Here is a 217,500-nt window from a genome sequence, read left to right on the forward strand (position 1 = left end):
TTGATTGTTACAGGTCCCTAGGCTGGGACACCATGTGAACTGATGAGAAATGTTTGTGTTAACGGATAAATAAAGACGTACTGTAAAGACACAGGAGAAAGGTCACTGGGTTTCTGTCAGGCGTGGTCCTGGTCATGGTCATGGTCCTGGTCATGGTCCTGGTCATGGTCCTGGTCATGGTCCTGGTCATGGTCATGGTCCTGGTCCCTGAGTGTTTAGTGTCCACCCACCTCAGTGACAGAACAGGGCAGAAGGCGTTTTAAAGATTCAAGATTCATTTATTTGACCCGATGGAAATTTGTCTTGGACATACAGGCTGCTACATACAGTGCAAAGGTGCCATAACAAGGACAAAACAACACATTAGTGCATGTGCAAACATAAAGTTTCAAATGCATTCATACATTCATACATAATACAATCATCACTGCTTATGGTCCAAGTTTAGAAGACTAACTGATAATGGAAGGAAGGAGTTTTTGTATCTGTTGTTTTCAGTGATGTGTTGGTTAGTTCGTCTGTTCCTTCGTTGGTTTGTCGGAAGGATTACGCAAAAACAACCAGAGGGATATTCATGGAAGTCGGAGGAGGGGTGCAGCATGGACCAACTTGGAACCATTACTGGAAGAAAAAACCATCATAACATTTTCACTTTCTTTTCAAACATTATTAGTTACAGGATGTAATTAATATAATCTCAGAAAAAAAGAAACAAAAAGCAGATTTTTATTTTAGCAAATGTACTGTTAATTTGCATATTGTGTAAAACAAAACTGCACTAGCCTCTGAAAACAACACGCTGCTCACGACACAAACCCCCCTGATAGTGTGTGACACTTTACATTAGGATGAGTTATTTTTTTCCCACCTATTAAATCTGCATAGGTGCTTTGATTGGGATCCCCACCAAAACACTGATTTATTGAAATGAGACATTAGGAACAAATTGATAGACATGTCAAAATGAAATGATAGAATGAAGCACCTGTGAGATTAGATAGATAGATACTGATGGATAGATAGATGGATACTAATAGATAGATAGATACTGATAGATAGATAGATAGATAGATAGATGGATGGATACTGATAGATAGATAGATGGATACTGATAGATAGATAGATAGATAGATAGATAGATAGATAGATGGATACTAATAGATAGATAGATAGATACTTTATAGATCCCCCAGGGGGACATTTGGCGTTTTAGCAGTTGAAAATTACAGAAAGGTTGGAAAGAAAAAAAACACAAAAAACTCTAGATAAGGGGGGTAGCAGCATAAAAAGAGGGATATCAGGGACTATATACAGTACATCCATACTGTATGTACAGTAACGGCAGTATAGAATACAATAGGATAAGATATATGTACCTACATACATTCAGTTGGTATAAATATAACTATACAGGTAGATATGTCAAGGAGTATAGATACATACATCCAGGCTGTCTAGATATATCTAGTAATACACATGTACCTCTATGACACAGGGAACACTCAGGCCATGGATGTATTAATAGAACTCAGTAATAGACTCAGGCACTCTTATACAGTCTGATGGCCGCTGGCACAAAGGAACGTCTGAACCGCTCCGTATTGCACCTGGGTGGGAGGAGCCTGTGGGTGGGAGGAGCCTGTGGCTGAAGGTGCTCCCCATCTGCCACAGCTCGTCATTGAGGGAATGGGAGGGGTTGTCCAGAATAAACCAGTTTGTCCCTCATCCTCCTCTCCACCAGTCTCCAGGCTGTCCAGAACCCCCACAACAGAGCCAGCCCTCCTCACCAGCTTGTTTGACTCCCCCAATTTGATGCTGCTTCCCCAGCAGGTGACAGCAAAGAACAGTGCGCGGGCTACAGCAGACTGGTAGAACATCCTCAGCAGCCTGCTACACACATCGAAGGACCTGAGCCTCCTGAGGAAGAACAGTCTGCTCTGTCCTTTCCTGTAGAGGGCCTCAGTGCACTCCCAGGAACGTGTATGAGTCCACCATCTTGGACTCTAAATTTATAGACCTAGACCCCTCATAGAAATATTTGGGTTTTTCTTCAAAATGTGTTGGTTTATGAATAGACTGATAGAACTGGCCAAATGTGTAAATGACTGAGCTAAACTAATGGGGCCTGCTCAGATAGCTGTCCCGCGTGATGCCCGTCAGGTCTTGGGAGAGACTGATGCTGCAGCATGGTGAGTAACTCCCTGGACCCCCTGCGGTTTGCCTACCAGGCCCAAATCAGCGTGGACGATGACGTCATCTACCTACTCACACCCGGAGAGACCAGGAAGCACAGTGACAGTCGTGTTTTTGTATTTTTCCAGTGCATTCATTCAACACCATCCTCACTGAGAAGCTCCCAGCCACGCAGGTACAGTAGACCACGACATGGTGGTCTGGATCACAGATTACCTCACAGGCCACCGTACAGTATGTCCATATGCCTCGAACTGGCAGGAATTATGAAGTCCATCACTCACGTTTTTCTCAAAAACTGTAAAACCTATCCAACCCTACTCCTCCCACATTTTTGGTCAATTGTCACCACAATTGCTACGCTGCATCTTCAGACTGTCCTCCACAAACAATCTACACAGATTTTTGAAATATCAAAAATTGAGCCCACAGCGCATCAACATGTTTTACAGTAAACAGTACTGTATACAGCTACTGTAAATACTCAATAAATATCCAGTGTTCATGAAAAAAATGGCAACATTTTCATGACATGGTAGAAGTAGTGAGCAACACTGACGCCCCCCTATGGAAGCGTTCTGTCACCTTTCTTGCTCACCCTCTACACCTCTGACTCCAGCCACAACTCTGGAGTGAGCCGCCTCCAGAAGTTCCCAGAAGACGACTCTTATCATGGACTGCCTGAGTGAGGATGTGGACGAGGCGTACAGAGATGTGGTCGGGAGATTCGTTGTATGGTCTGAGGAGAACGAGCTCCAACTCAACATCAGAACCACCAAGGAGCTGGTGGTGGGCTTCAGACAGAACAAGAGGCCTGCAACCCCTATTCCCACCCAGGGGGGAGGGAATTGAGATAGTGGACTCAAGTTCCTGGAAGTGCACCGCTCCCCTGCCCTCGATGACGAGCTGTGGCAGATGGGGAGCACCTTCAGCCACAGGCTCCTCCCACCCACAGGCTCCTCCCACCCAGGTGCTAAACAGAATGGTTCAGGTGTTCCTTTGTGCCAGCGACCATCAGAGTCTAGTGGCTGAGCGCCCGCGCCCCACACCTGCCACCTCTGTCACCCGTCACATGTCACTTGAGACTTTGCTACTTTGTAGGGAGCTGACGGTCGCGCTTGTATTTGCCAATATTCTGAATCTGAATCTTCTTCTTCCTAGGAAGTCTGACTTCCCATGCATCACCAATCACCAAACTTTGGACATAGGTCCAGTCCTATGCCAAAACTCCTCAACTGGCATTGTGGGACAATAGTCTTGATGGTGGCGCTACATAACAATTCAGCCGTAAGTGCTGTCACTTTGCAACCACCACCAAAACATGGGCCCAAGTGTGTAGAAACGTCCATATGCCTCGAGGTGGCAGGAATTATGAAGTCCATCATTCTGTTTTTCTCAATAAACTGTAAAACCTATCAAACCCTTCTCCTCCCACATTTTTGTTCAATTGTCACCTCAATTGCTACACTGCATCTTCAGACTGTCCTCCACAAACGATCTACACAGATTTTTGAAATAACAAAAATTGAGCCCACAGCACATCAACATGTTTTACTGTGAACAGTACTGTATACAACTACTGTAAATACTCAATAAATAAATATCCAGTTCATGAAAAAATGGCAACATTTTCATGACATGGTGATGTAGTTTGACAATTTCAGAATTTTTTTCTCAAAAACTGAATTTTTGACAGTATTTTTAAATTCTGTCCTAATTTTGTCCCCTCAAACTTTTGCTGTTCATACAGAAAGATACACTTCCCAGAATCCTATACTGTAGTGTAACAGCAACATCTCCACCAATCAGAGACGTTGTTGTTGGCAACCCCACCCAAATAGCGGACCCTAGGACTACAACTGGCTAAATTGACTGATTGAGAGGAGAACTCTGCCACTGATTGTTTGATTGGTTTCCACCTGTGTCTTGTTAGTCTGTGTGTATATAGCCTATTTGGGGGCGGCTGTAGCTCAGTTGGTAGAGCGGGTCATTCAGTGATCGAAGGGTCAGTGGTTCGAATCCCAGCTCCAACTGTCCACATGTCGAAGTGTCCTTGAGCAAGACACCTAACCCCAAATTGCTCCCAATGAGCAGGTTAGCACCTCGCATGGCAGCTTCTGTCACTGGTGTGTGAATGGGTGAATGAGAGGCCATTGTAAAGCGCTTTGAGTGCCGCTAAGGTGGAAAAGCGCTATATAAGTGCAGTCCATTTACCATTTACACGTACTGTAGCTCCCTCAGTCCAGTTCATTCTTTGTGTAGCTGTGTGTTGTCCCTGGTGTGTGTTGTCCCTGGTGTATGTTGTAAGTGTGTAAGCGTTGTCTTTTGTTCCCCACTTGTTGATTGTGTACCTTGGTTTTATTATTTAGTCTTTGGTTGTTTTGTTGTTTTTTACCCTTTGTGGTGCATTTAACAAACATTTTGTGGAAACTTGATACCTCCATGTTACATACACCTGTGACATTTACATGCCACCCTTGATTGCCTAGGTCATAGTGTGAATGAATCTATGGCTTTTCACTTGTCAGGTAAGCTCAAGAAAGATCATGACTTGCCTTCGTGTAACGTGAGTTCATGCCCAGGGTGATGCAGATTAAAAATGTGAATGCATACTCATTGTGCTATGTGAGATGATTTTAAAGTTTTAAATTATGATCCAAGCAGTTCTGCTGACAGACTCATGTACAGTATTTGTCATTTTGTCTCCTCTTCTACCTCATGCACACTTCCCTATAGATTAATTTAGCTTAACTATTAGCCTTTATGTACAGTTTGTCTTTATGGGAGTATCCCAGTATAGTTTTACTTGGGTGTATTTTAAAAGTGTTTGTCACCCTGTAGTTGGAAAATGCTTAGTGCAGCTTTAAGCTCGATCAGACCAGCGTTTCCTCGTTTGCAGCAGTTACTGTTTCTTCATCTTGTTTGCATTTCTTCATCTGACCAGTTTTTTTTGTTTGTTTGTTTTTAAATCTGCTTGCAGTGCTGGATCTCATCTCTTAATCAGTCCTACCTATCAGTCCTAATAATTCAGTCAATCAGTGAATCCATACTCAGTCCAGAGTCCCACAACTCAATCCCATCACAGTATGTAGGCCAATTAAAATGTTCATCCATGATTATGGCGTTTTGTCACTGCGCATTTTTCACAGTAGTTTGAAGGCTGCCACATACCTAATTTGTGATTTAAGTTTGTTTGAGAACTTTCTTTTGTAAAACCTAAGGAATTTCATTAGAAGGCCAAGCAAAGGTTAAACTGTCAACTTTGTTTTTTTCTGCCTTCCCTTGTTATCTAAGGTTGTTAGTTCAAGCCTTTGGTGACGCAGAATAAACATGCTAATGCCTACTCAGGCATTGTAGGCTAGGCTACTATGTGGATCTCAGACACATCATTTTGAAGATATTTGTCTCCTCTTGCGTCTTCTGTGTATAATATATTTATATTGTGTATATAGTAGCCTACTCTTCTACGTTTATTCTTTACTCTGTTCTATTCTGTACATTCTCGGTGCTGTAACGCCCACATTCCCACCCCATTTGATCTTACTATCTTATCTCACATGGATGGAAAACGTCTAGTTGCAACTTGGACTTTTAACTGCTGGACATACGTTCCACAACCCTTACGACAGCGCATCAAAATGAGTATTATTGACCTTGTTGGGTATGGTATTGAGGTATTGGGTTAGGTATTCAATCAAACGCAATCTCCTCAATAGCGGAGTGGGTCCAGTGGCTGCTGACAGCTGCTGGTGACAGAGCTCAGATGACCATATAAGGGCACAGCCGAGTCTTACTCAGACGGCCGTGTGCTTCCGTGTTTGTGCGCGTAGCTGTGTCTCGAAGCCGGTGGTAGAGACGGACGAATCGGGGAGGCTCGGTGTGCCATTCATTCTGGAATAACATAGGAAATCTGCAAACATGTCGTATGAATTGAGTAAGTGCTATTACTTTGTAATTAACTTGCTGAACGAATTTGCGACTGTCGTGAAGCTTAACCCAATCCTTGGATGAGGAGCTCGAGTCGACAGCCATTGGCAGAAAGTAGCCTAGCTTAGCTAACCAACGTTAGCAGTAACACTTATGGTGCGTTCGTTTATAACTAGGAGGTGGCAAATTGCGACTTGCTAGGAATGATTAAATAAAACACCTCATGAACTCGCACTTCCTCGTCGCAAATTCGGATATGTTTCTCAGCCCCCAGTTGCTCGAATGCACTAGATATAACTAGGTAACTGTGATATAATGGTATATAGATATAACTAGGTAACTGTGATATAATGGTATATAGATATAACTAGGTAACTGATATAATGGTATATAGATATAACTAGGTAACTGTGATATAATGGTATATAGATATAACTAGGTAACTGTGATATAATGGTATATAGATATAACTAGCTAACTGTGATATAATGGTATATAGATATAACTAGGTAACTGTGATATAATGGTATATAGATATAACTAGGTAACTGTGATATAATGGTATATAGCTCGAATGCACACAGGTCGGAGGTAGGTATTTTGCCACTTGCGACTTGCCGCCTCCGACCACAAACGAATGCACCGTAACCTCGCCCATCCTCTGAATCACATTCCGGCACTGGGACACCACGCCCTGCTGCCAAATTAACTTCCTCCTCTGTTAATCAACGAGTTTATTTATGACTCCACGGGGTTTGATAGTATTCAACATAATCGCCGTAGAAATCCTATCTATATTAGTCGAATAGCAAGCTAACTACCCAGCAAGCCAGTTACAGCTAGGTCACTAGATGTGTCTGTGCTGGATCATGAAGTGCTAATGCTAGCTACTGTAGTATGCACCTGTATGACATGTCTAATAACGTGTGGGGTTTTAGGTTATGAAAGTACACAGTAGCATTGCGTGGAGGATTTGGCGCATTGTGTAATGTGGCTAAAGTTGTAGCTATTTCTTAGATATATAATCTAGGCTGCAGGGATTTACCTGGCATTTGCTTGCTGTCAGCTTGACTGCATTGTTGGTGCCGTCACCTAACGTTACAGTTATGGTGCGTTCCAGGCAACCCGTAACTCGTGTTTTTCCGACCTCCTACACGTGAAAATGCTCTGGAATGGCAGTCAAACCCGTAACTTCCCACCCGGCAACTGGGAGTACATCGATCTGTACGAGTTCACAGGTGGGAAGTTACGGGTTTGACTGCCATTCCAGAGCATTTTCACGTGTAGGAGGTCGGAAAAACACGAGTTACGGGTTGCCTGGAACGCGCCATTAGCTAACCCATTTCCTGAAAATTGACCATAATTGTGAAATGTTTACTAGTAATTCCTGCCCTGAATCGTGACTACATTGACACATGTTTTATATGGATTGTGTTTTAAGTATTTATTTTGCTCTAGCTACCATAGAAAAGTCAAGTCACGTGATATGTTGTAAAAATGTCCTGGAATGCGTTTTCTCCACTGTTAGTTGCTGACCTAGTGTCTCCTGGTCACAGTTAAAATAGTGCATCGTATCGGAGCTTGTTTTACTGTATTTTAAAAAACCTTATCTGAGGCATTCCCATACTGTATTAACTGAGCACTAATGACTACTAAACTACTCTATATACTAGCAGATTGTATTAAACCTATCCTCCTCCTTGTTCACACAGAGCATGTATTCGCCAGCCTCCCACAGATGGAGAGGGGGGTGGCCAAAGTTATCGGCGGTGACCCCAAAGGGGTCAACTTCCTCTACACAAACGGAAAGAGCGTCATCATCAGAAACATTGATGTAAATATTTGTATTTATTTATTGTCTTGGCTGGCTAAAACAAACAGACATCCTCTGATCGGACGATATATTACTGGTACTTTCATGTTTAATAGGAAGTGTGTAATGATCTATTGTACAGTATGAGTACCAGCCCCTGAATCACACGCCCACTTTAATTTTTGCGAATCAGGGTGTTGAAAGGCTGTCGTCCAGTGATTCCTCAGTCGGAATTCCAACCAGGCCAATCAGCGTCCTACGGAATGCTATGACAATTAAACTGTGCAACGTGATTGGTTAGGGGGTGAACTAATCGCAGAGTACTCCAATGGGAGCACTTTCAGACTGAATAATGAAGTGAAACGAAATAGCTATTCAGGGTGTATTCACATAGACACTAGTTAGTGCGCACCAAATGAGCTTTGGGCCCAAGAGCGCTTCGTTTAGGCCTGTGTGAACACAGCAGTCGCACTCAGGTGCTCACCAAAACAGCCGCACCGAGACCCTCCAGAAGGGGTGGTCTCGGAGCGGCTTCAACCGAATTCTTGTGCGCACCAGTTATGGTGTGAAAGCGCGCGACCTCGGACCGACGCAACTACCTTGTGCACGCCACATGTTTGACCTAAAAAGTTTTTCATGACGCTCTTGCACCCGCCCCCAGAAAGATATTGACCAATGACAGCACTGAGCCTTTTCATGTGACTTGTGGTGCTGCATTTGGACCAGAGTAAAGAAAGTGCTGTGTGAAAGTGAACCGCAGTAGCTGAGAAATGAAAACAATGTATCACTTTCGCTTTCACTTTCGCATACGCCCTCAGTCTTGAGTGTCAGGCTATATGAGCATACTTATATGAGCATACTTATATGTGCATACTTATATGAGCATACTTATATGAGCATACTTATGCCTTTTGTTTTTGTCTTTGGCTTCTTCAGAATCCTGCCATCGCAGACATCTACACCGAGCATCCTCATCAGGTGACTGTGGCCAAGTATGCTCCAAGCGGCTTCTACATCGCCTCTGGAGGTAGCTCATTTCAGATGTTCAGGAAATATTAGTGTGCACAATGTCTGCTGTTGACCTCTTTTTTTGTACACAGATAGTAGCCTAACGATTCTAATCTCGAATAATTACATTTTCCCAGATGTGTCCGGTAAGATCCGGATCTGGGACACCACCCAGAAGGAGCACTTGCTGAAGTACGAGTACCAGCCGTTCGGGGGGAGGATCAAGGACATCGCCTGGACCGAGGACAGCAAGAGGATCGCCGTCGTGGGAGAGGGGCGCGAGAAGTGAGTCCAGTTTGGTCCTACATGAACCTGAGAAGTGAGTCCAGTTTGGTCCTACATGAACGTGAGAAGTGAGTCCAGTTTGGTCCTACATGAACATCAGAAGTGAGTCCAGTTCGGTCCTACATGAACCTGAGAAGTGAGTCCAGTTTGGTCCTACATGAACGTGAGAAGTGAGTCCAGTTTGGTCCTACATGAACGTGAGAAGTGAGTCCAGTTTGGTCCTACATGAACGTGAGAAGTGAGTCCAGTTTGGTCCTACATGAACGTGAGAAGTGAGTCCAGTTTGGTCCTACATGAACGTGAGAAGTGAGTCCAGTTCGGTCCTACATGAACCTGAGAAGTGAGTCCAGTTTGGTCCTACATGAACGTGAGAAGTGAGTCCAGTTTGGTCCTACATGAACGTGAAAGTGAGTCCAGTTTGGTCCTACTTGAACCTGAGAAGTGAGTCCAGTTTGGTCCTACATGAACGTGAGAAGAGAGTCCAGTTTTTGCTGGAGGGGAAGTAGAAATCGGTGAAATTTTCGTTTCCTGTCTTCTGTGTTCTCTGTTCATGAATGTTTTGTCCTGTCAACACCTAATAAACGTGCGTGTGTGTGTGCGTGTGTGTGTGCGTGCGTGCGTGTGTGCGTGTGTGTGTCTGCAGGTTCGGCGCCGTGTTCCTGTGGGACTCTGGTTCCTCTGTGGGGGAGGTCTCTGGCCACTTTAAAGTCATCAACAGCGTGGACCTCAAGCAGACCCGCCCCTACCGCCTCATCACCGGGAGCGATGACACCGGCAGCACCTTCTTCGAGGGCCCCCCTTTCAAGTTCAAGTTCACCATCAATGTGAGTGTCTCGATTTCCTCTGGGTATTATTTTTATTTTTTTGCTTGAGTATCGTATGAAATGACTGCTTGCTTCCAAGTGGAGTAGCACGTTGTAGATTAGAGTCAAGGGTCAGAGGTGTCTGGACACTAGGTGAAGCACAAACATTTAATCCAATGAATCCTTGTTTACGTACTGTAGTTGATGTAGTGTAGATGTTCCGGGGATATATTTTGATGTGCAACAAAATGTTGGGAAAAGGGCTAGGCTAGCTGTATAGAGTGATACTTGTTGATGTTTTTCAAAGAGATACATCTGAATTCCGAGCGCTCAAGGGTGTTGGTGTAGTTATGTTGCTGAAACACTACATGGGAGTTTAGCTGGATTGTATAACTGTGGGGGAAAGACTGAGTAGCCATGTTCGTTGGCTCTTGTTGAAGATGACATAAGGACCAGATGGAAAGTACTCTCTTGTCTGAGTCGCGTTCATTTTTTAGATTTAAAGTCTGTATATTTAGTGGTTCTCTCAGTTCTCTCTGTTTGTAGTCAGTGTGGAGACTCTCACGGCGTGGTGTTGTACACCTGTGCACATATTACATAGTTCACAACCTCTTCACACACACATCTGTGGGTATTTGTGAACAGCATTCCTTCACATGGCTCTATTACCTTCAAAATCAAGAGACAGGTGTTTATTTTGTTATTATTACCTCCTAGCTGCCAGTTGAGAATTTCGGAATGCAGGATGTGCCCAGACTTGATTTTTTTGCAACGGCAACAAAAAGTTTGTGGTCTCTGACCTAATACACATTTCAGTGTTTTAAGCTGACATGCCAATCTATAAAGCGAATAATGTCAGAGCTCAGCCACAAATATGATAAGAGAAAGAAAATCATCCAAGATGCTGAATGGGTGGTTTTATTTTCGACGGGCAACTTTTGCCGTCGCTATTCACGGACCCGTGGAAAAGACCACGCCCTGGGTACGAGGATTATCACACCTGGGACGTTAACCCGGGGTCGGGGTGTTTGCTCTCGTCACGCCTCCTTTTGAGCGGATGACCTCACCGCAGTAGAGCCATCTCTGTTTCAGAGTGGCTGGAGCGCGGCTGTCTGACCATTTTTCTACTGTGTTGCCGTTAAGAAATGTGTTCGGCCCATTTGGACCTGTTCTTAGTTCTGTACACACTTGACCACGTGATAGAATTCGCCCAGAGTTAAGTTGAATTCGCCCAGAGTTAAGTTGTAAACGAGTTATTCCTCAGTCACCATATTCGGTTTGTTGGCGTCTCACTTGCATGTAGCTACCTACCCAGTTATTTGTGGATTGTGACTCAGCAAATCACATGTCTCAACAAGTCTGTGTCTCCAAAGTGACTCTGCCTATAGGCTGCTAGACCCTCACCAGTAGTTATCCTGCAGTATTTTGAGTTTGACGAGGCAGTCGATTAATGCATTTGTATAATCAACATTATTCTTTGGCTTTCATGAATTACAGCCCTATCAGACACAAAGTTTGAGGTGTTTAGGCTATGAATTATGTTCAGGGTAGCCATGAGAGATGACTAACGATCAGGTCGGCTCCACGCCAGTCTCCTGGGAGACGTGCCAGAGATGTGTTACCACTTACTTCATGAAACACCCTCCTGTCCTGCTATGAAGACACTTATGTAATGCAAGGCAACAGCAGAGAGTCCTCTGTCGTGTCCCCCCCTCAGGGGACTCCAGAAGTAGGTTCTAACTTCCTCAGAGGTGTGTGTGTGTGTGTGTGTGTGTGTGTGTGTGTGTGTCCTTTTGTGCATGGCTGTGTGGTGAATGAAAGGCTTTGATAGAACTTTGAAGAGCTGAGAGAACAAGACATTAGTCATTTAGCAGAGGCTTTTATCCAAAGCGCCTTACAATAATTGCATTTAGCATGGGTAGTCAGTGTACTACTAGTCACCAGATCTCACAAGTGCATCTCCCTTCATAAACAAGTGACTAAGAGTAATAGTGCTAAAGCCAAAATGCAAAAGTAGCAAAATATAAATACAATAGGTGCTTAAACCACAGACCACTAATGTCTATTCTAACAATCCATTCTCATCTCTCCTCTCCCGAACTCCAGGACCACTCTCGGTTTGTCAACTGCGTCCGCTTCTCCCCCGACGGCAACCGCTTCGTCACGGCCGGAGCAGACGGTCAGGTGAGTCCGATCCTCCCTCAGCAGCAGCTCGGACCAGAGCCCCGGGTTCGACGTGGCCTCGCTCACGGACACGCCAGGCTGCTCCACATGTCATCGTTTCCACTGCCTTGTGCCAGAGTGGATGAGTGGATGAGATCCTTTGGGGTTGTTTGTTTTTTTCAAATGCAATGCTTGTTTATTATAGTGAGGGACGATAATTATACCAAAATTGCATTGCAGATCAAGCTGATTTCATGATTTCCATTCCAACGAACTGACGTGGCACGCTCGCCGACGGGCGGACGTCTCGCGCTTTATCGCGAGGGGAGCCAAACGTTTCTCAACACCGCCCTCTGTTCCCTCAGATCTTCCTGTACGACGGGAAGACGGGAGAGAAGGTGGGGTCGCTGGGCGGAGAGAAGGCCCACGAGGGAGGGGTCTACGCCGTGAGTACCGCTCGCTTTCATCCGCTTGCTCTCATCCGCACAGTCTCTCTGGAGCTCTGTCCTCACTCGCGAATGTGTCTCCCTAACATAAGTAGTGGTTTAGGTCGGTGTAATGACAGCACATCCCAGTCTCGCGGAAATCTGCTACAGGGAGTGCCGAGTAAACAGTCAAATTGAGGCCTTCCTTTTCAAATTAACAGGGCAGAGCTTGGATGTGTTGTTGTAAACTGTAATGTTGATCTTGGCAGTAGCTTGGTAGCCTCTTTCAGAAAAAGTTAAAGGGGTAGTGCGCTGTTTTGGACATTTAGCCCTGTTCGTGGTCTACCGTGAACCTGAAACATAGAGACCATAATTTCACTGATCGTCCCAGTATTGAACTAGCTGCGGTTTTTATGCGGGTTCTAACTGGGCTACTGTGGAAGTCAATGGGGCACCCGTGAACGCGTTGGAAACACAACGATGATGTGCTTTTCCGAGACAGGAAGCACAGGGTTTAATCTTACCCGTCTCCGAACGCTCTCCTGTGAAATCACAATTTGAATATTTGTATAAATATATTTTATTTATTATAAGTGTTTGGCATGGCGTTTCACAGGAGAGCAGACTTGAGACAGGTAAGATTACTCCCTGTGCTTCCTGTCTTGGAAAAGCACATTTATCATAGTTTTTCCAACACATGCACGGATGCCCCATTGACTTCCATTGTAGCCCAGTGAGAGCCTGCAGAAAAGCTGCAGCTAGCTCAATACTGGGACGATCACTGACATTTTGGTCTTTGTGTTTCAGGTTCATGGTAGACCGACCACAAACAGGGCCAAATGTCCAAAGTAGCGCACTTCCCCTTTAAATAGGTTACAAAGTTACAAACATGAAACCATTTCAGTGGAAATTATGTCCCCATTGAATATCCGTGGTACAAAACAGCGCGGAAACATCGCCAGCTAAACGGCCACCTGTCACCCTCCAGGTGAGCTGGAGCTCCGACAGCTCTCAGCTCATCTCCGCCTCGGGGGACAAGACGGTGAAGCTGTGGGACATGGGCACCAGCACGGCCCTCACCACCTTCAACATGGGCGCAGACGTCATGGACCAGCAGCTGGGCTGCCTGTGGCAGAAGGACCACCTCCTCAGCATCTCCCTGTCCGGCTACATCAACTACCTGGACAAGAACAACCCCGACCGGCCACTCCGCACCATCAAGGTCAGACTCAGCTTGTCTAAAGGGGGGGGGGGGGGGGGGGCAGGGCAGGTCTGAGACGTTTCTATAAGGACAGCCCACTTAAAAAGCCTCCCAGAACTGTTGGACCTCTGTTGAGATTCAGAAATTGTGTCTAGGTTATCTGGATCTAGCTCTGTGCTTCAATCCCACGCACTGAAACGCTTTAACAAGCTTCACAGTGTTGATCTTTTCCACCCACTTGGCATTTAGGCACTCTGGTCAAACAGTGCGTTGTACAGGGTCCCTTCTGGAGTTGGGAGCTGTTTATAGGAAAGGCTAGAAATTGAAATGGCGTTCTTTTTGTACAGCACGTGAATCTCAAAATCAAAGCACTATTTGTTGTTTCAGAGACGGAGGCATTGTCTGTTAATTATTCGTTAGTAGACTGTTTGTGAGCGGAAAATGCCACTGGGTTTTCAGCCGTTGCCAAAAGACCGTAGGATGTTTGAACGTTTTCTTGAAGACAACAAAGCGAGACTTTTTCTCCAAGTCAAAATGTTGGCTCGGTTTTTTTTGCCAACAGCGCAATGCTGAAAAAAATGAAGAAAGAAGTAGTGTTCTGTCTAGGGCTGGGTATCGATTCGAATTTCAAGAATCGATTCGATTCCGATTCACAAGATTCAGAATCGATTATCTCGATTCGATTCAATATCTTTTTGGTTAGTGTTACTAAAGCCTGTTTTTTTTAGCTGTAACCTTAATTACATGACTGCCAAGTTATGCAACAAATCAATACTAGGGCTGGGTATCGATACTGATTTCGAAAAATGAATGAATCAGTGAATGAATTGATGAACTGTTCATTCCTTCATTCACTTATTCATTCATTCATTAAATAAAAGATTGATTCTGGGATTCATGAATCGATTCTGAATCAGTTCTGTCCTGTTACTGCTTTGCTCTAAACACGGTTTCTCCTCTGCGTCTCTCAGGGTCACAGCAACTCCATCCGTTCACTGACGGTCCACAAAAACGAAGAACGATCATACATCTACTCCGGCAGCCATGACGGACACATCAATATCCTTTCTCTACGGACGGCGTCTTACAATTCCTTGTTCCTTGTGGCGTAGATTCCACACCCCTGATATCTTGTGTTGAGCACACTATCGGGTACATGAGGAGGCGTATTGCACACTTGCCCTTCTTGACTTCATAGGAAGCATGTGACTTCATAGGAAGCATGATTATAGCATTGCTGACATTATAGATTCACCGTTCAATTAATCGTCATCGCCTACGCCTGAAACGACGGCGAATTTGTCAGTATGAATTTATTAGCAGGGGTTCCGCGGTGGCGTAGCGGTCTAGCGCGCCGTCCTTTGAGTCGGCGCCATTGCCTACCGGGGACCGGGGTTTCGCGCCCCGGCGTCGCCGGATCCGAGCCGGACCCGAACCGGATCTCAGAGGGAGCGGCGCATCGGGCAGCCGCACCCCGAGGGCGGTCGGTGTATCTCGGCTCGGGAGATTCGTCGGAGCTACGGCGACGCCGCGTGGCGTCGGGAATAACCGAGAGAGAGAGTCACACGTAGTCGTCTGTGTTCTTCGTGTCGCCGACCTCCGGGGTCGTGCTGCGAATTGTCACCAGTATGAGGGAGAGCAAGGTAATCTAGTTGGAGCGATAAAAGCTAATATGATATTTTAAAATGGCCTCTTATCAAGAAAACTGCACAAGATACTATAGAGCCTTGGACTTTTGCAAACCTTTACCTGTGTTGATGGAGAATATTAATTAAGTGAGTTTGAGCTTCCCCTCCCTGTATTAAGTATTCCTTAACCCAGAGCTCCACATTACTGGGATTCTGAGACCGGCGAGAACAACGACTTCCCAGGGAAAGGTCACAGCAACCAGGTCAGCAAGATGGCGGTGGACGACTCCGACCAGCTGGTGTCCTGCAGCATGGACGACACTGTCCGCTACACCAGCCTGACCAAGAAAGAGTACAGGTCAGCCAGCTAAGACCAATACACCCGGCCCAGTACCACGCTGGGCTTGTTCTCGCTTGACCTAAAGATGCAGAATGGCTTTTTTCTCCATTCTCCCTTGTATATCGGAGAATACGTCGTAGAGAATATGTTTCAATGAAGAAAAGAGTGGGGGGGGGGGGGGGGGGTCATACCTTGAAAGCTTAATGGACAGGATTTTCACGTGTTTTGATGCTTTCACAGTTCTTCCGACTCGGTGAAGATGGACGTCCAGCCCAAATGCGTGTCGGTCGCCGGGGGGGTGACCCTGGCCGTCTGCATCGGACAGGTGACCGGTCTCATCATCACACGTCACCTAGTCGCTTAAACATCATCCCTCTTCCCTAAATAGGACATTTCAAACAATACCCTTCCTTTTTCAAACCATGCTCAATCGATGTCAGCCTTAGGGTTTAATACATGTTTTTCTTGACTAAATTGTTTACGAAATTTGTGAACTTGAAGCTTAGTCAAACCTCAGTCAAGGCTGTCACACTTGTTGCTTTTGATTCTGAGCACTACTGATATTGTAGAATTAGTACTAACTATTACTTTAGAATTAGAACTATTACTTTAGAATTAGAACTATTACTTTAGAATTAGAACTATTACTTTAGAATTAGAACTATTACTTTAGAATTAGAACTATTTACTTTAGAATTAGAACTATAAACCCTGGTGCACCTTCTCCTGATGTCTTGTGGTCAGTTGGTGTTGCTGAAGGACAAGAGGAAGGTGTTCTCGCTGGACGACCTGGGCTACGAGCCCGAGGCCGGCGCTCTCCACCCCGGCGGCGGCACGGCGGCAGTGGGCGGGGCCGTAAGTAGCCATCCTCCTCTGGGAAATGGGAAATGTGGGCGGGGCCATAAGTAGCCATCCTCCGGGACTTGTGAAATGGACTGGTAGGAAAATAATATATCTACAGAGTGGAGCACACCCTGCGTTTCAGATGGGCAGGACGGAACATCAACACTCAAAATAATAATAGTCGTTCAGTCAGATTCTCCTCTGCTGTGATTCAACCCTGAATAGACCAACATCAAGGCAAGAGCCTTCGTCAGGGTGTTCTGACTAGGAGAAATGAAACGGTCGACTTAATCATTTGTATTCAGTACACTAGGACAGTCTTGGCTCCAAAACTGAACTGACTATTAAATAATCAACTTGTGACTAAATCACAAATGGTAGTTTGTGAATGTTTGAGTTGGTCAGTGTTTATCTGCTCTCATTTCTCATACCTGGATTAAAAAAAAAAAATTTTTTAATTGTATTGTTTATTTTAAATCTGTTATTGTGTTTACAGTACATCATTTATGTTTTTAATCCATCTGTTTTTATGTAAAGCACATTGGTTTGTATGAATGGTGCTATAGAAATAAAATGGCATTGACATTGACATTCAGTTGGTCCCCCCCCCCCCCCCCCCCCCCTTGGCAGGATGGGAAAGTCCATTTGTATTCCATTCAAGGCGACACTCTGAAGGAGGAGGGGCAGACCATGGAGGCCAAGGGGCCGGTCACCGACATTGCCTACTCCAACGACGGAGCGTACTTGGCCGTCACCGACGAGAAGAAGGTCGTCACCGTCTTCACCGTAGCCGACGGTTACATGGTACACAGTCTCCCCTCACACCTCCCTGTCTTTTAACAGTTGTATCCATGACAACCCCTCAGAAACAGCCTCAAACACTCACACGCAGACAACGGTGTTGTCATTTCATCCCATAGGTCAAAAATGATTTTTACGGGCACCATGCAAAGATCGTCAACCTGGCCTGGTCACCCGACAACGAGCACTTTGCCAGCAGCGGGATGGACATGATGGTCTACATCTGGACCGTGAACGACGCAGACAAGAGACTGAAGATCCCAGGTGAGGGTCCCCAACACACACACACACACACACACACACACAGCATAGACACATACCAAGTATCTGGGGTTTCCCCATTGGGCTATTTAAATCTTGTGTGGGGGTGTTAAGGGGATAGGTCAGCGCATATGTTAGGATCTGCGCTACCCAGATCTATATCTGGAGCACCTGTTTCATAGCATTTTGTTTATGGGGTAGCATAGTTTATCCTTTTATGTACTAAATTACTGTAATGTAGCTTGTTAATAAAATATTAACTGTTATTAATAGTTTTTTATACTGAAAGGTACAATAATGACATTAATATTTCATTTAATTTGAAATAAGGACTTTTACAAATAACTTAATCCCTTAACATAACCATCAGCTAATTAATCTTCATTGATCAGCAACAACAAACATGAACGTACAAGCATGGTTAGCCAAGTAATATTTCAAATTCTGGCGCACGCACTGTCGTTTCTTGTTAGCTTGTGTGACTTTTACTTGGCATCTTTGTTGACGTCAATAAAAAAACCAAACATCTAAACTCTCTCCACAGATGCTCATCGCTTGCACCATGTCAGCGGCCTGGCCTGGATAGACCCGCACACTCTGGTCACCACCTCCCACGACGCCAGCGTCAAACAGTGGACTATCAAGTTCTGATCTGTCCAGCGTGCGAGACACCAGATCAGCAGGGACAAGGACTACTACAGACCTCCCTCTTCTCTTACTCCTACAACACGCTCTGTATTGTAAATGACTTTCGATCTTATATCGTCAGCCAGCCCCTGAAATTGTCTGAGTAAGTGTTTCATGGCAGGGAAAAGCTCATATCAAAGATCCTCACTGCTGTGTTGTTCTTTGATGCTTTAAATCCGTTAACTGGTGCACGATGATCAATACAAAACAGTTAAAACACAAAACGAAGCACTTGATATCTCTTGAGCATTTCAGAAAAAGGAAAGAAAAAAAAGACCTCTCTTAGCTCAACATTCCATAGGCAACAGCCTTAATCAGTCCCAAACTGAAATGCCTGTCTGCATGGTTGGGGTCAATTCCCCTCAAAAGGTGGTCAATTAAGGGAATTAACTGAAAATGTATTATGAATTGAATTAAATCCTTATTGCAAATTATGAAAAGAGTATAGAGTATTTTGGTTACATTCCATGACAGAGTTGAGAAGGGAATTGATCCTAACTGTGCCCTTCATGTTTTCAACAGAGGTGTGGCCATAGTGGTTTTGATGGGGGTGGGTATCTTGCTTTTTCTATTCTGCCTCGTCTTTGCCTCCATAACACGTCTTTGTCATTTAGAGAAACATAATTCTGGGGGGGATTGTGGTTGGGTGAGCAATAATAGGAACTGAGCAAAAGGAAAGACTTTGATAATGTGCTGTGTGTGTTGAATGAACTTCCTGTATTGTTGCAGTGTGTTTTGTTTTGGCTCACTAGGCTCGCTGTCTCACGTTTTATTTTGATTACGATTCATAATATTAATAATGACAGTAATAAAACAACTTTTTATGCATTTGTCGCAGTTAATGTCCATTCCCTGCTATCCCATGCTTAAAGTTGAGTTTGCTTGTTTTTATTGTTCCTTAAGTGCTGATCAAACGTGTGTTTGTAGTTGTAACTAACGGATCACAGGGTAAAAGCACAGCTCTGGTAATGGAAAGCACTGCTGTACCTGGCATAATGCCTCCATGCTGTCTTAAAGTTCACTCAGCACCTCATGGATTTACTTGTGCTTAGTGGGTTTAGCACGCAGCAGTGACCATGTATGGAAGTCCAGAAAAACGGGCTTCTTAGTTTACAGTTATGGTCATACACACCACGGCATTACACGAGAACGGCAACATCTACCCCACATAGCAAGGGGATCTAGGCCATATACAGGCCAGATCTGGCCCTTATGGCCCAGAATTATTACACATCCGCTTGCTATCTGGGACAAGGTTATTTTCTTGGTGTCTGTCCATGTGTATCCACTCAACCAACAGATCAGAGTTGTGAGCAATGCCCTCCTTTTCTCACGAGTATGGATGTGATATGGTTTAGCAGGAATCGGTCCAGGAAACATTTTACACATAATTCCTCACTAGATGTTCATTTCCATTGTTTTCGCTTTTTAGCCCATGTAATGCATTTAACATATTCATAACTTAACACCTCTTGGTTCATGATTTTATCATAATTTTAAAAAGTCAGGTCTTCTATTAAGCCAGATTCTTCAGGTCCTGCATGGCTTCTCTACCCTCTCAGGTATTTCTCTCACGGAAACAACCTCCAGTTCATTGATTCCTCATTTGTTGCAAATAAAGAACAGGTTGGGACACTCGATTCACAAACTCTTCAAAAGTTGAACACAGCTTAGCTCTGCTGAGCCACTGAAAAAAAGCTCCCAACCTCAAAATCCCACCAACATCACAGCGTCTGAGTCAGAGGAAAACAGGCACCAGGGGCAGCGAACCATGGGTTGAGATGATGGTTGGCCGGGTGTTCAGACTAGTCTCTGAGGTACAAGTGTAAGGAGGCGTCCCTATTGGTGCAACTGGCAGCGTGTCCGCCTCACAAGCGGGAGATCAGGGTTCGAATCCCGCCCTGGGCAAGCCCTTAACATGGGTGGAACTGTTGAACACCGCAGACGAGAGTACTACCGTTACACAAGCCTTCAGATTAGAAACGTCAATGGTTTCCTTGTCTTCATCTGGGACTGATGCAGACCTGGAACACTAGGTAAGTGGAACCTTCCTCGGGGAAGAAACGGTAGACTAATGTTGAACCTGGAGCTTTGGGTCAGAGTAGCCCAGGTTCAGACATGCTGACACCTTATACTTTGAACCTTATACTGTAGTTACTGCTGTTTATAACCTAATATCTCTCTATACTTGGTGAACAGCAGACCATAATACATTTAGATTAAAACAAGTATTTCCAGGTTTTCACCACAGTTCTAAACTGTAGGCAGGTAAACGCCAAAAACTATTCAGAACAGAAGATGGAATACAAGTGATGTTGAAGTGAAAACACTAGAACGGAGCAGTCACAACTTCTTGCATGAAGAAGAATAGACCAATGGTTAGATGAGGGACTCAAATCCAGAAGTGCGGGAACGAGAAGGATTTTTACCCAAGCGGTTAAGATGAGTTGCAACGTTGCCGTTATGGAGGAAATGTAGAACAGTCCTTGGACAGAGGGAGGAATGACCTGTCTGCTAGCGCTGGGAGGAAGCCTCAGGACTGTCCAGGCAAAGCTTGAGAATGTACAGGAACTAGACACCTACATCGTTACCACAACCAATGCAGATAGGTTGATGATGTCCGAATGCACAAATCCGATCTGATCACTTGCAAATAAGAGTGTATTTGAGAAACCAATCAGATTTGCCTGCAGTCTGAACAAAGCCAGAGTGACTTGATCTGTGGCACGCTGTCATACCGCTGACCGCAGTGGTAGCCTACACACAACGACGCAACTCGACACAGCGTCGGTGATGTGGCATCGCTGGGTGTTTCGGGTCTCTCGGCATCATACACCCTCACCCAGGAGACCCGGACAGGGGGGGGGGGGGGGGGTCAGGCCCTGACTCGTGTCTAAGAAGCTTGTGTGGTCCACGGATCACCGTGCTTGATCCACAGCCGTCTTGACGCCTTCTCTGAGGCGTCAGTGATTTTCTTGATGGCTCCCCCTGCTGTGCGGTCCCTTTATTCCGAGCATCTTGAGTGCCCTGAAGAGTGACCTGCCTGCGAAGCCTCTGCGTCCGACCTCGATGGGAGGGTCGCGTCGGGTCCTCCATCACCTGCTTCGCCGTCCGGTTGCCAGCCCCTCATACTTGGCCCTCTTCCTCTCAAAAGCCTCCTCCATCCAGTCTTCCCAGGGAACGGTCAACTCCAGGGGGACAACTCGCCTCGTTTCCGACACCAGAACCATGTCTGGCCGTAGCCCGGTCACTGCGATGGTGTCTTGGGAATTTGAGCCGCCCCCCTACGGGTCGACCTTCCGCTGCCAGTCCCGTGCTGTTGCCAGGTCGACCTGGACGCTGTTGCGGCTTCTCCCCGGCCTTGACGAAAGTGACGGAGCGCCTTGCTGGTGGTTGCTGCCTGCTGAAGGAGATCCCTGTGCTGATGACCTCTGCAATGACCCTCATCACCTGGTGGTGGCGCCAGCGGCAGCGCTACTCTCCCAGGGCTTTTGTGTCAATTATGTTTGCATCTTGTTTTCAGCTCTCATGTAGCACTGGGGAGACACACAGTGTTTACATTTAGAGAGATGTGATTTCTCCATTCTCTAATTCTAGATTGTGTATTTACAGGCAGATCTAACAGCTATGGCCACACGTGTGGTGCTTAGGTCAACCAGCAGGTGGCAGTGCCTCAATGGAGAGTCTCTGTGACTGCTGTAAAGACACTCTTTGCACAAGCTCCACTACTTCCTGAAATTCTACAGGCATCCTTATTTCCTGGATGGAAGTGATTAATCAGGTGTGCGGCACACCTGATCACACCTGATTAATCACTTCCATCCAATGGTGTAGGACAGGAAATAAATATGCCTGTAGAATTTCAGGAAGTAGTGGAGCTTGTGCAAAGAGCCTATTGCACATCTATTGATCTAATGAAAACCAGTGACATTGTTGTATGAACGGATAATAATCTGCCATTCAGGTTTTGCAGGCTTGGTGTAACTATTTCCATCTAGTTCCTCGTCTTCTCTCATTCTTTCAGTCTCTGGTGTTTAGTTCTGAGAGTTTCACTCTGATTAATATTATACACCATTCACAGAAATATACAGTTGAACAACAAATTATATGTTTGTGATTAAATTAACTAAGTGAAGACAGGTTTACAAAAGTCAGATGAAAATGACTTTTGTAAACCTGTTTTGAATACACTTAAGCTTAAGATAAGAAACTTGAAATTGTGGGAATTTGTAATCAATGGAAACTTTGGGAATTCATTATTTTTATCCACTAAAAACCATTGATTACAAAGTTCCATATTTTCATTTTCATTATTGATTAATTAAGATTATTTTTAATGGAAGTACTGAAGTAATTATTTACGCACTGTAGGTTGAAGATAAATGCTTTCAAATGTGCTGTGAATGCATAAAATCTCATGCTCCCTACGGTGAGCAAGTCTAAATGGTCTCTATGGTCAAATGAGGACAAAAATGTTGCCTCGCTAGTATAAAAAGGAACTTCAAGATTCAGTTCATAAGATTAGGGTACTAGTATGGTAAAGGTAAGTAGAAAGTGTTAGAATGTTAATTGAATTTACTGTAGACAGACAGAAAGAGATGCATGCTGCATTGATGACTGCTGTAAAGACGCATTCTTGTGAGTGTCCAATTTGCGTAGATGGAGGAACGCCTTTTGCACATCTATTGATGTCATGGAAACCAGTGACATTGTTGTATGAAAGGATAATAATCTTCCATTCAGGTTTTGCAGGCTTGGTGTAACTGTTATTTCCATCTAGTTCCTCGTCTTCTCTCGTTCTTTCAGTCTCTGGTGTTTAGAAGAAAGCCAAGAAAAAACTAAATAATCAGGTAACTCAATCTATGCAATTTTGAGAGTTTCACTATGATTAATATTATACACCATTCACAGAAATAGACAGTTGAACAAATGATATGTTTGTGATAAAATTACTTTAGTCAAGACGAGTTTACAAAAGTCAGATGAAAATGCAAGCTATAGCTCTGACTTTTGTAAACCTGTCTTGAATACACTTAAGCTTAATATAAGAAATTGTGGGAATTTGTAATCAATGGAAACTTTGAGAATTCATTATTTTTATCCACTACAAACCATTAATAACAAAGTCCCATATTTTCATTTTCATTATTAATTCTTTGAGATTATTTTAATGGAAATACTGCAATAATTATTTACGCACTGCATTTCAAGTAGATAGATAACATGGTTGAAGATAAATGCTTTCAAATGTGCTGTGAATGCATAAAATCTCATGCTCCCTACGGTGAGCAAGTCTAAATGGTCTCTATGGTCAAATGAGGACAATGTTGCCTCGCTAGTATAAAAAGGAACTTCAAGATTCACTTCATAAGATTAGGAATCTAGCATGGTAAAGGTAAGTAGAAATTTGTTGGAATGTTATTAGGCATGCTGACACCTGTCACTTAACAGCTTTAAATCACCAATAGTATTTACTAGTGTACCCTTATATGTAGAATATGTTTTTAGCTAGGATAATGTTTTACAGCTCTACAATTACATGTATCCCAATTGATGATAATAATAGGCTAATATAATTCATCATGATCATAATATACTATTACGTTATGAAAATCTCCCAAACTATCCTCCAGAAAGTTTGGAATCATGTTTAAATTTTCCATGGAACTTGGGAATGATCCCTCCCTTTACAACCCTAGATGATACAGTAGCCTTCATTCTTACATGTGTTCATGATTGCATTGATAAATAACCGAGCACCTGGACAGTCAGGTTTGTTGTTCATGAGAAAACAGAACTGATACAGTAGCCTACATTCTTACAGTACCATCTGTTCATGCATTGATACAGTAAATGAAAGTGAAACGAATAGAATGACAGCCAGGTATCATTGCCTTTTAGCCCTGAAGAAGGTCCTGGGTTGACCGAAATTTTGAGCAGCCATGATTTATTAAAGGTTTTTTAATATATCCTTTTCCCTTGTTTTTTCACTTTTTGGAGTGCCTGGATTTATCCTCGTCTGTTTGACAGCCAGGTATGTTGCTCATGAGAAAGAGGTGTTAGGAGAATGTTAGTGCTTGTCCCACAAGGGTCAAGTTTGATCCCATCAAAGTTCAACCCTTTTAGTTATGCTAGTACTTTTTGTAGGAGTACACCTAACTCAAGCCCTAATCCTATCCACAAAGTTTAATACATAATCACAAGTGTAATGCCTAATCCTAACCAGAATTTTATCAAAATAGTGACAACATTTAAAAAAATTTTTTTATCATCATTATTTATTATCTATTATCATGTTTATACACCTGATGCGAACTGTACCCAAGTAGGCCTACACTTGAACCGACTGCCTTGTGGACCCGGGCCTGGTTCACTGATCCATACTTGAGTATTATGTATATATGTTTTTCTATTTTTGTATTTTGTATGGTGTGTATGTTGACTACTGATTGCAAACAGAATTGCCCCTTGGGGACAATAAAGATTATCAAATCAAAAGACCAAATTCTAGATTCTGTATTTACAGACAGATCGAACCGCTATGGCTACAGGTGTGGTGGTCAACCAGCCGGTGGCAGTGCCTCACTGGAAAGGCTGGAGCTCTGGTCTCTGTGACTGCTGTACAGACATGAACTCCTGTGAGTATCCGTTTTTGAACGCCTATTGAACATTTCCTTGAACATTTTTTTGACGTTAGCAATTGTGGAAGAAAAAACTCAGTCTTCAGTCCTTGTGGCTCCGGATATACAGCTGTTTTATTCAGCATGCATGTCAGAGAGAGAGAGACAATACAGAACCAATGCAAAATCTCTCTGGCCAAACAATATTCACTTCAGAAAATGGTCATACAGCAGAACAAAATAAACACCATCATTTGTTTAGATTACACGTGTACAGCAGGGTGAGAAGCAAGAGATACTGTGGCAAAATACAGTAGGTCCAGTTCATCAAGGCCATATTTCTCAGGTCATGGTGTGAATGGAGCATTGAGCCACACACAGAAAAAAAACAATCACAAAAGAAAAAAACACGACTGACATAACTTGATTTCAGCAACGAGCATCACATACACTTTTAATCTCTAAACTTCTACACAAACCGGTGGCATTGCAGTTATATATGAGAAGATAAGTGTGTTTGTATCATGTGTGCAGGCTGCTACGGTTTCTGGTGCTTCCCGTGTTTTACCTGCTCCACCACCGCTGAGTTTGGGCAATGCACCTGTCTCCCCCTACTGGACATTCTGAGTCCTGCGGCCATGGGACTCTGTGGCATTCCTTTGTGTGCGCCGCCTGCTGCCTTGTCCATGCGCGTCGCCGTGCGCAACAGATATGACATTGAGGTGGGTTGGTGTGTATCTCTCTTCACTGTGCTGAAATCACATGTTGGCTCGAAGAAAATAAATGTTTGCTTGTGTTTATCTACCCGTGGACCCCGGGTTTGGAGTGCGCTCTGACTGGCCCGATCTCAACGACCTGTGGAACAGCGCTCACATCCACATGAGCTGTAGGGACGCAGGAGACCGTTAGTGACGCACTACTCACCGACACAAACACGTGTGTGCGGGCGGTACTAAACACTGATGAAAACACCATGCAGGTCCTACAACCCCAAACCTGCCGACGGGACATTATTGACAGTGGCGTGCAGACATTTTGGGGGGCAGCTAGGTGCTCAGTGAGAAATTAGGGCACCTTGCGCGGCGAGATGTTGACAAGGGGGGGGGGTTACAGAGTTTTTAGTTTTTATTATTATTGTCGCGCGAGCTACTGATAGCTTCACATGCTGTATCAACAACAAATTCGACCGACATTGGTCGTGTGGTGGTCATCATTACGTTAAATCCATTCAAATCCTAGCGTCTAGTTTGTTAAGCAGGTGGGCAGTCGGCTAATTTATGCTCAGCTGTTTGGCGCTGTATGACTTACGTTATAGTTTTGCAACTGAGGCTTAGGGGGCAAACAATACACTCGTTTGGTTTATGTGTTAGTTACCTGGCTGGTTAGCTGCCATCACTCGGGCACTCTGGATGGGGAAAGGGCAGTAGAGGAGTAGCGCGCCTCCGTTTGTGTCCGCTTTTACGCGTTTACCGTTGACAACGGAAGTGAGGGAGGGGAGGGGCACGGTGTGTGTGTGTGTGTGTGTGTGTCATGGATGTATTAATAGAAGGGTGTGTGTGTGTGGGGGGGGCTGGCAAAATTACAACGCATTTTGGGGCATTATTATTACACGCTTTTAATCGAGAATCGATCGATGTCACCATGGGCCACATATAGTAGGCCTACACTGTTAAAGAAAAAAGTAACTTTCAAAAGGGCACTTGCCTTGTCCAGAGGGCAGAGGGCAGGTGCTCTAGCACCACCTCGTGTCTATCTGTGCACGTCCCTGATTATTGAACATCATCAAACGAAATGATCGTATTGTGGATCTGACTGCGAAAGAACTGCGCCGTGCCACTGGACAACAAACACAATTCCATATTAATGAAACCGTTCAAATTGACTGGTTTGCCTCATCCCAATTAGCAATACATTTAACAATATTGTCGAAAGCTCTCCTAATACTCCGGATATTGTCATGATTAATGAATCCACCAAGTCTGTATTCATTTTAGAAATTGGATGTTCTTTTGACATGTAGCCTACATGGACACTTGCTTTAGCTATAAAATATCAAAATATCAACCACTTGCTCATGCCATCTCTGCATGTGGGTATAATTGCAAAATTATAGTTTTGATATTTGGCAGCTGGCATGTACACAAAATGCTTGTGCGAGGACTCCAACTTGCTCGACTGGCAAAAAAAATCAGCAAAACACCTCGTTATAACTACTGTTCTGTGTCTGCCATCATTGGCAGTCATTTCATATGGAAAAGACGCTACCTATATCCATAAATAGCTTTGATCTCCCTGCTGGGACTACATTATGTGAATGTGATCTTGCACTGTGACTCTTGCTACTGTTGGATTTTGATATTGATTTGTATCTTTGACTGAAAATCCAATAAAGAAATTGAAATGTGTGTGTGTGTGTTCCCAGGGGTCCCTGTGTGATGACATCATGGCGTCTTGCTGCTGCGTGTGGTGTTCCTGGTGTCAGGTGGCCCGCGAGATCAAGCACCACAAGAACATCACCGTCGCTAACGTGCAGCCTTTGACCATCAACATCCAGCCCGCTGCCGTGGCCGCTGCCCCCCAGATAAACGTGTCCAACGTGATGACCGTTGCACAGCCCTCGAACCCTACGTTGGATATGAGCCCTAGGCCACCGCTCTCTCTCGTGTGAATGTGTCTAACAAAAGTTTTGATATTCATACCTACTGTTGGTAAAGCGCATTGTGTTGCCTCTGTGTATGAAATGCGCCATATAAATAAAGTTTGATTTGATTTGATTCAGAAGGAAATAAAGGTCCTAGTTTGAAATCCATTTGATGGGGTTGAAGGGTCCTTCGTTAAGGGCATCCCGATCGCTAAACCCTACTGTATGCTGTGTTGACATGTAGCGTTTTCTTGGGACTCTTTAGAAATGCACTGTGGCCTTGGCCAGATTTGGTGCGAAAACATTTGTGTTGCTCTGTTTTTAAAGATTGGCAGTCACAGACACGGTCACAGACAGTGACAATGCCTCCGCCCATCGCCCCTGTCTGCATACTGCATTCAGGGGTACTTGGGCCATCCCGACACGCGTGGGGTGCGAGGGCCCGCTCACTGCTGCTCGCAGCCAGTGTTGCCAGATTGGGCGGGTTCACGCCCAATTGGGCTTCTTTTGATCACGTTTGGCCAGAGAAAATAGCATTGGGCGGTTGGGCTGGAAAAAATAGCATTGGGCGGGCGTTTAAAAAAAATAAAATAATTAAAACTGGCGGGACAGACGGTTCAATTTTATCCAATTATGTTAATAGGGTGGGAGATGTGCACCTGTCCAATAGGGGCGAGGGAGCTCTCCCTGTTCAATGCATTTGATTCACACGGTCAAGGAGAAGGTCGGAGTCAAATCTAGCTCGCTACCCCCCGAAGAAACCTAAAGATGCCAATTTGGGGATGTGGGATCAGCAGGTTTCTGTCATGATCACCGCATCGATGCCTTTTGGCTGGAGGTAGAGGCCTTTAAAGATGGCGGAGGAAATCTGTGATTTCAGGATGTGGCACTTGGCGCAATCAGATTGCTCCCTCTGCCCATATCTAATGCTCATGTGGAGAGAGCATTTTCCCAAGTGACGCTAAAGATGATGCCAGAAATCTCATGGGATTACCGCTGCTTTCTGCTCGCATGGACGCGCTCTGGTCCAACACGGAGCGGTTTGACTGCTGCAACGTTCCACCCTCCCAGACAGCTTTGACTCAACCATCTATTAATACTTGCTAATTAGCAAGTTCACCACATGTACATAGTTTTACATTGACGAGTTACGTTAGAAGTTGGAATGGACTCCTGACCTGTTCGGCGTGACGGTAAGACATTTTTACTTAATAGGCTACTATACAGCAGGTGTTTCTGGATGTCGCATCATTGAGTGATGCATTACTTGTGTCTCTGCCTGCTTGCCTGCCTGAGTATCACACTCCTGACTCGGTTATTGTAGGCGAGCAGGCAGCTATTCATGGGTGGTTATACAGGTGGTTATATAGGCCTACCATTGGAAGTTGTGTAGCCTAGTCCACTTGTCACATTCTGCGGTTTCTTGTCACCACTAAAGCTTGTTATCTAGCTTGTCATCTTGAGTTGCTCTCTTGTCTATGACCGCAGCACCGCCGTTCCTCTGTTCATGATGCTTCTCATGTGTTATAATTTGTTGCATGCATTATCATTTCTTTGACTATTTGATGGGATTACGCAACTTTCTCTCTGTCGTAGGCTGTGCGTGTGACATATGTGTAGGCGTGTGTTGCAGTTTACCACAAGTTATTATTATTTTCGGTATTTCAACTGAAAGGCATTTTTCTTAGCATGCACTGCTATATATTATATACTATAATATTTGGGCGGTTTTTTATCACATTCGGCGGATTTTGAGCACTCATTGGGCTGGAAAACATCACACCAATCTGGCAACCCTGCTCGCAGCCCTAGTTGTTCTTAACTTTCATAAAATGACTTCAGCTTACTGTCAGTCAAACAGTTTCCACTCTGTGCTTCCTGTGTGTGCTGTGATTCCAGCCTGCTGCCAGGGTAAACCACATCCTGCTGCTTTCTGCTGAAAGTACACCTGTGATGTCACTCCTGAGAAACTCTTGTTTCAACCAACACCTCCCTATAAGTTCAAGTAGGCTTATTCGTCATATGTACATACAATGTACAATGCGATGTGTACCTGAGTCACCTCATACCTATACCATACCATACATATCTCTTTTATAAAATGTAAATACAAAGACAGGTGCTCCATTCTGATAGTGACTATATTTATATGTCAATTAAGTAAATAGAACATGAAAGCTGCAACAACAACAACAAAAAAACACACACACACACATACAACCACGGACGTTCTCTAGAACACACCTGCTAACCTCAACCATTTATTGTCATGTAGTTAGTCTGAAAGACATACCAGGAATTTGTTTGGGACGATGGTGCATATGTGGAGACGACATTGGACAGAGTGCAGGGACACGATAGGACAGTGCAAATAAGGAGCAGTACAAAATGCAAATACCAAAAGAGAAATACTGTATACACAATGGAGTACAGTCAGTGTATCTATGGTACAATAGATGGCATAATGGGGTAATCAGCGGTCTAGTGCAAGTTTTAAGATCATCATTACCAGATTCTGATTGTTTTTCACTGCCATTGTTTTCACGTTTGGAAATACATGGGAGTGAATGCAACTATGGCTCATTCACCTCCATGTATTTCCAAACGCGAAAACAACGGCATTGAAAAACAGAGTCTGGTAATGATGAGTTTGTAACCCCGATAGAGTATTCAGCCTGTTATTTTGACTATTTTGGTTCTTGAAGTGGTGTTTTTACAGCGAACTTTTAACATTGAAAAGTCAACGGGCACTTCCGCATCCGCACCCCAGACTGACCAATATGGCTGCCAGGTGAATAAGGCGAATTGAACCGCGCCATCTTTGAAAAAAACGCATCACTCATCAATGACGTGTTCTTGTAGTCCACGAACAGATTGCTCTCCCCGCTCTGAGTTAGCGATGAAAAGCGGCTTGCTTATTAATCTACTTTCGTCAAATATATCCGTTGGAAAACATATTTTTTTATCCAGGCATCTTAGTTTTAACAGTATAATTGTGACTGAACATGTTTTGTTTGCTAGTAGGTGGTATTCATTCTGTTTCGAGCTCGGCGGGTTAGCCACAAACTTCATGCCGCAGCGAGAGATCCTGTCTCTGGGTGGACAGAAGTTCAACTCGCCTGGGACCAGGTCCCCTGGAGCTATTTCGCCTGGCTGCACATTGCGTTGTTGTGAACAGAATGACAGATTAACCCCTCCCCCCCCTCCCTTGGGGGTTAAAGTGTCCTAGGACAGACTAACCCCCAGGGGTTAAAGTGTCCTAGGACAGACTAACCCCCAGGGGTTAAAGTGTCCTTGGACAGATTAACCCCCCCTAGGACCGATTAACCCCACAATACTCAGGCCAGGGGTTAAAACATCCTAGGACACTTTACCCCCAGGTATATTTTATCCTAGGACAGACTATACCCCCCACACTCAGACTGGCCAGGGGATCAAATGTCCTAGGACAGACTAATTACCGGGGGTTAAAGACTCCTAGGACACTTCAACCCCTGGGTATAGTTAATCCTAGGACAGACTATATCCCCACACTCATACCTTGGGGTATACTATTACTGCTACTACTACTACTAGTACTACTACTACTACTACACTACTACTACGAGTACTTATGACAACAACAACGACTACTACCACCGCCACCACTAGTCTTCTACTACTGCTATTACTACTAGTAGTAATACTATTACTACTACGAGTAGAAGCAGGACCACTACTATTGTTACTACTACTACTACTACTACTACTACTACTACTACTACTACTACTACTACTACTGCTGCTGCTACTGCTATACTACTATTGTTACTACTACTACTACTACAACAACTACTACTATTCATACTACTATTCGTAGTACTACTACTACTATTAGTGCTACTACTACTACTCCTACTACTATTACTATTACTACTACTACTACTCCTACTACTATTACTACTACTACTACTCCTACTACTATTACTACTACTACTACTACTACTACTATTACTACTACTATTAGCACCGCTACTAGAACTACTGGGGGTTAAAGAGTCCTAGGACACTTCAACCCCTGGTTAGTGTTAATCCTAGGACAGACTATATCCCCACACTCATACCTCGGGCTATACTATTATTACTACAGCTACAAAAACCTGACTACTACCACCACTACTACTAGCCTACTAATATTACTACTAGCCTACTGCTAGTAGCTAGTAGGATAAACTATACAAGGTTAAAGTGTCCTAGGACAGACTAACCGCCCCGGGGGTTAAAGTGTCCTAGGACAGCATTTTATATCATCTGAAGTTGACTAATAGCTTTCTTTGGAAGACCAGATAGGAGAGCGTTACAGTAATCAACCTGCTGCTGATAAAAGCATGCAATAGTATTTCAGTGTCGGCCTGGGAGATACAAGGTTTCACCTTAACAATGTTTCTCAGGTGATAAAACAATGTCCTTGTGACATTCTTAATATGGGCCTCAAAATTAAGATCAGAATCAAGCATGACACCTGTTAGTGTTTTTAAGTGCCCAGATAGTCTCCCTTTCAACTATATATATATATATATGTTTTCTCCTGGTTTAGCTGAAGGAAATTCTGCAACATCCATGCAGTTGTATCAGCAATGCATTCTACCAAGAGGTCAACTGAGCTGTAATCATCGGGTGTCACAGAAATATAGAGCTGGGTGTCACCTGCGTAGCTGTGGTAGCTCATATTGTGCCTCCTACGTAGGGGTATGATATACAGAATGAAGAGTAAAGGCCCTAGAATGGATTCTTGTGGGACCCCACGTCATTGAAGTGTTTTTTGACCTGTGATCACCAAGGGTTACAAAAAACTCTTGGCCAATGAAGTAGGTCCCGTACCAGTCAAGGACTAGACCAGAAAGGCCGACCCAGTTCATGAAGATTGAGCAACACTGATGACACGATGAAAACACATAGAACAGTTTAAACTTTTTCATTTCTAACTGTTTACTCATTGGTTTGATCTCAGAGAGCATGTCAAAAACCCACTGGAGATGAGACAACCACACCGCTGAAAAGAGTTTGACAATCATAGCTTGATCAGCAGTTGAATCGATGGCATGAATTGATGAGCATGTTTTACTCTTTATTGACAAGTGAAATACACTGACATACTGTATGATAAAGTTATTGTTTAGTATTACCTTGCTCTGTTTACCAGCAGTTAATAATAATATTTATGTTTTAATTATGTTTTGGGTACTGGAGAGTGGTTATGTGAGTGGGTGTTGTTCACATCTATAGTAGGCCGGACGCGAAAACAAGAATGAGAGATTCACTTCCTGATAACTGTCGTTTTTTCTTATAAGGAACACATGCAGCACAGTCCACAATTTCAGAACAGGAAACAGTAACACAGAGACGAGCAAGACAGAACAACAGAAGAGAAGAAAACAAAGTAAGTTCAAATTACTTATGATCAGAGATGGGCAAAAATACATCAAAATGTATTTTGATACAAAATACAAAATAACCCTCAAATAAATATCAAAATAAAATAAAAAATACTGGTGCCAGAAAATGTATCAAAATACATATTTTGTATTTAAAATATATTAAATGTTTTTTTTTCTTTTTTCTCTCAATTTGGTATAGCAGAGTATTCAGGTTTGGGATATATGATATACACACAGCTCTGGTGAACCCCACAAACAGGGAGAACAGTCACAGAATGTCAGTGTAACTAAGCAAAGCTATTAAAAGACAACAGCTTGATTGATTATGTATACATATTTTTATTAATGGGGGGAGCTGATGTTTTTCCATCATTTCAGGTAGTTTGTCTCTTAAAGTGGCCAGCTGATTCAGACTGTCATACAGTACAAAGAATTCCAACGTGTTGGGCATGGTGTTTTCAACTGTTCTTTTGTCACTTCTGACAGGAGCTCTGTCGTCCTAGACAGCATGCTAGCGTTATTAACATGTTGGCATCGATCGCTAGCTTTGTTCAACACTGGCTATGCTGCGCACTAGCCTAGACAGCATGTTAGCATCGATCACTAGTTTGAGATTATAATTTACTTTGACAGACAGTTGAATTTGAAGATCTGAAGCAGGGTTAAAATAGTTTAGCTTTTTTCATTAGTTTTTATTTTTATATCGTTTTAACTTTTTGTGTTCAATTTCAGTTTAGTTTCAATTAGTTTTTAATGCAGATTTGCTAGTTTTTTTTTTTTTTTTGATAATGCTTAGTTTTATTTAGTTTTTATTAGTTTCAGTAGGCCTATTAGTTTTAGTTTTTTTTTCTGCGCTAGCCTCGTGAGACCATCCTGATCTCGTGAGCTCATGTTGTTTCACTCTGTGCAAAACAAACCATCTGAACGTCAGATTACCTCTGCGCAGGGGCACAGCTAAAGAAATAATGGAGGATAGATTTCATATCCACCCAAAATACTAGGCTTATGTATGGAATGAAAAAGACTAAAATTAAGGACATTTTCTCAATAATTTTAGTTTATTTTAGTTAGTTTTGTAAACACACAATACAGGTTTAGTTAGTTATCGTTTTTTTGTAAAGCCTAGTTTTTATTTTTATTTCAGTTAACTCAAATGTTTTTTCACACCTAGTTTTTTAGTTAGTTTTCGTTAACTATAATAACCTTGATCTGAAGTGGTGAGCAGCGTGGCACTGGTAGTGTGGGTCAATTTGCATCCACGTGAGCATGCCTGTCAAGTCTGAGAGCTGCGCGGTTCACTGTCCACCAACGGTCTAGGTAGTTAAACAGCAGCAAGATAGCTAGCTAGTTAACTTGTTCACTGTCTACAGTCTTTGGAGCCCTGCGCTCAACTTTTTTCAACTGAAAAAAGGGGAAAAAAAGCCTAGGGACATGCACCTTAAAACATTATTAGGGCCCGAGCACTGGCGGTGCAAGGCCCTATTGAAATTGTAAGGATTATTATTATTCTCCCTTCTCCTTCTCCTACCTTCTTCTCCCCAAACAAATGCCTTTTTGGCGGCCTAAACATCGATGAAAATGGATGAAACTTTGCAGATACGTCAGTCCCGGTGAAAAATTTCATGGGTGATAGAAATGGGTGTGGCAAAACGGCTCAAGAGCGCCCCCTGGAAAATTTTAAATGGCGAGCCCCACCTTTCAGTTTGATGTAGGCGAACGAATTTCGGTGGGCATATGTACGTAATCGAGACACACTAAAATGTCTCTTGGAGCTATACCCAACATCCAACAGGAAGTCAGCCATTTTGCTCTTAATGTGCCATTTTTTCCTTGTTTTTACCATTTCCATGCCTCGTACTTTAACAAACTCCTCCTACAGATTTCATTCGATCAACTTCATATTCGGTCAGCTTCATCAGACCTTTGTGATCCAAAGTTGTCCAAAAAATTGAGTTTTCACCAAACACCCTTGCCGTGGCGCCCCGCCAAATTTTGACATTTCGCCATAAAACAGGAAGTCCTCATAACTCCTACATACATTATCCAATTTCTCCTATATTTCTCAGGCTTCATTAAGGTTCTGTCCTGAACACATCTGTGTCAGTATTGCGTCATACTTATAGCGCCACCTATTGGTGAAACAGGAAGTCCTCAAAACTCCTACATAGATTATCCGATTTGCACCAAATTGCTGACAATTCATGAAGGTCGCATTCTGAACACATCTATGAAGTCCTCATAACTCCTACATACGTTATCCGATTTACTCCAGGTCGCATCCTGAACACATCTGTGGGTCAGCATTGAGTCATACTTATAGCGCCACCTACTGCTTACAGGAAGTCCTCATAACTCCTACATACATTATCCAATTTACACCAAATTGCTCATGCTTGATGAACGTCGAATCCTGAACACATCTGTGCATCAGCATTGAGTAATACTTATAGCGCCACCTACTGCTTACAGGAAGTACTCATAACTCCTACATACATTATCCAATTTACCCCAAATTAAGTATTGAGTCATACTTATAGCGCCACCTTCAGGTCAAGGAGGAAGTCATCATAACTCCTACATACATTGTCCGATTTACTCAACATTTCTCAGGCTTCATCAAGGTACCGTCCTGAACACATCTATGCGTCGGTATTGAGTCACGCTTAGAGCGCCACCTACTAGTGACAGGAGGTTTCTCTCAGTACTGGACACCAAAATAGCACACCCTTTAACGGCGCCGCACCCCGACACGCGTGGGGTGCGAGGGCCCGCTCACTGATGCTCGCAGCCCTAGTTCCATCTAGTTCCTCATCTTCTCTCGTTCTTTCAGTCTCTGGTGTTTAGAAGAAAGCCAAGAAAAAACTAAATAAACAGGTAACTCAATCTATGCAGTTTTGAGTTTCACTATGATTAATATTATACACCATTCATAGAAATATACAGTTGAATAAATTATATGTTTGTGATAAAATTGCTTTAGTCAAGACAGGTTTACAAAAGTCAGATGAAAATGCCTTTTGTAAGCCTGTCTTGAATACACTTAAGCTTAAGATAAGAAACTTGGAATTGTGGGAATTTCTAATCAATGGAAACTTTGAAAATTCATTATTTGTATCCACTACAACCCACTGATTACAAAGTCCCATATTTTCATTTTCATTATTGATTAATTAAGATTATTTTTAATGGAAGTACTTATTAATAATTACTAATTATTTACGCACTGTAGGATAGATAACATGGTTGTTAAGAGAAATGCTTCCAAATGTGCTGTGAATGCATAAAATGTAATGCTCCCTACGGTGATCAAGTCTAAATGGTCTCTATGGTCAAATGAGGACAATAATGTTGCCTCGCTAGTATAAAAAGGAACTTCAAGATTCACTTCATAAGATTAGGAATCTAGTATGCTGACATGCTGACACCTGTCACTTAACAGCTTTAAATCACCAATGGTATTTACTAGTGTACCCTTATATGTAGAATATGTTTATAGCTAGGAAAATGTTTTACAGCTTTACAATTACAATTTATGATAATAATAGGCTAATATAATTCATCATAATATACTATTTCGTTATGAAAATAACTATCCTCCAGAAAGTTTGGAATCATGTTTACATTTTCCATGGAACTTGGGAATGATCCCTCCCCTTTACAACCTTTAAATGAAAGTGAAACGAATAGAAGGACAGCCAGGTATGTTGCTCATGAGAAAGGTGTTAGGAGAATGTTAAAGTGCTTCTCCCACAAGGGTCAAGTTTGATCCCATCAAAGTTCAACCCTTTTAGTTATGCTAGTACTTTTTGTAGGAGTACACCTAACTCAAGCCCTAATCCTAACCACAAAGTTTAATACATAATCACAAGTGTAATGCCTAATCCTAACCAGAATTTTATCAAAATAGTGACAACATTTTTTTTTATTATCATCATTATTTATTATCTATTATCATGTTTATACACCTGATGCGAACTGTACCCAAGTAGGCCTACACTTGAACCGACTGCCTTGTGGACCCGAGCCTGGTTCCCTGATCCATACTTGAGTATGGTACATGTGTTCACACTAATCAAACGAACCAGACTTTGGATGTTAGGCTATATGTAAATGGTAGATGGGCTGCACTTATATAGCGCTTTTATCCAAAGCGCTTTACAATGGCCGCTCATTCACCCATTCACACACACATAACCTACACACACCAGTGGCGGCAGCTGCCATGCAAGCATACCAGCCACTCTACATCCTGAGCCACAGCCGCCCCTATAAGTACAGTATTATGTATGTTTTTCTATTTTGTATGGTGTGTATGTTGACTACTGATTGCAAACAGAATTGCCCCTTGTGGACAATAAAGATTATCAAATCAAAATATCTAATTGTAGATTGTGTATTTACAGACAGATCGAACAGCTATGGCTTACCCGCAGAGGGCAGTGCCTCACTGGAAAGGCTGGAGCTCTGGTCTCTGTGACTGCTTTACAGACATGAACTCCTGTGAGTATCCGTTTTTGAACGCCTATTGAACATTTCCTTGAACATTTATTTGACGTTAGCAATTGTGGAAGAAAAAACTCCGGGTACAGCTGTTTTTATTCAGCATGCATGTTAGAGAGAGAGACAATACAGAACCAATGCAAAATCTCTCTGGCCAAACAATATTCACTTCAGAAAATGGTCACACAGCAGAACAAAATTAACACCATAATTTTTTAGATTACACGTGTAGGCTACTCAGGTCATGGTGTGAATGGAGCATTGAGCCACACACAGAAAAAAACGAATCACAAAAGAAAAAAACATGACTGACATAACTTGATTTCAGCAACGAGCATCACATTCACTTTTAATCTATAAACTTCTACACAAACCGGTGGCATTGCAGTTATATATGAGAAGATAAGTGTGTTTGTATCATGTGTGCAGGCTGCTACGGTTTCTGGTGCTTACCGTGTTTTAGCTGCTCCACCACCGCTGAGTTTGGGCAATGCGCCTGTCTCCCCCTACTGGACATTCTGAGTCCTGCGACCATGGGATTCTATGGCATTCCTTTCTGGGCGCCGCCTGCTGCCTTGTCCATGCGCGTCGCCGTGCGCAACAAATATGACATTGAGGTGGGTTGGTGTGTATCTCTCTTCACTGTGCTGAAATCACATGTTGGCTCGAAGAAAATAAATGTTTGCTTGTGTTTATATACCTGTGGAGCGCGAGGAGAATTGAGTGGGCACGTGTGTGTGTGTGTGTGTGTGTGTTGGTCTGTGTTCCCAGGGGTCCCTGTGTGATGACATTATGGCGTCTTGCTGCTGCGTGTCCTGTTCCTGGTGTCAGGTGGCCCGCGAGATTAAGCGCCACAAGTACCAGCCCGTCGCTAACGCGCAGCCTTTGATCATCAACATCCAGCCCGCTGCCGTGGCTGCCCCCCAGATAAACGTGTCCAACGTGATGACCGTTGCACACTAATACATCCATGGTTGCACAGCCCTCGAACCCTACGTTGGATATGAGCGCTAAGCCTAACTATCTAAGCTAACTCTGACGTGTGAATGTGTCTAATAAAAATTGAATGTTTTGATATTCATACCTACTGTTGGTAAAGCGCACTGTGTTGCCTCTGTGTATGAAATGCGGCATACAAATAAAGTTTGATTTGATTTGATTCAGAAGGAAATAAAGGTCCTAGTTCGAAATCCATTTGATGGGGTTGAAGGGTCCTTCGTTAAGGGCATCCCGATCACTAAACCCTACTGTATGCTGTGTTGACATCTTTAGAAATGCACTGTGGCCTTGGCCAGATTTGGTGCGAAAACATTTGTGTTGCTCTGTTTTTAAAGATTGGCAGTCACAGACACGGTCACAGACAGTCGGGGGGAGTCTGGAGGAGGGGGGGAAGAGGGGAATAGCTGTGGGGTTGTAAAGCAAACTTGTCTGAGACTATACTGAGACACCAAGCATAGTTTTTGATGTAAAAATCGAAATGTACTTGTCAATGGAAAAATACCTTGGAAAGGCGCCCTTTTTGTGGTGGGTTCTGGTACTACAGGGGACTGACTGACTAACTCACTGACGGACGGACGGGCAACGTGACACCGGCCAATTTAAAGCCCGCCCCCCCCTTCGGCTGTCGCAGGTGGGGACAATGAAAGTGAAAGTAATCTAAGGACAGCCAGGTATGTTGCTTTCTTACATTTGTTCATGCATTGATACAGTAAATGAAATTGAAACTAGTCGAGGGACAGTGGTATGTTGCTCATGAGAAAGCAAACAGGTGTTTGGTAAACATTGGAAAATGTAAAAGTGCTGTGCTTGTTACCACATGGGTCACAGGTTTGATCCCAGCGAAGTGCAACCCTTCTGCTAGTGGAGTCATAGGTGTAGTTTTAGGTATGGACGCTATGGACACCCTGTTGCTCTGTTTTTAAAGAGTAACGATTCACAGACTGTCACAGACAGTAGGGAGTCGAGGAGGGAGGGCAGAGGGGGAGTGAGATGACGGAGTGAGAGAAGCTGTGGGGGAGGGAGGGGTGTCGTCTGCTCAAAGATGTGGTAACGGAGGCGGGATGTGTGTCAGAACATCATCACACACACACACACACACACACACACACACACACACACACACACACACACACACACACACACACACACACACAGAGGCAAGGGCCGCACCTAGAGTAGCACTGCCAGTGACAGCTTGTGTGAACCACGCCAGCATGTGAAGGTAGGGGAGAGACTAAATCAAATCAAACTTTATTAGTACAGCGCATTTCACACAGAGGCAACACAAAGCTCTTTACAGAGAGCAATGGGGAGATGGACAAAGATCCTACCCCTACATTTTCCAGAGGGAAGCAAAAAAACTGTTCACCCGGGGGACGAAAAGGTGAGCTGTAAAAATTCTTCCCTGACCTCTCTCAACGAGACGATTGGAAAATGTTTAAATCTATTGCCTACCAACATTAACAGAGCACTAAACATTGGCTAAATACTTCATAGGAGAGACATGATCCATAATAGAATATTGAAGTGTATCACATAATAAGTCAGACAGGCTCATAATGAACATAGAGTAAACAAGGTAAAGCTGCTTAAGCGGAAGTTGGGAGACAAAAAGCAGAGAGCCAAGAGTAAAAAAAAAAGAAAAAAGGTGTGTGGGGGGGGGGGGGGGGGGGTGACTTGATAGGGACAGCTGGTGACACAGTGGTATGGTGCTGGTACTGATTTCAGTTGCTATATTTGATATCATTATGATGACACTTGACTAGATCTATATGTAAATAGTTTCTATAACATAGTCTACTACAGATGGTAATGAAGTGCTTTAAGAAGCTGGTCAAGGAACACATCTGCTCCTAGACCCCCTACAGTTCACAGACAAACCCAATCGCTCACATCCTCCACACCACCCTATCCCACCTAGACAAGAGCAAGGGGAACATGTTGGGTTATGTGTGACTGCTGTTCATTGACTAAGGTTCAGCTTTCAACACTATTTCCACCAAGACTCAACACCATGAGTCCTGGGGCAAAATGACGCCCTCTGCAAGTGGATTGGACTTCCAGTCAGAGAGACCCCAGGTGGTGAAGGTAGGCAACCACACCTCAACCCCCCCCCCCCTTATACTGAACTCGGGAGCCCCCCAGGGCTATGTGCTGTCCCCATTACCCCCTGTACACGCACGACTGCTGGGTGGTCCAGAAGCAGCCGCGCAGGGCAGTCAGAAGGACGAGAACCTCTGAAAAATAAAGTGGCTATTTGAGTGAGTGAACATTTGAGGGTGAGGGATCTATGACGACATCTCTGACCTTAGGAAATGTAAGAGGAACGCACGTCTGCAACACCTCAGAATAGAATAGAACGTTTATTAGCCATGTGTAACAAGTACATTGGAATTCTTGTTATCGCTTGTCCTTACAGTATCTTATCGGTGCTAATCAGTTCCTCATTCCAGTCCTAGGTACTCAGCTAGACATTTAAAAGTTCCCACACTGTCTGTGTCCATGATGTAGGCTGTGCAATTAAATAACATTCAAGTATAGTTGTGCATAGTCTTCAATTATTTGATTGTTGTCAGGTGTTGGACATTTTAAGAAGGTGGCTTATTTAAGGAGTAGTAAAGGGAAAATGCATGTTTAGCCCTGTTTTAAGGTTACTTATGATCATACAGAATGGTTCAGATCAAAACCTTGACAAAACTAGCACTTTTGAGAATGTCTGATAATTGCTCTACCACCGTTTTGGTCATACAATGGATGTGGGTGGGCACCGTGAAAACAATGAACAATTATCAGACTTTCTCAAAAGTGCTAGTTTTGTCAACGTTTTGATCTGAACCATTGTATATGATCATAAGTAACCTTAAAACGGGGCTAAACATGCATTTTCCCTTTACTACTCCTTTAATGTCATTTTTGTCTTATTAATTTGCAGACAGTAGCTCCTGAGGGTAGATGGGGTTGTTGTCTCGCGATACCAGACTTTGGAGATGAGTTGAGTTGAGTTTAGAGACTCGAGAGTCTAGGGTTGATGAGGAGAAGTGAGTGCTATGCTATCCCACAATATGTGCAGTAGGTGGAAACCTTGACAATTGAGGTTATTCAGGTGAGACAACTATCAATCAATCAATCAATCAATCAAAGCTTTATTTATATAGCGCATTTCATACCCAGAGGAAACACAATGCGCTTTACAGAGAACAAGGGAGGTGGGCATACGTCCCACCCCTACATATTCCAGAGGGAAGGAAAAAAACAGTATCACCCAGGGGCCAGATAAGTGAGCTGTAAAAAATTATTCCCTGACCCCTCTCAACAAGGCGATCGAGCAAGCTCCTGGAGTATGTTTGTCTACCGGCTAAGAACATTTATAAAGCAATAAATAACACTAGGGTCTATAAACTTGAGAAGGGTCTATCTCCCACCTTGCAGGCGGGGAATCCCCGACCTTCTGCATGGGGTCAGATACTTTATCCACTACACTACCGAGGATCTGGAAAGTGCACGATCTCATAGTGTTTTTATTTTGGTGCGCTGGGACCACTGCCTCTTATTGTGGCGACATATAAATGCAGGTCTACAACGGGACAGAGGGAGGGAGGGATTGACAACCCGACATTTGCTATCTATGGTGCGCGTTGACACGCACAAAAACGGGCTGTGCTCCAAAAAAGAATTCCGCTCAGAAACCAGGGTCAAAGTGGTCAGGTCTACCCATAAACATATCATTATGTGATGCGACACGTTTCTTCAAGAACTACTTGGAATACTTTGTATGGTACGTCCATGTTTTATTCGAACTCGAGACAAGCCTAGGCTGCTGATTCGGCATTGGTGTGGGGGTACGATAACGGATGCAGCATAAACCAGATCCAGTTTTGGAGTAGGAGGGCTCTAGACAAGACACCAAACACTGAACAGTGATTAGGCAGGTGAGGTTAGACGTAGAATAAGGCATTCTACGTAGGTTAGACGTAGGTTTATGCAACAGTTTTTGCAGATATTGTTGTTGTTCGTGTATGTACAGGGGGTGTGTGGGGCCCATACCTTGTACAAACATGTTTTGTTTATTCATAGTATGTAATGTTTGATCATGTAAATCATGCAGGCTAGTACATGTCATACAATAAGCTCATTTTAAATAATATTTTCAATGTATTCATTCTTCCAATTGTAAAACAGTATGATGTCTTCTAGTAGGTGGTTAGATAATTGCAGAATAAAAATCGGTGAGGGTTAAGGACAACATTTATGACAAGAGATATTACAAATGTACAATCCCACCAAATTGACCCAACCTCCTATTTTAATTCTATGTGAAGTCCAACATTTTTGGCAGCAAGGCTTTTCCACAGTGTTTTCCCAGTCTGCTGAAATGAAGTTATCCAGCCATACCTCATGTGATGCTAACTTAGTTAGTGAGTCACTGAATGAAGTCCTGAATCACACAGACGGAGCGCATAGTCTCAAGGGACAAGTGCACCAGAGACTAGAGACTATCCAGTTAGAAAGAGAGGGGGAGGGAGAGAGAGAGAGAGAGAGAGAGAGAGAGAGAGAAGAGAGGAGAGAGAGAAGAGAGAGAGGAGAGAGAGAGAGGTGTAGCGGTAAGTCGTTCATTCTTTTATTTCAGTTGCAGACCTTCAGTTTCATGACTGCAGATAATCAAAACCTGTTTCTTCAAAACAAAATAACTCAAGATTCAAAGGAAATTGACTGTGTGCTATGGTCTCACATTATGCTCATGTGTAATGTGACTCTGATAAGTGTGGCGCTGTGTGACAACATTGGTTCGGCTGCATGTGGACCCAGCAGGGATCAGTGAAGAGTGCAGTAGTACTGTACGTTTGTGCCAAAACCAGAACATAACGGATACCAATGCCTTAATTGGATATTCAGGACATGCAGTCAAAAAGGAACAAACAGATTTTGTGGACTGGACTTGTGAGCTCTTGTCTTTAAGCATAGTCAAATAACCCTAACCCTTGTTTATGACCAAGCACACCCTGAGCCAAGTTGAACCTTGATGTTTTGCTTGTCATCTATTGTAGGTTAAAGCAGGTCTGTCATTGAGTTCCAAGTGTTGAATCATAGGCCTAAGTGACTGATATATACGACATGTGACATAATGTCTGCAGTATACTAGGCTGTGATAGGTCTACTCCTGGGCCCAAAGAAACAAGATTACGGGGTTATAGCGCGATAACTTCAGGTTCAAGCCTGGTTTATCCGTAGAAGGTGGATCACTTTTCACCGTGCTATATCGCCATGCATGTAACGCTGCCGAGCTAATAAATAACAAATTCCAGATTATGGATCAAAACGTAGGAAGCACTGCTCGCTGACAATTCACTTGTAAAATGGACATATGGATGTTAAGATTCTATATGGAACTTCAGTGTGCGAATTAAAAAATTATCTGCAGTGCGCGAACAGTGAGAGGTTCTTTTAGGATGACTTTTTACAAACCAACAAAACCCTCTTTGGCTTTCCCTGATATCATATGAAAAATTGCAGAATGACAGCTGCTTGAGCCATATTTTGCCTTGTGCATTTACAGTCCCGTAGACTGTATTCTATATGCACTGCTTGCGTTTTATTAGCCTACCTGCAGTTTCGGGTAGGCTGTGGGTGATGCGGGCTGTGGGTGATATTTTTTAGTGTCACAGTAGCGACTGTGTTGCGCCTATAGTTCATATTTCTATAATATTGCTCCTCTTGTGTAAAATGCAGTGGACGGAACTTGGTTATGTGTGTTGTTTGCTTTGTCTATGGCCGTGTCCGAATACCCATACTAAGGTATGCGATTGGTCATTTCGAGCAAATAGCCTACCTCTCCTTTTACCGGGAACACGCATAGCTAGATTGGACCAGCTGGGTAGACTTAACCACGTGGTACCGTTTATGAGTGATTGCGGTTGTTTGGTTTACTCGAGCGAGCTAGCGAAAAGCTATCCTGGACATGTCGAGCTAGATGGTAGTACAGGGCACTGATGTCCCATTTATTCACAGTTTCACACACTGTTAGAGTTCTCCCATGGATCGAAATAACCCCAAATTCCTTCGGGCACATCTCTCCAGTAGGCCTATGTTTAGTTTACTCATCCCATGAATGGAGAAGGTCTCCTTGCGGTAGAGTAGCACTCATGGTACAGTGTTAGCTCCCGAGTGAGTTCTCAGATTACTGGCTTGGTTTTCATTCCTTCTTTTCTCACGCTGGCCACAGCAGGCGGTGCTGCTTCCAAAGGTCAGCACTGGGTCAGCACGGGGAGTTCAGAAGACAAATTGCAAGTCCAGCTTGATCGGCAGGTCACATTTCAAGGTATCTTTAAACTATAGGCTCATGCTTTAGTCTGTATGGTATTAGGCTACTTGTTTATTAATGGGTTTGTCGCCGCAGAAGTGCACGCTGGGAGAGTCGATCTGTTTGGCTGTCTGTTCAGATGTTAGCTTTATGTTTGCTTTATTTGCCACCCAGTCAAATAAATAGTTTTCTGTGTAGTCAGGAAATTAGTCTTTTGGTGACAGAAGCCAGATGGTATGTGGATCTTATCAGAACGCCTGTTATCAGTACACCTGTTACTGGTGAACTGTCCAAACAATTGATGCAAATACACTGTCAGGAGCTTATGTCAAAAATGTATTCATTCATTGATGGATTCTTTTCAAAAAAGTGCTTGTGAATTTTGGAGACACAATGTTCCCTGCAACAGCTTATCTATCTCGCTTCCCGCATGTCATGAGAACATGCATCCTATCTGCAGTGGTAATAGGGTTTGGGAAAATGTAGTCCCAGACTGGCCATCTTGTGTCTACACAGGTGTATCTATTTGTCTGATTGCATAGGATTCTATGCAGTAGAGCCAATCAGACAAATAGATACACCTGTGTAGAAACAAGATGGTCGTGTCTGGGACTACATTTTCCCAAACCCCACTCACACATTATGGCTGTGTAATTCAAGACCCCTGGCCTCATATCACTGGGGTGGGAGTAGCACCTTCACATTCCAGGGGTCCAGGAATGTATGAGAACAAGCTATAAGGATTAGTTAACGGGGTTTTTGCCTGAGAGATTTGTTAGGAGGGGGAAGTGAAAGCATGGTTGCACGTTCGTTTGCTGATCATTAGAGTGGGTCTCAGCCTTGGCTTACAACATCTGGGTTTATAAGATATGATAGATATGATATTTAAGTTATCATCCTTAAAACCACTCATTTTTAAAAGTTTGAGTAGGTGAAGACAAACGAGACAGGACAGGATAGAAGAATACTGGACAAGCGCCACTGTTTGGAATGCAAATCCATGCAATGGACTCAGGTATCTGAGACAAAGAAAAGTGGTTACCACTATTCATGGGTTTCACAGACCTGCCATGTTGAGGACCTGCACAGGTGTATAATTTGTCTGATTGGCTCTACTGCATAGAATCCTATGCAATCAATTAATTTGAAACACCTGTAGGTCCTCAAAATGGCAGATCTGAGACTACAAATGAAACCCATGAATAGCAGCTGGCCACTGCAAGTATTCCCCCTGAAACGGAATGGATCATAGATCATGATTGCAATTTGATTTTTAACATCTACTTTTTATGTAAGTGATCATAATAATGATGACCTCTGCTGTGATGATGTTAACCAATAATGGAAACGATGATGGTGATTAAGAATGTCTATGGCGATGGAGCTTCACATGTCATGTATGATAACCCCAGTTCAAAGGTTTGTAGAGGCTGTTTTATGGCTACTGTAATTGTCACAGGATTTGCAATTAAGGTGCCTCCGGTCAGATGCTAACATGAAGCTTCACTGCAGTATATCCATAGGCTAGCATCATCACCTAGCCTAGCTCTCTGCAACACAAGTTTGATTATCAAATTTGATGTTACTAAAACCATAGACTTTTGCCATGGATTTTAGTGGTATCACTTTACAAGCATATTGTTTAAAGAGTATCAGTTTGAATGACTAATTACCACATTCTGAAGGTTCAATATTTCAGTCAAAATAAGTAAACTGCCCCACGACATAGAATGTCAAATTAAATATTCTAGGACTAAAAGGGGACATTTTAATCAATCAATCAATCAAGATTGATTGATTGATTGATTAATAATTTGCATGGCTGAAATGGAAAGTTCTTGACTGGTGGTGCTGGGGTTGTAATTTGCTGTATGTAAGATTTTCATAAGATTTTAAACATTTAAATATGGTTATATTGCTATGATAAATTGAGAGGTGTAAGTGATTGAGCTCCTCTGTGAAAACCGTGTCTTTGTAGACTGCAGTATGGCTCTGCTATAGTAATTATACTGTAATAATTATTATAATTTGCCGTCTCACTGACAAAATGGTGTAGGTGCTCATCCAGGCCCATGTCATCTCCTGTCTGGACTACTACAACTCCCTCCTGGCTGGGGCCCCATTCTGAGAGGTCAGGAGCAGTCAGAAGCACGGGGCTGACTGTCGGGTTGGTGTGAATTGGGCTTAACTGTTTGCGAGTGTCTGACTAGCACATTAACCCACAATGCCACAGTGCAGGATAAGTGTTTATTTTCATTAATTTGTATTTGAATAAGGCAGCCCACAGAAGGATTGACAAAGTGTGTGTGCGTGCGCGCATGCGTGTGTGTGTGTGTGTGAGAGCGTGTGTGCGCGCGTGTCAGTGAGTGTGCATTTGCTGACCTCATGTTAATCATTGACGGGGGAAGTTTTCATTGACACAATACAGTACTCTCTCACTACAAGAATTGATACTGGTTCAGAGTGAAGTTGTATATTATTACCTCAGGATATTGTCATTGGGTGGCGGTGATTCACACGGTAGGTCAACATTATCAATACTCACATCAAGTGTCAATGCATTTGCATTGCCTGGGCATTGGTTATATTATATATTTGCGTGCGTTTTAGTGAGTTCAAATTCTTTACATTTTTACCTCTGCCCTAGCGAGCGCAAGGCAGAGGTAAAGTGTGGGGTAAGTAAAGTGTGGGGTAAGTCCGATCCGTTCTAACGACTTTACTCCATGAATATAGACCTCCTGCTCCTTCGGATCGGGCTACATCAGGGCTTTCTGATGACTGTCTACCTCCATGTGACAGCGAGTCGTCAGCGCATACCCATTAGAATCACGGTTAGATTCCCTGTCCGCCTCTCAGATTGGGCTGACGTACCTCTTAGACCTTGGCCTCCGGTGAATCGCACCGTGAGACACCTATGCCCCTTGACCCAGACCCCTGTCATTCCAGGCTCTGTCTGAACAATCCAACAGCCTTTAAGGAAAGGAGAGGTCTTGGGCTGATTCATCTGAACATAAGAAGTCTCCTTCAGCGACATAAATTAGATAATCTGAAAATGTTAATCTCTCAGGCAGACCCAGATGTCCTGGTATTGTCTGAGTCCTGGTTAAAGAAGTCTGATAGTAACTCCCCTGTAGCTCTGCAGCCATACAATTTATATAGAATCGATAGAGTGGGCAGGGGTGGTGGGGTTGCTATTTACATAAAATCTTGCCCGTCTGTCTCGTCATAAATGCCATTACTATTCCACAGTGTTTCGAACTGCTTGTATTGAAGGTTGAACTGGGGCCTACTAGCTCATTGTTTGTGATTGGTGTCTACAGGCCTCCCAAGGCTGCGGTCAGCGCTATTGACAAAATCTCTGATATATTCTATTTGTATTCAAATTAGGAGATGATAGTGATGGGGGATTTTAATCTAGACTTGTGGAGTGTTGCTTCTGGTTAACCGAAGGAAGTGAGTGGTAATCTGGGTCTTTCTCAATTGGTCACTGAGACTACTAGGCCGAATCCTAAAAATTATGGTAAATCTATTCTTATTGATTTAATCTTTAACAGATGTGACATAATTTCTGCTTGTTGGGTTTTTGAATTGGGTATAAGTGACCATTGTCCCACGGCTTGCGTTAGAACTACAAAGTTGGTGAAAACACAGCCACGTATTGTTGGGAGGAGAAATCTTAAATCCTTCAATGCTCAAGCCTTTTTGGATGACATGTAATAGTTTATGCTCAGTTGAGTCTGATGACGTGCAAGTCGCCCTTGACTCAAAGTAAAAACATTCAATCACTTTGTAGATAAAGTGTTCTACTGGTGAGGACAATGTAGATCTTTTTTTTTAATAAAACTGGCAGCACCAGTCATTAGGGAGCCATTTTCATGCATTTCTAATTTCTCATTGCGTCAGGTATAGTTCCTCAGGTTTACCATGCTTAGCCAGAGTTCTGGAGACGATGGTAAATAACCAATTGAAATCTTTTCTTTCAAGTCACTCAGTTTTAAGTACTCACCAATCTGGATTCAGAGCTAATCACAGCAGCATTTCCGCTGTTATTCTTGTAAACTGTCTTTGCCAGGGACGGCTTACACCCTCGTGTGTTGTTGTCTATGGAGCTAGCGCTAAAGTCCTGGTCCTGGACCTGGACCTGATGCAGGGAGAGTCTAATCCGTTTCAACCGCCCTACGGCTCAACATAGCCTGAACCGTGGGTACAGGAGGTCTAACACCAGCTCCATCTCACCAGCGCTCCATCGCCAAAGACCTGGATTCTCTGCCCCCACAGAGACCTGGCATAATAGCAACGTTTATGCTTCTATAAATGCTTTGCTCACCTGAATATGCCATTCAGCACATTTTGTCCCATCGCACTCCTATTAGGAAACCGTCAAGTGGATCAAATATGAGAAAGTCAGGCGAGCCAGTCCTCTTCTCCAGACGCTATTTCCATGGTGATCATGAACTACCAACTAGTTATCAGTCTATCAGAAGCGGGGAAAAGGGTGCAGGAACAGCCACCATAGCTCTTAACTGCAGTAGTGTTTCCTCCAATGACTTCACCTCCTTTGAATACCATGCTAAAGTCCTAAAGTGCCCTTCCCAGCTCTGTCAGTAACTGTATAGGCGACCCAAGCAATGCCCTGCCTTTTTCTGAACTCCTGTCCATCATCCATCATCCATACAAACTATGATAAGATTATTATCATTGGAAATTTCAACATACGTACATGTGGATACTGAAGCTAACTCAAAAGCCAAGGATTTTATCAACCTCCTGAACTCCATGGATCTTACCCCAAATATTACCGAGCCAACCCACAACCGCGGCCACACCCTTGACCTAGTTCTTACAAAGAGTCAGACTATTGCTCTACTCTGTGACCTCGCTCTCTCTGACCATTTATGTATCTTCTTAACAGCATTGCTATCTAGTACTGAATGCATTGTCAAGAAACTTCTTCTTATCTCTGCAATGGCTGATAGCTTTAGAGTAATAATGAACACAGTCTATCAACTCCAGAAGTGGGGTCTTCACGTAATGATTAAGACTTAGTAACCACCGTCAACACCAAAGTAAGGGCAGCCTTCGATTCTGTAGCATCTATTAAACTGAAAAAGGTTACAGCCAAACCGAAAGCTCCATGAAGAAATTAGTTAATTAATCAACTAAAGAGAACCTGAAGAAGGTAAGAGCGTACATGGAGAAAGACCAAGCTGCAGGTCTACCATTATATTCTCAAAGGAAGATATAATCTTTCTGCCTTTTTAAAAAGGTAATAAGAAATTCAAGGAAAGACCACTTCTCAAAATTGATTTCTATAAACCAAAAGAATTCGAGGGTTCTCTTTTCTATAATGGGCTTATAAATCCTTCCGTTAAAACACCTCACCAATAACCTGCTCTCTACCTCCAAATGCAAGGAATTTGCATCATACTTCAGATGTACTGTAAGATAACGAATATTAGGAGGAGTATCACCCAGGAAAGACCACGCGTCTTACTTATTGAACCTCTTCCTCCATGTTGTACCTTTGACATCTTCCAGTCTGGTTTTCGCGCCCATCATAGCACAAGAGACTGCATTAGCCAAAGTTGTAAATTACCTTAGAATTAACGCTTAATCCAAAGAGCTCTCTGTTCTCGTTTTCATCCTCCTGGACCTGAGTGCAGCTTTTGATTCTGTAGACCATGCGATCCTCATTGAAAGATTGGAGATGTGGGCCGGCCTCTCCGGTCCAGTCCTTAATTGCTAGATTGCATGCTTTCATCACAAGCAGGCTACACTACTGCAATGTCTGGCCTACGAAAGAAATCAATTTCTAAACTACAAATGTTACAGAATTCTGCAGCACGAGTCCTCACTAAGACAAGACGGAGGGCGCTCATCAAAATTGTAAATAAAATCACTACACTGGTTGCCTGTCAGTTTAAAAACATACTCCTATACTAAATACTATCTCTCCACAGTCACGCACCTGAATACATTTCAGACATGCTTGTCAGGTACATGCCCACTAGATCCCTTAGGTCCTCAGGTACTGAACTCCTAACAGTTCCAAAAACAGGCCCAAGAGACACGGGGAGGCAGCTTTCAGTTTCTATGCCCCAACCTCTGGAGCACCCTGCCAGAGAATTTAAGAAGTGCTGAAAGTGTGGATATTTTTAAGCAAGATCTTAAGATTTAACTATTCAATCTCACCTACAATCACTAGCCATGGCCTTAAGTAGAGACCCAGAGAGGTGGCCTTCAGCCTGCTAGTGAATCCTTAGTGTACATCCTGGGTGAACAGTATCTGTATATCCTTTTGTGCACTAGATGTGTGTTGCCTAGCGACTGGCATTTTTGGGTGAAAAATGTGTTGCGTACTGTATGTGCTACTAACCCTGTTCTGCCTCTCTTCTCACTAGTGCCTCTCCATTGTATTGTCTAACCAGGTCATGTGGATACCCCTCTTTCATCTGCAGACCAACCTGGGTCCATTATATGCCCGTCACCCCCTCAGAACGCGGGAAATGGGTATTGGTACTGGGCACCATACAGAATGGGGAAATTAATTTTATTTTTTATTTTTCAAGTCCCCACTGAATGGTGGTCAATGGGTGGTTATTTTCTGTGCTTAGGACAACACTAATCGACTGCAAACTGCCCAAAAGCACATTGCTAGATTCTGTAGGCTGAGAGGAATCCAATGAAATCCTCCTCTTGACATTTAGTCGATTTTACTGACTGCTAGCTCGACCAGAAGATGTAGCTCAGGAGGTGGAGTGGCCGGCTGGGGATCGCAAGGTCCCCGGTTTGATCGTAGCTTCCGGAGTGTGCCGAAGTGTCCTTGAGCAAGATACTAAACCCCAAAATCGCTCACGTGTACTTGGATTGGCCCACGGGCACGGCCCATGCACGTGCCCTCATCTGCTCCCGGCTGCCCTCAGTTGAGGGAGGGTGGGATAGGATAAGGGCACAGAACATTTCGTGTGTGTGTGTTCAAGTTGCCCATTGCATGTGTGTGTTGGAGTGTCAAACCATGACGAATAAAGACTTCTTCGTTCTTTTTATTTTCATGCAACTGTTCCGACCTGTTTGTAGCATCACAGCTATGTCCCGTCTGAAAGATAGCCTGGTTTGTAGCTACTATTGTACAGAGTGGACAATAGAACACACTCATTTTAACTGACACGAGTAGAACATAGCGGATATGTTGTGTTTGGCACGTCCCATTTGAATGATGGCTTGGTTTGGTTCACGTTAGCAAGCAAGCTAGCCCCTACTATTGGGCGCACAATAGAACACACATTTTGGCAAAGCTGAGCAACGGCAAAAATAATTCTCGAGTACCTGGAACGTTGGCGCGAGGTTATAGTTCAGCGTTGTTATCAGAGCGGCGCTCTATTCGGCGTAGGATTTCTATGGACTGGCTTGACTTGGGTGCAGTAGATGTCCTATAGGCCTACACCAGTGCAGCGCTGTGTGAGAGGAACAATGTGTTTTGTTAAAACGAGCCAAAACGTGAATTCATAAAAAAAAATCTGGCCCTGTTACTGCTTGCCCAGGACCCCTACGGATACCCGTACCGAATTTGAATGCTTCCAGGCGGAAGGTGTCCAAGGAAATTGCTAACAGATCCAGATGCAGAGAATTGCTCTGTAGTGTTAGATATGCACTGTACATACTATACTATAACACTTGTTGTACGTGGTAAAAGTGTTCCCTTTTATTTGTCATAAGTACATGTTATTGATACTATGTACAATTAAATGTTTTGCTCGCCCAATATGAGGCTCAAACCTACTGAGACAGTACTGAGATGAGGACTCATGCTCGACCGACTGAACACACACGACACACCAGCTTCTCTGACGGGGTGTATAGACTAAGAGCACACATGCTTTACAGATTCAAAAGAGGATATCTGGATTTTTGGCAGTGACTATACTCACGGGGGCCGGCAGTACCGATTTAAGCATTTTAGTCATGGATACCTTACAGGTATATTTTGGTTAGGTTATGGTTAAGGGTTAGGGTTGGTTAGGTTTTGAAAGCAGAATTTGCCAAAACAGGATGCAGCTCCACTGCTGTAAGAATAGTGGGTTCGTCTATTCTTACTGCCGTAAGAATAGACTGTACCTTCTCTTTTTTGTGTTGATAGGCTACGTGGAAAAGATTGCAGTGGTCTTGCCTTGTTACGTGGATCGTGGCCCTCACCCTGACCCACAGTTCGTGGAGGCCCCTTTATTTGCATGGCAGTGACATCAGCTGTGGGACGTTATGTAACGACTGCAACGTATCGACCGACTGGCAAGGGGAGGGTATTGCGGTAGGAAATGGGGGTTGTGATGAAAACAGCTATTCTATGCTGTCCAGTCATTTAAAACATGTTTAACTCTATGGAAGGAAGTTAAACCCAGTTAAAATGTGTTTGGGGAGAGTTCCAGAGGGTGGGGGCAGCGATGGAGAACCTGGTCACCCCAGGTTCTGTGTTCTGTTCTGGATGGGCGGGTCAGGAGGTTGACGTCAGCAGATCGGAGGGTACGGGGGTGACGGCGGAGGAGGTCAGGGAATTAGGAGGGGGTCAGGTTGTGGAGGGCTTTGAAGGTGATGAGCAGAAAGGTTATCTGTTTAAAGTGCATCCGTTGTTCGATTTGAGGTCAGTGGAGTTTTTGGAGGACGGGTGTGAGTGAGCAGACGGGCACTAGACTTCTGGGTGTACTGAAGTTTGTTGAAAACTTTGGTGGGTGAGTATGTGTTTTATTACGTGTTACTATGATAATAGTCGACTTAACATTCAGGTACATAACGTATGGCCAGCTGGTCATTGACGTTTAGAACCCCCCAGGCAAAGCCACTGAAAGGCTCTTAGTTTTTAAGGTTATTGTACTCTGAAGGGCTGATAAGGTATATAAGTATACAAGTATGTAAGTATGTAAGCCGCATGGATATACTCCGAAGCCCTGCCATTCTTCCTACTCTACTTTCTTTTTGTTTACACTCATACTTTTGAAAGGAATATGCGCCCTTCCTGTAGTTGCAAATGCTACTCCTGTCCAATGAGAGAACACAGGTCTGACTGTCAGCCATATGCATTAGCTAGTGCCATTCTCTGAAGGATGCAATGCAATGCAACAATGCAAATACTGGTGCATAAATATGTTTTGTCTTTGTGTGAGGCTATGGTAGTCCACTGTGTCTGAGTACGACATTGTTCATTTGAACTCACCATATTGAAAGGGTGGTTGAGCTTAAACATCCCTATGCAGCTGTGTTAGGTGAGGCCGGCAGTGTGCGTCTGCTTGTCCAGCATGAAAGTGCCCACGTGACGTTGAACATGATTCCTCATGGTTTGCACTGTCTGATTGATTAAAAACATTATTGGTTAATATTAGATTAGATATTACATTTAGACTTGAACTTGTTTTTAGACATCAATGGGTTTTACTATTGGTGTGGTAACATTTTGCAGTCTATTTGTAGCACCTATTTGTAGGTGTTGATTTGGAAATTCTCCTGTAACCATATTTACATATCAGGTGACCCCATGTGGGGTTATGGCCCCATGACTGTCTCTACTAACTCAGATAGTTACATTATAATGATAGCCACTAGATGGCAAACTGACTACCTTTGTGTTGTCTGGCCCAAAAAATAGCAACCATGGACTGTGTTCATTTGGTTATCTGTAGAAATGTGTTAATCAGTGTTACAGTAGTTGTTTTAATTGCAGCATCACTCTGTTGTCAAAAATCCCACTTTAGCAATTTAAATGTTATCTGGATCATTCCAGACAGTGTTCTAGTTGTTGAATATGGATACAGTACATTCAAATGTGCCTTATCAAATAATGTCAAGTGTGGTTGGTTAAATGCAGCAATTTCAATACTATTGTTCATGTAATCCTGCATATTGACTCTCTCATTCCAGTGTCCTGAAAACCAAAGATGGAGAAGCCTGAGGAGAAGACTCAACATGTTAAACCAAACAACAATGATAAAACGACAGACAAATCTCAAGACCACTCTGAAAAGGTTAGTGGGAGGTGTCTGGTCCTTGTCAAGTCTGTCAACTCACTATCCGTAGACAAGACTGTCAACAGATTGACTAATACTACTGTCAATCATTCATGTGAGAAGAGTACAGTAGGACTTCCTGTAAGCAACATGGTTGTCTTTGGTTACATGGGAATCCTGACGACCCATTTACTTCTCTTGACGGTGCCCCTTTTGTGACTGGAACTGTAAGGGTTGGAATTTCCCCCCTGTGGATTCAATAAAGTAGGCTATGCTGCTACATGTGGAAGCCAGACACTGAATGGGGTGTGTTATTCTAGGATGTTTGTAGAATGTGTTTTATGGCCCTTACACAAAATTAAATATCAGGGTAAGCACTCACACAAAAGGTTCGGTGTAGAACCGTTTGTACACATACAGTAGCAAAACTTTCTGATGAAAAACTTCAAGAGAAACATGTTCCGGTCAGAAAAAAAGCCCTTTTGGTCCCTTTTGCATGCATTTACAACCCTGTAAAAATATACAATTTGGAACCAGAAAGGGTTCGGTTCTGTCTCATATAACTTTTTATTTCTGTTTTATCTCTGTTCTATTGACTGAACATCAATAGTTCTATCCATATACATTAATAAATGGTCCTACTCAGCACTCTTTTGTGTAGATGAAAGCAGCCAATCCTTACAGAGGTTACAGTGTGTCCCTGGGGACATGTTAGCCATCTCTGTTGCCTGTGGTGGTGTTCAATCCCGATGGACCAGAGTCGAATATTTTGGTAATAAATCAGTAGAATTTGTTTTGCCGTTATTTCGTTTCAGTGCTCGTAGCTAGCTAGATTACTGCTGTTGGTTCCGTATCCAGCTATCCAGCTAGCGACGGAGCTCAGAGAGCAGAGCTGAAGAGCATCCGTTCAGCTGACCCCAGCTGTGTCAAACCCAGCGACTCATAACCTGCAACAGTGAAGTGAACAGTGAACCTGCAACATTTAATGCAATGTATTGCTTTATAAATGTTCTTAGCCGGTAGACAAACATACTCCAGGAGCTTGCTCGATCGCCTTGTTGAGAGGGGTCAGGGAAGAATTTTTACAGCTCACTTATCTGGCCCCCGGGTGATTACTGTTTTTTTGCTTCCATCTGGAATATGTAGAGAGTGGGTCGTATGCCCACCTCCCTTGTTCTCTGTAAAGCGCATTGTGTTGCCTCTGGGTATGAAATGCGCTATACAAATAAAGCTTTGATTGATTGAAGCACCACCAGTATATTTGGCACCTCTAATGCTGTGTTCACACCGGGCACAAATTTTTCCCTGCGGCGCGGCGAGTTTACATAGAAAGTCAATACAATTCGCGTGAACTGGGCGGCGGGCGGCACGAATCACCGAACTCGGCGGCGCGACGGCCAGGATTCGCCGCGCAGCGGCATTCGTTCATTTTTTTTTAACTTTCTGCGGCGGATTCGCGCGGCGACCCATTGATCCCGCGGCTAGATTGGGCGAACTGGGCGGCGCAAATTTTCTCGCCGCGCACGGTGTGAACACCGCATAAGTATCAGCACCCTAATGTCACTGTACATGCTGACCACATGCATGAATTGGCGGAGGTCTGTGCTCTCATGAGTGCTAGGGTCTAAATGTTGTGTTACACATGACACTTGTTGAATATGGTTGATTTTCAGAGAAATGCCTTTTAATCTGATCCTGTTAGCTATTTCCTAATTATTATGATTGACCTCTGAGTATGGCTGTAGCTGGAGCTTTCTGTAAGAAATGGTGTCCCTCTTCCATAGACTTATGAGATAAAGATGACATTCCATGGCTGGTACACTCTGTGCCAAACACCATTGTTGTGGTTAGAGATAGAGATCTGTGCGCCAAGCCGGCGTAGGTTAACTTGACAAAACAAGGCCACAGAAGAGACCAGAGAGACAGTCTCATCGGAGAAGAGACGAGGGAGGGGGGACACTCAAACCACATAAGAACGTTGCAACGAGACCAATGCTTTGATTTGAGTCCAGACAGCATACAGAGAGGTCAACTGTACATTAGACTATAAGCCATCGTCTTTTGTATGTCAAACCTTCTGGAATAAACAGCTTCTGCTGTCGCTCAAATCCCGTGTTGGAGAGATTCATTTGGGATCCATCAGAACAAGGAGACACTGGACTGTGTGGTATTCTGTGAGATTGGGGGCCGTCTTTTACTGTCATCAAAACACAGAGCTTAAGGACAATAATATAAGACAACTAAAGTCAACACATTCATATGGCTTTTCTCCTGTATTAATGCCAAATAAAGCGCCAGTAGTTTTCCATTATAAAAGTCATTAAGCTACAAGGCTGAGTGATTACTATAATTAAGCTACTAGATAGGCAGAAAATATAAACTAGAGACATGTAGGAAGACAAAAATACTAAAATTGCTTAGTCACCTTGGATGGTACCAATTTGTGAAAATATCAGTATTTGCCCCTGGACTAGTGAGTAAATGTTTTTTCATGGTCAGTTTTAGGCTCATAGTTTCAGTTTATAATTCTAACTTTATTATATTATAACAAGCTATATCACAAGAGGATAATGTCCATAGCAAATAATTGATGTTTTGATAATTGATGTTGTTTGAGAACATTAACAGTTTTTAGAGAGTAAAGGTCTTGAGGCCCGAGGCCTGTGCCTATAGGAGACGCGGGTAACCCTGGTTACGCTTGCTTGGCTCCAGCCCCTGAATCTGCATTTTTTAATTTTCAAAAAGCAATTGAGGGTTTGGAAAGGCTCTGGTCCAGATTGATTTCTCAGTTGGAATTCACACCAGGCCAATCAGTGTCCTTTGAATGCAATGACTGAATTAACCTGTGCAATGTGATTGGTTGGGGATGAACTGCTCATTTCAATAAACGGCTGCAGTGAGAGCAGTCTCAGACTGAACAATGAAGTGAAATGAACTGGAAATTCAGTCTGAGTGTCAGGCTAGGGGGTTGGGGGTTTTTGTTCTCAAGAATATTTTGGGTTTCATAATGTAAATCTGTGCATTCTTGTGAGTTTCGAGAGCAAAAAAAAGCAGAAATCTGAGGAAGAGAAACTGAGCCTGGGACCACACACACAGGCAAGAGTAGACCACCAGCACACCACAACAGCACTGCTCTGACCCCTGACCTCAACAGCAGCCCTCGCTCCTGCTCCAGATGATGCGCTCAGAAAGTGAACTCCGAATATGGGAGCATAGAAAATGGTTGTGCAGCCTACAGAAACAAACACCCCACCTATGGGCATGACAAACAGCTTCACAGTTGGACACTATGACCTAGCCATATACTACACTGTCACTAGTCTACTCTAATCTATCCAACATTATCAAATTATCTAAATACTGTACCCACAATACACCTCACCTCTACAGGAACCTAAACATCCAAACATGTAGAACAAGAACCAGACAAGCAAGGATGCTCCTCAGGCTCCAAACTCCGTGGATCTGGAGCAGGGCCCCTCAGTAGAATGGACTAAACGTTTACTTGGATACAAAGTATAGTTTTTTTTGTGTATAGAACAATATGTATTGGAAATGGGAAGAATGAACTGTGGCTAGACACATTGAGGCCTTTGTAATCGCCACCCCCTTATAGATTTCCTCAGGTGGGGGGAGGACAAATAGTCAAAAGAATGAATGTGTATCACACTACTACTCTCTAGTGGTCAGAACAGGAACTGCACACACTCCAATTGTATGAACTACACACACTCCAATATTTGTCAAATTGCGCCATGTTTGGGGGCCATATCATTGAGAACCCTGGTCTACATACAGTATGTTAATGTGATTTTGACTAAAGGGATTGTTAACTAATAGTTCCTATGATGCATGGAACTGCATTGCTACACATGTTCTTGTCTTTGGAACAGGGAAAGATGTGAATGAGACCACTTGGCATCATAAGATCTGATATTATTACTTGAATAATGATAGACCCATGTTAAGGGCTTATCCAGAGCAGGATTTGAACCCACAGCTCTTCCGAGCTCTTCCTTTTGTGAGGCGGACGCGCCGACAGTTGCCCTTGGAGGGACTGACGGACTCGCTTGACGAGGATTTCTGCGGACTCACGATTCACTCGGTTACACTTGCAATAATGTCAATTGAAATGAGAAGCGCCACTGTGCAGATGCTAGACTGTCAAGCAATTCCAATATACTCTCTAAAAAGATTGTTTGGTCAGGCTGAAAACTCAGTCACAGAACTCTATCCTCACGCTTCATATTGCCTTTTGTTCCCACTCCTCTTTTAGTCTTTTCTGCCTACACCTCTCCTTCTGCCTACGTTCCTCCTCTCACCTCAAGGACATACTTTCTTCTTCACCTTTTGCCTCCAGTTCCTCTCCACTCCCTTCCCCTCTCCATTCAAGCCTCCACTCCTCTCCTCTCCTCTCCTCTCCTCTCCTCTCCTCTCCTCTCCTCTCCTCTCCTCTCCTCTCCTCTCCTCTCCTCTCCTCTCCTCTCCTCTCCTCTCCTCTCCTCTCCTCTCCTCTCCTCTCACATTTGATTGCTCCTCACTCTTGACCTTTCCTCACTCTTGTCCTCTCCACACCCCCACCTCTCTCTCCCTCTCTCTCCCCCCATCCTCCTCCTGCTGCTCCCTCCTTCCTTTATTCACCCCGGGTCCCAGGTGTAGGATGATGCTCTCTCCTCCCCGAGCACAGATATCTCTCTCTCTCTCTCTCTCTCTCTCTCTCTCTCTCTCTCTCTCTCTCTCTCTCTCTCTCTCTCTCTCTCTCTCTCAGTCACTCGTCTGCATTCCTTTCCCCTCCTCTAGCATGATGCTCTCTCCTTACAAAGACTTCTTGTGCCCCCCCAACACACACACACACACACACACACACACTGGAAGGTGGTTGCCTGCTTGAGCGAATAGCACCAAGACTTCCTATCTAATCCCCTCCGTGTGCATGTATTATTCAAATATCTTTCATTAGCTTAGAATACAAATAATGAAATGGTAAATAGGTATGTAAATTCCAACGTCTTCCACAGTGATGGATTTCCATCACAAAGGGATTTTGATTTCTCTGGAATCTTGGGGTTATTTATTCACCACTGTATTTTGGGAAGGACAGTTTAAGTTAATATATTACTAAGGTGCTTTATGACCTCATAAAGTGTTGAAATTTAAAGTGCTGTAGAGGTTTTTAAAGTGCTGTAGCCTACACAGTTTAAAGGAGTCCTATTATGCTACTTTTCAACAATTGAATTTAAGTCTTTGGGCTTAAGTCCCCAAAACATGTCTGAGTATTTTTGTTGAAAATACCACTCAGAAAAAGCGTTCTAGCATGCCTCTATACCCCTCTGTTGACCACGAGATCAGATTGAGCGGATTGAGTGCTTTTTCCATATGCAAATGAGCTCAGCTAAGAGCAAGTCGGCAGGCTAGAGAACGAGGACTGTTGACGGCACTATGCTACCTCAAATATAGCTTGCTAGCCTGGACCATCCACACTCGATGCCACTGTGACAAATGTCACTGTCCTCTCTCCCTGACTAAACGACAGCATTAGTGCCCATGTTATTATCTCCACGTTTGCACGCTGTTACCTCTTGCATTTACATTCACTAGCTAGACACCACCAGGCTATATGACACCATTCGACTAAAAACAATAAAAGCTAGTTTCTTTAGGCCGAGGGGAATCCAATGATGTCCACTTAACATTTGATCATTTTTAATGACCGCTCGATGAACGAAGTTTACCAATTTCATTCCACTAACGTTCTAAATGGAACATGCACGCATTATAGATTTGTTGGCATTGACTCAATCTGACGGTGGTTGTCAAGGCGCTCATTTATAAGGGAGGAATGAAGGATCTGGCATTAATTATGGAATCCGGAATGTCCTTTCCCAGAATTCCCTCGGTTTTCATTTCACCTTGATCAATATAGAACATTACACAGTACAGCGATGATCCTCGGGACAGTGAGCCTATAGAAATAATCTGTTGTACGTGTGTGTGTTTTACCCTGCAGAGAATCACAGCCTGCCTGATGAGTGCAGCGTTCTTCGGTGCGCTCGGCTCATCCTTTCTCTACGGGTACAACCTGTCAGTGGTCAACGCTCCGGCATTGGTGAGTCGCCATATCAGGGTCAGCTTTTTGATTGTCCTTGTGGAGGGTAGAAGACCTGCCATGGATTTCCTCATGCCAGACCTTGTTAGCACTCCAGGAAACACTGGATCAACACAACAACACCTACATTATTGTGTTGACAAACCAGTGATGTAGACAAAAGAAGATGACACTCTGGAGGGTAAGAATAGAACATAAACAAAAAAATCGTCTTTGCTCAGAATTATATTTCTCAACAGCTGGACAGTGTTTGGACATCTCTACGTTGCTCCTTTCAAGTCTACATGTCTGTATACTGACCTGCACATGAACAAAAACAATATTTTTGCAGTCATGATAAACAGATACAGTATTGTTGAGAAAGGTGTAGGTGGGGGGGGGGGTCTTCAACTACTGTACAATCCCAAGAGGACTCGCAACAAAACCTTGCATTGATTCCAACCCGGCATTTGGGAATACAATTAAAAAATAGATTGCCATCTTTAATCCCTTTATGTAACGCAATCATGATATTTTTACTTGCCATACTACTCCCTTATAAACACACTCTCTCACACACACAGAAAGACAGAAACGTTTACTTCCGGAGTGAATCACAGAATGCCGGTAATCACAGGACTGTCATGTCATTTATTAAAAAACAAAAACAAAACAAAGGAGAATGAACTTTCTTTATTCAGTAGGAATCAGTGCTGAGCTGGTTGATCTCACGCCGTGGGATTAGTGGGTGGGGGGCAGCCCAGGAGAGGAAGATGCCGAGGTACTGACCTGGTACTGACCCGATACTGACCCGGTACTGACCTGGTACTGACCTTATACTGACCTGGTACTGACCTGGTACTGACCCGATACTGACCCGGTACTGACCTGGTACTGACCTGGTACTGAACTGATACTGACCTGGTACTGACCTGGTACTGACCTGGTACTGACCTGGTACTGACCGGATACTGACCTAATACTGACCTGGTACTGACCTGGTACTGAACTGATACTGAGCCGATACTGACCTGATACTGACCTGATACTGACCGGATACTGACCTAATACTGACCTGGTACTGACCTGGTACTGACCTGATACTGACCTGGTACTGAGCCGATACTGAGCCGATACTGAGCCGATACTGAGCCGATACTGAGCCGATACTGACCTGATACTGACCGGATACTGACCGGATACTGACCTAATACTGACCTGGTACTGACCTGATACTGACCTGGTACTGACCTGGTACTGACCTGGTACTGACCCGATACTGACCCGGTACTGACCCGGTACTGACCTGGTACTGACCCGATACTGACCCGGTACTGACCTGGTACTGACCTGATACTGACCGGATACTGACCTGATACTGACCTGGTACTGACCTGATACTGACCAGATACTGACCTGGTACTGACCAGATACTGACCTGGTACTGACCTGGTACTGACCGGATACTGACCTGGTACTGACCAGATACTGACCTGGTACTGACCTGGTACTGACCTGGTACTGACCTGATACTGACCTGATACTGACCTGGTACTGACCTGGTACTGACCTGATACTGACCTGATACTGACCTGGTACTGACCTGATACTGACCTGGTACTGACCTGGTACTGACCTGGTACTGACCTGATACTGACCTGGTACTGACCTGGTACTGACCTAATACTGACCTGGTACTGACCTGGTACTGACCTGGTACTGACCTGGTACTGACCTGATACTGACCTGGTACTGACCTGGTACTGACCTGGTACTGACCTGATACTGACCTAATACTGACCTGGTACTGACCTGGTACTGACCTGGTACTGATCTGATACTGACCTGGTATTGACCTGATACTGACCTGGTATTGACCTGGTACTGACCTGGTACTGACCTGATACTGACCTTATACTGACCTGGTATTGACCGGATACTGACCTGATACTGACCTGGTACTGACCTAATACTGACCTGGTACTGACCTGGTACTGACCTGGCACTGACCTCGTACTGACCTGGTACTGACCTGGTACTGACCTGATACTGACCTGGTACTGACCTGGTACTGACCTGATACTGACCTGATCAGAGTGCATGGAAGGCGGACGGAGCGTAAGGGTCTGTCCGGTGGAGGTGGGTGCTGGGGGTGGGGGGGAGGAGAGAGAATATGTCCGTTCTGTCCTCTTTCCTTAAGAGCAATACAAGCACCTTGGACGGAGGTACAGGTATAGACACACAACACATGGTTACTTGCCTCAAAGAAGACCCTAAAAAACAGAACACTCGGAACCTAAAATGGTGATTACTGTTTCTTTGCTTCCCTCTGGAATATGTAGAGAGTGGGTCGTATGCCCACCTCCCTTGTTCTCTGTAAAGCGCATTATGTTGCCTCTGGGTATGAAATGCGCTATACAAATAAAGCGATTGATTGATTGAATCCCTTCTCAAACATAAGCAAGACATCCAGGCAAGGGGGAATTCCTGCCATGTCCGACTCCTGAGTGGAGTACCTGATATGCTGTGGAACCCCCTTGTTAAACTATAAGCTCGAGTTGGACCTCTCGTGTGTTATTGCTTTTCATTTTCATTTTTCAGTTTATTTGAGAAAGGACAATGCATATCAATCAACAACAAATGTAAATACACCAGATTTAGCCAGGAGGCTAATTTTCATCCGTGGTCCCTGGCCAAGATGTTATAAATAGGCATCCTAAAATGACACAAGATAAAAGTAACGGCTCTGGATGTGTCTTGGCCATTCACAATACGCACTCGGAACTAGCTGTTCTATAATATCCTTGTTATGTCCACTTATTGTAACACATGGAATTTAAATGCAAAGTTTGAATGAAAGAAAGAACGCATTCAATAATGAACCACTTGTGATTTAATAAACACATCTTCCTCTCCACACAGTATATCAAGGCCTTCTACAACAAAACGTGGATTGAGCGAAACGGGGAACCAATCAGAGCAGAGACGGTAACTTTGCTGTGGTCCCTCACCGTTTCTATATTTGCAATCGGAGGCCTGCTGGGAACACTCATCGTCTCCATACCCATCAAAGTCCTCGGAAGGTAGGTCGGGACGTCTATAGCCTTATTTCCACTGTCGTGCCGAACCGATACCGTGCTCCAACCGCGCTGCTCCGAACCCGTGGGAACGGTTACAGTGTCTGTTTCCACCTCTCTGGCTGTTAGGTTCCACAGAATGTTGTTTGCGGAACTAACTTTCACATTTCTACTAAAGAACGGTTCTGCTTCACTCAGTACGGGTAGACAACCGTGCCATGGGAACGGTTCTGCGAACGGTTCTGGGCCCAACCGGTCCCATGTGGAAACACGGTTACCCTGCGTGCTCAGAACGGTTCGGCACGACAGTGGAAACAAGGTTTATGCAACACACTTCCTCAGTGTTATTGTGGAAGTTAGAAATGTCCTGTTATGAGGTTATTTATGATCATATCAGTCATATCCATCCATATCAACATTTTGACAGACTTTGCATGAGATATTAGCGCTCATTGCTCATGTCACAGCTGGGGCTTATGATGCTAAATACCAAACTAATCCTTTAAAATCCCTCATACTATTGAGGGAATATACTTCATAGAGGATGTATGCGTCTCTGCTTGGCTCGCCTTGACAGCCTTTATTAGACTGCTTATCACAGGGCTGCAGACTTTTGCCTTTCTTTTCCCATCTGTCTCCTCTTCAACTAATTAAACCAGCTCTCTATCAGCATCACTCACATTCTCCTCTTTTTGATGCCAAAGGGTTTGCACATTTTTACACTACACCTGAATACAACTAACCGTAGAGATTTGAGATGCCTAATTGTCATGTATCCCAACAGTCAAGGCCTCTCTGCTTTGAGCAATGCCCTAGATCTCGAGCAATTTCAGTGGGCGGGAGTGTTCACCTTGACACACTAACTCCTCCAGCCTGTCAGCGTAACAAAACTTTTGCCAAATCAAGTCGGTAGAAAGGCGAAAACGTCTTTTACTCCGAGAAACACCTCTAGTGCATACTCTAGTTCTTGTTTAATTGTTGTTATTGAGTCTATTTATGCAGTAACTGCACTTATGGTTGTGTTTATTCTACTAACGTTAATTTTACAGCTTGTTGCTTCAGGGCACTGTTTAGCCAACGGCCTGTATTTCATTTGTATGCATCAACTACGGGAACCAGTCAGGGCTTTGTTGTACCCAGGGGCGGTGCACAAGGCAATTGCCTAGGGCGCCGACGCACTAGGGGCGCACAAATAGCTAGCCGCCCCCCCCCCCCCCCCCCCCCTCAACAAATCTTCCGACAATCGCGGAATTGTCCTCTATCAACCCCCCCCCCCCCCCCTTGCTCAACAACTTGTCGGGGGCGGCCAATTGCCTTCTGCCGGCCCTGGTTCTACCGGGGGGCAGAACAGCAGTCAGGACACAGTCCCTGACTGGCCCGGTCGAAACGTAATCGGAGAGAAATCGCTTGACATAGCTAGAGGTCCAGACCTCACAGGATGGTCTAGCAAGGCTACTAGATGACCCCTCTCCCCGTTCCCCCCCGGTCAGTGTCCCCTCTATCCTCCTTGTCGTTTTGCTCTCCTCCTCCCTTAGATCAGTTCTTCCGTTCGCTCACCAGAGGAACTTCCCAGGAAGTTCTCAGGACGCACGTAGACACGTGACATTGTGGATATAGAACAGAGTACAGCACTTCAGGGTCCCAGTGGGCCTCAGGCATCAGGACGACTATAGCTGATGTCCCATTAGACCCGTGTCTTCACTACGCCATCTATCAACTTGATAGTGATGCTGTGCTGCTGACATGCTGCTAATGCTACTCGTCGTCACTGTAAATGAGGGCAACCTCAGTGTCCTTCGACTTTAAAGGTTATTGAATTGAATTGAATTGAAAAGACGCTGTTCTTGTCCTTTAAAGATGCTTACATGGAAGTTTGTATTTTCAGATGAAGTGTAGCTTCATAAAGGATGATAAAGGACTCATAAATGAGGCATAACTGTGTGAAATAATCAACGATCCGAATGACTCTCTTACCCTGTTCAGCCACAGAAGGTAGGATTATACTGAACGTCTATGTAGAAACTTCAAGATCAACACATCAAGGGTTCCTGACTCTTAATAAGCAATTACTGAACCCCCCACCATATCATCACTTGTCTGTCATATATAATTCACAGATGTTTTTTCTACAGTATATGATATAAATAAATGAGTGAGTGACTCAGCCCTCCTAATGGGCTGGGCAAAAGATAAACACAATTTTAGTCTGTGTTTCCTTTCCTCCAGGGAGAGAATCGTGTAAAATCAATTGAACACGAAGCCTTCTCGCGTCGTTTGGGGATACTGGTGGGTGTCTGCGGTCGGACGGGATTTAAAAGTCTTGCAGACACAAACGGAACATGACGCAATAGGGCAAACGTGTGATTCAGCTCTCAGATTTAGACCCTTAGACTGCTCCGGGTTTATTCAGTGCACTGCACACGTCATAAATAATTGTTCGGAAATATTTGATGTTCATCAGGTTACAATCCACAGCTACTATTATGGCCCTCAGGATGCTTGTCATCACGGCTGACAGGTGGTTCCCCATTCCCAGGCTCAGCCTATTCATATTTTTTATTTATTTTTTATTTCCATTATCTATTATCTATTTTATTCTCTCTTGAATGTAGCACAAATCTATGACCAAAAATAGGAGAAAGTTGACTGGAACACTGACAAGACAGGCGTCAAACACCAACATTAATACCAAGCTGTGGCTACAGGCAATCGTTAAAGGCTAGCCGTGATGCTAATTTTCGCCATATTCAACTCCATTAAAACATTAGCAATATTAAAGTCTTCCAGTTCTGGCATTAAAACAAATATTTATTTTTAGCCTGACGGAGTTGTTACAATTTTAGGAGAAACATTTGTTCATATCTAGCCAGCCCGTGAGAGCCGTTGTAGGTACCACACCGGAACCTACACCGCTGATGGCTTGTCCATCTCGTGGAGCATTATTAGTCAGAGGTACTTCTAATGAGGCCTCATGTCTTTTTGTTTTGTGTAGCCTGTTTTCTTAGTTATTAGCTATACTTGCTAAATTAAATCTTAGCATTTTCCTTTTACAGTATCGGCCGGAGGGTGTTTTTAATAAAGTAGTGTATGTTGAAGTACAGTACATGGGAAATACATTTTTTCAATTATGGTATTGAATTGGGTATCGAGGATCGTGGAATTTCACTACTGGTATTCACTACTACAAATGTCTGGTATTGTGACATCCCTAATAGACAGATATTTCCATTTATAGTTGAATGTCAGTCTAAAAGTCACAATTTTAAAGCATTTTTATGTAGGAAAAACAGCAGCAGTGTGAGTGAAGAAACACAACAGCCTAGAGAGAGTGGAGGAACACAGTAGCACCCTAGAGAGAGAGAGTGGAGGAACACAGTAGCACCCTAGAGAGAGAGAGTGGAGGAACACAGTAGCACCCTAGAGAGAGAGAGTGGAGGAACACAGTAGCACCCTAGAGAGAGAGAGTGGAGGAACACAGTAGCACCCTAGAGAGAGAGAGTGGAGGAACACAGCAGCAGCCTAGAGAGAGGGAGTGGAGGAACACAGTAGCACCCTAGAGAGAGAGAGTGGAGGAACAACAGTACCCTAGAGAGAGAGAGTGGAGGAACAACAGTACCCTAGAGAGAGAGAAACACAGGATAGGACTGGAGATGTACAGTAGAGCAGACTGATGCAACAGTTGCATCTTCAGGGTTTTAGGTGAGGTCTTAAATTAAATTGATACCGAGATGATGATTGAACATAATGGATTAATTGTAAATGACCAATTTTCATGTAATGGAAGCATATTACCTATTTTGATATTAACTTAGTTGTAAGTTGTCATAACATGATCAGGGTTTTTCCTGGCTCAGAATGGGTCTTTAAGGGGTGATGCACACACATTTTGGGGGAAACCTCATGCAGGAAAAACCATGATGATGCAAAATAATAATTGAGTCATGACTCATGTTGAGGTTATTTGTTGATTTCTCATTTAGGAGACTGTCAGGGTGAGTGATTCAGAAGCAAGTCAGCTTAGTCACAGACCCCTCGCCCACCCAGTCAATTTGGTCTCTTTTAACGTAATAATCATTAATTGGTTTACTGTACTGAACCGTGATTTTTGGGTACCGTTTGTTTCGGTTTCAAGTATCGTTTCAGTATCGAGTATCGTGCTACTGAATTTGGTATTGGTATCGAAGTAAAACATTTGGTATTGTGACAACACTAATAATCTACCAATTGATAAAATATTGTACTGTCTGCTGATTATTTCCTTATAATTGAACTCGCTAGGCAGGTAGGTAGGTTGACAGGCAGGTAGGCCATCCAATCCTTTCAAGTTGGCAACTCAAAATGATTGGACACGCTTATTACACAACTGTGATTTCCACAGATGAATGATTTATTTCATTTTAGTGTCAGAGCATTGATTGTTATTTATTGATTGCTGTGGGGATGTAATTCACCAAAAATATAACAAAAAATTCTTCTGATCCAAACCCGCCTACTGCACCTTTAAGTTACAAGGTGAAGATGCCTCCCCCCTTGGAGACCTGACCAAGGGAGAGGGTCTGTTAAATCAATAGGTCATAAACTAGACAGTGTGTCTGTGTGGTGGTGCTGATGTGTCCATATCCTGGAGCCATGCCATGCATGCTGGTAGACTGGATGATAACCAAGGAGTGACTGACGTGCAGAACAGTGTGGGGTGATGATTGGGATAGACAAAGGGCGTGTGCGTGTGCGTGTGCGTGTGCGTGTGCGTGTGTGTGTGTGTGTGTGTGTGTGTGTGGAGGGAGGGAGGGAGGGAGGGAGGGAGTGTGCGGTTTGTGTGTGTGTAGGGAGAGTGTCTGTATATGTCTGTGTGCATGGAGAGGGGTGTCTTGGGCCAGGGGATGAGGATAGGGTGCAAGATAGTCCAGGGATGAGGGACAAGTCCAGGATTCTGCGTGTGCTGGATTGAGACGATCCATTATCCACTGTCCATTATCCATGGATGTGAATCTACAGGATCTACCCTGTACACCAGAATATTGTCTTTTTTCTATATCAGACCAGACTCTGTCTCAATGGTTCCAGCGTCAGAATAATCTTTTAGGTGAATAATTTACATGCAACCTTCATTCGTATGTGCACAGCTTCAACTACTGTAATCTACAGTACGGCCTTTTCTGGTATCCAAATGACCCACAGAAATCCAACTAAGTACCCTGTGTTGTATACCGTTTCATCAGATCATGTTCAGATGATTTACCTTGTTATCGAACCATATTTCTAAACTCAGTGGGAGCACAGAATTGTATCAACCACTCAATCCATTGCAACAGTGCGTCTGCTCGGTGCCGGCACACTTGGCGCAACAGTAGACTTTGATTACGCCTGTTGCACCTCTTGATTTATGAACTGCGGCACAGGATGATAATGTGGACCCTGGTGGGGTGTTGACACCAGTGAGCAATCATGTCTTGATTGCCCATTCTGCTCTGGAGACTAGGTGAGCGAGTGCAGTGCTTAATTTGTAAATCGGGAGGAACACAGCCTGTATAATGTGCACGCGGGCGTGCACGATTTTCTGCGCACGTGTGAACTCCGCGAATAGTCACATTATATAGTAGTCCCTGCAAATGAATCAAGGATACTGGGGTTATTAGTTATTCTATTATCCCAAGTGTCCAATGTCTTCGGTGCACACTTCATATCCCAAGGGCAGATTGAGATATTATTTTTTAGGAGGGAAAAGTAATTTCCTTCTGAGTCAGTAAATGAGGTCTGCCGACCAGTCCCATCTCATTTCAAAGAGAAAGTTTAATGAATTCACCAGCTTTTGGGTACTTTTGTTCTCTTTTGAGTCTCAACGCTGTGTTCAACCTCCTCTGCTCTGCCCCCCCCCCCAACATGTTCACCCTGACTCGGTAATGAATGCACATTTCAAATAATCAGTTTTCTCACTAATGATGCAAATGTCACTCTAAGCAAGGGTTAGGCCAACCTGTTTTGTTCTCTAATCATTTGCTTCAGCTAAACCAGAAGGTCATGGTTGAGATGACCCTACAGTAGGATTCATTTTACTTTGAAGGTGTTTTTTGAGGTGTCAATTGGATAAAACCACCTGTTCATCACCATTACATAAATATCTGTCTCAGACATCTGTGAGAGAGAGGCCACCTGGTATCTTCTTAGACAGACAGACATACGCTCGGATTCAAAAATTGGGAGAAGATGTGAATATAAATTAGTCTGAAAGCATTTATCAGTCTAGAAAGTTAGATTAAATTAAATTGGTTTCCTTGCGGGTCATAGGCTGTTTGAGGTGACAGAGTTGATTCATGGCTGCTGATTGCATCTTGCCTCCTTGGTTTCACATTTCTGTATTTTTAAGATGAGATATAACTGTAATGATCCCCAGGAGGGGACATTTGGGCATTACAGCAGCAGAAAGATAGAATAGAAGAGGCACAGGATAAGAATCAAGAATCAATAGGTATAACACAAAATATAAGCACAAAACAGAACTATACTGGTGCTGTGGAGTGGAATAAACTCCCTCTCTCCATAAAAGAAGTTGAAACTGCAGTAGCTTCAAGAGATGCCCAAGAGATAAACAGGTAGAGATTTTATTTTATAGCTTTATTTCCTTTGAAAGGAACATGCATGTTAACCCACATTGACCCAGCTTCATACCAAAATGTGGATAAAAAAAACAAAACAGATTCAATGTTTACTTCATTGTTGCAAGTCTACAGTAGTCTACATCTTTGTTAACCCAACCTCGACATATTCTTTACTTTTGTTTACGGACACAGTTATTCCATAGGTAAATATGTCCTTATAGTTCAGCTCATTTCAACAATGACCTTTCCCATCATCATCATCATCATCCATCAATCATCATCATCATCCATCAATCATCATCCTGTATTAACAATCAAGTCAAACAATGATGTGCTGAGTTCCTTGTGCCATCTTTGACTTCATCACAAGTTTTGTGCCAGCAGAGAAAAAAAGCATGCTTCTGCTTGAAACTTTCACAATTCCTTTTCAGACCGAGGCTACCAAACCTGGCCCTGGCATTCGGCTGTGCTGTTACTGACTTTCATCAATATTCCCCATCCATAGACCTGTTTCTGAGATGCAAAGCAAATTCGGAGATGTCAGGTACTTTACTGTAGGTGTCAGCTTTTTTGTGAAGGTAATTATATGCAATGGCTGTATGGCATTGTAATTTCATTGTAAGAGTCACTGTAGGGTTTAGGGTTATGCATGTGTGCTTATAGTGTGTGACCGATCGCATTTATTGGTTGAATTGAAAGTGTCTATAAAGCAGAATCAAGACCATTGCTCTGATGCTTGCACACGGAATAGACTGAACTGAATGGGTGACCTTGATGGGTGTGAATCCTGAGGGCTGAAGAAGGATGAAGTCAGCTTGTGCTGCTGATAGGTGACATTGACTCTCGGTATAAAGGGAGCAGAAACCAGTCATACCTCCAAATAGTTTCCATTTGTATCCTTTTTACATTTAAAGGCATTTTTTTGGTCTCTGCACTCATTAAAACATGATATTGGCCTGTTTGGAGATTAAGTCATTAAAACGCTGTAGAATAATTTCCAAACAAGCATGGCTGCGGTTATTCAATTCAGATTTTAAAAATGAAACACTACTACCTACCTTCCTACTCCCTTTTACTGTACCTCCTAATTCCCAAAGTAATTAATGCCAATCTAATTCTCTATTTAATTCCTGATCCTCTCGAGGCATGTTTGTTAAATGTTTGTCAAAAATGTTCTGAGAGAGTGAACTTTAGTGTGACACAAAGGCAATGAGGCTTTGTGGCTGTAGTGAGAAGTCATCATAGGGAGAATTCCTCCTGGGTGCTTTGGAAAGAAAAGCTGCTCCAAACATGTTTGTATTCAGGAAAGATATTTTTTAATGCAGAGAAAGAAAAGACATTCGCGATGTAACCTTTCTCTGGAACTCTCGGCACCAAAATATGAAGAACGTGCGCTGTAATTAGATAATAAAATAACATCAATTAGAGCCAGTATTACCTCGCATATAAACATAGACTACCTCAGAAAAACCCTGTAAAAAGATGTAACCATGGGGAAATTCATATGTACCACGCTACCAGAGTTTTGTAAGATTGTCACTGAGTATAACTCCTCGACCTCATGTCTTGACCCTGTACCTACATAATTATTTAAGTGGGTGTTCAGCAGTGTTTCAAGTCATGTATTGAAGACATAATTATGTCTCTTCAAACTCAGAAAATTCAAATCATTGTCTCTTCCCAGATGCCTTCAAAACTGCTGTTGTAAAACCGTTACTAAAGAAACCCAACCTACAGTAGTTAAGTGCATGTAGTTAATGCGCTGAACAACTACAGGCTGATATCCAAACTCCCATTCATTAGTAAGATACTTGAAGATGTAGTTTCAGCACAAATCCTTTCTCAAAGAAAATAATATCTGGAGGAACTTCAATTAGGCTTTCGGACATACCACACCACTGAAACTGCTCTTACTAAAATAATCAGCAACCTCAGACTAAACTCTGATGCAAATAAGATTTTAATTCTTGTCCCATTAGTCCTACGTGCAGCGTTTAATACGATCGCCCATGATATCCCAATCAATCGCCATGATATCCCAATCAATCGCCATGATATCCCAATCAATCGCCATGAAAGGCTGGCTGGTCATTGACTGTGTTAAACTGGTTCAGAACATCCATCAAAGGGAGAAAGTTCTACATCAGGCTTGGAGATCATTTGTCTAAGAAACATGGCACCTGCTTTGGGGTTGCACAATGGAGCTGCCTTGGTCCATTACTATTCTCACTATACATGCTGCGACTCGGGGATATCATTAGAAAGCACAATGTATGTTTTCATAGTTATGCGGATGACACACAACTGTACATCTCTGCTGAACCAAATGATGCTGCAGCTATAAACTCCATTACTACCTGTCTTCTAGCAATAAATAAATGGATGTGCAATAACTTCTTGAAGCTAAACGGGGACAAAATTAGAATCCTACTGATCGGCCCTAAAACAAAAAGAGAAATGCTGTTTAAAAATGTGGTGAAACTGACATCCTGGATTAAATTTAGATTTAGATCTAAGCTTCAAGTCCCATAAGAACAAGGTGATGAAAACCTAATTTTTCCACCTTGGAAACATGGCTAAAGTACGACCATTTATAAGTCAAACAGATGCGGAAAAGTTGATTCATGCTTTTTCAAAGCCGACTCGACTGTAATGCACTCTTCACTGGCCTTCCGCCAAAAGACACTGACAGACTTCAGCTCATTAAAAACTTTGCAGCTCCACTATTAACCAGAACCAAGAGGACGGAGCACATTAGTCCAGTCTTAACTGCTCTGCATTGGCTTCTGGTTTATATGTTTAGAGTTGATTTTAAGGTCTTCGTCCTTATATACAAAGCCCTTAATGGGCGAGGACCAAGCTACACTGCTAACTCTTGTCAACTATGTGCCTTTAAGAACTAATCCACTGCTGGTTTAGTAGAAGTTCCCAGCAACAGTTGGACGAAGATTGGGAGTGCAGCTGTTATCAATTATGGCCCAAAGCTATGGAACACAATACCTATAGATATCAGGGAAGCCAGCTCACTAAATACTAATAGCTCACTAAGCTACAAATGTATCTCTTCACTTTAGCTTTTAATTAGCTCCTTTTGCACTTGTGTGCTACTGCACCCCCGACCCCTCCCCTTTTTTTCTTTGTGTGTGTGTGTGTATCTCACCAGTACAATATTTTATTAAATTGCTTTTACCAAATAATGAATGAAAAAGTAATTAATTGGAATAGGTTAAATGTTCTAATTAAGAGTCTGATGGGAAGATGCAGTCTGGGTCACACCTAACAAGGGTTTTACCAAGATTTAGAAGAAATCTGGACACACATTGACGGGTATTGTGTTAAATGTTCTAGAAGTCCAGGGCAAATGTTACTTTTTGAATAGGTTTGGAACCATTGCCAAATGTATTATTGCGTGACCTGTGGGAACACATGAGACTACACATTTGTGAGATTTTGGTGCTTTGTGATATTGAATTGGTAAGATTTTTTTAAAGGCTGTATTTTACTTGATCTCTCATCTTTATCTTCTTTTATTGTGTTTTATCTTCCATCTTATTTTTCCTGCTTTTTGTTCATGTCTATTTTTATGTGGAGCACTCCGTAAATGTAAATTAATTCTCTGTTTTATTTGCATGAAGGAGCTATACAAATAAAGTTTTATTATTATTATACAGTATTATTATTATATCTTGCCAGCCTTGGTAATGACTTTAATGAGCAAACGAGAAATCAATCCTTCATGGGAGCATTTTGGAAACAAATAAGGTTATACTGTAGACAAAAGCAATTATAATATATATTATATAAAAACCAAGCCACCAGAGCACAAGTTTGTTTAAAGCCTTCTAATCTAAGCTGATACTATTTGTGATTGGATTCATTGGACTTTGTGAAGCGTGAAGAAAATCATCTCTCAGTCCTCTAGCATGTGGAAATTCCCAATGGAATGAGATGGGGCCTACTCTCTACCCAGAACAGGATTGTCTTGTCAGTTGGCACTGCGCCAGCTGCATTTGACATGGGAAATCTAAATGTCATATCATGCCTGATTTGACACAGACATTTTAACACATTACAGCTCCTTGCTCATCTGTCTCCTGAGTATACACATATAAGCCCGGATGTAATTGTGGTGTCAAACCTATTTGACGTAGTCCGTTTGTTCCCTGAATTACCCTTTTATTATTTGTCATTTTCCCTCACGATAATTTATATTCTTGCCTAGTGTTGACATTCTACTGCAACAGCTGTAGACATCAATATGGCAGTTATTAGTTTAACCCTATTTGAATAAATCAAATTGAAAGCAGGTTTAGCCCACAGTATAATTATGTAATTTAAATAATTTGCATTTTGTGCAGTAGCCTACCCTGGCAATGCAACACTTTGATTGACCTCGACAGGTGGCAGTTTTGCTCGAAAAAACTACATACAGAATGAATGCTTGGCAAACTGCACATTATGGTCTTATTTCACTGCATTCTGGATAGGCACTGTTGTGTGAAATAATCAAGACTGTGTCGTGAGCTATAGTTTGAGCTTGCTCCATTTAATGAATCTCACATTCCCAAAACAAGTGGACAAGAGTAACAGGCACCCCTGTAAATCCAGTTCCCATACTGCTATAGTACGCTCATTCAATCTTAATTTCCACCTGTAGCTATTGTTGACATTCTCTTTCAACCATCCTGCAGTATCTCTATTCCTCTCCTCATGTTTTATTCTCTCTCCCCTCTCTCTCTCTCTCTCTCTCGTGCTTAAGGAAGGGCACCTTGCTCCTGAATAACGTCTTTGCAGTGATAGCCGCTCTGCTGCTATCCCTTGGGGAGTCGGCGGGCTCTTTTGAGATGCTCGTCACCGGCCGTCTCATCATGGGGGTGGACTCTGGTGAGTGCTTTTTCTACTAGGCTGGACATCATTTGCCCCATTATCCCCGAATCACAAAAAAAGTAACCAGGAGAAGTGATACTGTAGCCTATGACTTCCTTATGTACGACAAATGATTTAAATATTTCCAATTATCACACTGCAGTAGACTTGATGAGCACCACAGAGTGCTTTAGAGAAGTGGCCTGTGAATTTGTGCAGGGAAATTAATCTTGCAAAGTTAGCTTAATTGAGTATTACAGGTCAACTTAACGGAACAGGGAAACATTGATTACGCTTGCTGGAAACATTGATTACACTTGCTTACCACAAGCAAAGGTCTCAGTGGTGTTCAATCACAAGTAACTACTTTACTACTGTACTGTGCAAGTCACAGTATGGACACTTATTATACGGTAGTTCCTGAGTGATGCATAGACATAACTGCATCATGTTCAACTACAGTAATTCCTCTTGAAGATGGTGTTGAATAGATAGATGTAAGGGACAGTTGGTGGGTTAGGAATTGAATAAAAAAATGATGGGTGCCTTTAAGCACCACATTTTATCCACACTTATTTTGTACAGTAGAGGCTACATTGAGGTTACCTGTGTGCATACTGTACATAAGAGGCATAATAACACTAACTATGTAAGAGGGTTGCAGAGGGAGGGAATATTCCATTTGAGATAAGATAAGACAAACTTTAATAATAACTTTTACTTTAATAATCCTTGGGGGGACAATGCAGGCTACCTCTTTTGTACAGAAAAGTTCTTTATGTAATTGTTAAACTCAACAGTGGGTTAAAGGAGTAGTAAAGGGAAAATGCATGTTTAGCCCTGTTTTAAGGTTACTTATGATCATATACAATGGTTCAGATTAAAACGTTGACAGAGCTAGCATTTTCGAGAAAGTTGATTGCTCTACCACCGTTTTGGTCATACAATGGATGTGGATGGGCATCTTGAAAAATCATTCAAAAACATGTTAAACTCTCGATTTCAAAGACAAGAAGCTCACCGAGGGGGTAAAGAGTGTATTATATACTCCTATGCAATGATGTAGAGCTAAAGCCTTTACTGTGCACATCATGCAGGAACATACATGTGGCTTAACTAATTAGTAGTCCTCAAGCTAATTAGGGGTCAGTTAATGATGATACAGTATAATTAATGCTAATGTATTTTCCATCTACACCATCTAATCCCCTTGCTCCAGACTAAACCTTTAGATGTGACAGAAAAATGCACTCGCCCTGCACTGACCTCAATGCATGACAAACTTCGCTATCCGAACGTGAATAGACTGTCCTGTTCTTGTTGTGTTTCTGTTCCTGGTATCCATGCCCCTGGAATTATGGGTAAACAGCACTACAAAAGTGGCCTTCATTAATTTGGTTTAGCCTGTTACTTCAGAAAGGCCTTCGCATTAATGTATATGCTGTAATGAGCTGTCTGTTATACAACTGGCATCTGTTTAGGGGAAGTTTGTTACTAGATCACTGCACCTTTCCAGTAAGGTGTGGGGGCAGGGATGAAGGAACATGTCTCCAAATGAAGCCACCAGTTCCAGTCCTAAGCACATCTTGTTTGTTTAACACATTGAGCTTAATTTCCTCCCAAGTTGTGACAGTTCTGTTTATTTTTTTTAATTTTTTTTAATGTTTTTGGACAGGTATTGCCCTCAGCGCCCTACCCATGTACCTCGGAGAGATTTCCCCTAGAAGAATCAGAGGCTCTATTGGCCAGTTCAATTCCATCCTTATATGCCTGGGGGTGTTCACAGGACAAGTACTGGGACTTCCTGAAATGCTAGGAGAGGTTAGTAACCTACTATTTGTGTGGGGCAATATTGCAGGCTGAGTCCACATGAATCATCAATTGGGTACAATTTAGACCGTCTTGTAAATTAATTTGACTGATATTGAATAAATGATCTTAGCTCATGTGTTAAGGGCTCCATCTGCCCAGCCACTTGTAATATCCCAATTCAGAAAGTGAGAGTGGGCACCCTGGATTTGCACCCCAGCCCGAACCCATCATTCCTTATTTAGCAAGATTTACAGTGAGCATACTCTAATTGACAGATATTTCCTAGGGAAGAGTTACAGGGTTTCGTTAAGAGGTGGAGTAATTCCATTTGAGGCACGGAATGAGTTGGTTAACATTGAAATAGGCTTTGATAGTGGTTTGGAACACAATCAGGAAAACAAGATTGTCAACCCTTCCCTTATAATAAATGTCATGCAATTTTAAGAAACCTATATGTAATTTCACCAACTTCAAGTCTGGATTAAGCTAATCAAACAATTAGGGCAGACATGCTTAACCTTCCTCTTCTGGACGGTTATACCCCCCTTCCCATACTTTGTTCGGTCAAAATTGGCCAGTGAGTTTGCAAAGCAATATCTCTGGAACCCTTTATCAAATTTTGATTGTTGATATTTTATTTGAACCGTCAACGCCAGTAGAATCAAGGAGTGGCAGACAGAATGACACCAGGGGTGAATTTCATGTTTAAAGGTCGACTTTTCTGCCTTGGTGTTACACCGAAGTACTTCAGCCTTACAGTACATGTGATTGTGACCTAGTGTCCTGTGTTCCATGTCTTTAAAAAAAGTGAGGACAAGTGTAATGGCAGCTTGCCAGACAGTGCTTTAAAAATAAATAAACAAGAATGTTGTTCTCTTCAAATGGCAAGGGATGGCCATCCAACTTTGCTATACAGGATAATAAAACACAGAGCACTATGATATATATTATATCAAGAGTCTTCAAAGAAGTGGGCGAGGCATGCATATACAGAACATCACCATAGTCAAAGGCAGATATGTTGTTGATGATCAATGATTCTCTTGCTAACAGTGGAATAACGGGACTTATTTCTGAAAAGGAATTCCATTTTACCCCTAAGCTTCTTGGTGAGGTATTCCACAAGCCAAATACCCAAATATTCGTAGGAGTCAATAATTTCAATTAGCACCCCCTGAAGAGTGTGAATACCTATACTGGCATCAATCCCACGAGACCTTGAAAACCACTTGCCTTGTTGGAATTTAGGACAAACTGCCTATAAGAGACAACTGGAAAGCTTCAAAAGTAGTACAGATTCAATCACTGATATTTAATAGATAGATAGATAGATAGATAGATAGATAGATAGATAGATAGATAGATAGATATGCCTAGATAGAAAGAACAGAACAACAACAGGCATATAATAGAGAGGGCAAGGCAAGGCAAGTTTATTTGTAGCACATTTCAGCAACAAGGCAATTCAAAGTGCCTTACATGAGACATTACAAGCATCAAGACAAAGTTTTTTTCAAATTAAAATACAGGAATAAAAGTTACAGTGCAGTGTATGAATGAATAATTATTTGATTTAATAAAAAGCAGCGGCAAAAAGAAAAGTCTTCAGTCTTGATTTAAAAGAACAGAGTTGCAGCAGACCTGCAGTTTTCTGGAAGTTTAATAGCATAAAAACTGAATGCTGCTTCTCCATGTTTTGTTTTAACTCTGGGGACAGAAAGCAGGCCTGTGCCAGACAACCTGAGAGGTCTGGATGGTTCATAACGTAGCAGCAGTAAAGAAATATATTTTGGTCCTAAACCATTCAGTGCTTTATAAACCAACAGCAGTATTTTAAAGCCAATACTTTGACAGAGTGGGGTGTAATTATGTCAAGGCAAGTGCATTTTGAATGGTACTGTTCTCTAGTCAGTTCAATTCTTAGTTACTCTAGTGGAAAGGTGGCTTGGCTTCCTCCCCTGAATCTCCAATGAACTTCCTGTGTTGTGTTCCAGAATGACCTCTGGGGTGACTCTTCCCCCCAAAGGAATACTCTCCTCCTCGCTCACCCCACCATCCTTTGATTATTCCTCTGCCAAAAGGTTGTCAGGTTATCTGTAGGGGCCTCACAACAGACGCGTCCCTGGGGTGTGAATGTACAACACCAAACATTGTGTGATTATGGACAGTGACAGCGTCGTGCTCCAATGCCATTGGCTTATGCCGCTCTCTGTCGTCTGCTTACTCATGACCTCCTTTAAGCTCCGTGTTTAAAAACTAATCTGGCTTCACACATTCACAACATCAACTTGCTAATTGGCGAGACGTTGCTGAGGCGATGCATATCACAGCTGCATGTTGCCTCGCCGCTCTACAGATCAAATTTACCATTTTCATTTTCGAGAGCAACTACTTTTTCGTTTTTCCTCCGCTATAAAACACAATACAAGCAAGCAACATGAACACATTCCGAAGCATCAACATGGTTCTGCTTATTGGGACATGGGTCATTGGTTTTCTAATACAAGCAGGCATGAACACATTTAACAAGGGAGCATCATTTTCCAGAGTACAAATTGGGATTATAAGTAGTATTGCATAGACGATGAAAAGGTGAAGATTTGTTTCATTTAATGAAAATCTGTTAATGATTCAAACATCCTTGCCAAACCACTGCCGATGTTGGTTCTTTGCCTCGGCCTCAATTTGTTTCCTGAAGGGCCTCGTTCTTGAACAGACACAAGAAAACAGAAACCTTAGTGGATGTCCAATCAAGCGACAGACAATACCAGGGCGGCTGTAGCTCAGTTGGTAGAGCGGGTCGTTCAATGATCGAAGGGTCAGTGGTTCGATCCCAGCTCCGACTGTCCACATGTCGAAGTGTCCTTGAGCAAGGCACCTAACCCCAAATTGCTCCCAATGAGCAGGTTAGCACCTTGCATGGCAGCTACCGCCATTGGTGTGTGAATGTGTGTGTGAATGGGTGAATGAGAGGCCATTGTAAAGCGCTTTGAGTGCCGCTAAGGTGGAAACGCGCTATATAAGTGCAGTCCATTTAACATTTACCATTTATAGAAAAATAGTGATATTCATTTGAAATATAACAGTCATGTCATGAGTCATGTATGTGAAATAAGGCAAAGTAAGCTATAGAGGCTTCATTTAATGATCACCTTCTCGGCGGATCGGATGACGCACTGCAGTTTGGCCCTGCCCTTGGCTGTTGCGGCGGGGTACCAGATGGTGATGGAGGAGGTGAAGATGGACTCCATGATCATCATTACCATAATTTTCTTTTGCAGTTCAAATATATACATTTGACATTTGATATTGACACCCAATAACTAAGCAATCACTCTATTCTATATCAATATACCTCTCCTTCTCAACACTCAAATCAATAGGTATTTTTCCCGAAGAAGACAGGAATCAATTCTGTTTGGCCATCTTGTGAACTTCAAAATCCCCCTGGTCTTTTCCCATCTTAGTGTAATTTTCTGAGGATTTGACCCAAGTTGTGCAAACGCGACCCTTTCTCTGGCATTTTCAACTTACAATGACATTTATATGTCAAATGCGTAGCAACGAATCCAAATGGCCAGCCCAGATATTCATTATTAATTTATGAGGATTGGTTCATCTCATCCATCATTCCACTCTCCAGACCACATTCATGAATATCAAATGAAAATGTATGTAAAACAAGGTCAATATTTTACCGGGTCTTCTAACTCAAGCAAAGGGCTTGGCTAGGTTGTCACTTTTCGAACATCATAAGGCTTCTTTTATTGGCATTTCAACACGTGATGGGGTTCCACAAGATTCAAACAGGTCTTGGGTCCTTTGAGACTCTCTAAGAACATGACCTCTTGTCAATCCCTTTACTGGATGCAATTTTGTGATGAGGGCTCAGATGAATGAGAATCATTGCAATATTTACATCTGTTGTCAAACCACAGGTGGGGAAAGTTGGGTATAGCACAGTAAAACATAGTCCAGTCACAAAGCTGTTACGCGCCATGGGACATTTATTCAAAAATCAAAACCGAAAAAATAAGGCAAACTGAAAAGTTATATTTTGGGTCTGCTGGGCTCAACTGTTTGGGAACCGTGTATCGAAAGGTCAGGGGCACGGCGTTGGCTTCTGTAGGCGAGAGGAATAACAACATTAATATTCTCCCAAACAGGTCAAGCAGCACGCTCCAGCCCTGCATACTCACTGAGTCCATAGACTACTGAATGTTTCCCCAGCCCAGCCTTTTGTGGTGTGGTGGCTCATTAGCCAACTGGCCGCAGCTGTTCTTCTTGCCATGCGGCCTTGATTGGGAGAGCGGTTGCCCACGCTGTCCATGGTGCTGATGGGGTTGGAGTGGATTTGGGGCCACGGCTCAGGCCGCCTCCCGAGCAAACCACACTGTCCATGGTGCTGGAAGGTAACTTAATGCGTGGTGCACCTTGACTGGGGTGCATTCGGAGCCTCGGAGCAAATGCGCCCTGATGGCAGCCCTGCCTTGTGTACCACGGGTGAGGATGCCACAAACCCCCCTCCCCGGATGGAGGCCAGAGGTCGATCCTCCGACCCTGAAGCAGGAATCCCTTCGGGAGAGGGCATCAGCGTTGGCATGGGCCAAGCCGGGTCTATGCTCCACCTGGAAGCCAAAATTCTGCAGCCTCAGAAACCAGCGTGTAACACGATCACTGGTGTTCTTAGCCGTACTTAGCAACTTCAGGGGGCAAGTCCCGTGACCAGGCGGAACCATCGGCTGAACAGGTGACTCAAGTCGAGACACCCTTTGGTGCCTGCCGCACGGGATCTCCTGCAGCAATGCAGTGATCTTAACGTCAGTGAGGCAGGATGGGCGGATTACACCTGGCGTGCGGAGTGGGAGGCGAACACCGCAAGACACCGTGATTTTATCCCGGACACCGGCCCTCCGGGATGGACTTACCCAGACCGGCGTGGGTGAGGCTTAATCGCCTCCGGACTGGCTTCGGACACTTCCGCTCATCGATGCACAGATGGGGCTTGGCATCCTGTACGGCGTGCGAGTGTGGCGCCAAGGAACAAATCACGTCATACAGGACTGTCCGATATATCGGACACCCAACGGAATGCGTGGCCTGACGGCCATGGATGACAAAGCGGTGACATGGCTCCTGGAGGTGTGCCCAGATATATAGCCCGGGTGACCCCCTGCTCTGTCCATGGTGCTGATGGGGTTGGAGTGGTTTTGGGGCCACCTCCTGCGTAGACCGCTGTCCATGGTGCTGAAAGGTAACTTTACGCGGGGCACGCTTTGACTGGGGTGCCTTCGGGGCCTCGGAAAGCGCCCTGGTGGCTGCCTCGCATTGCGTAAACCCGGCTGAGGATGCCACACTGTCCACTGACCTTCTCGCCAACATTTTAGCTTTACATTTAAATAAGTTTGAGCTAGATCATCAACGATCTGAAATTCTGAATGAGGCTACCTGCTAATAAAAATAATAATAATAATAATAATAATGTAATTACTGGACCTCTGTGATCCCTCCTGTCAATCATGATGTAGTCCCTCCCTCCAAACATGACTGGTAGGTGTGGCGATTGGTCAATACATTCTGGCGCGGTGCATTCTTTGAATCCGAAATACAGAGGCAGCGGTAAACAGAGATCCAAGTTTATTCTCAGAGCACTTCTGTTGCTGATAGCTGAAAGGATATTATGCCAATTTTACCAAATAAAGCCAAAAGCAAACTACCTATCCCACCTTTAACATGAGTGTATTTATGTGAGTGTGAGCCTCAGTCAGTGGGCATCATTCTAAATGTTTGTTTTGTTTTTGTTTTTTTGCCCGGCGGTAGATTTAGTTTAGATTCCGGAGCACTCTCCTCAACTCTGCCCAACTCCCACCTCCGATCCTGAATCCCACCCGTAGAGAAGTGGCAGTGGACAGGGATCATTTTGAATGATGGGCCTTAATTCCCTGTGGTCTCAGGGAGGCTGAGGAAATAGAATAAAGGCTCATATCAACTAGCATGGTGATTAAATTGCTTTTGCGCTACGCCCTCCGAGTAGATGCCTCTAGTTTTGGAATGTTAATGCATATCGAAAAAATAACATTAATCTGTTGAACTCTTGAAGTCTCAGCCCACAGGCAATCCTTCACATGTGTCCATTGAATTTTTTGGGGGGTTGGGAGGGGGGTTGACCATGTGGGGTAGTCAGAGCTACGTTTTTTTCAACGCAAAAGTTGTCCTGCTCGAACATCATTACTGCAGAAACAAAGTCCATGGGTGAGAGGGCAGAATGCAGAATTCTGAAAGAACAGGGCTGAGTTTCCCAGAGGCATTGTAGTGCTACGTTCATCGTAGCGCTATGATGAACACCATAGCTTACGATGAACGTAGCGCTACGATGCCTCTGGGAAACTCAGCCCAGCTGAGTTTCACAGAGTCTCTGCCTGTTAGTGCTGGACAGTTTCACCCGTCTCGCCTTAATGACTTCCAGTTAAAACAGATCACATACAACACCATTTTTACTCACTCTTAAAAAGATATATATCTATATTGGTTTGCTTACTACACAAAAGTTCCAGATATAAGAATTGATACTAAGCATTGCATCAATCAGAAGCGTGTTTCAAAAAGAACATGGTGTTGTCTCTAGATGTTCTCTTGATGTGATTGGACAAGCTCATTCTTCTTCACCACAGACCGCTCTGACAAGAAGACACAAAGGACATGATTTATGTCGTCCCCTAACATCGCATCGTGAAATCTGAGGTTGTTTTTCTCTACCCTTATTCTCAGCTTGAGTGAATCTTTTTCTCTTTGTGGCTCTGTGCTTTGTTTGGTCAAAATGACTGATGATCCAGGTCAGTGCTATCATTTCCGTGCCTAGGAACGGAAAACTTTTGCGTTGCCTTTTGCAACGCAAAAGTTGTCCTTCGTCGCCACAAGTTGTTTGATGTGGGATTGGCGTGTCTGTGGTGTGTGTCATGCCGTGAGTTCTGAAGCACACACACGATTCTGCATGTACGGGATAAGCATCTTTCATAAGCATGTGTGCTCCCCTGTGATCTCAAATCACCAGAGGCCACCAATGGATCATAATAGCCCATCTTGCTGAGCGGTAAGAGGCAAGAGACTGGATATTGAGCGATTGTCATCAGGAACAGTATTGGAGCTACAGTATATTTATTATACATTTTTATGCATTAATAGTACTGAAGTGATTGGGCTAACGGAGTGTTTAGAGGGCCTGCATTCTAGGTGACAGAGGACAATCATGATATAATTAACAATATCACATTTGCTAATGCAGGGGGACGTGATGTTGATTAGATAGATTTGATTTCTGAACTGTATAATAATATAACAAACAAGCGTATGCTCACCGTGACCTCGAGCCTGTTCAACTAATTTGTTATGATTCACTTCAATATCATATCAGAGACTACAGGGATGGATAACACATAATGGCTTACCATGCAGGCAACATCTCTGTTACTATTTCTGGACTCTACTAAAAGTCATGTCTCTCCTATGAAGTATTTAGCCCATGTTTATTGCTCTGTAAATGTTCTTAGTCAATAGACAAACATTTCCAGGAGCTTACTCGATTGTCTCGTTGAGAGAGGTCAGGGAAGAATTTTTACAGCTTACCTTTCTGGCCCCCGGGTGAAACTGTTTTTTGCTTCCCTTTGGAATATGCCCCCCCCCCCCCTCATTGCTCTCTGTAAAGCGCCTCTGTGTATGAAATGTGCTATACAAATAAAGTTTGATTTGATGACCGTCATGATAATCTATAAACATAATTTGAGCCTCCATGCTGCACTGTGCCCAGTACGTTCATAAAACTCCATCTTATGGCACATAAATATGGCAAAGCTTTGCACTAGCAGGAAAGGGAGAGCGCACCAACAGATCTGCAGCTCTGGGACCTTTGGAGCCTCATCCCTTTAATGACCATGCTGTCAAAAAACATGTAGCTTCAATTACAGTACATCTCATAAGATAATTGAGTGACGACTATAGATTATTAGCCCAAACATTATTACTCCAGAAATAAAGTCCAGGGGTGAGAGGGCGTCATGCAGAATTCAAAGTGCTGGACTGTTTCACCTGTCTTGCCTTAATGACTTTAAGTTAAAACAGAGCATATTTAACACCATTGTTGTTGTTTTTTTACTCCCTAACAGTAACAATATACATTGGTTTGCTTACTACACAAAAGCTCCAAATATGATAAGAACTGTGACTAAGCATTGCTCCAATCAGTAATGTGTTTCATTAATACATACAAGAAAAAGAACATGGTGTTGTCTGGACACAGTAGCCTAGGAATTGGTTTGTTCGAGTGTGAGTCATCGATCAGAAATCAAATTAGGAATTGGATATGGAGCTGGAAAAAAATTAAAACAGGAACTTAGGAAGATGGGACGGTCGTCTGTCGACGACCCGATGATGTGGTGAATCACGTAAGGCAGGCCTTATCTGTCTAGCTGCGCTCCAGGACCAAGTTGGGTGAATGGATGGACTTAATTTTGTCGTCTTGGTAAAGTTGATTACGCTCAAAAACATGGGAAAGGGAACTGTTTAAATTAATGGCAATATATCTGGCTGAGTTCAAGGAGTTTACAACCATTCATCTCTTACAACATGCATAAATAAATGAATAAGGTGAACAGTTAGGCTATAATATTGTTATTACAGCAGCGCGGATTGCAATTGAACAATTAAAGATTTAAATAAAAGTAGGCCATCTTTTTGGATTTGTCACAAAAAAATATTTTAAAAGCAAGGAATGCGCACCGGACATGGAACACAAACGGGGATGGAAATGTATTTGTTGGTGACTGTTGGCGTTGGTTGGATGGCTGGACAGCTGCATTTCAAACTCACCACATTCTACACTATGCTACTGATTGCTGTAGCTCAAACTCATTCGGGCGTGAGATTTGAATACGGCCGCGTTTCCCAGAGCCATCGTAGCGCTACATGCATCGTAAGATGCATCAGAAACTCTCCCTCGAGGTGGCACACCGTTTCCCGGAGCCTTCTTAGGCTAAGGTATACCTTGGCATCTTATCATGAAGAAAATGTCTATCAGAATGTCCTATGACCGATTTTATTGTGTAGTGCATCCTGTCAGGTAGGAAATGTTGACAGATACATGGTTTAAGCACAATATAATGGATTGTTGGGCATTCTGATAGTCATTTAATGTCTTTAAGAATGCCCTATATAGTGTTTAATTTGTGGGTAGCCATCCTGTCAGGTAGGAAATGTTGAAATGCCTATCAACATTTCCTATGTGACGGGATGCACTACCCATGAATTGAACATAATGGGTGGTAGGTCATACTGACGAGGTATATGCCACCTTTTAAGAACACCGCCTGAACAAAATCAGTTACCCATTTAGATATCATCAGCTATCTTTTTTTTCCAGGGCTTTCAAGAAGTCCCAGACTAGTCTTATATGTCCCGATTAATGCTCTTTATTTTATATTTTGTAGACTATGAATGGAAAATATCACGAGGTCTTGCCTTGACTCTTGAATAGATTAGCAGATGAGCTTTGGTAGGCATAGATTCCTTTTTGTTAATATTAGATTGGGGTAAAATGATTATGACGCTTGAAAACGTCATCAACAAGGGAAAGCTCCACTAACGGTGTACCTTACGATGTACCTTACGATATATCTTAAGACGCGCACAAAAGGATGGTCTGGGAAAAACAGCCCCAAGGTATACCTTAAGAAGCTTCATAGATCGCTAAGGTACCTCGTAACTGGGAAACGCGGCCCAGATTTGTACGTGTAATTTCGCGTGTAATCGCTGAGTTTTTTCCCCGTTCACAAGCGTAGCCTTGGACATCCGCGTGTAATCCATACCTCAGTCCACGTGGCAGATAAATGGCAGGCAACAAGAAGATACATGGGATAAAGGAAATGATTTATGTTGTCCTTTAACATCGCACTGTGAAATCTGAGGTTGTTTTTCTCAACCCTTATTCTCAGCTTGAGTGAATCTTTTTCTCTTTGTGGCTCTGTGTTTTGTTTGGTCAAAATGATTGATGATCCAGGTCAGTGCTATCATTTACGTGCCTAGGAGTGTATAATCGGGGTGTCAGTGTGGAGTTGGGATCAGGACCCACCCAAAGAGGTATGGGCCCAATCCCAATATCCTCCCTAACCCTGAAAACATTTCTGTTCAACTTAATAATAATAATAATTTAATGTTGTGGTCATACAGCTATACGTAATTACATTACTGCCTGTGATTCTTGTTTGTGATGGATCCAAAAGTATGTGGCTACTCAAGAATTACATTTCAACACACATTTCTGTTTTGCACAAATACCTTGCAGCAAACTCTTTCCATTCATGCTGGAAATCTCAATGAAAAGAACACTGCACCACGAAGGGTCAGCTTTTAACTGAGGAATTGTTTGATTTAAGGAAACAAAACTATAATCTGTAACCATAGCCTACATATTTTCAAACAGATCAAATTATACAAACTCATAGGGTTGATAAACATATCATGTGTAAAATATTCAAACCAAAATAATTATAAGGCTACTTGTGCTTCTCCACCAACTCCCCAAAGACACCAGTTAGCAAGTCCTGCTGAAAACAAAACGTATTTTGGTCTGTAACGTGAACATTAGGGTTGGTTGCTCCTTCTGTGTGTGTCGGTTTACCGTTCTTCTGGTACCCCCGTGTTTCATGTCGCAAAGATGTGAACTGTAATTCCTTTAGGCAAAGTCTGCTGAATAGCGGACTTATGGTAAAGGGCTCAAAATGTCTGCCCTTGTGCACTTGACGATTTGACATTGGGACAGCCCTAAACCCTTACGCGCTTAGCGGAAACGCACATCAGAGTCTGTGAGTCTGTGAGGGTGGACATTGGGATTGGGCCCATGTCTGGCTCCCTCCACTTAAAGCAGTTCACACACACACACACACACGCGCACACAAATACTGTAGTGGCTCACAGAGATGTATTTGTGATTCAGGAGATGAGAACAGCCATAACAAACCCACAACATCGAAGGTATTTGTACCTTGGAGTATTTTCAAGAAATCGTGTATGGCATATTTATTGTGTTTTGCATGAGTATAGTTGTGTGTGTGTGTGTGTGTGCGTGTGTGCGCCTAAGCTTGGAGAACTTTTGTTCTTTTCTCTGTGTTGTATCATTGAGAAGCATTAGATTGACAGAGGTGTATCCATCACGAGATATTGCCTATAATTAAGATATTCAGGAATTTAATCCTGTCAAAAAGTTAATTTTGACCAATGATGTTCGTCCTGTAAAGTTGTTACTTGTGACTTGCACTTAGTTTACCATGGCCGTAGGTCAAGATAATATTTGCCTGTGTTCATTTAATTAAGGGTTCAACAACCTTTTTGACATGAAGTGCCAGTTTGCTCTTGTTAATTAGTGTGCCATGTCAACAGGAAGACAAATGATAGATACAGTATCAACTTCGAGGTGATTTTGAGTCGAGTTGATAGGGCACTTGAACATTTCATGTTCCAGTATAATGATGGATAATGTTCTCATGTTCCAGGTTAATGATGGCTAATGTTTCCATGTTCCAGTATAATGATGGCCAATGTTCCCATGTTCCCACGTGTATCAATGACCCCCTTAAAAACTAGATGATTCATCTCAAGGGGTTTATCCTTCAATGAAGCTCAATGTGTTCCAATATAATGTTCTCTACAGATAAGCAATCTTAAGTTAATAACTCTCTGTCCACCGATAACTGAATCATAATTACTTTGGGTCCATTAGCGCTAAAACCTGTCTTTGGTATGACATTAGCCACCTGTCATTACTGTACATCCTTGTGTGCCAGAGTAAGGATACTGTGATGAAAAGAAACTCAACAAGAGATTACTTTCTGTATTGGATATGAAGCAGAAAAGGATTCCTATATCAATGGACAGAATAACAAATTATTCCATATTGTTGGTGTAGTGAGTCATCTTTTATTTTACTGGCCCTATTTCTGGCACTGGCATGGGTTTACTATTCTTTGTTTATTATCACTCTTGTATCCATTCATTTATTGTATTTTTTATTATCTTTTATACATTTATATTCAGTCGGGCGGAATTATTATGAGTCCCCAACTGTCACGTTATTTGACACAGGAGATTTGAACGGCTTGCTGGGACTGACTTTTTTCTTATGTTTTCATTTCGGCTGACCACAACAAAATGACTGAGTTGTTTCACTTCATACTTTGTGTTAGTAGGCCCACCAGAGACTCAAATGTACATGAAAAAACAATGAAAAAGTTAGTTTTGCAAACTAGGACCCGTTTAAAAGTTACAAATGTCTTGCTCAAAACTTGCGCTCTTGCTGGATGCCGGATTGGTGGAATGAGTGTGTGGAGCTTCTCAAGACACTGCGCATCGACTCAAAAAGATCTTAGATAGGAGGTAGCTTTTCAGCAATTCCACAGATACCGATTGATTTTCATCAATCAGGCTCCATCTTGATCCTTTAAGTTATAAGAAAAAACACGAGAGGTCTATTTGCCTGTCCACAGCATATATACAACAGGAAATTTGTTTGTCCTGTTTGCACGGACAGTGACAATTGGTGACAACGGTGAGGGGTGTGTGTGTGCTCTGACCCCCCACTAACTTGGGGTCATAAAAGGGGAGCCAAGGGTTCTTATAGAATCTGGAACCATCAAATGTCCCTGTCATGGTTTAAATATATTACATTTCCCCAACATGCATAATCAATTCCTTCATTTGGTAACAACACAATGCATCAATGCCCATGCTTTATTCCTAGGGCTCATTCTCATTGTGGTTGCATCACATAGTAAATGAGGAGAGAGTAAATTAACTTTATTAATGACAAAAATAGAAAGAATGTCCATCCTCTTTGTTTCACTGTGTGAAGAGTCTGCTAGGAGCCATGTGGCTTGGAGGAATCTTCTTCTTCTTATTATTCATTTTTTTTTTTTTTTTTTTTAAATATTTTTCAAATGCAAAAACAGACATCCACCAATACCTACAATTTACAATCAACAAAAGATGCAAAACAAAATAAAAACATACACAAATAAGCCACAATGATAAATAAAAATAGAATAGTTACTACATACATTTAAAAGAATGTCATACTGTGTCAGTGTCTCTAGCAGGAAATTCTGCTGTGAAATAATCTAAGAATGGCTGCCAGACCTTATAGACACTTTTGATGGATCCCCTGGTTGAATATATAAACTTCTCAAGTTTCAAATGTGCCATCACATCCCCAACCCAGTATCTGTGTGTAGGAGGGGTGGCTGATTTCCATTAAAATAAGATGAGGCGTCTAGCCAATAGAGAGGAAAGGCTATGACGTCTGATTGGGCAGCAGCTATCACTACCTCGTCAGACACCTCACTCATGTTATCAGAGAACTGGGGTTACGTAAGTAAGTAGTTTTTGAAGATGCTGTACTCTTGCATCTTTATCACTATGTAAAACAGTTTGAAACTACTGTTTAATAACACTTTTTTTAATCAAGAAATCATTAGCATAATTTAAGAAAAATCACAACAAGCTGTTGTGCTGCTAAGGTGAAATGGTACTAATCCAGCTGCTATGTAAATAGGTTGTTCCTCCAGGAGAACCCCATTAAGGCCCTTCAAAGGATTTTTCAGAGGATTATCCTACAGAGATAACCTTGGAACCATTCCGAGCCTACTTTTGAGGCCCAATCATTTTATTAATATCAAATACATTTACATCTAATTAACCAGTTTTCAATCGAGATGTTTCAGGGCTTAACAGGAAGGGCGATTTTTCCATAAAGGTTAGAGGACAGAATCCCTCCCAGGCTTCTCATGAGAGGCTAGGAACCTGACATATCAGCTCCAAAGGGCATCTCCTGCCACACTCCCTCAAAATCTATACCCCCCCCCCCCACACACACACCACCCACAACTGAGACCAAGACGGCACGTATCAGCCGACCAGATGGGAGCAGCATGTCTCGTCACGTCCCAGAGGGCCGAGCGGGGAGAGGGGGGAGGAAACCCACAGTGACTCAGTGGTCCGTTTTGATTTGGCTGACACATCTTTAGTCACGGTGTTATGACATCGGGTCAGTGACCCCATTCTCAGTCCAGAGTTGACCAGTCCTCTTCACACTATTCCTGGCTCCAGGGGCCAGCCTGCGTCTGCATAGGCGGCAGCTGACGTAAACGAACACTCATAGGCGATTTTACCCTCTGGGAGTAGGGGGGGCAACATTTTGACGTGAGGAAAAAAACCCCAGTTCTGCCGTCCCTTCCCGTCTATTTACAAAGAATGCCAGTTGTGAACATTCCTATGCTAATAAGAAATCCTTATGACAATTCAATATGTACAACGCATCAAACTTCATCTAGACACCACAAGCATGTCAATATGACTTTATGACCGAGCACTAGGCCTAACCCAACATCACAACATCAAACTGCAACTGCCTGCTGGTGCTAGCTTCCTCGCAGATGGTGATGTTGCTAGTGCTAGTGCTAGCTTCGATAGCCTCTGGAGCACTTCTGCATGCGATTGCACCTGCTGCGGTGTCATTTCGAGTGGTAGCTTCTTCATTAGCATTGCCAGTTTTTTTTATTTTTTATGAAGAAGTGGTCAATTGGTTTTATAGCTCTTTTCGCCATTGTGAGCAGGTTGTCTAGTTGTAGCTTGTTGAGCACTGAGCAGTACAGTCAGATCTAATTTTTTTGCGGTAACAGATCAAACCGGAAATAGTTGAGGTCGACGGACAAGTTGTGCCATTGGTGGATTATGAATATATATATTTTTAAAGGTAGCCTAGTTTAAGTAATGAATACACTTTTAAAATGAATGATGACCTAACACAAACTGGTACAAACAACAATGATGTATTTAATAAGTGTGTTAATAAGTAGTAATAATAATAATAATAATAATAATAATATTATTATTAATAATAATAATAATAAATGTAAGAATTTGAGCAGAGTTGGGCTGGCCAATCAGGGGGGGCACTTGCCCCAATTCAAGACGTTCTTCTCCGGCCGTGTTTGGGAGTGTGGGGGCGTACAGCTCCAGGCTGGCTCCAGGCATCGGCCGATGAACTGAATTCACCCTCCCAGACCCGGGTGCTTGGGAATCCCAGCATGAGCCAAGTATTGTCACTTTAAATTAGGCAGATTTCAGTTTCCCCTCAAGTTTTTATCGAAGTAGAATTCAATTTTGTTGCCTGGTATCTCTTGATTAATGGACATGTTTATAGATAACACTTCTTGTGTATGCAGCAATTCTGCAAGAGGATTGACATCTGATTTCAGTAGTGTGGTGTTTGTTGATTTCATGTTATCTGACCCTAACCGATAACCCAGTTGCATGGTGAAAATGACAATTTCCCAGGTGACAATTTCCCAGTTATTCATAGCGCTTGCTCTCTGTCCCTCCTCTCTGGTTTAGACCGGTGGGATGTTTTATTCATTCCGTACCTGTACCTTCGTACCTGCTTTATGCACAGCCCAAGGCTACTCGAGGGGGAAACCAGGCCAGAATAACAGTATAACACAATAATGCCAACCCATGACAACTCGTCACATTTCTGTGAGAAACACTCTAGATGTTGTACCCATAAACCTCTCCTCTTGTCCATCAGCCTCCTCAACTCCTCAGTGGGGAGTGTGGCCCTCTTGCTGATTCAGGTCACGTACCAAGAGGAACCATTTCACTTTTTGCAGTCATTCAGAGTTTAATTCATCTCTTGGAAGAAAAAAAAAATGCTACCTTTACTGTACGTTTCGATCTTTTTAGGAAGGCTTTGTTCTGTTTTTGTTCTCTCTGTCTCTCTCTCTCTCTCTCTCTCTCAGAACTGCTCCCCCCTTTCTTTACTTCAGACTGTATGCATCAGTCAGTTCCTTTTTGTATCATATGAGCGACAAGCTAAAATCTTGAATACCATCACCTTGAATGAGGCTGGCACACTGAGTCAGTATTTGTGGACTTTGAACGGGCTGAGCTCTGTCATCCCATTGGTATGCTAATGTCTCTCTACCTGACAGTGTGAAACACAGTACTGAATAATATACTCACTACTTTCACCAACTACTCAGTCTGATTTTATTGCAAACCAGGCTTAGGTCAAATCCGATGATAAAACTGAATCTTTGCGACAGACATTGAACACAGACATTAATTTCCCAAAGGACAAAACAAACAGTGCTTTACCTTCCTACAACTTGCATCCATTTTCATTTCAACAGTTTTCTGTCAGCGACAGTTTGATATTTGTAGTTATCGATTTCATAATCGTAATTTCATTGTCTTTGATAACAATGTGTTTGCATACAGTTGGCAGCCTGTAAATTCAGTTCAATGCAAGATTCATCACATCAGTGCTGTTCTTGCACTTTGCCTATAGCTCTAGATTATGCGCTGTCACTTGTTTTAGAAAGGAGATGTATTTGTGAGTTCTGGCAAGTAGTAGTGCATTTACTTTTCCTACGTTAAATGCAATTATTGTCGATAAATGATTGAAATATAATGTAATGTAGTGTGACATCAGGACACAGTCATCAACAATATGTCCGTGACCTTCCAGTTTCCTCAGAATACTTAACATGACAGAATCTTCTGGAAGCCTGATAATATTGGCTGCGGCCATCATTTCTATATAAAACGTATTGCAGCAAAGTACACATCCAGCCAGTGGATGAGAGAGGATGCTCAGAGAGAGTAGCATTGACCCCAACACACTAGGACCTGTCAGCTGTCAGTCCACTAGCCTGCCCACAATGTCCGGGTCTAACATGAGATGAGACAGGAGCTTCTCAGCGAGCTGGATAGTGTTGAAAACTGAAGAAATGCCAACAGCAGCCATGCAGGGATATTTGGGCCCTCCAGACCAGTGATTGCCAATAGGCGGCCTGTGGGCAAGACAGATGCAACACTTTTTTGAAGCGAACCGTTCGTAAATAAAAACGTTGAGCGGTTTATGAATTGACCTCGGGTCGTCTTTAATCACGAAATATGCCTGCATACTTGTTCTGAAAGAAAGTGTTTAATAAAGGGGACATTTCCATGACGAGCGTAAACAAAACGAAGAGGAAATGGGTGATCTAATGGCCGTCGCATGCTGCAAGTCACCATTAGCCGACGCCGTAGCGTATGATTACACCCCCCGCTCGGAGGGTGCTCGGGCTGCCGGCGCTGTCACGCCCGGCCAAGCAGCCCTTGTGTCACTGCTTCCTGGCTCCGCCTCCATATTCTGGTCATAATTCAGCGTGACCTTTCCGATGTCTGACCTCACCTCCTTTTTAGTTTCCCCGAAGGCAGCCACGTCATCGCCCTCATGAAAGGCATTCTTTTTACACGGTTAGCAGTCACTTTGAAACACAAGGCCTGTTATAGGGATAGACTGTTTCCTTTTTGAATTAGATGAGCGGCGCCGTGTGCTTATTTGTTATTCATGCAGTTGTAACCTATCACATGACTGACATACGGACACGATGATCCCATCCATGTTAATTTGTCACAGTCAAAGCCTCAAAGCCTTGCGACCAGCAGACCACAATGGACATGAGTGTTTTCATCAGTAGCCTATAAGTGTTTTGATCATGTAGCCTACAGTATGTTTTCACCTTTCTGCAATACAAATACAAACTGGAAATACCCGTTTTTTTCCTAGGTAGCTCTGTAACCACTACTGACACTGCCGAATAGTACAGCATGACCTCTGTCACCTCCTGAGTTTTCACCTCTGTTTCTGCTGCGCCGTGTGCTTGTCAAAGATACTTATCCTGTTCCAGCAGGAGTCAGTTCAGTTTCAGGCTCCAGAACACGCAGTTGGAGAGAGAACTCATACTGTAGGAGCACAGCAGTAGGGCTCAAATGATACACATAATTACACCTGTACATTTGGAACGTGTATAGCACTGCTGTGCACTGCAGAAGTATAGGTTGTACCTGTTTTTGAACTTTGACCCCACTATGGACACACCCACTTCCTTTTACCCTTGTATATACACCCTGCTCCGTCACATGTTCAGTTTTGCACCTGAAGAAGGCCATTTTGGCCGAAACGTTGTGCCCTATTGATTAAAACTCACCGTGGGAGCTACATACAGTGTGCGGACTCTGGGCGTGACAAACCACCTGACCGTTGGACATATACTGTACAGTGCGTGACCTATGACTTAGACATACACAATCACTGTCTACTCACATCTATCGAACATTATTGAGATACTATTCAGTACAAAATGCTGCAGCACGAGTCCTCACTAAGACCAGAAGGAGGGCACACTTTATACAGTTTTAAAATCACTGCACTGGCTACCTGTCAGTTTAAGAATAGATTTTAAGATTCCTTTATTAATCTATAAGTCATTACATAATCAAGCACCTAAATACATATCAGATATGCTTTTAAAATATACATCCAGTAGGTCTCTCAGGTCCTCTGGCACTGAGCTTTTAATGATTTCTAGAGCTTGGACTACGAGGCATGGGGAGGCAGCCCTCAGTTCTTATGCCCCCAGCCTTTGGAACACCCTGCCTGAGGACCTGAGAATATCTGAGACTCTGGTAATTTGTAAACAATATTTTAAAACACACCTTTTTAACATTGCTTTTACCACGTAGTTTTACTTGTTTTAATATTAGTGTTCTTAATTTGCATTCTGCTTCATAGTTTTTATTCTATTTTACACTATCTTTTAAGATTCAATGCTTTTACTTTTATTGTTTATTTTAAATCTTTCACTGTTTGTATGATTTATGTTTTTATCCGTCTCCTTTTATGTAAAGCACTATGTGCTACATTGATTTGTATGAATGGTGCTACAGAAATAAAATGACATTGACATTAAAAACAAGTGAACATGTCCCCCACCAATGATTGATCACCCCTTTGTGTTCATGAAGCAAAGGAAGCCAGTGTAAACATTTAGGAGTCATTTGCAGGTTTAGTCTAATGGTAATACATTGATGCAACAGCTGTTCACAGGTTTGACACAGCTGGCGTTAGCCGATCAATTAATCATTGCTAGTTTCGTGAACACCTCCCATTCACGTCCCCTAACAGCCAAGCACAACTGTGGCTTAAGTAAATAAATAAAACTTTATGAGGCTATATAGCTAGCTAGCTAGAGGCTATATAGATAGCTAGAAACTATATACCTAGCTAGCTAGACACACTGGCTAGTCAATTAGTGATCAGTTCACCTCTTAACTGACAGCTTGGCTGGATGTGTTATGGATTATGGATGTGCATTATGTATTATGGATGCTGGATGTATTATGTATTCCACTGACTACCTACATTAAATGCAATTATTGTAAGTCGCTTTGGATAAAGCGTCTGCTAAATGACTGACATGTAATGTATTATGATCCAATAGCCTCAGATCACGTGAGATGTCCTTTCTTTAGCTGAGCACAGCGAGCAGAAGTGCTGCTCATACAGGAAGTCATCATCCCGCCTCAATGCATGTGCAGTAGAGGTCGCACTCAGATAGCAACTCGCACCTCTCATCTCCATTGGTTCCTTAGGACCAGTCCTGGATGTACTCTGCAGTAGAGGGAAGCAGACTTGGCCTGGGTCCAGATGTTCGAATCAGCCAATTAAATATTTGCTGACCCTTGATCTGGTGTTGCTACTGTATGCGAAACAGCTGGTTCTCTGAGTAAAATATAATCAACAAATGAGCGCTGCAGCTTTTGACCGTTGGCCAATGAGCACCAAGGGTGGGACTAACGCTGTTGTCAAGTTGTTGTCGAACTGTGCATTCGGACGATACGATTTGACAGGTGCAGCAGCGAGAGCTTCTGGGAACTCAGATAACTTGAGAGGAGGACGACTGGTAGTAGTTGGTAGTAGTCTAGTAAGAAAGTAAACTACCCCCCGCCCCCCCCCCCTTCACTCGTAGCTTTCTACAATAATGACCTTACCGTTTCACTTCGCTACGCGTTGTCATTTGTTGTCGATGGTTGTCATGGCTATGCATCAGCAATGACGTTAACATTGAATCTCCCTCCCCCATGGAAATCAGTCAGAATGGAAGCAATGTCTGACTGAAGAGTGTAACGAGTTGGCAATTTAGTCTGATATCAGGGCTGCTTCCAAATTCAGCGAGCAGAGGCGAACATGTTTTCTTTGAACGGTTAAACTTGAACGGAGAGCCCTTCTGTGATTTTCTGGATGATATATTTTGGATGTAGTCCCGCTAGAACAACCTAATTTAGCATTAGTTAGAATGGATGTCGTAGCATGTCCGTAGAATGTCCTCTCTCCTATGTTGCTTTTTTAGCCTCTCTTACTCTGAAATGTAATTTAATGTAATGTATTACTTTATAAATGTTCTTAGCCGGTAGACAAACATACTCCTGGAGCTTGCTCGATCTCCTTGTTGAGAGGGGTCAGGGAAGATTTTTTACAGCTCACTTATCTGGCCCCCGGGTGATTACTGTTTTTTTTCCTTCCCTCTGGAATATGTAGAGGTGGGTCGTATGCCCACCTCCCTTGTTCTCTGTAAAGCGCATTGTGTTGCCTCTGGGTATGAAATGCGCTATATAAATAAAGCTTTGATTGATTGATTGATTTGATAGAAGTAAAAGGGCCAGTTGGGGGATGAAGTAATCGCTGAGGACTCCCTCTTCAACAACGGCCATCTTGGAAAATGGCTGCAACGGGAGCACTTTCAGACTGAGCAATGAAGTGAAACGAAGTAGCCGTTCAGTCTTTGAGTGTCAGGCTAAAATTGTTCTTATTTTGTTGTTGTCGTTGTTGTTGTCGTCGTCTCTCGGGTGTTGACCGCAGGAGTCCAGATGGAACTTCCTGTTCGCCGTCCTGGCGCTGCCCGCCCTGCTGCAGCTGTGTGTGCTGCCCTTCCTCCCCGAGAGCCCCCGCTTCCTGCTGATGGAGCGGAAGGACGAGGCGGCCGCAGAGAGAGGTGAGAGAGAGACGACACACACACACACTCTCCCCTCGTTCACACATACATGCACACGCACACACACACACAATCTCCCCTCGTTCACACACACATACATACACACGCACACACACACACACTCTCCCCTCGTTCACACATACATGCACACGCACAAACACACACAATCTCCCCTCGTTCACACATACATACACACACACGCGTGCACACACACTTGCGTGCACACACACCCGCGTGCGCACACACAATCTCTCCCCTCGTTCACACATACATACACACACACGCGTGCACACACACACGCACACACAATATCTCCCTTCGTTCACACATACACACACACACAATCTCTCCCCTCGTTCACACATACATACACACACACTCCCTCTCTCCTCTCATTGACACGCACACACACACACGCACACAATCTCTCCCCTCGTTCACACATACACACACAATCTCTCCCCTCGTTCACACATACTCACACACACACACTCCCTCTCTCCTCTCATTCACACATGCACACACACACACACACACACACACACACACACACACACACACAATCTCTCTCCTCGTTCACACATACACACACACTCTCTCCCTCTCTCTCTCACACACACACACACGCACTGGGCTGGTGTATATATTGTAATTTTGCACCGTCTTGTTTAATCATGTGTGAAACACTACTTGAAGGAATCTCATGAAAGGGGATCGATATGTTGATGTAACACCTCGTCCAAACTCTGCGGTATCCCGCTGCTTCGTTTCTCACAGTGCTGCCAAGTCCTTTCACCCGGGTGCTGATTTGCAGAATTGCTCATTCATACTGTATGAGTAGCAGGTTAAATGCAAAAGCTTCTCACCACAACACAATTGCTTTTGCTGATGCATGTTTTCGCTCTTTGTGAAGGTGCACTATGCGTTTTGTGATTTAATAATTACTGGACCTATAGGGGGGTCTTTATTTTGCCACACGTGACACACAAACGCATGAGTGAGCGGCGACACAGCACAAACAACAAACACACACACACACACCTTTAGATCTTCAGACACATCTTCAGATCTTCAGTGATCACTGGTGGAATGTGTCCTCTGCATTTATCCCATCCAAGCTGCCCTCCACCAGGGTCAAACGGGAGCAGTGGGCAGCCCCATCAGTGGCGCCCAGGGACCAAATCCAAGTGCTCAGTCCAAGTCCTTCTCAGGGACAGGACCGAAGAGCATCTGTTCTTCTGCATGCTTTTCATATTGGGGTTCTATGAGGAGGGAACCTGAGTGAGCAGGTGGGGAACATGCAAACTCCACAAGAAAGACATGCGGGAATCAAACCCAGGAACTTCTTGCTGTGAGGTGATGGTGTAACATGCTGAGCCCATAAGTGCATTTTCTGTTAGACTTAAAGTCGCACTGAAACGGACGTTTGAGATCATCTAACTGCCATAGTTTGACGTATTTCAGACGCAAACAAGCTATGAGGGTGGGACATACGTTTAGAGGAATTTGATTGGACCATTGACAAGTGGACGGGTTTTAAGAACTTTTGACAGATTCGATAGAAGGATAGGGTTGATCGACGGGTGGATGTCGTGAGATTATTGGCCTAAAATCTAAGGTACCTGTTGTCGTCATTGCACGTGACCTACCGTTTTCCAGGAAGTAAGAAATGATATACTATGATATAAGATTACAACAAAAGTAGAATTATGTAATTTTTTTGGCATATGTCGTTGAATAGGTGAACACTGTGACCAATTATGTGAACCAAAATGGGACAGAATGCTTTTTTCATTTCAGTGCGACTTTAAGAAAAATTTTGAAAGGTTTTGAAAAATGCAACCGACAAAATCCCTGCCGCTGCCTTCAGGCCACCCTCCAAAGCTACTCTCTCTATGCGCCTGTTCTGCTAAGTGCTTACTGTGCTTTATGATTCACTTAAAAATCATATTGGAGACTACAGGGATAGCTAACACATAATGGCCGACCATGTAGGCAACTTCTCTATAACTATTTGTGCACTCTCCTGTTAGTCATGTCTATCTTATGAAGTATTTAGCCCATGTTTACTGCTCTGTACAGTATATGTTCTTAGCCAATAGACAAACATGTTCTAGGAGCTTGCTCGGTCGTCTCGTTGAGAGGGGTCAGGGAAGAATTTTTACATCTCACTTTTCTGGCCCCCAGGTAAAACTGTTTTTTTCCTTCCCTCTGGAATATGTAGGGGTGGGACCTATGCCCACCCTCCCATTGCTCTCTGTAAAGCACATTGTGTTGCATCTGTGTACGCACTATACAAATAAAGTTTGATTTGATTTGACTCCAAAGCTACTCCTCCAAACTGTGGGAAAACACATAACACTTGCTATGCAGGAAGTAGGTTCACAGGCAGGTAAGCCTTCCAATCATTTCAAGTTGGCAACTCAAAATTATTGGACACACTTATTATAGTCCTGTGACTTCCACATTGATTGTGGATTTATTTTAGTGTCAGAGTAATTTATTTATTGCTGTAGGAATGTAATGAGAATTGCAAATCAATATAACAAACAGTGCTTCTAACCCTACTAACACAATCAGGTTGCAGCAATGTTGCAGAAACGTGCGATTTAGACTTTTGGATGGTCCACTCAACGTCAAGTTAAACGTGCATGCAACGCAAATGCGGTATCTGCACACAAGTTGCTGCAACGTGCAGGCCCAACGTGTCTGCAACGTGCCTGTTGCTGCATGTCCTAAAATGTTTCCCTCCGCTCGAAGAGTTTCGACAGAAAAGCAGTACAAAGCAGACGACGTCGTGTTGGCTTAGTAGCTAACGGGCCTCACTCGGCACGAATCCCTCAATAAACGGAATGGAATCTTCAAAGTCAGAAGTTCTTATCAACGCAACAAGTTGGCTCCAGCCAACGTAATAATGGGCATCCTATTTACTAAAAACTTTCTAAAGAATCCGAGCCGCAGGAATGAGCCGAGTCTTAGGTCCCTTCACAAAGTAGTGAGCGCAGTAGCTTGTAGCTTCTTTTTATGAAGAAGCAGATGGGCAGGGTGATGTCACTGACATTGCCTTTTTGATTGGGGGGTTGCTCGGGCCAATGAAACGCGAAAGAAACACACCCGAGTCAAAGAGGGTTTGCCCGAGTGCTCTACTCGAGCTGTGATTGGTTCGGATGGTGGAAAAAATCCCAAGCTCGTAGTGGGGCGTAAAAGATACATAATGCAAATAAGGTCCGTTCTCTTCCAAATATAGGCATTGACGTCAAACAATATACTAAAGTATTCGTGACGACAATCCATTACCCGTAAACCTCTGAGAAGTTACAGTATTTAGTTTAGGTCATCATATTGTTGAAGTAAATCATTTAATCTACTGGATCTGAAGCTGTATCTACACCTCCTATTTGCATTCCTTATGTTTATGGTAGACTACTATTACTACTACCACTACTAGGCTACTACAGTTTATTTCATGCTCATGGATGAACAACCGTTTTCCAAAGCAACCCGTAACGCACACCAAGCAAGCGGAATAAATTAGAGAGAAGCAAAACAGATGAAAGAGACATCTAAAATAAATCTTGACCAAAGAGTTGAGAAGAGAAGTTCTGTCTTTGCCAAAGAACAACATGTCCAATATAGATTCCAGATAACGTTACAACAGCGACACCTGGCGGTTTACCAAGAAATCATACGTGCTTTGTTCAAATAATGTGCTTTTTGGAAAATTGTCTAATTTCCCAATTTATTTTTCAAGTCTCAATATGAGCACACAAATAACCCAATTCTTAATGCAGTTGTAATTACTAGTTGGAAATTAACTTCCAAATGCTGTAAAAGTAAGTATGCCAGTTTGACCTTCCCTTATATCCAAATTAGGTGAATACCAATGAACTTCTCATGAACTACAAATAAAACGTGTGTGTGTGTGTGTGTGTGTGTGTGTGTGTGTGTGTGTGTGTGTGTGTGTGCATGCGTGCATAGGTTACCTATGCATGGCTACATAATATGTTCAGCAGAATAAGGGACAGTTTCGTGGCTCATGCCTCAATGGGTTTGGTTTCAATGTGCTTGACACCCATATGCTTATTGTCTGGCCTGAATAGACAACGACCACGGAGCTCCACAATACCCTGACTCTCATCCTGGAGCTCCGCCTGCGTTCCTCTGCGCACAGTCTAGAAGAGATCGATACTTAAGGAAATGTATACTGGCTCTAAAGACACATGTGAGGTCTTGTGGGGATTGTTCAACCCTAGTTCAATCCTAATTCGGCTATATTTGGACGTGAGTGATGATGTCACTGTCACAGTAATGGAGGGCGATAGGAGCCCTCACCATAGCAACCCGAGAGTGATTCTTATGGTGCATTCGTTTGTGGTCGGAGGTGGCAAGTCGCAAGTGGCAAAATCTCTATCTCCGACCTGTGTGCATTCGAGATATACCATTATATCACAGTTACCTAGTTATATCTATATACCATTATATCACAGTTACCTAGTTATATCTATATACCATTATATCACAGTTACCTAGTTATATCTAGTGCATTCGAGCTGGGGGCTGAGAAACATATCCGAATTTGCGACAAGGAAGTGCGAGTTCATGCGGTGTTTTATTTAATCATTCCTAGTAGCAAGTCGCAATTTGCCACCTCCCAGTTATAAACGAACGCACCATTAGTCCAAGTGGGGGGGGGGGGTTATTGCGTTTTTGTCATTTGTGAGATGTGTGCGTCTGTGCGTCACTGAAAACGGAGTGCAGTTTGCTTATTGATTTGTGAGAGTGATGCTCTTCGTGGTTGCCTAGCCTACTCGGCGTGTTTGTGTATGCGTGGCACGCATGTGAGTTTGTGTGTCCTTTCCCGATCATCCCCTCAAGGAGACAAGAACATGCATCTGCATGCAGACACAGCAGGCTATCAGTTATCATCATCACTATCAAGCAACTATCATAAGCTATCAGTTATCATCACTATCAGTGATCATAGGCTGTTATCATCACTATCAAATCAGGTATCATAGGCTATAAATGATCATCAAATCAGTTATCATAAACTATCAGTTATCACTATCAAATATCCCACCAGCAGTCTGTTTTACGATCACAGTGCACGGTACCCAAGATGTGTCACGGCTGATTTCATGCAATCATTCAGTGTCTGTGTGCAGATTTGTATTTATTTATTTATGGGCACCTTTGTATAACAGAGAACAATAACAACAGAAAGATTGTGCAGGTGAACATCTAGAAAACCGCAAAGGGCTTATGAAATCGATATTACCTCTAAATCATTGGTACATAATCATTAGTAAAATAAATGACTGAAAATTAAACAGCACAAAAAAAGCCAAAAACAGAAAAAGAAAAGGTTTGACTTTATACAACCACAGATGCATAAACATTAAAAATAGGCTATATGAAGCCAGCAATATGGGGATGGAGTGTAAGTGTATGAACACTTTATAAGGTTGCTTTGTTCTCTTTCTGTTCAGCTACACTGAGCTACGCTGGCACAGTCGTGCACCAACCATCTCATTATTTCATTAGTCAGTCTCATGTAAATATGGGTGTTTGGTTTTTCATCTGGTGCTGTGTTTTTCCCGGAGCTATAATTCCCGAGCAGGTGGTGTGTGCTTACAGACGGAAGGGTAAAGGTGGCATCAGACAAACAACACGCCCGGTCTCCGGCTGCTTATTGAAAGAGAACACATCAAATGATAGCCGTATGTACAAAATGAGTCAATAATGGACGCACCGTCCCCAGCGCGAAAGTCTCCGTTTGTTCCGTGTACATTTCCATTGCATAACTAATTTGTGTCCCCGTCTTGTCAAGTAACGATCAGGGCGAGCAGACACGTCGGATTAGTCTGAAGATAGAACACGTGTGGGCGACGTGTGTCATTTTCAGTCCACGCTTTCTGCAGGTAACCTAAGTGGATTTCCCCATCACATTACCGTATAGAGCCATGTGACAATTAATGAACTCAGGGCTGAACATGACAGAAGAAGTTCGGGCGTGACAGACAGCCATGGCCGGAGGAAAGGAGGAATTGATGACAGGAAATCGACTTGCAGCGCAGATGAACAGAGTCACACTCATCACTAGGGACTCACAACCATCTAGCACCTACAGCAGGGCCCTAGTGCACCCCACTCACCCACCCCAGATAGCAAGCGGATGTGTAATAATTCTGGGACATATATGGGCCGGAACTAAGCCACAAGGGCCAGATCTGGCCTGTATATGGCCCAGATCTGCTTGCTATCTGGGACAGCACTGGCTACAGAGGAAAATGGACAGGCAAACTGTTCAATATTACACTTCCTCTTGAACGACTCATGCTAAGACGACATGAAGACTAGTTTGAGGCCAGAATGGTCTGACGGGCACGAAGCCTTTCCAGTTTTTCCATAGAAATCTCTATCCCTGGACAGACAACTGTTAGGATCCTAAGATCAGCGTAGAATGGGATAAGGAAGGATTGAACAGCAATGTCAACACGCTATCGGACATGCAAGATCCAACCGATTCCAGGCATATCATTCAGTGCCATGCATGGGCGTCACGGGGGTGGGGGTGGGGGGGTGGAAGTAAAACTGACTACCCAGGGCCCCAGTAGGGAGGGGGCCCTTGAAAATTCTGGAATTTGTTAGGATTGACAGGGCTGCCAAGTCCCAAGCATCGAGCGAGTGTGAGTCTGTAGATATGCAGACCTGTCTTATGTTACCCAGGCTGCGTTCCGAATCACATACTACCCTACTATATAGTATGCCAAAACAGGATGTAGTATGTCCCAATACATAGTATGCCACATGCAGTATGGCAAAAATACCAGGATGGCCTACTACATCCGGTCGTATTTTGCAGTATGCAAGCCAGCAGGCTTTTCTGGCTATTCTGACCCACAATCCTGTGCGCAGCGTCACATGTGCCAGTCGTGACATTCGTGACAGCTGAAGACGAATGTCGCGTTATGGATAGCGACGGATGTGGGCAAATTTCAAGGCGTAATGTTATGACAAGGTAGTATGTCCCAATTGGATGCCTACTGCTTGCAAAGTACGTACTTTCTAAGGGCAGCTGTAGTAGGTACTGGTAGTAAGTAGTAGAAGTACAATACATGAAGTACAATGTCCACACAACGTTGGGATTTCCGTGATGATTTCGATGTATATGGCTGCAACGTTGTATACACGTTTATATATTACTTTGTTACGTTGCTGCAACGTGGTCTACACTTCCGTTGGCTACATTCATAATTTGCATTACAAAACAAATCGGCTCCTTGCACAAGCTCCACTACTTCCTGAAACTCTACAGGCATATTTCTTTACCGTCCTATACTATTGGATAGCAATTGCGATGAATCCGGTGTGCAGCACACCTGATCAATCACTTCCATCCACTAGTATAGGACAGGAAAGAAATACGCCTGTAGAGTGTCAGGAAGTAGTGGAGCTTGTGCAAAGAGCCTATTAATGCTATAGTCAATGCAGCAAGCAAAATTATGGTACAAAAGTTATGACAACACCATTAACAGTTAAGAACAATTTATTTTATTAAAAAAGTACACACCATGTCTGGCCTGCAACATGATAAACAGGTTTTTAAAACAAAAAGGATTTAAAAAAACAGTTATTTACAAAAAAAAAAAGTTATTTACAAAAAAAATGACAGGCTGTGCTCAGATAGGCTGGGGGGGGGGGGGCTGTGCTCAGATGGGCTGCGGGTGGGCGTCAGATGGGCTGGGGGGCAGCTAGGAAGGGAAGTCTTCCTCATCAGAATGCTGGGGAGTGCTCAGATGGACTGTTCTTGGATGGGCTGTGCTCAGGCGGACTTCTGCAGATACCTAAAGACATAATGAAATGGCCGTAAATACACAACGCACATACATGCACAAAAAAGTGGTACACAATCTTTGGAACCATGCAGTGTCACTGGGTAGGAGAAACCAAAAAAAAAAGACATCACTTACCCTTCTGCATTTAGCAGGGGCATGTTTTAATGTCTCCTGCAGCTGGGCGGCCACCTCCGCCATCGTAGCCTTCGGCATAGAGACCATAACTGCACCTTTAAGTTATCAAGAAAGGTAATGGTTTCAATTCACATCGGTCATGGAACAAAGACAATGTATTAAAAAATATTAAAAATATGAACCATTTCTTACGTGTTAGAACATTGAAGAGTGTCATACTCTTAAGTGGCTTCTTCCTGTGCACACTGTAGGCGCTCCACACCGCATGTGTGGCAACAGCTGACAGCACCCGTCGGACTGTGTCCGCCAAGTCTCTGCCACCAATGGCACCTAGGTATTGTCTGCAAAACAAAGACAGTCATTTACTGTACCCTTCCCTGCAAAAATAAGACAAAGTTCTGCCCTGCAGACACTCACCATCTTCCTCTGATGTTCCCGGTCCTTCAACCTGGCCTCAAAGACCTGCAGCTCCTCCTCCGTTTGGGCAGGGTCCAGTACATCCAGCACTTCTCCCTGGGCTCCAGACTCCCCAGGCCGCATGCTCTGGGCCAGTTCCCTCACACTCTGTGCAAGCTCACGGAGTTGCTCCCGCAAGTCTGAGAACTGCTGATGTACAGACCTCTGGAAATCTAGATAAACACAGATGTGGCTATAAGTACATTGACATAAAACTAAATGAAACTCAAAATATATCCCTGCATGCAACATGAAGTAGTTCCATACCAGCATCTGCAGAGCAGCATCGATTCGATAGGGGTACATGGAGTCAATGGTGCTGGAGCCGTTTTCTTGGGCAACGGCATCACAGACCTAACTGAAAAACAAAAGGGATAAAGGAAAGGGATTAGCAGGAAACTGTATGGTGTTGGCAGCATGTTTTGGCTTCTGGCATTTGAAGGAAAATAAATTAAGACATTAACAGGTAGACATCACAACACCACAGCAGTACATGCCACTCTTACCTGGTCTGGCTGGGGTGCTATATGATCTGGCTGGGGTGCTATACCTGGGGTCTGGGCCCCGCTCGCTCACATGGGACAAGCTTGGAAAATCTGCAAGATGAGTAAAATGGTATTCAAAATAAATAAAAAATAGTCCAACTATCAGTGTGCAGTAGGCATAGACATTTCATTTCAACACAAACATGCATACCTGAATTGTACAGCACACGTGGAATGTACTGGACAGCCGGCAGAGGCCTTTCAACTCCGGCACCTGGCATACTGTCTTTGGCCTGCATTGTTGGGACCAATGGCTGTCCTGGGCTTGGAATATCTAGTGGAATATCAGTATATTAGCTCAGATTACTCGATTTCAAAAGTACTACTCTTTTGGGACTGTTGAATGCACTTTAGTATATTACCTTCGTCACTGGAGTGATAGCGCGTGTTGCGCCGTCTCTTTCGAACGTCTTGGCACTCGTCCATTGACGACTGCTGCTCAAAGACTTTTGCCATGAGCCTGGCACCTTCGTAATGATCTGTGTGCATAAAGTACCATAATCAATACATTTCAGCCATCCTTTTTCCTCAGAATAATGAGTCATGATCTTTTTTCCCCCCCCAATCAGTATTTTTTAACAGCTTAAAATGCAAACAGAACCAGTTGTGGACTTTGGGAAAACCCGGACTCTGTGGAGCGCCCAGCCAGGGTTAGGTTCCACACAGCTCTTTATCCGTTGGCTGACTTTGTTCATTGGCCATGAACACATCTGCAACTGTGAGTGAAACCATGTTAGTACCCGCTTCCCTGTACAATTGAAAAGTAGCACACAAATCAGAAACATTGTTCACACAAACATGTTCTTACCCCATCCTTTTTGGAGAGCCAGGATACTGAGACAACCGACACTGTCCTCCCCCAGAAACTCCACACTGCATACAGTCTGCCCAATAAACAAAAAAATATTAAGGTTATAAACACATAAGGACCCTATGGGAAAGTAGGCAGAGGGGAAGAAGCGACTAAAACAACAATTCAACAAGTCATTACAGCCGATAAGTAATTAGTGACACGCCACTATTCTATACTATTCTTTTTTTTTTTTTATTCTCTGCCGGCATCTGCCCAGGACAGATGCGGTCAATGGCGGTCAATCATCAGTGTGGGAAACATTAAGCTAGTTTAGGCATTAGCCACTGCAGTGCATAGATTAAATGTATAAGGCCCGTGAATCACGCGTTACTACTCGCAGTTTTAACAGGAACGCCTGTTTTTGACTCGTGAACTCCAACAATACACACCGATACTACTAATGTGGCAAACAAAGCTGCCTCCATCTTTGTTTCGAGCTAACGTTATTGTCCATGGTACCTCGCTTACCTCGTGGGTGGCATCGTTCTCAGTCTCCCACTTTCCAGACAAATGGAAAATATATAAAGCATTATCTTGGCTTCGCCTTCACTGTTGCCTATGTAAAATTAGCCTAAGATTCGTGATGGCCTTAGAAAGCCTGACACGAGCGAGCTCCCAATGTGAGTCTCAAATTCAGCAGAGTCAAACAAACAAACAATTCACATGTCCAGCGGCCATTTTAGAGTAACGTTAACTAACACAAACTACCAGCTCAGACCGTTCGCTTATGTTTCTGCAAATGTTCGCGGCGAACACAAAGCCAGCAGTAACAGAAAAAAGGTTTGCAATAGTTTGTCGGAGTATTTGCAATATTGTCTAAACGTTAGCCAAGTTCGGGCCTTGACTTGGCTAGCTAACACTAGGTAGCGTGCTAGCTAGCATTAGCTAACGTTAGCAAGCTATCATTGGGCTTCCAATTCCTGAATAGTTTAGCGTGCAGGTTATGAGTTACTTCTGTTTACTTAAATCTTATATTACCGGTAAGTAAACAAATAAATAGCTAAACCAACGGTCAAATCAATGTAATTTGATGAGAAAAAAAACCCGAGGTGACGTTAGCTAGATAAAACTTACCAGAGATGAAGTGAGCACCCCACAAAAAAGTGTTTGTTGGTCCCCAATCTGTTCTCTTTATGGCTTTAAACCACAGCTTTCGGTGGTTCCTCTGAAAAGGGTGACATCTCAAGGGGATGATGAAGAATCTGAGGCCATCATCTTGTTCTTTTCTGTTTGTACAGTTCACAGCACAGCAGCTTTGAGGCATAATTAGCTACATGAAACGGAGCTCCTGGCTACTGTGGCGAGTTCGTTTGCCTTTTTGCCTAGAGGCTGCGTGCTCGCTCTGCTGTGACGTAGGCGGCGAACCCATCTATAGGCAGGGAAAGTAATCTCATCGCCCCCTAGTGGTAGCGCTCCATAATGCCGAGAGAATGAATGGGTTTTCTCGACACGTCTTTTGAAAATTGATATCTTGGTCGACACCGAAAAGTTAGTAGAATTTTTTTTAATAAATGAAAAAGCATTCAATTTATAACAAACAGGGAAATATACAATCAATAACATTTCTAAGATGAGTTATTAACCTCAACATACAGTACAATATGAAGGATATAAGCGAAAATTTAAAAAATAATAATAATACAGGAGCAGTTTGGCAAAGAACCGCCTACTTTAACTGTGAACCAGCAAGCAGTGACGTCACGGGATAGCCCGATTGCTAGCCTAATAGGACTGTAATACAACGTTACTCTCACGTTATGTAACGTTGCAGGGACCCATGTTGCCAATGTTTCTGCAATGTTGCAGTAAAGTCTAATTAGACTTAGGAGGGTAAAGTTATTTTCGACCATAGATGGACGTTGTCACAACATCGCCTGATGGTAACGTTGCAACTTACCTAAGTACAACTTATGTGCAACGTTGCTGCAACCCACTGTGTTAGTAGGGAAGCCAAACCGCATTCTGCTCCTTTGTGGTGAGGGAACAAACAAAACAGCTACAAGAGCAGCGGAACCACGTTACCTCGGAAAATAAACAGTCAGCCTTGCATGTTCCAACGGACATGTAACACAGGGCTAGTACCACTGCAGTGTGAATCGTATAGCCCTGAGCTTAGATTAACCCTGGGTTAACAACGTGTGTGTGAAAAGGGGCTTAGTTAACCCAGGGTTAACTCTTAGCCCAGGGCTAAAGATAGCACTAGGCTAAGAATATGCATTGTGACAAACCCCTATTATAATACAGGGCCTCATTATTCATGTGCAATGACTACATAATAGGCTATGTGCATTTCTAAATGATGGGTTGCAGTGACTCGGAATGATATTTGAATTCTGCCTTACATGTGGCGTTGTTTTGTAATGTAATTTGAACCATTTTCGTGTAATGCATATATTACCATTTACATAGATTGCAGAGACATTTGCATTGTCATTTAGCGGACACCTTTATCCAAAGTACATTTGCACATGCAGCTCTTTAAACTTCACCAGTGGCTCCTGGCTTTGATTTTTTTTTATATATATATATATATATATATATATATATATTTTTTTTTTTTATGTATATGGACATGAACACATGAAACACATGAAAACATTTTTTTTTTTTACATTTGCATTCATCATTGTCCAACATTTTTCATTTATCATTCTCCAGCACCAATTGCTGCATAAATATTCACCAGGATGCAGGGAATTTAGTGTTTGATGCTCAAAATGTCCTGTGGGCTAACACTCAGAACCCCCCCTCTCCCTCTAATGTGCCCCTCTGGGTGCCACAGCCATACCACCAGACCTGCAAATAAAACCCACAGCCTTCATTATAAGGCTCAAATGATTTGTGGCTCCAATCAGATTTTTTTAATTGCTAGGAAACGGCTCTTTTTATCATAAAGGTTTCCGACCTTTATCTAGAGTATGTGAACTGACTGTACATCCCAGTCATCGTCAGCAAAGCCTTCTGTGAGAACATGTGACGTCAGCAGACATATTGGTGAATGTTTGCTGTGGTACATTGCTCTCTCTCCAGGTCATCCATTGGCGTTTCCAGTCAACCCGATCCTCCATACATCTGGCTAACTCGCCAGTGCTCTCTTCCCCTGCGTCTCTCTTAACTACATCCACATGCGTTAGTGTGGGATGCGGGTTAGGGTTTGTGATTAGTACATGTGTGTTGGCTCTCATAACACCAGTTCTAGGAGTGCGTAGTCCAGGACTATGATGAAGAGGAAAGGGGCAAGGGTATCCCCCGTGCAACCCCCCCCCCTCCCCCCCAGGATGTCAAACTCCTTACTGTTGCCGTCTAGGATCACCTCCTTGGCTCTTGTAGCCATGTACATTGGCCCGGAGTAAATCTGGAGGGACACCGAAAGCCTTCAGTATCTATATCACTATGCCTCTGTGTATTGAGTCAAATGCCTTTTTGACATCGATAAAACACAGTACCGCTGTCTGGTTGATAGTTTTCACCTCCTCAATGATTCTCCTTAAGGCCAAAATCTGGGCCACGGTGGTCGTCCCCTCCTGGAAACCATTTTGGTTTTCTCTCAAGTGAGGGTCGATGGCACACCGTTTCTGTTTCAGTATCATGCGATTGTACGTACATCTTAGCAATGATACATGTCAGATGGAAAATGTCAGCCTTAGAGGTATTATGCAACTTCAAACATAGCAATGTAATTCATTATTTACATCAGATACTGAAAATACAGTATATAGAAATTGCTTGCAAGACACATAAAAAGAAGAGTACATGGAGCATACAGGCTTTAAATATCTAGAAAGCTACCGTCCCAGTAGTCCAAATCAGGATCCATCTTGTGGTCCGGTACTCACTGTTGTGATTAGGGCTGGGTATCGATTAGAATTTCAAGAATCGATTTGATTCAGATTCACAAGGTTCAGAATCGATTATCACGATTCAATTCCATTCGATTCAATATCGATTCGGTTAGTGTTACTAAAACCAGTTTTTTTTTTTTTTTGCTGTAACCTTAATTACATGACTGCCAAGTTATCCATATTGATTTCCAAAAATGAAAATGAACTATTCATTCCTTCATTTATTCATTAATTCATTAAAGAAAAGATTGATTTTGGAATTCATGAATCGATTCAGAATCGATTAATCGATTTTTTAAACCCAGCCCTAGTTGTGATGGTGGCAGTGAATGAAGTGTAGTTAACTCTTTCAGGAGAACGTTCTTGAATGAAGTGTAGTTAACTCTTTCAGGAGTACGTTCTTGAATGAAGTGTAGTTAACTCTTTCAGGAGTACGTTCTTGAATGAAGTGTAGTTAACTCTTTCAGGAGTACGTTCTTGAATGAAGTGTAGTTAACTCTTTCAGGAGTACGTTCTTGAATGAAGTGTAGTTAACTCTTTCAGGAGAACGTTCTTGAATGAAGTGTAGTTAACTCTTTCAGGAGTACGTTCTTGAATGAAGTGTAGTTAACTCTTTCAGGAGTACGTTCTTGAATGAAGTGTAGTTAACTCTTTCAGGAGTACGTTCTTGAATGAAGTGTAGTTAAACTCTTTCAGGAGTACGTTCTTCAAATGAGTAACAATCCCCCAGGAGTGAGGTTGTTTTTTTTTGGCATGCGCTCTCCGAATTCAAATAATCAAGAGTTCAGAATCACCCCCCCCCCCCCCCCCCCCCCCTCGAAAAAGAGTTCTTTGATCTCAAGCTTCTTTACCTGGTTAAATAAAGGTTAAATAAAAAGAAATAAAAAATAAAATAAAGGACCTAATGATAAAGGAAACTGAATATGAAGGATATCTGATATAAAATGATGCTAAACATAGTGATTAAAAGTGCTCAATGTAACATTTACAGAAACGCAGCTTTTAATGATAATTTCATAATTGTCCTCATTTCCTCCTCAGGCAGGTGTGAAGGCAGGATGACCTTTGGTTGTCAGGTCTCACCTGGTAGAGAAGCTCTCTGTTTCTGAGCACAGTGTGTGGGTGGTGGTGTTCAGCACGTACCAGGGTACCAGAGTGCTTCTGCAGCATCAGTGTCTCTGACTCAGCGTACACAAACTTCATGAACTGTATGTGGCTGAATATATTGTCCAAAAAGGGGAAAAGGATGGAAGGAAAGGTGGATGTGAAGGAAAAAATGGATTTCAATTGATTGGTTGTCCTAATGTACAGTAGCAATGTGCTTAGCTGTTTTTCCATGAGAATGAATAATTACGTTCATGGGAAATGATCTAAAGTACTGTATAAGGTTTCTAAGGTGTGACCATAGCACTTCTAACATAAGATAAATAGCAGCTTCCCACACGGTTTCATCTGCTGAGGAATGGCCATTGTGTCTCTGAGTGGCGTTTGTTCACAGTCAAAGCAAATGAGGTTAATGAGTGTCTGTGGGACGCCCTCGTTTTCTAAAGGTGACAGGAGGCCTGGTGAGAGCCCAGGATTAGAACGGGACCTCCCTCCCTCACAACCCACTAACCTACAGCACGCCGGAGGCACGCCATTGGCCGATTTATAGCCGGTAAAGCAATAAAGCTGTAAAGCAATATCGGATTGGGGTGACAGACCTGTCTTGCACCTCCGTAATGTAGTGAGGTCGCGGACGATGTCATAGATTGACAAGTAGTCCGATTGCTCGGCTGTATGGAAGCTTCTGAAAAGTGTTTTGTGTAAAAAAAAATAAAAAAAATGGGGATGAGGCAAAGCTTCTGCTAGGTTGAGTATTTCACCTGCAGTGTTGGTTGAACCGTAAATAAAAAAGTGACTGATTGAGGTCATTTTTGTGGCAGTGCTAGAAGGGGGGCCTCTCTTGGGTGGGGGGGGGGGGGGGGTAGTGGCGGCACACTGTACTTTATAGTACCTTTACAGGAGGTTTAGGTGGGTTTATAGTTGTTATTGCAAAATGTGTCAATACGAGTGGCCATCGGGATTTGCTATTCTGACTGTGTGCCCCTGCTGTGACGCCATAACTGAACACCCCCTGTTGGGTCCACCTTGGAGTGTTAAATTATCTCGTTCCACCATCTCATCAGGACTCCTGCTCGTCTGTATTCCCAGTCCGTCTCTCCCTTCCATCTCCTCACCTCAGAGAGTCTTCTCCACTCTCCCCTCACTTCTCACCCAAAAGTTTCCAGTCCTTGACAATTAAATTTTGTCAATTCAGTTCTATTTTCACAATGCTTCTGTTGAAAAAAGTGGAGTATTATGTTATCGGCTGCATTGTCGTTTTGTGACCGTGGTTACAACGACGTTCAGCTGTCCATCTTTGATTACACCTTTCTCTTCAAGATTATCTATCCTTTTCTGTGCCTTTCAGCTTTTCGTGAAATGCTCTGCGACAATAGCATTCTGAGAAAGCCCTAACGCAAATAAGGCTTAACGATTTTAATTCCAGCTCCATTTTCCTCTCCTCCGTTTCTCCCCAGCCGATGGAACAGCTTCCATCTCTGTTTTGGCTTTAAACTGAGATGACAATGTCAGGTTTTGTGTATCAAGAATCCCGCCGTGGTTTTTTCTCCTCAGACAGCCGGTATTCCTCTCCTAGTACGGCCTCCATGACACCCTTTGTTGTTGTTGACACCTCAGTGCTGTGAAGGCTCAGGTTCCAACAATGAAGCGTCGCGCTGCCACTGTCATCCTGAAAGCAAAACAGACTCCACCACAGGGGCTGCTTATAATCCGCTCTACTGACAGAGAAGACCCCATGGCCCAGCACACGCCTGTGAATCACAGTATGAAATCACACCACTTACTCTGGCACACCCAGTAGGCAGCTAGATTTAACTGGCTTTTAATCTTCACTCCACAAGGGGAGAAAGGGGCATATGCAAATGTGGCTCCTAATTAAAGCATGGTTTGTCGAATCAGGCAAGGCAAGGCAAGTTTATTTGTAGCACATTTCAGCAACAAGGCAATTCAAAGTGCTTTACATGAGACATTAAAAGCATCAAGACAAAGTGCAACACATAAAAGGTCATATAAAACAAAAATGCAATAAAAAGGACATTTAAAACAAAATGCAGGAAAAATAAAATACAGGAATAAAAGTTACAGTGCAGTGTATGAATGAATAATTATTTGATTGAATAAAAAACAGCGGCAACAAGAAAAGTCTTCAGTCTTGATTTAAAAGAACTGAGAGTTGTAGCAGACCTGCAGTTTTCTGGAAGTTTGTTCCAGATATGTGGAGCATAAAAGCTGAATGCTGCTTCTCCATGTTTTGTTTTAACTCTGGGGACAGAAAGCAGGCCTGTGCCAGACAACCTGAGAGGTCTGGATGGTTCATAACGTAGCAGCAGATCAGAAATATATTTTGGCCCTAAACCATTTAGTGCTTTATAAACCAACAGCAGTATTTTAAAGTCAATTCTTTGAAAGACAGGAAGCCAGTGTAAGGACCTCAGAACTGGAGTGATGTGATCCACTTTATTGGTCTTAGTTTATTCAGGTTATTAAGGGCAACATGCACTGTTGAACTGATTTAAGCAGCGAGAGTCATTCATTCATTCCTTCAAGACTCATTTGGTTGTCATGGCACTGTGGAGGATATTTGTGTTCTGTCTTTGTTGTTTGTGTTTAAATTTGATCAACTTGTTGACTGTTGGTTTCAATGCTCCGCAGAGTTTTAATTAACATCCTTATATAAAAAAAAATCTTCTAATTTTACAGATTTATCTGAGAATATACACACAAACATCAAACTCCACCCGACACCCAAAAATGAACAAATTTGAGAGAGAAAATAATAATAATAATAACAATAATAATAATAAATATACCTGCAAGCAGGAATGTGGGGGCCAAGCAGTTTAACTGCAAGCAGACAAGGAATCAGCTAGACTGACGTGGTGACATGTTTGACAAGGGTCAAGGATGGGCCCGAGATTTTCGGAAGTCAGACATATGGTTGAACGGGATTCGATCTCTGTACCTGCTGCTTGCAAGGCCGACACGCTAACCACTGTGCTACGCAGGATGTTGCGAAGGTGAACCACCCTAGTCCACAAGGCATGTGAGCCTTCCCTAACCCCGTGAGTCTGAGTCCTGAGCACTTAATTAATATCACCTGGTAGGGTTGCTTCCTCTCGGTAGAGTGAGAGGGGGGGGTGTCGTTGTTTAAATTGGCACACAGCGAAAAGTATACATAGCATAGCTCAACTATTTACTTCTTCAGAATCCAGACAATCACGCGAACATTTCCATGTATAAAATGTCCTTCGGTCTTCAGAAGTGTAGGAGAGGTGAAGAGTTAGAAACAGTTAGAGATTCTAGAGCGAAGAGAGATTTTCTAGAGCGTGGCTCCATTGATTTCAATGGAGGGGGGGGAGTCATTATTCGAACTGTCACAGAGTGAAAAATATACATCGAAGAGCTTAGCTTTTTTGATTTTATGAATCCCAAGAGTTGTGTGAACGTTTTGATATATAAAATGTGTATGAGCTGTGAGAATTGGAAGAGGGATGGCAGTTTAGAAAATGTGTGACTTTTTCCAAAATGCGCCTTTCACCACTCTGAAACTGGTGAAATTGTGCAGAAGACAAAAAGTGTTCCTTTCATTCTGCAATCAAACAAATGAAGTAATAATGAAACCATGGGGTGTTTTGAACTCAGCATGAGCCAGGGAATCCATTGCTACCATAATTTTGAAGATTGGACATACAGTTCAAAAGTTACTGGCATAAACGCAACTCCAACTTTGACACGCTGGTGGCGCTAGAGTGCACGAGATGTCAACATGAGGCTTGGTGACAAATGTCATGGATATGTCCCAGATGAGTGTGCCAAAGGTGGTTTTGATAGATTAAAACATTACTGAGATAGGACCCCAGTTACTGTTTTGCAGCTTTTCTGCCAATTTTGATTGGCTGTCACGAGCGAACGCAATGGATAATCAAAAATCCCTGTACATCCTTTGTAGACATTGGTGTATAGATGACATCCACCGATTCTCGTGCAAATTGGTGAAAGTTCCTAGGAGGAGATACATTTTAAGGGTTTTGCACATCATTCAAAATGGCAGAGAAGCCAAGATGGCCACAATGACGTCATAGAGTGCGTTTAATCCGGCTTGAGCCAAGGAATTGAAGGACACCTGAAGTTTGAAAATTGGACTTGCTGAAGAAAAGCTGCATGCATAAATGCACCTCCAACTTTGACACGTTGGTGGCGCTAGAGAGGGTGAGGTGTGGACATGAGACTTGGTGAGGAGGGTCAGGGCACTCTCCCGAATGAGTGTGCCAATTTTCATAACTTTCTACCATAAGCTTATATGGGCTGCCATAGACTACAATGGCAGAGGAATAATAATAAATAAGATTAAAGCTGCAAGCAGCGTTGTGGGGGCCAAGCGGGACGCACGACCAGCGCATCAAAGACAACAAGCAAAACATGTCAAAAGTCAGACATGGTTGAACAGGATTCGATCTCTGTACCTGCTGCTTGCAAGGCCGACACGCTAACCACTGTGCCACGCAGGATGTTGCGAAAGTGAACCACCCTAGTCCACAAGGCATGTGAGCCTTCCCTAACCCCGTGAGTCTGAGTCCTGAGCACTTAATTAATATCACCTGGCAGGCTTGCTTCCTCTCGGTAGAGTGAGAGGGGGGGGTGTCGTTGTTTAAATTGGCACACAGCGAAAAGTATACATAGCATAGCTCAACTATTTACTTCTTCAGAATCCAGACAATCACGCGAACATTTCCATGTATAAAATGTCCTTCGGTCTTCAGAAGTGTAGGAGAGGTGAAGAGTTAGAAACAGTTAGAGATTCTAGAGCGAAGAGAGATTTTCTAGAGTGTGGCTCCATTGATTTCAATGGAGGGGGGGGGGTCATTATTCGAACTGTCACAGAGTGAAAAATATACATCGAAGAGCTTAGCCTTTTTGATTTTATGAATCCCAAGAGTCGTGTGAACGTTTTGATATATAAAATGTGTATGAGCTGTGAGAATTGGAAGAGGGATGGCAGTTTAGAAAATGTGTGACTTTTTCCAAAATGCGCCTTTCAGCACTCTGAAACTGGGGAAATTGTGCAGAAGACAAAAAGTGTTCCTTTCATTCTGCAATCAAACAAATGAAGTAATAATGAAACCATGGGGTGTTTTGAACTCAGCATGAGCCAGGGAATCCATTGTTACCATAATTTTGAAGATTGGACATACAGTTCAAAAGTTACTGGCATAAACGCAACTCCAACTTTGACACGCTGGTGGCGCTAGAGTGCACGAGATGTCAACATGAGGCTTGGTGACAGATGTCATGGGTATGTCCCGAATGAGTGTGCCAAATGTGGTTTTGATAGATTAAAACATTACTGAGATATGACCCCAGTTCCTGTTTTGCAGCTTTTCTGCCAATTTTGATTGGCTGTCACATGCGAACACAATGGATAATCAAAAATCCCTGTACATCCTTTGTAGACATTGGTGTATAGATGACATCCACCGATGTTCATGCAAATTGGTGAAAGTTCCTAGGAGGAGATACATTTTAAGGGTTTTGCACATCATTCAAAATGGCGGAGAAGCCAAGATGGCCACAATGACGTCATAGAGTGCGTTGAATCCGGCTTGAGCCAAGGAATTGAAGGACACCTGAAGTTTGAAAATTGGACTTGCTGAAGAAAAGCTGCATGCATAAATGCACCTCCAACTTTGACACGTTGGTGGCGCTAGAGAGGGTGAGGTGTGGACATGAGACTTGGTGAGGAGGGTCAGGGCACTGTCCCGAATGAGTGTGCCATTTTTCATAACTTTCTACCATAAGCTTCTATGGGCTGCCATAGACTACAATGGCAGAGGAATAATAATAATAATAAAGAAGAAAGAGAAACGGTACAAACTTAATGGGTGCCTGCGCAGCTGCGCTGCTTGGCCCCCAATTAAAGCTGCAAGCAGCGTTGTGGGGGCCAAGCTGACCACGCAAAAGATGAAGCAAATACGACTGATGTTTTGAAGGCTTTAGAGATATGTTTGTCGGACTGCAACTACACTGCAGACTTGGTAAACACAGCAAACGTTATAACCACTGCAAACTTCAACCACTGCAAACTATGAAAATCATTCAGCTCAATAAAACAAGAAAAGTAGGCTGGTCTAATACTCAACACTCGTGGGCAGCGGATGAGAGCTAAAGTCTTTCCCACACCCGTGTGGCCAGCCCGTTCGTGGAAATTCTGCCACACCTTCTCTTTCAAGGCTGTAGGGAGGACCAGCTGAAAGATGGAGTTTGCGGTGTTGGGGTCCCTCACACACTGATGCAAGACTCCCTCCCTCAGAGTCAGCCTCTATCTCTCCTTGAGGATCTGCCGAGTGTCACGTGGCAGGGCGATCCTTTCTGTTGCACTGGGCGGTTTCCCTGTCTGCAAGGATAACAGCATGTGGCGAATCATGTCATCTTTTCGCTGGGCGTCCTTCCATTCTCCAGGGGGTTCGGCCCAGCTGCACTTCTTCTAGGTCAACTTGGACAGGAGAGTTAAGCATTTCTGGGCATGGGTTTTCGTCCACGATGAGTGTGCCTAATGTGGTTATGATACATCAAAACCTTACTGAGATTTGACCACACTTCCTGTTTGGCGGCTTGGACGCCAAATTCGATTGGCTGTAGCGAGCGAACACCTTCGACAATCGAAAATCCCTCTAGGAGTTTTGTGGACATTGGTCTAAAGAATGTGTACAGCCAGTTTCATGTAGATTGGTGAAAATCCTTAGGAGAAGATACATTTTAAGTGTTTTACACAAAATACAAAATGGCGGGAAATCCAATTGGTGGAAAATGACATCATAGGATGCGATGAACTCGGCATGAGCGAGGGATTCCAACGGTACCTCATTTTTCAAAATCGGTTACACAGGTCAAAAGTTGTGTGCATTAACGCACTTCCAACTTTGACATGGTGGTGGCGCTAGAGGGTTTGAGCTGTCGCAATGCCACTTGCTGCTAGAGGTCATGGGACTGTCCCCGAAGAGTGTGCCAAATGTGGCTTTAATACATTAACAATTTGCTGAGATATGACCACACTTCCTGTTTGGCGGCTTAGAGGCCAAATTTGATTGGCTGCAGCGAGCGAACGCAATGGACAATCAGAAATCCCTGTAAGACTTTTGTGGACATCGGTCTACAGATTGTGCGTACCGAGTGTCGTGCAGATTGGAGAAAAAACCTAGGAGGAGATACATTTTGAGAGTTTTTCACAAAATCCAAAATGGCGGGAAATCCAATATGGCGGAAAATGATGTCATGGGGTGCGTTGAACTCGGCTTAAGCCAAGGAATCCAACGGTACCTTGTTTTTGAAAATCGGGCTTACAGGTCAAAAGTTGTGTGCACAAACGCACCTCCAACTTTGACATGTTGGTGGCGCTAGAGGGTTCGAGCTGTGTACATGGGTCTTGGTGAAAAGACTCAGGGGACTGTCATGAATGAGTGTGCCAATTTTCACAACTTTTTACCATATGGTTCTATGGGCTGCCATAGACTCCAATGCCAGAGGAAGATGAATAATAATAATAAATATAGCTGCAAGCAGCAATGTGGGGGCCAAGCAGGACATGCGACCAGCGCATCAAAGACAACAAGCGAAACACGTCATAGGAGTCTATTCAAATCGCTACCGCAGTTTTGAAAATCGGGCGTACGGTTCAGAATATACGCACTTCCAACTTTGACAGGTTGGTGGCGCTAGAGACTTTGAGGTGTCGACATAGACTTGGTGACAGGGGTCTCGGGACCGTCCACGATGAGTGTGCCTAATGTGGTTATGATACATCAAAACCTTACTGAGATTTGACCACACTTCCTGTTTGGCGGCTTGGACGCCAAATTCGATTGGCTGTAGCGAGCGAACACCTTCGACAATCGAAAATCCCTCTAGGAGTTTTGTGGACATTAGTCTAAAGAATGTGTACAGCCAGTTTCATGCAGATTGGTGAAAATCCTTAGGAGAAGATACATTTTAAGTGTTTTACACAAAATACAAAATGGCGGGAAATCCAGTTGGTGGAAAATGACATCATAGGATGCGATGAACTCGGCATGAGCGAGGGATTCCAACGGTACCTCATTTTTCAAAATCGGTTACACAGGTCAAAAGTTGTGTGCATTAACGCACTTCCAACTTTGACATGGTGGTGGCGCTAGAGGGTTTGAGCTGTCGCAATGCCACTTGCTGCCAGAGGTCATGGGACTGTCCCCGATGAGTGTGCCAAATGTGGATTTAATACATTAACAATTTTCTGAGATATGACCACACTTCCTGTTTGGCGGCTTGGACACCAAATTTGATTGGCTGTAGCGGGCGAACCCTTTCGAAAATTGAAAATCCCTGAACATCCTATGTGGACATTGGTCTAGAGAATGTGCCTACCGAGTTTCGTGCAGATTGGTCAAAATTCCTAGGAGGAGATACATTTGAAGTGTTTTTCAAAAAATTCAAGATGGCGGAAAATCTATATAACCGGAAGTTATGGGTCCTTGAGGCAAATTTGTTCATCATGAGGAGAGACATATGTGTGCAAAGTGTCATGTCTGTAGGTCAAACGGGGCCTGAGATATGCCTGTTCAAAGTTCGCAACTTCAGTCGGCTGCTATAGCGCCCCCTATTGGCTAATCGATCTGGGTCGTGCTCCATGGACTCAGCACATCATCCTCTACCATCATGCAAATTTTGGTAAAAAGTTACCACTCCGTTCTATAGGCTACCATTGACTCCCATGGCGGAAAAAAGAATAATAATAATAATAATAATAATAAATATAGCTGCAAGCAGCAATGTGGGGGCCAAGCAGGACATGCGACCAGCGCATCAAAGACAACAAGCGAAACACGTCATAGGAGTCTATTCAAATCGCTACCGCAGTTTTGAAAATCGGGCGTACGGTTCAGAATATACGCACTTCCAACTTTGACAGGTTGGTGGCGCTAGAGACTTTGAGGTGTCGACATAGACTTGGTGACAGGGGTCTCGGGACCGTCCACGATGAGTGTGCCTAATGTGGTTATGATACATCAAAACCTTACTGAGATTTGACCACACTTCCTGTTTGGCGGCTTGGACGCCAAATTCGATTGGCTGTAGCGAGCGAACACCTTCGATAATCGAAAATCCCTCTAGGAGTTTTGTGGACATTGGTCAAAAGAATGTGTACAGCCAGTTTCATGTAGATTGGTGAAAATCCTTAGGAGAAGATACATTTTAAGTGTTTTACACAAAATACAAAATGGCGGGAAATCCAATTGGTGGAAAATGACATCATAGGATGCGATGAACTCGGCATGAGCGAGGGATTCCAACGGTACCTCATTTTTTAAAATCGGTTACACAGGTCAAAAGTTGTGTGCATTAACGCACTTCCAACTTTGACATGGTGGTGGCGCTAGAGGGTTTGAGCTGTCGCAATGCCACTTGCTGCCAGAGGTCATGGGACTGTCCCCGATGAGTGTGCCAAATGTGGCTTTAATACATTAACAATTTTCTGAGATATGACCACACTTCCTGTTTGGTGGCTTGGACGCCAAATTCGATTGGCTGTAGCGGGCGAACGCTTTCGAGAATCGAAAATCCCTGAACATCCTATGTGGACATTGGTCTAGAGAATGTGCCTACCGAGTTTCGTGCAGATTGGTCGAAATTCCTAGGAGGAGATACATTTGAAGTGTTTTTCAAAAAATTAAAGATGGCGGAAAATTTACATAACCGGAAGTAATGCAACCCCGGGGTGCATTTGTTCCTTGTGAGGAGAGGAATGTGTGTGCGAAGTCTCACCACTGTAGGTCAAACGGGGCATGAGATATGCCTGTTCAAAGTTTTCAAATTCAATCGATTGCTATGGCGCCCCCCTTTGGCCGATCCATGTATATTCCGGTCCAGGGCATCTTGGCATGACCCTCTACTACTATGCAAATTTTCGTAAAAAGCGACCAATCGGTTTAGGTTTTAAAGTCATTTCCAATGATTAGCTTTTCAAATACAAGCTTTAATATAGCTGCAAGCAGCAATGTGGGGGCCAAGCAGGACATGCGACCAGCGCATAAAAGACAACAAGCGAAACACATCATAGGAGTCTATTCAAATCGCTACCGCAGTTTTGAAAATCGGGCGTACGGTTCAGAATGTACGCACTTCCAACTTTGACAGGTTGGTGGCGCTAGAGACTTTGAGGTGTCGACATAGACTTGGTGACAGGGGTCTCGGGACCGTCCACGATGAGTGTGCCTAATGTGGTTATGATACATCAAAACCTTACTGAGATTTGACCACACTTCCTGTTTGGCGGCTTGGACGCCAAATTCGATTGGCTGTAGCGAGCGAACACCTTCGACAATCGAAAATCCCTCTAGGAGTTTTGTGGACATTAGTCTAAAGAATGTGTACAGCCAGTTTCATGCAGATTGGTGAAAATCCTTAGGAGAAGATACATTTTAAGTGTTTTACACAAAATACAAAATGGCGGGAAATCCAATTGGTGGAAAATGACATCATAGGATGCGATGAACTCGGCATGAGCGAGGGATTCCAACGGTACCTCATTTTTCAAAATCGGTTACACAGGTCAAAAGTTGTGTGCATTAACGCACTTCCAACTTTGACATGGTGGTGGCGCTAGAGGGTTTGAGCTGTCGCAATGCCACTTGCTGCCAGAGGTCATGGGACTGTCCCCGATGAGTGTGCCAAATGTGGCTTTAATACATTAACAATTTTCTGAGATATGACCACACTTCCTGTTTGGCGGCTTGGACACCAAATTTGATTGGCTGTAGCGGGCGAACCCTTTCGAAAATTGAAAATCCCTGAACATCCTATGTGGACATTGGTCTAGAGAATGTGCCTACCGAGTTTCGTGCAGATTGGTTAAAATTCCTAGGAGGAGATACATTTGAAGTGTTTTTCAAAAAATTCAAGATGGCGGAAAATCTATATAACCGGAAGTTATGGGTCCTTGAGGCAAATTTGTTCATCATGAGGAGAGACATATGTGTGCAAAGTGTCATGTCTGTAGGTCAAACGGGGCCTGAGATATGCCTGTTCAAAGTTCGCAACTTCAGTCGGCTGCTATAGCGCCCCCTATTGGCTAATCGATCTGGGTCGTGCTCCATGGACTCAGCACATCATCCTCTACCATCATGCAAATTTTGGTAAAAAGTTACCACTCCGTTCTATAGGCTGCCATTGACTTCAATGGCAGAAGAAGAAGAATAATAATAATAAATATAGCTGCAAGCAGCAATGTGGGGGCCAAGCTGGACATGCGACCAGCGCATAAAAGACAACAAGCGAAACACGTCATAGGAGTCTATTCAAATCGCTACCGCAGTTTTGAAAATCGGGCGTACGGTTCAGAATATACGCACTTCCAACTTTGACAGGTTGGTGGCGCTAGAGACTTTGAGGTGTCGACATAGACTTGGTGACAGGGGTCTCGGGACCGTCCACGATGAGTGTGCCTAATGTGGTTATGATACATCAAAACCTTACTGAGATTTGACCACACTTCCTGTTTGGCGGCTTGGACGCCAAATTTGATTGGCTGTAGCGAGCGAACACCTTCGACAATCGAAAATCCCTCTAGGAGTTTTGTGGACATTAGTCTAAAGAATGTGTACAGCCAGTTTCATGCAGATTGGTGAAAATCCTTAGGAGAAGATACATTTTAAGTGTTTTACACAAAATACAAAATGGCGGGAAATCCAATTGGTGGAAAATGACATCATAGGATGCGATGAACTCGGCATGAGCGAGGGATTCCAACGGTACCTCATTTTTCAAAATCGGTTACACAGGTCAAAAGTTGTGTGCATTAACGCACTTCCAACTTTGACATGGTGGTGGCGCTAGAGGGTTTGAGCTGTCGCAATGCCACTTGCTGCCAGAGGTCATGGGACTGTCCCCGATGAGTGTGCCAAATGTGGCTTTAATACATTAACAATTTTCTGAGATATGACCACACTTCCTGTTTGGCGGCTTGGACACCAAATTTGATTGGCTGTAGCGGGCGAACCCTTTCGAAAATTGAAAATCCCTGAACATCCTATGTGGACATTGGTCTAGAGAATGTGCCTACCGAGTTTCGTGCAGATTGGTCAAAATTCCTAGGAGGAGATACATTTGAAGGGTCTTTCAAAAAATTCAAGATGGCGGAAAATCTATATAACCGGAAGTTATGGGTCCTTGAGGCAAATTTGTTCATCATGAGGAGAGACATATGTGTGCAAAGTGTCATGTCTGTAGGTCAAACGGGGCCTGAGATATGCCTGTTCAAAGTTCGCAACTTCAGTCGGCTGCTATAGCGCCCCCTATTGGCTAATCGATCTGGGTCGTGCTCCATGGACTCAGCACATCATCCTCTACCATCATGCAAATTTTGGTAAAAAGTTACCACTCCGTTCTATAGGCTGCCATTGACTTCAATGGCAGAAGAAGAAGAATAATAATAATAAATATACCTGCAAGCAGGAATGTGGGGGCCAAGCTGTTTAACTTCAAGCAGACAAGGAATCAGCTAGACTGACGTGGTGACATGTTTGACAAGGGTCAAGGATGGGCCCGAGATTTTCGGAAGTCAGACATGGTTGAACGGGATTCGATCTCTGTACCTGCTGCTTGCAAGGCCGACACGCTAACCACTGTGCTACGCAGGCTGTTGCGAAGATGAACCACCCTAGTCCACAAGGCATGTGAGCCTTCCCTAACCCCGTGTGTCTGAGTCCTGAGCACTTAATTAATATCACCTGGTAGGGTTGCTTCCTCTCAGTAGAGTGAGAGGGGGGGTGTCGTTGTTTAAATTGGCACACAGCGAAAAGTATACATAGCATAGCTCAACTATTTACTTCTTCAGAATCCAGACAATCACGCGAACATTTCCATGTATAAAATGTCCTTCGGTCTTCAGACGTGTAGGAGAGGTGAAGAGTTAGAAACAGTTAGAGATTCTAGAGCGAAGAGAGATTTTCTAGAGCGTGGCTCCATTGATTTCAATGGAGGGGGGGGAGTCATTATTCGAACTGTCACAGAGTGAAAAATATACATCAAAGAGCTTAGCTTTTTTTGATTTTATTAATCCCAAGAGTCGTGTGAACGTTTTGATATGTAAAATGTGTATGAGCTGTGAGAATTGGAAGAGGGATGGCAGTTTAGAAAATGTGTGACTTTTTCCAAAATGCGCCTTTCACCACTCTGAAACTGGTGAAATTGTGCAGAAGACAAAAAGTGTTCCTTTCATTCTGCAATCAAACAAATGAAGTAATAATGAAACCATGGGGTGTTTTGAACTCAGCATGAGCCAGGGAATCCATTGCTACCATAATTTTGAAGATTGGACATACAGCTCAAAAGTTACTGGCATAAACGCAACTCCAACTTTGACACGCTGGTGGCGCTAGAGTGCACAAGATGTCAACTTGAGGCTTGGTGACAGATGTCATGGGTATGTCCCGAATGAGTGTGCCAAATGTGGTTTTGATAGATTAAAACATTACTGAGATATGACCCCAGTTCCTGTTTTGCAGCTTTTCTGCCAATTTTGATTGGCTGTCACGTGCGAACGCAATGGATAATCAAAAATCCCTGTACATCCTTTGTAGACATTGGTGTATAGATGACATCCACCGATGTTCATGCAAATTGGTGAAAGTTCCTAGGAGGAGATACATTTTAAGGGTTTTGCACATCATTCAAAATGGCGGAAAAGCCAAGATGGCCACAATGACGTCATAGAGTGCGTTGAATCCGGCTTGAGCCAAGGAATTGAAGGACACCTGAAGTTTGAAAATTGGACTTGCTGAAGAAAAGCTGCATGCATAAATGCACCTCCAACTTTGACACGTTGGTGGCGCTAGAGAGGGTGAGGGGTGGACATGAGACTTGGTGAGGAGGGTCAGGGCACTGTCCCGAATGAGTGGGCCAATTTTCATAACTTTCTACCATAAGCTTCTATGGGCTGCCATAGACTACAATGGCAGAGGAATAAAGAAAGAAAGAAAGAAAGAATAAGAAAAGGTAGAAACTTAGTGGTGGCCTACGCAGCTTCGCTGCTTGGCCCCCAAATATAGCTGCAAGCAGCAATGTGGGGGCCAAGCAGGACATGCGACCAGCGCATCAAAGACAACAAGCGAAACACGTCATAGGAGTCTATTCAAATCGCTACCGCAGTTTTGAAAATCGGGCGTACGGTTCAGAATATACGCACTTCCAACTTTGACAGGTTGGTGGCGCTAGAGACTTTGAGGTGTCGACATAGACTTGGTGACAGGGGTCTCGGGACCGTCCACGATGAGTGTGCCTAATGTGGTTATGATACATCAAAACCTTACTGAGATTTGACCACACTTCCTGTTTGGCGGCTTGGACGCCAAATTTGATTGGCTGTAGCGAGCGAACACCTTCGACAATCGAAAATCCCTCTAGGATTTTTGTGGACATTAGTCTAAAGAATGTGTACAGCCAGTTTCATGCAGATTGGTGAAAATCCTTAGGAGAAGATACATTTTAAGTGTTTTACACAAAATACAAAATGGCGGGAAATCCAATTGGTGGAAAATGACATCATAGGATGCGATGAACTCGGCATGAGCGAGGGATTCCAACGGTACCTCATTTTTTAAAATCGGTTACACAGGTCAAAAGTTGTGTGCATTAACGCACTTCCAACTTTGACATGGTGGTGGCGCTAGAGGGTTTGAGCTGTCGCAATGCCACTTGCTGCCAGAGGTCATGGGACTGTCCCCGATGAGTGTGCCAAATGTGGCTTTAATACATTAACAATTTTCTGAGATATGACCACACTTCCTGTTTGGCGGCTTGGACACCAAATTTGATTGGCTGTAGCGGGCGAACCCTTTCGAAAATTGAAAATCCCTGAACATCCTATGTGGACATTGGTCTAGAGAATGTGTTTACCGAGTTTCGTGCAGATTGGTCAAAATTCCTAGGAGGAGATACATTTGAAGTGTTTTTCAAAAAATTCAAGATGGCGGAAAATCTATATAACCGGAAGTTATGGGTCCTTGAGGCAAATTTGTTCATCATGAGGAGAGACATATGTGTGCAAAGTGTCATGTCTGTAGGTCAAACGGGGCCTGAGATATGCCTGTTCAAAGTTCGCAACTTCAGTCGGCTGCTATAGCGCCCCCTATTGGCTAATCGATCTGGTTCGTGCTCCATGGACTCAGCACATCATCCTCTACCATCATGCAAATTTTGGTAAAAAGTTACCACTCCGTTCTATAGGCTGCCATTGACTTCAATGGCAGAAGAAGAAGAATAATAATAATAATAAATATAGCTGCAAGCAGCAATGTGGGGGCCAAGCAGGACATGCGACCAGCGCATAAAAGACAACAAGCGAAACACGTCATAGGAGTCTATTCAAATCGCTACCGCAGTTTTGAAAATCGGGCGTACGGTTCAGAATATACGCACTTCCAACTTTGACAGGTTGGTGGCGCTAGAGACTTTGAGGTGTCGACATAGACTTGGTGACAGGGGTCTCGGGACCGTCCACGATGAGTGTGCCTAATGTGGTTATGATACATCAAAACCTTACTGAGATTTGACCACACTTCCTGTTTGGCGGCTTGGACGCCAAATTCGATTGGCTGTAGCGAGCGAACACCTTCGACAATCGAAAATCCCTCTAGGAGTTTTGTGGACATTAGTCTAAAGAATGTGTACAGCCAGTTTCATGCAGATTGGTGAAAATCCTTAGGAGAAGATACATTTTAAGTGTTTTACACAAAATACAAAATGGCGGGAAATCCAATTGGTGGAAAATGACATCATAGGATGCGATGAACTCGGCATGAGCGAGGGATTCCAACGGTACCTCATTTTTCAAAATCGGTTACACAGGTCAAAAGTTGTGTGCATTAACGCACTTCCAACTTTGACATGGTGGTGGCGCTAGAGGGTTTGAGCTGTCGCAATGCCACTTGCTGCCAGAGGTCATGGGACTGTCCCCGATGAGTGTGCCAAATGTGGCTTTAATACATTAACAATTTTCTGAGATATGACCACACTTCCTGTTTGGCGGCTTGGACACCAAATTTGATTGGCTGTAGCGGGCGAACCCTTTCGAAAATTGAAAATCCCTGAACATCCTATGTGGACATTGGTCTAGAGAATGTGCCTACCGAGTTTCGTGCAGATTGGTCAAAATTCCTAGGAGGAGATACATTTGAAGTGTTTTTCAAAAAATTCAAGATGGCGGAAAATCTATATAACCGGAAGTTATGGGTCCTTGAGGCAAATTTGTTCATCATGAGGAGAGACATATGTGTGCAAAGTGTCATGTCTGTAGGTCAAACGGGGCCTGAGATATGCCTGTTCAAAGTTCGCAACTTCAGTCGGCTGCTATAGCGCCCCCTATTGGCTAATCGATCTGGGTCGTGCTCCATGGACTCAGCACATCATCCTCTACCATCATGCAAATTTTGGTAAAAAGTTACCACTCCGTTCTATAGGCTGCCATTGACTCCCATGGCGGAAAAAAGAATAATAATAATAATACCATCAATAACAATAGGGTCTTCGCCCCTTCGGGGCTTGGCCCCTAATAATACCATCAATTACAATAGGGTCTTCGCCCCTACGGGGCTTGGCCCCTAATAATAATAATACCATCAATTACAATAGGGTCTTCGCCCCTACGGGGCTTGGCCCCTAAATATAGCTGCAAGCAGCAATGTGGGGGCCAAGCAGGACATGCGACCAGCGCATAAAAGACAACAAGCGAAACACGTCATAGGAGTCTATTCAAATCGCTACCGCAGTTTTGAAAATCGGGCGTACGGTTCAGAATATACGCACTTCCAACTTTGACAGGTTGGTGGCGCTAGAGACTTTGAGGTGTCGACATAGACTTGGTGACAGGGGTCTCGGGACCGTCCACGATGAGTGTGCCTAATGTGGTTATGATACATCAAAACCTTACTGAGATTTGACCACACTTCCTGTTTGGCGGCTTGGACGCCAAATTTGATTGGCTGTAGCGAGCGAACACCTTCGACAATCGAAAATCCCTCTAGGATTTTTGTGGACATTAGTCTAAAGAATGTGTACAGCCAGTTTCATGCAGATTGGTGAAAATCCTTAGGAGAAGATACATTTTAAGTGTTTTACACAAAATACAAAATGGCGGGAAATCCAATTGGTGGAAAATGACATCATAGGATGCGATGAACTCGGCATGAGCGAGGGATTCCAACGGTACCTCATTTTTCAAAATCGGTTACACAGGTCAAAAGTTGTGTGCATTAACGCACTTCCAACTTTGACATGGTGGTGGCGCTAGAGGGTTTGAGCTGTCGCAATGCCACTTGCTGCCAGAGGTCATGGGACTGTCCCCGATGAGTGTGCCAAATGTGGCTTTAATACATTAACAATTTTCTGAGATATGACCACACTTCCTGTTTGGCGGCTTGGACACCAAATTTGATTGGCTGTAGCGGGCGAACCCTTTCGAAAATTGAAAATCCCTGAACATCCTATGTGGACATTGGTCTAGAGAATGTGTTTACCGAGTTTCGTGCAGATTGGTCAAAATTCCTAGGAGGAGATACATTTGAAGTGTTTTTCAAAAAATTCAAGATGGCGGAAAATCTATATAACCGGAAGTTATGGGTCCTTGAGGCAAATTTGTTCATCATGAGGAGAGACATATGTGTGCAAAGTGTCATGTCTGTAGGTCAAACGGGGCCTGAGATATGCCTGTTCAAAGTTCGCAACTTCAGTCGGCTGCTATAGCGCCCCCTATTGGCTAATCGATCTGGGTCGTGCTCCATGGACTCAGCACATCATCCTCTACCATCATGCAAATTTTGGTAAAAAGTTACCACTCCGTTCTATAGGCTGCCATTGACTTCAATGGCAGAAGAAGAAGAATAATAATAATAAATATAGCTGCAAGCAGCAATGTGGGGGCCAAGCAGGACATGCGACCAGCGCATAAAAGACAACAAGCGAAACACGTCATAGGAGTCTATTCAAATCGCTACCGCAGTTTTGAAAATCGGGCGTACGGTTCAGAATATACGCACTTCCAACTTTGACAGGTTGGTGGCGCTAGAGACTTTGAGGTGTCGACATAGACTTGGTGACAGGGGTCTCGGGACCGTCCACGATGAGTGTGCCTAATGTGGTTATGATACATCAAAACCTTACTGAGATTTGACCACACTTCCTGTTTGGCGGCTTGGACGCCAAATTCGATTGGCTGTAGCGAGCGAACACCTTCGACAATCGAAAATCCCTCTAGGAGTTTTGTGGACATTAGTCTAAAGAATGTGTACAGCCAGTTTCATGTAGATTGGTGAAAATCCTTAGGAGAAGATACATTTTAAGTGTTTTACACAAAATACAAAATGGCGGGAAATCCAATTGGTGGAAAATGACATCATAGGATGCGATGAACTCGGCATGAGCGAGGGATTCCAACGGTACCTCATTTTTCAAAATCGGTTACACAGGTCAAAAGTTGTGTGCATTAACGCACTTCCAACTTTGACATGGTGGTGGCGCTAGAGGGTTTGAGCTGTCGCAATGCCACTTGCTGCCAGAGGTCATGGGACTGTCCCCGATGAGTGTGCCAAATGTGGCTTTAATACATTAACAATTTTCTGAGATATGACCACACTTCCTGTTTGGCGGCTTGGACACCAAATTTGATTGGCTGTAGCGGGCGAACCCTTTCGAAAATTGAAAATCCCTGAACATCCTATGTGGACATTGGTCTAGAGAATGTGCCTACCGAGTTTCGTGCTGATTGGTCAAAATTCCTAGGAGGAGATACATTTGAAGTGTTTTTCAAAAAATTCAAGATGGCGGAAAATCTATATAACCGGAAGTTATGGGTCCTTGAGGCAAATTTGTTCATCATGAGGAGAGACATATGTGTGCAAAGTGTCATGCCTGTAGGTCAAACGGGGCCTGAGATATGCCTGTTCAAAGTTCGCAACTTCAGTCGGCTGCTATAGCGCCCCCTATTGGCTAATCGATCTGGGTCGTGCTCCATGGACTCAGCACATCATCCTCTACCATCATGCAAATTTTGGTAAAAAGTTACCACTCCGTTCTATAGGCTGCCATTGACTTCAATGGCAGAAGAAGAAGAATAATAATAAATATAGCTGCAAGCAGCAATGTGGGGGCCAAGCGGGACATGCGACCAGCGCATCAAAGACAACAAGCGAAACACGTCATAGGAGTCTATTCAAATCGCTACCGCAGTTTTGAAAATCAGGCGTACGGTTCAGAATATACGCACTTCCAACTTTGACAGGTTGGTGGCACTAGAGACTTTGAGGTGTCGACATAGACTTGGTGACAGGGGTTACGGGACCGTCCACGATGAGTGTGCCTAATGTGGTTATGATACATCAAAACCTTACTGAGATTTGACCACACTTCCTGTTTGGCAGCTTGGATGCCAAATTCGATTGGCTGTAGCGAGCAAACACCTTCGACAATCGAAAATCCCTCTAGGAGTTTTGTGGACATTGGTCTAAAGAATGTGTACAGCCAGTTTCATGTAGATTGGTGAAAATCCTTAGGAGAAGATACATTTTAAGTGCTTTACACAAAATACAAAATGGCGGGAAATCCAATTGGTGGAAAATGACATCATAGGATGCGATGAACTCGGCATGAGCGAGGGATTCCAACGGTACCTCATTTTTCAAAATCGGTTACACAGGTCAAAAGTTATGTGCATTAACGCACTTCCAACTTTGACATGGTGGTGGCGCTAGAGGGTTTGAGCTGTCGCAATGCCACTTGCTGCCAGAGGTCATGGGACTGTCCCCGAAGAGTGTGCCAAATGTGGCTTTAATACATTAACAATTTGCTGAGATATGACCACACTTCCTGTTTGGCGGCTTAGAGGCCAAATTTGATTGGCTGCAGCGAGCGAACGCAATGGACAATCAGAAATCCCTGTAAGACTTTTGTGGACATCGGTCTACAGATTGTGCCTACCGAGTTTCGTGCAGATTGGAGAAAAAACCTAGGAGGAGATACATTTTGAGAGTTTTTCACAAAATCCAAAATGGCGGGAAATCCAATATGGCGGAAAATGATGTCATGGGGTGCGTTGAACTCGGCTTAAGCCAAGGAATCCAACGGTACCTTGTTTTTGAAAATCGGGCTTACAGGTCAAAAGTTGTGTGCACAAACGCACCTCCAACTTTGACATGTTGGTGGCGCTAGAGGGTTCGAGCTGTGTACATGGGTCTTGGTGAAAAGACTCAGGGGACTGTCATGAATGAGTGTGCCAATTGTCACAACTTTTTACCATATGGTTCTATGGGCTGCCATAGACTCCAATGCCAGAGGAAGATGAATAATAATAATAAGAAAAGGTACAAGAACAATGGGTGCCTTCGCAGCTTCGCTGCTTGGCCCCCAATAATAATAATACCATCAATTACAATAGGGTCTTCGCCCCTACGGGGCTTGGCCCCTAATAATAATACCATCAATTACAATAGGGTCTTCGCCCCTACGGGGCTTGGCCCCTAATAATAATAATACCATCAATAACAATAGGGTCTTCGCCCCTTTGGGGCTTGGCCCCTAATAACAATAATAATAATGGTGATCATTATAATGATATTACTAATAAATAAACACATTTACAGAAAAAAACAAAAAAACAAAACAAACAAACAAATGGGATTTGTTTGTTACAATAGGAACCTCTTCAATAGTCAGACCCCTAGTGGAAAGTAGGTATACACTGTATACCCACACAGTTATACAAAGAAAGAAGACATACATATACACCCACATATCTCAATACCCATATTTAAGTAGAGGCGGGCACGGGTACCTTACTTTAGACAGGCTCATCAACAATATGACATGAATAAGCCACTTATTCCTGCCAAATTATCCCGAGTTACAAGGATCACAGCATCACCCATTCCCAATCCTAATACCCAGAGTAAAAAAAAGAGTAGTCGCTGTAATAGACCTTTCCAACCTGTCAATCACGCAGATAATAATTCTTAAGACCACGCCCCTTGAGAAAGAGAGCAAGAGTGAATAATATAGAGTGGGTCAGATTAAGGGATTAAGGAAAACACTTCTTTCATCCAGTTGAGGAATAATCCCAGGAGAATAAATCTGATGGCTTGAAATGAGGCAAAGGATAAAGCATTAGATTGTGGTGTGATATCTTTGCCCTCTTATGGGAACTCCGAAAAATAGCAGTGACTGGGTTGGGTTGAATTATTCAGACAAAAAATGTAGTGAAAGGGGTGGCACGGAATACAAGTAGGATCAATATCGAAATAGAATTTGGACAGTTTCTCTAAAGTAAACCATGAAACATCCTACTGAGTTACACTCAAAGACAGTTTGGTGAGGAGCCACTTACCACCTCCTCCCAAACCCACCGCATGGCTTCCTAAACCCACAGGCACACAGATGTGGGTCTTGCAAGCACTGCAGCAACATCAGCAGAAACAACACCTTTGTAGATTCGCCAATTGCAACACAAGTGGTCTACAGACTTGAGTGTGAGTGTGGCTGCTCTCATGTAGGTCGAACCAAACCTCAGAGAAAGATTGGAGCAGTCGAAGCAGCTTGCAGGTGAGGCCACGGTGCCATATGATGTCGTAGGCAGTCATCACGTCTATAAAGACAGCTCCGGCCTTCTTTTTGGCCGAAAAGCTGTTCTTCGATCGATCTCACTCATCGGAACCCGGCCTGCTCCTGTGGGAGCAGCGGTGTCGATGATCGGTTCGACGCGGTCGTAGATGAGATGCTCGAGGATCTTGAAGGGGATACATAACAGAGAGATGGGGGTGGTAACTCTTGTGGTCCCCTTAAGGCTTGTTCGGCTTAGGGATCACAACATTTAGGGCTCTTCTCCAGATGGGAGGAGGATGACGAGGGCCTTGGTGGTGCCAGGCCAGGTGCTCGATGACGTTGATCTTACTGGGGGTGAGCCCTTCGGCGTTCAGCTGCGGAATTCTGGGTTGGGAGCTGGCAGAGCTCCGCCGGCTGCCATCCCTGCTTGTGGCAGCCGAACACCGGCCTGGGTGGTGGCCCTCAGTTGGCAGACTTTGCTCCGCTTGCGGTGGTTATTCACAGCTACTGACGGAGGGGGGGGGGGGCACCACGAGGGGGCACCACGAGGGGGCACCATGAGAAGGTGTCTGCCTCGCCTCCCAAGCAGACGGTGATTCCCAATTACTGCAGGTAAATGAATGTTCCAGTTTAAAAGGAAAGTTAGTTGCCATAGTAACAGTGCTGAAGACGTTTATTTTGGAGAGCTGGAGTTGATGAGGCGTTTATTTTTTTTTTTGAAAGTGTTCCTTTAAGATCATGTTCATTTTTTTGCGTGAAAATCCATCATTTGAATTTGTTGAGATTGTGGCTTCACGTCCTCCCGACATAAAGTGCTGTTATAAAACTGTGATAAAAGTTGATTTATTTTACCTCAACTGAAACCGCAACCTCACAACAGCGATACGCTTGTGCTCATTTTCATTCAACGCACCGTTTCGGAGTTGAAGCATTATTCACTGAATAGAAGAGGAACAGCATGGCGATGTGAACTCATTCTGTGTGTGTCGCTTGCTTGCAGCCTTCAGAGCGTTCCTGGGGAAGGAGGATGTGTCCAGGGAGCTGGAGGAGGTCCACGCCGAGAGCCGGGCGCAGAAGAACCTGTGGACGGCGTCTGTCCTCGAGCTCCTGTCTAACCGCGATGTCCGTTGGCAGGTCATCACCGTGGTCGTCACCATGGCCTGCTACCAGCTGTGCGGCCTCAATGCCGTAAGCGCCGCTTGTTTGCTCAGCAGTTTTGTCATCTCGTTGGTGTGAGAGGATAGCGCTAGCCGGCGACAAAGCGGACCATATTCAGGCCGTCTACAGCTGAGAAGGTCAGAGTTCGTATCGCTTCAGGAGAATGAGGGGTCTGAAAATAGTATATGACGCCCCTGCTACATATTGAAGTTACAGTATGCCTCTGTAGTTGCCATGCGGAGGCCATGTTGGTTCAAGACCTGATATAGTATTTGGGAGATAAACATGTTGATAGCCATATGACCTCATGTATTAATATGTATATTGAACCATGCAGAGAGTGACGGAGAGGATGAATAAGCAGGTGGAGACTGATAGTTCTGGGTGTTTAGCATAGCCTAGCTGGATGAAAATACGACATTTACATTTCAACCTGAAAATGGAATGACTGATGAGCGAGTTGGCCTTACCATATATAGCCTTATTTCCACTGTCGTGCCGAACTGTTGTGAGCACGCAGGGTAACCGTTCCGACGGTGTTTCCACATGGGACCGGTTGGGCCCTTAACCGTTCGCAGAACCGTTCCCATGGCACGGTTGTCTAACCGTACTGGGGGAAGCAGAACCGTTCTTTAGTAGAAATGTGTAAGTTAGTTTCGCAAACAACATTCCGGGGAACGCAACAGCCAGAGAGGTGGAAACAGACACTGTAACGGTTCCGGAGCGGCGTGGTTTTAGCACTGTATCGCTTCGGCACGACAGTGGAAATGAGGCTTATGACAGCTTGTGACCGACGAGGGAATGATAGGATCTTAGCCTCATGACGGGGAGAAACTGGTAATGATGGATCATAATCTGCTTTCACAAGAGAAATTAGCATTAAAGGCTCATTTTATTGAGTTGAATTATTCATGTGAATTTGAATGCATCTAGATTAGTTAGTTCTAGCTTTTTTTCCCCCTCAGTGCCACACCTGAATGACCAGGGAGGCCGGTATGGGAGGGTGAAAAGATGATGCACAGGTTTTCACATTTACCATTTTATAATAATAATAATAATAATAATAACAATAATATTGGTACGTCTCCCTTCGACAGAAATTTTGTAGTTCTCATCACCTATCTATAACTGCAATTTCCTTTTAACTAGAGAGCCCTGAAAATGTGTATGGATAAAGGATATATATGCCTAATAAAAACACAGTGAAACTACTTTTTTTTTACATGATAAAACTACTTTTTAAAAATTGACACTACTGTATGTTGCATTCAAAACCGAGCACACACCTATTGCCGGAGTAAATTCCACCAATCACAAAACTGGCGATGAAGATTGAAGCGATGAAGATTGTGTCCACAACAGAGTAGATAGTGCACATATCCTAACACTGAAATAACGTCACTTACAGCGTTTATGAACAACTGAATTAAACCATTGATTGCCAAACATGACAACTGTTTACAAAGCTGAGTCAGCCAGCAACATAACCTGCATGGACTAACTTAAGCTGAGCATGATCAAATATGATAAAAACGGGTTAATAAACAAACACAAACAAACAAATAAATAAATAGGGAAATAAAAGTTTTATTTCCCAGAGACCCACCCACAGGCCGAAGACAAGTGGCAGAGGTAGCATTGGACTGGAAATTAAGGTTGCACGTTATTATGAACAGATTATTATGAATCACACATGTACAGTAATCTTGAGATTCCATAAAGCACCTACCAAGCTCCACTGACTCAAATGACATCACCTCAAATGTCCATTACAGGCGATCTTGGCTTGAAGTGAGGAGAGGCGAGCTGAGGTACAGTACTAATACTGGTTTGTTAGTATGAGGGCTCAAAGTGATTTGGAGTGGAATAGGATCAATCAATCTCCATATGAGGTGACCAAGAACAAGGGGAAGAAAGGCAATGGCTTTATTAACGTTAAATCACTAATTGAACTCTGTAATTGGCAATGGCGTATTTAGGCATGGGCAACATGGGCATCTCGGGGGCGCAAGAGGAGCAGGAAAAAAAACTGCGAATCTCTGCGAAGTACACCGCATAGGGGGGGGTTCATCCAGGATGGCATATAAGATAGAAACGCTACTGGTAATTAGCATAAAACAGCCATTCTTTCCAATCCATTAGACAGGCAAGCTATTGACCCTGCCTTTTTAGCGGCAAAATGAGCCAATTATTTCTGATGAAACCTTATTTTGCAGCACTCATCTGATGGCAGGTACTGTATATGATGTAAGGCACAAAGGTTTGAGTCTGATTTATACTCTGAACAGCCATGTTCCAATCCACTCCAATCCTTAAGACTGGTTTCAGTTGTCTAAGGTACGCAACACAAAGTGTAAGTTACTTTGCTGTTCCACCATTTTTGTTCTTTGATTCTTTGGAACTTTGATACTAACTTTCAGCTGCTACAGTATTCTCAGCAGTTAGAAAATCATATCAGTTTCGGCTCTGGGGTGTAGTGGGCCCTACGTAATTTAGAATTGGTGGTGAAAGTGGAGAAATGTCTTCAAACATCATCATGATGTACTTTACTACAGTGTGTACATTCTACAGCTTTATGTTACTGTATAAACATGGCTGCTCATCAACTGTTGTTTCCTATAGTACCTTTATTAAATAAGCTGATTGTCAAATTCCTTCAAATGATTGTGAATGATTGGTTGATTTGCTGTTATGTCTTGACAGATCTGGTACTACACCAATGGGATCTTGCGGGAGGCGGGGTTTAAGGATGACCTAATCCCTTACATCACCCTCAGCACAGGCGGCATAGAAACTCTGGCTGCCATAGTTTCGGTGAGTATGAAAAATGAAAGGCCAACCTTACACTGATCAAAAATTGTGGACATGGAAAGTTTTATTTCATATTACTCATATAATTGCAGTCAGACTGCACCCTACGCAAACAAATCTTAACCTTAAAAGAGAAATTTACTTTTGAGAGTTAAAAAGATATATCCTGTATATCGGACTAATGAGCTAGGAGTTACACTGAAGCTGCTTATAGTTCAAACTGTTTGGGCCGTGTAAGAGATCTTATCACTTTGATATATTTTACTCTATTGGAGCAGTGGATTAGTCATCAATATTGAATGTTAGTGTTTGGCATAGAGTTTATTAAGCCACATTTCTGGAAGCACAAATACTGTATAAACAGAAATCTCCGTCGGATGGAAATGCCTCACAGTACATCACAAGTTGTAACTACTGTGGAGTTGGCCATGCAGGAAATATACACAAATGACCAGCATACGGCCCACACAGGCCCGTCTGGGAGATACCCCCCCCACACACACACACTACCACACACTGAATGTCCAACCACGGCCAAAACGCAAGGCCTTCTAAAGCGCGAGGCCCGGTGCGACCGCCCCTTTCGATCCCCCCTAGCAGCGGCCCTGGGTCCACAATGTCACAAGACATGTTGTAAATCCACAGAACATCCAAAATGGCCGAAGCAAAGATCCAGGAAATCTGTCAATCAAGTGGAAACAGATGAAGCCCCAAGTAGTAATGCATCGTTCTATGTTGATGGTAACAGTGGAGGAAAATTGACTTGAGAATTATTGTCTCAAATAAAAAAGAAAAGGGAAGCATTCACCACCAGTCAATGGCAAAGCTATCGACGCTAAGATCGATAATGAAGCAAAATGCAATACCATCTCACATGATGAATTCAAACACAATTTAAAAAAAGGTTACTATTTGAGAATCACTAACCTGGTTACATGAAGAAAATCAAATAAGTACTGTGGGTACAGTTATCCAGTCTTGTCACTTAGCAAGCCAGTCATGACCTGCTAAGGCCAGGAATTCAAATGTTATCCATCTGAGATACAATCTGCCAAGATTGCAGGACCAATTAACTTAAGATCTCATTGATCCCTGCAGCGATTGGCCTTTTAGTAAATAACTGATGTTTAAAAAAATAATAATGATATTGTATTTATTATTTATTGTGTTTACTGCTGGCTGTGCTATAATTTGCCCTAAGGGATAATAGCGTATTCATGACTTGATAAGCACTACAGCTTTATATGGAAGAGACACATGTCCAGATATTGACAGGTTTACCAGCATGCCCCAGATCTACCCCAGTTTTACCCCAGACCTGCTTCAGATATACCCCAGACCTACCCCAGATCTACCTCAGTCCTACCCTAGACCTGCTTCAGTCCTGCCCCAGACCTACCCCAGATCTACCTCAGACCTACCCCAGATCTACCTCAGTCCTACCCCAGACCTGCTTCAGTCCTGCCCCAGACCTACCCCAGATCTACCTCAGACCTACCCCAGACCTGCTTCAGTCCTGCCCCAGACCTACCCCAGATCTACCTCAGACCTACCCTTGACCTGCTTCAGTCCTGCCCCAGACCTACCCCAGATCTACCTCAGACCTACCCCAGACCTGCTTCAGTCCTGCCCCAGACCTACCCCAGACCTACCTCAGACCTACCCCAGACCTGCTTCAGTCCTGCCCCAGACCTACCCCAGATCTACCTCAGACCTACCCCAGACCTGCTTCAGTCCTGCCCCAGACCTACCCCAGATCTACCTCAGACCTACCCCAGATCTACCTTAGTCCTACGCCAGACCTGCTTCAGTCCTGCCCCAGACCTACCCCAGATCTACCTCAGACCTACCCCATGTGGATCAACTTATCCTCTCCATAGGCTCAACATATCCCTTGCGGGGGCCAGTTGAGCCAAAATTCCTTTTTTTTGTGGAAAGTCATATTTTGAAAACAGTTTATTTTAGATTCAAAGTGCTTATTCACGGGGATGCACCGCATCCTGAAATATATGTGCATATTTGAGTTTTGTTTTTAAAGTAAAAACTGGCTTAGACTTGCATAGCCTTTGGGGTGGGAGGCAACTATTATTGTATTACAGTATGTCCCTGTTTAGAACGTTTACGGCAGACGGCACAAATGATTTTTTGTATCCAGTCTTCCTGGTTAGTGGAATCTTGAGTCTCTCCTGATGGCAACAGCTACAGTAGAACGATGAGGGCCATTATAGATCTGCATTGCTTTTTTTTGTTATGGACCGATTGTATAGGTTCTGGAGTTGAAGTTGTTCATCTCCGGTGATCTTGCTGGCCTGGTTGACCACCTGAGTCAGCTTTTCCCTGTGTCTAACAGAGATTCTCATACCAGGAGACGATATTGAAGGTGAGAACACTCAGTCAGTGACTTGTAGACTGTGGCCGGGGTGTGTTCGCTAGCATTGAAGCTCCTCAGTTTTTAGTCGGCTTAGTAGTCTGCGCTTGTCTGAAAGGTGAGTTTATTGTCAATGACTGTTCCCAGATATTTAAAGTGAGTGATCAGTCAAACTCCCTGCCCCTTCATGATGGCAGGCTTGAAGAGAGGCCCTATGCTGCCTTGTTCATATCAGTTGAACTTGGCTTAGACATGGTGGGAGCTGGACCTGAAAGCTGAACATTACTGATTGGCTGAGATTGTTGGGGGCGGAGCATTGCAGGTTGGCACCTAAAAGAGAAAACATGACAGTAATTGCCAACTAAAATATGCACAGATATTTCAGGATGCGGTGCATCCCCGGGAATAAACACTTTGAAGCGAAAATAAACAGTTTTCAAAATATGACTTTCCACAAAAAAAGTGTTCTCTTGGCTCAACTTGCCAACTGCAAGGGATGTGAGGGAATGCGAATTGGTAGAACCATGCGGAACATGTTCTACCAGTCGGCTGTAGCGAGTCTTCTATCCGGTCTGGGGCAGCGGGATCAAGGCAGCGGACGCCAACAGGATGGACAACCGCTGCCCGTTGTATTAGAAGCATTAGAGGGTTACTTACTGACTGGCTCTGAGCTCTGAGCTCCATTGCCACTACATGAAACAAATTTGCTGAAAAATGTTGGGGGGTTTTACAAATTTAATTTCTTGTTATGGCCCAGTTATCACATTGTCCTGTTAATGAAGACAATGATGTCAATTGGTGCCCAGATCAACTCAGCATGCTCAAAACTGAATTACTGTACGTAGTCAAAAACATTGCCTGAAAAGAGGTAGTAATAGTTCTTAAAAACATAATTGATATGTGCAATATCTCGCTCCAATAGGTTTATAGATACTCTTACTTGTAAAGTACAGTGTTAAGCTCAGCCAGATGCATGCATAGGGCCGTACATATCCCTACTGTAGCTCAATGCCTGAAGAAATTACAGCGTCCATGAAAGTGGGCTTGCAGGCCAAACCCCTCGCATGACGCTGTTTGCTGTTAAAACACATTAAGGCTAAAACACCTGCGTGGGGAATGTGCTTAGTAGGGAGTCTGGCACCCCAGGGAATACATTAATGTGCACTCAGCAAATCATTTCAGCTCCCTAAACTTTGAGGTTACAGTAGCGAAAATTATAAGGTGTTTTTTTCCCCATGCCATTTTCCGTTAATTAGTTTGGGGGGGTGGGGAGGGAGTACCCCAGCTCTGCATGCACTCTGAGGACATCATCTCACTCTCTCTGCTTCACTCCAGGGAAATTAAGATATGCTAATTACAGAAGACAAGTAGGTGAGGAGTGGGTGACACGAGGTGCTGAAAGAAAGACCATTAAGGGATTTGCACTTACGTGTATGCTGGTCCGTCTCTGAATGAATGGAATGGATACATTGTGGATACAAGTGTAATGGTTTTTGAAATGTAATCTTCAAGAAGCCTTAAGATTAATTTAATTCAAAACTCCACTTCAGTGTCGTATATGACCCTTTATTTGACCAGTAGAATGTGTTAATGGGAATGAAATTGAAGTGAGCCACATTTTTAATCCCCCATTTTGTCCCCCATTATGAAAAACTCAAACTTTTTCAATGCTTGTGCAAACATTACAGGACTGAAGCAGAGGGATAGAGGCTAGAATGCTTTATATGAGTGATATTTTCAGCAAAAATAGAATAATACATGTTTTGGAGGTCCCAGACATAATAAGGGACCTTTAAGGGTGATTAAGTTTTATCTGGCAAGGTTGGCCACCATGTTTGTTTTTGTATTTTGGCAGATTGAAAGTAGAACTCTATAGAGCAGATTTCGGACCGGTCCTTGGAGGAAAAGCTGCTCAGTCTGGTTTGGGTTTGAGCAGTTATAGGCAGACATCCAGGCTAGAGTATCTACTCTACAAAGAGTAGAGGAGGAATATAAAAGTCAATTGTGGTCAGAGAATCAAAGAGAGTTCATGACGACGCCAGTTGACCTTGTTTACTAATATTTAATAATTAATAAACTAATAGTTAACTAATAAAATAATGACCAGTTATTAAATTAAGTTTACCATGCTATAGTGGTCTGCCTTGCTATAGTGGTCTGCCTGTTAAGTGAGAGTGTACAGTAGGCCTACAGAGCTCTAGATGTTGGAATCTGAGATGGTTGTAATGAGGAGTTTGGCATCTGTAGCAGTGATGACTGTCCGTGTCAAAAATGTGGCACGTAGAAGGTTTGTTCAAAATCAATTTTCTGTGACACATTTTTGTCACTTTAAGTTCAATTAAGTCTTTGAACTGCAGCTGTTCATTTAGAACTAAAAGCTGTAGGCAGGCTATATCCGTTCTGGAGGTCCAAGATGACACATTGACAGCTACACAGAGTAAAAAAAAAAGAAGAAGACTAGACTCCAACTTGTTTGGGAAGTGAGGTGATTGACCGTTGCGCTCATTTTTCCAATAGTATTAATATGTGTGGAAACCCTTTCATCTTGGGCTGTCAATCAACTGTCAGCAATGTTTTGTGAAGCCTCGGACACTTTAGTTCTCCACTTTAATCCTAGATCAAAGCAGAGTTGTTTTTTATGTGCCACTGTCACTTACAGCAGAAAATGGTCCTCTCCTAGTTGTCCAGCAGGGAGGTATAATGTGTCATATTTGTGTATGAAGAAAGAGTGACCTATTATCTACTTACACTCAATGACCGGATTGGCTGTTGAAGTGAAGTGATGACGCCGTCTTCACACACTCCACACCCCTTTCCCACAATGCTTTGATGTACAGGGCTGGGGAAACCCCTGCTGACTTTTTGTTTCGCTTTTAATTGGCCTTGCAGGGTGTGTGTCATGTTTAAGAATTTAAGAAGTCCTGGTGTGGCAGACCTAACAAGTCTGTTTCCTCAGAGTAGCCACACAGGCCAGAAGCCCATCGCAATGAATCAGCTTTGTTGTTAAATAAACAATGCTGGAAAGATGTCCTCAGGTGCTTGTTGATGACCATTACATTGATACAATGGTACTGCTTAGTCACAGTTGGTGTTGTTATGTAAGATGGGTATCGAGTGCTTGAGTAGTTTATGCTGAGTCTTGCTACAGTATCAGGTATGATTGAGAAGTATACCGTACGTATATGTAACACCTTGTCTACGACCTCATGCTAGCTAAGTTAACACGCACACAAACACACTTTGCAGCCTGAAAGCTGTCTAAGATTGTGTCACACAGGAAAAGCTTGATTAACCTTTTTGTTCATATTGTGACGTGTTTAATTGAATGGAATATTCCTAAAAAGCATAAATGACGACATCTGTCATAGTTTTTCCTGACCCCCCAACCTGTCATTGTCAAACTGTGCCATTGCCCTTTTAAGGGTTGCCTCTGTTGCCAAGGAAACACACCTATGGGTATGTGTCACACTGATGATGTTACAGTGTGTGCCATGACACATTGCATTAGGGGTAATGTCGAGCCTCAAGCACTTTGTCGGCAGAAAAGTTAAATTGAACGTCGACAGACCATCACCGGGCAATCTTAACTGACCTTCCGTGAGAGCTGAATAAAATATTTTTGCATCTATTCCGTCAGGAGGATATACCAGTGTGGCGACAACAGCCAAAGCGCTACTGTAGGGTCAACGCCGGCCTGTTTGTGCAGCTTTATGTTAATGAAATCACCCATCGCACCTAAACGTCTCCCGAAGGCGTTGAGAGGGAACAGGAAGCGCAGATATGGTGAAGCTTGAGAGAGGCTAACTGGAGCGGTGGTCCGGTGAATACGCCTCATAGACCTCTTCAGTGGATGGATATCGGCCAAGAGTCGGGGCTCTGGCAGCTTCGCCTTAGGAGGATGAACACACTGTTTTTCTCGGTGAGAGTGAAAAGAGATTTATGCAGTCGCTTCCCTCCACCGCCTCAAGCCAGCCGGCTTTCATTGCGCACAAATCCATCTCATAACGTAACATGACAGAATTCTAATGTCTCGTACTGCACAGTAGGTCACATACATATAGTGCCTGTCATCTGACATGTCACTACATAAGTATGAAGACATACAGTTGACTCCAAATGTATAAAGTCAGTGAAACATCGTTTTTGTTATTTTGGCTCTGTACTACTACACTTTGTACAGTAAATAGCACCCTAAGCTGGGGAGACTATGAACAAAAAGCGCCGTAACTTCAAAACGGTTCAACTGATACGGATGAAAACCTAAAGTCTCAGCCCTTGATGCGAATTTGAAACCAGGGCAAATAACGTGCAACTGTCCAAATACAGTACTTTTGATGAATGAACTCTGGTTGCCCTGTTTTCATCAATCCTCGATAACAACAATGTATTAACCTGAAACCATTAGAAGAAAACATACACTGACACCGTTAGCCTTTTTCCACCAAAAGAACTCTGGTTTGTGAACCGGTTCGTTTCAAAGTTCCTGGAACCTTGGTTCTGTCCAGAGAACGGGCCCGCGTTTCGACCAGTTTTGAGCCGAACTGTTGTACGCCAGCCCACGCCCATGATGTCATCACGGTTCACACTGAAAAACCTACTATTTTGTGGTGCCGGTTCAGAACCAGCTTTCGGGTTCCCGAACTCATTTATTTTTGGTCGAAATGCTCAGAAGCATTACAAAATTAGGTTCGCGAACCGGCACTGAACCGGTACCCTCTTGGTGGAAAAGGCCTATGTGTGAACTGAAGCAGACAATACATGATTACATGTATCGTACATGTACATGATTGTCTTTAAAGCTCTGAGTGGCCTCGGCCCAGCCAACGTCGTTGATCTCCTGACCCGCTCGTCCAGCTCTGGGTCTCTTCCCAGACAGCAAGCGGATCTGGGCCATATACAGGCCAGATCTGGCACTTGTGGCTTAGTTCCGACCCATATATGGCCCAGATCCGCTTGCTATCTGGGTTAGATCTTATGACCGGATACTCCTGAAGGTCCCACGGTCAAGGATGGCCACAAGGGGAGATCAGGCCTTTGCAGTGGCAGCTCCTCGTCTGTGGAACAACCTTCCCTCCAACATCAAATCCGCCCCCCCAACCTAGAGACCTTTAAGTCCAGGCTCAAAACCCATGACTTTTCCGAGGCCGATTCGTGAGGTAGTTTGAATGTGTGTGTTATTCAGCGTGTGTCTAGTCATGCTCCTATTTCATGTGAATGATTGTTGTCTTGTGTGTCTCCCCCCCTTTTCTCTCATGTTCAGGGTCGGCGCCCAGGGCAGTTTTAACATACTGTAGTTAGGTGCGCATTATAGATAAAAATGACTGTCACTATGATTGAAGGCAAAGGAGCTGTGCGCACATCCGACATTAGTAGGCCAGGTGCTGGATCTTAGAGTACATACGTTTGGAGAGAGGAGAGTTCCACACACCGCATCACTTTATTGGAAAAAAGCAATATTTCGAGTTGCCTGATGAAGACCTAAGGGTCGAAACGTTGCTTTTTGCCAATAAAGTGAACCGGGAGAAATCATCTTTTCTCTCCAAACGTATGACTATGATTGACCACCTGACACGCACACACACAAACTCACTCACTCACTCAAGCTCTTAGCTCTTTCACAGATCCTCAAGCCCCAGCACCAGACGGACTGCACTTTCCGTGTGCAAGCACATACACACACACACACACACACACACATACTGCACATGCAATATGTATCTTTTTCAATGTACTGTGAAGTACATATAGGCTACTGTAGTAGGGCATCCTGTACACAAGCATCCTACTTTTACAGTACATCCTACTTCAAGCACTTTGAATTACTGTAGTGTATGAAATGTGCTGTACAGATAAACTTGCCTTGCCTTACTTTCCAATAACTTCACATTTATTTATTTATTTATTTACTTATTATGATCCAAAGCAGAACCACTTTAAAGTTCCAGACAAAATATTTCCTATATAAACTTTTCTTGATCCATCCATATCAGGCTTTTATTGCACTGGCTTACCTCGGCACAACTTTCCTCTTACCCATGAACCCCGGAACCTGAGAGAAGAGCCTGACGCTCTGAAGTTCCACTGAGTCCGGCTGCGGCGTGTTCTGTCAAAAGAACGCAGTCCCCCGAGGCCCGCGAGGCTCCTGTGGGGACTGTAGAAGGAGGCGGTCTCCTGAGACGCCTGAGGTCAGACCCAAGAGAGACGCCCAGAAGAATTCAGAAACCACAGAGACCAGAGAGAGAGCAGGAGATTCGGAGAGAGAGAGCAGGAGAGAGAGAGCAGGAGATTCGGAGAGAGAGAGAGAGAACTGGAAGAGTCAGTGTGGGCTGCTGACGAAACCGGGAAACAGTGGGGATGTTGTTTCTATTGTTCTGGGTGAAGACGAGGGAATTGGGCAGAGAAATGACAGAGATAGTGTGTACATCCATTCACAGGATTTAAAGTGATTTGCAACGCTGGCATTTGCACTGAACATATTATTTTATTTATAGTAAGCATATACACTATATGGACAAACGTATTGGAACACCTACAGCACACATTACACCTACAGGAGCTTTTATGACATCCCATTCTAAATTCATAGGCATTAATATTGAGTTGGTCCCCCCTTTGTAGCTAGAACAGCTTCCACTCTTCTGGGAGAACCCAGGAGAACCAATGAGCCCTGAACGGCACGGCAGAATCCCACTTCATGGCTTACTGTAGGTTGTAGCTGCTACCACGAATGTTAGCCTGACACTCGCCATTTCATTTCACTTCATTATTCCGTCTAAACCAGCTCCCATTGCAGCCGTTTTCCAAGATAGGCGTTTCCAAAGAGGGAGTCCTTGATTGGTTCGTCCCATAAGCATTTTGACATCGCATTCAAAGGATGCTGATTGGCCTGGTTGAAATTCCAACCGAGAAATCACTCTGGACGAGAGCCTTATCTTAGATTCCACTAGAGAAAGGATTTTTGAAAAAAATTCACAGCAGTGTCCTAATCTCCACTAAACTGATCTCTTTCTCTCTCTCTCTCTCCCACTCCAGGGTCTGGTGATTGAGCGGATTGGACGGAGACCTCTCCTCATATTCGGTTTCTCTGCCATGGCCGTGTGTTACAGTCTCCTCACCGTATTCCTGAATTTCCAGGTCAGTTCAAACCATCTGGTGTGTCCACACACACACACACACACACACACACACACGCACACACACACACAGACACAGTTTAGATGCTTTTATTTGTATCCACAAATGAACCACCTTTTTTCTGATCCAAACATTTAGAAGAAGGTTATACAATATGGTGGCTAAACCAGACCTACAGGTATGGTCATAATAAGAGACAAGAGGTCATAATGATGGTACTCTAACAGGTGTAAGCAATAGCATATGGAAATGGTCAACGCTCAAGGATAAATGAAACATCTCCTTCTCCAGATAGAGAGGCTGCCAATAGTTGCTGGGACTGAGCAGTACTTTGCCAGTCTTTTGTAGTCCTCCTAGTTGCAGTCCACAGAGCACAAGTCTATGAACATGCCCCAGACTCTTAAACACAAGCCCAATCAGTTGGCAGTTGTATCCTAGGGCCGTAATACATTCAATCAAGGGCTGGTATTTAATGAGTTTGAATATGAAGCAGGTGTCCATATACAGATCAAAAGAACATCCTATTTCAAAGATAACTGATTTTCTTGATTCATTCGATGGTGATGGATACCAGGTTGATGTGGATACCAGGTTGATGTGGATACCAGGTTGGGTACCAGTGATGGATACCAGGTTGCCAGGTTGTATTCGGTTGGCAGTACCTGTAGGCGGGCCTTGATGGTCAAGATAAGAATGTCCTCTCCGATGGTGTTTGAGAGGACAGTGTGTGACAGAGAGAGATTGGCAAAGAGTAAACAAGCACGTTTTCCTTGTAAGCTTAGGCTACTCCTAAGATACACACACACACACACACACATTCATGCACATTCATGCACGTGCACAAGCATCCAGATTAATTGACTGAATTGAATTTCTTTCATTGCCACTCTGCCTCTCAGCAAACCCATGGATGCGTGTAGCAGTTATTTTACTGGAAGTCTGTAGCAACTGATAAGCAACTCATTTACATCCAGTTGCAACATTTCCAAATCTGAGCAACTACTTGAAATCAACAGGCCATCTAAATGCACATACAGTATTTGACTCATGACATTCCAACCAAAATGTAACCATCTGCTGGTTACCATGGTGACGGCCACCGACGTGAGCGACTCCCCAGTCAACACTGTAGGAGATTTTGAATTGTTGCAAATTTGTTTTGGGACATCGCTAAATATCTTCCAGCTCCACAAAATCAAAAAAATGGGCATGTTTCCAGCCACGGAATGTTATCGTTGTCATTTTCAAAGTTAGCAATGCTGCTTGGTAATGGTGACATGACATGCGCGGAACGTTCTTCACATCCTAAATCAAAACGAAAATAAATAAACAGAGTAGGTCTACAACAAAAGTAACGCAGTAGTGAGCTTTCTGGGGGGTAAGTAACTGTAATATTACTACAGAAATGTGATTAGTAACTCGCTACATCCCTCAAGTAATATTATTTCTGTTACTAGTAACGCGTAAATCTTGTTCAGATAAGGGCCGCCAGTTAGCGACCTGAGGCATGAGACGGCTTCCTGACTCCCTCAGTGTCTGTTGGCGTAACTGTGGCGCGAAGACACAAGTTAAACCAACCCCCTCAGGTCGCCAGTGGGCAGCTACTTCGGCGCCGACGCACTAGGTTGATGCAAATTTTAATTGCAATTGAGTTACTTTGTGTAACTTGTAAGCTGCAAGAATGATGTCACTTGCAACTAGTTGTGTGAAAGTAGCTTCGTGTATCCCCAGCCTTAAAAATGTGAAATCATAAGAGTTTTTACTGTGTGCGTGACCGGGTTTAATTCAATTCATTGTTTTACACCTATCTGCCTGATATGATTCTCGTCACATTTTTCCGTAAGTGTGCTCATGCACACATTTATATAAAAACAACCAGCGCTGAGATGTTCCTGTAAGCATTACCCTCTCACAACCCCCTAATCAAAAGGCCCTGAAAACCAATTTGAGGGCGCCGACCCATCTCCTCACTCTTGACTACTTGTAATTCTACGCACAATTTTCCTAATCAAATCAAATTAAATGGAACGCCAGGGAGTTAAATCAAAGCAAGAGAGAAAACCAGAGAGACAGAGAGAGAGAGAGAGAGGGGGGGGGGGGGGGTAGAGAGACCTAGAAAGCAGTTCACCTCTTGTGACTTTTCTCTGTGAGAGCTCAGTGTTTTATTGAACTCATAACATGACTTTTAAGGGGCCCAGGCAGCCTCAGCTGCCGGTCCAATCATCATCATCATCATCTTCTTTTTACCATTTCTTCTTCTTCTTCTTCTTCTTCTTTTTACCATTTCTTCTTCTTCTTCTTCTTCTTCTTCTTCTTCTTCTTCTCCTTCTCCTTCTCCTTCTTCTTCTTCTTCTTCGTAGGAAGTCTGACTTCCCATGGATGAACAATCACCAAACTTTGCACATAGGTAGTCCTATGCCAGAAGTCCTAAACTGGCATAAGGGGCCAATTGTCCTGCTGGTGGCGCTACAGCTATCGTCTAAAGTTTAAAAGAGAAAGATCGTCAACAAAATCCACATACTGTATGAGGCAACATGCGTTCTGCCTCACCCCTCTTCTCCCAGGCTTCTTCTGGCCTGGGTTTTCCTGTTTTTGGTGAGGCGAAGTGGCTGATTGCTCTGAGACAGGTGTGGACAATCAGGTCATTCAGCTCTCTAACCCACAACCTGTGGGGTTCTAGGAACTGCAGTCCCACAGCTAGCAGCTACTTTGGGCTGGGAGGGCCCCGGGTTGCCACAGTATTCTATCAAAATCCAATAATATTTTCATGCAAAAAATGTGTGCTTACTGTACGTACAGTAGTTGGACTGAACCAATTTCAAACAATAATATAACATCCACCCTCAATCTTCAACTTTCAGCAACACAGCTAAGATTCATTATTTGGCTAGTTGCATGGCATGTCTTTAGGTGTTCGCATTACATCAGTCATTTAGCTGACACTTTTATCCAAAGTGTTATCCAAAGTCCGCTTAGAATTTGTAAAAGGAAGTTCTTAAAATAATGCATCACTTTCGGTCCGGACTGTCTACTACTCTCTACGGAATTTTGACAGGATATCCGCCCGTTTTTTCCCAACTTCCTTGAACAAAATGTCAGCGCCTGAATACCAGACGTAGTAGACAATCCAGACCGGAGGTCGACTCGTCTGGCCCGCGAGACTACCTAGACACTCATATTTGTCATTTGTCCTTCTTCCTCTTACTCCGCCCGGCACCGGCCCAGTACTGCGCAGCAGCTATCATTTGGGATATTGAGATTATACCTTTTCTTATTAATCATCATCTTCCGCCATTGCCCATAGAACCGTCTAGTCAAAAGTTGGCACACTGATCTGGGAGAGTCTCATCTGGACACCTCGAACAAAGTTGGAGGTGCGTTAATGCATGCAACTTTTCAACCACATGCCTGATTTTCAAAAATGAGCCACCGTTGGATTCCTTGGCTCAAGCCGAGTTCAATGACATCATTTTCCGAAAAAATCGGATAAATAAATAAAAATAGAAATCACAAGCCACAATTCTTCTCCTATCTTCACCAAAATTGGCACACATGATCTTCAGACCAAGCCTCACAAAAGTTATCAGATGGATTTGTGATTTTCGAAAGCATTCACCCGTCACAGCCAATTTAATTAAGGGCATATCTCAGTTAAACCCAATCTTCGTTCAATTCACATAAAGCTCGCTATCAGTGTGTACAGCCGTGCTTTTAACATGATCACATCAAGTTGCCATGGAGTTTGCCCGGCTGACTGCTGCTTTACGTTTTTCTCTTTTCTAAACCCCCCTCTTCTCTCTCTCTCTCTCTCTCAGGACCGAGTGTCGTGGATGCCATATCTCAGTTTTGCCTGTATATTGGCTGTAATTGCCTCCTTCTGTTCCGGCCCAGGTATAGTAAACTTACCAATCCCTCTCTCTTACAGTAGCTCTACTGTAGGTGAACTGACTGAAGGAGGTAGGTAAAATGACTAGGAGTGGTAGATGAAATGACTAGGGTTGGTAGATGAAGTGACTAGGAGTGGTAGATGAAGTGACTAGGAGTGGTAGATGAAATGACTAGGGGTGGTAAATGAAATGACTAGGAGTGGTAGATGAAATGACTAGGAGTGGTAGATGAAATGACTAGGGGTGGTAAATGAAATGACTAGGGGTGGTAGTGGAACTGTAGGTGATACAACTAATTGTGTTCGATGAAACGACTAATTGAGACAGACATGGTAGGTGAAACGACTATGATATCCTCGTTGAGGAATGAGGATTGATGCCATCCTAAAATGGAAACTGTAGCCCTGCCTACATACATGATAATGGTGCATCACCAAGAATACGGCAACAACTGTTTGTTGTTTGGTACACAACTGCTGCATTGACCTTCCGATTTTCATGACTGCCACCCTATGCTTTTTATGACTGCCGCCCCGCGCTCAACTTAATTTCCATGTTCATAGATGTATCCTAGCCATTCATTCATTCATTCATTCATTCATTCATTCATTCATTCATTCATTCATTCATTCATTCATGCATAATTGAGAGCTAACCGTTCAGTGAGCCTTTCTATTTTGAATAACAAATACTGATTTCAGGTCATGTGGGTTAATGGTAAATGGACTGCACTTATATAACGCTTTTATCCAAAGTGCTTTACAATGGCCTCTCATTCACCCGTTCACACACACATTCGCATACTTATGATGGCAGCTCCCACACAAGATCCTGGCCTTCACACTGGGAGTAATTTGGAGTTGAATGTCTTGCCAAGGATACTATACCATGTGGACAGGCGGAGCCGGGATTGGAACAGCCCACCCCGCAGTAATTGGACGACTCGTTCTACCTCTTGAGCCCCTGTTTAATTAAACTGCAGGAAAGCGTGTCCCTGAACAGAATGCTATATTGTCAGTCTTTCCAGTGTATTTAAAGGGGAACAATGGCCATTTATTTAAAATGGATATTATCCTGGAAGCTATATAACATGATGGAAGAAATACTGCAACCTGCTCACACGCCCGCATTGTCCGAACATGCCAGGACACCGGCAGGTGACCGCATCATCACAGTTAGCAGCCCCCGACTCCCAGTGGCCAAATGAAATGAGTATTGAATTTCAACTACTTTTGCAATTCAAATAAACATGCTGTCATTTTCTCAAACTATTCTATGGTAACAATAAACGCTAAGAAGACAGGGAAACTTTCATACCTCTCTGACTTCTTTCGTCTTCCAGTAATTACAGTTTATGCAAGTCTGAAATCCACCGGAGCAGAGTGATCCAAGACGGGATTTCAGCGCATGTCAAGTCAGTTCATTTCGCCATTGGGAGTCGGAGGCTTTTTACTTTGATGACGCAGCCATCTGCCGGTTTCCCGGTGTGTCCGAACAATCTGCAGGCGCGTGAGCAGATTACAATATTTCTTCCATCATGTTATATAGCCTCCAGAATAATATATATTTTTTTAAATAAATTGCCATTCTTCTCCTTTAAACAATGGAACAATTCAAACAATCCGACAGTTGCCTGAGAGAAGAATCACAATGGCAGGTGCTAGCACAGATTAGCATGCCAATTAGCAGGCACTGCTGGTCACTGGGCTATTTTTAGTGCCTGCTTCTCTGCACATGGATTTGGTACTACACAGTGTGCATTGTGCTGGCTGTGTATGATGAGGTTTGGCAGGAGGTTGCCGCTACGTTTCAAGGTGAGCCTGTCACAAAACATTGAACATCCTATTTAAATGACAGCACCTGTTGGGGCTGTTGATCCCAACGCCCACACAGCGGACAGCCCAAGAAAGCCAACCACCAGACCGGGAGAAGTTAGTTGTTAGTTAGTTGCAGTTGAGGGAACTGGAAATCTCTCTTTCACTGCCCACCTATTATAGCGCTGCAAAATAAGGGTCTTGGTGTGATTTATGGCTTTACAAATCAACCAAGTCCTCGGTAGCTCGGATATGAATACCCGAGGACAGAAAAATATTATGCAAAAGGGATGCCCCAGGGACTTTTTTGTGCACTTGTGTGTTAAAATGAAGAGGCAGAATTGCTGCGTCCCTTCAGCATGGAAATGGTGGCCCAGATATGTAGTTAATATTAAGTCAATAATACCTTTTTTTATAGGTCGTCCTCACATGAAGTAATGGTTTCATTTTCAGTTCATTTTTCCTCAACAAAGCCATTGGCATGTTCTCCTTTGAATACTTTTCTTGTTGAGCCACAATCATTAAAGTCTGTCAAGCTTTGGCTGCTGCATAAAGAGAGTGTAGTATATTGCCAATATACCACAGGTTGTGTTGTGGTCATAGCCAGAATCATCCAGCACAACCCCTGGTATATTAAAGGACAATGCTAGTTTTTGACAACCTAGACCTTATTTACGGCATATTATAAGATGTTTCACTCACCGAGATAACTTTGGTGTAATTCGGAGGCCTGTAGAAGAATGTAAAATCCAGTGCGAGCCAAGTATATCCATGTAATGGCAGCGGACGGGGCACTGAGAATGCAGCTTCTAAAAATCTATTTTCTGCCGCGAAACGGTTGTTTTCATCAATCTGTCTTTATGAATCGCTAGTTGTGCTTACATAGAGCTTAGGCCTGATGATTTTCACATGCCTCTGTAATATGATCTTTAGAAACGTCTTTAGACACGAAATAGCTTCCTCACTTGCTCCAGCATGCATGCGCACTTGAGGCAAAAAAATACTGTATACTGGCGCAGCATCAGCTGGGGTTGGCTGAACAGGGCCTCTTCAGCTCTGCTCTGGTAGCTAGGTATTACAGGACCTACAGCAGTAGGCTCATTTAGTTTTGAGCATAACTAGCTAATTCAAAGTAGTTGGTCTTCGCCATCATGCTATTGTAACTATGAATGAAAATCTTACTTGGTTTAGTTTAGATTTCAAGAACACGCTGAGTGGTCGGTCAAGCTGGGTTCAAACAAAGACAATAGGTTTATTCTGATGTAACGTTTTGCAAAGCGGACTCTGAACGGAGATGTGGTTCTCACGAACAGAGTGGTGAATGGGACTCGGGAGTGATATCTATATCTATATCTGATATCTAACGTGGGAAAGGAAGTGACGTCAAGCATGACGAACAGGATAGGGAAGTGATGTCACACAGAAACAAATTGTAGTTTTAACAGACTGTTTCTAGGGGAACAAACTACAAAGTTAGAAGAACAGTCAAGTAGGAAAATAGAAAAGAACTGAAATTTCATTAACATAACCCATACGTTTTCGGCATCGGGTTGGATTCGAACCTATATCTATCTAATCTATAATATATGAAAGTTTCTGAATTAAATTACGGAAAACCATGCACTTTCCGCAATATTCTAATTTTCTGAGATGCACCTGTAAAGTGTGAACAAGGTGGGGCTGAGGACCGACCCTTGAGGGACATCATATGGATGGACCCTCAGATGGAAATGGGAGGTTAGAAATGGGCCTGTAGTTGGCAAAGACCTCTAGGGTCCAGGGTTGTTTTTTTGAGAAGGGGTCTGATGACAGCAGGTTTTTTTTTAAAGCAGATGGAACATGGCCAGCCTGGAGGGAGTGGCTAATGACTTTGGTGATCAGGGTACTTTTGGCACAAAAGTTAGATTTTACCAGGGCTTTAGGAAAGAGGTGCAGGGCACATGATGATGTCCTCATGGGCACATATACCATGGGTAAAGCCTCTTTCTCTTCTGTCTTTTCTGTTCTTTATCAATTATTACTGTGCCATATGTTACTGTAGCTAAATGGCTTTCTATCCACAATGCTGCTGCATATTCCAGAGAGCAGCAGCGTCCCCTTGGAGGGAAGTTTGCCAGTTTGCATCCTAGAATGCAAACTTCCCTCCAAGAGCAGCGGGCACTGAGCAGCCCATAACAGTGCTGCTCAGGGACCAATTAAAGTTCTCATGGCCATGTCTTGTAGCCTGACACTCAGACTGAATTACCATTTGGTTTCATTTCATTATTCAGTCTGAACAAGCTCCCATTGCAGCCGTTTTCTGAGATGGGCGTTGCCAAAGAGGGAGTCCTCAGCGATTAGTTCATCCCCCACCAGATCACAGAATTTGAAGTCGCATTCAAAGGACGTTGATTAGTTGAAAATTAAAGTGGGCATGCAATTAGGGGGCTGAAAGCAGTCTTGGTCAGGGACAGGAGAACGATCTGTTCTGCATTTTTTTTCTGCATGTTCTTTGTTCTTTATCTAATGATTTTGCAATGACTAACAAATTGAGTGAAGAGATTGCATTTCCCAGAAGCCCCATAATGTCATACACTAGGATTTTGTTGTCAAGGGTAATGAACTGTGGGCGGCACAAGTAAGTGCATAGATCAACTGCCTCATCGATTGGACAGGGACAACTGCAAATACTTGTAGAAAAGAAGAGCGCATGGATGTCAACTCGTCCGCACAAGACCTGAACGTGAGGAAGGCACTTGCATGGAAGGCTCTGAACGGCATGACCAGTGTGTGGAAATCCAAGCTCAGTTTCATGTACATTAGTAACTTGAAATACATGTATTACTGACATAAAGCTGAGACCCAAAAGTTCAGATCCATGTAGTCCTCCTGGTTGCTCTTCTAGCGGCTGGTGATGTAATCGCTGCCTGTCACACACGTCAGGTCTGCAGGGGGTGATGGGGGCGGGGGATACCACTCCTCGCATTAGGTAAGGTCTAGCAGCAGACAGAGAGGGAGAGAAGATGACAAACTGGGGCTTAGTTCCAATCAGCTAAATCAAACTAACTGTGGCTTAAATACACAGAGAAAGTGATGGCTTCACGACAGACTCGAGTTCATTGTGGCTGGTCGCACACACCTACAGTACCACTAATTATCACCAAACCAGCCCTAATTAGTCTTGGAACTGGGGTCTTCTGGTCCTACAGCCACTTCCCCACCACTTGGTAACTGCTTATTCTGCATTTAATTGCTGTGCTGGAGGGCCATGAACTGAGATGAGCAAGAGGAAGATAAGCATCTTGTTGGACAAGCAAGACCTCCAGTCTGACTTAATCCTCTTCAAGCTGGAGAATCCACACTTGCGGCAACGAGGTTAACGAGGACTTCCAGGTCAAGCCACTCTCTCTTAGCTGCCACTTCGGAAGTAAAGTCCCCACATGCTGCGAGGGTGGATTGGAAATGCTCTATGAATTCAATGAGCTCAGCATTGCCAAATGTCACCAGTTCAGCTGTCTTCAGGCCAGTTAGACAGATCATAGAGGATGGAGGCTGCCTTTAGAATTCCAGTCTCCATATTCCCGAAGCACGCTGACAGAAACCTGCATAGGTGGTTTATGAGATGCAGCTTTAGTGTGTTGAAGGTGGAGTGGTCCATTTCACACATTCCGACAGGTGTTTACAGATCCAACCTCATCCAGTACCTTCTGGACCCTCGGGCCTCGGTCTGTCAAATAAAAGGAAAGAAAGAACATTTACTAATTGTAATCTATAAAAATGAAAAACATTTGAAATGCTCTATTGTGATTATTAGAATAATAATGCTTACTTGCTTATGGTAGTCCATCGTGACCGATGATGACTTCTGCTACTGGTTTGTGGGTTCTTTGGTGACTGTACAGTCCAATGCGTGATGCACACTGTCTGCCACAGACAGGGCAAGTGAAGGCCTGACCCAATGGGGTAGGTGTAGTCTTGGCTGCCTTTCTCCTCTCTCTTTTTGCCAGATGGTGTTTTCTTCTGTTTTCCTCTGCCAGCTCTGCTCCTTTGTGACAGAGTCCACACCAGGAGGAACGATCTGCGGCAGCAGCTTCCATGGCAGTACAACACAGAGCGCTCCCTCGAAAAATGTAAATTTTTTCCCATCATCACAAGCTTATATATCCATGTGGAGACTGGCAGAAATATAACCACCAAGAAAAAATGACATTATTTTATTTTGAATACCCCATTGAAAAAAAAAAAAAAACAGCGTTACACTGAATGACATTAGATGTTATTGACCCATTTATAATGCGTGTGCAACCTTCTATATTGAATAGGTATTTATGTTCTACAATTAAACACAATAAAGGTTACTGACCTGAATGGCTACAATTGACAGTGTTGTCATCTGTAGTCCATCAGTGACCATCTGCAAGGTCAGTCCATCCCTCTGAAACAACCGGCTGAGCTGCTTCAGCTCCTGCAGAATGTCCAACACCAAGTGAATGAACATCACCATGTTGTACTGTGTCAGGGGGCGATGAATGCAATGTGCTCTCCCTTTCAATGCTGCGCTGGTCTCCCTTTCATGTGGATCACTAGCATGGTTCTCAAAGTGCTGCTTTGATGCCCTGACAAAGACACCTAGTGGGTAGAAACACGTTGGCTTTTTAATGTTAAAAGCCATGTATAAATAAAGGCTTGTTATCCCTCCATGAGTGCCTTGAACTACCTACTTTTTTCACCTATAGTTTTTTTCCTTGGTTCGGAGCACCTGGAATAGACTACTACTGGTTCAGTCTCCATTGAGCACCTGGGCTTCCTTCTCCTTTGTTATGAACCAGGGTAACTTTGAAGTTCTTCACCAAACCTTAAAGGGCCCTGGACATGTGGGAGCCATCTTGTCCCATCAGTGTTGCCTGGCTTCACCACATCTCTGCCCATGGCTTTCCCCAGTGCATGGAGCTCACAGGACGCCTTTGCAGAGTGGGAGTAGTGCTTGTAAACATCATTCAGTGTCTTCTTCAATTCAGCCAGCAGGGGCACTGATTTGATGCCGTCAAGTGCTGACACAGCTCCAGTCACACACTAGACTGCTACAAGTAAAGGGACACAGTTGTTTCAGTTTGGCTGCCATTCCATTGTGAACTCCCATCATAACAGATGCGCCACCACAGCCGAAGCCAACCATCCGGGATTTCAAGTCTTGCTCTCTCAGGCCCACGTTGCTCAGACCAACAAGTATGGCATCAAGGATGCCTTGGCCGTGGGCATGCTCCAATGAAACAATGTCCACAAAATGATTGACAGGTTTGCCATCTTCCACATGTAATTTAGACCATCTCCTGGTCTTTCACGAAGCGGTTGACACTGGAATCAGACATGACAGAGAAGCATGTGTTTTTTAGTTTTTCCACCAGGTCATATCATAGATTGACCTATGGCCAAGACAAAGGTATTGTTGGTCTTGTAAGTGTTGTCAAGGTCCGGAACATTTTTGAGATGTCAGTCAGCAAGGTTTGGAAACATGGTGACAGGTGCTTCTTCACTTGCTACAAAGTAAGCTATATTAAATCACTTTGTCATCTTTCCTCTGACATTCTCTGACATCTTATGTACAGAAGCACACAAGCCATGGGTGTTCTGCTTGGGTTTTCTTTTGCAGTCAGAGCGCCTTCACAGTCATGAGATATTGATCTGCTGTGTTCTTGGAGTGTTTTGATCCATATTTTGCCACCGTCCACACCAACTAAAAATGATGTCTTTTGCAAGACTGGAAAAAGCATGACAGCTTTTGCAGAACATGTAAGTAAGTAAGTAAGTAAAACTTTATTTATATAGCGCTCTTCACAGCACGAGTGCACAGAGTGCTTTACAGTGGAGAATTAAAATAGACATCCAGTTCACAGGTGCAAAAATCATGACAACATGGTGCGGGGGGGTCAATAGTTGGGCTACAGATCACCTAAACAGGTGAGTCTTCAAGAGTTCTCAGTCGTTGAGGCTCTCAGGTCCTGGGGTAGGGCATTCCAGAGCCTAGGGGCCGTAGCCCCAAAGGCTCGGTCACCCTTAGTCTTTAGCCTGATCCGAGGCACCACCAGGAGCCCTTGGTCGGACGACCTCAGGGACCGGCTGGAGGAGTAGGGGTGGATGAGGTCGCAGATGTAGGCGGGGGCTTGTCCATGGAGGGCTCTGTAAGTGAACACCAGGACCTTGAAGTGGATCCTGACGTGCACAGGGAGCCAGACAAAAGCATGGACAGACATTTCCAGCTCACCATGAGCAACAATTGATCAAAGTTTGGAGATATTCCTCAGATGGAAAAAGCAGGTGCGAGTTAACGACAACATGTTTGTCTAAATTCAGCAAATGGTGGTTTTCTTCCACTCTGGCAACCATTTGCGTTTTCCGTTTGCCTCATATTTGTTTGAGCATTTCCTAGAGGCATTTGTGGCAGCAATGGAGGCAGAGGCAGCATTGGAGACAGAATCAGCATTAGAGGTAATCTGCAAATAAAAGATTAACTGTTAATGTTAGTAACATTATTCGAGCTGTTGTGGAACTCCTCATAACAGTTAGCCAACGTTAGCTATCTAGCTAACGCCACAACGTTAGCTAGCGTAATAGTCAGTTCACTGTAAATGCAAACGTTGGCTGCTGACTCGGTAGAAAGTAAGCAAACAACAGTAATGTTACCGTCGGCAACATTGAGCATCATCGGTCTGACGATAATTAGTAAAGTTAACTAGTTAAGCTAGCAAGCTTACCTCAGTGATTTGTGTTGAATAATTCTCAGTGTGTGTAGTATGTTGTCGATGAGGTTAAAGTGCTACACAAAACGTGCAGTGAGTTTCATTTTCATTGCCGTTCATTGTAACGGCAGTTTTTTTTTTTTTTTTTCCCAATTCTTGTCCCAAATTCATCCCGAAATAATTTAACATCCTCCCCAATCATATTTTTACTGGCCCCGGGACGACAGGACGTCCTGAAGCTCGAGCCCTGCTCCAGACCCTGAATCTAATTTTGAAAACTACTTACTAATGCTGCATTCCTTTTGATGTTCCCTTTGATGTATTTCCGCAACCCCACATTCCGTGTAGAGAAACAGCTACACTGACAGTGATTTTTAAAAGGCCTACACACACAATTCAAAAATTTAATCCAAATAATATTAACTTAAACAAGAATCACTGTGCCCCTTTAAGAAGGACCTCGATACTTGGTCTATACTGTGACTGTATGCTCATGTTACAAGGCAAAATACAGTCATTAATTGAAAGCTTTCAACAGCTAATCAATGCTGATACCGCATGCTAATAGATAGAGTAACAGATAACAGTACATAAGATAGGTAAGCATTTAAAGCAGACCTGCAGCAGATGATAGATGCTCATTACAACTGTAAGAGACTTGACTTAGACTTGTGACCAAAGACTTGAGACTTGACTTGGACTTGCAGAAAATTACTTGTAAGCATCTCTGGCATGAGATTAATTTAGGCACTGTAGTAGGTATTGTAAAGAATCAAATCAGACATGATCACAATTGAAAAAGAGTCTCTTTGGATGTAATCCATACACATACTGTGTGTGCGTGTGTGCGTGCGTGCGTGCGCGTGCGTGCGTGTCTGCTTTCAAGTATTCAGAGAAAAAGCCTCCTATTTTCCTAATTTGGTGTCCATGATGAAATAGATTGTCCTTTTTGCAGTATTGGTTCACTGAAACTAATTTAGTTTTGACCTGTAAAAATGCACTCATCTGTAGCAAACCAATTAGTTCCTCATTAAAACAATATGTATACAGTAAATTGTTTTTTCTTTGACACCTTAAAGTTCCAAGTTCCCCCTATCCAAGCTAACATACACACTTCAACAACACATTTTTTCCCCAAGAAAAACATGTGGCACATACATCATGTACTGTATGCATACATAACATGGACACAGTACACATATTACACTGTCCTGCATAGGGCACATCTGTGGCAATTTAATGTACGTTCTCATGCATAATGCATCTGTTTCCTCATTAATTTTAACTGAATTGATTTGATCCACTCGGCATATGCAAACTACCCATAGCGTGTATAATTTCTAGATCATGAAACTTAATCAGGCCTTGTCATTTCAATCTGATGCAATGCAGGTCATGTCTTCTCACTCAGTTTCAGAGATCCTGTATGGATGCACAGCACACTGTTATTTGGTTCACATGTAATTGATTATGCCTGGGGATCATTTTATATGACGGCGCTAGAGGATGTTTTTCTCTTTTTAAGATACTAAAACATGTTGATGCACTTTGTGGGCTCAATTTTTGATATTTACAAAATTCAGAACCGAGGACAGTCTGAAGATGCAGCGTAGCAAACGTGGTGTCAGTTGATCAAAAAATGTGTGAGGAGTAAGGAGGAATTAATTAGTTTTATAGTTTTTGAGAAAAACAAAGTGATGGACATCATAATTCCTGCCAGCTCGAAGCATATGAACGTTTCTGCTCACTTGGGCCTGCATTGGGGGGATGGTAGCAAAGTGATAGCACATACAGTACGGCTGATTTGTTATGAATTTTCAAAGTTTTAAACTTTTAGACGGTTGCTGTAGCACCACCATCAGGACTATTAACCCCCAATGCCAGTTGAAGACTTTTGGCATAACTGGACCTATGTGCAAAGTTAGAGTTCTGGCTAGCTCATTCTTGCTAGTTAGGCCAACGCCATGGGCTTCAATGTATTCTTGATTCTTAACAAAGCCACTAATACATAGGAGTCTTCTCTCTTGTAGCATTAACTCAGGAATGCCAACTTTTTGTTTGTGTTAAGCAGTAGGCATTATTGAAGTTCATTAAATGAATAGCAGAATTGCTAAATGCATTTAAATTTGAAAATAGAAATCCTGGTGTAATCAACTTTGATTACGATATTTTGTTATTTTTATGAAATTAGTAGCTATAATTGGCTTTATGAATTTTTTTGATTGTGGCAATAGATGCGGTCTTATGATTCTGACGATGCACAAACTGAGATTGCTTTGAAAACGTGGACCGTCCACATTCTTAACTCCTTTTAAATGTTTCTAAAGAGGCATGCGGCAGGGTGGTGTCTTGGCTTTTGGCCTCAGGTAAATAGATTTTTAATAGAGGCTGTGACTTTGTTAGCCTTGAAGGAAAAAAGTCCTGACAGGAGAATTTCATTCACAAAGTTTATTTTGATGAAGTTTTGTTTTCATCTTCATGCAAGAAACACGTAGTAGGTGAGCAATGCCACACACTTAACATATACAATCTTTGATCATTTAGTCAATGTTTTATACCTATTTTAGAAATTAAATATCTCTTGTTGGAAAGTGTTTTTACACAGTAAACATTCAAGAGTACAGTGAACAATGCCTACAGTGAACAATTAATATATTACTGAATTCAGAATGCCCTTCCTGGGATTTAAACATCCACTCAAATTAGTATATATCACCACAAGGCCTATCTGCTACTCATTACATTTTTCAAAATAATTTAAATAACAATTGTATACTTTTTATGTCACTGACCAGCTGAAATGTAATCTGGCATGAACAGGAAAGTCAAACTGGATCTGTGACAATTAAAAATCCATTGTCCATTAATAATAACACTAATGCCTAGTTGAGTTTATATAAATAACTGACAATGAGATCCATGTTACTGTCCACAAAGACCATTGTTTGGATATAATGTAAGTATGGTTTTCTACCTGTTAACTACTAACTACTCACACCCCCATTGCCTTGTAGCCAAGCATTTATTCTCGCTAGTCCAAAAACGTTTTCAATTCTGCTAGGGGCCTTGGCCTGTGGGAGAGAAGCACACTTTAGGCCTATAAAGGGAAGCTTAAGCGTGGACACACAGGGCAATGTGGCAAAGACAGAAAGCCAGAACTGGAAGGGGAAGCAGGAGAGAGAGAGACAGAGAGAGTGAGAAAGAGAGACAGAGAGAGAGAGAGAGAGAGAGACGGAGACATACACCTGCCGAGATGGCAGACGTCCGCTGAGAGAACTAGCTGGTAATGAGAGCCCTGCTGGGGTGAGAAATGGACTTGTCACACGCCAGGGCAAACTGAAGAGGAGCCCGCAACACCTCACAGGACGAGGGTAAGAAAAACAGCATATAGACGGAGAGAGATGGTCTGTCAGTATTGAACGCACTCTGACAAAGACTAGAGGCCTTTTGAGAGACGGGACACATGACATACAGGGTTTTGTAAAGGAAGATTGGAAAGAGAAGGGAAGGGTCTTTGAGCTTAGCCGTAGAGAAAGAGATGACTTTCCAAAGAGAGAGAGACAAAGTGAGGGATAGTATTGACAAGCCGCATTTTCAGAGTTTGATTGGATCACTGGGGAATAACTGCTGACCCCTCTTCTCCATTGTATCCCAGAGCAGTACTTGAGAAGAAGGTCACAACTTTCTGATGACTTGAAGGCTAATCAAATACAAACTCTGGCACTGGGGTGAATTTCCTGAAAGCTTTAAAACTGCATGGTCACCTACTGTACAGTATATCAGCCATTCTCAACCAGTTGTCTGCGACCCACCAGTGGTCTGCAGAATGCCATCCATTAGGCCGCGGAGGCAGTGCTAGCCTACTGCCAAATGGTTAGAAAGAAAAAAAAAAAGTTTGGTAATTCTAGTTATTTTTATATCTAAATGTAACTCAAGAATTCACATATAAAACATGTCAAGTTAAAATGCATAATTTCAATGGCCTGTGACGTTTTGAATATTACCACACCAACATCCGTTGGTGTTGAAACAAATGTGTTCAGCTAACGTAGCTAGCGAACGTTCCCTCGGATGCAAACTTCAGTCATGTTATGTTTTTTTTTCCTAATGTATTTGGGAAGGTGGTCCTCAGAATTGCTTTAACAATCAAAAGTGGGCCTCAAGTTACAAAAGGTTGAGAACCCCTGATCTAGATGAATCCCGGATAGACCACAGCGCAAGCAGCCAATCATGCTGAGCCAGTTTGTACGTAGCTGCATTTGAGGACATCATTTGCGGCGCTCCCATTAAGCCCTTGTCCTCTACAGAACCATAGCAATTGACCTGCAGGCTATAACAATTCATTTTGTGACTGAGTTTGTCAATTTGTCTGAGGCAGATTAAGCCTACTCATTCTGTGCTGCCTGCTCTCTGTAACCTATGGAATCTGCTCATACATTTTAATTTGTGTTTTTTTTTATTTTTTTTTATTGTGAGCCATTTGCGTTCATTTAGTTAACATGTTAATTTGCATAATTCATGCATGTAATTAACATGTTAAATTGACTGCCCTAATATAAACACAAATACGAAACTGCTTTCCTAGATCAATTTGTATTAACTAAGGGGAGCTGGCTTCACTCAAATTTTTGTTTTGGCTGTGTGCGTGTGTGAGCAATGTGCTTGTTCAGTTTAGTTTAGATAGATGGACAGGCAGGGATGAGGCATGTTAAGTTAGATTTTATATATGAATAGGAGTGAGTGAGTGAGTGAATGAATGAATGAATCAATCAATCAATCAATGAAGACATTTGCCGGATACTCTTTTTGCGACATAGAGGGTGGGCCAGGTGTTGTCTTGTGGTCTTAATGTGACTGTGCTGCTGTGTGGTTGTGTAATTGGTATTGTGTGTTGTGTTCTTAGTTTGTTGCCTTTTACTTTGATTTCATTTGCACTTCTGGGCCACCATAGATCCCAGTGTGGCTCTACATGAATAACCTGAATAATTAATATGACAATTCATTTGAATTGTGGAGCCAGAATAAACTACATTACTGTGCCTCAGTGTTACTATTATGTAATCTGTTTTATTTATAGTATTTGGTCATTTTTACATAATATAATTAGCCTCCAAATTACACCCACTGAAGTAGAAGAGCTTGCATGGCATGGCAATGAGTACAGAAGGTACAAGATGGTTAGAAATTCCACTCGGTCATGGTAACCAGGGGTATAATGGTGACTAAAGAAGTGGGTATACTGTAGCAGAAATGTTACAGTTTTTACATTCCTGGTGTTTAATGAGGTGGGTATACTGTGGGTCCATGGATAAAGAAGTGGGTCTACTGTGGGTCCATGGATAAAGAAGTGGGTCTACTGTGGGTCCATGGATAAAGAAGTGGGTCTACTGTGGGTCCATGGATAAAGAAGTGGGTGTACTGTGGGTCCATGGATAAAGAAGTGGGTCTACTGTAGGTCCATGGATAAAGACGTAGGTCTACTGTAGGCCCATGGATAAAGATGTGGGTCTACTGTGGGTCCATGGATAAAGAAGTGGGTGTACTCCGTATACCCTCCACTACACCACTGAGGGTAACATATGCATTGTTTTTTTGGGGAGCACACATTCCCAAACACATATACACACAACAACTGGATCAGCACAGCAATTGGCAGATTCTACACTTGTTCTATCGCCGGAACAATATTTTGGAACAGAGCGCAAAGGGTTTCGACAGTTTAGATTCAATTTAGATTTCTCCTGGACCCTTCAGTGTCGAAACCAGCAAGCCATTACCAAGGTTGAAATAGATCCAATGAAAAAGTCCTGAAACAAATCCGCCATACTGTATACTCTTATCCAACACAAATTAGGTAAGGTTTCTTTTTTTTCTTTTTTTATACAGTAGATTACCGTACAACAGCATTGTAGCTCATGCCCCCCATGTTGTCAATATCCATTCAGAAGTCTGTTCATCCCTCGTTCTCTACCGTCAGCACTGTCTCTCCACGGTCGGGCGCCCAGGCCCTGGCCTGGCAGTGTAGGAGAGCTGGCTTTTCCTCACCCCGCAAACACATGCCTTCTCCTCCGAGGGCCTGCGGGAACATCTGCCCGCGCTGCGGCTGACACACGCGCTCTCATTATCATCACCACCCGCCCGTGCCGCACCACCACCCACCACGCAAGAGCAGCCCCCACAACTCCGGCCGGCCTCGAACGTCTGGTCATGTTCATTCAGCAGTAGTCTTGAGTCTCCCACAACAGAGACTGTGGCCCAGTCCCAATGTCCACCCTTGCAGACTCGCAGACTTAAGGGCGCGCTCCCGCGAAGTCCGCGAGGGCTTAGGGGTGTCCCAATGTCAACTCGGCAAGTGCGCGAGGGCTCTCCGGCAGCCATTTTGAGCCCTTTATGGCCCCTTCCCGTAAGTCTGCATTTCTGCAGACTTAGCCCAAGGGAATTACCCACAGTTCATAGCGTCGTGACGTGAAACACGGGGTTACCTGAAGAACAGCCAATAAACAAGCACGGACAGATCAACCAACCCTAACGTTCACGTTACAGAACAAAATATGTTTTCATGTTTTCAGCTGGACTTGCTTATCTGCACAAGTAGCCTTATAATTCATTTGGTTTCATTATTTTTAAGTATGGATTATTAACCCCATGGGTTTGTATAATGTGATTTGTTTAAAAATATGTAGGCTATGGTTATAATTTACATCGATTTCTGTTGCTCTAAATCATATGATTGCCCAGTTAAAAGCAGTATGACATTACCCATTTCGGTGCAGTGTTCTTTGAATTGAGATTTCCAACATGAATATGGAAAGAGTTGTGAGGTGCAGGAATGTGTATACATAATATATTATCATTCTTAAGTTAATACTTTTGGATTCAACACAAACAAGAATCACAGGCAGTAATGTAGGATTGATGCGATCCTACTAACAAATACTGGGTTGGGTTGATATTTGATCGCAGATGCGATCGCATATGACCACAAAATGAAATGATTTCAAGTTGAACAAATGTTTTGAGGGTAACACAGAGAGTTCTGATAATGTAAAGGGGATTTGACTCAGCCAAAATTAATTTACACGAAGGCCTACAAGAAAAACATGTACAATTTACAAATTGATTTAAAAAAAGCCCCACGCCCACAATAGTAAGAAATATGTTTTCACGTCAACGTAACGTGATGTCACAAGTGCTGTCCCATTCCTTGTTATACCAATTCGAGCCCTTGCAGCCTCTCACACTCGATCACTTCACCAGGTGACGTCAATAAGTCTGTGAGGGCTCAGGGCTTGAGGGTTTAGGGGGGACATTGGGATTGGGCCTGTGACTACAGCGCTACAAAATGGCCTATATGGCCATCTGTTCTATCCAGAGACACCCATGAAACAGCCCACACAACCCAAATCACCCCCTTCTTCTTGCCACCTCATTGTCCTTCTGTACGTTTGTGCGTGCATGCGTTCGTTCAGCATTTGTTAGGAATGGTGTACGAAGAGCACATACCTCCGCCCATGAATGCATTCCGTGGCTCTGTGCGCATGTGCGTGCATACTGTACAAGCACGACATGTATGGTATGTTAGCCTTAAGCTTGGTTCATATAGAGTAGACCAACTGTACAACAACAACAAGACAGCTTCAAGCTGTTTTAGAATGTTAAAGGACCATACCGGTCTAAATATAATTTGATCTCCTAAAACTAGTCACCCAACGTACTGTATATCAAATTACCTCAATCCATTTTCTGAAGTAAAGCTTGCGTTAAAAGATATTTGCAAGTTGAAAGTGATGTCGATTTTTAAATTGTTCCCTCGTTGCGTTGACAAACTTGCCCCGTTTAGTTTCAAATAATGTTCAGTAGTTATTTTCATTTTAACCCTCTTTGCACAGACTACGCCAACGGTCTGTCCTCTTCCTGTTTACATGTTAGTGTTGCTGCTGGGTAGAGAATCTAGACATCAGTAGAGGTGTATTGACTTATAGACAATTAGACTTCTGGACTTGTCTAAATAGACAGCATCACTGGCAGCAGGAGAGGTGATGCTGGATCTGTGCACGAAACAGCCTTGATGAGGAAAACTGTCAACGCTCTCAGATCACTGACCTGTTCGCCCGATGTCAAAGCGAGGAGCAACGCGGCCCTGATAGAGCGCCACTGAGGAAAAACCTGCCAACTGACAGCTTTAAAAGCAAGCAGAGAGACCAATCTTCCTGACAGCTATTCCAAGTATGTGGAGCAGAGCACATAGAAGCTTTCCCAATGCTCTAATGCCCTAGAGGACCTATGCTGCCCCATTTGTTACCACAGACATCTAGTTCAGAGGTGCTTGCCCCAGGTTCAGCCCTCATCACCCCATCATGTGTCGTATACTGGCAGATCTGTCAGTCAGCAAAGGTCCATTTTCCAAGATTTATATTACACGCAGGTTTAGTGTGTGTTAAATGAGCCGCAGGTTTAGTGTGTGTTAAAATAGCGTTACAAGGGTAAGTAATTTGCTGGCCTCTACCTCGACCATTGATGCTGCAGCAGCTTTCTGCAGTAGATCTTGGATAGCAAGTAACTGTCTGTTTCCGCTCTCATCTTACCATTTGCTCTTTTATTTTTTTTATTTTTTTTAAAGCGCAAGGAGAGAAGCTCATAATCATTTCTGTTGAATTGCAGTCCACCTCCATTACTATTGCACATGTTAATGCAAGGCTGTTGCGATTATGGTGTTGTAAGGTCCACATAAATGTGATGAGCAATCTGGTACACACAAGCAATACACATGGCCACATACACACAAGCAATTTACAAGCTATTTAGTCTGAAAGGGTGCTTGAAGGGTAAAGTGAACCCTCACATTTATCCATAAATGCAATTCTTCTTCTTGTGGATGGAGAGTAGAGAGGAAGTAATTGTAGCAGTCTAAGAGTTAGAACTCTAGAAATATGACTAGATGACTAGGTATAATTTATGATTATACTGTGGTTATCACAAATATTAAGGAATATGTATTAAATACATTAAATCAACTCGTATATGGGGCAGCACCCTTTTTTGTACAGGGAAACAGATAACCTTTATCAATAGTCTAATTTATCAATCAAATCAAAGGAGGAGGTCTTGACTCGATCAAGTGACCTAAACATAATGCGATGTTTAGGTCTAGGACGTGATCAAAGCTTAATATTTAATGGAGTTATATTAATTAAAATAATATGAAAACAGAATTCAATAAAAGATGGAAAAACAAATGTGGCAATATGAAAACACAGAAGAAATGAATGTCAGAGGATTTAGGATAGGCTGTGATCATCTAAGTTTAAAGCTCAATGAGAACTTTTTTTAAAAGTTCAATATTCACCTTTACTTGCTATTGGTTTATGAATTGGCCTTAGCAAGAACCCAATATTGTTTTAGTGACATGAGACTGCATGAGACCCTGTGAATTTATAATTTTAGAATTTTGGTGTACTGGCTAGTACACTGGCGGGAAATCTTGTGGTGGAAGCGGAAGTGACATGTTTTGCATGTTACAATATCGGTAAGACAAACCTGTGAATTTATCTACAGTACATGCACATAAAAGAAAGAAAAGACCAGTATTTACCTGCATTGAAGCCATCCTTCCAGAATGTCCATTCAAGTACCTACAATATTCCAATCTAGTTTGCTATCATCATTTGCAATGATGTCCACTTCTTGACATTTTATCATTTTTAATGTCCGCTTGATGAACTAGAAGTCTGCCAATTTCATTCCACTAACGTTTCTCTAACATATGATGAGACGAGCATCTGGCTGCAGGCAAAAGGGGAGTTTGTTTGTGTAAGCTAGCTAGCGTTAGTACTATATGCAAACAAACACACAGCACAGTTACTTAGTTTCTGCATAATTTTCACAGACAGTTGGTATTGCTTGATCATTCAGAAAGAGTTTATCTGAAAATCCTGCATTGTACTGACCCAGATTAGAAAAGCAATCGAGCAAAAAATGGCTAGCACACACTGCCAGTGTTTTGCCAATTTCAACGGAAATGTTGCCATCAAAAATAAAATGTATCCACTCAGCTCTGCTCTCTTGGGAGACGATCTGTGCTGCTTAGTACATCCAAGAACAGAGCATTTTCCGTGCAAAGACGTTATGCTAGCTAGCGGGGTCCCCGAACGTGACGTAGAGTGACACGGGAGATTTAAACGACTTGCAGGGACTGACTTTTTTTCGAATGTTTTTATTTCGGCTGATCACAACAAAATGACTTGGATTGTTTCACTTCATACGTTGTGTGTTAGTTGGCCCATCAGAGACTCAAATGTACATGCAAAAACAATGAAAAAGTTAGTTTTGCAAACGTGGAACACACGTTTAAACACTTGGCATCATACCACATCAAAAGAGCATGCTGGATGACAACCTTACAGATAGTGTGTCGGAAAGCGATGCGTTCAGAGTTTGGCTCGAAGAAAGGTAAAGGCACATGACTGATGGTCGCTCAGTTTGATGCAGGGTGTAGCGCGCCTGCGCTCCCGTTGAAACAGTGAAGGTAGACTGTTAGCGAACGTTAATATTCGTGGAGGTTCGGAGTTCAATTTCAGCGCTGCTTGTTGTACAGTAACTGAAATGGTTTAAAAGTTTAAAAGTTGCCAATGTCTCCTTCAAATCCTCTGCTCTTGGCAGAGGTGGATCGTTTGAAGAGTTTCTAAGACCCAGGCATCGACTACACAGAGATCTTAACTAGCAGATAGCGGCTCAGCAAATCCACGGATACAGATTGATTTTCATCAATCAGGCATGAAGCTTGGATCCTGGGTTACAGAGAGAAATGTGAGGGAGACTTGAGTGAAACATTGAGAGAGAGAGAATCTATCCTGTCCCCACTTAAAAAGGGAAGGAGACTGAGGTGTGTCCTGCTTGCATAGACGGCACCCATTGGTCACTCACCCAAGGGTCTGTGGGCGAGCTTTGACCCCGTCTCACTTGGGATCATAAAAGAGTAGCCAAGATTCTCTTGAGTCTGGAATCATCAAATATCCCTGTTATGGTTTATACATATTACATTTCCCCAACATGCGTAATCAACTGATTCATGATTTTAGCTTCAGATTGATTCCAAACATTGCTAGGTTGACGTAGCAGCATAGAACCAGTTATTTACAACACACAATAACACTTGGTTACAAATACAATGCATCAATGCCCATACTTTATTCCTAGGCTTGTTATCATGGTGGTTGCACCACATAGTCGGGAGAAATTAATTGCACTTTATTAAAGAAACAAGACAAAGAATGTTCATCTTCCATATTGTTTCACTGTGCGAGTCTGCTGGGAGAGATCGTCATCAGAATGTCGCACCCAGGGTTTATTACCTCAGGGGGGAAGGTAGGAGGACCATGGTGAGGAGAGAAAGAGTTAATGGTTTGCAAAATCCCATTTCAAAAGACCAGTCTTGGGTTTTGTCAGTTTCACCGTGAGTTTGACAGGGAACAGTCCAAACGAAATGCGTTCCTCCCTGCGTGACCTCCCATTGATTAGTCACTGGGTAGAGGAGAGCGGGATGTCTTTGGCCTGCAGATCTTTATCAGGTGGGGAGTGTGATCGCCAACATTCCTGTGTCAGTGAGATTACCTCACAGTATGGGCTTCACAGTATGGGCCTCACAGTATGGGCCTCACAGTATGGGCCTCACAGTATGGTGTGTATAATATTTGTCATGTCCATAATCTGCTACATAATTAATTCTCTTTCCAAAGTGTTTGCAGGGTCTCGGAACAAATGACCTGTGTTGATGCAGTGTGCACAAAACGTGTTTTACTTGGTCAATTAAGCAAGCTAGCTCATAGGTTGTTGTTTTTTTTCAGGTAAACTATTACTTATTTTCTTTTTTTTTCTTCACTGCTGTACACATGCTGCTGGGTCTGTGTGTGAGGCAGGGTTTGAAGGACATGATCCTCGTTAGCCTGTCTTTATCTACCAGTAGAATTTACATACAAACACACACATACACACAAACACATGCTTCTAGGATATACCATGCACAAAGGCCCATCTTAAACAGCTGCATTTTGCATGTGATATTAAAGGAGTAGTAAAGACAAAATGCATGTGTCGCCCTGTTTTAAGGTTACTTATGATCATATACAACATACATCAAAACTTTGACCAAACTAGCACTTTTGAGAAAGTCTGATAATTGCTCTACCACCGTTTTGGTCATACAATGGATGTGGATGGGCACCTTGAAAAATCATTCAAAAAACATGTTCATGTACAATGCTCATAGGAAATATACATGTCCAAATATGTTGCACATTAAAGAGTATTTAGACTGAGACAACTCAAACTCGAGAAAGAAAGGCAACTCAAGCCGGTAACAGAAAGAGATTTAACTGAAACTGTGGGTCGGTTACCATGGTAACTCACTCGGTGAAGCTAGCCTGTTAGCTCGCTAGCAGGTTGGTTTCTCCCAAAAAAATAACTGACTGTCTCCCTGTCTCCTACCTCTCGAAACCTCAGACATGCATGCCGCGTCCTTTACTCGCCAACCTAGTAGATAAGGAAGTATAATTATTTTGAGTAGTTTTAAATGCAGACAGGTGTCACCGGGAGAGGATTTCAAGACCACGGCTGGATTTCCTATCATTCCCTGAGGATTATCTAATAGAACGGTACCGTTTTTCCTCACACTCCATTAAATAACATTCTCTGACCTGAACATTAATATTTATATTGCACATTGCCACAGTGCTCTTTCAGTAAATGAATTTCCCTTCTGGGACCAATAAAGTTGTCTAAATCTAAACCAGTAGCCTACAGCAGAGCAAATTATGTGTGTTGCGCTGCATTTCTTAGCAGACAGGAGGCTTTTATATAACATTGGCGATGCAGAACACATTGGGAAAGCCCCTGTAAGGAAGGCGTCCCTGAAATGACTACTGCATACTTTAGTGGTGTTGGTAACACTCCACAATAAGGTACACAAACATTTTTAATTACTGAGTAACTAATGAGGAACCAATGATTAGTTAATGAGTTGTGACTGATTCTTTGAGATTAGTTCATGAGTGAGTAGTTACTGATGGGGACTACTATAGTAGTTACTGAGGAACTAGAGAACAGACTGGGGACTACTATAGTAGCTACCAAGGAACCAATGATTAGTTAATGAGTAGTTACTGATTAACTTTGAGATTAGTTCATGAGTGAGTAGTTACTGATGGGGACTACTATAGTAGCTACTGAGGAACCAATGGTTAGTTAATGAGTAGTTGGAGAGTCAATCCATGACTATATAGTAGATAGGATGGGTTATTAGAGAACAGACTGGGGACTACTATAGTATGGGACTCATTAACTAATCATTGGCTCCTCAGTAGCTACAGTACTATAGTAGTCCCCGTCTATCCTCTAGTTCCTCAGTAACTACTATAGTAGTCCCCAGTCTGTCCTCTAGTTCCTCAGTAGCTACAGTACTATAGTAGTCCCCGTCTATCCTCTAGTTCCTCAGTAACTACTATAGTAGTCCCCAGTCTGTCCTCTAGTTCCTCAGTAACTACTATAGTAGTCCCCAGTCTGTTCTCTAGTTCCTCAGTAACTACTATAGTAGTCCCCAGTCTGTCCTCTAGTTCATCAGTAACTACTATAGTAGTCCCCAGTCTGTCCTCTAGTTCCTCAGTAACTACTATAGTAGTCCCCAGTCTGTCCTCTAGTTCATCAGTACCTACTATAGTAGTCCCCAGTCTGTCCTCTAGTTCCTCAGTACCTACTATAGTAGTCCCCAGTCTGTCCTCTAGTTTTTCAGTAGCTACTATAGTAGTCCCCAGTCTGTCCTCTAGTTCCTCAGTAACTACTATAGTAGTCCCCAGTCTGTCCTCTAGTTCCTCAGTACCTACTATAGTAGTCCCCAGTCTGTCCTCTAGTTTTTCAGTAGCTACTATAGTAGTCCCCAGTCTGTCCTCTAGTTCCTCAGTAGCTACTATAGTAGTCCCCAGTCTGTCCTCTAGTTCCTCAGTAACTACTATAGTAGTCCCCAGTCTGTCCTCTAGTTCCTCAGTACCTACTATAGTAGTCCCCAGTCTGTCCTCTAGTTCCTCAGTAGCTACTATAGTAGTCCCCAGTCTGTCCTCTAGTTCCTTGGTAGCTACTATAGTAGTCCCCAGTCTGTCCTCTAGTTCCTCAGTAGCTACTATAGTAGTCCCCATCAGTAACTACTCACTAACTAACCTCAGAGTTAATCAGTAACTACTCATTAACTAATCATTAGTTAATCAGTTAATCAGTAATGTCACCAACCGGACCAGACAGCCATGACAAAGTGGGAGACACAGACCGAAAAATCATAAATTTAACAATACAATTAGAGGAAATGCAACATTAAGCTTAACCTAGGCCACGCCCTGGCCACGCCCACCTGCTCTCCTGAAACTCAAATACGGACCAGGCAGACAGGCAGGCAGGCAAACCCCCAGCAGACCAGCCAGGGCCATAGCAGTAACTACTCATGAGCTAATTATTGGTTTCTCATTAGTATCAATTATTGGTTTCTCATTACTCAGTAACTACTCATTTGTGTGTACCTTATTGTAAAGTGTTACCGTGGTGTTCACTGGACACGACCCTCTATGACCCAACAAGGAGGAATTCCGCAGGTGACTAATGTTGAAAGCATTCCGTTGAAGAACCTCAGACATGCATGGTGTGTCCTTTCCTCACCAACCCAGTAGATAAGGAAGTGCAATAACTTCTAATAGTTTTAAATGCAGGCAGGTGTCACCGGGAGATGATTTTAAGACCGCAGTTGGATGTCCTATCATTCCCTGAGGATTATCTAATAGAATGTTACTGCTTTTCCTCGCACTCCATTATTTATCTAAGTGAAATCGCTAATATTAGCCGACACATTGCGGCCGTGCTCTTAGTGTATTAGAGCAAATTCTATGTTGCCCTGCGTTTCTTAGCAGACAGGAGTCTTTTATATAACATTGGCGATGCAGAACACATTGGGAAAGCCCCTGTGAGCAGAGCCGTAAGGAAAGTGTCCCTTGCTCTGAAACGGCTACTGCATACTTGTATGTTCCCTGGACATGATCCGCTATGGACCATCAAGGTCCACAGCAGATCATGTCCAGGGAATACAAAAGTATGCAGTAATCAAGGTCCATAGCGGATCACTAATGTTGAAAGCATTCAGTTGAAGAACCTCAGACATGCACGCTGTCTTTTCCTCACCAACCCAGTAGATAATGAAGTGGAATTACTTCGAGTAATTTTAAATGCAGACAGGTGTCACCGGGAGAGGATTTTAAAACCGCGGTTGGATGTCCTATCATTCCCCGAGGATTGTCTAATAGACTTGTTGCTGCTTTTTTCTTAATAACATTCTCTGGCCTGAAATCACTAATAGGCTGTTCCACATTGTGGCTGTGCTCTCACAGTACAACAGAGCAAATTCTGTGTATTGCCCTGCGTTTCTTAGCAGACAGGTGTCTTTTATATAACAATGACGATGCAGAGGACATTGGGAAAGTGTCTGGGTCTCTTGTCTGAAATGGCTACTGCATACTTTAGCGGTGTTCCCTGGACACAAACCTCTATGGACCAACGCAGAGGAATTCCACAGAATAGCAGGTGAATACTGTTGAAAGCATTCCGTTGAAGCATGATGATGCGTAAACAAGTCCAAAAACGTTACCAAGGAATAGTGCAGGTACTGTACAGGTAGATCTGAAAAGTATGAACTTGAGGCAAGATGGCCGGAAGTCACTTTACCCTTGGACTAGTGCGGGAGAGCTCAATGTTTGGGCAGTACTATAGGTGTGAGGGGGTTATTTCTGTGCTGGGCTTGTGGTATTTCTCCAAGCTTTGTTGTCTTGTTTGCTGACTCACTGTTAGAAGAGGAGAGATTTACAGGGATGTTGGTATTTGTGTTCCCTCAGGTGGGATACCCTTCGTCCTGACCGGCGAACTGTTCGAGCAGTCGTACCGACCCGCAGCTTTCATGGTTGCAGGCGTCGTCAACTGGCTGTCCAACTTCGCTGTGGGGCTGCTGTTCCCCTTCATTCAGGTGAGTCTGGCCAGGTTTGGGCCACAGCATCGCTTCTGGCTACAAGCATACACTTCTTCTAGCACTGACCCACGTTAAATAGTAAATGGACTGCACTTATATAGCGCTTTTCCACCTTAGCGGCACTCAAAGCGCTTTACAATGGCCTCTCATTCACCCATTCACACACACATTCACACACCAATGGCGGTAGCTGCCATGCGAGGTGCTAACCTGCTCATTGGGAGCAATTTGGGGTTAGGTGTCTTGCTCAAGGACACTTCGACATGTGGACAGTCGGAGCTGGGATTCGAACCACTGACCCTTCGATCACTGAATGACCCGCTCTACCAACTGAGCTACAGCCGCCCCCGTTAACACAACACAGAGATAAAGCATGCATGTGTGCGGCTTTCAAAATGTACTTTTTGAATACGAATGGGTCAAGAAGGATAGACTATTAGAATCTTAAATTGTTCCGGAACCTGTGAGCCCCACTTTGATCTGTTCCATTACTCCTGATGCCCGATGCGCCTCTGAACTGTCTCTTCTCATCTGTCCTCCTTGACCTCCCACAAATGTTTACTCGGCCAGAGCCAGAGATGCTGTGATGCTCTTTTTCGATTCTGGGAAAGTTAATGGGAAGGAAATTAAATGGGTGTTTTGTCTGTTCTGGAACCAATTGCCAACTCCAGGCAGGAGATGTGCTGTAATGAAAGTCTCAGCAGGCAGTTTAATAATAACCAGGCCAGGTAAAGCCTGGCTTATGTGAGTGGCTGGCTTGTTTCTGTTCAGGACTGGTCGGACAGAAGCTAGTCATGCCACTGAAATAGCTGTGAATTGAAATGACACTAAATAATGCCTGATAAATTAAGATGGGTCTTGTCGGCTGGACACATCAGTTCCAATGCTTCCAATGCTAATCCAGCACAATGAGAGTGGGATAGCCAGTTAGCTCATAGGCTCACAACAACTAGCAGCAGCTTCCATAACATTAATGGTAGCGGTCAGTGACTAAAGCAGTTACACTGATGATAACATAAAGTCATCCCGTGTGGGAGTCTCCCGTGTGAGAGTCCAATGCTCTGACCACTACTCTACTTGTGCAGTGGAGATCGGCGGGTTGGTTTTGGTGTCCTCCTTCCAGTCCCTAGTGTGGGTTGGGGTTAGAATAAGGGTTGGGGTTGGGACAGGATCTGATCTATAAGGCAAGGGGTAAAGGTTGGAGTGAAAGGATGAACATGTGGAGGTTTGGGGTATAGTCCCATAAAGTCATCCCCACTGGGTCTTGAACCCCGGTCTCCCGAGTGGGAGTCCAATGCTCTCACCACTACTCTACTTGTGCAGTGGAGATCGGCAGATTGATTTTGGTGTCCTTCTTGATTTTGGTGTGCTGGGACTATTGCCTCTTGTGGTGCCAACAGAGAAATGCAGGCCAACATTGTCCGGAGTGACGGAGGGAGGGAGTGATAACCGGACAAACGCTTTACTAGGTGCGCTGGCTTACAGCCACGCACAAAAAGAGGTTCAACAAATGTTAAGGGTGGTGTTGAGAAGGAGGGCTGCAGAACGCAGGCACGGTTCTGCAGGTCCGCCGGGGTCCGGAGGGACAATGAGGAGAAAACGGGGTCAATCGAGATACAAAAAAACAATCAGACTAAAATCACTACACGACAAGCAGCGAATGTAGGCTAAACTGGCTAATACTTAACCGTGGTGAATATGGTCATATCCCCCCCCCCTCCCCCCCCCCAAAGCTTCCCATCTGGCTCTCAGAAGTATTTTCAATATTTTGAGATTAAATAATTTTATTAGGAATTTTATTAGGAATTTTATTAGGAATTATGCTCCAAATGTGCTTTTGACAGTGGGTTCTAAAGAATCGGTCATAATGGCCAGCAGCCTAGTCTACACAACCAGATGCAGGAAATGAAGGCAGGCTCACTCACAAAGCTATGCTGGCTTCGCTGGTTGGGAGTAGTGGTAGAATGACTTGTGCAGTAGCTCTATAATTGGACGTTTCATTTCATTTTTCCCATGCCCAGTGACGGTAGGCTACATTTTGCTTTCAAGAGTCCATAGAACGGAAAGGGTTCACAGCGGCTTCTAATCAGACCTTGTCACTGACAAACCAGTTGGAAGAATAAGCACTAAAGCAGGGCCAAAGTCATTTCTGCGGAACAGAGTGGCGACAGCAGGTAGCAAAAGCAATTGCCAGCATGATTAAAAGAAAAAGCTACTGTATAACGAGAAGAGGAATGATGAGGAGAACTTGGAATCTGGGGGAGAGAGGTGGAGATGAGGACGCACGCTACGGAGTCGGTGAGGTGGGGGAATTTACAGGTAGTATGCTGGCCAATGGTTTAATGCTTCTTGCTGTCATTTTGGCATAATTATCACCTTACTGTAAGCCCCACAGCTAAGCAGGTGGGCGCAGTAAGTCCCATTGTTGTGGGCATGATTTGCGCGCGCGTGTGTGTGTGTGCACGGCTGTATCCCAGGACCTCCTGATTTACAAATGAAGTTTAGGTCTTAGGAGTCTGTTCACGCCAGTGTTGGGCAAGGTACTGAAAATTAGCAATTAGTTATTTTCACCAGAAAGTGAAAATATTAAACAATAATATAATTTTTTTAATATAATTTGAAAGTGTGGCCCCCACAGTGTCTGCTGAGATCAATTCTGGCCCTTGGTCAAATGTAGTTGAAGTCCCCTGCCTGTTGAAGGGGGTGAGGGTGCTGAATGGGGGGTTCAGGTGCGGTGATGAGGGATGAGGAGCAGGTGTGTAGCGGAGGTGTGTCATAAGCTGGTTCACTGCAGCCGCGCGCTCCTCTCCTGGCGTAGAGAGCGCCGTGCGTGTCGGGGTTCACAGAGTCCAGCGACTCGGCAGTCGGGGGGGGGGGCGGGGGGGCGAGGGGGAGGGAGGGCGGGAACTCTGGGGAGCCCGAGCACCGGAGATTAGGCTCAGGGTGGGACCTGGTGGGGGCGAGAGAGTACAATGGGTTTTCATCTCACAGCCTGACCCATGAGGTGTGTGTGTGTGTGTGTGTGTGTGTGTGTGTGTGTGTGCATGTGTGTCTGATGCATATATGAACAATAAGTACTTGACCAGTCAAGGTGAGAGTCACAGACACGCAAACACACACACACACACAAACACTAGTCCATTATCTTTATTAAGCTTACCTATGGCACTCTTTCACTATAGGGAGATGCATTAAATATATGAAAAGTGTAATGTTTTGTATATGCGTGTGTTTCTTATGAGACACATTGTGGGTGTGAACGCTGTGCTAGGTGGTAGGATGAGGGAGAAGAGGGGGCTCAAAAAAGCTGGCTGGTTCTTTTTTATGAATATGTTCAGCTACATGCAATGTTTTCTGTTCTATTAAGCCAAATCCTACTGTAACCATAGTCCTAACACTGACCCTAGCCACTAGCAGTCTATAGCCTAACACACAAACCTAGCACATGTATGCGTCTAATATGTAGAGGAAGAGGATCTTAAGACATACCCTTTTAATCTCGATTTTATCATGTAGTTTTACTTGTTTTAAATTAAAAATATATTATTATACTATTTTTTTTTTTTTTTTTCTGTTTCTTACTTTCTCTTCTCTTTTACCAAATACAGTATGATATGTCCTGTTTTATTTTCTTATTTTATCTACTATTTTAAAGCAATACATAGCGTTTTCTTGGGTTTTCTCGGAACTGCGCCCCCACAGGATCTGTGAGTAAGTGCACTGTCGTACTGTTGTAACGTTATCAGATTGTCTTTTTCTTTTTCTGGCTTCGTCCGTGATGCTTCGCTTCGGTTTTCTCACCTCCGCCATGATATCATTGAGCTAAAAAACGCATGATATCCATGGACGCCGGAATAGTTAGCTACTACTGTGTTGTTTAAGCACAAGGTTGCGCGCTTCGACTGAATGCTGCGTCCTGGGGGCGCGAGTTTTAAAAGGTAATAAATGTCAATGTATTATCTTTCTGAGTAGACTGGACGATTCAGCTTACTTTTAGTAAATCTAATTGGAGAATTACAACCAGACATGTTTGTAAAGGTCCAAATATCGCGATGTATTGCTTGTTGCTGTTTTTATTTATTTTGTAAGCACTGTATGTTACATTTGCTTGTATGAGCAGTGCTATATAAATAAAGTAGACTTTGACATTGCTGTTGTATAGTAGTTGCAGCAGTGCCATGCATTCTCACCACAGGGGCTTCGTTCCATCACGGTCTGGGCCACTTCCCAGGGCTGATGGGGCGTCCTGCTGAGTTTAGCCCCCCCCCCCCCCCACAGCCCCAGAACTCCTCCACACACCCCCCCCCCCCACATCCCCAGAACTCCTCCACACCCCCCCCCCCCCCACAGCCCCAGAACTCCTCCACCCCCCCCCCCCCCCCCCCCCCCACAGCCCCAGAACTCCTCCACACCCCCATTACACTGTAAAAGTTCTCCCTAGTTTCCCCTGTGTCAATAATGCCCGCTGCGACGGACCACCGCTTAGAGCCGAGGGGAGAGGGGAGAGGGTTCCCCCGGAGAGGAGGACGAGGGGGGGGACAGGAGGAGGGGGGGGGGGGGGGGGGGCGGCACGGCTTCAATCGACCAGCCTCAATCGACCGGGTTCTCCCCAAAGAGCACGGTCGCGCGAGCGCAGTATCCCTACTCTGTTTCCAGCGCTGTCGGGGGGCTGACCCGAAGAGTGATTCTCTCCCTTTGTGTGATTGTGGGTTCCGTTTCCTGGGGAGACTGTGATTGCGCTGTCAGTCAGGTGTAATCAACCGAGGCCGGGGTCATGTGGAGGTTTGGGAAGTCTATATGAGGTGTAGCAGAAAAGGGAATGAAGGAAGGAAAAAATGAATCGGCCTGCAGGCAAGGAGGCACGCCACAATCAGACGGACACAAATTGGAACAAATTCTCCTTTCTCAGTTTCTTTGAAGAGTCTACTTGAAGTGCATGGCTGCTCGGCCAGTTGGATGCCCGTGCTCAAAAATGAAAAACACTCTCCTGGAACCATGATAAGTATTAGTAGTGACAGAAGAAGTATCTCATAGTCATATTCATCATAGATCCTGTCTGCATGCAAATATGTTATCAATTTAAAATACATGTCTGACAAGTCTGTGGGTCTTATACAGACTGTTTACCTTTTCATTCTGACATTCTACAGTATAGAACTACTGTATACCTACTGTAGGCCTCCAGCCCGAATAGGCCAACCGTAAGTACGTCATGAATTTTAATAACTGCATGAGCAACGTGTGGAAATCCAACCTCCTACCCGTGAAGCTCCACTTCTTCGACGCCACCGTGGACGCCGTTCTCCTGTATGGCTGAGCGCCCGACCCTGAGCCACTCCCCGCAGAGGTCGCTGGACGGACGCTACACCAGAATGCTACGCGCAGCACTGGACATAAGTCCTAACATGCATGTTAGTATTGAAGATCTGTACGGAGAGAGGTCAAGGGTGAGTGGGGAAGATGGCAGCGAGGAGAATGAGGCTGGCTGGACACTGCTACAGTTTTTACAGCTAATAAGCCGGTGTTATGGGAGCCGTCTCCATGGCGCGGGCGCAAGTCGCGAGGACGTCCTACTGAAACATTTGTGGACATAATTAAAATGGACGTGCAAAGATGGGAGGCCTGTCTGTGGGTGGCCGATGATGATGATGATGGTGATGATGGTGATGTGTGCCCCTGATCCTATTGTCTATAGAAAGGATGTCATCCTCTGCCTAAATGTTATGTATGATACCCCATGTTTTCAAGAGGGGGAGGAGGACCATCATGGCCCAGATCTTGGCCTTAACCCTTTCGATACGACCACGTCACCGGCAACATTTTAAAAATATCTAACAAATATTTAATAATATTTAAAAAATATCTAACAAATCTAAAAAATTCCTCACTCCAACACTTGCTGAAAGCTGAGAAACTGCGCTTTCTAGTATTATAGGGAAAATCCAATTAATATTCGAAATGTTGTCACTGTACTTTCAGAGTTAAAAGGGTTAAGGAGAATCATTGAGGAGGTGAAAAAGAACAACCTTACTGCGGTACTTGGTTTTATCAATTTCAAAAAGGAGTCCAAATTTGACTTGATACACAGAGGCGTGATGATGAAGATACTTAAGGCTTACTGTCCCTCCCAGCATACCCTGGGCCATAGGTTGTTGGACTGGAGCGTTGGTACATACCAGACCCGATCAAACGATCGGTTTGTTTTCAGGGTTCCTCGTGTGCATTCTGAACTCGGTAGATCTGCTTTTGTCCCCGATGCTTCTTATACCTGGAATACTCTACAACAGACTCTAAAACTTGAGGTACTTCTTTCAGTCGCAGAGTTTAAATCCTTGGCTCTTGGCATTTGTACTTCGACCTGTAATTGTTTTTACTTATTATTATTATTATTGTACATTGTATTTGTTCTGTTGTTATTTGTGTATTTGTGTGAACTCAACAACACTGTAAATGAGGGAAACCTCAGTGCTTTACGAGTATAAATAAAGGTTTGAAATGAAAATGAATGAAATAGAGACCATAGAGACGGGTACAAGAGCCAAGATGGAGACCCCAGGTGGTAACATGGGGAGTTTAACATCCTGGCCGCAGCGTTGCAAAGGGGCACCCTTGACCCCTTCCTCTTCATCATAGTCCTGGACTACGCACTTAGGAAGGCCATCAGTGGTCTGGACTGGGAACTCACTATTACACCTTTGAGGTCAGGATGACACCCCGCTGTCGTCCTATCGGATCTGGACTACGCGGATGACATCAGCCTGCTCTCTAACCATGTGGAGCTAGCACAGGAGCTCCTGAGCAGAGTGGAGACGATGTGCCAAGGTTGGCCTTCGGCTAAATGTCAGGAAAATTGAAATTATCACCTACAACATCCTCGGAGATGATGTTACATACAGATGAATCATCGCTTTCAGTGTTTATACTGCAAGTTGACCTATAGCTAGCTTCCATATCACCGCATCGGATTTTGAGATATTTCGAGAGATGAAAAATGATATTGTTTTTTTTGTGTGTGGGAGGAATCAATGTGGCATTCAGCTCAAAACGGTCTCCTGCACTCTTTGTGTCTGTCTGTCTCTCCTCTGTCCCCTCTCCTCTGTCCCCTCTCCCTCTGTCCCCTCCCTCTGTCCCCTCTCCTCTGTCCCCTCCCTCTGTCCCCTCTCCTCTGTCCCCTCTCCTCTGTCCCCTCTCCCTCTGTCCTCACCACTGGAATGCATTAGAGACATGTAAGGACCTGCGTGAAATTAATTTACCAAGCAACCATAAAAAAATATCTCTCCTTCACCATACTCACTCACTCACTCACTCACTCACTCACTCACACACTTCTCACCTCATCCTGCCAAGGCCATGATTTACCAAGCAATCAGAAAAAATATCTCTCACTCACACTTCTCACCTCATTCTGCCAAGGTCATGAATCAAACAAACCAAATTGTGTAGAGGTGCAAATGCTGGACATGCTAATACTTCACACACACATCCACACACTGATGGCGGCAGCTGCCATGCGAGGTGCAAGCCTGCTCATCGGGAACAATTTGGGGTTCAGTGTTGCCCAGGGACACTTTTGTGACATGTGGACAGGAGGAGCCGGGATTCGAACCGCCGACCCTACGATCACTGGACGACCGGCTTTACCTCCTGAGCTACAGCCGCCCCACAATATGCGAAGTATGAAAAAGCTTTAGTCCACTCCGTCCACCCCACCTTCCCACACAGAAGGTGTCCACTCCGGGCCTCTGGAGTTATGCCGGGCTTAGACTACGGGATTTTTGGGCCGATTTATCCCCGATTCATCCCTCCCGACATTCGGAGGAGAAATCTGGTCTGGAACGTTGGTCGGGGCCGATGATCGGCCCAGATTATCTTGTAATGTGAGGGGTTTACAGATCCAATCTTATACCTCCCGATCAGCTCGCAGACCCATCGGGGCGGCCCCGATAATATCAAACATGTTTGATATTTAAGATTATTACTTCACGACTTTACAAGTGAGACGGTGAGACCAGTGGTTCGCTGCTCCCTCGGGCACGATAAGATCCTGTAGTGTGTGATGAGCCGCTATTTTCAAATCCTGCCGTGTGTGCTTGTTTAGATGCGCAAGAAGAATATCTGTTAAGATTCTCCTTTTGTGCGTGATGTAACCCGATTTCGAAATTGGTTAGGATTTTAAATATCCTGTAGTGTGAGCCCGGCATTACACAGTGGGGGTCAACATCGCCACAGCCCTGTATGTCAGGCAAGGCAAGTTTATTTATATAGCACATTTCAGCCACAGGGCAATTCAAGGTGCAGGACAAATAGAATACAGGAATAAAAGTAACAGTGCAGTATACTGATAAACATAACTCCTCTTAGAAAGCAGTGTCAAAAAGAAAAGTCTTCAGGTTTGTTTTAAAAGAACCAAGAGTTGCAGCAGACCTGCAGTTTTCTGGAAGTTTGTTCCAGATATGTGGGGCATAAAAACTGAACGCTGCTTCTCCATGTTTTCTTTTAACTCTGGGGACAGAAAGCAGACCTGTGCCAGACGACCTGAGGGGTCTGGATGGTTCATAGCATATGAGCAGATCAGAAATATATTTTGGCCCTAGACCATTCAGTGCTTTATAAACCAACAGCAGTATTTTAAAGTAAATTCTTTGACAGACGGGAAGCCAGTGTAAAGACCTTAGAACTGGTGTGATATGCTCCACTTTCTTAGTCTTAGTGAGGACTCGAGCAGCAGCGTTCTGAATCAGCTGCAGCTGTCTGATCGATTTTTTAGAGAGACCTGTCAGCAATGTGTTAAGAGGTGAAAAGTGAGTAGCCGGCTAAAGTTGCTACTGCACATAACTTACTGTATATTACATTACATTACTGTCATTTAGCTGACGCTTTTATCCAAAGCGATTTACAATAATTCCATTTAACAACCAGTAGGAAAAGCTTATGTACTACTACTTGCCAGAACTCACAAGTGCATCTCCTTTCTAAAACAAGTGACTAAGAGCATAATCTAGTGCTGAAGGCAAAGTGTAAGAATAGCAATATAAAATGCAATAGGTGCTTAAGAGGGAGGATCGTTGTAGTACTTCTTGAAGAGATGAGTTTTGAGCCTGCAATGAAAGATGGGCAGCGACTGCTGTCCTGACCTCAGTGGGCATTTTGTTTCTTTGTTGTTTGTAGCAGAGCGTAGCGGTCGGGAGGGGGTGTAGGGTTTGACCATGGCCTGGAGGTAGGAGTGGGCTGTTCCTTTCATTGCCCTGTAGGCTAGTACCAGAGTTTTAAACTGGATATGAGCCACAACGGGAGCCAGTCTAGAGAACAGAGAAGGGAGGTTGTGTGGGAGAACTTGGGACGGTTGAACACCAGGCGAGCAGCAGCTTTCTGGACAAGTTCCAGGGGTTTAATGGCTGACAACGGGGCCCCAGCAACGAGGGAGTTGCAGTAGTACGGGCGGGAGATGACCAGGGCCTGGATGAGCACCTGCGCCGTTTTGTCAATGAGGAAACATCCTCCTGATGTTGTAGGGCAGGAACGTGGATGAGGATGTGATGTGTGCAGAGAATGACAGTTGGTCATCCAGGGTCACACCCAGGTTCCTCGCAGTCCGGGTCGGCGTCACCACCACTGTGTATTCGATGGAAGCATGCGCACTGCCTGGGGGAAGAACCTGTCAGCTGGGTGTCATCATGTTTTGGCTACTCAGATGTTAAAAAAAATGCTACTGCGGATCAACACAGTGTAGTAGCAGTAGCTAGTGGCACAAATTGGCTATTAATGCAATGCAATCTGGTGTTCTAGATGGTACACCGTATCTTTGCCACAGAGGGACTTTGTTATCCTCAGATAGTAAGTAAGTAAGTAAAACTTTATTTATAGAGCGCTCTTCTCAGCACGAGTGCATTACAGTGGAGAATTAAAATAAACATACAGTTCACATAGTGGTGCTCAAATTATTTCTCAAAATGTTTAATTACTACTGTTATGACTAGGGTTGAGGTTGACTTATTATTTTTCACTGCTATATGTGTTATATGTTATATTTAGGAGATACCCAAAAGCGAAATCCTTCTCTCTCTCTCTCTCTCTCTCAAACACATGCACATTTTTTCCTTCCTTCATCCTCTTTCATTTAGCCTCCCAGATAGCAAGTGGATCCGGGCCATATATGGGCCGGAACTAAGCCACAAGTGCCAGATCTGGCCTGTATATGGCCCTGATCGGATTGCTGTCTGGGCTCCTGCGATCTTGAACATTGTGTATCAAGCATAACAGAGAGACTAATATTTAACTTAGTCATCTCCTCTGATATAAAATATGACAGCGATTACTTGTCATCATCAGATTCTCTCAGACAGCTGTCCCTCAAGAAGTGAACCATAATTTGAAATTTGAAAATGAATGTAGGCATTGGAAAATATCCAAGTTTTAACACCACAGAGTGAATGAAAAGAGGAGCCATTACCAGGTACAGTATGCTCCCATCTTGAGGATAACGCTTGAAAGTGACAGAACTTTTTCCTATGGTTGAAATGGGCAATGAAATGCCTGCTCTTGGGGTGCATCGTAATGCGGTCAGACATTTTGTTTTTTTACATATTTCTAAGCTAAGTCAAAATTTCATTCCACATTCATTTTGGTGACCCCAATTTTTGTAAGAAAGCAATTAAGACATTAATTCACAAAAGGTGTAAAAGTTTGGTCGAGCTTTCTGCCTCTGAAGGACAATTCGGTGGATCCTTCACAGGTGTCCAACAAATTAGATATTAACTTCAGGTATTCGACCGTGTCCTTTTGAGGCAGAAAGCTGATAAGGGACTTTTCTGCCAACATAAGCAGTAAACTAGAGCTTGACACTTTTTTTCTCAGCACCTTTTGTGCCGTCTCACCTTGAAACTACTGTATGGAACTATTTAATGCGTGTGATTTGCTTTCAAGCCCAAAAAGATGGGGTCTCACAAAATGTCAGTGTAATTAAATTGTGTCTTAGCTTAGGAAAATCTTTTAGCCGGGTTGTTAATTTTAGGCAGATTCTGGAACAGTTATCCATTTGTGTTTCTCCTTATCAGATCCAGACACATTCACTTTGCAGAACTCACATTTTAAATTGACCCTGCTCTTGTTCGTTACTAAGGAGACGTGGATCGAGAATTGTGGCTTTGTGGCCGGTATGAAGAACTGCTGAGTCACATTTGAAAAACACAAGTTGTGTTGCACAGATTCAAAGCAAATTCTGTACCTCAATTAAATAAGCAGCATGCTATCCCCCAAATTATAGTTTAAGTCTATAGTTTGAGTTTAATTTGGCTTGAACTTTCACCTACAGTATGCTGCAGCCAAAAACACAGCATTCACATAAAATACAGATAATACTAATGTGTTAGTACTGTACATACAAGTGCCCTAGTGCATTCATACAAACATAATCAATCAAATCAAACTTTTGCATTTCATACCCAGGGTGCAGGAGACAGTGGAGAGATTAATAGTCAAGGCAAGTTTATTTATATAGCACATTTCATCCACAGGGCAATTCAAGGTGCTTTACATGAGACATTAAAAGCATTAAAACAAAATGCAAGACATTATAGACATTTAAAACAAAAAGCAGGACAAATAGAGGATAGGTCCAGAAGGACGAGGATAGAGAGCTCTTTGGAGTCAGCATTAGTTCTAAGGTAATTTACAACTTTGACTAATGCAGTCTCTGTGCTATGATGGGTGTGAAAATCGGACTGGAGAAGGTACAGCTTGTAGCTAGGAAATCATTTATAAGTTTGAAAACAATCTTTTCCAGAATTTAACTCAAAAAGGGAAGGTTGGAGATTGACAGCCTAAGAGTTCAAATACAATGCGAAGATACCCCTGTAAGGACAATACTGTACATATCCTCATCCCCCCTGGTCTTGTCACTACTTAATATGCCGCTATTTAAAAGTTTTACTTAAAAGGTTTACTGACAAAGGGATTAATGAATACTTAAACAGTATCTATTTAGTCTGCAGCAAGGAACCCTGATCCTCCTCCCAGAGGGCTGTACTGTAGCTGGTACTCAAGAGTGCAGAGCGTGTGTGTGTGTGTGTGTGTGTGTGTGTGTGTGTGTGTGTGTGTGTGTGTGCATGTGTGTTTTCTTGTATGCAAACACTACCCCAGAATCTCAGTGATAATAAGGCAGGATGGGAGCAGACAGTCAGCCAATGGCACCAGGGACCTTTGTTCATGGAGGTGGGGCTTGCACCAGCGTTATCTCCCCCGCTAGCAACAAGGATGATTCATAGGGGGGGGGAAACAGAAAGAGTTGTGTGTTCTGCAACAGTAGTCCACCCCGAAGTTTGAGCTGAAAGAGCAAACCGCCTGCCACTGGCGACATGTTGGACCATACCGATGATGTGAAGTGACCTTCTGTCAGACGTCCACCCCGGCTTCCTCCACAGTCTCTGGAGCTCCGCCTTAGGACTCAACGCCACTGTGGTTCTGTATGGAAGAGAGGTGTCAAGAGGTGAAAAGTGAGCAGCCGGCTAAAACTGTGCATAATGTAATGAGCTAGTCATTAAAAATACACCAACGCGTGTCGGCTTGCACCTTCTTCCAGGTGGTGACCCATGGAAACAGTAATTACAGTATAGTTGCGGTCACGTGCGCACATGCAGCACTGTACATGCAGTCACCAAATGTGTTTCCAGGTTTGTGACAATGACATTTCGCTTCATTATTCAGTTGGAACAAGGTCCCGTTGCAGCCATTTTCCGAGATGGGCCTTGCCGAAGAGGGAGTCCTCAACGATTGGTTCATCCCCTAACCAATCACAGCATTTGCCATCGCATTCAGGCTGGAATTGAGAAATCACTCACTTTTTTTTTTCCTTTTAATGACTACGTGTAGCTCATTGTATTCAAGACCTTTTACATTTTTCAAACCTACCAAGCGCTTGGACCGGGGGTATTTTCGCCAATTTTTGGGGGTCATCCTTCCTCTCTCCTAGGAATGTGGCTGTTGTTGCCTTTTTTACACTTACAGCTGAGTAAATGTACCTTCTGCCAACCCTGGTGTCTTTTTTTTTTTTTAACTGCATACACCAATCAGGACATTCTGTTAATAATAGTTGAATCGCTTTGCACTACTTGCACATGACCTCTGACTGTTCGGTACATAGGCTCACACGACTCACAACGGCATACATTGTACTGTATATAAAACATTGCACACACATTAACACTCGGTACACATACTGTATTGACCATTTCAATGGAATTTGTGGTCACTAGGGCAACTTGTCCAAACAAAATTCCAGTTTTGACTATGGATGTTCCATTACATTGACTTACTGTACCATTTCATGGAATGTTCATATTCAAAACAGGAAGTTAGTTTGGACCAGTTTCCCTAGTGATTGAAACACCATTTGCACACCATTTTGTATTGTGTTTTGTATTTTGCACTGTCCTGTCTTTGCTCTGTCCTGTCTAGTCCTGTCTTTGCTCTGTCCTGTCTTTGCTCTGATCCTTCTGGTCCTGTCTTTGCTCTGTCCCTTCTGATCCTGTCTTTGCTCTGTCCCTATTGGTCCTGTCTTTGCTCTGTCCCTTCTGGTCCTGTCTTTGCTCTGTCCCTTCTGGTCCTGTCTTTGTTCTGTCCCTATTGGTCCTGTCTTTGCTCTGTCCCGTCTGGTCCTGTCTTTGCTCTGTCCCGTCTGGTCCTGTCTTTGTTCTGTCCCGTCTGGTCCTGTCTTTGCTCTGTCCCGTCTGGTCCTGTCTTTGCTCTGTCCCGTCTGGTCCCGTCTGGTCCTGTCTTTGCTCTGTCCCTTCTGGTCCTGTCTTTGTTCTGTCCCGTCTGGTCCTGTCTTTGCTCTGTCCCTTCTGGTCCTGTCTTTGCTCTGTCCCTTCTGGTCCATGCACCCAGTCTAATGTTGTGTATCCATCAGTGTTATGCACCAACTGACCAGAACAAATTCCTGGTTTATGTAAATAAATAAAAACTACAGTACCTGGCTAATAAATAGATTGTGATTCTGATTCATCTCTCTGCCCTCATTCTATATTCTTCTGTAATCAGACTTTAACTAGATATTATTATCTTCTGTAAGTAGACTGTAAATAGATATTATTATCTTCTGTAATTAGACTGTACATAGAGATGTCTGGGAAAAAAGGGAGAGAGAGAGAGGGGAGATAAGGGTGAGAGGTTCAAGTTTACTTTATTGTTATTGCACATGAGCACAGCGGAATTAAATGGCAATACTTAAAGTGCTTTCACGCGTAACCGTTTTTAGACTGAATGCTGATAAGACAGACGGACAAGATACAGTTAGATGGGCTCCTCCAATACAGTCTGAGGGTCAGCGAGATTGGCAGGGCAAGCGATGATCAGATGATCAACGCAGACTGATTCGAGAGTGGAAAAGAGTGGACTCTGCTAGCAAAGGGGGTAGAGGAGGAACGAAGAGAATTGGAAGAGATGGAATCAGTGAGACAAAGTAGAGACCAGACAGAGAGCTAGAGAGAGGGGGCAGAGAGAGAAGGAGAAAGAGTGAACAGGGAGAGAGAGAGAGGGAGAGAGAGAGAGAGAGAGAGAGAGAGAGAGAGAGAGAAGAGACAAACACTGTCTGAGGAGGGGTTGAACATTTGAGAGGAAACGACAGACAGGTTATTTTTAGAGCAACACAGTGACACAAATAGGGCTGCATTGGCTGGCCGTGACGCCACAGGTACCCCCAGGCCGTCGGGAGAGTGTGTGTGTGCATGTGTGCGTGTGTGTGTGTGTGTGCGTGTGGGCAGCCAGTGAGCTCCTGACGCTGACACACCAGGGCACACGCTGGCACCTGGACCCAACCAATCACCGTTGTCTGTCAGAACAAGCACCCGTCAAATAACCCCCCCCCCCCTCCACGGATCACCTTCGTCTAGTCAGGAAACCTCTGGCTTGCACTCGCTTCACCTAGCGACACATCCATTGTCCTTCAGTATATAAACGTATATCCGTCAGCAGTGTTGCGAGTAACTGATTACAAAGTAATGGATTACTGTAATCAGATGACCTTTTGCAGTAAGTGAGTAATGTAAGGGATTACGTTTGAATTTTCAGTAGTCAGATTACAGTTACTGACCTTTTAAACATGCCTGCTCTCTTTCATTTGGTTGACATGCACATGCGGTCTCTGCAGTTGTGGCTGAACTGACTGAAGTAAAGTAATTAGTAATCTGATTACTTTTCAGAGAGAGTAATAAGTAAAGCCAATAGTAAAGTAATCTAATTACAATTTAGATTAAGTTATCAGTTTCTTAAGTTGATTACTTTTATTAAGACTGTCCATCAGAGCAGTGGCGATTCTACAGATTTATACTTGGGGTGGCAAGCAGCTATTTTAGGGTGGCCTAAATTTAAATGGCCAGTTTATCATATCCTACATTTAATGTATATTGATCTGCCCAATCAGCATACACTGATCTGAAAATGGTCTCCATTAATCATATTCATCAAGTGGAAAATGAGGCTCTATGTCAAGAAATCTGAACGACCCTTTAACCTCCTGAGACCCAAGCATTTGTTTTGCATGCATTTATTTCCCAGTTATTTGGGATTAGTAAAACCGGCTTAATATAAAAATTAAGCATCATCTTTGAACAATGTAGTAAGTAATAATACAGACAGTCTGACAGAAGAAACTATAGAAAAGATTATCACAGTGCAGACAGCATGAACCTTTTCAGCATTTTTCATAGCAGGGCAGTCACAGGTGTTATTAATAACAGTAATTATGTCCCTGTTCCATTTGGGATTTAGGTGGGCCAGGGCGCTGATCCTGCATGCTGGCTCACTGATATGGCTGTGACACACTAAATAGAACAGGGCCATAATTAACACTATTAATTACACCTGTTTTTACCCTGCAATGACACCTCAACATGGCTGCTGGTAAAACGGTCTATTGGATCATAAAAAGCATGAGGAAGAGCTGAAGCTGAGCCTGAACGAGGGGCTGGCGTCTCGTCCTCAGTCTCACACTGGCTGGCTGCACTAGTATAGAAAAGAGTCCTTTCTGTCTCCCTCGCTACAGCTCCTTTCTCTTTCTCTCTTTCAAAAAAGACAACAAACTAATATCACCCTTCCTCAGTCATATTTTAACACAGGGTTGCCATATTTTTAACACACGCATTTCAGCCTCTTCTCACGCCGCACTTCACAATTCTCACTCAGAGAAATCAAAAATCTGTTGGCACCCTGGCACCCCCTCTACTTGTGCTAGCGAGCAAATTCAAAACATCTAAGTTCTTTGCTTCACGTTAAATCGATGGAAAACAAAGCATATCCATTAGGCAATGAGTTAATGTGAACCACACATAACATTATGATACCTGATAGACTTGATTGTTGTTGTCTCTTTAAGAACGAAACGAGTCAAACGAGAGAGACACCTGACAAGTCTTGCAACGCGCTGGAATTTCAAATCCAAGCAGCAGCAGCCGGCGCATTGGGCGCAACCATTTTCGGGAAGGATGGGTGGCACAGCAGCAAGTTTATTTTTTTAAAATTATGTTAGGGGATTTTACACTGAATTCAAAAAGAGCTGCTCTAAACATCCAATAATAAGACAACAAATATTATCAGTTGGTCTGTGTAGACTTTAAAAGTCTTGCCATAAACCAACCAACTTTGTAAACTTTCAAGCTGCCACCGTATGACACCCTGGTCAGAGGCTGAACCTGCCATAATGAGGCCAGCAGTGTTGTGGTCACAGAGCAAGTGCCACCCCTTCTCTTCAGGAGGATATTGTTCAGACAAATTGATCATTGTCAGTTCCCATGACCACTGCACTGCACTACAGTAGGGCGACTCAGGCTCTGACCAAAGCAAAGCACTTGACCATGCTCTGACCATTCAACCACTTGACCATGCTTTGACCATTCAACCACTTGACCATGCTTTGACCATTAAACCACTTGACCATGCTTTGACCATTAAACCACTTGACCACACTTTGACCATTCAACCACTTGACTATGCTTTGACCATTCAACCACTTGACCATGCTTTGACCATTAAACCACTTGACCATGCTTTGACCATTAAACCACTTGACCATGCTTTGACCATTAAACCACATGAATGAAAGTGCAAAGCTCGTAATCCGTATTAAATCCAATCATTGCATCCCCTGGAAGAGAGATTTTTCTGTATCAATGGCAGAATATTGTTCCCAAGAGTCTCTCGTGTGACTGTCACAACCCCTGCTCCAGATATTATTTGTCTGTTACAAACACGTTTTCTGACTTTGATTTTGAACTTCTGCTCAGATGAATCCTGAGGTTTGTGTGTGGTGTTTTTGAATACTTAGTACTAGTAATACTAGTGTTGCTGGGTCATTCTTTGTGGAAATACTGTAGCCTAGGCTGGACAGTTTACAATGAAAAACAGCGCTAATGAGATGTGTTATTCTGCATAATATCCACAGAGATAAAAGGTTGTATTAGACCTAATTCCTTTTACTCCGATAACATCCCATCACTTTCAAAAGAGACTTGGCATTAATCTGATAATAAGCATTGCATCGGACAGGGCTATACTGTCAACCAACTTTGTACAATACAACTCAAACACATCAACTTGTATTCCAAAAGTATTTCTCTCTTGCTTTGGTGGCTCACCATGTATAAATGACATTGTCATTCACCTATATTTAACCAGGTTTACACCCATTTAGATTAAAATCTCTTTTTGCAAGAGTGACCAGTCCAAGAATGGCAGCAGGACAAACAGTTTCATACACACTCACATTAAAAATAGCTCAAAAGTGCCATACACTGTTACTTCCGGCTCCCTGAAAGCTCATTACTCCAGAAAACAAAATGGATTGTTTTTAGCTTTGATCTCCACCTCCAAGAGGCAGTGTTTTTCTTTCGCCCTCTCCTCTCTCTCTGTTAATCCCTCTGGGACCAGTTTGGTGTAAATGGGGGAAGCAAGGATTTCACTAATCCTGACGTGACTTCACTAGACAATGCCATGACCATGGGGGGAAATGAATATACCATCATTATTATGTAGGTATTGATGGGTAACTTGAAACAATCATGTAATGTTTTTTTTAATACACATCTCTGTTGAGTGTAATTGTTTATAGGGGCTTCAGTGACATCTAGACCTCATATGTGGCCTATAGATATGACTTATTGGATTCCAACACACGCTTAGTGAAAAATTATGTGATATCCATTGACAGTATTCTTATTAACACACATTGTCTGTGTGTGTGTGTGTGTGTGTGTGTGTGCGTGCGTGCGTGCGTGTGTGTGTGTGCTACTGTAGATGAGCACTGCTAATGAGCATTCTGAGGTCATACAGGTCGGTGGAGAATGCAACTTAACCCCTGACCCGTACATGAATTATTAAAATAAGTCCCCATACAGTACTACTAATGCACTTCTGTTCTACTAATGCACCATGGTTCATCATCGCTGTGGTACCTTTCAATATTGTTTCATCATACATCATGTGAAGTTAGGTAGGAGATATAAATCCAGTGATAAGATATGTGTGCAGCATACTCATATATTCAACACTTGTGTTCTCTCTCTCTGAGACAGACATACACACCTTTCAACAAAGACTAACTGTTGACCTGGAAAACTGACCGTGACAGAAAGCTCCCACCTAAGGGCCCATTGCATGCTTTGCAAATCACTGCACAGGATTTACCCCTCTCTAGGGCAGCCTGTGTGTGTGTTTGTGTGTGTGGGTGTGTGCGTGCGTGCGTGCGTGTGTGTGTGTGGAGGGGTTGTGTTTGCACTACCAAGCTTAGAAAATGACATTTATTTGTGGCACGACATGACTCATCTTATTGCACTGCGAACTCTGAGATATTCTTAGCAGAAATGTTTAACTTCTGCACGTCACAGAAGCAGTTTTTATCTGGGTCAAACAAACAGGCAAGCAAACAGTGTCCTGTTTATCCTCTTACGACATGAAAGAAAGACAGTGACAGAATATAAAGAGGGTAGCTGTGATATAAGCTAAAGTGCCTTTGAGGTCAGTTAACGTGAATGATTTGAAATGTATTGAGGTCATTGATGTTCGGGCACACCATGGTTTTATTGCAGGTATGGGTAATAGCTTTTATGGGCATAATGTCCTCATGAACAACGGATTAATGCTTGCTTAGTGCCTCCCACGCGGGAGGTCAGCCAAGTTTCCTCACCACTATAATCTGTCTCCCAGCGGGTTTAAAATCGCCCACCAGACCCAGTGATTGCCAGACACTACGGGGTCAGTATTCAAAGATTTAGACTATTTATGTGGTTCCAAGATGCACGTTAAAATGTGTCCATGATGCTGTACATGGATATGTTCAGAGCACAGCACAAACAGAGAACATCCTTTTTTATTTTATTTTACGAAATTGACAATTCTGCTTATTTTCTAGTCTTGTCCTCACTGGAGCTACTTTGATGTATATGTTTCATTCTTTCTAGTCAGAGCTATAGATTCAGCCCAATCGTACTTTAATCTTTTAGACATTTGAAAATTCTGTATTCTGTATGTCGCTTTTTTATTTTTTATTTTTCATTACATTTTGTTCTGTTTGCAGTCTGAGTTGGAACAACTTCCTGCAGTTGTCCCAGTGGACCTCTGTCCAATTCTAGTTGTATGTCACATTGCGTTTTGTCCAGCTCCTCTGAATTAACTCATTCTTTCACACCTGTGCCTTTTTTTCTGCACACCTGTGGGGGCCTTTTTCATGCCTGTTTTAAAAAAAAGATTCTTCATGCACATAGAACTACACCAGACTACCACTGTTCTATCTGTATCATCAATTTGACAGGACCATGCACCTGCATTCTTTGCATTCTTTGATTTAGACATATTGGCCAACTGTAGACCAGCATCAAATCTCTGCAGGCCGATAGAATCCCCTTCTCCACATCACCTCCGGGTGCCATTTTGACGGATGTTTTAGTACATTGAGGGCTGCTCTGACTTAAAGCAGATGTGATGGCCGCCTATTCCCCCCCGGCTTGGCCGACTTCACCGGTTGTCTATTTTGAAGACACGTAATTCATCAGTGGGTCGGAACGCTCTTCGGAACCCTCCGGAGGTAGACGGTGAACCCTGAGGTTTTGGGTGTGAGTCCATGTATGTTTGTGTGTGTGTGCGTGTGTGTGTGTGTGTGTGTGTGTGTCATCGAGCTCCACTGCTCAGCGAGCGTGCCACCAGAAAGCACACTGAATGATTGAGGCGCCCAAGGGGGTGCGGTGCTTTTATCGCATGTCACACTGTCACGTAGTCACACACCGATGGCCAGATAGATGTGTATGAACGACCGGTTGGGACCAGCGACTGGGGAGGGCGGAGCTCTAAGAGAGAGCAGAGGGGAGGGCGGAGCTCTAAGAGAGAGCAGAGGGGAGGGCGGAGCTCTAAGAGAGAGCGGAGGGGAGGGCGGAGCTCTAAGAGAGAGCAGAGGGGAGGGCGGAGCTCTAAGAGAGAGCAGAGGGGAGGGCTGAGCTCTAAGAGAGAGCAGAGGGGAGGGCGGAGCTCTAAGAGAGAGCAGAGGGGAGGGCGGAGCTCTAAGAGAGAGCAGAGGGGAGGGCTGATCTCTAAGAGAGAGCAGAGGGGAGGGCGGAGCTCTAAGAGAGAGCGGAGGGGAGGGCGGAGCTCTAAGAGAGAGCAGAGGGGAGGGCGGAGCTCTAAGAGAGAGCAGAGAGGAGGGCTGAGCTCTAAGAGAGAGCAGAGGGGAGGGCGGAGCTCTAAGAGAGAGCGGAGGGGTTGGTTCTAATGAGGGAGGTGAGGGGAGCGAGGGTGAGGAGGGTGAGGAGGGAACGTGGTGATTCCGGTGGGGGAGAGACTCGGTCCTTACGTCATTCATACTCTATTCAGGCATTTCAATACCAAGCTCCAAGCTAGCATGCGTTTATTATTCTTTTATACAGTATCAATGGGAAGTCACATTGAGACAAATTCTCTTTTTCGTGTAAAAACTGCATTAGGGACAAACATAAATTATATGATATGATATGAGGCAATGTACTCAGCCAGCCACACCTAACCTAGCTGCGTAGGGATGCTCAAATTTACCCATCTCTTTGATATGGTGAGTTCAAAATGAACAGTATCATACTGAGACATAGTCGACCACCATAGCCTCACAGGAAGGTATTTATGTGCAGTTAATGACAATATTTCATTAGAGTCAAGACAAAAAAGGTATGCATTTTATTTTCACAATGTAGTCTTTTTTTTTCTTCAAATAAAACTTCTTGGTCCCTCCAAAATACTGCATACAGATATGTTTGCGGATCTATCGCTAAGTTATTGAAGGCTGCCTTGAAAGACTGAAGTCCTAACTGTCATTTCTCTGAATCTAAACCAGTGTTCTTTGTGTTCTTGGTGCAGGAGGCACTCCAGACCTACGCTTTCCTGGTCTTCGCGGTGGTCTGCGCGCTCGGCGCCTGCTACCTTTACTTCATCCTCCCGGAGACCAAGAGCAAGACCTTTGTTGAAATTAGCCAGAGCTTCGCCAAGATCAATAAGGTCTCTCAGGATTCGCCGGACAAGGGACATAAGTTGGCGCTGTCCGTCAAGCCTGGGACCAGGGACATGGAAAATGCCAGAGCAAGCGACGTCATTGAGATGGAGAGTTCATTCTAACAGGAAGACGAAGTGCTCAATGACACGAAGCAGTAAAGGTGGCAGTATTTTTTCATGTATGTACTGTTGTATGAAATGGACACGTACGTTCTAGATATTCACAACGGTTATCCCAGAGTTGTTTTACCACGCAATCTCTTGAGTATTCTGAGTGGCAGTTCCAGAATGTGGTTGGTCACTTGGTAACAATCACATTCTAGAACCATCACTTGGATTTTGCAGTCCAATCACACTTGATGGTTGGCCGTTGGGACCACTCTAGAACGTTCACATGCGTGAAAGGTTCCATTCATTTTTTCTAAAGAATGTAATTGTTATTTTGAATGAATTTTTTGTAAGATAATTTTTTTTAATAATACAGTATCAATACAATATAGCAACCAAGTTTGTTGTTGTCTGTTATTTCAAGTTATATATATTTATATATTAACACCATTATAGTGGAATGGATAGAAGTACTAGAGGGAATCTACAAAATAGTACTTGTATCTAATCTTGGTCAATAAAGTATTTTTCTCCGTGTAGCTACACCACAAATGTACCCAGATTGAAGCCCTGATTTGTGTAGCAGCCAAATCAGAGACGGCAGCAGGTAAAGGCACAGGAAGTACATCGCATGACAGAAGTATGGATACTGTATGACATGGATTTAGGTTGTTTTTTTTATTACCCAGAGATTTGAGACGGGGAAGGAGTGTCGACCTGGATCACTGGAGAGTCAAGCTCTAAGTAATTAATTAGAGCTTAATTAGCTTAATTATTAGCTTAATTAGAACTAATTAAAGCGCTAATACAAAGATGGATGTCTCTGTTAGACCTGACAGGGAGGCAACAGTAAAAAAGACATAACAGGGAGAATTTATGGACCTTCTCCAGCTCTCCGCCCAGGCTAGACTGCTTTCTGTTGCGGCCCCGAGGGAGGGGGGGGGGGGGTGGGGGGGATTTGAATGTCAACAGGCACACATGGCGGCAAACGGGTCACCTTGGACAGGGCATAGCGTGTCTTCAGTGCCTCAAGACTCATCGACCGGGACCGAGGGACACACAGAGGGGATTATCTGTCGTCTGGCAGCCGGATGTCACAAAGGGGGAGAAACATCTTCATTCCGAGCAGGCCCCATAAAGTAGCCCCAGAGACGGCACATGTTGAACTGGCAAGCAAGCAGAGCGAGGAGTCAGATAATTGGAAATGTCAGCTCTACAGCTCTGTTCCAGCGTTGTTTGTTAAAGATGAATCACTTTGCAGACAGCATTCATCATTAGTAGGCTAATATGACCGAAAGAATATCCGGTTTATGGCTCCAGACTTGTGAAAGTGCTTTGGACCACACAGCCTTGAAAACCATAATGAATTATTTTGACTGGAGGTCTCGAGCAATGTTGTGCAACAATTGAAGGGGATGTTGAATTACTTCAGCATTAAGTAATGTGCCACCAGAGAACTACAGTGTGTGTGTGTGTGTGTGTGTGTGTGTTTGTGTGTGGGGGGGGGGTTGGTGTGTAAATTAGTTTGAAATGTTCTATGCAAAACAACACTCAAGATGTCATCAGCTATACCAAATGTATTCATGGAACTAGTGGCTGTACTGTATAAACTTAAGTGTCTTCTCAACCATGTTTGCTAAACTACAAGGGAAGCATGTTGCCTGTAGCCTGGCTGCTGGAGGTGCCTTCCCTCTCACTAAAGACGCTCTTACTGTGGCGCTTCACCGGAAAAGACTAGAAAAACAACATCCAACAAAAGACGCGCAGGTACTGTACATGTAGCACTCGCCTACTATGAAAAATGGAACAGGTTGCAGGTGTATTTTTTCCGGCCGAACAATTCTGCCCACGTTTCGGCCCGCTGGCCTTCATCAGAGCGTGAATGGAGTTAATGTCAAGTGATCTATATAAGACCTCATAGTGATTGATCAGCTGTGACGGGGACGGCCAGTCAATAATCAACATTAAGGTTTTAAAGAGACAGTAGAGGGTAAAAGTGGTCACATGGTACAGATCATCAAAATTAGTTAGATAGATCAACACAAAGGTCAAATGGTTACATATCTTATTTACATACAGCATATCTTACTTTTCTGAGGCAAGGTCAAACTCAAATTCAAAGAAATCAACACGACAGATTGTTTTGAATTACAGGGTGAACATTACTAGAAGGGATATAAACATCACATTGGCTGATTGGTTGCTTGGCCCCGTCTTCGGATGTTGCTCAAATTAAAAGAAATCAACAAGTCAGCACTACATGGTTTAAAAAAAATACTACAGTAGAAGAGATGTAAACATCACTGGGGAAAAAAGTAGCCTACTACTACTATTGGTATATTCAGCTGTTAGTAGTCAGCAGTAACTATCGAGGCCAAGCAAACAATAAGCCAGGTGCCGATTATACCAGTAGTACAGTAGTAACCCCCCCCCCCCCCCACCCCCGCCCTCAATTACTCCAGTAATGTTTATATCCCTTCTAGTAATGTTTACCCTGTAATTCAAGTGCTGATGTGTTGATGTTTTTGAATTTGAGCTTGACCTTGCCTCAGAAAAGTAAGATATGCTGTATGTAAATAAGATATGTAACCACTTGACCTTTGTGTTGATCTATCTATCTTAGAATTTTGATGATCTGTACCATGTGACCTCTTTTACCTTCTACTGTCTCTTTAAAACCTAAATGTTGGTTATTGACTGGCCCTCCCCGTCACAGCTGATCAATCACTATATAGATCACTCCATTCATGCTCTGATGAAGACCGATGGACCGAGACATTGTCAGAATTGTTTGGACGGCCAAATAAACTGGTGAAATTGAGACATTAACTACAATGCATCTTGAAACTTTTCCAAAAGCGAGTTAATGTCACCACCCCTGACCATGGAAGAATAGAGCATTCTATACTGCAGCTTAAACCTGACACTCAGGGTAAAGGGAGAAGTGCAAGCAGGAATACATAATAAGAAAATGACCCCCAAAAATGACATTGTTTATGAGAGCACAAATGTGGATGTACTGTACCGTTCCTGAAGTATACTATTATGGCAGTCAAGATGGATTAAATCAGATTTTGCAGGTACCCTTGTGTTTCAGCAATAAATATATCAGGTTGACTCCAATTTTAAGAAAGAAAACATCAACATTAAACAGAAATAGAGACTTGATCATTAAAAAGATAAGTGTAGGCCTACAAGGATTCAAACAATTATGAGATCACGATCATGAGGTCATGCATCATAAAATGTTGCTTTGGAGCAGGACTAGATTCACCTGGGTACAGTTCCACAGAGCTCACCATTTAATGAGCAGCTTTAGAAATAATCAGGTGGGAAATAGGGGCGGCTGTGGCTCAGTGGTAGAGCGGGTCGTCCAATGATTGTAGGGTCGGCGGTTCGAATCCCGCCTCCTCCTGTCCACATGTCGAAGTGTCCTTGCCCAGTGTCCTTGGGCAAGACACTGAACCCCAAATTGCTCCCAATGAGCAGGTTAGCACCTTGCACGGCAGCTACCGCCATTGGTGTGTGAATGGGTGAATGAGAGGCCATTGTAAAGTGCTTTGGATAAAAGCGCTATATAAGTGCAGTCCATTTACCAAATATTTTTACCGTTAATTGCCTAAAGACACACCAGTTCCTCTAGTAGTGTCAGACAAGACATGCAAAACTACATGTTACCTACCATCATACAACCAGTTTAGTACTGTAACCTGTTTGGCCCTTATGTTACTTATTTGTTATTTTTGAAGATATTCTTCCCAGTTACATGTAGCATTAGCCTCCATGCTACTATAAAGGGACAACGCACATGCACCCCAAACCCACCAAAAATGACACAAGCAAACAGACAAGGAAGCAGTGACACTAACACGAGCCTTCAGACTTCATAAGCAAGTCTGGATGGTCACTTCATGACAACACTTGACTTTTCTTGTGCCATCAATCTCTTTATTGCCTTGTGGGTGAACTCCATTTTGATTTGATTGAAGACCACCCAGAGGTGTGGTCTTGACATAGAAGATACTCTAATGATTATAAAAATGTAATGGTTGCTTAAGCCCCATGATGATACTTGACAAATTTCCTGATCTGGCTGCTCCAGTTTTAAGAGCCTTCTTAACCCTGAAGCAGCACACGCCTCAAGTATCTACACTTGTGGTTGTGTGTGTGTGTGTGTGTGTGTGTGTGTATGTGTGTGTGTGTGTGTGTGTGAGTAAGGAGAGGAAGACCAAACTATCAATATTCACAGCATGACTTTTACCCTCACCAAGCCCATATCAAGCAGTATTTCTGATCCACACGCTGAACTCACACTAAACCATCACTCATCCTGACCATATCTGCAATTGTCAAGTGTAATTACGTGCCTATCATGAAATGGAGTCTGACACTGAATGTAAACTATGTTTAAGGCATGGTTGACAACAAAGTTTGAAGAAGTCGGTTGCCTTTACACACAGTACAGTAACTCATTGCGTGAAATGTAATGCTAGGATAATTATATGATAGTATCCTGCCCAGCTAAATCTGTTTTAGGACAAATTACATTAAATTACATTCATTTAGCAGACACTGTTATCCAAAGCACCATACAATAATACAGCAAGTGCATTCAACAACTTATTTGACTAACGTAGGTGCTTCATTTCTGTTTGGTAACATTGGCATGCATGTTCCATTTGTCCACATGACAGCTGGAACAATGAGATTTGTGGATTCCTACTGCATTAGCTCTTTCAATCCTTGCATTTAACAACCCTGTGAAAGCTACCGCTCGTTCTATGTCCCACCCTGCTGTATGTTCCATGTTCTGCGCCGTGCCTGCTCATTGTTATTCTTTGTCACATCTTGCAGATGTTCCAGACAGGAAGCCTGTGGCCAATTTTGAGAGGATTCCAGAGGATCTACAATACCTGAGGGGTTTTGCCTGTGGAGCTGGCAACAGGGTCCTTTATCCCGCCTTCTTTCTTTCACCTTCATCTTGCCACCTGTGCTGTGGTGTCTCGAACCAAATATGGACTAGCATAATCCACGGACACTTCTCCAGACAGGAAGTGGGAGCTGCACACACTCGCTGCCAAATACCAAGCCTCAACCGACATCAATCCCAGCCCTGTCGGTATCCTACCATCGATATAACACTGCTGTAATTCGAGAAACGCCTTCATTTTATCGAGGTAATAAGGTAAAGAAAGAGAGGAAAGATTAATTTTGGAGTGAGTGATCACATACAGTGAGGATGAATCGATCACTTGTAGCCAGAGCTGCTTTATGGCAGCTCAATTTAATCCATATGCCAATATTTCAGCCCTGATGCTGGGAGACAAATCTGTCTGGAAATGTTATGGCATTTTCAGAAGTGTGTAGAAGTTGTAGATTTTCTAGATATTTAATGGTTTATGTCTCCAGGAGGTTGGAAGGCCGGAAATCACAAAGGATGATGAATCTATAATTGACACGGTGTGTCAAAGGGTCATACTTAAAGAATGATTGCATTCAAAGCATTTCATATTAGATGACAGTGAAAAGTGAAACAGGAGTGGGATATGAGAACGTTTCCATGGCATTGAATATCCCCCGGGGCACAGTTAAATCCATCATAAAAAATGCATGGAGATGTATAATGTATAAAAAAAAATGTATAATCAATTATACATGTAAAAATGTATTATAAAACAGGTACGGAAATGTATTTTTTTAAAGTTCAAGTTCATACCAGAAGTACCGATACATTGGAATTCTTGGTCCTGCTCCTCTCCACAGTTGATCAGTTCTGACTGACTAATCAATATACGATTAATGTGAATAATCTAATACTAACCTAAAGGTAAAGCCTAAATGAATATACTACAGCTGAATAATGTAATATTAACCTGAACCTAGAAAGAGCCTAAACCTATAGTCTAAACTAGGGATGCACGATATTATCGGCATGGTATCGGTATCGGACGATATCGGCATTAAAATGCAAGATGGGAGATCGGCCAACACGCCGATCCCCGCCGATTCCATCCCCTCCAATCTTATTTTGCACCAAGAATGAATATTACATAATTTTAAGCTTCATTTGCATTTTCTGGTGGGCCAACACGATAAGAATATGCATAATAATACTGTAGGCCCTATGTTAATTCTACTACAGAAGAGATGTTATGATCTCTGCAGTTAGGTGTAGGGATCGGTATCGGTATCTGTTATCGGCCAAATGACTTGGAACAGATCGGCGGATTGGATATCGGCCGAAAATCCAATATCATGCATCCCTAGTCTAAACCTATACCTCAACTGTAACCTAGTAGAATATGAATGCAAGTGCAAGTCTACTGCTGATGGTGTGGGGGGGGGGTAACAGTCTAATGGGGGGTAGTAGGTGATCTACTGCTGATGTTGTGGGGGGGGGGTAACAGTCTAACAGGGGGTAGTAGGTGATCTACTGCTGATGTTATGGGGGGGGGGGTAACAGTCTAACAGGGGGTAGTAGGTGGTCTACTGCTGATGTTGTGGGGGGGGGGGGTAACAGTCTAACAGGGGGTAGTAGGTGGTCTACTGCTGATGTTGTGGGGGGGGGGGTAGCAGTCTAACGGGGTAGTAGGTGGTCTGATGCTGATGTTGTGGGGGGGGTAACAGTCTAACAGGGGGTAGTAGGTGGTCTACTGCTGATGTTGTGGGAGGGGGTAATAGTCTAACGGGGTAGTAGGTGGTCTATTGCTGATGTTGTGGGGGGGTAACAGTCTAACGGGGCAATAGGTGGTCTGCTGCTGATGTTGTGGGGGGGGGGGTAATAGTCTAACGGGGTAATAGGTGGTCTGCTGCTGATGTTGTGGGGGGGGGTAATAGTCTAACGGGGGTAGTAGGTGGTCTACTGCTGATGGTTGTTGAGCATGGGGGAAGAACCTGTCATGGAACCTGTTTGTTCTGGTCGTGATGCTCCGTCATCTGCAGTCTCTGGGCGGTGGGCGGCCGGGGTGGCCAGTGTCCTGTCCTCCATGATGGAGACGGCCACTCCCATGATCCTCTGTGCTGTGTTCACCACCCTCTCGATGGGCTTCCTGACCAGGGACATGGTGCTGCCGTACCAGACTGTGAGGTCTCCAGTCAGGATACGTTCAATGATGCTGCGAAGTTCACAACCGTTTGTTTGACAAAATATCAAAGATATAGTGGTGGTGTTGATTAGTCTTAATCTCATGCTACGAACGGACACACAGACGCACACACACCCACACACAGAACAAGATAAGAGGGATGCAATACCTGTCAATAACCAAGTACTCCATCTCACCAAATGAGGAGAGAGGAGGCTTACCTATACTCACTGAAGAGCAGCGTCATGTTTTTTTTGTAAACTATTCCAGCAGGGATTTAATCACATGGGGCAAAAAAAAACGCTGAGTCAGCATGACAGACCTGCGAAGCAAAAGTGGATGAAGAGACCCTGAATGAAGCAGCGTCGCCCACGCATTCTCTCGCTGACTCATCCTCACCCTCATCCATCACTCACCCTACAGTAACTCTCATCCATTTTTGTAATCATCCTCTCCTACCAATACTCTCACCTACAGTATCAACAGCCTGTCTCAAAATCACAACTGAAGCATAATGTATAAGTGATGTGTAAATATCCTACATACATATCCTAAACAAACTTCTACTGTAAGTTTTGAATTGATACCTTTGGTGTTTTCATCTATCTATAAAGGCTGTACAGTGTGTGTATGTCTTTGACCCAGTTATCTCTAACACCGTCCACCATATGAGGTTAATGTTCGGCAGGTGTATTGCTCAGGACCCAAGAATGTGCACGTTCAGCCAGTCCCGGTCGGCGAAATTGATTGTCTCAACATTGGGTTTGCAAATAGCCTACATTTCACAGGACAGCATACTGAGACCAAGTAAGACTAAATCATAAGCTTCCCGTCTCAAAAAAGCTACACATTTTTGTGATTTCCTTTTTTTATTCTATTTAACCTTTATTTAACCAGGTAAAGAAGCTTGATATCAAAGAACACCTGACCAAAATGGCAGCATAAAAAACAACAAGAAACTAAAACAAAAACAGACCAATATAGAACACAGTTGGCCAGAAGACAGAGAACACAGACAAAAGAAGGGAGAGAGATAAAATAGAGCATGAAGTAGCCAAAGTGTGGGGGTGGGGGGTTAATGATCAATTTATATCAATTTGTAAAAAGCCTGATATGGATTCAATTTCACAACACTTCCAACTTCAGTAGTTTTTAGAGAAATATGCCTTATTAGAAGGAGATGTCAAAGTGCCACTATTAAACCAGTGAAGAATTAGCAAGCCACCAAGCCTCCTGGGTAGCTAAGCCAGTTAATAGCTGCTGAGAATGAGAATCTAGCACCATGTAGCACAGGGACTTGGTATTGATCTGAAAGAACACATCTCATTATTGAAGAATCTTGCTTCTAGCATATCAACACACAGTACATTCTCTTTTGTGGGTGAAACCCAGTGTGAACAATGTTCTCTTGGTTAATTAAAATCCATGCTCCACGTCACATAGGATTATGCATTAACTCCAAGACTTATACAACAGTCTGAATAGCTAAGACCAATTCAAATGAATAAAGCATGTACCACATCAAATGTTCTCATAGACCAGCTGGGAAATACAGACAGAGCGCTGTGTTCTCTTCAATTAAGACATGTAGGCCTAGATACATATAAACTGGGGAATGAATTACAACCCTACAGCTATCAGTGGCTGCTAACATCAGCATAAATGTTAAATCAACATTTAGTTGACCTTTATGGTGAGGACAGTGATTTGGACCCTGTTATTTGGGATGAGAATTCGTTGGCTCAGACTGAGAAGAACTCTTTTATTTATACCCTCATTTATTCTGAATTGCGACACATGAGAACAAGTTTCTACCCTAATGCTTGTTTTAGAAGAAAGTAAAAGAACAACAGTACTTTGTGTGCATATATCTCCTGGGGCTCGTCTGTGTTTTAAGATGAGATGAGATGGATTTTAATGATCCCGGGGAGGACATTTGGACGTTACAGCAGCTAGATCAGAATAGATCAGGGTAAAAAATATACATCAGAGTAAAGAATATACATAGAACAGTACAACATATATACACACAATATTTATAAAATATATACTATATACATACATACAATCATATATATATAGGTGTATATACATATATTTGGGTATGTATACAGTAGGTATATTTGAAAGCTAACCAACCCTAACTACCACCACTTCTCCATTATGTACATGTGGTTAAGTGGAATCCTGGGTAAAAAAATATGACACTCTGTTGTACTCATTAAAAAATGTTATCAATATCAACTATCCCTGGAACGCTGATGCATTGCTGCAAGCAAGAGAAGAAAAAAAAACTCTCTTTATGTTGCTGTAAGGAGAACGTTTTCGGGAGCCTTGCTCAGTGGGACCCTCTGGTGAGTGACGGTCCGCTCCTGTCCGGTCCGGCTCTCCCCTCATGTACCTCACCTTGCCCTCGGCTTTGATAGACCGAGTTTGTCGGGGAGGTGTAGTACTTCGGTTGGGCCAACTTTTGGTATGGTCTCACTGTGGAGCACTGGCTTGTGTCCTGGCTGGCCAGTTTTGTTACTGGTTCCAGCAAGAGTGTATGGTGCAGTCGTGTAGCTCCGCTTATGCCAATAGGAGCTAGCCCTGTGGGGCGGAGCTCCACGAAATAGAACGATTGTTGATATTGTAACCCTAGTTTTATAAGTGGAACGGAGCCCCACAGGGCGCGGACTTTGCTGACCCTGCAGTCTGCTCGCTGAAAACTTCGTTTAGGAGCAGTTGTGCAGGCGAAGCCCGCTTATACAGTGGTGAACCGGACCTTGTTGGACACAAGTGCGTGTATGAGTTTTTTTCTTCAGTCAATTGTAGCTGGCTAGGTTTCACAAGCCAATAGGAGCTAGCCCTGTGGGGCTCCGCTACACTCATAGAACTAGGATTATAATACGTAACCATCATTCTCGTTATAACGAGATTAAGAACTCTATTATGTAATGTGTGTGTAATGTAGTGTGTGTGTGTGTGTGTGTGTGTGTGCGTGTGTGTGTGTGTGTGTGTGTTTGAATAGCAGCTATCTTTAATGCATGACAGTAGCCCACAGATGCCTGAGTTTATACTCTCAGAATGGCACATTTAATCCTGGAGGAATAGGGCTATAGGGCTATTATATATTCTCGTGCTTTTTAGCTACTGTGATGATGAGTGTTGCCCGCTGTATGGCTACTTTACTGTGGGAGAGAGCTGATTTTCTGGGGTAGAAGGAAGTCCGTGCTCAGAACAGGCTGAAATGGGCCTATCTTTTTGCAGCTACAGTACAGTAACACGAGAGCCACTTATCCAAATAACCACACTGAACTTCCTTGGGTCCTGAGCGATACACCTTCCGAATGTCAGTTATTACAGTGCGCGGTCAGTTAATACAGTGCCCGGCTCGCGACATAATCGTGCTGGAGACAGACAGACAGACAGACAGACAGACAGACAGACAGACAGAGATTAGTGGCATTTGATAACTCGGCCATAGTGGTAACGTTTCACAACAGCATTGTGCCTGAATGACTGGTGGACAAGAAAACATTAGGGTATTATGACATAATAGAACTCTTCATCTTGTACTGTACTTTTCTGACTATTGTGCGGTTTCATCATCGTCAATCAAAGTCTTGAATTCCGTTCATTGTGTGCAGACAGTGTGCTCTACTTTTGAATGTAGGATGTCCTATTTGCCGTAGTCATTTTTCTTCTAGTCGCTGTGTAGAACGCTGATTGCACAGTGATTGATTCGAGTCTAAAGAGAAATGAGACAATGACACAGAAACTGTTGTTTTTGAGGGGGAAGGCCTTTTTTCACAAGAATTTCTCAAAAGTCTGTTCATGAAAATAGATATAATGTAGTAATCGGGAGTGTAGTGATAATGTTAAAAAGCCTTTAAAATGTCAGGCTTAGATAATTAAAAATGTTGACATGTTTCAACCTTGTCGGTGTTCATCAGGATAGAGGGTATAATGTAGTGGCAAGCATTTGAATCCCTAGAATAAACAGCATGAGTGATATTTCAAGCCTCATATAATGTCAAAAATACTTTTAAACCTCATTATTTAAACCTTTTTTTTTCCTACTTGTTTAGTGTCATATTCTCCAGTCCTCGTAAAGCTGGCTTTCCTGATTGATGTAAGACCTTGTATATTTTGAAGTGAAACTATTGAGTCCCTCATCACATGGCCATTTTCTTTTAAACGTGAGAAATTGATCTGACCTTCGAGCTGGGGGCTTCCTCATGTGCTCTCTTTATCTCTGTCACCTTTTTTGTTGTCCAGCCAATCGCTAAGTTTATTACCCCCTTTGTTCTGTTATCAGCACAGTCATATATTGAGGTCAAGGATTCTTACCAGGATTGTTTGGCTATACATTTCACAAAACCCTATCCGGACCGACCATGGCCATTTTGGAAATTGCTTGTCATTCAGTAATTTGAGCTCTGCCACCACTGTACCTTATCGCCAGTAACTCAGTAAGACTGCAGGATGCAGCCTAGAAGTCTAGAGAGCTCAGTGTCCAGAGGATCCCCCATGTTCTCTATTTTTGACTGACTGGTCACTGATGTTTTGTCTTTTCCGTCATCTGTCACATTGGGCTTCCTTCCATATGATAACTGACATACATTAAACTGATCTAAAATACATGTAATAATGCATTATTTACATTCTTTGTTTTATTTTCTTCTGGCGAAGCACGTTGAATTGCTTCTATGTACGAAAAGTGCTATATAAATAAAAGTTGATTTGATTATAATTCTATGATCAAGACATCCTTTCACAGACCGTCAGGTCTCTGGTACTGGTTTAAAGTACAGGATATGGATATTTAGTCCTCTTGCTTTGTTAGGACTGTGACTAGTACCCAGATAGCAAGCGGATCTGGGCCGGAACTAAGCCACAATTGCCAGATCTGGCCTGTATATGGCCCTGATCGGATTGCTGTCTGGGTAATGGCACTGGTTCTTATTGAAGGCTTTACTGTCGATGACTGGGATGATTTATAATGTCAGTTTACTAACTCTAGACAAATGTACTTGTTGTAAGTCTCTTTGGATTAAAGCATCTGTTGAATAGCTAAAATGTAAATGTGAATTTACATTTCTTTATTAACCCTTTAGTATATGATGACTCTCATAACTCGTAAACTTACAAGTCAGCAAATTGGAGCTTGAAGCGCTGGAGAGTGTCAGGCTAGATGAGCAGGTCAGTATCACTGTGTGGTCACTCTGCTGTACTTTGTGTGGCTTGGCATTGCTGACTATTCAGTACTACCTACTGTAACAGTCAGGCTGGAAGGTCTGCACACACCCTTCACCTTATCCATGTTTTATTACCTTGCACTTGTTCTACAATGAATGAATAGATAGATAAAGAGAAAGAGATAGAGAGAAAGAGAGATTCATTTTTGCCTCAAAATTCTACACAAAATAGCCCATAATGACAGTGAAAACAGGTTTTGACATTTGTGTTAATTCATTAAAAATCTAAATGTTTTCACACCCTTTGATATGACACCCAAAAGTGAGCTGAGGTGCATTTTGTTTCCACTGATACTGCTAAAGATGTTTCTACAAATTAACTGTCCACCTGTGGAACATTTTTACATATCTCTTGGAATATCCTTGCAAGCTCCGTGAGATTGGATGGGGAGCATCAGTACACAGCCATTTTCAGATTTCCACAGATATTCAATAGGATTCAGGTCTGGGCTCAGGGAGAATCACAGTCTTTCTCTGAAGCCACTCCTTTGTTCTCTTGGCTTTGCTTCAGGTCAATTTTTATACTGGAAAGTAAACCTTCGCCCCAGTCTGAGGTCTTCTTCAAGGATCTCGGTGTACTCGCTGCATTCATATTTCCTTCTCAGGACTTGTCGCCCCGTTGCCGCTGCTGAAAAACATCCCTACATCATGATGCTTCACCGTAGGGAAGGTATTCACCGCCATGCTTCACCGTAGGGAAGGTATTCGCCCGGTGATGAGTCGTGCCTGGTTTCCTCCAGATCTGACACTTGGTATTCAAACCAAACCTTTATTCTCATGGTTGTTTTATTAAAGGATCCCCATTAGACACATGAATGAGCCTCTAGTCTCCCTGGGGTCCCACAACGAATGGACAGCTAAAATGGATTGATAGTTCTCTACCTTTTGACAAACTCCAAACGGGCTGTCATGTGCCTTTTACTAAGGAGTGGCTTCCGTCTGGCCACTCTACCATACAGGCCTGATTTGTGGAGTGCTGCCTGGATGGTTGATCTTCTGAAAGGTTCTCCCATCTCCACAAGGATACGCTGGAGCTCTGTCGGAGTGATCTTTGGATTCCTGCTCACCTCCCAGGCCAAGGCCCATCTTCCCCGATTGCTCAGTTTGGCCGGGCGGCCCAGACTAGGAAGATTCTTGGTGATTCCAAACTTCTTCCATTTATGAATGACTGTGTTCTTTGGGACCTGTAAAGCTGCAGAAAATGTTCCGTACCGTTCTCCAGATCTATGCCTTGACACAATCCAGTTTCGGAGGTCTGAAGATAATTCCTTTGACCCTATTGCTTGGAGTGTGTTCTGACATGCACTGTCAACTGTGGGACCTTATATACAGTAGGCAGGTGTTGGCAATCCCCAATCATGTCCAATCAATTGGTTTTACCCCAGGTGGACTCCAATTAAGTTGTAGAAAAATCTCAAGCAGTATCAGTGGAAACTAAATGAACCTCAGCTCACTTTTGGGTGTCAGATCAAAGGGTGTGTACACTTGACATATATTTTACATTTTTATTTTTAATACATTTGCACAAATGTCTAAAAACCTGTTTTCACTATGTCATTATGGGCTATTTTGTGTAGAAGTCTGTAACGTAATAAAACGTGGAGAAGGTAAAAGGGGTGTGCAGACGTTCCGGCTTGACAGTATGACAGGGTATTCATCAGCCTAACTGCTTTTACAGCAGAAACAAGCATTTTAAAAGTAACCCAGTCCAGGGGCAGGAGAAGCAAAATGAGCTAAAAGGTCTCCACACACTTCTGACATGATTCAAAAGACTAAGCCACTGGAAGGACCCGGGAAACCCAAAATGTTCCTGGTCTCTTCCAGTGGCTTTGATCAATTCTTCCTCTAAAAAGGGCAGTCTGAACTCCAAGATGGTCAGGGTATGTAAACAGGATGAGTTAGACATCAAAACCAACAAGAAGATACCATTGAAAACACATGTGTGTAAACAAAAGGTTTTGTTGGCAGCCATTCCAAGGCCATCATGGCCCTAAATTTCATGAGGAAGTGATAAGGTTAACTTTCGTTGAACAATGGTTTGAGGTCAAACGTTCATCATCAGTTGTAACGAATGGTTGACCAAGAGGGTGGTTACAGGCTGAGGGTTGTGATTGTTGTGTTAAATGTTGATACTGTATTTTAGTTACCAGCATTGCAACTTATCCATGTGTTCCTAGGCCAAATTCAAACCAATACATTTTCTCAGCACAATATTCTTAATAGTGGGAGGAATGTAATTTGCATGTTTCATATGGTTGTATCAGTGCAACATTCACCTCACTCAAATTGTCACTTTATACATGCATCTCCTATGTTAAGGCATGTCTTAATTGCATAGGCCTGTCTTAGGAATTGTATGCATAGAAATAAGAGTAGGCAGATCAAATAATTCTCTTTAAGCTACTGGTTTTGTTACGGCAACCGATTCTTCATCAATAATATTAAGGCAAATTAATGTGTTGTTGCTGTTGTTGATGTTGTGATAAGTTCTCAATAGCGATCTGTGAACAGTTTCTGATTGATTTCATAGGTGGTCAATACCACATAACAAATGCATTTCATATTGAGCAGTCAATAATCTAATCAGAACTTTACACATTTACACATAATCTCCAGTGATTATTGAGGGTCTTTGTAAGATACCAATCAATGAATGGTGAGCAGTTAATGTATGTCAATTAGAATCCCTCTCAAGGAGATCCTTCTGAGGCCCAATCCTCTATCCTGTGTTTTAGAGAGGGTCAGAGGGTGAACACATAATTACTGCCCCACACTGAAACAAGATCTGAGCTTTCTCTCTCTCTCTCTCTCTCTCTCACACACACACACACACACACATACACACACACACACACACACACACACACACACACACACACACACACTTACACACACGCTCTCTCTCTCACACACACACACACAAACACACACACACTTACACACACGCTCTCTCTCTCTCTCTCTCTCTCTCTCTCACACACACACACACACACACACACTTACACACACGCTCTTTCTATCTCTCTCTCACACACACACACACACACTTACACACACGCTCTCTCTCTCTCTCTCTCTCTCACACACACACACACACACACTTACACACACGCTCTTTCTCTCTCTCTCTCTCTCTCACACACACACACACTTACAGTACACACACGCTCTTTCTCTCTCTCTCTCTCACACACACACACACACACTTACACACACGCTCTTTCTCTCTCTCTCTCTCTCTCTCTCTCTCTCTCTCTCACACACACACACACACAAACACACACACACACACACACAAACACACACACACACACAAACGCACACACACACACACCACAGGAATTAGTGATGGTTGAGAAAGCTGCTGAGTCATTTCAGGCCACCTTGTTTTTGCCCTCAGCCAGTGTGTTTGGGGACAGTGTGTTTGGGGACAGTGCCAGAGACATGAGGTTCTTCTAATTAAACACATACGGTAGGTGTTTATCAAAACAGGTCCACCCAAACACAGTCCAGTCACAATAACTTGAGCAATATTTCAACAACTCTAGCTGGATTAAACCGCCTACACAATGTTCATGTAATGACAAAATTATCATACTTGTCAGACCTGGATCAAATATCATCGGCAAATACTGCTTAATACCTGGATTGTGATTAATTTAGGCAATGTGCACAATGTTCCCATTCTGTAGGTTACCAGTACATATTTGCTCTTAACGCTATGAAACTGTACTGTGTCTTAACATTACAGTCTTGTAAACAATGTTCTGACAGTAGTTTCACATCAGCAGCAGTCATAAGGTAACCAGTCAGCTCATACCACAATTAATTTATAAACTCATTCATTTTAATCCAATTCAACTCTAATATTAGCTTAGCTGTGCCCTGAACATTTTCATAAGTGTAAGTGTAAGTGCTTCTTATTACTGTGAAATATTTTAATCTGGTCCCAGGGGTTGGTATGACATCCAGTCAAAGACAAGCTGCAGCATGTTACAGTTTTCAAATTTATGTTAGTATGAATAATGAACGAGCATATTAAATATAAATGATGTTATTTTGTACCACCGGCCGCGTTTGTTTGACTCATTGAATTGTCTGACTCTGAACACTAGCTAGCAGAACACTAGTCAGAAAAGTACACACTAACAGTTGGAGTTAGGATGCAGAAGGTTTGGTAAAGATGAAATACTCCAGTGAGAAGAATACTTCCAAACATTTCAATTATGCTGCACAAAAGGATGTGGAGTAGTCAGGAGAACAAAAGGAGCAGGGGCTGTCGGAACAAAGATGAAGTCATCCCAGATAGCAAGCGGATCTGGGCCATATATGGGCCGGAACTAAGCCACAAGGGCCAGATCTGGCCTGTATATGGCCCTGATCGGATTGCTGTCTGGGATCCATACATAAACATACAAGGCATGCAGAAAGCACAGAGGTGGGGTGGAATCAGACGTCTCAGACGGATAAAGAAACAACCAGCAAAGGAGCATGGGAATAGAACATTGGACTGTGGGATCCGACACAGATCAGAAGGAATAGAATGTTCCAGTGAGGGACTTTGTGATGTGTTTTGATTGTTGTGGCATTTAACTTTACAAATCTCTGAACAAGCACCGAGACTTTTCTAGGTCATTTGTACACTCATCCTCCCACTATATGTAGCTGCGGTTTTGTCAGTCCCTTGATGTGATTCCATTGATCTCTGTCATCTGATGTGGTCTGAAGGGAGACAAAGAAAGAGAGAGAGAGAGAGAGCGCTGTGGTGTTCTGGCACCGAGGGATGTGGAAGTCACAAGCTATTAAAATGAGGACGAATTTGCCTGTGAAGGTTATAAGAAACCATGTTCACTTTGAGCATGCTCAGGGGTATAAACTCCAATAAGGACATTTAGAAATAATGATACAAATATATAATTATGGCCCTGTTTGCAAGAAGCTATGACAGTGCTAATGAATCTGTTCTGCTGTCAAAGAAATGAGGTGAGAATAATTCCTGGAGGAGCAGTAATATATACATACACTGTATATACAAATATGCTGGGAATACAACAGAATTCAACAGTGTTTATTAAGAGTTTATCCGATCCCTGTGTTACGGCCTTGCTTGTGTCTGCTCTGTCCTGTTCTTGTCTGTCTTCCCCAGGTGTTCATGATTGTGATCGTTATGTCCAGTCAATCATCAAATCATCAACTCCACCTGCGTCCAATCAGCCTCCTACCGTGTCGTCCAATCAGAGGAAGACCAGCCACCTGTATATTCTGTATTGTTCCATGTGCAAGGCAGGAGAGGGTTGCTACTGTATGCTTGTTTGTAGGACTACTTTTCTTATATTTGTGATCTGTGTGTGTTTTTGCTAGTTACCTTGTCCCCCGTTTCCACGAGTCATTGTGGAGGAGAAACCCACGGGTGTACGTCTCATCACATAGGTAACCCGTTGTTATACACACGAGCTGTGTTCGGAATCGCTCCCTATTCACTATATAGTGCACTATATAGGGCGTCAGCCATTTTGTTTGTAGTGTCCGAATTCTCCACGGAATTTCCGTTCCCTATATAGTCCACTATTTATTACCCACAATTCACCTTGATTTGCAGGGAACAGTGCATGTACCCTACATTCTCTCCGTTCCCTAGGTAGTTCACTACATGGTGAACCCTATATAGGGAATAGGGAGTGAGGGAACGAGGGAGCGATTCCGAACACAGCTTAGGTCAGGGGAAATGGGGATCACATCTTTCTGTGGAGCAGTTAGGTCAGTGGCCTAGGAGTGGTTTAATCTGTATTCTAGTCAGTTTAGTGGATAGGGAAGCTCGGCCTTTTTGTTTTAGGCACACCCCTCGCACGGTCCTTCTCCTCTCTCTTTTGTGTTTTGTTTATAGTTCTACCAAGTTTGTCCACTATGGTTGTTTTTGTTTGTGTAAGCTTTGTGTGAAAGTAAATAAATACTGTGGTTTGGGTTTTTTCTACTGTACCTTGGTAGTTGGGACATGTTTTGTATTTGCACCCGCCATCCTCATTCCCGCCACAGCAGTGGGCGCACCTACGGGCCGATACCTAAGCCCCTCCCCCCACCATCGGCAGATCCAATTTAAAAAAACAAAACATTCAGCCAATCAGAATCTAGTGTTCAACCGAGCCAGTAAAATGATGTGGTCCAGGCCAGACTGAAGTAAGGGCAGTCAGCTCTCATGTGTTTTGTGACTTGCTTTAAATGATTTATAAATACATCTAAAATATTAAGTTGATATATTTCTGCTGAAAGAATGCTTAGCCTATAGTGGGAATATTAAATTGATGTATTTCTGCTGAAAGAATGCTTAGCTTTTAGTGGGGGAAAATAGTGAGAACATGTAGGAATGACGCTCATTGCGTGTTTGGAAACCCTGTGGAAATGCTCAGTATTTCATCTAATGGGGTCATGGAGAACGTTGGATGTGTGTGGAACGGAGCCCATGAAAATGTCCTCCACACCCTGAAGACGGATACCTCATGCCTGCCTGGCAGTTACTCTTTCTAACCATGTATTCTAAGCTTTTGTCGCACTATTATGCATAACACGCCTGTGGCAAAACAAACTGCAAATTCTCAACGCTGTTCTGGCAGTGGAGATAGCGATATGGAACTGATGTGCCACAAAATTGGTTCAAATGAATTTCACACGATGCTGGATTAAAATAATGTAATCACTGAGCCGTCAGTAAAGTGCATTTCTCTCCTGATAATAGGTTGGTAATAGACCATAAACCATTCATTGTTTTTGTTTTGTCGTGATTCATTTTACCCTCATCATAATGATTTATGCAAACCTCAAGCCATAGTTTAAAGGTGAATCAATCTGCGGTTCTGCAAATACACCCATTAATGACATTCAGTCATTTCTGTGAAAATCAATCACTGATTAGAGTACACGCCACTGTTAGAGGCAGGAGGTAATAGTCCTTTGTGTTACATCAGATTGCAAAGAAACGCTTGTAAATGAACACACCAACACCTTACGCCAGACATCACACAATAGAGCTCAAACAACAGGTCATTCATCATCCC

At 43.3% G+C, this 217,500-nt stretch overlaps 3 protein-coding genes and 1 long non-coding RNA gene across 7 annotated transcripts in view; 3 read left to right on the forward strand and 1 right to left on the reverse strand.

The window, feature by feature from the left end:
* usp48 (ubiquitin specific peptidase 48) overlaps positions 1 to 61 on the forward strand; it is a 28,027-nt gene extending 27,966 nt beyond the window's left edge. Inside the window, exon 28 of the mRNA XM_084446267.1 lies at positions 1 to 61. This exon is cut by the window's left edge and continues 143 nt beyond it. The gene's annotated coding sequence lies outside the window, so the exon portion shown is untranslated.
* A 5,942-nt stretch (positions 62 to 6,003) lies between these two features.
* Positions 6,004 to 19,162, forward strand: wdr1 (WD repeat domain 1). The gene is made up of 15 exons (XM_084445254.1): positions 6,004 to 6,127; positions 7,833 to 7,954; positions 8,870 to 8,960; positions 9,079 to 9,226; positions 9,870 to 10,050; positions 12,136 to 12,213; positions 12,558 to 12,638; positions 13,606 to 13,839; positions 14,790 to 14,899; positions 15,640 to 15,804; positions 16,027 to 16,111; positions 16,531 to 16,641; positions 17,260 to 17,433; positions 17,550 to 17,694; positions 18,236 to 19,162. The coding sequence occupies exons 1-15, from the start codon at positions 6,112 to 6,114 to the stop codon at positions 18,340 to 18,342; spliced, it is 1,848 nt and encodes a 615-aa protein (XP_084301380.1). The 5' UTR covers positions 6,004 to 6,111; the 3' UTR covers positions 18,343 to 19,162.
* A 28,133-nt stretch (positions 19,163 to 47,295) lies between these two features.
* slc2a9l2 (solute carrier family 2 member 9, like 2) lies at positions 47,296 to 198,515 on the forward strand. 4 transcript variants are annotated; one of them, XM_084445624.1, is made up of 13 exons: positions 47,296 to 47,373; positions 54,760 to 54,863; positions 60,853 to 60,951; positions 63,853 to 64,013; positions 75,363 to 75,487; positions 77,145 to 77,290; positions 98,070 to 98,202; positions 135,588 to 135,775; positions 138,449 to 138,559; positions 147,957 to 148,058; positions 151,874 to 151,949; positions 176,393 to 176,520; positions 197,887 to 198,515. In XM_084445624.1, exons 2-13 carry the CDS (start codon positions 54,777 to 54,779, stop codon positions 198,139 to 198,141), a joined length of 1,611 nt encoding a protein of 536 aa, XP_084301750.1. In that variant the 5' UTR covers positions 47,296 to 47,373; positions 54,760 to 54,776; the 3' UTR covers positions 198,142 to 198,515. The 4 variants fall into 4 exon arrangements, with proteins under 4 accessions (XP_084301750.1, XP_084301753.1, XP_084301752.1 ...); XM_084445626.1 differs by lacking the exon at positions 47,296 to 47,373 and adding an exon at positions 53,475 to 53,572; XM_084445625.1 differs by lacking the exon at positions 47,296 to 47,373 and adding an exon at positions 53,498 to 53,576.
* On the reverse strand, positions 107,135 to 107,656 carry LOC311315037. Its single transcript, XR_014630655.1, has 3 exons — positions 107,539 to 107,656; positions 107,328 to 107,450; positions 107,135 to 107,227 (listed from the first exon to the last, which is right to left on the reverse strand). It is a non-coding gene; the product is annotated as an uncharacterized lncRNA (long non-coding RNA).
* Positions 198,516 to 217,500: the final 18,985 nt, after the last annotated feature.

Source organism: Borostomias antarcticus, assembly GCF_949987555.1.
Source record: "Borostomias antarcticus genome assembly, chromosome: 11".
In the NCBI taxonomy this organism is placed as follows: domain Eukaryota; kingdom Metazoa; phylum Chordata; class Actinopteri; order Stomiiformes; family Stomiidae; genus Borostomias; species Borostomias antarcticus.

Bases quoted from the DNA above. Each gene is read 5' to 3' on its own strand.
- wdr1 (XM_084445254.1), top strand. The intron at 15,805-16,026 runs GTCAGCCAGCTA...ATGCTTTCACAG, and splicing joins CTGACCAAGAAAGAGTACAG to TTCTTCCGACTCGGTGAAGA. The intron at 16,112-16,530 runs GTGACCGGTCTC...TCTTGTGGTCAG, and splicing joins TGGCCGTCTGCATCGGACAG to TTGGTGTTGCTGAAGGACAA.
- slc2a9l2 (XM_084445624.1), top strand. From the start codon at position 54,777: ATGGAGAAGCCTGAGGAGAAGACTCAACATGTTAAACCAAACAACAAT. The intron at 75,488-77,144 runs GTGAGTGCTTTT...GTTTTTGGACAG, and splicing joins CATCATGGGGGTGGACTCTG to GTATTGCCCTCAGCGCCCTA. The intron at 138,560-147,956 runs GTGAGTATGAAA...CTCCCACTCCAG, and splicing joins CTCTGGCTGCCATAGTTTCG to GGTCTGGTGATTGAGCGGAT.